Source organism: Lepisma saccharinum, chromosome 1 (genome assembly GCF_977018435.1).
Source record: "Lepisma saccharinum chromosome 1, izLepSacc3.1, whole genome shotgun sequence".
NCBI classification, from domain to species: domain Eukaryota; kingdom Metazoa; phylum Arthropoda; class Insecta; order Zygentoma; family Lepismatidae; genus Lepisma; species Lepisma saccharinum.
This window is the reverse complement of record NC_139229.1, coordinates 185,590,262-185,855,515: the sequence shown is the minus strand read 5'-3', so window position 1 is coordinate 185,855,515 and position 265,254 is coordinate 185,590,262. Positions and strand designations below refer to the sequence as shown.

The 265,254-nt window shown below is 38.7% G+C and overlaps 1 protein-coding gene across 3 annotated transcripts; it reads left to right on the top strand.

Annotated features, from left to right (window-relative positions):
• Positions 1–86,330: 86,330 nt before the first annotated feature.
• Positions 86,331–259,984, top strand: LOC146005197 (uncharacterized). 3 transcript variants are annotated; one of them, XM_083144249.1, is made up of 5 exons: positions 86,331–86,557; positions 174,582–174,641; positions 221,875–221,992; positions 252,720–252,911; positions 254,316–259,984. In XM_083144249.1, the coding sequence occupies exons 3-5, from the start codon at positions 221,953–221,955 to the stop codon at positions 257,336–257,338; spliced, it is 3,255 nt and encodes a 1,084-aa protein (XP_083000375.1). In that variant the 5' UTR covers positions 86,331–86,557; positions 174,582–174,641; positions 221,875–221,952; the 3' UTR covers positions 257,339–259,984. The 3 variants fall into 3 exon arrangements, with proteins under 3 accessions (XP_083000375.1, XP_083000384.1, XP_083000393.1); XM_083144258.1 differs by having other exon boundaries at positions 221,872–221,992; XM_083144267.1 differs by lacking the exon at positions 86,331–86,557 and adding an exon at positions 133,563–133,588 and having other exon boundaries at positions 221,872–221,992.
• Positions 259,985–265,254: the final 5,270 nt, after the last annotated feature.

The window sequence follows — 265,254 nt, the reverse complement described above, 5'->3', positions numbered from 1 at the left end:
CACACTTTCTTTCTGTGAAGGAGTATTGAATTGCGGCTGTGCTACACTAGTTGTTAGAGGCCAACTCTCCAACTCCCTCCTTTTCTCTCCCTTTCCTACAATTATCTAAATGCAATGAATACCAGGATCTTCATATGCGTTAAAGCTAAAGACGTTACCTATAGAGCGAGCCACCTGGCGGAGCGATCGAAAGCATCCTCCTTAACATTGGTCATATTTTCATTGATAGTACTAATGATTAGTAAATCCGTAAATAATAATGATATTTGTAAATTCAATTAAGAATTCTGTTAGACTGCGGCGTCAAAGTCATACATCCAGGAATTCTATTCTGTGTGGCGGCCCCCGTGGCGGAGTAGTTAGCACATCGCGCTAATACGCCAGGGATCCCGGGTTCGAATCCCGGCCTGGGCATGGATGTTTGTTAGTGTCCATTCATCAATTTCATCATACCATCACTCATCCCCATCTTCGCAAATTAGCCAAAAGTGGCACAAGAAGCAAAGTAAAATATAGCAAATCACTACATATATTCTGTGCTTGATAATCATGCCATCTCGTGGTAAAAACGAGAAATAGAAATTGTGGTCGCTTTCGAGCTCAAGTGGAACATCAAGTTGGTGATAACGTATATATAAAACAGGTAAAATGTCTTGATTTTTTATTCGATTCTACAGAATGTGGCTAAAGCTTATGTTACAAAAACTGCATATATTTATTAAGGACAGTTCAATGCATGAAAATTGTTCAGGCATCTGATAATTGAACATACATCGCAATAATTCTAACACCAAAATTCACATAAAATAACAGACATTGGTTTGGCAGATGTTATGACAGGTTAGTGGTGTATTCAGTCAAATATAAATCCAACGCTACGATTTTGTGCAAGTTGAGATCTGCTCCACTTTTCATTTCGTGGTCATATACGAGACACTTCACACTAAAACTAATTATGTTTTATCAGGTGCATATGAGAACCGTGAATGATGACTTTGCCAACGAATTCTAGTGCACCAAGTGAAATATCGTTTGGGGAATGACATACTTCTTACTTCCACTACCTTACACTTGTGTCGTTTTACGATGAACCAGCAGATTAGAAATACATGTTCACGATTGACTTATTGCACTTTGGCGATTTCGTCGAAGATACAATTGACACTGATGTGTGTGTATTTATAATTTTGACGAACAAAAATATGGTGTATTGTGAAAGTTGGTGTAACGACATTAAATGTTTCTGTAAAATGTCTATTATGTTCAGTGAAACTTAAAAGTGGTGACAATGTACTGTATTTCAATGAAACTATACTAGACAATGTAGATGTTGCATTTTGGAAGAGTGCAAAATATAAACAGACAATAGTAAGATCAGAGAGGGATTCATTCGTCACTGGAATAGGTAAGTACAAAATCTTATTTTGTTATATAAAAGCCTAAGAGTGTGTAGTTAGACGTTTTCAATAGCCTTGATATATAGTCGTTAATATTTTTTGCATCTAAAATACATTAAGGTGAAATCATGTAACAGTTCACGTGAAATTATACCAATGTTTTCATGGTGGGGGGAACAAATGACAAATTCTGGTCTGACTTATGTATTGTAGGAAAAATGAGCAAAACAAAGACAACATGAGTAATCACTAAAAGACACCTACATGTAAAAAGGACCATGTTCTCCTCGGAGCATACGTTCAAGCTGCCTCTACCCCTTCTCACGATTGCCCAGGTACCCATTGATTAGACTGAGAAATTGTCTGAAAATTTTCCACCTGAGATCGCTCACCCAGGGAATCGAATCCGAGTCTCCCATGGTGGTAGTAAAACGATTAATTTATTTAGCAGGTTTTTTTTCACTATTACGTGTTATTTCCCTTTCCATACAGTCGACAAGTCTAATAGACGAACTTCTATAATGACATTAACCTTTCGATGGAAGAATGTATTGAGTGTTCGACTCTTATGAGTCGAGATGGCTTTAGGTTTGAAACCCAGGCCTAGACGGGCCATTTTTCTTCATTGTTTAATGATTATTCATTATCATCGCCACGGTTGTATTAAAAGAGGCAGGAAAATGAAGTTACATAAACAAATTGTAATACAAAAATACCATAATGATTCAGCTTTCACCTTATTATTAGCCTGAAAGTGTACTACATGCTTATCATTTTTCTCCGCGGTGCAGAGCAGAAATAACTCAAATTCTTTATCTGTTCTTGAACAATTCCATAGCACTCTAGAGTCCTATCGAAACATGAACCTGCTCTCATTTAGAGAAAGAAACTTGAAATGGGTACAGAGTAAATGCTATTGAACACCCATGCATCTCCCGCGGGTGCAGTCACCAGAGGACGATCCGCGAGACCTGGTACCCTACGTGAGTGAGACTGCAGCCTTAAAGTGGTGAGCGGGGAATTGTGCAAGTGCTGTGAACCATATTAGTGTGACGTCAGTACAGCCTCTTGAGTTCCACCAAACATTCCGCCTTTTTTGGCCTTTGGATAGAGAGGTTTGTTTTTGTTGCAGCTACCAGCGGTTAACAAGAAAATGTTACGTGGTTCTTAAAGCAATGTAAAAACTACAACCAGAAAATTCCATTGCCACGAATGCTAATCTTTAGGCTTTCAGTTTCAGAAATTGGAAGATATAGACTACCTAAATGTTATTTTCTGTCCGATAACACTCCACATTACTCTGCAAGCCTTCTGTATAAAACCAATAATGTGCATGTCATTATTTGGAGACATATTAACTCGCTTAAAAGGAAGTTTGCAAGAACTAATGATTAATCTGCTGTCATAATTATGTCAATCAACACCAGAGCATAAGTTCTTAATGTAACTTTATGTTTTGCTGCGAGTATTGGGTTTATCAACTAAGTTGATAAACTAACTTTGTTGTTGGAAGAAATAAACAAAAATATCTCGAAATAATTTTATTAGCATGTTCTCTCTAAAAAAAAGTCGAAAATGCTTTCCTTATTAAGCTTCATCGTATTTAGTTGCCAAAATTTCCCAAAAAATAAACGTCTTTACACATTCATAGTAAAATCAAATTATTTATAAAACGTGGGACCATGGTTGGGTCAGTCAATTTTTCACGCATGAAGTGGCCACCTTTTCACCACCGCACAAAAAATATTGTTTCCGATAAATATTGACAAAGCAATTTCTGATATCAGAAATGAGGGCGGGAGGGATTTGTAATTGGAAGTTAGGGTAAGAAGTCGGTGGAAATATGGGAACGGATGCCTGAAAACATTGGAGGATCATTAGGGACTAATCTTAATTAGAAACGAACCTAAAGTTTTGTTCACCAATTATTTGTTCTCAAGATGCACGGCTACTTCCGTTCACCCGTTACGTTCCACTGGAAAGACATTCAACTTCGAGACCCGAGAGACACAGTCACATTCCACGAATATTACTATAAGGCCTGATGAACTTAAAAAGACACCACCGTCTCTTAATGTAACGAGGAGGCGAGCGGGTTCTGATTAAAATCGGACGGAAACAAAAGCAGGACTTTGATCGATTTGTGTTAATCACATGACCCAATTCCTTTCCTGCCATGGGGTTAATTACAGGAGCGAAGGAGGAAAAGAATGCAATCTGATTTCCTTCAATCCGCGAGAAATTGTTTTGTCACTGTTGCCTGGATACGATCTGGTCCTCGGGATCTCGCGGAGCTGAAAGGTTGTCTTAGGCATTCGCAGACATCCGTTCGGATAATGAAGAGGATAATTCCATTCGCAGAAATGAATAAATTTGCGAGAAATTTCTGTTCCTTTGTTTTCCAACTTCTAAATCTGTATGGCAAACTCAATACTCGTTCTTTATCGGCGATTACGAAGTATGGTACTCGTGTGCTCTCGATATCAATTTAATAATTCACCTTTAACATCAATATATTCTTTTGTTTGTACAGTGTTCATTGGCTTGGTGCCATGAGGAATCAACAAAAGATTCAAAAATATATGTTTGGCATTCTGAAAATTCTACAGCTTAACTTGTAGTACACCATTTTACAATATTTATTTCCGTTCATTAATTGACAGTTTGGTTTGGGATTTCTTGGAAAATGGTGCTGTTTTTCTGATGGTCAACGCGTAGCTGTAGAAATTCTTGTAAGCAGTGCTCGAAGTGGAAATTGTTATGTGGGGGCGTGTTTGCTTGAGCCGTTGGGTTAGCTGGGGGGTAGGGGGTGTACCTATGTTTTAACATGGAGACAATGCAATACTGTACGTAATTCTTCCTAGATGGGGGAATACCATCTCCTTGTAGCACTGCTTGTTAATTGAGATTCATTGTTAGTTACTGCGAATCGGCCACTGACATGTAGATTAATTTCAGAACATTTAACTTCATTCTAAAGTGCCTAACGTTTCATTTTGTTGCTGATCAAAAATTAATTGAAAACCAGTCTTTCCATTATTTCTGTATGGAAAATGCTACGAGTTCTTGACTGAAGGAAGATGCCCAACAGAAATGAGAAAATTTAAAATTTAAGGCATAAGCTTCGCCGTCACAAGTTAATACTCACATACATGTAAATGCGATCTTACGTTGGTAGTTTCGTTTGATCCTACGTTGGAGGGGCATTGCAGAGTGGTTCGGATCGCACTTTAAACGGCGTAAGTCTAGCCCATCTATCTTTCGTTATTGCCTTGGCTGTCGGAGGAAAAACACGTAAAAACATCGGTAACTATGATCGGGCGCAGGATTTGCACATTGCACCATTATAAATGTAACTTTCCACACACGTTGAAAATCTGGTTTTTAATATTTTAAAAGACGTGGGATGTTCTTCAATGATTTTTTTGTTGTTAAAATCGATTATTCCTGATTTACTAACATGGTTAGTGCTCGGGGATGGTATGCCCCAGCTATCAAAATTTTTGCAAAGCATCCTCCCAGTTGTCTAATGATTAATTGATTGATTTTGTTTTATTTTACTTCACTTTTCTACCACTTTTGGTTAATCGCGAAGATGTGGATGAGTGACGAAATTGATGTGATGAAATTGATGAAGGGACACTCACAAAGAACATCCATGCCCAGACCGGAATTCGAACCTGGGACCCCTGGCGTCGTAGTGCGCTGTGATAACCACTCCGCCACGGAGGCCGGTCCCAACTGTCTAATTGTCACCATGTTAAACCATAGGAGAATTCCCCCAACTATCGACCAAACATCACTCCAGCTGAGAATTTTCAATTTAAGCGCTGAACAAGATCACTTTCCACCAGAATAACAAAGGAACGTCCTTCAATCAGGCTTTCATGTTGCATATAGCTAGCATGCATGTAGCAGCAGTGTTACGGTTACACGGTACATTGCGTTGCACCACTGAAAAGAAAGACATCAGCACACTTTCCTTCGGAGCATGCGAGACAGGAATGGGTGAGGTTGGTATTTTATAGGATGTTGATTCGTCCTTGGCTGAGATCTCGGCTTCTATTAAAACGCCGGAGCATGACTAGGGAAGTTCCAGGCGACTCCCTTCGGGATTAATCTTCCGCCCTTCTTTCCCGAGGAGAGATGACCTAAGCCAGAAAGAACACCCAGGATCACTGGGTCACGAAGCGCAGGTCACCGCCGTGAAAATTTAATATGGGTGGCTTCGACAATGAAGTTACCTTATTCCGTTGTCTCCCTTTCGTCAGAATCGTTTTGCAATTTGGCTCTCCTTTCGTTCTCGTTTTGAGGAGGTTTCGTCACTTTTTTTATATAGCCTGGAGTGCTTTCTTGCTGGCGAATTTTCTTCTCCTGGCTTGACTTTAAGTGCATCGTAATTAATGTTTCATCGCGAGGGCTACTTGCCGCTTTTAAAGCTGCTAACGTCATCATCACAATGTTGCAAACAAGAACATAGAGCATCTGGATGTTTCTAGGTAAGTGTGACGATGCGTAAGTACGTACATTGAAAATTGTGTTTTCTCCAATATAGATATATCTAAAGAGTTGTATACATATGCACACACATATAAGAATCGAAACCAAGTGCAACGAGTATCTCATTAAATATGTTACGAAGTGACAAACATCGTTGATTAAATATATATCGCAGTTTATAGTGCTATTCTAAAAATAAGATGTAGTATACCGCAATTCATAAGACCGTGAAACATTTTTTTGTGTTTTCTCCAATATATGAGCCGAACCCTGTGGCTAAGTGGTTAGCACATCGCGCTGCGACGCCAAGGATCCCGGGTTCGAATCCCGCTCGGGCATGGTTGTTTGTGAATGTCCATTCATCACTCATCCCCATCTTCGCAAATTAGCCAAGAGGCACAAAACGCGAAGTAAAATAAAACTAAATCAATCAATCAATCAAATCCAATATATGAGGGTTCAGAGCACAAGTGGCGTAACACCACTTTCATGAAAATTGAGTTACATGTACAACTTAGAAGTGCGAAGTATAAACATTTCAGTGCTAGAAGCAAGTATCCCCTAAGTTTGAAATTATTCTTAATAGCGGCACCACTATGCGCTCCAATAGCTAAACATAGGACTGAGTTATCTAAATGTGTTTTTTTTTCTCAAAACTGTATTGAATGGAGTTACGCCACTTGTGTTCTGAACTCCTCATATATATAAAGATAGATGCATTATAAGTGAAGAAGAGTAGTAACGAATTTTAAATAATGAATTCGGTATTTCAAATTTCAAAATTGTAATTAATTCAAAGAAGTATTGTGTATTGTGAATCGACAACCAACGGTTGGATTAGAGCAAAATTTACCTTTTCATGCATTTAATCTGAACATATTAGAATCGTCTTGTGCTGTTGACTCTGGCTAAAGGCGTGGATATCATTATTTTATTTTATTTATACAACTTCACACTACAGACAAATGCCATTTATAGTGCTGTACATATAATAATAATTGACACAAACATATAATTGATACATGACTCTCTGAGCACGTGTGTGTATACATGTACTATCGGAAGGACAGAAGGAATGAATGAATGAATACCTTACTAACAGAAAAATGGAATTATTTTTTAAAAAAAAGTTGTGTGTGTGTGTGCACGCGCGCTGTAAGGAGAGCGATTGGGTTCTATATTTTAAGGAAAACGTCATCTATGATCAATAGTAAAAACAAAGGAAAATTCAATATCGTTCCAAATAAATATATTAAGATTTTTTTATTCAAGATGAATGGGAATCCTTCTTGTCTGCCTCATGGGCGGAGTTTGAGCTTTTGCTTTGGGGGCGGGCAGACTCTGGGAGAAGCATATGATGTACCTGAGGGTAAATCCCCTAGTTTATAAAGGGCCCGGAGGCCTTCCCCCGGAAATAAAAAAAACAACTTAATAACACTGAGTTTTAGGCCTTTTAGATTTGAAAATGTTAAATATCCTCGCTTAAGTAAACAAATATTAATTAGTATACTGATTGTCAGTTTTAAAAGAAGCAAAACAGTACGATTATTGCATTTTGCATTTCATTATTTTTTTATTGATACAATACTCGTATTACTTTAAAAAGTTACGGAACAATAGTAAGCTTCAGAAATTTTAGAAAAATTAAATTGAAAAGTTCTTTTGATGCCTCAGCAGTAACTGTTGACTCAACACAAAGTCATTTTACGTTATTCTTTCTTCAAACTGTACACATCAATAAAATCGTCTAAGACCCGCTATTGCGGCACAATTACCGCGCATGCCATCATGCCAAACGTCAAGATTTGCGGTATGGCTTCATAAAAATGTAGTAACTGAACTTAATCATGTGTTATTTTTTAGCCTTTATTAAATTGTGGGGGCCAGGCCCCCTCTGTTCCCTCCAGAACTCCGCCTATGGTCAGCCTTCCTAAAACAACAAAAGCAAATATATGGCAGCACGTACATAAGAGATGCAAATTCTTAAACATCATTGAGCTGTAGCAGGAGTTAGCTACTTGGAGGATCTGCAACCAGTCCATGGAAACTTTCACATCAAAGTTGGAAGTGAAGGCGCCGGAACTTCCACCAGCACTTTGCTTCCTATAGTATCCCCTGATTCTGATGTGTCAAGATTCTAGGAACTCGTGCCTGCCTCGTTCGGCTTGAGTGGTTTTGCGTTCTTCAACAAACTATCCACAACAGACGCCGATCTGTCCTGTCAGCTTAAACTCTGAAGTTAAGTCAAGGGACTTTTACTTGAGAGCTGGTGTATCCGTAATGTAGGGTCGGGTTTGCCATCAAACTAACTCCAGTCTTGTTTGTAATGACTTAAGCAAACCACATTTCCTGTTTCAGTGGTTGATTTATGACCAAGTAGAACAAATATTAACGTTATGATTGCAATTGTTTAGAGATAGACAACTGGACAAAATCTATTGTGTTACTTTACTTGCCGATATTACTGTCTTGCAAAAGCAATATGAAAATTTAGAAAGAAAGAAAAATGCAGTATCCATGAGGGATTCCCTCTTATCCCTGCAACAAGTACCATCCTGGAAATTAGGACAAGTTGTACACAAAGTGTATGAGTTGAAGAATCTTCCACTTTTTTCTGGATATAATTTCAATTGCTTGCAATCCAGTGTGATGGCATTGTATCTCCCATTATCTTCGGCTATCTTCCCTTCTGCAATACTCAGTTTGTCAAGTTATTTGTTTTGAATTTTTGTATGCTGGTCTCCATGGTGAAGTATTAGTGTAGTGCTGTAAGAACCCGGAGGTCCTAGGTTCAAGTTCTTGGTAAGACATGAACGTTTCATTGTGTTCATTTCTTTATGTATTACACAAATTATCTCATTGTCGTGATTAACCTAGAGAGGAAGAAAATCGACGCAAGATAACAGAAAGTGCAAGAAAATATTTTTGTATGATAATATCTCTTCAAGTCATCGTGTAACAATGTGCACTTTGTATGTTTATAAAAGTAACTCTACATCCCCATCCAACTTGAACTAAAGGTGGTTGTGATAAAATAATACGAGCCTGAACTTAAATGTTCTCCATTATTTACAATGCAAAAATCTTTGGGGAACTTCTCATCATTATGCAATAACACTGGGGAACAAAATTGAACTTTTTTTTGGTACACGAGGGAAAATAGCTGATCCTAATAGTACTTTTTGCGCTGAATTCAGATGTGTAAGTAGTTTGTCTCCATCACCCACTGTTTCCTTGTGTATCTTTACATACATACATGACAATATTCAACTTAACTAAAATGTGAGAGTTGTTCACTTCCTTCTGCATTTTCCACTTGGGAAATCTCTCTTCAGCATCCAACAGTAATCAGTAAGCATTCTTGTCCTCTATTGTCCCTGATACCTCTCTTCCATTTTCAGGGAAGAAATCCAGGTGAGAGTCCAAGAAATGTATTGTGAGGGACATATTACACCCCATATCTTTGTATGACTGTAACAGTTCTCCCACAATCGAACGGTAGTTCGGAACTTTACGATTTCCTAAAACGTTCATACACGATGCTTTTTATATTAACTTCATGATGATGTTTCAATTTCGCTAAATAGGCTTTCGTTATCAAAGTTCTAATTTGGGAGCACACAAAAATTCTTTCCTTGATTTTATCGTCCTAACAAGAGGAAATTTTTCCTTCAAATAATAAAAACCAGCACCATTTTTGTCCATCGCCTTAACGAAGTTTTTGAAAAGCCCTCCCTTAATTGATATGCAGTGGATGATTACAATATTACAATATTATTACAATACACTATCGTTTTCTCTGGAATTAAAATCTTCAAACTCCCTTCCTGTCGGTTACGAAAGAAACACACTTTGGTGTCTCTGAAGAAGATTCCAGCCTTGCAGCCTAGATCGCAAAATTTCGGCCTGTTTCTTTCCTAATTTCAAATTCCGCACATAGTTGTTGAATTCACCTTGTCTTAACACATGAGGTTCACAGGAAGAGGCTTCGAAAGTAGAATGATCTTGCTTCTCATTGTGAACTTTGCTAGCTGCCTAATGTTCGCATTCACCTTCTACAGTTAGATGTGTACGGGGATATGGTACAGGTACTGGCCTCACAGCTGATGGCAAATTTGGTTACTTTACTGTTTATTTGCATTCACTACTTATTCCTTTTACCTTTGTAAAACAGAAATAACACTCTGATGAAAAATCTCGTGGTTCAGGCTAATACATTCCATTTCCATTCAAGTCGCATCAAATACGAGGTTCACACCCTCTTTCAATGTGATTCAGCCCTCCCCCGAAATAAAACAATTGCGTGCGTGATTTTGCGTTCATAAAGGTTAAATTGTTTGTGCCCACCTGTTCGAAATCATTTAAAATATTGTTTTTCATACATTACTTATCACAGAAAAAAATACCTAAAATTCCGAAAAAGCAATACTTAAAATATGTCATTGTACAAAAACTGTGAGTGATAGAAAAATTCTGAGTGCATATTTGAATTCAGCATAAAATTTTACATTAGAAACATATTATACGCTTCATGTGCCAAAAACTGTGTTCCCCAGTGTAATTATACTAATTTTGACGGCAAAGACAACTACAAAAATATTAGTGTAGTTATGTGAATGCATTTTTGTAAATATTTTTGGTTAGGTCAGGTATAAAAAAAAAGAACGACCACACATTTGTTCAAGTGGTCATGTGTATATGCCATCCAGACACTAGTAAAAACTCCAACGACGCTGGAAAAAATGCGATGTAAATAGTAGTTTCTAATAAACCAAAAGTTATGTAAAATTTTCCAGGGTAGAAACTTTTTATCTACATCGAGAAACCATTATTATAAACGATCTCCCCACACCTTCGTCCCTTCGCCATCATGTACTTATCGCCAAGATGGATGGATACATTTGTCACTCTCTCCTCAGCTATTCCGCAGGTGGTGCTGGAAACAAAACAGCAATTTTTTGTAGACAAAGATTGCTTGATCGTCGATGAATGCAAATGTAGATATGAAGCATGCTCGCCATTGAGTTGCGACGTTTGAAATCCTCAGAGGTTAAATGCTAGTCCGTGACCTTTCAGGAGGTGTGGCGTAACCCCCAAAAAGGTGGAGCCCTTCCACCTCCGGAAGGAACAATGCTGCGATTATGACGTATGAACCATGAGCGCAAATTCCGTTACTGATTAGTAGGAATGCTGCTCAAATTGTTACGGCAACCTCCTGGCCTTACACGTATACCATCAAGGATGAAGGTGGAAAAGAGCGGTACAGAGGTTCAGTTTGCGGCTGTCTCGGCCGTGAGAGTTCCCTTAAGTATGTGCCCGTTAATTCAGGATCGGATCGTGACAGCAAGGGGCTTCAATGACTTCTGGGTGAGGCTCCCCTTCTATCTCTGATGATTGCCATCAATAAGGGAAACCACAGGGAAGGACATTGTGGTCCCACCAATGCTCATTGTTGCTCGCTGTCACTGCCAGAGATTGCTTTCACCAATTGAAGCACAAAAGCAATGCTAAATTCCTCTGAAGGAGTTTAGCCAGCGGCACGAGCGATGCTCGCCAATCATGGTTTCCTCCTCATTGAGGTGGCTGATGATATACTTAAAGGCTTTGGTGTGTTCCTATCACTGATTCACCGACGGTAGCATGTGCACATATTTAACTCCAGTGTTTTCATTAGAAAGCGATTCATAGGTAAAAAAAAACTACAAAAATACTTCCTGTCACTTGAATTTCTTCGGAAATAATGCTGAATTTTGACTCCAGTAACACATTATAGTGAATAAACTGCTAATGCACTTTTATCAGCTACTGTTCCATGGCGACCCTGTACCGAAGTCTTCTTGGATTAATTATTCTAATAATATCAGGATTATGCAGTTCACTGTTGTATTATATATCCTTCTCCATTTACCTTATGCTTCACCTCCTTTAGGTTAAAATATCTCTGTGAAGATTTTATTTTCAAAAGCTCCTAATTTAGGTTTCTCTTTTAGTTTAAAGAACTACGTATGTTTCACATCCATACAGCACTGCAAACAAAATTGCTATTTTTGTATATTTTAACTTTTAGACTTTGTTATTAGACGAGAGGATAGCAGTCTATGGATGGAAAAGTAACATGTATTACCTGATTAAGTACCACATTAAGAGTTTCCTGTCCTTTTCCCCAAATAAAACTCGATAGTTACATCTAGTAGCTTCCGGATGAAATGGGGAGGTAAAAAATTCGTAGGATAACTTGAAGATTTTCAAACGCGCTGTCTCAGTTTAATGAAACCTTCAATGATGCCATTATGTTGGATACAACAAATAATAGCATGATAAAGAAGATGCACGGAATATCCTAATAACCATGCTGTGTCAAGTTCTTGGTAAGCCTGATGGTAACAGACCTGTAAGAAGGCCAAGACGAAGATGGAGGGGTAACGTTGAGATGGACCTAAAGGAAATCGATAAGGATGGAGAAATTTGGATTGAACTTGCCCAGTATAGGAACAGATGAAAGGCTTGTGTTGCTGTATCCATAAACCTTCGGGTTTAAGAAGGCTAGGGAGTTTGTTAGTTAGTGTCAAGTTATTGATACCGTAATACATTGATATTGAAATAAAACATAGGCTGATACAAATAGCTATATTAACGTCAAGAAGGGACAACACACTGATGCTGTAGGTTATGGGCAAGAACGTCCAATATTGTCCAGAACAACCGAAAACAAACAACGAATTCTTTAAGCTTTTTCTTCCTTTTCTGAAATTCGAAACCAAAATACGACCATAAGTCGTTTCTTACCTATGCTCTGAGTCAGAAGAAAAACGAGTGGGCGCTGACTTGTAAAAACAAGTGAAAAGCTACTTACGGGGGAAGCGACGAAACAATTAGCATTGACAAACCCTTCTTCAGTAAAAGTGTTTACTCAAGCAAAAAGACAAGTTGACAGAAGAGCATTTTTGAGAAATCACTCTTCCTTGTTGAATCACGACAACTTGATGGGAAAAAAGACACTGAAGTACATTTCCTCCAACATCTGGAATTGCAACGAAATTAAATTAAATATTGATAAAGAAATTCTTATTGTACAACATACTGTATTTGCGACTAGGAACTTCCGGAGAAATTTTCCGTTTCGCTCCTGCAGCTTTGTACGACAAGCAAAAGCTCAAGTTTGTTTGTTCTTCCGACTGACGTCCAGATAGGCTAATCAGGACTCGGCCTACAGTTTAGAGTGGAAACAATCACGGTAGCCTCTGATCACAAGGTGAAAGAATTCAACGGCGCTGACAGAATTTTTAGGAGAAAGATACTCGCCTAGATGGCCGAACACGTTGTCGATCTCCGTGCCGGAGTGGTTAGCAGAGCGCGCTACAACGCCAGGGATTCCGGGTTCGAGTCCCGGGTAAGGCATGGGTATTTGTGTTTGTCCAGATGATAAGAAACTGTAAGACTTGAAAAGTGTAAAAGTGAGAAAAAGTGTGAATGGTGAGGGATACCTCCGTGTAGGGGGTATTTCCTTTATTGTAGAAAAAAAAAAACACGTTTAGTGCCAGACTCACGATGTCGAGTCCGACGGTTTCCAGGTTCGAGTCCTGGCATGGGAATGGGTGTTTCTAAATTGAGCATTATTTTATCAGTTTCATATAATCACCTTTCATCCTCAGGACAGAAATAAGAAAAAGTACAAAAAAAAAAGATGAGACAGGGAGAATTTGAATAAATTGAATTCCTTAATAGGCTACATTAAATTACATGTAACTACTATACTAAGTAAGTGAATTTTTTGTTTTAAGTCCACTTTATGCACAGATAGGCTAATCGGAATTGGACCTACAGTTTAAAGTGAGATCCGAACCACTATGTGCCTTCACCGGGTATCGAACCCAGGACCTGTTGATTATACGAGGGTCACTATTTATATTTTGAGCCTTGGCAACACTGATTGAAGTTAGGCGCGATTTGACGTTTGCACGGAATCGTCTGGCATTATTGATCATAACGTACTTCATATGTTTTGTCAATAGCTTCATTTGTGTTGTTTATGTTGCCTTGGAGTGCGCGACAACAATAAAATGGAATTAACTCGTGAACATTTTCGTGCGATGATTTTTTACGATTTTCGACGTGGATTATCAAGACAAGAGTGCATCCATCAACTTACTTCCACATTTGGCGATGAAGCCCCATCCTTTGCCACTGTCGAACGCTGGCATAACGAATTTAATCGTGGCCGCCATTCGCTCACCGACGAGATTCGCGAAGGTCGTCCAAAATCAGTTGTTGTTCAAGAAAACATTGATGCTGTGCAAAACCTAATACTGCAAGATCGTCATGTGACATACTGTGAGATTGAGGCAACCATAGGCATTAGTTCCACCAGCATATATAAAATATTACAAGTAGTATAATTGATGCTCTTATAAACTCAAAAATTGTACAAAAGAAGAGGTTATTTGATTAAACAGCTCGATTTGCTTACACTTAAAACCATGCCAAGATGGCCCTATTCCCCAATTCTTCAACTGTGATATGCTCTTAATTTTAAGAAATTCTGAATCCTAGTGTAGAAAAGAAGAACCCTCAACAGCCCGATTTGCTTACACTTAAAACCATGCCAAGATGGCCCTATTCCCCAATTCTTCAAGTGTGATATGCTCTTAATTTTAAGAAATTCTGAATCCTAGTGTAGAAAAGAAGAACCCTCAACAGCCCGATTTGCCCACACTTAAAACTATGTCAATATAGCCCAATTGGCTATGTGTGTACATATTTAAATCTAAAGAATTTTTAATTCTAGTGTAGAAAAGAAGAACTCCCCTCAGACAGATTTGCCCATAAGTGTAAAAGCTGAATTTCTTAGTTTGTTGTCCATAAACTTGTCAAAAATATGCCCCTCTTGATATTGTTTTGACTATACTTAAAACTAGGGCAAAAATGCTTATAAGTGCTTTTGCTTACACAATAATATAATGTAATATATGCTTAAATACTTATTACCTGGAATATGCTCAATATTTTAATTGGACACCAGCCTCAACTCATATATCTAGTACTAAGACAATGTAATATGCAGAGATTTTCTAGAATTGCTCTGTGACTCTCTCATTTCTTACATCATAAACATATGATTTTTCACCTATAAGAATAACACTACATATGGTGTCATCAGGGAGTGTTTCGTGGAATTCACAGATAATTTTAATGTTTGTCCTGTCATTAACCACAACTTGTTTCCTTTTTGAAGTGTTGATGACAAACATGGGTCTCTGTGCTTTGAATTCATCTGGTGTGTAATACATGTCAGTATTGCCAGTAGTGACCCTTTTGTATGCTGTAAATGCTTCATATAATTTGAGGAAATCATCCTTGGACATGTCTAAATTATAATTTTCTCTGGGGAATACCTCATTTCTGCCATTTTTAAGATATATGTTCTTGATGTTGCAGCTATCAAATTTACTTGAATTTTTTTCCTGATTATTGTGTCTTCCAGTCTGAAACAGTACCACCACAAAATCTGGCATGTCATATTGTATACTGGAGAATGAATTTGTAGCATCAAACTCATAATAGGTACCAGTTGCGGGCTTCTGTACACATTGATATGTATAAAATTGTAAAGGAACCTGTGGATTTTTTATTATATCTGCTTTGTATTTAAGAGCATAACTGGCTTCATATTCAACAACTGGGATTCTTAGCTCCATAGTCTGAATAATGCATTTGCCTTCATCAGGTAGGGTATTAGGCAGAGCTTCCCCTGTGGAGTTTATTGCACTGTACCTCATCAAAGCATTGTTATCATTGGCAGCTCTTCTAAATGTGATTCTTAAACCACTCTTCCACATAATATCTTTGTAATCTGAGAAGAATCCTGGCAACAGGCGCATGGGGAACAGCACTGTGTGGCTCTTGGATAATATCTTATCACCAGCCTCAAATCCACCTATTTTGTAGTAAGAAGCCTCGGTTTTGGATAATTTTAGTGTGGCCAAAGCTGTGGAGGTAATGCCGGGATAATCTACTCTGTTTATAACAACACCATGCTTTCTGATCTCAATTTCAGAGAACAGATGCGGCACAAAATTGTCCACCAATCTTATATTTGAATTTGCCGGATAATCTGTACCATCGAGCTTTACAACATCAAATTTGATGTATAAATCTGCTCTGTGGGGGTGTATAAAGCCATCCCCTACATCAAGATCAACCTCAATCTCTGTGTTGGGTTGATTTAAATTTGCAAAGGTCCTTCTGTTTGGGGGGAATGATTGTAGCTCATAACTCTCAATATTTTCCATTTTTTTTTGTATGTATTTTTATTTAAATATTAATTTCTATGATTGCAGTTGTTGTGGCTCCAGCAAAATCAACTAATTCTTCTTTTTCATTAGTGACCATCAACTCAATGTAATCTATTCTATTATGGCACACAGGAAAATATAATGTTGGGGATGGAGTGTAGATGATTGGCTCCATAAATTCAGAATTAGGTTTGAATGTTGCAATGATGCCAGTTTGTTTGTGAGTGCCTATGCCATTTGATTTGGTGATCATACCCTCAGCCACATTACAGTGAATATTTAGAGTCTCTATGGCTAAGAATTTAGGTATATTAATAGCAGTGTGTTTGATGGCTGGTTCAAGTTTTGTGTTGTTCTCAAATCCTAACAGCTCTCCTATAGTACCTAGATCCACTGTCTCTGTAGCAGATACAATCTCTACTCTGTGAGTGACAGAATTTTGAGTTAATACTATACCTCTGGGTAATTGAGCATTTAGAGTAGATAGATTATATTGCCCTGGAGTGATGACAATTTTTTGATCACCAACTGCAATTGTGTTGTTGTGGTGTGTAATATTAGGGATCAAGTACATGCCATAAAATGCTCTGAGAGCTATTGTTTTGGGATATACTATGTCATCATGTAATCTAAGTTTCAATATTGAATTTTGGCTGGTGAGATGGAATACCCCCATGATGTTTCAGATACCACAAGGCTTTTTGAAAATTTTCAATTGATGGTTTATTTATTTGAGACATATATCTAAGAACAGATAAACACAAATGTCCGCAATTAACATCTTTGAAATTTTGAACACGGGCATTATTGTAATAAAGATTAGCTGAATTTAGATATTTTATTAAATTTTCAGGTGGAACACCTCCAAATGAATCAAACACAAATGCCTCATTTTTTAAATATTTAAGATAACAGATCCAGTGAGTACCCTGATTTTTGTACTTATCCAAATTAACAATGCCACACTCTTTGTTGAGTGGTTGTTCTGGTAAAGAATCAGACATGTACAGATCTCTAAAATGTTTGATGCCCAGTGGCTTGATTAAAGCTTCAATATCTTGGTTTGTAAGCGGCTCTTGTTTTTTTTAAACTTATTCATGGCTCTCTTAACACCTTTGCCTTGTTTCTCAATAGGCAGGTTATGGCGCTTCAATTCATCTAATTCTGCCCTATTCTTCTTGGCATCTATTACTGTTTTTGCTATGGCAGCTGATCCCCCAGCCAAGCACCCAACAGCCCCGAGAGCAGCTAAGATGGCAGGGATAGTAAATATGAAGCCACCCACATGTGATTTTTTCCTAGATTGCTGTAATTTTTTTAATTGGGGGGTACTAAGTAACAATTTCATACCATGACCCTTGGCAATACAAGAATTTTTTTTCTTGCGCTGCTTTTTGGTTAAAAGACTATCAATAGTTTTAAGAAATTTAAGACCTGCATAAGGTATTTGATACATAACACCCTTGGCCTTCATTGTAGGTTTATTATATACATATTCACAACCCCCACCCCAGTTTTTGTTTGGTGTTCATAGCTATGGTGGTTCCCAATGCTGCTATTTTTTCACTTAAAGAAGCATCTTTGCTTACAAATCTACCAAATGCAGCCTCTTCTAATTTCTTGTCTGCAACATGTCTCTTGTCAAGATCAGAATGTGTGTTGTATGCTATGTCATGGTCTCTACAAGCAGCATCTAGGGGATTAACACCAGGATCACCTCTGTTTAATCTATGATCCAATTTTGTGCCTGGACCACAATACTGATAGCCTGGAATGTGTAGTTCAAATGGCAGCTTGTTTATAATATCATTAACAAGCCCCCGACCCTCAGAAATATTCCAAAATTTAGGTGGTAGAGTATTAATAATTTTTATAAGATATCCAATCCCCTTAGTGTCATTCACTATAAAATTAGACAATTTTGTGCTTATCATGTCCATAATTCCAACCTTTTCATTGTAAAAATTGTGGTTGCCAGCATTTTCCTCCCCAGCTATCACCAATAACCTATCTACAAGTTTCCTGACATCATCAACCCACACAAATTCTTTGGGCAGGGTGTTGTAATGTTTGATTCCACTGCCAGTCTTGATCTGTGACCATATGGGCTTGATTAAATTGTTGTATTTTGCTCCACTGCTAGACTTGACTCTTTTTTGTGTGGTATCATTGTTCTGGTACAGAGCATCTGATTTTATGAATATTTCTTTGTAATGCTCATAATCTTGATCTGTATAGCTGCCAGGCCTTTTCCTAGTCATCAGTTCCCACAATCCAGGTGTACCGGGATATTTAACAAAAGCACCTTTTTCTCCAAGATGAGATTCTGAATATACAATCAGATCATCTCCCATAAATGTTACTCTGAAATTGCCAATTCTATGTATGATGCTACCATCACGCTCTGTGTAAGCATATAAGCCAAAGACCTCATCTTTGTTGTCTTTAGGTGTGCTTAAATATTTTTGAGCAAGAAGACCCAACTCAATAGGATCCTGAGTAGCTTCAATTCTTCTAGGACCAACAGGACTAGGTGTATGAATACTGGAAAGTGGGGTGAATGGATAATCTAATATGTTTCTTGCAGCTACAGGTACAAGCTCTGTGATCAAATTTTGATTTTGCTCTGTAACAGTTTTGATATTTTTACCTAATTCACCAATAGCATCAATAATAGGCTGTTCTGTGCGCTTGTGGTGCTCATAAAAACCTCGGTTCTCTGATTTCCATCCCTTAAATCTTTTTACAAGATAATCTCTTAATTTAAGATCATCAATAATTGGCCTTTTCATGGTTATTTATATATGTTTCAATATCTAGAAAATTGTTAATTTTATTTCTATATTTACCAGTATTAGGTGTTCTTGTCATATCAATTGTGACAAACCCATAACTATTCTTGGTTCCAGCACCTACTGCAAAACTTGGGAAAATCATTGTAGCTCAAGTCCCCACCTACATATTCATCATGTATGTGTTTGAGGTTGGTATGATCTTGATGAAACACACATATAAAATTGCTGTTGTCTCGGATCAGCTGCTTGGGTATTTTTGAAAAAGTCTGTGCCAGGTAGAAGCAATCAATGTTTTTGTGCCGGCCCTGTGTAAAGAAATTTCTAACCTTGTTTTGATTATCCAGTATAATGTCATCAAACACAACAACAGAATTATCGAGACATTCATGGAGTGGCTTAACATCTGGTTCAAAAGTGGCTATATCCAGTCCATCATATAGCTTCATCAGCTGCTGATATTTTAATTGTTCCAAGCTCTTAGAGAAGATATACAAGTGCCTGTTTTTCCAGTCTAACCAGTTGGGTGCCAAAAAAAATTATCAATCATTAGTGTAGTTTTACCACAAGCCGATGGCCCAACAATAAGACATCTAATATTATCAGGCAGCAACTTGCCATTTCTCTTATTCTGCTGTTCAGGTTCTGGCAGCCTCTTTATAACATCCCAGGTGTTCATATTATCACTTTGTTTGCATCGATCCAGCTGTGTTCTGGAAGTCCTAGCCATTTGACAAATAACTTGTTGCCTTTTCTGCGGATGATTTTTTCTATGAGATATGTGTCAGGCTGTTTAGTTTTGGTGAGTTCTTCTTCATAGAACCTGCCTTTGAGAATTTCTCCTCGGTGATCCTTTATTATATATGTGTTAAGGGTCCCAGGTTTAACTTGAACCACTGTAAATAATTCAGTGCTCGAGTTTCTTGTAAAGCCTCTTTTGAATAAGTGCCTATATTTGCTGATTCTTACTTGATCGCCCACCTTGTATTTGGCTTTTCTTGTTGTTGGCTGATATTTAGGATAATAAACAGTACTGATCAATTTTTGCTCATCAGATGAAGTTACTTCAGAGGGTTTCATGTTGATTGTGGAATGGACCGAGTTGTTATATTTATGTAGAAGTTCTGGAAGAATACTGAACCATTTATAATTACCTTGAAGTGTAAATTGTTTATACATAAGATTTTTTAGGGTTTTGTTGAATCTCTCTACAATTGAGGCCTTGAGATCACTGTAACTCGAGTAATGTTGTATTGACTGGCTTTTAATAAATTGTTGAAACACTGAAGTATAAAATTCTTTGCCATTATCTGTTTGCAAATAGCGCGGTGATCTTCCACTCTGATTGATGATTGTTCTGATGGCTTCTGTAACACATTTTCCAGTCTTGGATTTGAGTGGCACAGCCCAGGCAAATTTTGAAAATGTGTCTATTACAGTGAGTAGATACTTGTAGCCCTTGTTGATTTTGTCTAAGTTTTTCAGCTGTCCACTTGCCATCTCAATCAAGTCGCTCTGCCATTAATCATCTATGCCTTTTGTGACTACTGGCAGTCTCTTATAATTATGTCTGGCTTGTCTGTGTAATTCATCAACAATAATTTGTCTAGACATAATATGAAAACAAGAATATTGCAACTATGGGGTGTTCAGCAGCTGATACTACAGGATTTTCTAAATATAATTTGTCTCCTATTTGTATATGAAATTCCAGAGAGCCATCATCTTCAACATAAGATGTTTCTAATGTATTGGAATCTGTAAAATCCTCTAATTCTACACTGGTGATTTTTGGTTTGTTGTCAGCATTTGTTATTGATAAGGTAGGGTAGTGGTGTGCCTGTGGTTGTAGCCAATATTTGATCTTGATTGGTCTCAGTGTGCCCCCAACAAAAAACTGGTAATAAAATTGTGCAGGGGACAGCATATATATTTTGCCTCCTGGTGTAAATGGTGAATCATATTCTTTGTTGGGGATGCTGTACAATTCAAGAATTACTGTATGTTTTGGATTCTCGATTGTGCCGGTTATTTCTTTTTCTGCTGTAAGCAATCTGCTTGTTACAGATTCAAGGTGCTCATTGATGGTCCTAACAACATCATCATGGCCTGGCTTGATTTTTATGTCCACAACAAGTTTCTTGTATTGTTGCACAATTTCTTGTAGCTGGGTGGCAAAAACAGACAAAGCATTTGCTTGATTGGATTCCATGGTCCCTAGCTGTTGCTTGATATTAGCTACAATTTGCTGTAAATTTTCAACAACTGCCAATTTTGAATTTTGAGCAGTAAGATCATGGACCTGTCTTCTGATATCCTCAAACAGGGCATACAGTTCATTAATATGTTGATTGGTTGGTAGAGTGGCCACTGTTTGAGTGAGTTGTTTGATCTCTGTCTGGATATTCTTGATATCTTCTGATTTCAATATGCGATTCACAGCTCTTTTTATATTTTTAAGTTCCTGTGATGTAGGCAGATTTGATATAGTATTTTGCAAAGATTCAAGTGCCAATTTCACATCATTTAATTCAGAAGCATCAACCACACCACGCATAGCATCTTGGAGCAGGGCTATATCTGCCTGAGTGGGTGTTGATTGTTGTAAAATTTCAAGCTTTGTTTGGATATCATCGATCAAGTGATGAAAATGAGATAGCTCAGATTCAGTGTTGAGGTTTTCAAGCTTTGTGATCTGTTGCTGGACACTAACAAGGGTATCTACAATCCCAGGCAAGCGGGATTCTAGAGTTTCTTGTACATTTGCCAAATCACTTTGCACTGCTGCTATTGTACCTTCAAGATGGGTTATGGTACTTTGAATTTTTCCAAAATCTTCATATGTTTCAAGTTGCAGCTTAATATTGGCAACACTCCGAGTTATTGCACTCAAAGCATCAGAAGATGGCAAGTTGTTCATAAAATTTTCAAGTGTCTCAATTTTTTCTTTAACCTCGACTATGGCATTGTTCAAGGGGTCCAGATTAGGTATCTGTAATGATTGAATCGGTTCTTTTAGAGTGGAAATCAATAGATCAAAATCTTCTTGTGATTTTATGCTTTTGACAATTGTTTGGAGCTGTGCCTGGACATTATTAATCTGTTCTTCTAATTGTTGTTTCAATTGCTCAGAGTTGTTAGCCTGGGTCTTAAATTTGGCTTGAAGAGCTGCTACAGCTTCTTCTAAATTTTGAAAATTATCCAATGTGGCCAAATCAGTATATTTCTGAAGCAATAATTTGAGTTCAGAATCAATTTTAAGAAGAGGGTCCATGCATTGTGATTGTAAATTTGTAATTTCTAGTTGAAGACTGGCATTCAGTGTGGTTTGTAAAGCTTGTAAATCACTTCTTAATTTCTTGACTCTGACATCAAGCATCAGAATCTCATCACTGTGATCTTCATGTCTTATATGGCCAAATATATCATTAGGCATTTTTGTTTTAGCGGTTATTTATTATTGAATATCTAATTCTTAATTCTATAAAAAAAGGTATAAGCTTGTCATAGGATCCCGGGACTTCAATATATAAGCAGTCACCAGCAGAAACAGTATAAACAGTGCCAGAAATCATGTTTGAGTGCTTAATTCTATAAATATTTCTCCCTATTGAAATCTTGACATCACCCTCAGGGGTTGTAATAAATTGCAATTGACCACCTACAGGTAATTGGTAATGATTTAAATTATTGTTAAATATTTACAATGTTTTACCTGTTTTATCATCAACATCTGTAAGTATGCTGTTCAGATGAATAATTAACAAAGCACTTAGTTTAGATATTATATCAGAAGAGGGTTGTGGTGTTGGCAGGTCCATAATAGCCTGTTTTTTGAACCCAAATAAGTTCATAGGCATGTTTATTTATTTCAAATCATGCTCTGTAATTGGGCATTGATTGCCATTTTTCAAATAACAATGACCCCATGGTAAAGTATGTATGCCACATGATAAAATGCATCTCTTATCATCATGTGGGTCCAGAGCCACTTTTCTTACAATATTGCTAGTCAATAAGTGATCCACACTCTGAATTCTGGATTCTGATGTTTTGATTGTGCTACATGATTTGAGGCAATTTTTATAATCTTCAAATTCAAGCTCTTTTTCAACAGTTACTCTGCCAATGCCCTTGGCCTTTTTGGCAACAACACCACTACATGTTTCAAAACTGTACATCTTGGCCCTTAACCCAGCAAATGCCACAATAACATCACCAAGTGTCTCATCTTTTAACTTGCCAGGCACCTTTTTGTTGTGGTGTTAAATTTTTGAATGTTCACTGGTATCAAAGTATTTAAACAATTCAGGCTGGGACATATCTTGATAAACATCTTCTGTTTGAATATCAAGAACAAAACTATCTGTGTCCATGTACATCAATTTTACACAATCACCATAAAAAGGTTTCAACACATCATAATACAATTTTAACATGTGTAATTTGGCCAATTCCAATATCACAGCCCCTACGTAAATAGGCTTATCAAACTTAATCTTTGTTTTTTTCATGTTGAAAAGTGCCATATTTTCATCATAAATTCTTCTGTAGTTGAAATTAGGCTTTGCAATCAATTTTTTGCTCCGGCTGGGGTCAGTAATTATTTTAACATCAGTATATTTTCTGACATTTTCAATTGTTTTGCCATACACTGAATTGACCATCAATTTAAACAAAGTTTTATCAAATTGGGTCATTGCAGATGTTCGAAGCTCTGTGTTTGTATCAATATATGGCTTCAACCATCTTGAGTGCCTGAACCTCAAAACTTTTCCAACTTTGGTCACTTGAACACCATGATTCATCAGGAACTGGAGGTTTTTGTAATATATGACATAACCCTGTTTTGGCTCTAGAGTCATCATCAATTTCTTCTGTTTAGAGCCAGATGAGCACTCAACCTCAGGAATTGGGGGCAGATCAGAAAATTTGTTGTGTAAATCATCAGGAATTGTCAGATCAACCTCTAAGAACAGGTCATAGTTACTGTCATCAAAATCCTTAAGATCTTCAATATTAAAATCTTCAACCCACTCAAGCCCTGCATATGGCAGTTTATCCATCATAGCATAACCATACAGGCTATTGGCATCCACATACAGTATATAATTTGATGGCAGTGCTGGATCATAATCAGGAATATATTTGTTATTTGCTCTGGCATATCTCTGAGAGCATTGCACCATGCCCCCTCTTATACATTGCTCCATAAACAGATACATGTCCTGATCTTGGATCAGATCCAATTGCATTTTAGTGTTTAAAAACATTGCAGACCATGCTAGCCCCGGAGCACTGTAAAAATAAATTGGATCCAGTTTATAATTTTGCATGGAAGATTTTCTAAATGCCTGCAGTATATCAGCTAAGAGAGTAACATCAAGTTTTAAATATGCATTGTGATAATCACCAAATGTCTGGCATTTTAAATTGTTCCACATCAACTGGGCATGGTGATAATCTTCATCAGTGATTCCAGATCCTCTGATTTTGCTGTAAAACTCTTGTTGTGGTGGCAGAGCACACTCAACAAATTTAGAAAAATCTGTAACATAATCATATGGATATACACCCTTCCGCCTAATTAATTTCAGGTCCTGATTTGGAAACAAAGCACATGTGATTCTGAATTGGTCATCAGATAATTGAGTGGCCAGTGTAGCCAGGCTAGCCGATAAAATTCTGTATGAATCAAGAAATCTTAAGTGAATAGGAACACCATTAACTTTAATTATTTTGCTAATGGCAATATATTTCTCATTATTTTCAGCTAAAATATTTAAATTCTGCTTGTCAAACCCCTCGTATCTGATCAAATGATGAAAATCATAATTGGATGCACCATGGCAAAATATAGGGACAAATTTTGGTCTCTGGATCTTCATATTACAGCTATTACACAGGGCCATTAAGAATTTACCATCTGTATGAGAATGGTGATGTACCTTGATATTTGCATCTGAAAATTCAGAATCACATACCGAGCATTTTTCTGCATTGTTGAAATCTTCAATCTGTTCCTCTGTTAAAGGCAACATGGGTTTTGATTTTAATAAGACATTAGATGCTATGTCATGGCACTCATTTTCTATTCTATGTGCAAATTCTTTGATGGCATCTGCTCCCATGTATAAGTGTGGCTCACTAGCTACACCATCCCGTATAATTATATAACAAAAGCTAGAAGGTTCATGTAACTGGTATGGTGTAATTGAAGGTTCATCAGGATCTGGGCTACAGAATGCAAGAGGTTTGAGATTTGATTCAAAATCACAGACTATATATGCTGGGTGTTCCAACAAGGCTTCAAATTTTTCGAATTTGGCATTTTCACTTGGATTAGGCATTACCATATGAACAGGTTTATAATTGCCACAGTATTTTAAATGTTCAATTAACTTGTTTTTAGCAATTTCTGCATTTTTTTCACGAACCCCATTCACCATTTTTTGACCATCAAATACAGTTAAACATCTTCTGCACAACTTAAATATTCTATTAGATTTGTCTAGTTGTGTTCTGACTAAAGCTTCAAGATTATGTATCAGAGTGTAATGGTGTGTGCCATCCCCTTCAATTAAGAGCAGATCAATCGGAACAGCAGAATCATCATCAAATATACTGATTCTGAGAGGTGCTATCAAGCAATTGCCACGGCCAGTAGAACAAATAATTACATTAATAGATAATTGTTTACCATTGATATTCCGGGCCTTTTTTTCAAATTTATCAATATTCTGAACAGACATTGGATATTCTAAACTCTCCATTGCTTCATCAAATTCGTGCTCATATTGTTTATAATAACTTATTCTCTCAGGATTCCTTAAAATTGGAAACAAAGCAGCTAAAATACACCACAAAAAGCATTTCTGGTCGGTATTTTCTATGTTAACCACGGCTCTTTTGTTTTTAATATTGGCAGGTAATGGCAGATATGTAGATCCTTGTAATGGGCTGAATTCAGAAATATTAACATATAGCTTGTGTGAAGAACCGCATAGGCTCCATCCTGACTCTTTTGCTGCAAATTCAGAGTGTTTAATATTCAATTGGTCTATCAAACTGCTTATTATTTTGTCTGAATTTGCATTTGAATATACAGGTACAGTTTCTGTTATGTGGGGCTGTGTAAATTTTGTGCCATTTGGCTTCTTATATTGTGTAAACAATTTGAGGGACAGCTTATAAGAGCCATTTTGTGCATTTAGAATTGCCTGCACATCAGGATTTATACTGTTCAAAAAATTCTTAATACCACATTTTGGCTCTGATACAAAACAGTGATCCCTAAGTTGGCCATTAAAACTGCTATGAATAGGTGGTTCATAGCGTGGCTGCTTTGCTGCTCTAGCATTAACAGGTGTTTCATGCTTCCTTTTCAGACCAGATGTAGATGGTTGTGGGGGCAATATTGATGACTGTACATAAGAATTACACTTATGCCTTTTGTAATATGCCTTGCTTAATATTTTATGGCATCTTGGACACATTTTTGCGGCCTTTCTGCATTTCTTACGGTTGCAAATATGCCGGTGCCTAGACCAATTAGAACTAGATATATTTTTATTACACTGATTGCAATATTTTTGATTTGGCATTTTTGTTGTTTGTTTATATAAAATTTCCTGGTCCAAAAAAACAGAACTATGGACAATATGCCAAAACAATTATAACAGCAGTTAGTGGCTGAGCTGATATTTTTATACCCAGACAACAGCAATAACTAGGCTCTGGTGATCCCCAATATAAAATAGTTTTGCTCTATTATACTGTTGTACAACACACTTTACCAGGTTTTAAACCTCAGCTGTATATCAGCTAGCAGTAAATATTCTCAAAATCTCACATGTGGGGATATTATTCTGCCACATGTATTTCAATCTTACACATTTTACCAGAGCCTCAAACCCGGAGCCTCTTGATTACAAAGCAATAATACCAACACTTTGCCATCAGGAGAGGCCTCACATTTTACCAGAACTCAAACCCAGAGCTCTTGTTTACAAGGCAACAATATTAACACTTCTCCATAGGGGGGCCTCAAACACAGAAGCCTCTTGATTACAAAGCATATAAGCCATGGGACTATGTCCACATGCAATACACATTGAGCATCAGAACCCAGAAGTTATAAGCTCTATATCAGCTAAATACAATTCAAAGTTGGACTTTGAAATGTGCAATGAATATTTCTGTAAGTCTCTCTCGGGTATATATTATCAGAACAAGGCAAAACTTGAATCCAATTCAGGCATATATGTCAACATGCAAGAGGCCAATGTTCTTTTTACTAAGAATTTCCCTTGGAGTCAATCACATGATAGCATGTATAGAGAATTTTCCCTGAAAGGGAACAGTGTAGATTTTATCTTATGCTTGCATGCATGAGATAAAATCTCCCAGGCGTGCATAATTTATTGCTGGCCAGGACATGTGACTGATCAAAGATTAGAAAAAACATGAAACCAATTAGCTTGCCTGCCCGTGTTGTATTGTATTGATCTGTAAGTTGTAGAGGATGAGAATATAAGCATTTTTTGCCCTAGTTTTAAGTATAGTCAAAACAATATCAAGGGGGGGCATATTTTTGACAAGTTTATGGACAAACAAACTGAGAGATGTAGTTTTTACACTCATAGGTAAATTTGTCTAAGAGGAGTTTTTCATTTCTACACTAGGATTCAAAATTCTTTAGATTTAAATATGTACACACATAGCCAATTGGGCTATATTGACATAGTTTTAAGTGTGGGCAAATCGGGCTGTTGAGGGTTCTTCTTTTCTACACTAGGATTCAGAATTTCTTAAAATTAAGAGCATATCACACTTGAAGAATTGGGGAATAGGGCCATCTTGGCATGGTTTTAAGTGTAAGCAAATCGGGCTGTTGAGGGTTCTTCTTTTCTACACTAGGATTCAGAATTTCTTAAAATTAAGAGCATATCACAGTTGAAGAATTGGGGAATAGGGCCATCTTGGCATGGTTTTAAGTGTAAGCAAATCGAGCTGTTTAATCAAATAACCTCTTCTTTTGTACAATTTTTGAGTTTATAATAGCATCAATTATACTACTATTACATGATCATTTAGCTGTGAGAAAGGTATGTTCTCGTTGGATCCCACACAATTTGACAAAAACTCAAAAAGACGCTCGCGTCAATTGGTGCAAACAAATGCTCAATAAATACAATCGTGGTGCTTCAAAAGATGTATATAAGATTGTAACAGGTGACGAATCATGGATATATGCATATGAGCCGGAACGTGAACAGCAGTCAACTGTATGGGTGTTTCAAGATTAACCCAATCCAACAAAAGTTGTTCGCGCTCGAAGCACATCGAAACAAATGGTCGCCTGTTTTTTCGGGAAACTGGTCATGTGGCAACTGTGCCTGTATAGGAACGTAGAACGGTCAACTCTGAATGGTACACAACAATTTGTTTGCCAGAGGTCTTCGGTCAAATACGGAAAACAAACAAACGCCGTCGGATCATTCTTCATCAAGACAATGCCAGCTGTCACACATCTCGTCTAACAACCGACTTTATGAACAGTCAAAAAATCGAATTAATGGGTCATCCGCCGTACAGTCCTGATTTGGCACCCAATGACTTCTTCTTGTTCCCGAATGTCAAGAATAAATTGCGTAGACAACGATTTTCGTCGGCGGACGACGCCGTTGATGCGTTCAAAAACCATATTATGGAGGTGCCTCAAGAAGATTGGAAAAACTGCTTTGACAAATGGTTCGAACGAATGCAAAAGTGTATTGACCATAAAGGAGAATACTTCGAAAAACAATAAAGCAGTTTTCAATGCCAAATTCCTGTTTTTTCATTGTTAGGCTCAAAATGTAAATAGTGATCCTCATATAGCTACTGTATTGTTATTCCTTGTTCCTATACTATTCTTATTATAGAGATGACTACTAATAATAATAGGTAACGTTGTCGCTTTGTAATCAAGGGGTCCTGGGTTCGATAATCTGTGGAGGCACGTGGCGGTTCGGATACCACTTTAAACTGTAAGTCTAGTTCCGATTATCTTATCTGTGCATAAAGTGAACTCAAAAGAAAAATGAAACAAAGAGACTAATAATAATAATAAAAATAATAATAACAACAACAACTAGGATAATAACTTTTGGTACTAAATTCTTGCCGTACTGAGCCTGAATCTGCACCGCGTCTTTGATTTTCTGTTTCTCATGCATCTTTCTTTTGCACGATATCCATTTTCTCCTCTATACGCAACCGCTTGTCATGCCATATGAGCACAATGGTAACTTACTCTTACGTAAACACACACTAAAAAAAAATTGGCACCAACTTCCCAGATCCAACAATACATTTTGTGCGTGTAGACAAACGCCAGCAACTGGCACGACGTACACGCACAACACGGATTCACCGAATTGTCCACGATCACGCGAGCATTACAAGTGATATTGGCAAGTTACCTCGTCCTTGCGGGCAGCTAACAATGAGGGAGCCGGGACAATCGCCAACTGCTGCGACAAAAAAGGGTGGATCCGGACACCCTTCCTAACCTTGGTCGAGAGAGGGTGATTCTTTCACGTGCCTTCCTGCCAAGCCTTGAGACTCGGGCGGGGAGGACCGGACAAGATTTAAGACCGCGTACGCACTGGAAGGCTATGGTGATTGTTCAAAGCAGGAAGACTTTTTTCTTTTTGGTCTTGTACGCAGTACGGATTAACCACGCCTGTCTATTGTATTTACTTGTGCTGGAATATCAGATCAATTCAGTCTGAATATGTGGTAATGGTGATTCAATTTCTTGTCGCTGAATTACTAGCTTCTAACGGTCCTAGTAAAAGTAATTGAAACAGTGAAGGGTGTAAGGGGTGACCAGGACACCCAAATGTCAACCTCACTTTTACTTCCAAATCTGCATTTTGAAGATTAACGAGGCTCTGGCGTCTGGACCCATGGCCATTATAACCCTCTATGGAATCTGTGTTGTGTGCTGTCCATATGTGTTTGTGACAGTCACAAACATCTACTTCATCTTATCACTATTCATCCACAAGTGGCAGAAAGGCGAAGTTACATAAATCAAATCAATGAAGTGAAACAAAGAGATCATGAAGAAAGATTAGAAAGCGTGAGAGAAAAATTGAATATATTTCAATACACGCAGGAATGTGGTTTTCTTATATCATCTCTGTTTTAATATCAAAACAGTATTAAAAACTTGGCTAAGGTAACCAGAGTACGGTGATTATTAGACACATATATCAGCCATGGGCCTTGTTAGCGAGGGCATTATGGAAGGCTCCACTCAAATCCGGAAAAATGTATTATATAAAATATTGGTGCATTATACAGCATGCCTTCTCCAATAATCCAAAGATAACAACGCTTGCGCTTTCAGCTACTGATGTTTAATAGAGTGGAAGAATCAGACGGATCTGGTGTGAGGCACACCCAGCTTGCAACCAACGCCAAAGCTAAATGCTAACAGCTCTAAACCTGGCCCTCCTAACCTAAGAATTATTGACCTACAATTCCAGTTAGGTCTAACAATGTATGTGTGGTTAGGTTAGGAGGGGCAGGTTGAGAGCTCTTAACATTTAGCTTTGGCGTTGGTTGCAAGCACCAGACCCGAATCGTACAGGCAAAGAGATATGAAGAAGAATAGAGAGGAGGAATGACATTGAGGCACAGGCATACGTGTATATTCATGGAGAGAGAGAGAGAGAGAGAGAGAGAGAGAGAGAGAGAGAGAGAGAGAGAGAGAGAGAGAGAGAGAGAATGATAGAGATAGAGAAAGAGAATGAGAGAGAGAGTTAGTGCTTGAATTATCTTCTTCGGCTCTTTTAGGCTAACAGCGGCTATGATGATGAATGGTGATTAGATTAACTTCATGAGAGGACAAATATACAAAGAAACAGACATTCTCATGATAGAACAATAATACGGGTATAGCGATTAGGAAGAATCGTATAGAGAATGGAATTCGGGCTGAGGATTTTGGGTCAAATCTACATTCGTCGTGACTCGACCACTCAACGAGCTAGACCATGGCAGCTGCATTGAAATAATGCAGAACGAGACAGTGGTAAATAAGGAATAATGTGCATGTTTGTGGAGTGAGAGGGAGAGATTGTACGTAGATATATTGATAGTTATTTTCGTTCATATTTCCTCTCATAAGTTCACATCTCACTCATTACATCTTCATTCGATGTTTTCAGCAAATTGTAACGGTATATATTTTATTGAGTTCTGTTGGCAATACATTGAGTTTATCCTCCTCCAAGCCTCACCTATAATTCCGTTTGTTGTTGCACGGTAGGGCTGCATACACGTAAAACTGAATATCAGACTTTGCGTAGTGGGCGATTGAAAAAGAAATTACATTACAAGCGAAAGGTCTCTGCAAAAGGACAACATAGGATCAAATGGGTGTTCTGGATTATATATTTTTTTGTAAATATTCACAAAATGGACTATCGATAAAAGATTGACACTAATTAAATTGGTGATTGGAGGTTTTCATCCTCCATTTAACATTAATTATGGATTTCTGATAATCATCTGGCTGAAATAACTTGGGGGCTACAGATTTCGGAGTCAAATTCTCGGGGGCTAACTAATACCAGCTAAAACGTATTTACTTAATACTTTACTACGGTATAATTTTACCAATTACATATTTTACAGTCAAATTCAAATATAAATCACTGAGGTGTTACACTTTGTTCCACCACATACAAAAGTACTCGTACTTTTTTGTACGAATCTTTTATGTCAATTTTTCACATGAACAGTACAAAATACATCATAAAAACTTTACACTCATTATCAACTCGCTGGATATACGTGTAAGTAATGCACGTAACAGGTAACACCATTTCTATGCAAAGAGTGTAGTAGGGATGAGGAGACAGGTGAGTGGAGAAGGTAACATAATTTAGAACTACATAATTTATATTCATGTCCAGATATTATTAGAATGATTAAATCAAGAAGACTTAGGTGGGCAGGCCATGTGGCACGAATGGGAGAGGAAAGAGGAGTTTACAGGATTCTTGTTGGGAAACCTGATGGTAAGAGACCTGTAGGAAGACCAAGACGAAGATGGAGGGACAACGTTGAGATAGACCTAAAGGAAATCGGTAGGGATGGAAAAGAAAGAGTATATAGATCTTGCTCAAGATAGGGACAGATGGAAGGCCTGTGTTGCTGCAGCCATGAACCTTCGGGTTTAAGAAGGCTAGAGAGTTAGTTAGTTAGTTAGTTAGGAGTACTTTTTCGCTAATATAAGAAAATGAACCACAGAAAGAACTACGATAAGATATGTTTGTTCTTATGAGCAGCTGCAACCTTGTTTAAATCCAAAGATTTTTGCAAGCTCTTTCTCAAAGAATAGGATACCAATTATGATTACGAAAACAACACTTGATTTGCCGCAAGCAGCCGTTCAATAAAAGAAAGCTTATAAAGTTCTTAAAAGGCAATTTTAAATGTTTCAACCATTGCAAGCAGCTGCTCAAGGGTCTTTATTTGGAGTTTCCTTCAACGACTGGAGTTCCGAACTTAGGGCTAAAAATGTGAGGATGCGAGGAAAACAGTCCACTTAGGAGGTGCCACTCTCAAGTAACATATTTTCCCCAACCAATTCCCTCCACTAGGAGACAAATACATTAACATAAAAGCAATTAATATAGTTGCAACTCTCGCACTGGGCATTTTGATAAGTGAAAATAACTGCTGCAGATTATAATTTTATTTCAGAATATATTATGCATAAATACTAATCAGCATTGGATCAAAGATTGGTTCTCCTGCACGGACACCACTATGACGGAGCTAGCAGAAATTATTTTCTAACCTCTCAAATGATAATTAATTAACACGTAGGACTAGGACTGTCAGAAATAAAATTGTCATATCACCATATCGCAATGATTGGTTGATTGGATTTGTATTACATGTAGTACATATAATCGAGACGATAGCTATAGCTTCTAGTGGAATACGAACCACTTAATGAAATGTTGACACAACCGGAGATTGCTAGGGTTGGGGTGGATTTTTCAATCAATGACTTTCACCCTGTGTGACCCTTCTGGCATCATTACTGCGTTTATTGTTCGTTAAGTATCTTAAAGAATCTTCTCTTCTTCCTACCTTCCTCCTTCCTTCGTCCCTCTGTTGTAACCACCTTTCTCTCTGTTTCCAGAGAACGAGTTCCTCTATCTTACTCTCTTCCTTCTTTTTCTCATTGGCTCTCTCTCTCTTTTTCATTCTTGCTTTCTTCCTTCCTTTCTTTATTTCCTTCTCGTACACTCTCTATCTTTCATTCTTGCTCGCTTTCTTTCTTTTTTATTTCTCGCACACAGTCTCTCTCTCTCTCTCTCTGTTTCATTCTTGCTTTCTTCCTTCCTTTATTTCCTTCTCGTACACTCTCTCTCTTTCAATCTTGCTTTCTCCTTCATTTCTTTCTTTATTTCTCACACACACACTCTCTCTCTCCTTGTCATTCTTGCTTTCTTCCTTCACTTCTATATTATCTTCTCGCACTTTCTCTTTATCTCTTGCTTTCTTCCTTCCTTTCTTTACTTCCTTCTCGTACTGTGTGTTTGTGTTTGTCTCAGTGTCTCTTTTTGAATCTCTCTCTCTGTTAAACATTTGCTGATATGCCATCTAATCACCTTTAACTTTCTCTGATCACACTTGTCAAGCTGTTAATACCGTTTTGATATTAAAGCAAAAGTGATGTAAGAAAAATCGCATTTCATTGTTTGTGTAATATGGCGAAATTATTTCTTGTGGTTTAACGCTCTTACAATACTTTTACTTTTGTGGCAGCGGCGAATTTTCCTTTTTTGTTCCCGTAGCCTCAAAATATCCATTAAAGCACCACAGAGCTTTAACTTTTTTTAAAAGACAATTGCTCCTTGATTACGGGTTGCATGGCCTCAACTTGAGAAAACGTGTGATTCAAATAAATCTGAAGGTTTTTCAAGTTGTTTCCCCATTCTTAAGGGTGAAGTCAGAAAGTGCTACGTCATAAAGTTAACGCAACTTCAGTGACAGTGCTAGACATGTAAATCAGAGATTATTTTAGGTTTCACAGGATCGGTGTTACAGAATGTTCGTACGCGGAACAATACTGCACTTAGGGATTAAATAGTTGTCACGAATAGAACTAACCACGTAGAAACTGTTAATTCCATTGTCTGTTTTGTATTGTTTTACGTCACTTTCTGCCTCTTTAAGCTAACCACAACGATGTGAGTGATTTTTTTTTTTACTTAAACAGCCGAATTCCCTGAAAGAGCCCACCTCCAGCCGCATACATTCAGGGGTATGGGTGTGATGCCCTGGTGCCTATAAATACATACCAGTGCCTCAGTTTTTTCGAATTTTGGTTACACCGTTTTTCCTTGTTGTGCTCAATTTATTTAGATATCAGTTATGTAATCCAATAATACACTGCTATAATATGAAAACATAATATTATCTATATGGTATGAGATGTTAAAATTGCATAACTATTATTTGTTCTGGTATCCAGAGCAGACCTTTTTTTGAAATTGGAAAGTTAAATTAGTTACTATTGTACATGATTATTTTAAGGCGGGTGTTTCACTTATTAGTACGAGTTATAAGTTGGTTAGAGCTTTTGCTTAATGTAAGTTAATGCAGGCTAAATCTTCAAAATACGATGTTTATATTTTTATTTTATTTATAACTTATGATGTGAGTGAATGATCGATGAAAATAATGAAGGGTACGCCCGTATCCAGGCTAGTATTCAAACTCGGAACCTTCGGTTGCGTGACTGTAAGTCGATCGCCCAATGCGCTTGCTGACCAAGGTAGCGAATCCTCTTCTCAAAATCTGAAAACAGAACTAAGGCGCGAGGATTAAGATTTTCCTATGGTTTTGACTACACTGGGACTGTATAGAGCGTGCACAGAAGCAAGCGCGAGTCACGTAGGTAACCGAGCGTGTCGAGTGAACGACCACGAAGGTTCAGGGATCGAGTTCTCGGCAGGGCATGGGTCTTCCATTTTAGGATTAACCTAAAAATGCGGGAAAGTGTCGCTGAAAACAAACGGACATGGTTGAATATAGGTCAGATGAGAGAGGACTATTCGCAGGAAACGCCACACGCCTATACTAGGTGTGGTTCTAGTCACCATGGACTTGCTATCTTGCAAGAACTAAATGCGACGTACCATCCTATTGTTAGTTTTTTTTAAATCTGAGTGTGATACAAAAGAGCGAACGGAATCGTTATTTATCTAGTATTTTTTCCTTTGCTACACACTACAAATATGTAACTGAGTTGACACCAAAAGTGGTGTAACATCCTAATATAGCTATGTTAACATTAACCAATAACATCTAATCGAGTTAAAAACTTCCACACTTAGTGTGGTTTGGCTGCATATAATACAAGACACCAAAGATGGTGCTAAATAACACCATTTCCACATTAACACCAATTTTGTAAAAACAAAATTCCTTGACTTTTCCAGGTTTTCAAGTCCAAGTGATTAGATCAATTCATGTTCTGTTGCCACCACTTTTGGTGGCAACTCAGTTGCATATATTTTTAGGATGTAGGGTGGGTGTAGCTTTACCGACCGAAGGCTTTCGCTCTTTTCACTCTTTGCATTCAAATAACAAACGGACAGAACAGGGATAAATGGTCGTATTAATAAAAACGAGCAGTTGCTCATGAGCACATAGCAGACCTCCGTGGCGGTGTGATTAGTACAGGGGTCCCGGGTTCGAATCCCGGCCTGGGCATGGGTGTCCCTTCATCAATTTCATCACACATCCTCATCGTCGAGATTAGACAAAAGTGGCAGATAAGTGATGCTAAGTAACAAAAATAAAAAATAAAACCATGAACATGTACTCCAACCAAAGCCGAGTAGGTGTTTAAGGAGTAAGCACGTGCTTCATTTTCATATGAATAAAGTCCTCCCTCATGTACTTTCCACTCAAACTCTACTTCCAATGGATATATGACCTTTGATGTAACCTGGTGAACTGCATACATACCCAAGCGCTTGTGCACAGCTGTGTGCATGTATGAACTCCTACTGAATTTCTAAGAATGGACTCTTCTTCATTCATATCAAAATGTGCAGGTTCTCGGCCCTTTCATTACTATAAAACAGAGTAGGTGTCCCAAAATTTGAAAGAAGTGCTTATTATTATTATTATTATTTTATTATTAAAACGACTTATTCTTAACCAGAAAGATTTTGCAACCAATTGTAGTATTACACACAATAAAACTTTCTCGCAAACAATAATCTGTAAACAATGTTCTCCTAGTCTGAATGCAGCCTTAGTAACAGGCGATCCATTCATCATGAATAAACATAAGGATTTCCGTCCGACAATGGTTGCAGATCCCCAGCAAAGATTATTCGATAAAACCACTCTCACGGATGTTCCGTCTTCAAGGAGTTCTCGTGAAAACGAGAAAAAGAGAGGGAAAAAAGGGAAACAAATGATTCCTTGCGAAATATTTGGCATGGATTAGCCGTACTCTTTGCCAAGTTTTTATTGACGTAAATGCAGACGAACGAGATACTCTGCTGCCAACCGCACGATTTGTCCCCAAAAACTGTTTCCTGGTTTTCATATTCCTTCCTCGATATCGGTTTTCCTGACTCAATTAAGGCGGCCACATAAATTTGTATGCCTAATCCTCCCACAACGGTCTCTTGGCCAAGAAGTCTATAAGAATATAAATGAACATAAACAAGGGAGAAAATCAAGTACCCAGACTTGTTACTACATAGAGAGGGACTTTTATATAAAGGTTTTCAGATACCAGCAGAGTACCAATATGAAATGTTGCCAATATCGACAATGGTACCAATAAAATATGGATTCAAAGAGAAGCCATAGTGACTGGTGACATCTAAATTCTCTTGTAAGGAGTTATTCAATAACTTTTATATTGAGGGTGTGTGTGTGTTTTTTATTGATTTATTTGGTGTATTTTATTTCGATTTCCTGCCACTTTTGGCTAATCGCGAAGATGAGAATGAGTCACGATATGATGAAATTGATGAAGGGACACTCACAAAGAACATTGATGCCCAGACAGAGATTCGAATCGAGGGCTCATGTCGTCGTAGCTAGCAAACAAACACACAAACAATGTGCGTGTGGTTGAGAGAGATTTGTATTATTAACACAGTAATTGTAGCTGGAAAGTTTAATGTTACTTCCGGTTGAAGCAATTAATACTGATAACAGATGTCGCCGGTTACCATTTTCTGGACCAATGGAAGGTGTGCGAAAACATGGTCAGAGGGTGGTGATCTCAGGTTTGAACAAAGATCCTCCATAAACCGGCTCTTGAGTTCACCAAGCCTCTAATCAAGAGGCATTGGGTGCAATCTTGGAGAATAAAGATGGACGGAACCTGGTGCTAATCACACCAACTTTACCATGGCCGAGGCCGAGAAAGTGTGAGGCCTCGCGCCACCTCCTCTATGTGTCTTCAGTGCATGGTGCAGTGCGCACGGAATAATCTTTTTTTATCTACTGCGTACATTATATACGATAAAGACTTGCAGATTTGTCCTCGACACGGAGCGGAAACCATAGAAGAAGAAAGGTGAAATGGTTGCTTCAATGGAAGCAAATCTAAACAAGCCCACGAACGCTAGTTAGTACGCTGACTTCCAACATCTTCATTAAATTAAATATATTAAATACAGCCTAACTTTGAGTTGGTTTGCTTTGAGTTGGTGTTTTAAGTCCACTTTATGCACAGTAAGGCTAATCGGGACTGGACCTACAGTTTAAAGTGGGATCCGAACCACTTGTGCCTCCACCGGGTATCGAACCCGGGACCCCTTGATTACAAGGCAATGACGCTACCACTGCGCCATGGGGGAGGCCCAAATACAGCCTAACTGAATGTTACATTCTTTCTGATGTCGCTTCAGTTGTAACAACTTGAGACCAACCTAACACCATTATGTAAGTTTCCGCATCAGCAATCATAATGTTTAGAAGAATGCTCCATAATTTTGAAACATATTTACTAGCATGAAAAAATCTTAATAGAATTAAGACTGAATATTCAAGTGGCTAATATGTGGGCCATATTTATACCGAACATAAACACCAGATCGTGAGCTCTCAATTTATAACAAAATTACCACCAGGAGCCTTGCTCTAACTCAGACTGTGCAACTTTACACTTTATTTTGAGTACTGCCATTAGCAACTAGAAATTGATAAACTTTACTTGTCGAAAATACCTAAAATAAAGAAATAAAAGAAACAACTAGGAAGGAAATTTATCTTAATTGGTATCCTCATTCGATGAAAAATTAAATACCTTCTCCCTGCGAATCTTTGTAGAGTGTGGTTACAAAATTTTCCCATAACTTGCCACCTTTAGCTCTGCGACTGTTCGATATGAGTGTTGCTTCATTCACATACTTCAGCGACTACGAAGACTAATGGTGACTGGATGTGATAAATGGCAGGACAAGCACAATGAAGACCTATTGCTTGGTTGTCAGTCGAACCCAAAATCTTTGAAAGCAAAGAATCAAGTGCTGTTGATTAATTTGGTTTTTCTTTATGATTATCTGATTGAAAGAAAGCAAATAAAATCTCGCTGACAGTTTTGGCTAATCGCAAAGATGAGGATGAGTGATGATACGATGAAACTGATTAAGAAACACTCACAAAGATGACCCATGTCCAGGCCGGGATTAGAACCCGGGACCCCTGGCGCCATAACGCCCTGTGCTAAGCACTCCGCAACGAAAGTCGGCAAGTGCTGTTCAAATCATTGTATCTTGAAGACAAGAGCATATTTAAGAGAGAATCAGAAAGGTCCGGACACTCCCCGGAAGAGTTGCCAATTATAAAAATTAATGAAGCAAAATACGTGTTTGTTGCTTGTTCAGTAATATAAAGCTTATTTTCACGAACTTACAATTACATGAACATAAGGATTTATTGGGATGAATCAGTTTTTTCATTAACAGTGTCTGTGAAAATTAGTGCACAATAATAATAATAATAATAATAATAACGGTGGACTTTTCATCATCTGGAGCCTTTTTGTTATTCTATAAATCTCCCATAACATATTTACTTAACATTATTTTTCTTGATAGGACAACAGTTTTATGTTTTTGAAGTACGTACATACTCTGACATTTTGATATTGGAAGCAGGCCAAGTTATCCTTCAAAGTTGAGAAATTTCAATACAGAACGCGGGTCTCGTTGTAGCATAATTGTTACATTTTCAATAACCCATTAAGCTACGAAATGCCTCATTCCGTGCTGTGCCTTCGACAGTTCTTTTCATTCTTTCTTTTTTAGAACGTTTCGAAACCAACGCTCTAGCTTTATCCACGTTCATAATTATTTCTGCAACGATTGGCGCTTTTGCTGCATACAATTTCCCCTCCTCACTCTCCTCTTGTGAATATGTCACGTCCTATGCCGGTGGTTCCAGGCAAGGTCACGCACACACTCATTATCCGGGCAGTAGTTCCACGCTCCGCCACATCGTGTCACCTCAGTCGTAACGGTTGTAATTTTGTTGGAAATACGTAGACCAAGGTAAAAAAAAAAATCTGAATCGGGAATTTTTGCCTCCGTTGCTTGTTTCGTGCTGCTAAGTTACTTTCAATTGGAACCTAGAAAATGCACAACACAAAGGTTTTTTTTTAAAAAAACAAAAAAACTTTCAACTCTTGACATACACACACGAAAAATGGTATTCATGTATTTTTTGCAAGATGGCTCATGTGAATTCCCCCTCCCTCTCTCACACACACACTTAAAAAAATTAAGCAACAAATTGTCAGCCTGTTGGGAACGTTACCTTCCTTCCAATCCAACCCCAAGTAAGAGATTTCACACTAAACCAAGATTGAAAAATATACGAGGGTTAAGTCATAAGTCATGGCAACTATTTTTTTTCTTCGCAAACAGGGGACAACACGAAAAATCTAAGATGTACGTTTGAAAGTGTATGTAATGTACCTTCGAATGAAGCCACCAGATGAAGTCTGGATGCAGGAGACTGTCGTAGGGAAGAGGCAGAACACAGGATATTGGACAACAATGTTTTATTATGAGGCAGATCGACAGTTGACACTCTGTCCCGTTTGAAGACCTCCACCTACCTCGCCACTGTTCGATAGGACATGGTATGCACACCCAGAGCTTCTCTATGGCATTCCCGTGCATTTCTGCCGCGGAGAACTGCTATTTTAATGTACGAACGTTGCTCCTGCTTCATGACCTCCATTTTCGAACGCTGTCACTCCCCGACTGAACTTGGGTGCGTGCTTACTACCCCACCGTTGTTCACATGCACCATCTGGTGGCTTCTTTCGAAAGTATATTCCATATACTTTCGAACGTATATCTTAGATTTTTCGTATTGTCCCCTGTTCGCGAGGAAAAAAAATAGTTGCCATGACTTATGACTTAACCCACGTATATTCCTGTGTGAAAATCATATCTATCTGCCTTTCCCAACTTTTGATATCTCAGGAACTGCTAGAGTTATAAAATGTAGATACCATACTTGCAAAATCTCAGCAGACTGCAACTTACATGATCTCAATTCTGCACTGTACTACCATCCAAAGGGACTCAATAAGGAAAATCACGGGATCTAGATACTTCACTTCTAAAACTAACCTCCCAGAGCTCTTAAGGCCAATAAATTCAGACAAAGCGAAACATTTAGTACAAAGGGCCACTAGAATTCAGCTTTCGAAATTAGTCTTATGACATCAATGGCATAACTTTATTACAGTTTTCACCATAAATTATTGATTTCTTGCTTTTCGTTGGTTTTTCTCCTCAAGCAAACTTGTTCATTATATTCAGTCATGAAAACAAGGAGGTAACGGAAAACATGCTTCGCGCTATCAGGCCCAATATTGGCGCATGAAGTTTCCCATACCGTCCCTCCCGTCGAGGTCATTTGAACTCGGCTTCGCATTGAGCACAGTCGTCTCACACATCGTCACGTCATTTGCTGCAAGGACTCGACTCTCCGCTGTGACGTGTATGTAACGTCGTTGTAAGTGTTCGCACATCCTTATTGAATACGCTGATTTTAATGTCTTTAAATAAACTTTTCATCTTTGAAACATCTTTTCGTCTCCTTGTCATCCACATTCGGAGATAATGATAGTTTTTTCAGTAGTGTTTTCAACTTTCTGAGAAGCACGGGTCTTTTACACTGTCTCCGAGGAAATTTTAACGTCTCCTTAACTTTATACTGTGTTGTTTATGTCCTGTGAAGACCCCTTTACAACTTTGCATTTTTAACCTTTCTCAAGGGGTTTGTTACACTTTTCTTTAACTTTCAGGTATGGATTTTAGATAAATTGATTTTTCGTCGTATACTTTGAAGTATGAACAAAAAGTTTCAATTCGTTCATATACCTATTCAAATTTCTAATTGATTGTTTCACTCCGCCATTTTGCAATTTTTTCGTATGTTAATCTTTAAAGTGTAAATTGAATGATGTATCCGCATCTTCACCAAAGTCAAAATGGGAATAAATTGAATGATATATCCAAGTTTCCTCTCTTCATCTCTGTCCCACTTCTTCTCCCTCCCTCCCTGGTTGCATATTTGGTCCTTGAGGGAAAAGTATGTGCTCTTCGTTCACGTCCTTCATTCGTACGAAATTTAAGTATCCTTAAGTCATTTGAAAATACTTTTATTTTCCTTTTAAGGGTTTTTGAACGTCATCTCTTCTCGACTGAACCCAGGCGTACTCGGACTCATGCCGTCCCGCAGTCAGAGTCGAGAGCACAGCGGCTTAGAGGAGAACTTTCTTTCCTTGTAATTACTCTCTTCTGGGACATTTAAAGGCAATGCCCATGTCCTTTGTTCGTATTTTCACTCTATGAGTGTAAATTGTACACTTATCTTGAAGATCATTTTTTTAAATGGATGGATACTTTAAAATCCGGTTGTATGTGTAAATTCTCGTTGAACTTATAACCTCAAGATCCATTCTCATTTTGAAGCCCAGTTTTTCAATGGCGTAGAAATTCATGCACGAAACATGAAGGTCTAGCGCAAACCGATAAGATCGGAATGGATCTGAATTTCTTTTCCCTTTACACGAATTCATTTGAACTTTCTTATCTTCGGAAAAGGGGTGGCTTACCCCGTCCCCGAGCGACCTTGCTTAATTTTATACGCACTCGAAAGAATTTCTGTTGTAACGTCCTTTGATTGCAGGGCTACCATTTGGTAGGTGAGCTTAATCATAGCAATTTGTGGAACGCGTGCGCGCGATTTGTGCTAATCAAGCCGGGGCGTGAAGCGGCATCGGAACGAATTATGTTATCAAAGGCGAATCACGACCCGACCGCCGAGCCGACTGGTGGGTGGATCGAAGTTGACCCAGTGCAAATTGGAGTCAAGGTTATTTTTCAACTTTCAGTTTCATACGGAGTGTTCCTTCCTTGGGATGACAATAAAAAGTACATAGTAGAACATACGCTGATATCAGTAACGTAGCTCAGTATTTTGAGTGTGTGTGTTTAATGGTTTTTAGCGTTGCAAAATAATTAAATTGAATTACGAGGGTTGCGGTAAGTTTACGTCTCAGTTTATGTGTTTGTTTTTACATCTCTCACGCTTCTGAAAGGTAGTTAAATAATGGTACTTTTATTATAATTATAGACCAGTACAGACTAATCGGTAATGGACCTCAGTAGCGTACGCAGGATTTCATCAAGGGGGGTGTTATTTCTAAAACTTTTTTCCAAATTCACATTACCACTGTTTTATTATACTTTAATTAAATAATAATAATCACAATTAATTAATAATACTTATAATTAATTAATTAGATGAATTAATACTAATAATACTACAAATACCACTACTACTACTATTAAGTAGTAGAGATATACATAAATATAGTATTTATGAAAACAATAGAACGAAATTACTTTCTAGTCATTCGATTTTATCAAATCCTGGGAGCATTGTTTTGTTTTTTTGTTACGAAATAATTGTCTGGTCAACGAGGTGAGACATTTTAATGGTGAAGAAGATCCATAAATACAAGAAAATATATTAAAATAAATTGAAATAATCAAAGTATGGAACTCATCCAAGGAGATGCGGTGGTCTGGTCGTTAGAGTGTCTGACAAGTGAGAATCACGCTGGAGATCCGGATTCGATTCCCGAAATTGGTTGAAATTTTTCCGGCTTTTTTCCCGCATGTCCTCGATAATTCACATCTGGATTATCTCTCTGTTCTTACCAACAAAACATTTTACAATAGTTAAGCTTATTGTCGTTTTAATAATTGTCTAGTCAACAAGGTGAGACATTTTAAAGAGAGACATTCAAACGTGCTGCCGTAAACAATACAATGGGAAGGCGAACTGGTGACTGTATTCTTGTCCGCCTAGCCTTTGTCTATACATTAGCCTCTTACAACGTACCAATAACTTTATTTAGTTAATTCTCATTGTTCACACACAAAAGAAATACATGTTCGTTGAACACTGGCGTACGTAGAGGGATGGCCGATGGTGTTCCAGCCCCTACCGAAATTTTGATAAAATCAGAATTTTCAAATAAAAATCCGTTAAGAACTTTAAGAAAATCAAAATGTGTAAATGCGAAACCTCTTTTAAAGTGAATCCCGATTACCATTTTTGTCTTTGAATACAATTTTAATAGACTGAAAAGCTCCAAAAATACGAAATATTTTACTATGCATCCTGCCCTCCAAATCGAAGCCATTTGCTATCCACATTTACTATTCCAGCCCTCCCGAAAAAATAATCCTGCGTACGCCAGTGTGTTGAACATTGTTGCAACTGAGGTAAAAAACATTTTTTTTCTCTTTTAAATCATAGTTACCCTAACCTAACCTCATAAACTCGTGGTTATTTTCAAGACATCACTCTGAAAGACGCGTGTGTTTGGAATACTGTGTTTTTCTCCATGCTGCATGGAAATAATAATTCAAATTATTATTATTACATTATTATTATTATTATTATTAGTAGTAGTAGTAGTAGTAATAGTAATATTATTGTCCCAGATCTTTGACTGTGAAAAATTGGCCATTTATTTTTTTTTTCAACATTTTTCATAATATTTCACAAACTCAAGGGGGGGGGTTTAAACCCCGTAAACCCCCCCCCTTGCGTACGCCACTGATGGACCTACAGTTTGCGCATGCCCTTCACTGACAAAATCGAAGCGCATAACTTTATTTATCACAATATATAAGTTACTATACAGAAGAATAATAGTATTGAGGGATAATTTGGTGGTAGAAGGGATGCGAGGCTTAAAGCACGAGATACGCAAGTACTCCGCTTTGGCGCCGTCTATATTAACGGTGCCAGCACATGTACAGTCACCAAGCAATAAAAATGGGGCACCCAGATCCTGAAATACTCACTTCCCTGCAAGGCGATAGGTGGATTTTAATAGCAAATTTTCAATGACAACTTCTACCACCACCGTAGAGTTAGGCACCCCACATAACGTCTTGTAGGGAAGTGATAGATTCAGGATCTAGGTGTTCCATTTGTAATGCCGGTGACTGTAGCATTATATAGAACACATTTTCTCTTCTATTTGCCATTGTATAGGCCTATATGTGCGGTTTTAAGCTAACCAAATGATATTGTTACAGATGGACTGTTCGCCTCTTTGAACGAGATATTATTTACCATTTGGCAGGTTTATGAGTCCACCAATTTTTTTCTTTGCATATCCGTTAGTTTCTGGGTAATGAGAGCGAGACCAACACTTCAGTTCTTTAAAACAGTTCTGAAAACTTTTCTGTTGTAAGAACCGGAACTTGTCAAGACATTGTCGCCTCCTAAGTGGCATTTATGACGACGAACATCTTTCTCCTAGGCGTTGATTGTTGCAGATCGGAGCACGTCAACGCGAGGAACAATGCAACATCAAGAGAGTGCGAATCGCGCATTGGCGGAAGTTGATTTTTCCCAACAAGGTCAAATCTCTTCGCTCCCAACTTAACGTCGAGGAAGTTGCACTTGCGTCTCTGAGAAGACAATAAGTGGGCGAGGATGATTCCTGTTTGGAGAGAGAAGTGACGAGGAAGAAAACAGAGGACAATTGAATGACACTGTGAGAACCGTTCGTGTAAACATGGAAGCTACAGCGTTTAGGAAGAAGAAGAAAAGAAAATTTGCAAATCTTCCTCCGTCTTTTTAATTGGGCTTCCTTGCGTCTTGTGCTCACTTTTGTCTACAATTCATATCTTGAAACTTGAGAGAAAGTTTTGCTTCTGCAACATAATGCGGCATCTCATTGTTAACGCATGATCTAGCACCACTGGAGAAGGAGTATTATTGAGCGTCGAGGAGCTCAGCGCAATCATACATAAACGGCTTAGTGTTTGCTGATGATTCTGTATTGATTCGCCCGTAACTTGTGCTCCGCTAGTGAAGTTGATGGCACATACATACATATATATACACACACACATACGTAGAAGTGCTCTTTACACTCTCAGAAATCAAAATGTTGCATCCCCCTGCAAGTGTAAGCTGTACAGGATTTAGATCGGTTAGTCAAGAAGGACAAACTTTGTCGGCCATCGCACACCCAGGGCACAATGCTAGTCATAGTTTGTCTTCAATATGTCTAGTTACAACGTCTTTGCCCTGTCAAATAAGCGCTTAAAAGTTCAGATGTCCCTTCTTTGGATATCGGCTTTACTTTGAAAACGTGTATTGAAAAGACAGGTTTGCTTGAAAGACTTCTAGGACAGTCTTCATTTGTTGCTGTCTGCGTCTACTTTATATTACAGATACCTATACGATAGGTGTTCTGAACATATGAATTTCCTAAAATTTACATCTATTTGATGCTTCTGAATTATAGTAGCATAGCATCTGAAACCGTCTTTCCGAGATAAAGTGAAGGACAACCTTGGTATACATTTAATGTATAATCTTTGGATATTCGAGGAATGTCTCTATCCTTTCTAGAATTACATGTTCAGTCTGTATTGATTTTCTACAGACTTGTCCCCTGTTATTTAAACAAGAGCGGATTTACTAATTTTAAACAATTTGATCTTATTTCTTTAATAGATTTAGAATTCAAATCACTGCCATTCATATAAAAACAAAATCCAACATATATGCGCTAAAATCAGTCTCGATTAGCATAAAGTGGCTAAATTTATGATTACGTATTCTAAATATCCATCAACTTTGCTGCACGATGGGTGTTTGACTTACACCTGATACACATAACTTGGAGAAACTCATGGACGTGCATACGAAAAATGTAGAGTGGATTTTTACAGGGTCGTGATTGTCATATGTACCCTATTTATATGTATTTCAATGTATATATCTAAACATATATAGATATTATTACTATTATTAAAATTATTGTTTGCTGTAGGATGGCAATTAAGCTAAGGGATACACCTTCGTTATTGAGTTTCTTCTAACATTACTAAGGATTTTTCAAATAAACAGGATATTAACAGACGTCAGTGATGATTCATAATTCATTGTAAATTCCAAATTGAACCAACAATTTAACGATGTAAACACCGAGTGTGTATGTAATTTATATTTTTATATAACTTATCATTTAATGTATACATTCATTCTCCTTTGCAGACGACATCTTTCTTCACGGAAATCTATCTGCAAACTGCGCTAGTTCTAGTACGTGGTACACCACTAATTAGTGTTCCAAGTGCTTTTGCAAGTGTAATCAAGAAGCCCACTGATTGCGCACTTTCTACGTGTCCATACTCTTAGTGGTGTATCTTCATGTAAAAACTAAACGAGAAGGCTTTACTTTTACATACTATATGCGCATCATTCACATATATTCTGTCGAAAGTCCCTACATGGCAACATAAAGTTACAAATCCCAAGACCGACTCTTGTTTATTTTCTGAAGTTGTTCGGTGCCTGTAGTAGTGGAAGGACTTTGAACTATACATAGAATTATACACACAAAATAAAACACTTTTTGTTGCAATATGTTCCTCGAATGAGCAAGCGACAGGATTTTCTCTTGTAATACAATTCACATTGTTTTAAACGGATATTGATAATTATATATCATATTCGGTGGTAATATTTTGAAGGATTGTTATTAATTACCTGTTGAAATATCTACCACAAACAATTTAAACCTAGCAGATATCAGCATTTGCCAACAGATCCGTTTCCTACGCAACCGTTGTTTTCGACTACATACTCCAAGAGCTAACTCATTTCCTGTGACTTTGGCGCAAAGGATGTTCCCTGCCAGTGTGTTAATTAGGTGTGTAGAGGCTGACAAAACCGCGGAAAGAATGACTTCTCGGCAACGGAAACCCAAACCGCCGCAAATTCTCGACGGGAAAGCCCCTGCACACCTCAACCTATCAGAGCTTGTCACTATCAAAGGACTGCAACACAGCCCCTGCTATGATCGACCGACCGACCACTTTCGATGTGCCAGGGACGCGAACGCGATATCACTTGTTGATTCTTTGTCCCGATTTCTTGCCCAGAAATCTCGTAGCTTCCGAATCGAAACATAGGTTTGTCTTTGTTTACAAATTTTGTTTTAGGTCGCACATTCGATTTTCCAAACGTTAGAAATCGATAAAATTGATATGTTATTCACATTTCTTGTACATATTTTTTAAAATTTTACGTCGCTTTTCTGCATCGTGACGATAAGGATGAATGATGATTACGTGACACTGATGACGAACATTCAGCCGGCCCCGTTAGCACATCGCGCTACGACGTCAGGGGTCCCGGGTTCGAATCCAGGCCTGGGCATGGATGTTTGTGATTGTCCATTCATCAATTTCATCATATCATCACTCATCCCCATCTTCGCAAATTAGCCAAAAGTGCCAAAAGAAGCGAAGTAAAATAAAGCAAAAAAACAAACAAAAAAAACACATTTAGGCTAGGAGCTGGAGCTTTCGGTGGCGAAGTCTTCTTGAGTCGATCGCTAAACACGAGACGAAAATACGACGTGGTATCGAAACGTTTCGGGACTGGTTCTACCATCTGGTCAAAAACTCACCTTGAGCCTATTGGCAGCCATCACCTCAAAGTAGTCACCTTCTGGACGTATACACCGATCTCACTGATTCTGTCATTTATTAAATGCATCCTGGAAGTCGTGTTCTGTGAAGGTGTCCAGTACTGTCCGGATATCAGCTTGCATCGTCACCATCGTGTCAAACTAATGACCTTTCAAATTGATATTGAGACGGAGAACAGAAAAAAAAACTCACTTAGGGCCAAGTCAGACGAGTAGAGTGGGCGGAGAGCAACAGTTATGTTATTATTATTTTCTTTTTTAACAAAAGCTCATCTGGTGAACAAGGAAGTGTGAGACGGTGTGTTTGTCGTGATTCCAAAGCTAGTTCTCTTGTCGCCAAAATTCGCACATTTTCATGAGGCCGTCGCGAAACGTCGCAGAAGTAGGTAGAATTGACTGTTTGGTATTCCAGGGCAAATTATTTGTGCATAATCCCTTTGCTGTCACAGAAAGCGTCTTCTTCACCGGTTTCACATTTTTGGGTCTTGGTGAGTTTGGACTTTCCCATTGGGAGATTCTTGCATTATCGCAGGGTTGTAACAGTAAACCCAACTCTTACCACCAGTGATAACCCTGAACAAGAAGGTTGTTTTGTCAGAAGCAGTCTGACGAAGTACTTTGCAGACATCAACACGCTGCTGCTTCTGGTCAGCTATCAGGATCCTCACCACAAAATTGGCGCTAACACCGTGAATGCCCAGTTCAACAAATTAAACAGAAATATATAGTTCGACGTCGATTCTTATGAACAAGCTATTGAACTTTGGCAACCATGTTGGGCGTTGTGCAGCTGAGGGGTCTCCTTCTGTGTTGGTCGTCCTCAAAGGATGTCTGACCGGTCCTGAACCAAGCATACCATTATAACACCAATGCATGTATACACGACTTGCACTTTCTTCGCCGATCATTTGTGAAATCATTGTCAGCGGTGTCCGTCCCACTTTTCCCGATATTTTCCTAAAACACTCCCCAGCTAACCTCTCCACACACTCATACTGAATTGCCTCTATGTTGATCCATTTAAGCATCCCTCATCTATCCCGAAATTCGACAAAGCATAACTCCAGTTAGGAATTTCCACTTCTAGCTCTGATTTGCACAAAATTCGATGCACACTTGCTATTCCTTTATCGGATCCATCGCTACATAACACGACTTCAAATATAAGGTCGTAAACGAACGTCAGTGCTTGAAATTTTGCACAAACTCCCAATATATTCTAGTACTACCAATATACCGTTGCATCGTGCTACTACAACTGCTGTTCGGATGGCAGCGCCAGTCCAGAAAATTCGTAGTTCGTCCAAGATGAATGGATTCGGAATTACAATTATTTTCTCACAATGGCCGTATCTACTCGGCACAACAGTTCCGCAACTGTTGGGACAGCACTTGCGGCTTAACTTTTGCTACTCAACTCTCCCAACTCCCTTTCCCTACGCTACTTTTCATGAACTCTGTTGTTTCAAAACCCCTTTTGAAAATTTGGTTACGTCTAATTATAAAATTATTGTTATCATTAATGTAGTGTTACGTATTATTATTATCTATTAAAGTAAGAATCTCATAAATGATACATACAATAAAATTAAATATGATCTCCTGTTGGCAAAAGAATTATAATCTCGGTATAACATGACTCTTCTGACCAGCATTTTATGTTTGCACTATACTGAAGTTGAGAAATGTCAGAATTATTTATTATTCGATTATTTGTGGAGCAGTGAATGAGAACAGCTTTATACTTTACCTGCCGTTCATAAAACTCCCCGAAAAATCTGACACAAAGCGAGATATGTCTGGAGTTTGTTTCAAGAAAGATTAGTTTACATTATTGTTGCAAATCCAAGTTGAAACTCATGTTCGCTTCTTGGCCATGCTTATGCACTGCTCTACGAATAACGGAACATCCACAAAGTAATACAACTTTTTTTTAGCACGAAATGTAACAGTACAGGAAATGTTTCAAATGTATACTTACTTTTCAAGCTAACTCCTATACTTTTATAAAACGGGACAAATAGTGATTTTAAATAATATCGACGGGACTACCAGGACACGACTCTGAAACCAGGACTGTCCCGGTCAAAACGTTACGTATGGTAACCTTAACTCTTGTCAAGAAAGGGCCTCAACAGTGGTAGCGTCGCCTTGTAATCAAGGGGTCCCGGGTTGGATACCCGGTGGAGGCACGTAGTGGTTCGGATCCCACTTTAAACTGTAGGTTCAGTTCCTATTAGCCTATCTGTGCATAAAGTGGACTTAAAACAGCATTTTAATCAGTAATAATCGATCTTGTCAAGAACGAGACATTGCCAGGACTTCAAAACATTCAAAGACTTTGCCGCTCGGAGTGTAAACATGAACGTCAACAATCCAATCGACGTAGAACAAAAGACTTCCCCCTCCTCTCGCCAAAGAAACGTGTTTTTATTTCTCGCTCAACTGTGGGGACCGAAAATATTGTATTTCGTAATATTTGTTCCTCATAAAGAGAAGACGATTATTGTGTCCTGAGAATCTTACTTTCTGGTGTGTATTTTGTACTAGTTCAAGACAGTGATTCTCGCCCTTCATCTTCCAGAAAGGTAAGAACAACAATGCAATGAGACAGCAGAAATACGGGAAATCCTGGGAAGATATTCCAGAATTGTTGTGTTCGGATGCTAACAATTCGGCAAGCGTGAAATGTAGAATTTGTAACGTGATATTTGTTTTGGAGCTTACATCCATATTTAATAATAGTAGTAGTAATAATAATAATAATAATAATAATAATAATAATAATAATAATAATAATAATAATAATAATAATAATAATAATAATAATAAAGAACGACCATCATCGCAAAAATATGAAAGTGTAAGTTCTAGATGCAGTTTGTCAACATTTTTTACTATATGACATGTTTAATTCGCGATTAACTAGCATACAAGCCATGAATTAAATGCTAACATGTACAACCATGGGCGTCGGCAGGGGGTCAGAACCGGTCGGTCGACACCCTGGAAATTTCAATCTCCTTTTTCTTTTCAATTTATGGCAATTTATAAACGAAGCACTTTATTTCACCTAATTTTGCGTCATTGTTTAAAAATGGTCTTGAGATATCGAATTTGGTACGAAACTTTCACAATTTACAACACTGAAACTCTGTTAATTTGTAACTTTCACACGTTTTGAAGCTTTTATACTACTGCGTTTATATTATTCATAGAAGAAACTTACTGGATGCTAAAATAAACTAAACTAAAACTGCTACTACTGCTACTACTAGTAGTAATAATAATAATAACATAATTTAAAATACCGATAACGCAATAATTTTAAAAATGAACCCCTTTTTGACAAACTTCAGCATATGCCACTGGTCTGTATCAGAATATTGTTGAGGGGAGGGGGTGTCCTCGACATCTTCGATTCGATCCCCCCTAGGAAAGTTTCTGGCGACGCCCATGTGTACAACCAACCTAGAAAACGGATGCGTGCGTGTATCTCTAAGAAATTCTTAAACTTAGCGTACGGACCTGAGACGTATGCCATGTACGTACGCGGTCTTATCGTGTACAAAGGTTGGCAACGCTGGGGAAGGTACTTGTTTCAGCCCACTGCAGCAGACGATCCTCAACTCGTCATCCACCGCGACACGGTGAAGTTACGCTACCTAGCACTCAACTCGTTGGGAGAGTTGAGTCGGAGTAGATACGGCCAATATGTGTTGCTTAATTCACTAGATTTTAGTAGTCGATTTTTCTCTCCTCTCTTTATTCCTCGGATTCTGTCTTGTCCTATCCTTTCCTTCCCTTTCTCGCGCGCTCGCTGTCCTTCTCTCTCTCTCTCTCTCTCCTCTTTACACACTTGTTTCCGATTTTCTTCCTCTCGTTTTTCTTTCTTTCTTTGCCTCTTCATTTCGCTTTCCCTTTGCTTTTTCTTGCTAACTTTATTTCTCCCTTTCTCTTAGCTTTTATTTTTCTCGTGTCTCTTTTTCTGCGCCCCCCCCCCCCAATCTCTTTCTCTCCCTTGTCTGCCTTTTACTTCCCCCAACTGTTTCCCTGGAAGCAATGCGCCAGTTGAGCGTGTTTTATCACGCGTCAACTGATTATGGGCGGATGAAATAACGGTCCTGTGATCGATTTTCGGTAGAGACACTATTCAACAGCTCAGTTCCATTCAACAACTGGGATTTATTGCGCTTAAAATCAGGCTGAAAACTCACTTCTGCCAAGCACTATGTAAACTTTTATATTAAAATATTTTCAAAGACGAAAAGAAAGAGGTCAAGGAAGCAGACCATACAAGAGGTTTGAAACGAAACCAGCAAAGTAGAGCATGTAAATTTATTAGCTCATGTTGTATTTAAAGTAAGCTTTACAAGCTTGTAGATTATTATATTTGATTAATAAACTGTCTTATTTTTAACTCGGAGAGAGAGAGAGAGAGAGGGGGACGTATAGGAAGAGGGAGATGGAGATAGAGTGAGGGGTGGAGTGAGGGAGAAAGTGGTTGTTATGAAGTAAAATCAAATATGCCGCATGTTTTGTTTAATAATGATTAAAATACAACCAGTTTCAAGAAACACAGCACCGAAATGTTTGAGAAAATAGCACTGACTTTAGACTGAAATAGCCTAGAAAAATCGAAGTCCCTAGCTGCATGCTCGACTAGATGCAACAATTCGATCACACCTCGTATACTTGTATGTTGTTTACGATCACACTTATCCTCTGACGTGAAGACTCTGTCGTCAGCATGAGATCATCGACTGTCGCCTTCAGATAGCCTCTCCCCCATTCCTACCTGTACACAAATTGTTTCCCTGATTGAACATAATTATGACAAATCCAAGCCCCCCCCCCTTTACGAAACGGAGCACGATTTGAGGAGAAACAGACACAAACACTCTTGTTTAACGAATAACAGCGGCCTCTTAGTCGACTTTGGCGTGATTGGCGACCCTCTGGGTGCGCCCAGGAACGTCCAACGCAGTCATCAAGAGAGGACATAGAGCACTCGCCCTTTCCTTCAGAAAAATACAAGACACCTGCTGTTCAATAATTGGGTGTGCGAACCCTCTTGCTTTAAAAGGCTAGGATGTGGTTGCTTCATTGTCTGCTCTTCCTGTAGGATTGTGCCGCTATCAAGAAGGATGATTCACGAGCTTCTAATGAGATGGCGTGGGAAGAGCGTATGAAGGAAACACTATTTTGGAATAATCAACGCTTACAACGTAAACAAAGTTCAAGCAACTTCCCGGAGGTTTAGCAGAGGCGTCGATGGCCTAATACAGCTAATTACACATTGAATACGAACACGTGACAATGCACCTCAAAGTTAAACATTGTCCACATAGTACTAAGAGCAATCATTACAAGAACTTTACTCTCCAACGGAAGCAAAGCAGATTCATAATAAAGGAGTCACGGGTTCAATACTCAATGGAGGCACAATCCACAGTGGTTCGGATCCCACTATAAACTGTAGGTCCAGTCCAGATTAACCTGTCTGTGTATAAAGTGGATGGGTAGGAGAGTAAGGTGACAGAATGTAAGATGATTCGGAAAGTGAAAGGAACTGAGAGTGCGTGAACAATTATGATCGAATGGACACCGGAATCCCAGTGGCGTGCTGCCAGGCAGGTGAGAGTCGACTCTAGCCCACCGTCAAACTTGCACAATGTCACTGATTCATCCAATTAAATAAGGATTAATGGCCCCCACGTTGCTTGGAACATTCACATATTTGAAAAAGTCTCATCTTTTTGTAAAGAGCAATATAGTTTATTAACAACGATAGGATTTCTCTACACTAAATTTCTAAGTGAAAATATTACGTTCCCACCACTACGGTTTACCCATTATCTTGTCACCGTACATGCGATATTTAAGAATAATTTGTTTTGAAGGAAATGGACAGAGACAGAGAGAGAGAGAGAAAGAAATTAAAAGTAAGAAAGGAATGGAGAGAGAGAGAAAAAAAGAGAGAAACATAGGCTGATACAGGAAAATAAAAGGAAAGAAAAATAGACAAAAACAGAGTAGGAAAGAGTTGCAGCAAAGAAGAGAGAAAGGATGACAGAGAGAGAGAGAGACAAAGAGAGAAATAAATTATTAAAGAGAGAAAGAGAGAGAGAGAAAGTGAGGTTAAGCTTAGTAACCATTTAAACAAAGCCCACATGAACACAACTTCAGCCACTTAGAAATGTTATTTTTCATTCCATAGGAAAAATGAGAGCGAATTAAATAGGCGAAACATGTACTATGGGGACACATTATGAAAGAAGCTCATGGTTAAAATAATAAACGCCTAAGCTCAGTGGTTTGAAAGGAAATAGATCTAAGCGAATAGATATTTATGCAAAGGATCGAGGGAAAAATTCATTAATGGCTTACGAAAACATGACCGAGACGTGATAAGGAAATATGAAATAAAGAAAACCAAACTAGTAGGTTAAAAGAAACCAAAGTGTAACACGATGTGAAACGAGAGCTCTTGGATCCAAATTTCGCAAGAATACTATTTTTCGTTCTATATGTCACCTATTCCATCACTTGACATCCTTAATAACCACAAACGTTAACACAGAGAGGAAGGAGGAGGATGTAAAGTAATCAAATAGAACAATTAAAATGTATAAAAATTGCTGAACATTAAAACATTTTAAGAGTCAAACTTTTTTTTGGCTGCTACTTTGGTCTTAGTCTAGTATTTTTAATTTACCTATATATTTACCGTCTCTTTTTCTCTATTTTGTGCGTGTTGAGTGCACCCTTCACACGAGGCAAGATTCACGATCCTTCATAAGAACACTTGTTTCCCAGCGGAGGCTCAGAGAGGAACCACAGGCGAAGACTCTTTGACTCTTTGTTAGCGGTCTTCCGCCAGAATGATCTTGCACGTCTTCCGAGCTAGTACTTCACGAAAGTAGACAAACTTCTGGAGGCGGGAGTTTCCTTGTTTACATTCTACGTCAGCACGCGACGAGGCGAAATTTTGAGGTGCATTTTTTGTAAAAGAAGAAGAAAAAAGTCCTCCATACAAGGGAAGGTAACGCGGACCAGAGAGAAGACGCTGTGACGTCAGCAAGGAACCAATTAGACTCGTGCAAATGAGAGTTTGAATCGATTGAAGAGGAAATCGCAGACATCCATGGGTACATCCTGTAATATTTTTCAAGGGAAAAGGTGGGCAAACCTTCTGTGTTGTAAGAGTTAACATGTTTTAAGAGCAGGCTTTACCCGGGTGAGTTGAGCGCAGTTTTCCCATGGAGATTTTCAATTAAAACCCACCTCGAAAAATCCATAAAAGGACTTTTCGTCTCAAAAGAACATCTAGCAACTAAAGAATAGGACCCGAGAATCTGATCTATTTTAAAACCACAACCCTATAAATAAATGTTAAATATTTAACGAGGAAATGAACTGAATTTTAACAAAAAATCAATGTGGTTATAAAATCGAGAAAATAAGATGTTCTTTCGTTATAATGACTTTAAACGTGCATTGTGTGGAAAAGCCAAAAACACCAATTTTAAAGTAGTTTGTTAGCGGTGAGGTCCGATTTGTTGTAAAAATCATAGATTCGTCATAGGTTCGATTCCCGTCACCAGCAAAATGAAATTTGTTCAACTGAAGACGAGAGATGAACATAGTGTTATAATAGTAAAAAAATGTAAGTTTTAGACAATGAATAATGTCCAATTAACATTGGATGCTAATTATTTGTGTTAGTGGTTCTCTACTGAATTCATTAAGTATTCATTTATACGGATATCCACAAAGTAAATATTTGATTGTGGATAGAAATGTATAGGACATTACTTGTCAAATTAACTGAAAACAAAATATTCCATGTAGTCGCATCAAAAGGCTCAAAACGCGAGTGATTTGCAAGTGATTTACTTTATTTGGCATAACTTTTCTATACCCTCCGGCTAATCGCGACTATGGAGATGAATGGTGATAGGTTGAGATGGACAAAGGGATAATCACAAACATATATGGACAACACAGAACAACCCTCCATAGAGGATTATCTTGGTTGTGGGTCCAGGCGCCAGAGCCTCGATAGTTTGCGAATATTCAGCCCAGGGTGTACTAAGTGGAAGGGAAAGATTGACATTGGAGTGCCTTCAGTGGAGGTAATCCCTTTCAGCCCAAAACTTTTTTTAGGGAAAATCTAAACGTCCTTGCATATTTGTAAAGATCTGTATTGTATATTAGACAAGAGTGGAGATCTGATAGATTCAGTTAGACAGCGACATAAAAAAATATATATATATATATATTTTAAGACTTGCAACCTCTCGCGCGCTACCCCTGGGGATGGGTGGTCAACTGGTGAGCTAAGCACCCAATGCATTCGACACTGAGGTGTCTGCTTCCATGAATACTTGAAAATATTATATAAAAGTTGATGGACAATTATGGGACAAGGGGTTTCTTTTAGCGTCCGCTACCCTTCTCTGAAACTCAGTATCCGCCACTGGTTGTGAACACGTAGTAACCGAAACAAAGATGGCAAAAGTATCAAAATCAGAACAACAGGAAGATCTCGCAAGGTTCTTTTAGTTAAGGGTGTTTTCTTCAATGACGGGGTTAAGACTAGAATCAACCCTACAAGTCTGTTCAGCCTAGAAGAAGCGAACCCTTTTATCTAATCAGACAAGAGGACCAGCACAGGTAGGGGACAAGTAGCGTGTCCCCGGGTCTATGCAAGAGGTTCTTACTTTCGTCGTGAAATTGTCGTCCTCATTTCTGCAACGGTTGATAACGGCGGTGCCGATAACGCATAACGACAGCCGCTCGTTACAGTCATCATTATCGTCGTGAAAGTTCAAAGCAGTTACGGGCAATTTCTGCAGGTGCAATTTACAACGGGGGTGGGTGGTTGTAGATCTCCACGATTACGCGCATGGGGATCGATGCCCGGTTTGCATATCTTCAGAACTAAGTAGTCCTATGTGAATGTCTTCTCATTTGCAAAAAGGCTCGTCTCCCTTGCAAAATGTTTTCCAGGTGAAAAGAAATTAGCAGCAATGAACACTTTTGAAGGGAGATGGGGTTGCCACTATGTGACTTCCAAAAAAACACATATACAATTTTCCGGAAGAAACAGATAATCGGATACCCGCATAGCAGGCACATATCTAGACATACAGGGGGAGAGGGTATTCCGAACCATGTGTCTCAGAAATTATAATAATAACAATAACGTAAATGTTTAAATTAAAATTGTTATTATATTAACTTAAATTTAAATCATTTTAATTAAAATATGTAAATTGTATTGTTATTGTGTTATTATTACATGAATAGGCAAATAGACGGCATAAGAATAGAGATGTAACAGCAGGTATTCATTATCTAACTTCCGCCAAGATTTGTGTAAAAATGAATAACAGAAGAGGATGTTGGATCCAGTTGAAGTAAAGTTCCTGATTAATATTTTATGTATATTATGATAAGTAGTAGTGTGAATAAATCTTCTTTGGAACTGTCCTTCAAAGCAGTATGATCCCAATATAATCCTTGCCATCCAATACATTCAGAGGAAATAAATAACCATCCATTATACAACAAATGCTAAACAAGTACATTTTCATTATTTAATTTATGTACTTGGTTAGTCTTTCGGGAGGGGAGCCCGGACCCTCTAGCTCCCCTAATAAAGTATTTGCGGCATAGTTCAATCATTTGGTTTTCCGATAAAATAATCCACAATGTTGATAAATGTATATGTGGCTAAATAGTCAAACGAATGCAACGAATTCTTATGATGATATCAGATTTAAGCGAATGAAACAATAACGAGATAAATGAACATACAGTTACGAAGATGAAATTATATCCAATCAAACATTCATTGTACAAACTCCATATTTGTACTTTTGAAGTTACATAGCTTCTTCCTCTTTAAATTAATGGAGACTATGATGACGAATGGTGAATTGATGGAATGGATGCGAGAACTGCCACAGGGACAGAGACATGTTGTATTTCTGTATTAGAACCAAGTACTTTACCTTCATAGCAACGAAATGAATATCTGGATTACTCATATGAATCAATGAAATAGAAAACCCAGTTAAAGGATAAATGAATATTTGTATTATGGGGATATATAGGGTGAGGCAGTCAAACGGGAAGATTTAAAAAGTTCACAAAAAATGGAAAGAGCAAATATTAGTTAATTTTTGAACATGAATGTACTGTACATAAGTTGAAATTACTAGTGTACCTGAAAAATGTTCATTTTTTGAATACGGTGTCAGTAAGATGGCGTCCTTGGTTTTGCACACATTGTCGGAGTCTCAAAGTAAATCCGCCGATGACGCTTCGTAGCATCTCCAGCGGAATGTTGTGGATCTCTTGCCGAATTCGCTCCTTCAAATTATCCCTGGTTCTTGGGAGGGTTGTTCTTGAATACTTTAGATTTGAGGTAACCCCAAAGGAAAAAGTCAGGAGCCTACAAATCGGGTGATCGGGCAGGCCACGGAATATCGCCGAATGTGCTGATGAGACGACCATGAAATGCGAGTCTAAGCACATCCATAGACACTCTGGCAGTATGGCTAGTTGCACCATCTTGCTGGAAGAGTGTTTCTTCATCTGGGCCATAGTCATCGAGGGCAGGCAGGAAAAAAGGTTACCAACATGTCAGCATAACGTCCGGCGCTTACCTTCACCGTGTTACCGTGTTCATTTCCGAAAAAGTAGGGGCCGATGATTCCACGAGATGATAATGCACACCACACTGTTACTTTTTCTGAATGGAGAGGCGTTTCATGGAGAGTGTGTGGATTAATTTCGGATGGGTGTTTTTACTCTGAGACTCCGTCAATTTGTGCAAAACCAAGGACGCCATCTTACTGACATCATATTCAAAACATGAACATTTTTCAGGTACACTAGTAATTTAAACTCATGTACGTACAGTACATTCATGTTAAAAAAAATTAGCTAATATTTGCTCTCTCTATTTTTTGTGATTTTTTTAAAATCTTCCCGTTTGACTGCCTCACCCTATATTTTTAAATACTTATGCTGATGAATATAAACTTTTATTCTTATGTTTCCCATAGAACCTTGTGCTGACCTATAATTTGTCCAAAGTTGCGCAGTAACTTAAAGAAAGTAATGCCACTTACACCAGATATTTAAAACGTCGTCGTTTCGTAACCAAGGGGTACCGGGTTCGATACAAGACACATAGTACAGTACTTCGGATTCCATTTTAAACTATGCCTATCTGTGCATATAGTGGATGGAAGAAAAATCCCAAACTCAATAACAAGTATTAAAAAGCTGCTCACGTCGCTACTCGTGTGCAGAAAGAAACGTATTACTTTCAAACTAAAGTAACGTGCTATTAGGAATTGTAACTTTCCCGGCGACGTGATGCGAACAAATGTTCTAGGGTTACCAGCAAAGTTCAACGTCGAATCAACCTGGCTGGTAAGCCGAGAACACTTGTTTGAGTAACGAGTTATTCTTAGAAGCAAAGTAACTGCAACGGTGACGCGTTATTTTTGGCGGCAAGGTACTGTAAAGATAACGCGTTACTTTTAAAAGTAACTTACCCATCTTTGAGCGTGTCTACCATATATTCAGGGGTTGGTATTTAAAGGGAAGTGAGGGGAATTACCCCCTCTAGTTGCTAATTTTTTACAGTGGCAGAGGGTACTGCATATATATGCCTCACAAGTTTGCAATATTGTTATATTAGGCAATAGATTATAGGCATGGTAGCATATGTCGGCGTAAAGAAGAATGTCCAGCAGACACAGATTCATTTTTTTTGTGTGAGGAGTGTATATTGATACATGTACTTCAATTTACTGGAAATTTTTCCACCGCAGTGGGAAGTTTTGAAATGCCACACTGCGTAATCATCGAAGTGCGGCGATCTATCGTTATAAGCCTTGTTTATGCCTACATACTTTGTATATCGATGTCCCACGTTCTGTTCTTTAAGATGTAGAAACACGTCATGACGGTTTAAAAGTGAGGAGGGGGAATCTACCGGAAAGGAAACACTTCCATGGCCTGATATAGCGTGTAAACGAGTCTTAAAAATCGACTCTCACAGTGGACGTGATATGTCGTGCTTTTTAAGATGTATACAGCACGAAGGGTGAGCTGTTACTTGTTAGTTGGGTTGCTTTGTTTTGAGAGAACGTGTTATCAGAGCTTTCCCATAACAAGGAGACTGATGCATGAGTGGTTGACGTGTCCGCCACCCGCAACCCCCGCGATAGGTAAGGAGGCTTGATCGAGTAGAATATTGTTTGAGGATGAAGTGAAAACTATGACATTGTTTTTGAAAATACAAAATAACACGTATGTTTTTTTCAAATACGAGTATTTAAATTTTTAATTCAAAATATTTTTCGGTTATGAACATTTTAAAAGACACGAAGCCAAGAATTCTGTGTTGATACATTCACCATTTTCTATGAAAGAACTTGAAAAAAAAATTATTTTTCGTTTTAGACATTCATTCATTGTCTTAAGAAACTTTACAGATGACCTCGTTGCGGAGTGTTTTATCACAACGCGCTACGACGCCAGGGGTTCCGGGTTCGAATCCCAGCCTGAGCATAGATGTTCTTTGTGAGTGTTCCTTCGTCAATTTAATCATATCATCACTCATCCTCATCGCCGCGATTAGCCAAAAGTGGCATAAAATCGACGCTAAATAATAACAACCAAACCAAATTAAAATGATATTTACAGGAAACTCCAGAATTTTGCTTTTATGACAGATTTTTATGTATAAAAGCTGAAGAGAAATGCTTTGGTGAGTAAATTTTAAAATCAAAATACAGAATTCTTGCTTGGCTAATCGCGCAGATGAGGGTGATTGGTGATTAGTTGCGCAACCACAGGGGTGACAAGGAGGGCATTGCCCACCAACCCTAGGCGGGAACCAGGGGGGGGGCAAACATTGAAGTAAAGAAAAGCAAGGCTAGTAGAATCTAAGAGTAGCAAGACAAAATGATACTGAAGATGGAATTAGTTTTCATATATTTCTTGCATTTTTCTTCAGACTGCCAAGAGCACATGCAGGGGGGGGGGGGCGGTACAGAGGGGCATTTTCGTTTTCAAATTTTATGCAAATAAAAATACGTTTTGTAAAATTTTCTTGCTCACTTCGTTCGCAATTCCTGCTTTTCTTACAGTCTCAAGTTTTGAGCTGTAGCTAGGGGCCGGCAGGAGTTGAACCTTGGCACCGAACGATCTAAATGGAAAAAGCTGTAAAAGAGAGAATGCCATTACGCCCTGTGAAATTACTTGCACCCTATTAGATCAATATTGCTTTCAGATTGCAAGAATTGGATCTGAAAATGTTCTTGCTCGCTTCGCTCGCAGTATCCTTCTTTTCTGTAATACATTGTAAATTAGTAGAGAGAGTAGTAAGACAAAATATGTACTTCGGACCGTTGCTGCTAAACAGTTTTGTTTTAAATGTATTAACAATTGTTTTGATGAAAATGAGCACACACATATGAGAGGCAATTTATATCATTTTTGCTGTTGGTTTGTTATGAGGTGGATGAATTCATTATGTAATGTATTTAAATAATATACATATATTTTAAAGAAAAATTGAATACGTGCACAATTTAGTGTTAACATATTGCGTATGTATTTTCTTATTTTACGTCGCTCCATGTTGCATGTGTAAGACATATGAAAGTTACACGTCATACGTACAAAGAAAATAATTATATTCGTCATTTGTCTTTCAGAACTACAGTTTGTGTACTTGTTTTCCATTATTATCTAATGTGAAATTGAAGGTGTTGAAAAAATATTAGGACATAATGTCAATAATAATAATAATAATTGTATTATTATTATTATTATTATTATTGGCATGTTTATCCACCTCGTACTTGCCTCCCGCCAGACTAGCGTCGTAGCACCCCTAGCGTCGTAGCACACTGTGATGACTACTGCGCCTTGGAGGTGGGCATATGTTTATATATATATATATATATATATATATATATATATATATATACTATACAAAATGTCCCTCTGTGACAGAAATTATTTAAACACAGGAGAATTTTGCTTTTTTCTGAGGGACATTTCTTTAGTAAGAGGAAAATTGCTGCTCCCGAAGTAAACCTCCCATACCGCGCCAGTGGTTGATTGAGGTACACTGGGAGAGGCAAGGGGGGGGGGGAGAGCTGTACACACTCGCGACATCGAAACACACTTAACCTCTGTTGATAAGTGACCTGAGTTACGTGGTTTACGAAAGGGGACTCCTTGATTAACGAAGGGAAAAAAAAACACGCGTAATTCGTTCCTGCGTGGATTTAATCTATCTCCTCTTTTACCCTCAGAACGAGGTTTAGTGGCGAGGTCTTCAATCCCGGCGTTGATTACTGATATTACAGTATTTCAGAGGACAAGGGCTGCGTTAAAATGCTGACACGAACTCCGCTGTATCATGTATGCGATAGCGTCTGTCGTGCGTGTGCGTGTTGACATGGTACGTAACGTATGCTGCACGATCGAATGGGTCTATGTTTTTCATACATTCATTCTGAAAGTTTCGTTCTTCCAGACGAATGCGGACGTCCGTGTGGCGGACAGGTTACACTCAATGGCCATCAATCATGAATCTGTAATAATTTTGGACATCATCTGCTAAAATATCAAACGTACTGGAGGGTATGACATGTAAACGGTTCTTGTATCACATTTTTTCCCCTTTGTAAATATGCTGTTGGCATGAAAATTCACGTGAATATCAACGTTTCTTTTAAGTCAATTTTATGCTGATCCGAATCCAAACTAATCTGTTCCTCCACCAGGTATCGAACTGAAGAACCCTTTTATGCGTGAACAACGTGTGAGAATGATTCAACAGTACAGACACTTCTTGGCCTCAGCTATTCAAATTACTTTAAATGGGATCGCTTTATCACACAAGTGTCCGTGACTGTACAAGGGAAATAGTAGAGAAAGCAAACGACGATTGCATGAATTCATGGAATGGAAATTCTTTGGAGTCATGACTCTCTGTGTGTGTTTTTGTTATTTTGCATCACTCTTCTGCCAGTCTTTTTTTTTCTTCAAATAAATGAGATGACAATAATGAATTATGATCAAATGATATTCAAGAAGGAATACTTACAAAGAAACATCTATGCTCAGATCGGAAATCGAATCTGGAATTTTCGATAGCGACATCGTGATTCCACCACTAAAGGAAATTGGGTACTGATCGTGTGTGAAGAGGAGAGAGAGAGACGAGGAAGGCCATGCAAATTCATTACAAAATATTAGGTGTACTAATATTTTTCTTACCAAAATAAAATGAATTAATTACAAACAAACGATGCTACCTATTCAATAAAAGTTGCTTATATTGCTTACAAACGTATATATGTATCCAATGACTGAAAATATAAAAGAAAAATGAGTACAGATAATTCATTTCTTGTGCTCAGATTCGTTTGGAAATATGATTGATGCTAAATTTGCCAATAATCCCGCAGCAGAAATAAATGTGAAAGTAACCTACATTAATTTTTAATACAGCCTTCGTCAACCGCAACTCAGGTTTGAACTTTCCTTGGGCTTGAAAATAGCAGTTTCCTGTTACACATAGTGAAAATAAACAAAAGCGTTTGTAATATCCCCCCTCCCTCCCTCTGAAGTTTTATGCCCTCTTGCAGGAACCCCTGCACAGAGATTAATTTGCAAATATCTCGTTCAAATGCTTGCACCATGCTCCGATAAACAAGATACGCACCTGCCAGCCAATCAAGAGCCGTAAAATTGCCCAGGACGTCACCGAGTGCGTGTGCGAAGTGGCCAAGCCGTAGATCAATGTCCCAGGTTAGCTCGAGACCTCCCCCACTGATCACGTTTAGACCGCATCTTCGTGGATGTTCGTTCCGAACCTTCGTGGTTCACACAGCAAGGGCAGTTCTCTGGGGCGACAACCTTTTTGGCCGTGGATCAACCTTCATTCCATCACGGCCCGATTGGGTGCATCACCCTATCTTAACGATTGAAATGCACCTTGCACATTGAATCCGTGGAATACTCGCGTGGCAGCTTGTTCTGTTCGCAACAGCATAGGTCGATTGCATCGTGGTGGCATATTTATACTCTCCTTCCTATCTCGATTTAAAAAAAATGCTTCGCTTGTCTCGATGACTTTTAATCTGCTCTCTCGATCTCTGCTCGTATCCGATACATATCTGTGTTCTGAACCCTCCGTGCATTCTTGTTTTTGTAAAGACGCTTCAGCATTCTTGTTCACTATTCCTGTTGCTGATTTCTCTTAATATTCTTGCCGGCCCTCGTGGCGGAGTGATTAACACATTGCACTACGACGCCAGGGGTCCCGGGTTCGAATCTCGGCATGTGCATGGATGTTTGTGAGTGTCTCTTCATCAATTTCATCATGTCATCACTCATCCCCATCTTCTCAAATTAGCCAAAAGTGGCACAAAAAGCGAAGTAAAATAAAGCAAATCAATCAATCTTAATTTTCTTGACGTGGAACTTCTTTCGCTTTCTTATGCCTTGAATTGCTGAACAAGGCCCTAAGGCAAACTTTTTATTGTCAAGTTGTAGGGCAACTGATGAGACATAAATATATGAGTTTCGTACCATAAGCTCAAAAAAGTATTTTGTATTTATTTGCATTTTCCTTTAGCGAGCTGTAATGTGTACGCACTAGATAACTTTTACTTTAAACACACTTTCCAGACTGCCAAACGAAGACCTCAATGAGGAACAGCTAAAAGCAAGAGAATAGGGAAAGCGAAATATATCAATGTTGTGTGGAAAATAGGAAAGAGGCGCGCTGGCATGGTTCAGACTAGGTGGATGGAAACAATTAAGGAAGAGAAACGAAGCAGGGGAAATAATATAGAGGAGACGAACGAGCATATCCTCCTGAACTGCCCTTCTACACGTAACGTAAGGGACAAGGGCAGAAAAATTTAACAGGGAGGGAGGTGATAGAAGTGGTAGACGATAAAAGAAAGACATATGAAGCGGGACAACACGTGGGGAAATACCTGGGGGAAGTAAGAGAACGGTGGGGGAAAGCTATTAGTGAAGGCAGCGAAATGAGTGATCATGCTCCAACCGAACCATCTTTATAGTGTAATGTAAAGTGTGAAGATCCTTTATCAAAAAAGTAGCCTCCACAGAATTCTCAAAATGTCAAAACTGACCCAAAGGTGGACACACACACATTCACACACACACACACGCACACACGCACACACACACACACACACACACACACACACACACACACACTCACACACACACACACACATATATATATATATATATATATATATATATATATATATATATATGTATATGTATATGTATATATATATATATATATATATATATATATATATATATATATATATATATATATATGTGTACGACTGATTTTGAATGACTCATATATTCTTGGTCTACCACTTGAGACCGATGCATAAAACACTGTCCGGGACTCAGATTCCACCATGAGGGTATCCTCAATAGTGTATTTTCCTATAGGAAAGTAATAAAGCATTAAATTAGTGTTAACATTATGATGTTATAGCTTTGTTTAATCTCACTTGATGCAGTCATAAGCTATTCGCGAATGGACAGTTTAATGTGAGATACAAAGTGCGACATATTTCGAACATATGTAAAGACATTTGATGTACTATCTTGTTGTTGTTCCTGAAAACTCTTGGCTTAATTACGACTATGAGGGTGGGGTAATTATTTAATAGAATACTTGATGAGTTGAATACAAGGACGCATCCAGATCTTACCCAAGATTCAAACCTATGGTATCTTGCTTGATAGTGTGCTAATAACTCCGGCACAGCAATTGACTGCTTTATTGCTTTTGCATTGTGTTGACGTCTGTAGCGCGAGGCAACAGACACGTCTTACTGATATTACAGGAATTATAACACCTGTATTTTTTTTTTCGAAGAAAATGTTTTGTCAACTTCGGAGACGACCGAGAACGAGATATAAATGAGAATGAGTTTTAATTCGCCTCAACTCTCTGTCATTCCTATACTCAAAAGTTTATTGGCCATGAAACGCAAGCTTTCCGTCTATCACTATCCTGGACAAGGCCAATTCAATTTGGCCATCTATTTTATACATCGTAATATTGTCATTCCCCATTTGCGGTTCACTATAAAACAATATTTTACATTAAGTTTCCCAACAAAGGTTTTGTAAACCCCTCTTTCATTAGTGACACATGTCCTACCAAAATCGGAGTAATCTTGACTTGATTGGGTCATTCCACACCATTTCAACGAGGTCATGACACCCACCAACTCCGATTTCGATGAAATTTGGTATACATCCTTCCCTTATAGTTGAAATAAACCCCCTAAATTTTTTTTCACTATCTCAAACGGTCTTCATTTTACAGCACTTTGAAATGTCATTAAAGCAGTGTTGTCCGTCACTCTTGAGACCATCGACACAAGATACCCTTGCTTACATTTTACTTCTTTTCTCCTTAACCAATCATCAGATCTCTTTGAAATTTTACACAAAGTTCAATGAAATAATGAGGATTTCAGAAAAATACATCAGCACTCAAAAAGTTTTACCAATGCCTATAGAAAGCCTAATAATGGACTTGTAGCCTATATTTTGTGGTGGGAAAAGTAGGTTACGAAAATCTGAATTTTCATCATGTGGGTATGATGGAACCAAAAGCTTTTGATGTTAAAAATCATTGCAAAGACATGCTCTTTCTCTACAAAAAATAAATTGTTTTTTTTTTTTTGTTCCTTCTTACGAAAATTTTACGTTTTTTGGACATTGCCTAAAATTTCAGGGTCAATCCGTACCAAATGGTCCAGCACTGGTCGCTCGACCATTTTTAAAATTTTTCATTTGTTTGTCGTTGTAACCCCTGTACAAGGGTAGTTCAAAACAGGCATTATTTTTCTAAAACTAGACTTCGTTTGAAAATGGCGGCCATATTTGTTTCATGACTTACAACATTTTTGGCCTATCCAGACAGTGGCAATAATTATGATAACTCAGCTAAGAAAAAATATAGAAATCTGGGGAAAAAAACATTGTTCTCGGTACATTGCAGGCTACATTTTATGTTCAGTATCTTTTTTCATCACATCTAATGGAAATGGCTGCATAGGCCAAAAATGTTGCAAGCCATGAAACAAAAATGGCCGCCATTTTCAAAGGAAGTCTAGTTTTAGAAAAATAATGCCTGTTTTGAACTACCCTTGTACAGGGGTTACAACGACAAATAAATGAAAAAAATTAAAAATGGTCGAGCGAACAGTGCTGGACCATTTGGTACGGATTGACCCTGAAATTTTAGGCAATGTCCAAAAAACGTAAAATTTTCGTAAGAAGGAACAAAAAAAAATATATTTCTTGTAGAGAAAGAGCATGTCTTTGCAATGATTTTCAACATCAAAAGCATTTGGTTCCATCATACCCACGGCCACATGATGAAAATTCAGATTTTCGTCACCTACTTTTCCCACCACAAAATATAGGCTACAAGTCCATTATTAGGCTTTCTATAGGCATTGGTAAAACTTTTTGAGTGTTGATGTATTTTTCTGAAATCCTCATTATTTCATTGAACTTTGTGTAAAATTTCAAAGAGATCTGATGATTGGTTAAGGAGAAAAGAAATAAAATGTAAGCAAGGGTATCTTGTGTCGATGGTCTCAAGAGTGACGGACAACACTGCTTTAACGACATTTCAAAGTGCTGTAAAATGAAGGCCGTTTGAGAGAGAGTGAAAAAACATTAGAGAATTTCTTTCAACCATAAGGGAAGGGTGTCCACCAAATTTCATCAAAATCGGAGATGGTGGGTGACAAAACCTTAGTGTTTTGCGTTGATTTGATGTGGAATGGCCCTTCCAATAATATTTTAATTTCAATACACACACATTACGTTAAACTTCTGCACTCATCTATTTCTGCTCTCTTTTAGGTTAAAAAATTCTGAATAATTCGCTTACAAAAACTCTACGTTTATGTTCCTTTTTTGATGTCATACGCTACGTTTCACATTAATATAACAAGAATTTCCTGTTTTGTATATTTTGACCTTTACGTTCCTTTGAGTTCGGCGAGAGGAGAACAGCTGATGAATTTCAAATTGATATGCATTTTACCTGAATTAAATCTGCTTTCATTTCCATATTAACTGGTAGGCCGTATATTTCTGTCATTTGGTTCAGGTGTCCGAAAATGAGAAAGGTGGCTGGCAACGATAGGGAGATAGGAGTCACGCTGCCTTAATTCTCTACTTTAAGATAATCCCTCCTCTCTCACCCCTTCGTTGGAAACGTCTCAATTCATTTCTACTTGCACCCGCCGTGTCTAGCACTTCCAGAAACATCTGCCCCCGCCTTCAGCACATAACAGAAACTCCGAGACAGCAATTCCAGAGGTGGAATCGCTTCGCGAAGCAGTCCCCATTGAAATTTCCCCTGTTTCCACCGTCGAGTTTCATTCCGATCCGCGGCAGGGAAGTGCTGTAATTACGTCATCGCAAATCTTACCTGGAATTGGATAATAGGATGAAGTGACGACCGAGGAGCGTGCATCGAATCTGGGAGGTTTCTGGAAATCTGCCTCTCTCATCTTCTCTCTCCGTCTCTCTTCCCTTCTCTCTCTCTTCCCATCCCTTCCCATCACAAGCGGAGAGATGTCAGTTTAGGCTAAGTTCCGCTTTGTTTGGGTACAACCTAAATTTTCCCGGAAACTAGATGAATATGCATGTTGCAATCTCCTATAGCAATATGGGAATTCTCCTCAAGGTTCCAGTAGCGGTTAGGGTCATGGACTTCTATTCTGGAAGCTCGAGACTGGCTGTTTTAAAATTGAGTTGAATACTTGTATCCTAATTTAATAAATACCCGGGAGGCATCTATTATTAATTTGCTCATATTGCTTTACAAATGCGAGTAGATTGTAAAGATTTTGTAGGCTTAAATAATTAGTTAACGCATAAAATACTGAGAATGCATCCAAACTAGTCAATACATGTACTAATATTAATATTATGTTACTTCAGTGAAATATTAACCTTCTTTAAAGATAATTTTAGAATATAGTAGATAACGATATATCTGATAGATAGTGTAATCATAACATGTAAATCAATAGGGTGTGTTTATTAAATGACTTCGGAAAAAAACCTGAGAAGAGTCTACAAATTCTTTGTATTGTGGAAACACTGTACGTGAAATTGAAGGAGTATCACACTACAGTGGTAATTTGAAAAATAGAAACATATACATGTAAAATAATATGTATAAATAATTTCAAATAGTTGCCGGAATAATGGGGTAGCTTCTCCTCATTTTTAACTTACGCAGTTTCTAACTTTTGCTTCGTTGTTAGTACAATTTCTACGAATTTTCAGACGTTGGTTAACACTTGGTAAAATTATTCACGATTATTCAGTTATTGGAAAGATGATACAGCTATCGTCTAGTCCAATTACGGACTCTCCCTTCCTAGTCTCTTCTCCTTCAATCTTACTTTAATTATCTTTTGAAATAATTTGTATGTGTTGTTTCTAAAGATAGATTGGAAATATGGAGTTTTCTTCTCTTAATTGTTATACTAAAACTTATTCTCATTATCACTTTATAATTTGTTGATCTAGTTGCCCTTTGGATTTTAGTAACATTCTGTAAATTTGTATCTCAAATAGACCTGTTCTATTCTTAATAGTAAAGGAAGAATTTAGTGATCTTCAACTGGATCTCGCATTATATTCCGCTGATCCAATTCTGTTAATCCCCACTGAAAGTTGCGACTAAAGTAAGACACGAAATACAGTGGCAATTTTGCATTTGGAATATTGCACAACACCAAAAGTTCATGTGGCTATCTCTGATGCACTTGTATTTTGCAGGATACAATTTTCTCAAGCCTTCAAAAGCTCAGAGGCAGTTTTTGCAAAGCTCGTACACAACTGCTTATCGTGAGAAGAACACCGGCTGAAGCGATATTTAAAGGTGAAGAAAACAATAAACAAACAAATAAGGCTGGAAAATGCGTCTTGTATCAACACGGACCATCAAATTATTATTTTTATTGCAGCCGTAAAAAGGACGACTCCTTAATCCCAACATGTCTGCTCATCCTCCTGTTCTCACGACTCCATGGCAGGGTTGCAATACCATCAACAAGTCGAAAGTTGCAACCATCACTTCGCTCGCTGACGACCTTCAAGTGTTTTGATGTCATTATCCGATGTCCCTCTTTTATTCAAGGATCAGTCCCGTGCAGTAAAGAGGACAGAACGTTGAAGAATAGTTTTATAACTTCATGCATTGTTTACAACGAGTCTTCTGCTGTGAAAAAATAAATGGCGTGATGAATTTTCAGCAACGATTTGTGGTAACAGGTGTGTTGGTGGAGACAGCTCGTTGTTTATGTTACGGATAGCTAGACTTTATTTTACATTCTTCAAGGTTGGGAACTGTTTGCCGAAGCAAGTGATCCGAAGGAGGGCTGCCAGTTGAAGGGCAATTGGCTTGTTCGCTTCTTGTTGTGGTCATGGCTAAGTACACACGTGACATGGAGCTTCTTCTTTTGCCGTTATGGTTTCTTAATCGCTATACAAAAGTTATATTTCAGTTTAGTTATTTTATGTGTCTCTTCTATCTCTCTACGATAATCGAAGATGAAGTTGAATGATGAACCGATGAATGATGAACAATATCCTACCCAAGATTCAAACCTATGAATTGTTATTCTTACTTCTCTTAACCTATGTACTGCACCGCAATAGCACAATGAACATGATACCAAATGGCAATAAGCCATTAATTTCTTAAAAGCAGTTTAGCACACTCTACACGAAGATCCAAAATCAGTGACGAATTCAGGGGGTGGCCCGGAAGAATCCCCCGGAAATTACTCCCAACCCGAAAATGTCAGTAATTTGGCAGAGCATTCGCAATAGCTGAGGAATTTGGCAACCTTGTTCACTTTGGCTTCCTTTGTTTCACTTTAACTTAACGTAAATCGTTTTTAATTAAAACGCAAAATAATGAACGAATTTAAATTATCGTCTGACTTGATAACTACTAAATTAAGAAATAGTATGGATAGGGATACGCTTCAAGCTCGTGTGAAGGTGTCAATGGAGAGGGGGGGGGGGCAAGGTTCATTGATGATGTAAATATCATATCAATTCATATTGATATGGATATCAATATAATATCTTTCCACAGATATGCTGTAGAAAACCTGGACGCCTTAGTTTACTGTAAATGTAAATTATTGCATGCTACAATATTATTATATTGATTTTCATAATTTCATTCTTAAAATGCTAGATAATTATACCTAATTATTCGTAATATCAGAAGCAAGGGTCAATTTAATAATATTAGTATTGTTTCATTGACATGTAATTTGATGCCTATGATGTTTCCTCCGGGAAGTTTTATGTCTCCCCCTGAAGAAAGTGGTTGGATTCAACACTATCTGAAATTGTAATGCTTCTATTAAAATGCATTGCTTTACGGAGATAAGTTAAGGGGATATACAAAGCTAAGGACAATCAAAATACATACTTATATTAAAAATTAGATTTCTTGATGGGTTTGGGAGGGGGATTGGTATTCTGCGCCCTTGAGGAATTGGAAGGCAGAAAGTACCCCCCTCCCCCAACGTCAGTGCTTATGTATAGCTACATAGTAAAACGATATCAAAAGCAAGCAATGAATTACGTATATCTTTTTCGTCACGACTCTTCGAATTAGTGTGCCAAGAAGCCGTCTTGGCTTAAGCGGAAACAGCACTGGACCCTGGAGCACGTTAACTTCCGAGAAATGTGGTATGCACCCACGCGGGGTAAAGGTCCTCACCTACGCGAAGGAACTTTACGACGAAGGTCTTCAACGGGAAGGGCGTATTGTCAGTGCACGGACAGTGAGCAACAGGATGCAAATCTCCATCCCATGGCCGCTGGGGTCGACTTCAATGCGTTATGTCGCAAAAAACTGTTCCCAACAGACAGCAACGTAACGCAAGTAACAATTAGTTTCACATTTCCACAACCCTTTCGGCAACTATTACCCGCCAATGGCGTGCTCGAGGGAGGGTGGGGGTTGCAACCCCTTCTTTTTGGCCCAATCCAATATAGCACTGGAAACTAAAGAAACCGAAGCTGTCTTAAGATATTATGCAAAAATAATGCATTATCAATGTATTTTCGTGAAAGGTGTAGAGATAAGATATTTTATGTATTGCAACTGAAATCAAACGTCAATAAATAAGTATTGTTCATTGTTGTTCACACACGTATAATGCTTTTTCTAACCATATAAGGCATTAATAAAATTATATCCACGTACCTTACAAAAATGTATAGAAACGTTGTCCAATTGCCATACACTGTCATTTTTCAATGAATTTTGATTACTTTCGATCGAAACGTGGGTTAATTTATGTCTCATCACAGGAGAAACTGCCAATAAAAATTAATAAAATATTTTAACGTAGAAATATGAAGAATGTTAGCCATGGAAATAAAAGATGGTAAAATACAGCATTCGGTACTAAAAAATATCCCCATGATTTCCTTTACGATCATATCCCTTTGCCTTTAAAAAATTCTAGACAGCCATGAACACAATCATAATTAAAAAAAATTGGAGATTAAGATATTAATCAAACAAGTTTGCAAGTTATAAATATGACATGAAGGTTAAGTGGGAAATGCTCTAATTGTCTCTGCAGAAACCACACAACCTGATGTACTTCACCAGTGCATTAGATAAGTCTATGTTCCGTTAAGTAATTAAAACGCTTATTGGTTATTTTCCAGGAAGCACTACGGGATTACATGCAAGTGCCCTAAATTCAAATCCCTCCTTTTTTCGGCAAATCCATTAATTCGTACTCGAAAACCGAATATTTGAGGTCGAAGGGTTACAAAATGACTTTAAATGCTGTTAATACAGCTTCAGTGGAACTCCAATCCGTTCCAGTGCACCAAAACTATGGAGAAAGTCCGTGGAAACTAATTTCGCCGCTGAAGGGAGAGACTCTCTCTTCAAAGCACATCGTGGACAGACAAGGAACTTCAAATGGCTCTTATATTGAAACTCCAGCTTTTCGCATCGTATTCTGTTTCTCGCTCATCGATCAGGAATTAAAGCGAAAAAATCAGCGGACCGTGCAAGGAGGCAAATTTGTATGCATGAGGAGGGAAACTGTAGAGAAGGCAATAGCCAGTACGGATGGGGGAAGAGGAACAAGAAGAAGGGAAAAAAGGTTAACTGCGCAACTCAGACATGTTAGCAAGCGAAATCGACGCTGCTGGGGGGGGGAGGGAGGGAGAGGAAAGGGAGAGGTATTGGTTGTTAAATAAAGGCGAATAAGTGCCCCCGGTTTCCTGTTACAGCGGAAATGGTTACCTTGAGATTGGCTAAAAACGTCTGGATCGGTCTTAAATGTGGAGTAGAATCGAGATTCCTAAGTGCTGAGGCAGGCAGCTACAGTTTCAGTGGTTTGGAGAAGTTCTGTGGGAAGCTATTTGTTGATTTATATTTCAGACAATATTTTCTGCATATAAGTAAATATTGGCTAAAATATAATAAACAAGTCTTATCTCCAAATATCCAATATAATTTCGCCAGTTTCTGATAACACACACACGCACACACACGTGTGTGTTGGATTGAATTGGTGTTTTAAGTTCACTTTATGCACAGTAAGGCTAATCGGGATTGGACCTACAGTTTAAAGTGGGATCCGAACCACTATGTGCCTCCACCGGGTATCGAAACCCTGGACCCCTTGATTTCAAGGCGAGGACGTTACCACTGCGCCATCGGGGAGGCCCGGGATGTGTGTGTGTATGTATAAATATACACAGTAGAGACGACGAAAAAGGAAGAAAAATTCATGCATCATCTGAATGCAATTTAAGGCAGTGCTTCTTTCTTTTATGTCCAGGGAGCTAAGTGACCATCAACTGACCCATCTTGTAGGCACCAGTGATCCTAATACGAGTATGCTATTTTGTATCATTTAAAACACATTGAGCTCAGGAATGGTTCTAGAAAAGTTCTGAAAATGACAGGAGACAATGGTTAAGGAGCAAAAATTGTAACTAGCTTAATATAGTATTGTTATTTTTCTTGATCATTTCAACCCATTTTGTAATTGATTTCTAAAGCACCAGGTTGGGTTTGTAAATTGGGCGGGCTGAGTCCCGACATAATACTAATTTGAAAAAAAAAGAGTTCTTTAAACGGTACAGAAAATATACAGGGTTGTTCTGAAATAATGATCCTGTTTTAAGTAGCATTGAGGTACTGTAAGGCGAAACCAGTTTCCGATTTACGTGTATGAAATGCACCACTACATTGGGCTTTATTTGGTTTTAAGTCCCTTTAAGCACAGAAATCTAATCGGGATTGGACCTACAGTTTAAAGTGGGATCCGAACCACTATGCGCCTCCACCGGGTATCAAACCCGTCTTGATTACAAGGCGACGACGTTACCACTACGCCATCGAGGAGGCCCGAAAGAAATCACTATTGAAACATTGTAGTAGAACAAGAGCATTATCACACAACTGGCTATGCTGATGAATGTGACACTTCGAACGACTTGATATGCTGCTGATCCATAACGAATTGTTGTTTAATACTCATGAGGAAATTGCAATTACTCTGCTGGTGCAATATTTGCTCGGTACGCTACCCGTAGCCCTGGAACCATCAGATATTGAGGAAGCCGGCAGAAGAGAAGAAAGATGGTTACGTCATCAGGAAGTGTGGCCGTAATCTTGGGAACCGATCAGAGCCATCATCTCCAAGATAAGTGAAAACGCGCAGGCAACTCAGGCACTGCGCAACGGGAACCCATTGTTGAATTTCAGATTCCGTTCTCACAGGGGCCCCGTGCTGAAGCGCATTATCTTCCTAATTGCGTTTAATTGCGGTTGATAAATCGGCGGGGGTGGCAGTGGACAAGGCTGAGACTCCGAAACTAGGTTGTGTTGCGTTGGGGGACGCTTCGTGTTTGTATACAACATCGGTGCGTAAACAAGTGTTGCGAAGTTTTGGACACACTTTAATGTCCTTGCAAGATTCCAACATGTGGATCGGCAAGGAGCGGCAGTACGACAGAGAGAACACACGAACGTCATCAAAGATGTGGCTGTTAGTTCAGAGTCTAATAGCCTTAAATGTTTCTCTCATATTATTATTTTGCATGACAGTTTCTTGCGACGTGGGTGACGCACTACGAAGCCAGGGAGTCCTAGGTGCCATTGTTGTTTAGGTATTTTTGTTACTTTATGCCACTTTTGGCTAATCACTATGACAAGGATGAGTAATGATTGGATTAAATTGATGAAGGATACTTACAAAGAATACCCATGCTCAGGCTGGGAATCGAACCCGGGAACTTTGGTGGCGAGATCGAAATTCGACGCTAAACGCACTCAACTGCCAGCCGTCGGATGTGTCATTGTGTTTGCCCAATCATACAGGGTGTGGTAAGAGTAGCTTTCCTCAAAAATTATATCTCAGTTTTCATAGTTGTTCATGAATAAACACATATTGGCGTCATAACTTGAACAAATAAACAAGTACCCCGTATGTAAATGGTGGGATTTGGCAACCCTGTTGTTCGTTTTCCGTGGTTCATTTGTTTTTCGATGTTGGATTGTTACTGTTTATTGTGTGTTAGGTTGTACCTGTAATAACTGCTCGTGTTTCTTGCAATGAATTGCAAATTAACCAAAAATCAACGTGTTTTTGTGCTACAATTTTGGTGGAAACAATAAAAAACACAGCGTTTGTGATAGCAGACTTTGAGAAGAGATTTCCTGGTGTTCAACCATCGTCACGTCAAACGATGAGAAATTTGAACACGCGATTTGAGATCAGCAAAGATTGTCATTTATGTTTCAAAATCTGTAAATCAGTGCCTAAACGATGTGAATTGTGTATCACGAAACAGAGTCTCAATTTTGAACAAACTGTGTAAATGTAATTTTGGGGGAAAGAGACTTTTATCCCACCCTGTATATTTCATCCATTCATCCTCATCGTTGTGATGAACTTAGCGAGTTAGTAAAACGACGCTAAATAACCAGAACAGAAAAAATAAACGCGTCATATTTGTAATCTGGGTTATTCACGGAGATTAGAATAAATAGCCATGCTATGAACGGATGCAATTACCAATCAATATCAAGTCATTACCGGGAAATTCGTTTCGTTGCGTTCTAAGCGTTCCACTATATCATGGTTCGAATCTATTTTCTCAAGTTAATATCTTGAGTTTCTGATATTAATTTAAATTTGAAAAGAAATTAAGTGTGATAAGGTAAATTGTGTTGCATAAATTATATTGCATTTGTTTTATATTTAACATCGCTTTTTCTACCGTTTTAGATTATTTGTGACGATGAGAATGAATATTGATGAGATGTAACGGATGGAAGAACAACACAATGTCTGGCCGAGACTCAAGCCCAAAAAATATTCAAATTCAAGATCGTGAATCGAACATTCAATGCCCTTGGTCAGCGAAGCTGCAGATGTGGCAGATATTAATTACATCGTAGAAGCAAAGAAGTGGAAGAGTTTGAAAAATAAAGTTATCAAATGCAAAATGGAAAATGAAAATGACAAAAACTATATTAAGTAAAGATAAGCACATTGAAATTGAAATAAAAGGGAATTGTACTATTATTAAAAGACAAAATAGAAAAAAAGACAAGAAATTAGTAACGGACGATTCGAAAAGATAATAAATAAAGTGATTGGATAGAGATGTAAATGTGAGATGCTCTGGAAATAAAAGATAAAATGGCAGAGAAAAGAAATTAAAAAAGTTAAGTTTGAAGTTTTATGGAAAGTTGGGATATAATAAAAACGGGAACAAAAAGAGGCAGATTATTCTGAAGAAACTTAAATATGTATGAGTACCCTTTGGTTATTTAGTGCATCTTTTTCTTCCTTTGTTAATAACAATGGTAAGTAAACACTTTAGTTTCCTGATGGGAAAGAAGCGGATGCAAGATGCCACGCATGGCCTGTTGTGCTGTATACGTACAGGAGCAGAACTTAAAAAGAGTTTTTACAACATAATGCTCTTCTCTTTTGGACATTGCAGCGTAAAGGATTGCACTGTGTCTGAAAACAACACAACTTCACAACGATTATAACATTTCACTATGGCTGCATTACAACATCTCTTAATTTTCTAACGGGACCGTTACGTCACAGAGATGGAGGAGGAGGTGTAAGATTGGAGGGACATCTCAGAAAAATGCTGTGTTTTCGCACAAAGATCTCGCCTGTCCTCGTTTTCAGGTATGCACTGTTGGGAAAAAAGGAGCAATAAAGTCCGCAGTGAGAATTACAACAATGAACGATTGTCAGCTGTATATTTTCCGTACGTTTCGACCCGATTTCCACGCCTCTTCTTAAAAAGATTTCTCTATCGTTTCGCTTCAAAGTATTTTTCTCTTTCCTTCTACCAAACTTTCACCGCTGATTGTAAAATCATCCTTTACCCTCCCCTCTCTTCATTCTGTATCAAGAGATCTTATTGCTCCAAAAGTGATCAAACTCCCTCCTCCCCTCCGGTTTCTACAATCTGTGTTTGGACGACGAACGTCGTTACTTTCTTAAACTACAGAGAGTGCTCGTGTGCGGAATTTTTATTTGCGCATACGTTGCGTTACGCAATAGGACGTTTGGCTAGTACGCATCTTGCAAAGCAACCGGATAAGATCCTGCCATTACGTTTCGCATTGGCACACATACACACGCACTCACATACATAATACAATAATGTATATGTATGTAGTACGTTATCTCCTTTCTTCCTTTTTGCAATTCGATCCTTGTAGATACATATTAAATATTCTCCAGAACTCATCTGACCAGCAAACACGAGAGAGAGACAGTATATAAGTAGCAGACTTAACAGTATCATGACCGGAGATTCCGGGTTCGAGTCATATATTTCTTTGTGTGTGTCCCTTCATGAATTTAATCTAATCGCCATGATCAGTCAAAAGTAGCAGAAATACAACATAAATTAAGAATAATACAAATACGAGGAGAGTTCGATAAGTTTCCAACTTAATATGGAAAGAATGCACGTAGATCAGCGGCAACGGGCTCCTCTCCACATCGTCAACCACATCATTGTTCTGGAAACGCGTGCATTTCAAGTGAATTTTCAGCCTTAGAAAAATGTAATTGACTGATGGGACTAGATCAGGGAAATAAAGCGGATGATCAAATTCTTTCATAGCATAACCGGTTCAATTTCTACATTGTGAGATGGGTCCTGGACACAAAGCGTTGTCTTGCAGAAAAAGAATGAATGCCCTTTGGCAGGTCTCCGCACCGTTTCGTGAATGAAAATTATTCCAGAAATCCGAAGTAATAGTCGGCATTCATTGTGAAACTTTGTTGCGTATAATCAGATAGGAGGACACTGTTTTCATCCCAACGGACCGACACCATCGCCTTGTCTGCAATTCCCGATGTCGAAAATTCTTGGGTTGTGGCGAACCATGGTGCCATCATTGGGTCATTATCGTGAAGACAGGTTTCTTCCTCGGTCACCATGCAACTAAAAAAAATGCACGAATCGATTTGAAAATGAGCCAAAATTGATTTTAAATCTGCGTTCAGCTGTTTGGGTAATTCTATGGCAGATTGCTTTCTCATTCTCATTTCCTAGTGAACAATATGATAAACATCCCCGCAATGTTGTCGAGACCAACTTGTCGACCTGCAAGGATCGACTCGTGTACGTACATCATCCATATTTTTCGGGGCTCCTGCAGATTTGTTTGCATCCCTCGTCTTCGGTCGATGTCCTGGTCCTCACTATATTATGATCGGTAAGCCACCCAGGGAGAGTGCTGTACGAAGACCAATGCTTTCCCTTATCTTTTGGCGTACGTTAACTTAATTTTCGGTTATGACCGTAGGATAGATGTACACGTATCTTCACGTGTCTACTGAACTGACATCACTCATTCATCTTTCAATAGACTATTTATTCTAAGTTAATCAAATTTCATGTAAACATAAATGAAACCAGTCACTCACAGCTCACAGTGTGTGTAGGAACATTTTTTTTTCACCCCATCCACATTACACCGGAAACTTATCAACCTCCTCCCCTCTCGTGTACTTATAACTTGACAAAACCTCTCCTTTATTCAGTGGCTTTGATTTCATATGACTTGAGGTGAGGGGGGGGGGGGGGCAAGAATGTCAAATTATATTCTAGCAAAAAGATATTAAAAACATTACCGTGGAATTAAAACCACTCATTTCATAAATTGTACTGACAATCTAAACGGAGAAGGAACAAAATACTTACTTTTTTTAAAAAAAAAGTCCTCTTTGTTTACTCATTTCATTAGCTTTCATTGCATATCTCGTATGCTATTCCATTCTCACCAACCTTTTCTTCAGTAGCTATTTCACGGAAATTAGAGGAAGTAAGTGTGCAATTGCCTTTGGTATGTATATTGTATTTCTCTCTATCCATTTAAATTTTAAAAATCATAATTAAGAGTGAATATTGGGGACAAAAGGGTACCCCAAGACGAAAATTGAACGTTTCTTTGATATCACATTACACCTAAAGGAAATGAACACACGGACTAATCCGTGTACATCGCAGGTTTTGGCAGAGTTGGACAATTAAAGGTGATGTGCCTGAAGTTTGAGGAAACGACTGAGACATAAAAAGAAGCCATTCGCTGTCTCAGAAAGAACAAAGATCATGCTTGTTCTTGGAAAGAAAAAAGAGTGAAAGTAGTAAAGAGACTCTCCATCGACTCCAAATGAATCGTTAAGATCCTCTTTGAGGACACGATGCGGAGACCCTCGAGAGCAACCAAGATTTTGTTGCAAGAGAGAGAACCGCAACGCAAACAGGTGATTTACCGCCTTCTATAGCACCGAGAAGTTGCTGGCTCTGAGGCATATTCTGACAACCTTCCCCTTCTCCCCCCACCCCCTTTATCCTATAGATCACTTATCCACGAGCAGTGGAAACTGGAAGAGCCAAAATGGCACCCCGATGCATCTTCCTAGCTGTTAAATAGAACGGATGGGACATTACGGGTTCCCAAGTTGCCAGTTTTAAACGGAAAACGAAGGAAGTTCACCTCATATAGTGAACTCAGTACCCTCCATGTTTCCACCAGCACACTTTCTGCCCCCTCCTCCCGCCCATCCAAGTATTAAAGTTAATATAATGACAATAAAATCCTTAAGTCTAAAATTGTGTGCGTATGTACGGGAGTGGTCGTCTTGGGAGCCCAACGAGCAAAGAGGGAAAAAGCTGAGAAGGAGTAAACGTCACAGCATCACATGGAAGTATTGGCGTGCTAGTAAATTACTGTTGTTGCCAGTTTGGAAAGAAATAGATATACAACAAAAATATTTGATGTCTGATAAAAAATTTGTATTGAAAAATTGAAATTGTAGATTTTCTTGTGCGTTTCTTGCAATAATGGAACCTAAATTCAGTCCACGAAATAATATATTTTTAGGCTGCCTTAGGAGTCCTAGATCTCCTTCCTTTTTAGTGCACTCTGTAAACATGGATGCAAGTCTCGGACTGTAGTAAATTTCTCCTAGCTGCTTCGAACAGTCCTCCAGGATCAGAATATCTACGCGGAGGGATTTAATTGCACCCTCTCGCGGTTTCTTCTTTTTCCCTCTGGTTTTCACACACACACACACACCCTCATGTGTAAATTTGATTTTTCTTTTAAGTCCACTTTATGCACAGAGAGATTAATCTGGACTAGACCTGCAGTTTAAAGTGGAATCCGAACCAGTGTGCAATGTGCCTACACCAGGTATCGAACACAGGACTCCTTGTGTGGATATGTGACGGTCATAGTGAAGGTGATGACGCGCTCCAGCGATCTTGATTAAGTGATTTCGTTTATTTTACTTTGCTCTTATGCCACTTTTGGATAATCCCAATGATGAGTGATGATATGATGAAATTGTGAAGTGATGTTCACAAAGAACACCTATACTGAGGCCGGGATCCGATCCCGAGACCCCTGGCGTCGTAGCGCGCTGTGCTAACCATTCCGCTACTGAGGTCGGTTCCAGCAGTCTTATCGCCCTTCCCCATTCCAGGGTTGCTACAGGTACCCATTGATTAGAGCCTGGATGAGACCCACAGTATCTTAAACAGGGATAGTATCGGAAGAACTTTCACTTGAGTTAAACTACCCCAAGAATCGAATCTGAGATCCATGGTGGTAGTGACAGACACAATCAACTTTTAATCTATTTTCCATCTCATCATCTTTTTATTTAAAGTTTATCAGTCTATTATTTTGTGAGTTTGTGTTTTAAGTTCACTTTATGCACAGTAAGGCTAATCGGAACTGGGCCTACAGTTTAAAGTAGGATTCAGACCACTATGTTCCTCCACCGGATATCGAACCCCAGACCTCTTGACGTTACCACTGCGCCATCGGGGAGGCCTCTATTTTTTTTGTAATCTCGACCATTGCAAACATCATTGCCTTCCCGGGATTGGAGTTCGGGACAACTGGCGTCATAGCACGTTGCACAGAACTCTTCGCTAGCAAAGCCGGTCACTAGACCACCACCGACAATGAATAACTACAAACATATTTGTGAAATTAAAGCTGTGCTTAATAGTTCTGGTCTATCATTTTATATTATTTCGGACTAGTTGAGTTCAATAATGAAATTAATGTCTGAAAATGAGAGGAAACAATGATACATGAATAAGATGCATAACAAGCTTACTCCTTTGCCTTCTTTGTTGGTACACACGCGCGCATGTGTACATAACATGCTTGATATTGGGGCAGGAAATTATCTTGCCAAAAGTCTAATCCATCTTCTCCAGACATTAAAATATCGTGCTGCTGTGATTGACATCGGAAACGGAGAATGGGAGGAAAACGTGAATTAGTCACAAAATCGGAGGAAACGCCCACGATCACGAAATGTCAAAGAGGCTTTATATCGCCAGGGCAAGTTAATTCGGCGTCAATAGACAACTCTTATTTTCTTTAAAGAGATCGAAGGTCAAGTTGAAAGGGATAGGAGAAAGTCTACCTCGCACTTTCACTCCCGTCGCCGTCAACGTGACACCTGTTGGCTTTGGAGGCTGGCAGGCAGGTGAACGAGCCGTCGGCGCATTGTAGTTGCTGACGTCATAGACACGCATCGTACGCACAGTTGGCCCATCACGAAGCTTTCCCTCAATCGGGAAACGATACAGAGACGTACGCATCACGACGAGAAGGCTGGAGCGTGTTTATCGTTTGTTGCGTTACCTAGATGTTGACGTAAGGCTCTTCCTCGATCAGCGTCTTTCACACAGCAAGTCCCGTATCTAAGTAAACTGCCGCGTTTCGAGAGCTTACAGAAGTGGTTGTAAAAACGAAGATGCGTTTCTCGAACAATTGAAACCTCACAAACGTGACTCGGGGCCGATACCAAAACAATCGATTCAATGTATGTGTTTGGGGATGGGTGATAGGGATTATATTCATTCACCTATTTGCCAGCTTTCCCTAGGAAAAAAAAGAAAAATGCCTCTAACGGCGTAGTGGTAACTTCGCCGCCTTGTAATCAAGGGTTACTGGGTTTGATACCCGGCGAAGACACATAGTGGTTCGGATACCACTTTAAACTGTAGGTCCAGTCCCGATTATCCTTCTGTGCATAAAGTGGACTTAAAACAAGAATTCACCCTACGAAAGAAGAAAGAAATTTGACACGTATTGAGAAATTGTACTAAGTATAACAAAGTAAATGTACGTAGTACATCCCTTAGGAAATATTAGTACACCAAAAGCAGCTCAAGCGTCTTTCCCATACAGACACAATCCGCTCGAACCCGGAACCTTCCGTGGTGAGATCGTGAGTCGACCACTCAAGGCGCTTGGTCACCGAGGCGGTGATATTTCGGGTTAGGAATGGTAAACTTTAGAGCTGAGCAGATTCCCACCGACACCGGTACTTGAAAACTGCAATAATCAAAATTTGTTCAAAATATTGGTGTGTAAATATTCTTCTCCAATTTATGTATCAATTTACCAAGAAATTTGCTTTAGAATATTCCACAATTACATCAGAATATTAAAATAGATATTATGTAATAAAAATTACAGTTTTTCTTGCATAATTTCCAAGATAATTAGATTCCGCGGAATTTTTGCGGACCCAGCCAGAGACCAATATGCCGGAAAAGTATCGGCTGGTATCGGTAGGTGAATTCCAACCGATATTTTCCGATACCGATACATAGGCATCAGTGTCGGCTCAGCTCTAGTAAACTTCATTGTGTTCCTGTTGGAACACAAATTGAGCTGTACAGATTGAACAGAATTCTTAGCGTCATTCTATAAAAGAACATTGAATGTTATCACTAGGGATAACAACCTAAAAAAACATAGGTATATGACCTATAGAATGTGCTAAAGAATGGGAAAAAATGACGTAAAAAATGCAAAAAATGAACATTAAATTTGTTAGTTTCAGGTTACAAATTGAAATTAAAATAAAATTAAACAAAATGCAATCTTGCTTTTAAAAAAAAACACCAACCTGGTGGTTTTCCCCGACACAACAAATACTGGTAAAATGACGGAAAAATGCCGAAAATCTGGGAAAATGACTTACAACCTGAAAATTGGCAAAAAATGCAAAAAAAAAAAATGCACTTTTTTGGGTTCTAGACGAAGTGTAATATTGTGTCCTATTTAATGGGCATCGTGTTCGAGATGTCAGAGAAAAGATGACATTTCATCAACTTCCGCTCCTTAGTTATCACCTTTTAATTGAAGGGAGTTTTCAGACCGAAGCGTCAAACAACACGGACCCCATCCAGTCTGTAGAGAAGCATTCACTGCGCTTGCCCTATCAACAGACCGAGACGACACCATGCACGATATTGAGAAAACGGCTCAGCCCGAACGATACGTGCAGCTTATCGTGCCATTTCGGTACGGAGGGTTGCATTTATCTGTGAACAGTGGTTTCCAAGTGACACGTGTGGCTTCGGGTCTGAAAGTTCGCTAAGAGTTGCAGATTCGATTTTCGGCTCGGACGCTACTCCGTGGGACTTTAAACAGCAGTACAAATATGCACTTATAAAAACTTTATAGTTGCCTACTTTTATGACTGATTGGAAGAACCTTGCTGGATGTTTTCCGGATGGTCGATTAACTTGTCGGGGAAATTGAATGTTTGACTTATTTATTGTGTTGTGATCTGAACTGGAAGTAGCCAGGGTGCGAAATCCTGGAGGGACGGGGGGATTTCTCCCCCACCAACAATCTTGGCCTTAAAAATCCCCCACCAAAGAAATCCGGGAGGAGAGTTTTTGTTATAACAAACAAAACATAAGCAATTACTTTTAATATAAAAAATGCTTTACTAAGAATAATATCGAAAACACAAATTAGTGCAGTTGTGAGTTTTGAATTTACGCACAATAAAAGTAAAACAAGAATGCAAAACAATAATAACTATGAAATCTAATTGATTTATATTAACATAAAGCACAAACTGAACAAAAACTTACACATAATAAAAGCGCTTCAACTATTTCATAATTTATTAACATCTTTAACCAGTCAGTAAAGGAATTAGTTAACTGCTTTATAATATCTGATAACCTATGTATAATAGTAACTAATTAATTTCCTTTATGTAATTAATAATAATAATAATATATATTTAATTGAGTAATTTATTTTTACTTTAAATAACATATATGTTATGTAATAATATAATATATTCTAAATCGTATCATTTACACATATGTTTGTGGGGGAGGATGGTTTGAAGATTAAGAACTTTCGCCCCCCACCAGTTTTCAATGATTTCTCACCCTGGAAGTAGCATCAACAGTTGAACTCCGATATTGCTGAATCATTTATAATTTATTAATTAAATTTTGAACCAACATGAGGACAAAGAGAGAAGGAAATAGGAAGAGTTATAGACAAAAAAGGGAGGAAGACAAAAGCAGAGAAATAGGCAGGAAAAAGATGGATAAGGACACAAATGCAAGATAAACTGAAGGAAGAGGACACGACGACAGGGAGGAAGTGAGAAATAGATAGTGCTCATAAGCAAGAGGAGAGAGAGATATATAGAGATACGAAGGCCAAGAGAAACTGAGTATAAGTAAAGGAAATGAAAATAAACACTAAAGAAAGAGATACTAAAGAGGAAAAACGAGAAGGCAGAAAGGTAAAGAGAAAGAAAGGGAGGTATATAAATGAAAAACAAGAGAGGAAAGGGACACAGAGATACTTGATGCAAGGGAGGAGGGGAAGACACGTATATCAAGTCAATTAGTCTGAGAAGTATCGAATACAAATCTTGAAACCCCGCTGTAACCTTATCCTTATGTCGAACTTTCAAAGTGATTCTCTAATGTTGGAAAGTATGGCCATATTTCAAAATTTTATCGTTAACTTATTCTCGATTCCAGAAACCAATACCATATGTAGAATCTTCACAATGACTTTCGAATAAAAAACCGATGCCCATATCTTACATATCTTGAGCCCTTGCCTACTCCCGTTAATAAATTTCCCAAATCACACACTCCAGTCGTCGCGATTATCCGGTAGATGTAGAGTTGGTGTTTTAAGTCAACAACTTTATGCACAGTAAGGATTAGACGCGCAGTTTAAAGTGGGGTCCGAACCACTATGTGCCTCCGCCGGGTATCGAACCCGGGACCCCTTGATTGCAAGGCGCCATCGTTGAGGTCTTACCGGCAGGTAGAAAGTGATGTAAAATAACGAAGTTACAAATACAAGATACACGCATCCCGCAAATGAATCAAATGATTTACATGTAGTAAATGTTGCCCTAAGCTCGGGAATAGATTTTTGTAGTTGAATATGTGAAATTCTAAATGCTTCCTGAACGTCGACTCAAATTAATCATCCTCCAAATTAGAATCCTGGAACGTAGCAGCCTGTTCCGAATCGGGAGCAACTGACACGGATCGTAAAACTAAGAAGCAACGCCGGCACTCCCACTAAAGCTGTTCGTACATGCGTTGCATCGGGGGCATTCCCACCGTCTCCGGCAGTAAGGAAGCTCGCGACGCTAATGTGGCCGGAGCACCAACCAAAGACCACCGCGGATCATCCAGAAAGAAAGTAAAAGCATGCTGCGGAGCGAAGATTCGGGTGTCAAGTGCTGGTGTTGCCTTGTCGGGCACGAAGGAAGGAAGGAAGAGATTGCTGGCTGCTGACCTACAGACAGACGAGTACCATTGGTTCTCTTTGGCTGCCCAACTGGGTCTCTGGGCTCAGTCGCTTTCAAGCCGCCAGAACGTGCACAGCGCCTTACAACTCCAGCAGCACAGGTGAGTTCACATGACTTTCTACGGGAGCCTTTTTTTCTTCTTCGGATGTGATTTCGAGTGACAGCCGTGTCGATGGTGGTTCACCATCCCTTCAACCCCCCCCCCTTTCCCCCCGCGGTCGCGTGAAAGGATTGCCCATCGCGTCCAATTACATGTAGCTGCCATCCTCCTATCTGGAGGGTCCAAGAATAACCAGCGCGTCCATTTGCGATGACAATGGTACATTCCACCGTAACAATGGATCCTTTTGTGTGTGTCGACAATGGGATACAACAGTGGTCGTTGTTGTGCGTTATGGCTATGTAGGGTTACAGAGGCTGTTGCGAAGGAATTGTCAGCAACAAACCAAAGGGTTGTTAGTCAACAAAATAACGTTTGATCTTGCTTGGGGGGACCCTTGTGTGTTCATGTCAGCCATACGCTAGTTGCATATTTGTTTTTGTTCGTGCCACTTGTGGTTTTTAATACATGCTCGGTACATCCTCACTGGAGTTTCAGGGTTGCTGATTCGCTTCCATGTAATATCCTTTGCCGTAGACAGAATTTTATTTCGGGGGGCTCATAACTTATCAGCACGGGCGTCGCCAGATATATTTGTAGAGGTCTTCAGGCCATAGATAAAACTTGATTAGTACAAATAATAATGACAATAATAAGTATTGTTATTTTACAATAATAACTATTATAAGTTATTAAAGATATACCAATTTCAATTCAAATGTATTGTTATTATTACATAAATGGAGAGACATTGCTACTCGATCCACTGTATCAGTGAAATCTAACACAATTGTTGTCCATTATTTCTCTTATTTTTTTTTAGTTAGTGTACTGAAAATCATAGTCACTGTATTTTGTTATTAACTTTTACACAATCGTTAAAATAATGGCTTTAACAGTTAACCGTAAATTTACTCATTCTGTGACCTCTCACAAAGAAAACTATAAGTTTTGGAAACTGTGGATCCATTTATTCTTTGGATGGTAGAATATAAAAATATAAACTGGTTCCTCTATTATACACTAAACTTTTTTCTATGTAATGCCGTTTTTACTGTGGTTATAACTTTATGTTATTAACATTAAAATAACATTTAAATTAGATATTTGTAGGATCTCGGGGGAGGGGGCTTCAGCCCCCTTAGCCCTCCTCCTGGCTACGTGCTTGCTGTCGAGATATGCTACACTTGCGCCAGGAGAGTTCTAGTTGTCGGCGTACGCTATCTGGGAGGCCCTCAGTTTAGTTGAGCTTCCCCGATAGCCACCTTGTCCTCAATGGGACTTTGGTTTGATTCCTGCACATAGAAAAGTTTGTTTGGAACAACAACAACAAAATATGTTTCCGGTTACCAACAATTCGTTCAAATATTCAACAAATTAGTAAATGTTACAAAATTTCTTGTTCGTACTTATCAAAAAGCTTAACCAAACGTGTATTATTAATTCAAAGTTTTCTTTATGTGTGGTGAGGCACAAGCATAGTGGTTCGGATCCCATTTAAGACTATAGGCTAGACCCAATCCCTCTGATCCGATCTGAGCAATAAACCTTTCGTCAGATGAAGTTACCGACACTTATCTGTATTTTTTCTTTTTCTTGTATTGTGCTAATATAATCAAATATGATTGTTCCGAAAATGCTCCACGTACAGAAAACTGCACCGAAGTACATTTCAAAGCTGTTCCGGGGACTAATCTTTGAATTTTCCTGAAGTTCGTGTCTTCGAATACCGTAACAGTGGCGACACAACGACTCAAGGACAATATTTTCAGGCGGAATCTACTCCGGCGGCCATGGCTGCTAACGTTCTCTTATTGTTCTATTTCTCTCATTCTCTAGCTCGCTCTTTCTTTTTCTCTCTCTCTTCTGGTTTTCTTTCTGTTTTCACCACTTTCCACACTTTTATTTTCTTATCTATTTCTTTCTCTCTTCTTCCTGTTATCTTTCTTCCTTTTTTATAGTTCTTCTTCCCTTTTTCTTCCTCGGTTCCTTTATCCCTTTTACTGCTTTTATTTTCCTCTCCCGTCTTCTCTTCCGGTTTCCGTCTCTTTCTATTTCTTCTCGTTCTTGATTTGTATATCTTATTCTTTCTCTTTCTTCATCCCTCTGTGTGTAAGTGTGATTGTAAACGGGTGTGGAGGAAAATAGGTCTTAGACTATTCCAACAGAGATGTCCAACCCCCCTCTCCCCCAAGGCCAACGACGCATTCCCGCACATCATGCCATAATCCCCATAAATTAGTATTTAATTACGGGAGCGTGTCTACCATTATTCTATTACTGAAAGTCACTTCTATTTCTAACTTAACTCAATTGAATGAAAGTTAATTCTGCCCCAATATAGCGTACGCAGAATTTTTTATCGCGGGGCGATGTGAGGGGGCTGGACTTGTAAAAAATGGATATTACATAACTGCGTTGTAGGAAGGTCAGGATACACAATAAACGCAATAAAATATTTAGTAATTACCATTTCTAACCTACATTTTAAAAATTGTTCAGAAACAGAAATGGTAATAGGAGTTCGTTTTAAAGGAGGGGGGTTGCATTTACCAATTGGGTTTTTCCAGAGTTCTTCACTGCTTTCATTTGAAAATTTGGATTTTTTTTCAAAATTTCGATAAAGGCTGTAGCACCATCAGCTATTGCATACGCCAGTGTCTGCCCCACTTAAATGATCCCTTTGCTTCATCTAACGCATTAAATACGGTGCATCTAGTAGCAAGAGTGACTTAGAACCAACTAAAGCTAAACAAAATACTAAGGAAATTTATTGTAATTCCCCTGCCTGATCGCACATATTACAGCATGGTGCCAAGGAGCTTGTGTGTGGCAAGTGTGTGTGGGTTTGTGTTGAATTTGATATTATTTTAAAGAAAATAATCCTCCAACTTTTATGCGCGGCCCACGCCATTATCTCCCCCTATGGACACCCCTGTATTACAAGGTGGGCTAGAGCCCATCATTGCCCGCGCAGTGGCGATGCCCTCAACAAGATTGCCTCCATGCATGGTGTTTCTGGAGCAGCTAAATGTTTCAATTATCGGGTAAGAGTGACAGCACGTGGTGTTCACAGTTCTAGGACTTCGCCAAAGTAAGTATGAGTTTCCATGGAGCATGCCACAAATATCAGACGAGACAAATGTAGGGCTCGCAATACTAATGACGGCGGCGCAAATCATAGATGTAACCACTGCAAAACACAGTTGATTAGAAATTGAAATTTTACAAATTAGTGCGCTCTGCGGTCGTGTTTCGGTCGGCTAACCTTGGCTTCAAGTTGACCAATGATGGCAACCTAGGATTTTCATCGTGCTATTTTGGGTCAGCGTTCGAATCCCTAGACGATGTTACACTTGTGAATGAGGTTTTCCGCGGATATTCTGTCGCTAAGTTCCTGGACGAGGTTTTGTCACAGCGTAAATTATTCTGGAGTATGCAGTGTTTGATTTCTTAGACAAGATTGCAACAGCTTGATATTGTCTGTCGCATTTTTATTTGCCAAGGAATGGATCTGCAATGCATTTTGGTTTATCCTTAACTGTATTTTTTTTTTTTTTTTTGCATTTTGCTTTGAATTAACAAAATTGCCTGCAACACAATCGATCTTACCCGTGTTGGACATACTTGTGCGTGTAAAACGCAAAGTGAGCGGAGATTAGTCGATTTCAAAATTAGATTCAAGGAGGTGATGTACATCAGAAAGTTACCAGAGCTATACCACAGTACACTACTTAGGGATGTAGAAGATTAGGCAGAGGCGTTCTGTAGAAACTGAAACGCGGGACAAAAGTCTGTCCCGAGGACTTTTGTTGGAACGACGGGACACCATAACGAGAGACGTTTCCAGAATCATTTATAGCAAGTACAGCAAGAATTAAGCATGTGCAGGGATAAAAGGGGGGTGGAGGAGGATAGAAAGCATAAGGAATGTAGAGAAAGTAATAGAGAAACAGCGACAAATAGGAAGAGAACAACTGAAATAGAAATATAGATAGAGAAAGAAAGTTAGAAAGAAAAAGGGAGAGAGAGAGAGAAAAAGAATACAAAGGAAGAGAGAGATAGATCGAGAGAGAAAGATAGAATCGAAAGAACAAAGAGCGAGAAAGAGGGATAGAGGTGGAAGAAAGGAAAAAAATAGAAGAGAAAGAAGAGATTCACTGCAGCACAGCCCACCTTAAAATATTTTGTCCAGACTTGAGCCCAACTGTATGCTTCGCCATATTTTAGAATTATGTGAGGAGTTCGGAGTTTTTTAATCTTTGTGACTGAAATAGACTATCATTCAGCGTAAGTGAAAAAATATCAAGGTGGCGAGATGAGAAAACTATCCAGAATACTCCGCCAAGGTAACTGCAAGCTCATCACTCGTGGGCAGTGTGATTATCACCACTCCCTGAATGTGTAAGCCACTAATGTGTAAACACGTGCGCTTGTGTTTTTATGCTTTGTAGCCAAAATTTCACCTCAAGGAGTTTTATATAAGTAATAAGAATATTAGAAAGGCGTCAAACAGAAGAACTGCTTCAATAATATTGTATTGTGTATATTTATTGTCGAGCTAGGGAAAGTTTTTGACTCGGAGCCGAGTAGATTCTTGTTGGATTCCATGCGAGGGCTTCAATTTTCGACATTAACTTAATATCGTGAATTTTTGGGGAAGTGAATTTGCGCTTTGATATTAACTTTCTACCTCTTTAGCTTAATCGTAACGTCAGGATCAATAACGATTAGATGAAAAAAAACTGACATAACAAATACAGTGAAGCCACTGACGTCGCCAGAAAAATGAGTGAGGAGGCAGAGAGGAAGGGGCAATTTTTACCATTAAATATCAAACAAAAATGCTAAAATTGGGATAAAATAGCCTTTACTTATATAGTTTTTGTTTGCTGGTGGGAGCAGGGGTTTATCCAGAATTTTCTTTTTTGGGGGTGTAGGCCCAAATTTAGGGTAAATTTCGAGCCAAACTGACCATAAATTGGTCGAGGAAATTTTGGGGTGTGGATAAATGACTAGGTAGGAGGATGGTTTCGACCCTGTGCCTTCCTTTTGGCGCAGTTACTGAGTGTAGCACTCATGTCCTCTTCGAGTCTTGAATGTAGCGACTTCTGTGGTGAGATTTTGGGTCTAATACCGAAAGGCCAAACTCGCTACCACGTTCTATCCGGTGACGAGGGGGGCTCCAGGTTCGATAACCTGTAGAGGCAATTTTCACAGTGGTTCGGTTCGGATCTAACTTTGAACTGTAGATACAGTCCCGATTAGCTTATCTGAGCATAAAGTAGGCTTGAAACAAACAATGAATGGGTGGGGTTCCTTCATTTCCCTCGTAAACCCTAACCATGAGAGACACATCTACACCAATTTCCGTTTGGATCCAACTTTTAACTGCAGCAGCAGTCCCATCCAGCCTATCTGCACATGAAAGGAACTTAAAACAACCAGATTTGATCAGATCATCAAGCCCTATCGCAGCTGAACTGATTTGAATGAAATTCCAAACGTTTAAAATGCTCATTCATTTCACGGCATCGTAAAATCAGCATCACCATTAAATAATAACAATAACGACCTTGCACTTCCAGCAGCCAGAGTACACAAATTCTGGTCTTTTCACGGCACGAACGAAACAGTTAACATGCAAAATCCACTGCCCGCGAGATAATTTACAAGCCACGAGGTCCCGACGCTCCGCTGGCAACAGGGGATCGCATTAACTTGAAACGCAATACCGTGCACCTGCACCGAAAGCTCTCCCCCGGAGATTTAAGAGGCGGAAGGTGGGAACCTGCCTCCCGTCCGTCTCCAGGGAACCGAGAACGTGGATAAATGCAATCCAGAAATTAATTTCTTCTCTGAATTATATTAAGGTTTTAATTGGATCATTACAAGGTTCACTCGCATTTCCCATTTAGTTGCTGACGAGCGCAAATCATGTAATGGAGAGGCAGGAGTTTTCAACCGCGTTAATGGACCAGATAATAGTACCTGCTCCCGTTGTTTCATGGTGCCTTTTCATCCCCACCCTCCAAAACAGAAAGGGGGAGAGAAAAGGTAACGTTCAACCCAATGTCATGAACGGATGACATAGACGTGCAGGTCGACCTTCCTGCATTATCTGTTTTGGCGGTGCTGTCGGTGTCTGGATAGGAAAGACTCTTTTTTGGATTAAACCCCAGTTCTTTCCTTTGCCAGTCAAATCTCTCATAGAGATTTCAACCATTCTTCTTGTTGCCGATTGTCTTACACCAAATGGCTAGTAGCAAAGATCGAAATGGATGGAGACTGATAGAAAATTCGAACGAAAGAACTGTAACAGTTGGATCACGAAGTGGGCCAGGAACTTTTGAACTCAACTACAGTTGTACACTTGCTAGAAACTCCGTTATGAGGTCTACGTGGAACTATTTTTGATTGCCATCGTAGATTCATTTGACTGGGTACGTGTATCCAGTCAACCACAACCATCTCTGGAACTACAGAAATCATAAAGATGGTACATTCATTTATTATGCAGTACAAATTCTGTTTTCGCCGAAATATCTTATTTCAATGCCATACAGTTGTGTTAGTTCAGGAAATATCCGATTGTTGTACGTGGTCCATCGAGCACCCATCTTGATTCACGTGGAATATGTCCATGTTATGGATGTAATGCGGATATTTTGGGTGCATGTGTAGACCCTTGAAAGTATCTAAATGAATTTATATATCCAAAGACTAGTAGCAAGGAAGGTAGTGAGTAATGTCGAAGTGGGGCATAAAAGAAAATAAGAAGGAAAGGGAAAATTATACGAAGACAGACATAGAGAAGAACAATTGTATTCGAGTAAATTTGTGGAGAGTGACGAGGGTTGTTCTAGGAAGAGGCAAAAATACGAATCGCGCATGCTTGGTGCGATTTTGCAAAATTTGAACAGACCTCATGCTCTGGCACCCACTCGGCCCCCAAGCGAAAGTCTGTTTCCGTGATTTGACAGAGTTGGAGTTCGAATACAGGGCTTTCTTTCGATCAGTTTGTACAACTCTCCTAAGATGTCAGTCCCGATTTGTCTACGTATTTATCTTGTTTTACGGTTGCATTTCTGCCTCTGTAGGCTTACCACGAGGAGATTGAGTGATGATTAGATTAAGTGGATGAAGTGACATTCATGCCTAGGTTAGACCAGAAAGCTTCAGTGAAGCAGAGGGCTTCATCGAACCGGAGAGGCATAAGGTAAAAACTTTGTCGGGATTCAAGCAAGACGCGTATACCTACTTATGAAGCAACACGTCAACAATAGAAAGCCGTTATTTTTGCTGATGTGCATTCGTCATCATCAAGCTTTATTTGCACGTGAGATCGAGAGTGATTCTAGAGTATTAGGGAACTCAGTGGCAGCTAGATGATACGCGATTCCAGAAGGTAAGAAGCATCCCATTAATTTTTAAATTACGAGGAAGCATATGAAAACTTTCTCACCGAAGAAACTTACGGTGTGAAAGCTTTCATATGCTGGCTCGTGAATTAAAAAGGAGTTGAATGATGGTTCATGCTTCTGAAAACACGTAGCTGATACTTCTGTGTGTGAGCTCTCTTACACATTGTTCTTGAAAACATTGGCCAGGCTACATGTAGGGAAGCCCGAGATGTTCTCCACCGGCTGTATTATAAACATTCACCTGTTCAGTCATCACCCTCGAACAAAATCTATTTGCCCAATAATGAAATACGCAAACATTCACCTGTTCAATCAGTCTCGTTGTAGGAAACTTATAGTTCCTCCAATAACCAAATACACACTTCTGGCATCAAGTTTGTCTCCCGTTAACCTTGACATCACCTGTTGTAAGCACCGAGACTGAAAATTCTTAAAAGCATATCCCTCTCTCCACTCCCCCCCCCCCCCCGACCACACACTATCCCTACGCCTATATCTTCAGGTATCGCTTGAGAGTACTCTACCTTACCTTTAAGTGCCAATACACGCGGTGGTATTTTGATTAAGTTGCCACTAGTAGAAAAACGCATCACGGCTCGACTGATCGTCTTGCTAACTATGGTTAAACCTCCCCGCATGCATACAAAGTACGGATAAGAGCCAAGCACCCAATCAGGAGAAGTAATGCAACCACCGTGTGATAAGCAGCTATTAACCCCATCCCTAAGGCAGGACGTCTCCCATTCCAAAGTCAGGCGTCTCATCTTCTGATATATCGCGGGAAGACCACTCATAAATCCTGACATTTATAGGTCCGGTTTGTTTCCAGGGAGACATTGGATGTTTCAGGACGTCCCATGATTTCAAATGAGTCTAGGAGAGGAGTCATAGGTCGATGGCGACTTAAAGATATTTTGGGTGCGGACAACACGAGAGTATAAAGGGCGTAAGGCAGGAGCCGAAGGTCACGTGCGTACTGTGCTGACATCAGCTCAGGGTCAAGAGTGGATGAACCCAAGTATTGTCCTTCTCTTTAATAATTACCTGCACCAAAAACTTATTTACTTGTCTGAGTAAGCCCTGAATCTTGAAAATACAGCAAAGTTTGTTTTTAAAAGTAGATTTTAGGGAATGGTCGAGACAGGACTTACAGTTTATAGTGGGAACTGAACCAATGTTAAATGTGCCTCCACCGGGAATTGAACTCGGGACCAATTAGGTGTGAATGACTTCTGTGCGCAACTTATGTAGCAGCGCTTAACATGGTCGTCTCACTAGCTTTTCTCCGAAAGAACCGAAATCAAATCTTGACCAGGTCATTGCTGTTCTTTTATGTCTCTTCATAGTCTAATCGTCATTTATCCTCATCATTGCGATTAGCCTAACAGGACAGAACAGTGACGTGTTGTGCATTCATTTTTGTCTTATTCTGATCGCTAATGGCAGTGATGAGGAAAGGTATGTGATTATATTTAATTGATAGACACAAAGGAACACTTATGCCTAGATAGGAACTCGAACCTGGAACTTTCAGTGGCGAGATTGTGACTCGACCACTCAACGCGCTTTGCCACCTAGGTGGTAGAGATAAGCGACGAAATAAAAGACAAATACAATAGTACCAAAACATCAATTTCAGCAACGAGTTTAGTACTGTATCTTCCCACAAACTAATGCTCTTAAAGAATTAATTCCATTACTTTCAGCTTTACTCTTCGACATTAATTTCGATATCGGACATTTTATTTCCAAGAGCATCACAAAGTTTGTACAGGTCCCACTTTATGTACAGCAAGACTAATCGGTGCCAGACCTAGATTTAAATAGGGATCCGGATCCGTTGTTTTCAAGGTGAAGACGTTGACCACTAAGCTATCAGGATTCTAATTTATTCGAAAGATCGTGTATTTGTAGAATTCGGTTAAATTCGACTGAGAGATTCAGATGGCAAATAAAGCTACATGATGATGACCGGAAATGTCCGTGTCCTTCATTAGAGGTACTGACTCAGATTTCGACTGAGGTGAAAAAAAACATGACGTGAAAAATCTAGTTACATGCGATCTCAGTGTTTGAACCCAGCGACTCTGTACTCTGTCACCCAATCCACTCGGTTAATTTGTTCGGTAAGATCGACTCTAGCGTCATGTGCAGTTTCCTCATCGCCGACTGGATTTACCATGACTGTAACTCCGTCTTGCGAAGTTTCCGTACCGCAGACTTTAACACAAGGTGCTGCAAGGTTCAAAAGTCCTTGATTGGTATGGGATGGAAGTTTATTTCTGCTGTGTTCTTGTTTGTCATCATCCATCCTTTTGGTCGCTATTTACCTAAAGAAGCAGGTCACCCATCTAGTCCTGATTTGAAAATAAAAATGTACTCTTGAAAGGAATTTCCTTATTAATTTATTGTCATAAACAGCTGATACTAATAAGGGAAAGAGAAAAATTTTATTAGCTTTGAAAGTAATAAAAAAATATTAACTTCTTTGTCGTGAATTTTTATTTTTTAGTCACGGATTTATTCTTTTCGCGTTTGAACTCTTCTAGTCCATATTTTATTTATTACGGATTGTTATTTTCCTTCATTCATTTCCTCACTCTCTGCACTTTAATATCGTACAGTCTTCCATTTGCGTATGTGTGTGGAATGAAGGCAGTGCATTTATTATTTACAAGCACGTTTAAGAAATGCCCCCTGGAATCTTGACACTAAAACCTACTCCGTTCGGCTGATAATGAACTGTTATTAAATCGGAGCATTCATGGATCTAATCTCGTTCGCGCAGAAAGAGGTGGAGCGGCAGGGGAGAAAAAGTAACGTTGCAAGGTGGCTACAGGTACTGGCCGTTGGTGCATCCAGCGGTGCATGAAACTCTTCGCAATGCCAGCGAGAATGGGTGTTACCAGTTGACGTGAAACGGTGTAAATCTCGCTTTCTTTTGGTTCCCCGTTCACCCTTTCACATTCCCCTCCCAATTTTCTCGGAAGTCTCTCGCTCAGCGCTTTGTGCAATCTTGATTGCTTTCGTTATCTGGCGTGTGATCGACGCATCCCGGGTTTTGTATGAAGTTACAAGACGCGTTGTTCGTGACTGATTATGATCGCTTTTCGGTTTCATTTAGAGATGTTATTACTCGGCAGGATGTTACGTAGTTTCGAATATTCGCACACGACTCTTTTTTAAAAGTGCCAATCAACAATCTCTTACGCGGTTACCTTCCTGCATTTGAGTTAACTATAACAGGAACCGCACGGGTTAGCAAATGGATAAATAATGAAAGGCTGAAGATGCGAATATGAAGGAGGAAGCTGAAAATTAAATTGACAGATAAGTTAATAAACGAGGAAGTATTGCGTATAATTTGATCTAGGAAGAAGTCTGGATTATCAGTCTTAAGAAGTGATGGTTACCGAAGGCTACTTTGAAATGTGAAGTTCGAGTCCTGATTCAAACGCCACTTTACTTCAAAGAAAGACCCGAAAGATTAGTATACCTCTGACAACCATATGTCAAGTCCATCTGGAGCCCAGTATATCGTCCCCTCAAACCTTTTCCCCAATAGCGTCCGTTTTAGGAACTGACAGTACTTGTCAAGCCCACGTGGAGTAAATATAGATGTTTTGCCAATTCAGTTTCTTTAGAGATTTCATAAGGTGAGGTTGCAGTTATCTTTGCTACGTTGTGTTATTTTTTATATATAGTGTGAAACCTTGGGAGTGTATCGTCGCCGCAGTTCGTGTTGGATGTCTAAACACTGCAGGTAAGAGTGACAATAGCGCTTCTCAGTAAAACAGGTGCTGGCTCGATACCAGATACGCGTCCGGTCGGCTTCCTCTCGAGCTATGTTAAAGATACCGACCTGACCTTCGAATCAGGACTTGAACCATACCCTGGAAAATACTTGATGAGTTAGTGATTGGTAAACTTGAAGATCATAAGTACCACGTTGTAGGGGCAATAAATGTTGCACCAAACCGTACAAATTGAATGCTATCGATATGTTAGGAAGTATATAAAATACGTGTATGTTTTATTAGTATATCATTTCAGTATGACAGAGTTGGTGAAAGTGTTTGAAACTGAGATAACAGTCTAGTGTAGACTTGATAATATATACGAGGCTGGACATGAATTTTTCTTTATATCGATCCTCTCATCTATTTTATCAGAAAAAGCAATGTACAACGATACAAACACAAATATTCACTACGTTATTGAACTCGCATAAAAATCAACTTCCTTATAGCAAAAAAATATTTGCGAGAGGGAGTTCCTGATATTCGGTTCCAATCTATTTTTGTTTTAATCTATTCTGTCACATTGAACGAGCGGAAGCACTGATGCGAGAAGTTACAAAATCTCATCTGCAGCTTTCCCCTTGTCCTCTGCTCTTAATTCTAATGACTGGCCGCGCGGTAATGAGATTTCTCTGTTGCCGATCGAATCTCAAACCAGCGTGCTTCCTACCTTTCAGAATCTCTTCAATTATAGATGATTGGCGGAAATGATGTCGCAGTTTCCTACTAATCTTCCACAGAGCTCTAATTGTTGGCGAGTGACAGACCGGTGCTTAGGATTTCATATAAATACGTCAGGGCTTCGATTCTTGCGAAGTTTCGTTCGGCAATACTTCATCGTGAAACTCATTGCTGAGGGGTTTTGCTATATGTTTTATAGGGAGGTGAAGCAGGTGTTTCTTTCTGATTGCATTTTCTTCAGAGTCATCGTCGAAGTTAACCTAAGAAAGTAGAAAAGCGGCATAAAAATATAATACAATAGTACTGATAAGCCACATTCATTAATGCTAAATTAGCTATACTGCTTTCATTTCCAAACTGCGCTTCAAGGTCACGGCATCGTCTCCCCACGCAGTCGCCTGTTCTCCTCCACTGTTCCCCTCCACACACAACCAACACACGCCTTCTGCCTGTTCATTGGATGCTGCACGGGGAATGCATAGAAGTGGAAGTGAGGAAGAGGGAAGCGCGGATCTGAGTGTATGTCCTTGAACCGCACATTCGAACTGAAAAGAAAAATGTAGCCTCCTTTTAAGGGGTCGTCAGCGTAGTCTTCTGCAAGTCAAGAAGGCGTTGTTCGAATCCAGGGTAAACCATTGTGCTATTTCTTTCGTCTATTTCATCACTGCATTTTTCGTTCTCATAAGAGCGATTAACCAATGATGGTAGAAAAATACATAAAATATCCAAACCTACAAATTAATGCTCAACTACGTGAAGCCACCGGTCTTTAAGGGCCACGGTCTGAAGTAGCTTTTTGCTAGCCGACGCATAGCTGTTATATTTACTTATCATCACAATATGGCTATATTAACACAGAATCCTAAAATCTGGATTTTTCGAAATGTTGATATTGTATTTTTATAAATTTACATCTGTTTGCTTCCTCTTCAGGCTAATCGCGAAGATGTGGATGAATGAGGGTTACTTGAAATTAATGAATGGATTCTTAGAAGGAGACGCCATTGTTTAGAGTACCCAGAACCTTCGGTGTTGCGGTCGTGAGACGATGAGCACCTGTAAAACCACATGGCCTATATATGCGTATGATTGACAACTTACAAAGGGAACAACAGCCATACATTAGAGGGTGAGGGATTGCGCATTGTTCAATAGTAATTCAAACGTCTGTCGTATCTTGGACAATAAGTGCAAAAAGTTCATCCGAAGACGCGAGAACAGGTGCACTTCTCGAAACGAAGTATACTTTATGCACTCTGGACTGGGTGTACAGTAAAGTGTGATAGGGAACACTTTGATTACAATGCGACGACCTTACCACTACGCCATCTGTGAAGCCTCGAAACGCATCAATAATGCCCAATTAAATTTGCTTGCTATATGATTCAGGTTTACATATGATATTGGTTTTAAGACATCAGTCATTAACTAGAGCACCTGAAAAATAGTGTCCTGCAAACACCTTATGCGTACTATACGTAAAGACTATAATTTATCTATGTCTGAGATATACCAAGATTTAGGTTCTTGATTCAAGTCTTTCTGGAACTTTGTGGTTGTGTGCTGTCGAGAACTTCCGTCTAGCTCATCCCCTTGTCGTTTACACCCTCTCGGATAACCTTCTTTTGTTGTTCCTTCCGCTCTTACAGTCAACCATTCATTCATTCGTGTGAAATGGTTTGCGTGAACTCTCTCTCCCAAAGGGGATTCGTTAATCGTTCGAACATTCCTTCTGCTCTTTTCTTCTCCGTATCGACTCTGAATCAGAAGTGGGGAGGTGAATTAAGGGGGTCAGAAGTAAGGCATAACCTACCCACGTTTCAGTTAGTGTTTAATGAGAAGGTACTAGAGTGCGCGTCAAATCTCCTGCATATGGCCTTGAACGGCTGAACAGCACCAGCGAATCACAGACGTGCGGCGTTGCCGTTCTCTCCTTGACAGGTCGTTTCGCTCAACCACGCTGTCTCTTTTCCGTGTGAGATTTCGACATGGCACCGCTGCAGTGCGATGCTATTGGCTATCGCCATATGCAGGAGATTTGACGCGCACTCTAAAAGAGTATAAGATGTTATCATGCAAGAAGATGTGCGGCCATGGACCCTATATATGGGTTGCGCGAACCACCAGTTGAAAATTATTGCACTATGGTATTGCTTGGTACGGTTCTGTAACTTCGACTCTGAATAGAGTGTGAATGAATTTTCTATGTAATCGAACAGCTCTGAACAGCGGCTGCGAAAATGACCCCTGATTATCCATATGGGAAAGGGAGACTGAGTTAAAGGGATTCATTCCTTCAAGGGGGTTGGTTTCGTACCACAGTCATTAAAGAACCTTGTTTCTAAACATTGTTAATTTGGCATATACTTGAAATATGTGAATTTTTCAAATAATGGAGTTGAAAATGTATTAAACTCGATTTATATAGGTAACGTTATTCTGTTTCCCGGGAATTTGGCCTGTATCGCCACTACTTTGAAGGATGAATGAAGGGTAACTAGAAATTTGAAAGGATAATTATGTGGAGTACCAGAGGTCTTCTCAATTACAAACAACTTTCGTAAGGAATAGTTTGTTATTGGGGACAAGATTTTCTCGAACCGTCACCCTGGAAGTGTAATGAGGAAAACGATCTGAGAGAGAAACGGAATGCACTGGGCGAAAATCGGAAACTTTGTTTGTGGAGCAAATACCAGGATATTGTTCGAGTTTGTGACGACCATTGAACTGATATTAAACTGATAGTAAACTAATACTCTCCCATAAAATTTATTTAGGTTTTGGTACTGTAGTGTTTAATGCAACACACTGTGTGGTAACAGGTCTCGGGTTCGATTCTCAAGTAAGATTCTTCTTTGAATCTTCTCTAGCTTGGTTCATCCATCCATCGTCGTCGTCGCGAGCGCGAAGATGCAGAACGCAAGTTTATTTTTTTTAACCTATAAAACAAAGAATGCTTATTTTTGCCAGGCTCAATCACTTAAATTCCACTTTGTTAACACAGGAAAACAATAAGAGCTATAATACTAGATAATAGTGGGAATTATACAGTTGCTGACAAAGCACCTTATTAAGCTCGGAAACACCCGGGTTACTTTTAAGGTGTAATCTTAAAGTAAAGAACAATAGATGCAAGAAAAATAGCAACGTTGTAGAGATTGCGTGTTGAGAATGGTTTTTAAGAGCGATAAAACAAACGAGGGGAGGCCGAGGATAAAAATAGAACTCACGCGAGGATTAGTGAATTAGTTTCCACGAGATAAGCACGAGGCAACAGAGGATACCTGTTCGGTGGTGGACATCGCGAATTAAAACTAGCGGCAGCAAAGCGATGGAGAGGAAGATTTACACTAAAGCTAATCGGGACCTAAGTAACTTGCTGTTTTACGTGTGGACATGGTGCGTACCACATTCAGAAATCGATGGTAGTAGTTCCATGATTATAAAGTTAAGCTGAGTCAATAACCTATAGGTCAGGTTTATCTTGATAGAGTTCCCGCCACTGAGTGGTATGTGCGAGGCGTTGTTGCCAAACGTATTTTTTTGGTTTTCACATGGCAATTGACCGTCCTTCTTCTACAATCCTTTGAAAAGGGAAGCAAATAATGACAACTAATTATACAACCCCTAGGCTAGAGAGGAAAATTTCCACGGCTCGCGTCGGTTGCCTTCGCCCTTTTCCTCCACTGTAAATATGGCAACGAAGTATTCAAATTCCCCTCAATAAGGGAATAGCGATATCTGATTAACAGAGAACAAAGCACATGTGATGCAAAGTCTCATGTTATAAGTGGCAAAGTCTGTCAGGAGATGGCAGGTGTACACCTTCTGATCTACATGACAAGTGCTTACTAAATACGATAGATTAATATTACCGTTCGGATCTTCATACCATATAACATGCTGCATTTTTGTGGAATGGTAATGAAAACACATCTGCAATGTTTTAATCTATAATAATTTTAATATTACATTAAGAGAAAGGAGGGGATTTAAGTTTCGATTCTACGTTTCCATGTCAACGCAAAACTCATAAGCTTCATCTTAGACTCTAGTATTGAGCTATTGAAGGAAACATTCCGTTGACGTCATATTGAAGACAGCAACTATGTCAAGGAAAATATTGTGATTCTTTTGGGAATATAACAGGACTGTTTGGATGCAGCTGATCGTGTGTTTGTTATTTGCTTACTTAAATTCGATTTTCTAATTTTTTGACCAATCGCAACGGTGAGGATGAATGATGAACACAATGAAGAACACGATTACAAAACCTTCACTGCTTCACCGATGGCGTGGTAACGTCGTCTCCTTGTAATAAAGGTGTTCCCGGGTTCGATACCCGGTGGAAGAACATAGTGGTTTAGATTTTCACTTTGAACTGTAGGTGTAGTTCCGATTAACCTTCTGTGCATTAACTGGACGTAAAACAAGAACTCAAACAATACGAGATCTCACTGAACTCCTTCGGGTACCGAGACGGCCTCTTTCAAGTAGGAACGAGGGAACATCACAAATAATAATCATCACTGGACAGAGTTGATAGAATCTTATCAGACTCAATAAACTAAAATTTACGTGATAAACTGGTGATTCGAGGAAGATCCGTTGGCAAGTTCCGTGTTGCACCATGCAACAATTCGGCCTTTTTTATCACGAGCACTGTACAAGGTTTGAAATATATATTCGGAAGCAGTTAAATAACAGAATAAATGTTTGGCAAAGTTTGTTATGAGTCCACTTAATGTTCGGTAGTGAATGTACCGTTGAAAGTGTCCCCTTCCGGGAATCGAACAAGGGCCTCCTTGAACAACAGCACAGGGATTGGATCATACAAACAAACACTCGAACCACCCAGAAAGCAGTCTCTCTGAAACTGGCTGCTGTCATTTGCTCGTCTTCTTCTTCGAGAGAAATTACTCGTGTTCCAAAAAAGCCAAGTTCATTCTCTCACGCATGCATTAATGACATCGTAAGCAACTGGTTGTTTTCTAACTTAATTTTCCAAATAATATGTACTCTAGTTCGTTTCTTAACTGCGCGTCTCTTGAAAAACCACGTTGCCTTCTCATCTCAGACGCGGACCAATGGACCATAATCACGACCTAACCCTCACGAGTCTCTGGAACTATATAAGCGACTTTCTCCTGTTAGCGTCATTATTTGCTTTCCTTGTCTACCTTATGACTGCTTTCAGTAAATTCCAATTACTTTTTTTTTGTATTTTCTATTGTTTTTTCCTCGGAATTCTTCGCGAGTGTCTCTACCAGGAACACTTAATTCTCTTTTGTCCTCTTCCCCGTCTTCTTTCTTTTGTTTTCAGCCACTCCACGGTTGAAGTGTCTTTACAGTCGCCTACTGTCATCACTGAAAGGTTTGTTATTTTACTTCGCTTGGGACATGATCCGTGTGCCAGACAATATTGGACGTGTACTTTAAAGTAGTGAGAGATCATAGAGCAACGTACTCTTATGATTATTTTATTTTCAAATTCATAGTAATGTGAATTTGTGTGATGTGGCGACCATTTTTCGTGTGGATGTGACTACTCTATTCGTATTGGGATCAAAGTTTCTGATTTGTACAGATGGATATTTTGCGATGCTAATTGTCGTTTGACGGTCAACCTTTCGAGGTGAGTGCTTTTTAGTTTTGCTTGTTTACTAAGTCGTTCGAGGTGAATGCTGGTATCATATCTAATGATGCTTTCTTCTTGTTCTTTTATCTTCAGTCCTCTTGCAATATTTTTCACAATGTTATAGAACCGCTTCCATCTCCATAAACATCTTAAAAGTTTCTCCTTGGTTTTCCTGTTATTCTATTAATTTTAATCTTTTGTCGTTTTGAAATTGTTTCACAGTAATTGCCAGCCCAAGGGGCGGAGTGGTTAGCACATCACGCTACGAAGCCAGGGGTCGCGGGTTCGAATCCTGGCCTGGGTATGAACGTTTGTGAGTGTTCAATCATCTAGTTTTTCATATCATCACAATTAGCAAAAAGTGGCACAAAAAAGCGAAGTAAAATAAAGCAAATCATTCATTCATTCATTACCAGTAATTCTCCATTTTTCTCTTCCGTACAAAGTTTCCTGATACTTTCAGTCCATTTTCTATTATGGTTGGTTCGTTGAGTTGGTGTTTTAAGTCCACTTTCTGCAGAGTAAGGCATCGGGACTGGACCTACAGCTTAAAGTGTGATCCGAACCACTATGTGCCTCCACCGGGTGTCGAACCCGGGACCCCTTGATTACGACGTTACCACTACGCCATCGGGGAGGCACCATTTTCTATTATGTCTGTTGAAATACTTATTATTTATTTTAAATCTTATATCTACCTTACACAAGTTTTCTATAATAATATTTTATTTTGCTTAAAGAAACTTTATTTCTTATTCCTTCAAAAACAGCTTTCCAGTGCTGTTGTTTCACTATTGAATTAATTTGCAAATGGCCTCACCCTAATCTGTCTCGAATTATCTTTTGGAGCCCTCTATCTTTTCCGATTTAGTTTTGGTCTGATTTTTAAAATTTTACATATTTCTAATGTTTACTTCAACTTCTTGCGAGAACTTCCAGCGACATTTATTCACAGCCAGAATTTTTTACACATCCTTACTGATATTTTTTTCTCTTCTATTGAAAGCCTCTTTTATGCGTTTTACCAAGCCGCGACTCAGACATTCTTCCTTGATGTGCAAGAATGCATTTATGGCACTAAAGATTTTTCACGGGATTGTAGGGAAAGTTTTACGTAACAGTGCAATAAGAATAGTACTAGATGTTCATCCTTGTGTAAGTATTTGTAGCGTCTGAAATCCAAACAACCTTTGTCCGAACGCCATGCAACGTGCAGAGGAGACACGAGATCTTTCGTGTCGTATTTGTTCCCGAAGGGTGGGTGTGTTTTCTTTCTCTCTCTTCGTTCCAAGTTGATGGCTGTTAACGGTTCTTCCTCTAGAGACTCTTGCTACACTCTCAATTCAAATCAACCAAACAAGAGCCAGAGTCTTTTATTATGCTTATCGAAATCTGAAAATTTGTTTCTTCATGGAGAGTTTTCAGCTCAAGGACGACAGCCCTAATCTGTACATTACGCGAAAAACTGTAATTGCAATGTGAATGTCTAAAATTTTTACATTCTAAACGTTTGTCAATGTTATGGTCAGAGAAGCATACAGTTTAAAATGGGATCCCGAATCACGATGCACCTTCACAGAGGATCGAACCCAGGTCCCCTTGATTACAATGGTATGACATTACTAGTACGTCATCGGGTAGACCCAATTTCATTATTTATTCTATAATGTACACGACGTTATATGCGGTCGTTACAACCCAGAAGTATCCGTGACTGTACAATCACCGACAATAATAATAATAATGTCGGCCTTCGTGGGGAAGTGGTTAGCACATCGCGCTACGACGTCAGGGGTCCCGGGTTCGAATCCCGGCCTAGACATGGGTGTTTGTGTGCGTCCATTCATCAATTTCATCATATCATCACTCATCCTCATCTTCAACGTAGAGCAGTTGGTTAGACGCTGGTATCCTTTTTTTACAACGCAAATGGGGGGTCAGTGCAAGTGACAGCATTGAGCAGACAATCCAGGCTGCATCTAGGGAGGAGAGGGTTAATGTAACGGATGCAAACATCAAAGCCCTGGGCTCATATTTACATGCAGTTTGGAGGGAGCTCAGGAAAATGCTGCAAGGGGTCAGTGAAAGTGAAGGATACGGAACAGTGGATCAGGCATAGGCCGGGCGTGTAGTGCAGTGTTGTGAACGTAGTGAAAATGAACAATCTCAAATGTTAGAAGAGAGCCATATTGCCTTTTATACATGTTCACATATATATATTATTTTTCTAAATGTTTCTGTTTCTAAATGTTTCTAAATATATGATCATTGGAGTGTATGTTTAAGGCGGGGTGTTTATGTAACAATATTGTAGGATACGCACAGCCCAAGGGCTTGTATCAATATCAATAAATATAATATCATATCATATCATATCAATTAACCAAAAGTGGCAGAAAAGCGAAGTTATATAAAACAAATCAATCAGTCAATCAATGGGACACCTAGATCCTGAAATAGTCGCTTTTCTTCAATGTGTTATGTGTGTTGCCTAGATCTACGGCGATGAGTAGATTTTAGTAGCAAATTTTCAATGGCAATTTCTACCACCACCGTAGAGTTAGGCAACATACACAACGCCTTGCAGGGACGCCAATATTTCAGAATCCTGTGCTAGATGTCTCGTTTTTATTGCCGGTGACTGTACTTGTTTGAAAATTAAGAAAAAAAGATGAAATTAAATGTTACACCATTAACTTCGACAATCTGTGTCTATGGCATTTTCCTTATACTTTCTATTGTAATAAGCGGAATCACATCCACGTGGGGGTCAAATCACATTACTTGTCACCTCCTAAATTAATGATGTGACAGCAAAGCCGGGTGCGGACAAAGCTGGAACGAAGGACCTTCCCAGTAACCGCCGCAGCAACTGTGTAACGAAGGAATCTGAACTTACACCCTGGCACGTTTTGTGCCAAAGATTCTGTCAGATTCGACGGGGAAAAAGAGCAAAATCGACTGTCGCCATCCCACGTCATTGTGGGATCTTTCTCGATGGAGGAATGTCTGTTCATAAAACGAAGCGAAAATCAGACTTTTTTCTCCTAATACGAAGGAAAAGAGGGAAAAGGTCATTAGCATTCAGGAGATTGCATTACATCCCCTAATTGTAATTCAGTCTCTGAAACCGCCATTTTCGTCTGCATCTCGAGCTCTGATTTCAAAGTAGGTGTTTGCGAGGGAATTCACGTCACGGCATTGTCAATATAAAACATTCTGGGGATCACATCGTCAAAGCGTCAGGCGTTCCGAGTTCTCCGTATAATGAAGAATGTGTGCACTTGCTAGCCCTTCAAACCGTGAAGGGAATGTATTTTCGAGTTCAACAGATGTCCAGTGAATGGAATAATTTAGAATGGCTGAAGGTGTGAAGCTTCTAGGTGATAAATTACAAAAATGGACTGTGATTTATGAGATGAATTATGCAAGTTACAGGGGAATAACGACCATGTTCCTATATCGTTGCGTGATGCTGTTTTTGCATTTTACATCGCTTTTAACAACTTTTGGCTAATCGTGACGATGAATGGTGATTAGAAGAGATTGACGAAGAGACACTCAAAAGGAAACAAACATATCCAATCTAATCTTCGGAACTTTCTGCGGCGACATCGAGAGTTGGCCAATGCGTAATGTTACTGTAATAAGTTGGTAAATAGAATACTACATAGTTTGTAATTATAATAAATAATAATTGATATTTAGAAGATCCAGATGCCCCTATGGATAATTATAATTTACATAAGCTATATTACATAGGCTCTATTTAAAGAGGAAAACTATCCTACCCCCAAAATTATAAGTAAAATAAGGGGAATATATAATAAAAATGCTGTGTTTCTACTTTCTAATAACTATTAGTCCAGAACATAAGTTTCTGTATTACCCAAAACCACAAATAACCATGTCTATCTAAATATTTTGTATCAAGTGGTTTGTGTGTAAAAAACGTATATCTCTCCCCATCCCTTCCTCAATGAAAATGTTGAAATCCCACTTAAGTAAGTGCCCAGGAAGAGTTGCCATTCTATATATCCTTAAAACCTCAAATTCACACTAATATAATTTTATATGTGGATGTCAGTTCTCCAGATAATCACTGTATACTCTTATTTGTGCCATTGTCGACACACATATTATAGTTTATTTCAACTAGTAATAATATACCTGTATGAAGCATGTTTGCAAAAATCATCAAAATAATATGAAACGCGTGCTGCTTCCTCAATGTCATTATAATTTCCAGTTTTTTTGGTCTGACATTGAATGTTAGAAACCTCTACAATATCGGAGGAATCGATCAGATTTTTCACGACAGGAGACAACACATAACTATCGTTCTCCCTCTGTTTGAACCAGTTTCCTTCAAGTGACTCTGCAAGGCAATTTCCATTGATTTCACCGAACCTGATTTCTCAATTACTCCTCCAAGAATTTCATGTGATAAAGAACATGCTCACTTGAAGAGAAGCGGTGGCTGTTATAATGCTACGCACGTCTTAAAGAACTTGTTAGTTTACGAGTACTCGTGTTCAACCAAAACATTGGTGGGAGATAAAGTCTGGAGTGACGTCACCTCAGAGGCTCAGTTTTCTATTTATAACACTGTAATTTTGAGGATGTACAGTCACCGGCAATAAAAAATGGGACACCTATATAATTCTATGCCGTTGGTAGAAGTTGCCAATGAAAATTTGCTAAAAAAATGCACTTATCGCCGTAGACGTAGGTAACCTAATTACAAAACGCCTTGCAGGAAAGTGAATATTTAAAGATCTAGATGCCGAACTTTTATTCTGGTGACTGTACTCGCTAACTCATCAAATAATGTTCAGTTCTAATATGGACTGTCTTTCAAGTCATGAATTGTACGCCGTTGCCACTTCTGTGAATCACGAAGAATGATGTGACAATTCGACAAATTATGAATTGACTGACTTGTCTCGAATCTTCGACATCTTGAAAAATTTGCATTCGACTGTTCGTCAAATTAATTTGCTTTATAAGTGTAGTGATGCATCCGGGACATTTGCTATTTCATGTCACTGCTGATTAAAATATTTAAAAAAAAATGTAAAGCTGTTCTCTGTGCGTTGTACAGACCACGCTATGAAGGTATAGAAATACAGAAATAATTAAATTAAATATGGCTGGAGACATTCTCGTTCTCAGCCATTATCCAAGTGCTGTGATCAACACCACTGTTTCTTTATTGCACCTAAAATTAACAACAACTTCATAATATAACAATAAACTCATGTATTTAAATATGAAAATATTGAAGGGCCTACCCGATGGCATAGTGGTAAAGTCGTCACCTTGTAATCAAGGGATCCCGGGGGATCCACATTGCACAGTGGTTCGGATCCCACTCTAAACTGTAGGTCAAGTTCTTATTAGCCTCTCTGTGCATAAAGTGCACTTAAAAAAAGAAAAAAAAAAGAAACCCAAACGAAAATATGAGACAATAAAATTCAAAGTATAAACTTATACTACTTGATAAATATTACGTTAAGCAAATCATTTGCTCGTAACAAATGCATATATATGAAGATGCTTCTACCTGTTTAGTAAACGCACAGGAAAGTAACTTTAAAAGTAACTATTAACTGAGAAAGTAACTGAGTTACGCTTATTCATTTCAAAAAGTTACTAAGAAAAGTAACTCGTTACTTCCACACTAACGTGTAGATATAGCTAGAAAGAGCGAATGGTGTAGCAAATGTTGCAAAAGAATGTATGGGTACGTGCACCTTGGCAATAAGGGAAGAACATTTCCCTCCTAGGAAGTTCTTTACTCATTAATCCCAAAACTGGATGAGAAGAGGAGGGGGAGAGGTAACATGCTGCGAAGCACCGGAAGACAGTTAATGCTTTTTCCGAGAGCCTTTTGTTATCGGTAGAGATAACGGAACAGGGGATTGAAGTAGGGATGTTATCTTCCGAAACTCCAAAATGCTCTGTAATGAAAGTAAAATAATTTGTGAGATCTTAGTATTTTATTATGTAAACGTGTTTTACACGATGGACAATCTTTCGATCAGTTTCTTCTGGCGTAAGAGTTATCACTGCTTCTTTTTGATATTTACTAGATCAGCGAGAGGTTTCTCACAATTCCTTTGTGGTTTAAGGCGTGGTTGTATTAAAGACGAGAAGAAAGTAAAGGTGTTTGTAATGTTCAAGAAAGTGGAAGAAGGGATTTGGCACGTGGGAACTTCGTACACGTGTCTCTCACAGTTAACAGTTTCCGTTGTCGCCTCAGCACAGGAAAGTTATTATGTTTTAGATTTGATTTTCGCAAATCGTCGCTGGGAGTATCTAAATGCGCCTTACAATAGTACAATTGATTAGACGAAGTCTCGATGGATCACTGGATCGAGTGCTGGCACTAACGGTCGTAGGTTCGAGTCTTGGTGTGGCTATGGGCGTTCCTTTGTGAGTGTCCATCAATTTCATATCGTTGTTCATCCTCATCGTCACTATTAGCCTAAGGAGGCAAATTGTACATGTGTGAATACGATAAAAATTAGTGAAAGGTAAAGTTTCCCGTGCAAATTGCACCGTGCCATGAAGGCACATTTAGGGGATGTGGGGGGTAAGTCCCCACTCATTCTTGATCAAGGTCATTTAGATCACACACCCCGGGAATCGAACCCGGTTCTCCCGCGTGGCAGTCAGACGCCATACCGACTTATTTTGTTTTTTAATAAAGAAATACCAGTATGCGGTAGTATCCCCCGTCGTTCACCTTTTTCTCAACATTCACATATATCAATTTTTACTATGTTCTCGGTTTTCTCATTACGAATAAACACAAGCATCCATATCCTAGCCTGGAATCGAACCCAGGACCTCTGGTTTCGTAGCGAGGTGCGCTGACCACTCCTCCACGGGGACCGACACTAGACCACCGAGGCTCACACAATAATAAAGGCAATAGAAATTAGTACGTGCCATTAATTTCCTTTACACTCGTATGTGGAGGTACAATTTATTAACGCAAAAGTGTAAGATTGCTGAAAAAAGTCTAAGTTACAAGAAAATATGAAACATTTAAACAAGAACATTAATTAATTCTAACCGTCCGTCATAAATTTGACATACTTATTCTTTTCAAATTCTGCGACAGTGAGAGTGCATCAAAGCCCAAGATCTAGGTTGCAACAGGTAGTCATACGGACTACTTTCTGATGACCTCCGGCGTTGCTTTTGGAAAACAACGAGAAAAGTTCCACCTGGATACAAAGGAAGAGGAAGAAGGGATACACGCGGAAGTGGTACGTTATGACGAACAGTGACTTGCCACTTATTACTCTGAGGCATCTTACAATATGCCCAGAGACAGAAGGAGAACGACAACGAAATTTGGTTTTCTTGTTTCTTGTGTATACACTACTTCAACTTTTAAATTATAACGAAGAAAGAATTAAACATAACATTTATTGAACAAATAAAATGGATTAAGTATAAATAGGAATATGACGAATAAGAAGTTGAAAACAGTCATCTACAAATGTATGTTGGCCCAAAATGTCCATCATAATATTCCTTCTATTTTCTTTCGCGATGATTTGATACAATTTCATCAGATACAAGCACAATGTGAGAGAAAAATAAATGAAACACTGTTACGAAAAAATTGCGTACACGTATCTTCGTGAGCAACAGTTATACAGGTGTATAAGTTATGTTCCTTCCCTATGGTGTAGTGGTAGTGTCGTCGCCTTGCAATCCAGTGATCTCGGGTTCGATACCCGGTGGAGGCACTTGGTGGTTCGGACCCCACTTTAAACTGTAGGTCCAGTCCCAATTAGCTTGCCGTGCAATGTGCATAAAGTGAACTTAAATTAGACAACCAACCAATTTGAACGCTTTGTCTTGCTATTAGACGGCATCTCAAAAAAATTTCAGTGCAGTCTATAGGTTTTGTAGTTCCAGTGTTATCGATTGGGTGGATCGATCTATATATATATTGGGTCGGATGGGCGTGCGGAAATATCGATCGAATTGCTCTTCTGTCCAGAAATCCTTCCCTCTAGCAATACCCGAAGTGTCATCAATACTGGTGCCATCAACGCAGCTCCTACTTGTTATGCAAGACGCTGCTAATCGTACATCAACGGATGCTACTAGAGAAGAAGTAATGAGGAGCCATAAACATCTTACATGCCACAGACACACATGGCTTGTTAATTACAGCATCCACTCCATTGTTACGCAAACGACTTCACGCTTGGTCGCAGCGCTGAACGTCTAAATCACCGTGCAGGAGAGACTCATGAATTTTGTATTTAAACGTGGATGTTTTCATGGTGTTGCGTCGTTTAGTTTTTTTCTCCCGGTCCCTTCCGTCTGTCCATGCATTCCCACGGTTGGTTACAACTTTCACCGTAAGATGTGACAATAATTGTTAAGCTGGGACAAAATGAGAATCTTATGCATCTCCCTCGTTTCAAACTGACATTACTAACTTTAAACCAGGTTTGGGAGAGTCTTATAAAAAAAAACGACGTACGCTTTTAGAAGGAACATGAGTTCAGCCAATACCCAGCCAGTGCTGTCGCGCTGCTGCCAAACCAACTGCTAGCGGAAAGGAAACGCCGAGATTTCGCCGTGTCCAATATTCAGCTTTTTATATATAATGCATGCACGTGATATTTGAGTACAATGAAATATACAGTATAGAATTCTACACAGGATTATATCATATCACTGCAGCATGTAAGAGAAACTCGTACCTGAATGAAGTTTGAAGGTATTTATTATAGAGAACTGCAAGACCATCATCATCACTCTCGTTTCTGTTTTCTGGCATGTTTCCCAGAAGATTTGAATAGGAGTTTACCGATTTCTGTGGTAGATACGTTACTCTGTTTTATAATACGTAACACAGTATGCACACAGACACCACACGCTTTAGCCGTAAGTTCTCGACTCAGAAAAAACTGTTTGAGCACTCACTTCTTCCGACGCCAATTCCTCGAAGCAAGAATACACTTTAAAACTAAGATTTCTGTCTTGTGAACGTAATATTTTACCCTTGGTGCCTGTACTACTTGTAATAGGTTCCGAGAGCGAAATTATTAATTTGATTTGCTTTACTTTATTTTATTTAACTTTTCTGTCACTTTTGGCTAATTGCGAAGATGGGAATGAGTGATGATATGATGAAATTGATGGATGGACATTCACAAAATCCATGTCCAGGCCGGGATTTGAACCCGGGATCCCTGGCGTCGTAGCGCGATATGCTAACCACTCCACCATGGGGGCCGGCGCGAAATTATTAAGTAACACTCGCGGAACACACACTACTGCATAACTATCGAACATAAGGGCTAGACTTAACAGCGCGCTACGACGCCAGGGGTCCAGGGTTCGAATCCCGGCCCGGGCATAGGTGTTTGTAAGTGTCCCTTCATCAATTTCATCATATCATCATCCATCCTCATCTTTGCGATTAGCCAAAGGTAGCAGAAAAGCGAAATAAAATAAACCAACATTTAATCAATCAATAAGGGCCATATTGAATCACGCTCACAACTGTTCTTCGTGGCGTACGAGTACAATTATCTTACACCGCCCTTGTTACGAAAACGCTGAACTCAAAGTGACTCACACTCGCAATGTTCGTAAACGCCCACGGCAATGAAGGGCCATTGTTCATATTCAGCCGAATTTGACACCCATAGCTTTACCAAGACACAACTCGTCGGGGTCAACACGGTGGCAAATAAAAATAAAAAAAACAGACCGAACACTGAAGGAAAACGAAGGGTCATTGTGTGTGTGTAGAGACGCGCTGTTTCCCTTGTTTCTTCGAGAAACGATATCTCCGGCTGTAGGCGACGGAAATGCATGGGACTTGGACAGTCAGGTTTATAATGTCGTGTCCCATGCAATGATGAACCTTAAAGTGGCGAGTTTTATAAAGAACTTCTTGCGCGCAAAAAAAGTTACAGAACTTGCTCGCCGCCGTTTCCTAACTGTACAACGTTGCACTCCTGCTATTGGCTGGTCGCCAAGGACACGCTCTCCGTAACTCCGCCCGATATCGCTTCTAAAACCGTGCGTCGTATATCAGGGAGCGAATTCCCCGGGGAAGGTCGCATCACCCTCTCCACCACCGATTTTATCCTAAGACAGCTAATCACTAAAACCTTTTCGTTGGGACCTTTCCTTTGTTATTGACTTCTGAATCTATGGTGGCATAATCAAATGTTAGAAATATCAAACGGAGAACGTATACATGCATGGAAAGAAATGGGAAGAACGTCGACAATCTCGAAAAGAATACCAGTCCTTAGAAAATGGCTTCTTAATAACATTCTTAAGGCGGATATCTGTAGAAATGTTCTACAACACAAAATGTAACGAAATAGATTAGTTTCTGAGTTGTCATTTGGAGAAGATGCGAGGATCAGTCTGTTACTTTCTAGTGTGCACCTGCGCGGCAACTTGAAGATTCATATTAACGCCATTACATTTTAAGGAATTGATTGATTTGCTTTATTTTACTTCGCTTTTTGTGCCAATTTGACCAATTTGTGAAGATGAGGATGAGTGATGATATGATGAAATTGATGAATGGACACTCACAAACATCGATGCCCAGGCCGGGATTCGAACCCGGGACACCTGGCGTCGTAGCGCGATGTGCTAATCATTCCGCCACGAGGCCGGCGGATTATAAGGAAAGAGTTCATACAATGTTTAGATTTTAAATGATTTTACTTGTAACCAGATATGAAAAATGTCTAGAAATAGAGCCAGGCCGGATTTAAAATGCCATCGCCACTAGGGCAATGTACGTACTACCTGGTACGTACAATATATAGCTTCTCCCACGCACAATTCCATCCATGAGAAGATAGCACTCCGGTTTGAATTATGTGGTGTGGATAAGGTACATGAAGACCGTGTCTTTTATTATATATGCTAAATTTTCTAATTTATCTCTTTGCTATTTTTCGTCGATTGATATGAATGTGACTTTTCGATCTAAAATTTTTACCACATTTCACAGTGGTTGTATTTATTAATTTTTGTAAGACTCCCAGAAAGTAAATCCTAGTTATATACACAGTAGATATTTGTGTGTATAGGAAATTATGTGATAAATATATTTCTTCCACACGTGAGAAACCTTACGTCTTACGTGTAGTTGCTTGTCTTTTCAACATCGCACGTACGTGATCAAAATATGAAAAATACAAAAGTTGTGGCGAATTTGTGTTTGTAGCTAAGAAAAATTTGTGTGTATGTATGGATGGCTTGTCTGAAATATTACGATGAATGTGAATAGACGGAAATTATAAAGGGACACTCACAGGAGATCATTCATTCTCAGGTAAAATCTCGAACCTGGAACTCTTTGGGGTGAGATCATAAATCCGCTACTTGCCACCGAGACACACATGACCACGTGCGTGTGTACATTCCTCCCCCAAAATTTTCTGAGAATTTCGCAACCTTGTGTTATCCAAAAAGTTATTACGTGGTGGAATTTCTTTCGGGGGCGACATCCGCCCGTGTAGGAGGGTGATAACTTGGATGGCTTCCGAGGAAACCGCTCAATGGTGGAAGAGTGGCTCATTTGTGGCCCTGGTGCAGAAGCAGAAGTTCTTCGCGGTTTTTGATCCTCAGCATCCAGAACCGTTGGTCTCCCATTCATTCTCATTATCCCTTGCCGCGATTAACCTCGGGGGCGGACTGAAAACAGTTGAGACTTTGCAAGAGGCCTAATTGGAAACTTGAGATTCACTGAATGCGGCCGTTTGCCTCTGGAATGTCGAGGCGTAATTTGGTCGACTTTGATTTCTTCTCCGCGCCGCAAAGCATGGTCCAAAATGGGTCCGTCTTTCCCTCAGGTTTCATCTTTCTCTGTTCAAATGAATGAAGCATTCAAGGTGAAAACTTAATAAATGTTATATTTTATACTTGGTTTTAGGCTTACATATACATATATTTGACAATATAGGCTGCCATTATTTTTTATAAATAATCATGAAATCTTTTCATTACTGTTGTTCTTTTAATGATACACGCTCATAATTTTTTGTGAGTATGTATTTACAATCACAATATCACATCACCTCAAAATCTCACAAAGTGAAAGAGACTCTCAGCAAGTCTTTGCCTATTAGAACACTATGGTATGGTCAGATAGCTCAGGTTTTTAACCCAGCATACGCCACTGATGTATAATCTATCTACTACTCTTTCCCTCTCTTTGCAGCGAAAACTCTCTCTCTCTCTCTCTCTCTCTCTCTGTGTGTGTGTGTCCCTCTCTACTGTCTCCCTTTTGCTGCTTCCCCTCTCTCTCTCTCTCTCCTCTTCTGTTTAGACATTTACGGTTTCACCTTTGTGAACATCTGAGTTGTTGCTCTGAAAATCACGAAAACTTCCATTGACGTGAAATGTCGCTTTGACAGCGGATGACCTAGAAAATTGACTCGCCGACCACCGATTGAGGGAAGTTTGTTTTCAGTTCCTGGCCTGAGGCTCTAGGAAATTCCTTGACCCCGGCGCGGAATTCAATCACTCACAACGGCGCCGTAAGGAACCTCCAGAAGCTGTCCCTCCGGCGTTCTTTTGCCACAAAAGAAGTAAACAATGCGAGGCAACGTTCCGCACCTTGAGCCCTCCTTCACGCTCCACTTTCCGCCGAGCGCTGAGTGTGTTAGGAGGTTTCGGTTCGCCTGGCCTCCATTCCATGCAGATGAAGTGGAAGATATCTTCTGCTTCACCCAAGAAAAAAAATCTATCAGTGTGGCCAGCTTGGGGTTTGAATCTCCAAATTGCTAATAATGTTTCATAACCCCCGGCTACTTTTGCTTCACCAGTTTTCAGGGTCTTGCTCAAGTATATTTCATAATGAATTCTGCATATCGTTCTTTGAACTCTTGTAATGTATAAGGAAGGTGCACGTACGTAAGAAAGAAAGAATAATAAGAATGTAAATTTTCTATAATTGTTAAAAGAATAAGAGTAAGATTCAAATGACAGCAAAACGAATTGTAACTAGCAACACAATTACGAAAAATGAAAGTAAAATTTGGAAGAAGAGGTAATTGGGGAAAAGGTTTTAGCAAATTAAAGTAAGAGAGATAGGTGCAAATTGAAATTATACGGCGAGATAGATTTGTTGAAGTTAGAGGATAATACATTGTCTACTATAGAGAGAGCGAGGCGGGAGGAGTGAGCGAGGGAGGTTTGGACAGAAATTGGTGAAAGATCAAACAAAAACGTAAGGAATTCGTTTGAATTGGAATGTGGTTGGTGCTAAAACAAAGAGAACACGTAGTTGAAATTACTAATAGCAATAGGTATAAGATTGAAATAGATTGGAATGGATTATAATGAAGGAGATTAAGCCAGTGTGAGGCGGTGACGTGCACTGAGGAGTAGCTAGTCTAGCAGAGATAGATCAATCAATCTCAAATCTCTAATTATCTTCAAATCATAATATTTATTGTATTGTTGAAGCCACAGTTCATATGCAACACTTTTTTTTTCCACGGGCTTCTCGTACCTCGGTGCGTTCAGGGGGCAAAGCTGGTCTAGCTCGCTCTTCCTCCGCCTCAGAGTTCCAGGTAGAAACGGGTTTCCAAAGGGAAAGGGAAGACTTCTGCGTCTACCTCCCTTGCCCCCTCGCCCCCGCTCCAATGGTTGAAAGCCTGTGCTTTTAGGTCCTCCAGTCTATCTCAGATAGGACAGATAGGGGATTGGATTCCCTTCGCTTCCTTTGTAAATCCTCTAATGAACTAAGGGGAATTTTTTCTGCAGTACTTATGTTCTCTGTATTTACACTACTTTTACACGTTGTACAATATGGATGTATAATATGGGATGTACTTTTATTATTTATGCAATTGGAACGTCTTATGTGCAAACAAAAATTTTATGCCTTTTTTTTCAAATATGGAATATATGGACGGGCAGTGGTGTAAGTCACTTTTTTTTAAAAAAAGAGACTTAGACACAGAAACCAGATCGAGATAAGTCAATCTGTTAACAGAAAACGTGAAGTAAGTCAGAGATTCATTCAACTGTCAACAGATGACAGTTTAAGGTCCAGTGATAAAGGAAACAGCTGTTTCAGCAAAGAGCTGTGAGTCAGACTCTTTTCTTAAAAACAAAAAGTGACTTACACCACTGTAACTTTAACCCGTCCATATAATGATTAAATAACAAATATTTGCTCACGCTCTCTCTTGCTCTCGTTTTATTAGTGTTTTATTTAAATATACTAACAATCATAAATACGGATGTACTTATTTGGGCAACAGAACGCGCGTTCTAATTCTTGTTGTTGGTTTGGTTTATTTTACTTCGCTTTTCTGCCACATATGGTTATCGCGAAAATGAGGATGAATGATGATATGATGAAACTGATGAAGGGACCTCACAAAGAACAATTCAGGTCGGAATTCGTGACGAGCGTGCATTCTTGTTCCTATGTGTTGTACTCTGCCTGCAGTGAGTAATGAAAAAAAATAGAAATGAAAAATATATCCCAGAACTCAAAGAGCCAAATGAATATCATTGAAGAAAGTAAAGAAAGGTGTGTTTTGTTACCTGTTTATCCCCCATCGGTTTTTCTAGCTGTATACTCGTAGATTTAATAGCAATAAGTAGCTAAGAGCTTGTGAAAGTCGTGAGGGACAATCATAAGCAGATAATTCTAGTCTCCTGATTTCACAGTGCCATGCAGATGCACTGGTGGAAGTTATTTGTATTTTCTTCTCTCTTCTATCGCTTTACCTAATTTCTGCCATGACGATGAACGTTGATTAAATTAAACGGGTGAAGAGTGGTTGCAAAGAAACACTCATGCACAGGCCAGGGTTCGAGCCCGGTTCCTTCAGTAACGAGATCGTGAGATGGAGAAATTAGGAAAATCAAGCAATGCAAAATTTTTGAAAAAACGTTAATCATATACAAAGATGGTATTTCAAAAATTCAATTGAAAATTACTACTCAGGAAAAATGCAGTTTGCTTTACCGATACCCGCGTATCCGAATGTTTAGCGCCTCCTCTCAACTTTGTTTTCGGCCGACCTCCATGAGGGAGTGCAAGTGGTCCCGGATTGGTACCCGGTGGAGACATATAGTGGTTCGGATCCCACATTAAACTATAGGTCTAGCCCCGATTAGCCTTTCTGTGTATAAAGTGGACTTAAAACATCAAATCAACCATCAAATCAACCAACCGCGAGGGAGTGGTTACCACAGTGCGCTACGACACCAGGAGTTCCGGGTTCAAACCCCTACCTGGACATGGGTGTTCTTGTGTTTGTCCCTTCATTAATTTTGTCGTATTATCTTCGCGATTAACCAAATGTGTAAAAAAAGCGAATCAAATCAAATCATCCATTGATTGTTTGTTTGATTTGGTTTATTTTATTTCGCTTTCCGCCATTTTGGGCTAATCGCGAAGACGATACAATAAAATTGATGAAGGGACACACAAAGAGCACCCCTTGCCAAGCCGAGATTCGTACCCAGCATCTCTGGCTCAGTAGTCAAATCAAATCGTTTTTGATATTCGAAGGTGGGTGGGAGTTACGTGTACAATTTTTTGTAGTCATTCCTAACTTTGCAATTTTTCCTGTCTTTGACGTTCTTCTTTTAGGAATACTGGGCCCTAAAAGGAAGGGGAATTTATGACCCACACCAACTCCCGTTGGACACGCCACTCATTGCTGCCCTAAGTGTCGACGTCACCGCACGTCACTGGTGTGAGGAACACCCAATAAAAATTAAATAAGAACGAACTGGTTCGTAGCAATACAAATGGAACTGATTAATGCATGTAAGAAAGATTGAGAATCGGATCAAAATACATTAGCGCGAATATAAAAAACATCAAAACGAATCTGAAGAGCATGAGGAACTAGCTACAAGGGGGACTGGTGTGAGAATGAGAATAAACTGAAACGTGAGGAGACTGGCATTAGGACATCCTGGAATTTTCAAGTGGGAGGCTGGGGGTTCCACTGCTTAAAAAAATAACATAATTTGAACGCAATCATGAAGAAGACAATGAAGCGAATTAATTATTTGAGCCCATTTTCTTAGGGAAAATTAAATACAAATTGGGAATTCTGCGCTCATCCTCGGGGATACGTATTGAAGTGGATAAAAAAACAGAATGAGACGGAGAGATGGAAAAGGAATAAAATCATGGATGAATTTGTATTGGCTGGATTGAAAATAACATAGGCAGAGGCTGGAGCAAAAGGAAAAACAGGGCACTTCTTCAAATCTCGTTATTTCTAAGGATACATCTCATATGTTTTCTTGACCTTGCTGCAGAGTTAATCCCTGGCAGCAGTCGTCAAGGATACAGCGAATGAAAACAATTCTTCCACTTTTGCCCTGGGAGAAAGAAGTCCCTGAGATAAATCACATATTATCCTTATTGTGCTCCCGAAATGCTTTTACCCTCTCTCTCGTAACAACCCCAACCGAGGATTCGCCGGATGCAAAAAAGACAAAAAAGGATGAACAATTGTAACAAGGCACGCTTCATTCACGAAACATCCTCCTACCAGGGGGAGAGATTTCGATCTCCTGGGCAACAAACAAAGGGACCTAGACGCTCGCGGAAACTGTTCGAGATAATTAGACGTTTCCGGCTTATGGAACACAATATGAACCACCGTAATAATAAGAAAGCGGTTGGAAATAGATTCGGATAATCCATACAACAGACGCGTGCGGAGGATTTTTTTTATCATTCCTCAGTCACAGATTTATGGTATTTTTGAAAAAAAATCATTGTTATCTGCGTACCTAGAATCGGTGGCGGAATAACGACATCCTCTCCAGGTCGGATGATTTTTTTTAGCTGTTATGTTGAATAACCGGCTGTAAGGCTCATTCATTCGTATCCGAGAGCAATCTTAAGGGGATGAAGGAGGCCAGAGGCTAGCGCTGACAGCAATAATCCGTTAGGGTTGAGTTCGAGAATATGTGGAACCGTAAGTCTACGGTACGTATTCATACATAGCACAACGGAGCTTTACTCTGGTAATTGTGGTCTTGTTGTTAGTCTTATGCTTCAGGAAGCGATCACCTCTCCATTTAATTTGATTTTATATTTACCGTCGCTTTTCTGCCGCTTTTGGCTAATCGTAACGATAAGCATGAGTGATGATATGATGAAATTGATAAAGGGGCACTCACAAAGAACACCCATACCCAAGTCGCTAACCAGATTGTTCCCTTCTTAATCTGAAAGGAAATTCTACAGATTCTAAGGCTTGCTGTCGAACGCTCATTTTTTGAACGTGCTCAGTAGTTCAGACTACTTGAAAATATTGGCCCAGTCGCAATCAGCCTATCCTAACATAATGTAGACTAGACGCATACTTTTACCGAGAGCTGCTTAGAGTAGTAATTATCATACTGGATCAGTAATGTAAGGTTCTAGGTTCGATTTTTTGAGAGGATGAAAGAGAAAATAAAATCAGTTGACTTGGAGAAGAGAGAGAGAGAGGATGTTCCCTAGAAAAGTGGCATTAGAATAAAATGCACAACCACTGACGTCGGGAAGGAGGGAGTCAAACTGGTCCGTCGGCCCCCTGAATATTGGTATAATTCCTTCCAAATAACAAAAAGTAAAAAGCTTGTTATTTTTATACTTAATACATACAGTTAAGTTAGTTTCAATCCGAACGAAATAACTAAGTAAAAATTCGTTAGATGGAAAAAATTGAGTGCAAAATTCAGGAACCAGGTTATGATTCTTTCAAAAAAATATTCTACCCTTTAATCCAAATAATAAATGATTGCCCAGTTTTTCTAAATTTCAAAAATGAGATTTATACGCTTGAGGTCACACAACATCAACTTTATGAGTAAAATTGCCTCCTAACTTATATAGCTGTTTCATATATGCATGCATTTCAAAAGACTAACTGTATGAAATGTGTAAAAAATTATGACAAAGGTTGTGCTGCATATTCACTCATTTGGTCTCCCCAAGGGTAATTTTGATAATAAGAATTATTATTATTATAACAATATAGTAGTACTAATACATTTGGAATATATTGGTCATATTTTTATTGATTTACAATAGTGATTATTGTATAATAATAATAATAATAATAACAATAATCATTGCCATAAAAATAATTAATATTCCTATTTCTATTAAAGTTTTATCAATGACCTGAACCCCCCCCCCCCCAACACACACACACACACACAAATTTATGACGGCATCCATGTGCACACCTAATTTTTGCATGGTGGCTATGATCGAACCTGCAGACATCCAACGACCTTGCATTGTTTTAGACAATCATAGAACTTTGTTGCGTCACAGATACGTAAGAGGACGGTCTTTAAAGACAACGGGCGTGAGCGTAACGGTGCGCCGGCTGGCTTTCCGTTCCGTGCTCGTCAGCTGTTGACCTACAACGCGATCCCAGCTTTCTGTGAAAGTGAGAAGGAGGAACGGTACGCGGGTTCTTTTATGGGAGGAAGACACGCGATGGTGGATCTCCAAGGTTAATGCGATGCGCGAAGGGCGTACCCGCGTTTCCATACCCACCTTCAAATTCATTAAAAGGCCGGCTCTTTCCGCGCTGAGATTTGTGAGTTTTATGTTTCGGTGCCAAAATAGAAGCGACATCGAAATTCGAGACGAGACCGGGATCACTGACACGAAAACGAGACCATACTCTTCAGAGACTTGTCGAGGCGAGACCGATTGAGAGTTTCGTCTTGTTCGAGATTAGAAAATAACAATGTAATGAAAATGTCTCCCAAGTCAAAATTGATTCACTGTGTGCAGTGCCGTGCCCAGGATTTTCGAAAGGAGGGGGTTACGTATACTTTCGTTAGTAGTCAGTCCTAATTTTGCCGTCTTTTCCTACCTTTGACTTCTTTTTTTTAGGGATGGGGGGGCTACAATAGTACAAAGAAGCTATAAATGAAATTATCTTCCTTTTAGCCTACCTCCGTAGCGGAGTGGTTAGCACAGCACGCTACGACGATACGGATTACGGGTTCGAATCCTGACCTGGGCATGGGCGTTCTTCGTGAGTGTTTGTCCCTTCATAAATTTCATCCTATCATCATTCATCCTGATCGTCTCGATTAGCTAAAAGTGGTACAAAGGCGACACTAAGTAACAAAAAACAGCTGAAATTATCTTATTTTAGTCGACGAACTAATCAACTGACAACTTACTTATTGTTACTATCACTTACCAGTATTTTACTATACATGTATAATGTAAAGTATACAGACAAAAGCTAAAATGCTATCTACAATAGGAAAGTTATCTAACAGAAAAAATAATATTACTTATACTTGACAGAGGACTGATTGATTGATCAGGTCTCTCACTCTGTCTCTCATGGCTGCTGGTAGGCCAAGGCAATTTCTCTGTAGCACGTGCACGGTGTCTGGCGAACCAATCCTAGTCCTCTCATGACGTGGTATTCGTGCCCTAGCGCACTGTGGCAGATTGAATAAATTATAAAATACTTACCAATGTGGTCGGAGGGTTGTAACGTACAGTGTTGACACTGATATCATTGTAAATATATTATTTGATATTAAAAACAATATGTTGTTGATAGCTTTTTTGGTATTGTTGTATTTATTATTTTGATACTCGAGACGAAATGAATATTTTGCCTTCGAGATCGAGACCAAGACCGAAAATCAGCCAGTTGATCGATTGATGACAATTTAAGCAAGATTTCGAAGAAGTAACGGTGATCAAGGTATCCCACTTTGTGTGTCAGTGCGAGCGAACAATCAGCATGACGTGAATAACGCAGTATCTCTTTCTATGTTGGCGTTCGGCAACCTCCGTGGCAGAGAGGTTATCTCATCGCGCTACGACGCCATGGGATCCCGGGTTCGAATCCCGGCCGCCTGGGCATGGATGTTCTTTGTGAGTGTCCCTTCATCGATTTCATCATATCATCACTCATCCTCATCTTCCCGATTAGCCAAAAGTGGCAGAAAAGCGAAGTAAAAAAAAAAAAACAATCAACCAAAGAAGCGACCGTAATCCACCATGCTGCGATTACTCGCCGTAAACACAGCTCCAGGTTTTTTTTGGAAAGAGGTAACGAAAGCTAGCAACTAAACGGAAATATCAACTGAGTCTCTATCCTAGTAGTAACCAGAGCTTCATAAAGAATAACACGAGAAACGCACGAATAGAGAAATTGGGGGATACAAAACATGAGCGGTGAAGTCTTAATAGGAAATTACTGTTGGCAATGGTAGGTTTCAATGAGTTTGTTAATGCATGGGTGGGCATGCTTCTTGATACTGTGATTGCTTTCCCGTGTTCCTTTCTCCATGTTCAAGACTGTTTATGGTATCATGCGATGCTAATTGTTCTCTCGCCATTGTCTTCATTTCACTGCAAGTGAGTCTCACATTACATTTGTAGAGGAGAGAATCTTTTCACACTCCCACAGATGGCTAAGTACTTGGGACCATGTAGCTCAACAACAAAGCTTGAAAGCAAATCTGATGGCCCATTTCTACTATTGATATTTCGCGAAATAGTCCCTCTAGAAAGACACGTTTTGGTGTACACATGTACAAAAGATGAATGAAAAATGAAACACTTTTATTTGTATTTGTTTACTTTGTCAATCCCTGCGCGCTGCACAGTGCCATGAACCCACACAGGCGCTGACACAGGCGTGAGTAGGTTTTTGTATTAAGTCCTATGCACAGAAAGCTAATCGGGACTGGACCTACAGTTTATACTCATTCATATATGTGTGTTTCTTCTTCTCTCTCTGTATGTTGAGTGTGTGTGTGTGTGTGTGTGTGTGTGTGTGTGTGTGCAGAGAGAGAGAGAGAGAGAGAGAGAGAGAGAGAGAGAGAGAGAGAGAGAGAGAGAGAGAGAGAGAGAGAGAGAGAGAGAGAGAGAGAGAGAGAGAGAGAGAGAGAGGAAAAGGGACAGAAAGATAAAGGGTTGTTTGTTTGTTTGTGCGTACATATATACACTCCTCACCAAAAGTTTAGAATATTGTTATACAGGGTGATTCCCTCGCTAGAGGCCCCAAACTTTTGTCTATAAAACTGCCATTTACTTAAAGTTTGTATTGAAAATTTGTATGCACATACCTTGAACAATGTAAAACAGGATCTGCTCATATCCGATGCTGAAAATGGTCATCTTCCACATGCAAGCACTCTTGTACACGTCTCTCCAAATTCTGGAATACTTTTCTTAAAGTGCCGTCGGTAATGGCTTCAATCTCTTCACGTATAGCTTCTTTCAGGGCTGCAATTGTGCGGGGTTTATTTCTGTATACTTTTCCCTTCAATAAGCCCCAAAGAAAGAAGTCGGGTGGAGTGAGATCGGGAGATCTTGGTGGCCAAAGATTTTTGAGATAATTCGGTCTCCAAAAAAACTTTTAATTTCTCTCATGCTGACATTTGAAATATGACATGTCGCACAGTCTTGTTGGAAATATCCATCAGTTAGTTCATCATCTGTTAACAGATTGACAAACTCAGTGAATATTCCCAGGTAGACTTGCCAACCGTTTATTAAAAAAAGAAAATAATTCGCCTACGAGACACTCCACACCACACTCCACTTTTCTGAGAATGCAAAGGCTATTCATGTATTGCACGAGGATTTTCTTCTGCCCATATACGCGTGTTTTGAGAGTTTATATAGCCACTTTGATGAAACCATGCTTCATCCGTAAACCAAGCGAGGTCTAAAATCCAAGGATTCTGAGTAAGAAAATTTTGAAACCATAAACAGAACCGCACACGTTTTTCATGGTCTCTCGGTTGCAATTCTTAAACACATGACACGCGGTAAGCGTGTAGGTTTGATTCTTTTTGCAGCTTTTTGACACGTGGAATATGGGAGATTAGTTTCTTGGGAAAGTCTTCGCAATGATTTTGATGGTGATGCCAGTAATCGCTCCTTTACATCCTGTTTTGTCTCTTCAGACATTTTCCGGCCTCCTGAATGCTGTGTGACAAGACTTCCCCTTGTCTCTAACTTTCTGGATACAACACTTTGAAGGTACACGTCTCACACGAAATTCAGTCTGGAATGCCCTTTGACATGCTTTAAATGAACCAGTTTGCCAGTATTTACGAACGAGGAACACACGCTCTTCGATTGTGTACATTGTAATCCCTATACATTCGAGCCAATACTACCGAGATTCATTGTTGCGGAATAAAACAAATGAAGGGCACCGGAAAAGTCCAAACCTATTGCGAGGGGTTAGATCTTGTTTTAAATTGTTCAAGGTATGTGCATACAAAATTTCAAGACAAACTTTAAGTAAATGGCAGTTTTATAGACAAAAGTTTGGGGCCTCTAGCGAGGGAATCACCCGATATTAGGTGATAGGCTTAGCCTTGGAATGCAACATCACATGGTATCTGTGTCTGCTGGACGTTCTTGTGTTTTCGCCAACATATGCCACTGTGCCTATCACCTATTGCCTAATATAACAATATTCCAAACTTGTGCCTAATATATCAATATTTCAATTTTCTTTTGAGGAGTGTATGTATATGTATATGAAGTTGTATGTATGTATGTATATACATAATGTAAAATAGAATATTTTCTTTAGATAAATTTTCACTTGACAATTTTATGAGAAAGACAGTGTTTCGTATTTAGTCAAGTGGATTTAATATCTTCAAATCCCGTCTCAGCAATGATGTTCTAAGAACCACGCTGAAATTCTACCGTCTCAAAAGTTATATTTCAGAATTCAACCTAAAGCACACATGCGATCTTTACATGGATTACGTCTACCTTGTCTAGATATTTGTTAATGTCGTGTTGCTGTAAGTCTATTTACTACTACAGATATTCATGCTTCATCGTGCAGAACATGCTATCCTCAATGTTATTCTGAATTCCCTTTGGAGGAATTCTAAACCCATTTAAGTTTCCAGGATTTAATAGACACTATTGTGATTCTATGGAAGCGGAGATGCTATTTGAAAAGTTAGTTGCCGAGACAGATGGAAAGCAGTAATTGTTTAACAGATGAAGAATTTCACCGAGACAAATTATTACAAATTTAAGTTTTACCGTTGTATATCCGGAACGTGGTGTTGTTGAATGTAGTTTGACTCTTCTTCTTCCATTAGCATCACAACCCTTTGTGGGTTTTAGCTTTCTCAGACAAATCATTCCAATCTTTCCTCTTCTTTGCCATTTCTTTCCAATTTCTAACTTTGAGAATCTTTAAATCTTCGCATACATCTTCAATCCATCTCATCCTAGGTCTTCCAATTGGTCGCCTTCCCATAGGTTTCCATTCTAGTATACGTTTTATAGTTCTCATGTTATCCATTCTTTGTATGTGGCCTAACCATTTAATTCTTTGACTTTTAATATGTCGTATAATGTCTGCACCATTAATTAATTTTTCTAGTTCCACATTATTTCTTATTCTCCATATATCATGTTCTATCTGTACCGGGCCAAAGATCTTCCTTAAAATTTGTCTCTCAAATATACTTAGTTTGTTTCTATCTTTCTGTGTTAGGGTCCAGGTTTCAGCAGCATATGTAACCACTGGTCTTATCATAGTAAGATATATCTTCATTTTTGTATTTCGTTTCAGAAGTTTCGATTTTAGCAGGGATACATTTGCATAATAGGCCTTATTACCTTTCCTTATTCTTTCATCTATTTCAGATTCTATTTTATTGTTTTCATTAAGTATAGATCCAAGGTATGTAAAATTACTAACACATTCAAAGGAGTAATTATTTATTAATATTGATCTATTATTATTCATGTTAGTTCTATTAATATTCATGTATTTAGTTTTCTTTTCATTAATTTGGAGTCCTACTCTTGCAGCTTCCTCTACTAGGCTTATAAACGTTTCTGAAAGAGCTTTCTTAGTTCTTGCTACAATAGCTACATCATCAGCATATGCTGTGACTTGTTTTAGTCTCGTACTGATGTCTCCTCTCACATCTAATTTTTTAATCACCGAGTCCAAAACTAAATTAAATAATGTTGCTGAAAGAGGATCTCCTTGGCGCACTCCTGTCATGACATCGAAAAAGTCCGATCTTGCATTTTCAATTTTAACTGAGGCTCTAGTGTTTTGAATTGTCATTCGAATTAATCTTACTAATTTATTTGGTATTCCAATTTCTTGTAGCCTTTGTAGTGTTGTTGGTCTATATATTGAATCGAAAGCTTGTTTGAAATCAATAAACAAGACATGCAAATCTATATAATATTCATAGCATTTCTCAAAAATCAAACGCATCATCAGGATGCTATCTGTAGTACTTCTGTTGTTCCTAAATCCACTTTGATACTCTCCTATAATGTCTTCAGCATAATCAGTTAATCTGATGTTAATTATTGCTGCAAGTATTTTATATAGGTTGTTTAATAGTGATATGCCTCTATAATTTTCACAAACTGTTTTATCTCCTTTTTTAAGTATAGGGCATACTAGTGCTATGTTCCAATCATTTGGCATTTGTTCTCGATTCCATATATTAATTATAAGTTTATGTATTCGACGATACATTTCTTTTCCGGCTGCTTGTATAAGTTCACTATTCATATTGTCAATTCCTGGTGCTTTCATCTTTTTAAAGTTTTTAATTACTGTCTCCACTTCCTCGTATGTTGGTGCATCAACTAATATGTTTTCATTATCCTGCTGATTCATCGTATTCCTATAGGGCACTTCTAAATCCTGGTTGTGTTTAACTCCCTGGAAGTGTTCTTTCCATCTATTCATTATTTCTGCTTGTTCAGTTAGGATTTGACCATCTTTGGATTTTAGGTTTCTAGTTCTTGGTTTATACTGTTGTGTTATAACTTTCTGGGTTCGATAGAATTTTCTATATTCTTTTTTGGTGTTTAGTTCTTGTAACATTTCTATTTGTGTTTTTACTGCTTGGCGTTTCTTTTCTCTACACATTTTCTTAGCATGCTTTTTCAGATTTTCATATTTTTCTCTATTTGCTCTTGTAGTTCTATTAAGACATCTATTTCTAGCTTCATTTTTTGCTTTAACCACCTTTTTACATTCTTCATCATTCCAATCTTCATTTTTTTCATATGCTTTGGTTCCTAAAACCTGATTAGCAGTACTATCTATGATGTTTCTTAAATTATCCCACTCCACTTCTACATCATCTTCTTCTCCTATTTCATCAAGTTTCGTTTGTATTTCTTGTCTGTATGTGTTTTGTATAAAAGATTTCTTCAATTTTTCTGTGTTCCATTTTTTAGTTTTCTTGTATATTCCTTCATTAACCATGCTAATTCTTTGTCTTATTTTAGTTCTAACAAGATAATGATCCGTATCGCAACTAGGTCCTCTATATGTTTTGACATCAATTATTAATGTAGCTCTCCTCTTATTGATCAATACATGATCAATTTGATTACATCGTTGTTCACCGGGTATTTTCCAGGTCCCTTTGTGGATTTTTTTATGCTTAAATCTAGTGCTACTGATATCAAGATTTTGTAATTGTGCTAATTGTATCAGCTTTTCTCCATTGTCACTTGTTTCTTTGTGTAGGGAAAATCTGCCTGACACTCCGCTGCTGCTGGATTCATTACCTATTTTCGCATTAAAATCGCCTAGTAGAATTAGTGTATCATGTTTTGGTACTCTATCACATACATCTGACAGTTCGGTATAGAAATGTTCAATATCTTCTTTGTTTGTGTCTTCAGTTGGTGCATATATAGATACAAAGGTCATATTGTTGAATTTTCCTTTTATTCTTAATTTACATATTCGGTCATTTATTGGTTCAAATCCAAGTATACATTTCCTCACATTTCCAGTAACTAAAAAACCTGTGCCATTTCTTCCTTTAATTGTTGGATGCCCACTATACATAAGAGAGAATTCTTTCTTTTTAATCCATCCATCCCCATTCCATCTTATCTCTTGTAATGCTGTTATTTGCATGTTATATTTTATTAGTTCATCTGCAATTTCATTCATTTTGCCTGGTTGAAGCATGGTACGGACATTCCAGGTTGCCACGTTAAAATCCACATTCCTTAGCCTTTTACATTGCGTGGGTCGTCTCTTATAGATCCGTCCGGCTTTGCTTGTCTGAGAGTTCGTAGCGGGAGGTTGTTTTACGGGGTAAGGGTGCTGGCCTTACGCCCAACCCCCAACCTGGAGGACCAGGGATTTGTATTCGAGGTTCCTACCCCTAGGAAGACGGGCTTCACCATGCCTAAGAGCTCTTCCTACCCCTTGGTTTTTTGTCAGGGTTTTCCTTCCCTTAGCCTTTAGAGATCCCTCTCTTACCTGCAAGGCAGCAGGGGCAGTGCTTATTTAATGGCGGCACTTACTCGCCATGTCTCAGTGTCGTCGCTGGATTTTTGTGGTTTTTAAATGAGAGTTATCCTGCCAGAAATAACTCTCTCCACATCCTGTTGACACTGACGCTCATTGTCCGCAACTGCTTATTTGTCGCAGCTAGCCTACATATCTGTAGGCCGTTCCCCTATCCGCAACCTGGGGATGCGCTCGGCAGCATAGAGCTCTGCTCCTGGGAATGTTGCCCAGTACCGAGAGTTTGACTCTTCTACCGTTATTAATCTTTGGTGCAAATTAGTCAATTGGGGAGAAACTTAGGAATCCCCCTATCTCTCCCTCTGGATTATATTTCCAGTCTGTACATTTCTAAATTAGTTCTCAATTGCGGAAAAAAAGTTTCTTACTTCTGAGAATATATGTTCCACATACTCACACACACACACGCACACATACTCATTCTCTGAAATAATATCCGCCTTATTGACTCATTTCTTAAGGTACTTTTAGAATTGAATTGAATTGATTTGGTGTTGTAAGTCCACTTTATGCATAGTAAGGCTAATCGGGACTGGACCTACGGTTTAAAAGTGGAATCCGAACTACTATGTGTCTCCATCGGGTATCGAACCCGGGACCCCTTGATTACAAGGCGAGGACGAGATACTTTTAGACATTGAAAGTTTACTAACTTTTTTATAAATGTACATGTCTATTAATTTAAGATAAACTCTGTCATCTTTGAGAAATTTGGGAATTTGTGGCCAGAAAGTGCCATTAATCTGCAATTATAGTAATACTGGTATTCCAAATCTTTGTGGAAAGAAAGTAAATCTCGGAAATACACCTAAATTCTTATAAACTTCGTTGTTATTGTAAAAGATAATTTCAATTTACTTCTATTAGGTTGGTCATAAACTTACCCATTTCTGAAATTTCTAAAGTCAGCCTCCACTTCTGTCTCGATACATTTTCTAAGCTTCGACCTATGGTATTGATTAAAATGTTTGATTTTATACTAGTAGTTTGTAGAGTCATTTTATACGATCAAGCCTGCTTTACTTTTATGATATTTTGATTGTATTTACTAACATTCGTCTACGAAGAAATGTGATTTATTTCAAATGTTATTTCTCAGATCATATTAACCTTAACCGATGAAGTTTTCTTCAAGTCTCATTCTTTTTCTACGATTGCATTCTACTGTCAAGAATATAGTTATTCTGCAGCAAGGAAAGCAAAAATTGTAATGGCATAATATCATATTTTACTCTCAGATGCACCATGACCTTCTGTTCCTTCTGACAAAATTTTTGGAGGTTCCGGAGTCCGATTTCTCCCTTTCCTTTACGAGTGATGTATAAGCCCCCACGGACATTCCACAGAGCAACTTTCTACAGGAGCAGAAAACAACTTTCGTTTGCTAATGGCTTCTCAGCTACAACGGAGTTTTAACAGTAAATGAGCTAGGTTTTCCAGATGTTTTGTGTCATACTGATACATTGCGTATGGAAGAAATGACCTGTCGATACTTGTACTGCACGCTTTCGATGCATTGCTCTTACCTTCTTGTTCAGCCACTTGCTTCTTGTCCGGGTTTCTCTACTGAAGGGCATTGATATGGTACTTGCTGTTCGGTCTACCGATTTAAAAACTAACGCTACATTGTTTTACAGTGGAAATAAGGCACTTTCTATTTCCTGTTACCTTCATATCTTGCTTTTACACCTTTATTACCCCCTTTCTTGTTGTTGTGGCTGCGTATCGTTTCAATTTCCAATTTTTTCCGTACTTTTTAAAATTATTTCCACTTAAGTTGCGTTCGCTTTATATTCACTGCAACAATTTTGTGTGTATTCCCATTTGGCTTTCTTTCACTTCGGCTCTTTATTTTTTGTTATCTATCGCATTACACAACTTGTGTTGATTCTTCTACAGGTCACTGTTTACTCTGTGTCTCGTCGGTTGTCCCTCTTATTATTATTATTATTATTATTATTATTATTATTATTATATGTATATGTATCCCTGAATGTTGGAAGAGCTTCTGAGGGTTTCCCTTCGAGAACCAAGAACTTTAAAGTAATCATGAACGTAATGAGAAAATATAATGAAAAAATATAAACAAACTGGTAAATTTGAATATTATGTGACTTATTCCTGTCTAAGAAGAAATTTCAAAAGTGAATATATAATAATAAAGAAACAATACTTTCTTTTTTAGAAGCAATAATTGAAATAAAAAATTGTTCTGGTAACACTTTAACCTGAAAAAATGCTTTAATAAGTATACCTAAAAGATATGTAGTCAATGTTTTTAGATATATTTTTCATGAAGCATTTTCAAGGAGAAATGTAAATAATGTTAAGATTAATACGTTTGTTAGTTACATAAGTATAACTAGTTTTAGAAGGAGACATGTTTTCTATTTGCAAATTAAAAAGCAGGCCTCCTATTGGTCCAGATAAGAGTAGTTAATTATATCTTGAAAGGTAATCAAGAAAAATTCTGGTTCCATTATTTTCAATTTTGTATAACAGATCATTAACAACTGGCATTTTCACAGAAATTTGGAAATATGTTTTTATTTTTTCAGTACTAAAAAACAAAAAGGAAAAATAAAATAATATAGACTATAGTAACCATCTTAAATGCAAAGCTAAAGTGTTTGAACACGCAATTGCAGATTAATTGGATTTTCTTTCAAACAGCACGAATTTACGGTTACTAATCTGTTAGGTTTAATTGATTCTATAAAATCAGCTCTAATTAAGAAATCTCAAACAAGACTTAACAAAATATTTTGAATCAGCGAAGCATAAATTATTATTACATAAACTGGATATATGTACTTGGAATATCATCCAATCATCCACTTTGGCTTGTATTTAATTTTGCAAATATTTTAATTGTAGAATAATAAGGGAGGAACACAATTATCCCTTAGGGACTGCATTTAAAATTAGAGTCTGGCAACTTGTAGCTATCAACCGTACTCAAAGTTTATTAGAAATATTATTTTTTTCGAAAATCTGTTTTAATGAATTTGTGCATTACCCTTTATTTTTAACAGATAGAATGTAATACATATTATATTTTTATATTTCTTTTCAGGTGAGTGGAAATATTTTCATCTGCTATCCTCATTGATGTTGTCAGAAATAGGGTAAGTGAATGTCCTGCATTTGTTCTACCTAGTGAGGTATTTTAATCCAGTATGAGGGGGGTTGAAGCTAGGATATTATATAAATTACTTATGCATTATCTCCAAGAAGGGCAAGAGTAATCAGGCATTTGAGACCAGAAAGGCGTGCAGTATCCATAGGTGGAATGAAAAAATTCACAAACAATAAATTACAAGATAAAAAATACCTTGTTACTAGTCGTAAAGCAAGTAGAAAACTTTCTACAAACTGGTTCAGTAAGTCTGCATGATGAAAATATACCCTACAAACTTTACAGAAATGTAGAGAAAATGAAACACCTATTCTTGAAACGAGATAGAAAACACTGTTAACATCCTACTAAAATTCCACTCCCACATATAAAGTGAACACATACAAACATACATACACACGCTCAGACACAAACATACACACACAGTGGCATTGTGCAGTTTTCTGTGCCCCCTCCCCGAAAGTAAAATATTGGAGCCCCTCAGTGAAAAAAAGGTCGAGAATACTATAATTTATGCTCTCTTGATGATGCCAGAAGGGTAGATGGACCTACAATAGTTAGCTAGTTTCCCTCCCCTTCCCCAAAAAGATAGGAAGATTTGTACGATAAATTTCCAATCTTTTCTTTCATCTGGGTATTGATTGCATAACATAACCAGATGTTGGGCACACTTGGTACTGCCCTCTGACACGATTCATGTTGCCAGTACAACTCGTAATTTCGAAAAAGCGTATTTTTTTATGAATATCTCAAAATTAACATCATAAATCGTCTGTAATGCATGAAATGCATAATGTTTTATTGTTCTTTTGTCATTTCGATAAATACCCACACAGACCATCAATACATATCGAAAATTATTGCAAACGATTCCGTAGCTGTATTTTATCCACGTTTCTTTTTACCTCGTACATTTTTTTTACGCCTTAGTAACTTTTTCTCCAAAGTGAACATTCATGTAGATAATCATTTTCTTGCTTAATGCTTAAAAAATATCTACATACACAAATAAAATGGCCAGTGTAAGGTTTATGGCTCTATCAATTTTTGTACAAAAGTTACTTACGTTCAAAATCTCGGTTGCGTGACTTTTCGGACACCCTGTATATAAACACACAATACTATAATATGTTTTACGATCCGAGTTAATTTTTGAGTGAAAACCAATAAACCCCTCCCTTCAATATACGCATCTGTCTAATATTTTTTTTACATTTATTATTTTTTTTAGTTATACATTTTCCAAATTCCCTTCTTGCGTTCGTCATCGATTCCGCAACTGCACCACGATACTTCTGTAACATCCTGCACTCACAAATGGATCAGTGAAAATAAGATTTCAACCTTCTCTCGCCTCCCACCCCATTTCACCTACTTTCTTCTTTTTTCAATCAAGGTCCCCTTTCCATTTTTCCTCTTTCCTTTCCACGCCGCTTAAAAAAATAATTGTGACATGTAATTGTCTCCCCTCCATTATCATATTTTCTCCGTTTTGACAGGATAACAACACAGTTCATCTCAATTGCGGCGCCCACTATGCCTCATCTTCTGCCTGACGTGTAAATAGACCTTCGTTCCCCCCAACCCTACTTTGCGCCTCCTAAGATCTCTTGTTAGCAGAATAAACACTACATGTTGACTCGAGGCCTTTAGTGCTAGAGCGTTAATTTCTTGCCCCACGCGAGTCTATGTATGGATGACCTCATCGTTGCCAGGCTATGGTCTTTGTTACTAGATCTGGCGCTTTCTCAATTTCAAATTATGTTTGGTATCCTGCTCACAGTACGTTTATATTTTTCTAGATGAGCGGTAAAAGTTATTATTCAATATGCGCATATATATATTGGGTTATATTTTTCCTAAAATGCTAAATAACAGAAATTATCGAGACTATCAAAGTAAGTTATTATCTTTGTTTTCTTTTAAATTTAACAACTGTCGACCTCCGTGGTTAATTGGTTAGCACAGCACGCTACTGCGCCAGGGGTTTCGGTTTCGAATCCAGGCCTGGGCATGGGTGTTCTTGGGGACAGTGCCTCCATCTATTTCATCATATCATCACTTATTGTCATCGTCGCGATTAGCCAAAGTGGCAGAAAAGCGACACTAAATGAAGAAAAATACAAATACAAATTAAAATTTTACTCCAGTCAACAACTTATACTAGATTTATTGCATTAAAATTGCTAATGTGATAGCTGTTATATACCACTGGTACATACTCACACGAGCGCGTGTACGCTAAAAAAAATAACAATACACGCTTTGGAAATGAATTACATAGCAACATAGCCTTTTTAACCCTTACAGAGCGTTCGTTTTCGTAAATAGTATTCTTTAAAATAAAGGCTTGCCGTTTTGTCTAATTGTGACAACGAGGATGAAATGATGATTACAATAATCCATGAAGGGACACTCACAAAGAAACACCCATGCCCACTCTGGTGCTCGATCCTGAAAGCTTCTGTAGCGAGGTTGTGTGCACCTGACATTCTGTTTATGCTTGTTAATGTAATTTATACTTAGAGTTCCACACATATTTTGGCAAATTTGAACGACATTTGTTTTCTATATCGTTAATGTTAGTATAGGTTACCAGGAAGTAACTTTTTGTTATCAGAGTTGGAGACACTGTACTCGGTAAAAAAGGGGAACGGAATCGCATGTTTCGAAGTGTCAGTCCGTCGGACGGGAGGTTCATTGTAATTCCGACTCTAGGCCACGCGACTGGGACATCCCGAGCATCCATCTGGCCTTGAACCACGTATATAAAGGACGCCCCGCCGCGTTAATTCGCTCTGATAAAACGACGTCAAATGTTATACAGCAGATCCGACGCATCAATCTTCGTCATAAGGCTACCGGGTGGGAGGGGAGGAGCAGCTGCGAACGGTGCCGAGTTTGAAAATTCCCTTCCACTAATGCATGGAATCGTGCGCTGTGGGAAAACAATATGTTGGAGCTGCGTGTGCGGCACCACGCGACAACTCCGTGGTTTCATGGTATTCATTATATTTGAGTGTTCTGGTTATTTTATTTCGCTTCTCTGCCTCTCTAGTATAATCGTGACGATGAGTATAAATGGTGAATGAACACAAATAGGATTAGACCCTAAGACCCCTGAATACGCACCGCAAATGTACAGTCATCCGCAAGAAAACGATACACCTACATCCTGAAATACTCACTTCCCTGCAATGTCTTATGTGTGTTGCCTAACTCTACGGCGATGACGATTGAAATTCACTCGTCGCCATCTGTCACTGAGGCGGGAGCGTCTTGGCAGGCGAAACTTTAAAATGTTGGTGCCACTACTACAAAAAAAATATTTACCACAATCATGCCCCGCTTGTAGGAAGCCTTAATTAGATTAGGGTAATTTATATGTCTGCAACTGAATACAATTTGCACATGTATTATTTATTATTTATTCTCAATGAAAGCTATTAGCAAATTATATTTCTATTTATTACAGGTTCACCAGTATTTCCTTAACCTTTCAAAGTGTTGCATTACTACAGTACACATTGGTGTAATGTTTTTCAAAATATTAATTCAACAAACACACGATTATATAATAATTCTATGTCGAATCAAGCATTTAGAAATTAGTTTTTAACCTCGATGATTCCGACTGACTTCACTTCTCGTTTATTAATAGTGGCTATGTACAGGGTGTTCCAAAATGAATATCGGGGTTTTAATTAAGTGTATATTCTATTACATATGCAATACAGAAATGAAACATACCTTAAAAGGAAGGGTAGCTCAAACAGTTTTTTGTCACAAGTTACAAGTGTTCAATGTGGGAACCCCTTGTGACACGGCACACATCTAGTCTGTAGGCAATTTCTTCCCACACTGAAGCAAGCATGTCTGGTGTAACAGACTCCACACAGGTAGCGGTGGCACGTATACACTACCCTTTACATACCCCCACAAAAAGAAATCACAGGGGGTGAGGTCGGGAGATCTTGGGGCCATTGCAGAAGAGCCACGTCATCCTCACAATGTCGACCGATCCATCGTTGGGGAAAAACAGCATTCAACCAATTCCGTACTTCACGATGAAAGTGAGGGGGCCCGCCGTCTTGTTGCCAGATGCTCACGATCCAGTTGAGGGTAGAACCATTGCTGGAGCATGTCCAAATAAATTGAGGTTTCTAAATTTATATGATGTGTTGTAAATTGTAACAATAGCAATATTTTATCTTACGTGAATTACAACGTCATCCCTAAAACTGCAAGGAACTCATCTTCGTCTCACTGATGTGCATTAATTTGATGTACAGCTCAGCATTATTTGAGCTTTTCACCAATTTTCACTGTTCATGTTTGTGAAAATGCATATTATATAAACTGTATTCTATATTCACATATTCCATTTATTTATTTGCAAAAATTCAGAATTCGCTGTAAATTAAATCTACTTATGAAATGACATTCTGACTAGTAAGGGGTAAATATCTAACATAAATCAAAATTCCACTACAAACATACCAGATTTCATGCCATGTATTCTACTATCTGTATTTTATTCGCTCTATTGCGTTATAAACCAATCCTTATGCTGCTTGCTACATTGAATGAGAGCCGCTGGCTCTACTGTATAGCCTCAGGTGTACCACATTCACTACATTAACACAGCAATCAATCAAGCTTCCCAAAGCCCACATGGTACTTTAATTCAATTTCATTTCTCCTTACATGTTGCACCCTTCGCCCGTCTCAGCAAGGACATTAAACACTCAAATACAATCAACTTTGATTTTGATTTGTTTTAGTTTATTTTACTTCGCGTTTTGTGCCTCTTGGCTAATTTGCGAAGATGGGGATGAGTGATGAAATGATGAAATTGATGAATGGACATTCACAAACAACCAAGCCCGACCGGGATTCGAACCCGGGACCCTTGGCGTCGCAGCGCGATGTGCTAACCACTCGGCCACAGGGTCGGGCACAATCAACTTTGAAAACAAGGTTGAAAGCTGCGAGCTATGACCATACACACGGGAAAGTAAATGTACAAAATGTAATAAAGTTACAGCTTAAACTAAATGTCTAAATGCTTCAAATAGGATACACTAAAGTGTGTCAGATTTTATAAATATTACTGACATCGTAATAACAGACCCGATATAATGTATCACATATTCCGATACGTACTTTCTTCCACATGCAGCTAAATTGTTTTCCATTTTTTAACTGTTAGTAGAGGAAACGAACCGGAAAAAAAGAGGCCTAACCCGGAAATAATTGCAACACAAATGTTTTTTTGTGCCAGATTGTGCGGAATGATATAGTGAATAATATATTAAAAATCCGCCATCCAAATGTTTGGGGAAAATCCGCCATCTTGGAAAGTGGCGGCAAAAATTCAACTTAAAAATTTTAAAAAATAATATCTTGAAAACGGTGCATTGTACATAAAAGGTGAAGATAACCAAAATGAAAGAACAGAAAATTTTCTAAATTATGATTTTTCTTTGATAGAGCTACCATAAATCTTAATTGAATTAGAAAGATTCAAGAATTCTCCTTAATTTTTAGAATTAGCGTAAAAGTTGGTTTCTGACACAAAAAGCAGCAAATATGTAAGAAACTATGTAATTTACGTCCTAAAGTCACTGAACCAAATTCATAGCTTATGATTTCGACTAGAGATTGGTTTTTGTTTCGTGTCTTTGTTCCATAAAGTAACAAAACAAAACTAATTGTGTTGAAGAGATATGTAGATTAATGCAGCCATGCGTTTCCCTAAATTTATGTGTTCCATTTCCTATGATATTGGTTGATTGTTGCTTTTACTTTACTTCAATTTTGTGCCACTTTTGGCTAATTTGCAAAGATGGGAATGAGTGATGATATGATGAAATTGATGAATGGACACTCACAAACATCCATGCCCAGGCCGGGATTCGAATCAGAGACCCCTGGCGTCGTAGCGCGATTATGATATTAATGAGAATGTAATGCATTGTTTTGTGCAGTGTTTCGTTCACGTGGCCTTTGTTACTTACATGTTGTTTTTGTTGTTTAAGAATGTATGCACACAGTGGCGGCGATTAGGTGTCTTGAGTGAGCGGGGGGGGGGGGCAAGGATAGTTTACTTTCTACTGACTGCAATTAGAGAGAGAAGCGTATTGAAAATGGAATTCGACCATAGTGCGGGGACAAAAAGTGTGTATGAAGGGGGGGGGGCTGCTGTCCATGCCCCCATCCCTAATCACCGCCACTGCCAATACATTGAACTAATATGATATGCTAAAATACGGTTCTAAACCGGTCACTTTGCCTTAGAGTCCATTGCAGAATTTTATGTAGAAACCTGATACTAACATGTTAAATTTCATCATTTCCTCTACATACAGACGTAATGAAATTCCGACAAATATCGACATACTAATGTATTGCAGCCACAGAGCAGCAGTGTCCTGTTACCTTTCAGAGTTGAACCAAATGTACGTGGATATAAAGATTTTTCAGCACCTCAGAGCTTGAACTTACATTAGAGTCTACTTCTGAATTGAGCAGGCCAACGATTTATTGAACGCATCTCAAAAATATGTTCATTTGCAATGCACTTTGCTTCTTTAAGTAGCATGAAGAGTGCTGCATAAACTGTGAAATGACCCCTTGTGCCTCTGGATATGGCTTTTTCGGATTATTTTATTAGTTTTAGTTTATATTACGTATTTTTTCTGCCACTTTTGGCTAATTGCGAAGACGAGGACTGATGATAATATGGTGATATGGATGAAGGGACAATATGGACGACACCACGAGATATTAATTTTTTTTAAAATTTTTAAGTTGAAATTTTGCCGCCATTATCCAAGATGGCGGATTTTCTCCAAACATTTGGATGGTGGATTTTTAATATATTATTCACTATACCATTCGGCACAATCTGGCACAAAAAACATTTGTGTTGCAATTATTTCCGGGTGAAACCGTATATCTCCTCTACTATATGATTAGTTTATTCGCATGTCTAGAATGAAGCTTATATTATTCGATTGTTGTAAATATTGTTACATATTGTATAATATTGAGAAAGAAGGGAGATAAATGTTCATTTTCAAGTTGCTATTTCAATTTTGAAAATAATTCTTTAAGATATTTAGAAACATACTAACAAGAATAACATTAATAAGGATAACACAAAGCAAGTGAAATGAATACGCCATTGAAAGTAATGATGCAACAACGCAGAAATGAAAGAAAAATGCATTAAATTTTAGAATATGAATGAACAAAAAGAGTATTTTTTCAGTTGCTTATATAATAATTGATGAAGAAGACAAGCAAGTGATTTATCGAACAACCAGCATTCAGTCTCTCCTACGTGACCAGCTCATTAAATAGTGTGCTCACGATCTCGAGTTCGAAGGTTCCGGGTTTGTGTCGCGACCAGCGCAGTGGGCTGGTGAGTGTTACTTCATTAATTCCATCTCATCATCAGTCATCTCACGCTACATATGCATACTTCTTACCCAGTATTCGAACCTGGCACCCTGGCGTCGTAGCACGCTACGCTGACCGAGGTGGCACGACGATGAGAATGAAAAAAACAAATCTAAACATCTACATGTACGCTGTACACAGGATCCTAACCCAGCATCTCCAGGTAGAAGAACACCGGTCATTCACAATGAGAAAGCCAGTTCGTTGCCAGCCTCCTCCAGTTACGGACTTCGCTATCGAATGAATTTTCCGTATCATAACGCTGTGGGAATTTTGCTGCCTTTATTTCTCAGCAATAACGCAGAATCAGCAATTGGAGGCTGTAGGGATTAATTGCAAAGCTCAGCGATTGGTTTCTGGTAATTGGAGGTGGGGGCGGCGTTCGTATCTGATTGAACCTGCAAAAGGTTTGCTGTCTCCTTGCACAGCCGCGATTCGACAGAATTTATATTTTTAAAAATTGTCCAAGGGCAGCATTAGGGTCGATTAAAATACCAGAGTCGTTGGTCTGAAAGTAAACCATTGATGATAACATAGGCCTACATTCTATGTATCGAACGGAGTGATTACTTCAAATTATCCTGTAACCATCTCAAGAGCTCATCTTCTGCATGTTTTCACCAAACCACATGGAGTTGTAAAGTACGGCCTCTGGGTAGAATCTCGGTCGCCGGCTGGCATTGAGAAGAATGCAGCTTAAATCGGCTCGTCGATGCGACTTTCATGAATGGCTAAGTAAGAAAGCTGCGATAAGTCATTCAAGAAATTGCAATGCACTGTTCTTCCATTCTCACTATGGCGTGCAAAATTGAGGACGTCACACTTGCCTTCAGGATGACATATATAACCGGGAGTGCTGCAATGGAGGTCATAGTGAGGAAGGTCCGGAAACTCCCAATTCCTTCCATACGATATTCATCAGTTGATGCTTTCATACCAGAATCTTCTTCAATGTAACGTTAATGTTCTCTGAAAAAAAAAAGAAGGTATATTTGCTTACGATGTTACATTAACACTGAGTGGTTGATATATCATCCGAAGATTCTGCAATGTAAACTAAAGTGGAAGAAGCATTAGCCGGCTTCCGTGGCGAAGTGGTTAGCACATCGCGTTACAACGCCAGGGGTCCCGGGTTCGAATTCCGTCCTAGGTGTTCCTTGAGACTGTCACTTCATCAATTTCGTCATATCATCCTTCATCTTCGCGATTAGCCAAAATTGGCAGAAAAGCGAAGTAAAATAAACCAAATCAATCTTACAAGTTAAGTGGGAGAGGTAAGGATATGAGTACAAGATCCTGACTTTATTAGGAGCAGTGGCATGACCACGGGAATTCGTGCGGTCATATCCTCCCTCCTTTTAACTCATATCCCTCTAAAAGGAAGTAAAATACAGGAAAAGATGGCGATGTGTAGAAGTGATTGCTGAGAACAATGTATAATCCCCCTCCCCCTTTGACTTAGTTATGTGTGCCGTCTTTCGATATTCCGGGACACACCACTGGCAATGCTACCAATTCTCTTCGTAAATCGCTTCGTTAAATTTCACCTTGACCAATACTCAAAATGGTTACGCACCGAAACTAACCACTCATAAAACTACAATGGATCCCATCCATTTTTCCCATATTCTTTCCTGAATTTTGTTCATCATCATACTTGAAGTTTCGTGTAAATAATTATACATTAGATAGAGTGACATTCCTACAATAGACAGCACCATTCAGAACTGGTGTGAATTACATTGAATCTTAATATTCATCATATTTTTAAAAATTCCTACATCAGTTTGTGAATTTGGGTTAATTTATCGATTTCTGTTCTAGTTTTTTGCGTCAAAGTTTGGTTTTTGGATTTGAGAAAGCGTTTCAGCAACGAAATTAATGCGTCACTTGATTGATAATTAAATTATTGCATAAATCACTCGATTCGTGTATAATTTATTTCTTCTGTACTTTATAAGTTTCTCACACTTATTATATATTTCCACGTACGTATTTTTATTGTTAACTATCGTCTCAATTTCGGCGATATTTTAATACTTGTGTATACCTGATCTTTCTATATCTTTTAAAGTGTTACAGATAGTTTTGTGTGTTAAACATGTTTCTGTGCCTGTTGTTTCCCCCACTTTAATTTTTATTTGTACTATAAATTCTATACTATATTCTATTAGCTTCAACGTACTTTTGAATATTAGATAAACAATATTTGCAATATATTGTACTGGCATGTTCCATACCAAAGATTAACTTGTGTATCTTGGTCAACGGGAAGAAAGTAATCGTATCATATCATATCATATATACACATATTTACATTTTTTTTCATTCTTATCTTTGGCTTCTTTCTCTTCGCTGTCTTTCTCGCTTGTCTTTTTCATGTTTATATCTTGCTATTCTGTTCTCTTGCTAAACATATTTTTTGAAATCCTTACAGGTTTTCACTCCTCTTATTAAAGTGTCGTTCCTTAAACTAAGTTTTCGTGAAAGAGGATATGGCCAAACACTATGCCATAATCATACTGTAACACAACATCTACAAACTGCTTGAACTAATGAATCACCGAACGCGAACAGTTTTCTCTTCATTCCTTCTCTCTCTCTCTCCTTTAATTTCTTCCGCGCTTCCTCCCTCCAGCAATCCGCGACCGGTTCTTTTCCAGACGAAAGACTTTCTCCTTTCTCCAGCGGCCAGTTGCAGGTGGAAATTTTACAAGCCTTTCACACAAACCGCGGCCATAAAAACGGATTTTTTTTCTTTCTTTTTGCTTCCAGACGTCCTGGAGAACTCCGGAATGCCCATTTGCTATTCACGGGACGTCTTTATGTCATCGACACTCTAACGGCCGGCGACTCCAGCAAAAATGGAACCGCAAGGTTGTAAAATTGCGAACTTCCCCCTTTTTCCATGCTGAGGCAATCAATGGGTTCAAGCTTTAATCTTCTGATTCTCAGTTTGCATCCCTCTCGAAATGGGGGTTGCTTGTTGGCTCCCTTTTAACACTCTTGTCCTTCCCCTTCTATTCATCTGAACCGTATTGTTCCCTGTCACTAGCGATGCTCCTCGTGGAAGTTTTCCTCAAGATCTTTGACTGTGGGGAACTATGCGTAGAATGCTTAGATTAGCACAAGTTAGGCTTCGCATTACACTTAGAATGTCTTCACATCGTGCCGAATCTTGAATAAGCAACGTCTACACGGAATGACGTCACTTTCTAATCACTAATTTTTGCTACATCCTGACTGATTTCATGTTGAGCAATCCCCGATGTCTCTGTCAACAAATGTCAAATTTTGTTTGATATACTATTTGGGACTGAACCTACAGTTTAAAATGTTTTCTTAACCACTGTGCAATGTGTCTCCACCGCCGCATCGAACCCGGGATATCTTGATTACAAGGCGACAGCGTTATTAGTATGCCATCAGGGTGTTCGACGCTATGGAAACAAAATTCATATTAGATCCATCAGCAACCAACAACCCGTCCACGGAAACAACTCACCGCTTCAAGACCGGTTTCAATATTGATTTTCGAATCCTCAAATGTTAGGGATATCCAAGTATTTCTAATCAGTCAAGCATCCTTATACATGCGAGTCATAAGGATGAGGAGGCTTGTATAAATCCCAAATAACTGTTTACGTGTAGACATCAAATTGGTCTATTTTATTAGTAATGGTGGCAAATATATGGCAGCAGAAATTATCCTGCTCGAAAACCTTTGGAGATTCAATTTTTCTTTCTAACCCCATTGTCGCGACGATATGAATAAGGAAAAAAAGTACCGAGCTCGATTTCGAAATCGAGGGGAAAACGTCGAAGTGAGTTGCTGGTTGGTCTTCACATAATTCTCACTTCTATCATACCGTGACGTAAATTTTTACTTTAATTTTCTCTTCCGTCGTAGTAAAGGAAATATCAAAGAGTTCTAACAATGGGGTCCTCCTCCGTAGCCGAGCGGGTGCGGCCCCTGTGGCGGAGTGGTTAGCACATCGACGCTACGACGCCAGGGGTCCCGGGTTCGAATCCCAGCTCGGTCATGGATGTTTGTGATTGTCTGTCCTGAAAAGTCCTGAAATAGAAATTTGAGTGAATTGATATGAGTGAATGAAGTGTGATGGGGGAAGCTTCCGCTTAGGGGCTTTCCTTTTAATAAAAAAAAAAAAAGCGAGTTAAGGCGTTCACTCGTCTTGAGATCGTTCGCTGCGGGACGGCGTAGGTTCGAATCCGGCTCTGGTCGGAATTTATTCGGCCTACGCATAGGGCCGGTGGCAACCCACCATGGTGAGGAAATTGGGGAGCTCCGAGTGAGTGAGCGTAATCCGGTCACGGAGACCTACTATAACGGCAGGGGATACGTCGGGCTGACCCCCCCCCCCCCCCCACTATTCCAATACTGGTTGAAGATCTCCACGCTTAGAGATGACGAAGGAAAGCATGGGACGGAGACCGGCAGTCGGTAGGTATGCCTAGTCCCTTCATGGGCTGTTGCGCAACGGATTATTATTATTATCTAACAATGGGGATAGGATGTGTAATTTGTTAGATAATTTTCGAGTAGAGAAATACCACAGTAAAAATGCAAATTGAAAAACATTTCTTCTCTCTCACTGTTACGAACATAAATAAATTAAATCAGTAATCTCTTTGCAGTATTATTAAATGGTAATTAAACTTTTATTAAAGGGGCCAATATTTCGTAATCGATAATGAATTGAAATGTTGCCATTAGTAAATATGTCCCTCCACCAGTTGTGTGGAAATATGTAACTGTGTCTTTGAGTTGGACAGCGAATACTTTACATATTTGTGCTACATTGCAAGCACATATTTGACTCGGGCCACTGTTTAATAGAAAATGTGGGTGTGTATGTGGGTGGGGAGAAATGTTAATGCAACTATTTATAAGCAAATATATAACAGGAATACGGAACAAAAATACACTCACCTTAAGTGCATATTCACTATCCAAGTGGTATTAAAAAGTATGCATTTTCGTATTTCCTGTAAAGTTGTTGCTCGTCAGACAAGGCTAGTCACAGTAATCCGAATTGATTCGAAACAGAACTTTTATAAAAATATACCGCTGGCACCTTACCTTTCTTTTGTTAGTGGGCAGAGAGCCATGGTGTTTATTTTATTGACCCTATTTATATTGTTTAGTGTCCTTTAATGCTAGTTTTCCCTTTCCTTGGAACTCTCTTTTCTTCGAATGGTGATCACGGTGATCTCTAGATTTCCCTTCCTAAATCAAATATTTGGCTGCCCTCCCAACTATTAGGAGTTGGTGTATAATGTGACTGCGGAAGAGCGAGAGAGTTTCAGTTGCCACCATGATATCTTATCGATCGATTTGTGGATAAATCACTGTCATGACCTTATTTTAAGTTGTAGTGCTTTGTGTGTGTGTGTTTATGTGTTATTGTAACTGGAGTGTTAGTAGTAAGACACTTGCAGCAGACTAAGACGAAGATACCTTAGGGAGATTAGCAAATACGGTCGATATGGATTGGTTTTGTCCACGATAGGAACAAATGGAAGGGTTATGTTAATGTGGCAATAAACCTCCGCTCTTAGGAAAGCCAGAGGGTTAGTTAATCAGAGCTTTAGAGATATATCAAGGGACAACTCTTGAAATGTATCCAGGTTGTGATGTTGAACCTCCGATTTCGTTTGTTGCTGGGAGCTCTCAGGCGTGATAATCACGAAACAGAGAGGATAAAGAGCAAATTATGTGAGGATTACCGTGGCATCATCTTCGACCAGCAGAGTTGGTTCCTACCTTAGGCTTGACGTTTCAAACCGTTTCCTTGACATCTATGGTGTTGATATAGCGTTGTCACCTTGTAAGCAAGGGGTCCCGGGGAGGTACAGTGGTTCAACTCCAACTTCAAACTGTACGACCAGTCCAGATTAGCCTATCTGAGCACAAAGTTTAGTAAAAAATATTAACAAAGAAACTAATCTTCCTTTTACAGTGACCTTCTGTCCGTGACTATCTTCCTATCTGTTGTTATATTTTTAGTTATTGATCAGGGAAGTAGCTAGGCTGATGTGTCTGGTTTATATATGTTTGTGTGTGTGTGTGTGTGTGTGTGTGTATGTATGTATGTATGTGTTTGTAAATGCAGGCTAAGAAACCCACCAATCCAAGTAAGATATGCTATGAAATATGATCTTAAACATTTGATTTATGAATAAATACAAGATTGGATTAAAAGTAATTAATTCTTGCAACGGAGTGGTCCCCCTAAAGAAGGTTCTACCGGTAACAACATGTCTATCTATACAATACATTCTAATACATGGCCGACTCCACCATGTCGCTTCAGATTTTAAAATTCGGCTAGCAACAGTGCAAAAAATTATAATGACATGTTTATTATCCTGGTTTAATGATACAAATGATATGAAAAACACACAAAATTAAAAAAAGAAACACGTACTGTACTCGTTATTTACTCATATAAAAAGTAATATACATTTCCATACGCAAACTCGACATTTTAATAAAATAATTTAGAACTGAACTTGAAAATTCAGGCGGCAAGTGAAAATTTTTAGGCTTCATGGAGACTGTGCGTCCTGTACTTTTCTACCCTGTGTGTGTTTGCGTATAGTACCCCCTGTCCCCCTAAACGACGCCCCTGTCATTGATTAATCTCGTCGTTACGCACTTCGATGCCTTAACCGCATCTCTAAATTGCACCGCTCCTCATATTTTTTCAGAAATAAGAAAGCCTAGTTTGGAAAAACAACATTGCAGATGAGTGTCCATCAGTACTTTTCCCTAAGATCCTCAGAGATTTCTTGCAGGCCGTTGACAGTGGAAATATGAGCGTGAACGACGCAGCCTCCTTCTTGCTCCGGTTGGAAGACAGGAGGACGTGCCGATGCAGGAAATTCCCCCGCCGAAAGAAAGCCGACCACGCCTGGCTCTAGTTTTCTCCAGCAACTCCTCGACGCTATCGATGATTGCGAGCCCCGGTGACTTATCTCCTGCTGCAACAGAAATCTGCCACGATACAATCTTTCTTTCTCCACTGTTTTTTCTCGCTCCTTTCCTTTAACCCACCCTGCCCATTCCGCGACGACGGGTTCCTTCGGGAGGAAATGGAAAGGAACGGCTCCCCCAGCATCATAACAGAAGCTGTATCTTGCATCAGCAGTGCCCGGTATCTTTCCTGGTCGGAGAGGAAAGTGCGACTCTCAACAAATGACTCCACGTCGTCAGCTCCATGATTACGACTCCCCTCTTTTTTTGCTTTCTTTTTATCAATACCGCGAGCTCCGCCTCGGCCTAAAGGAATAAATGGTTCTCGTAGTCTGTTAGTTTTAGTGCAACTTTCTTCCGCCTTTGGGAAGATTGTCGAAGATCTGTCTCTCTCTCCAAGAACTGCAAGGCAAGCACAAAACGATATAAACATCAGAGAAAAGGCTCGGCGGAAAACACTCGTTCAAATAAAACTGAAATCTCTGAATAAATATTCAACTTCATATTTAAATATTGGCACTTGAGTTACTAAACGGCTCGTGTTTCTTCAGCGTATTTGGAAAGTTACTTTCAAAAGAGTAACTGAATTATAGTTGAAATTAGTTTGCTCAAACGTAATTTAGTTACAATTAATGTTATTTTAAAAAGTAATATGGACTACTTTTAAATTGGCTTATTATTATTATAAAGTAATCATAACTCGTAGAACATGTTTCATGCATGAACTGCAAAAGTGCTGCTTTTTCTGTTGATGTGACTATCTGAAACTGACACTAAGTTCAAGTAAATCATTAGTATATTTGAAAAATTACGTCACGCAAACATTTGCTAGTAACAAATGTATATGTGCTTATTTAGTCCACCAAAAACCAGCCCATTACTGTTTGAAACGTACAGAAAAGTAACTATAAAATTGGCTTTACTTCCAAAGTTACTTTAGCCTTACTGTGCATAAAGTGGACTTAAAACACCAAATCAATCCAATCCAAAATCCAAAGTTACTTCAAAACACCAGCTTTTGAAGGCCTGACTGAACAGATTAATTGTTAGTACTACATATGTAATCATTACACGTAGTCTAAACTTACTGATGATCAGACACTATCTAACTAAAGTTATCGACCAGCCTTTCTCTTCCTCGGAATTTTATACGACGTGATTAACTTCCGACAAAACTGTCAAAATTGTTTTGAATAAGACAAAAAATTTCAGAATTTCATTTTCCTGAAGATGTGTTCAGGATAAATAGACATAGATTTTAAGGATTTAACCTGAGTATATTGCATTTTGTATATGTGTGTGTGTGTGTGGTGGGGGTGGGGGGTTATGATGATGAATCAGATTCAGAGTAAATAAATTTTAGGTTCAAAAGAGAAAATTATGTTGGAAAAGAAAATAGAACTAGAGATTAAGTATGTAAGTAAAGGACCCCTGTGTAGGCTACACATGCGATGAAGGCATAGCCTACGGGATGACGTGGAGGTAGAGCTCCACATATTCTTGATTCCGGCCATAGTTGTGATGATGTGATCAGAGAGTAAGAATAAATAATAGAAAATTGATTTCAATTGAAATGTTAATAATTTAAGTGGAAGATGCAAAAAAAAAAAAAAAAAAAAATCCAATTGCATGTAGTGGCAATGTAAGAGGTACACAACATTTTTAAAATTTATCCTTATCATTGCATTGCAATTTTTGTTCAAGTGAATATTTGTTTAATGTCTTTTATATTTTTTTTAACGAAAGCTCTGGAAGCTTCTGCAACTACGGCGTGACGTTGTCAAACATTCGCGCCATCTGACAAACGACGAGAAATTAAAAGTTCCTCGTTTCAACGGAAGCGCTCCTCGTCAATAGTAGCAGGATGAGGGTTTAATGGCTAATGAAATTGATACTGCAGATTCTACTTTCCCCCCCTCCCAGCGGCCCTTCCCACTTTGACGTCATACGAATATATATATCGATGACATATGAGATACATTGTCATCCCGTCCCGAACGGCTCCGAATAGCTCGGCAAAGTCATTCTCGCCTGCAAAGGAATGTCGAATTTAGGGATTCGCGGTCAAATTTATTGAATGTGCGGGATGAATATAGATGGCTCTGCGGTCACCTTTGGTTTCCGAACGATATAACATCCACATGGTGGAGAATGTTTCCTGCTCATGAAGAACACAATGCCAGATTTCATCGTTGGGGGATATGCTGATTGTTTTCTCCGCAATGGAGTTTTGATATACAGGGTTATACAGTTATGGTCTCATTCCATTTTTAAAGGGCATTCGTACCATTGTGCGCTTTGTGGCTTGTAGTTTCAGTGTTGAACATTCCTTTCCATCTATTTTCTAAAAACAATAATAGAAATATTGCAATGTCAGTATTTTCCTCGCTTGATATAATCAAATGATTTCAGTTTCCAAGGAGGAAATAGAAAATAGTTTTCCACAGTGTTGTTCATTAACAAATTTTATTTATGAAATTTATTGAAAATTCCGGATGAACCACTTCAAATGCACACTCTCATCTGCTGCTTTTTAGCCGGGGTAAAGTCAATAGGCGTAACTATTGGGTGAGCTCTAACCCATCTAGTAGACCTCGGTACCTGGGCATTGGTGTTCTTTGTGTCTATTCATCAATTTATCATTTAATCACTCATCCTCATCTTTGTGATTAGCCAAAAGTAAGAGTAAAGCGAAGTAAAATAAACCAAATGAATCAACCAATCAATCAGTCTAAACCACCTTGAAATAGACTGTTCAAGCCAAAACAAAAACCTGCATAAGAAATTTCAGAATATTTGTAGTAGAGAAGGGCCATGCACACACTAAGGGATAAAGAGAAATGCAAAGAAATAGCCAGAAAGTAATATATATATATATATATATATATATATATATATATATATATATATATTGAATAAATAAGAGGTAAATAACGAGAGAGAGAGAGAGAGAGAAAGAGAGAGAAATAAACCAGGAAAGAAGGAGAGAAAGAAACATGAAGAAAGAGACTCGTATAGAAACATATGAAGCCAGAAAGATTTAAAAGAGGAATGTAAGAAATAGCAGTGGTGTATCAGAGAAAGAAAGAAAGAGATCATTAATTGGAGGAGGAAGGAGTGAGGAAAAGAAACAGATAAAGACAGAAAAAGAGAGATATATAAGAAATATGGAGGGAGAGAGAGAGAGAGAGAGAGAGAGAGAGAGAGAGAGAGAGAGAGAGAGAGAGAGAAAACATTTTGAGTTTACCGGAATGACATTCTCTGGCAGCACTATCTTCTGCTGTCTTTGCCTATTATTGTTACCGCAAACGAAGTAAATTGTAGTCAGTGGCATGCGCGTGGAAGAGTTAGTGGTGTATACCGTATCCATTTGACAGAGTTTTTCGTAAGAACAGTACCAGACGCATGGCGAGATAATACTGGCGCTAAGGAGAGAAGCCATATTACCTACTTTCTGTCATTTGACCGTTACAAAATTTTCAGTTACAGCAGTTACAGCTGACCCAGGATGAGAAGATCCTCGGCATACGTGCCAACTAAAGTGGACAGTAATTTGTTTTCACTCGCTTCCCCTTCGCTTGTGCTTGAGAGTCCTCGTGTTAATATGTGTATAACTTCTCTCCCCTTGTTGCGCTGTTAAAAAATACAACAACGTTAAATATTACATTATCGGCCATCTTCCTCCCCTCGCATAATGTTGAAAACATGACAACAGCACCAGAGGGTTCTTCCCATCTTGGTCAACTGTACTCCTGTTGAAAATAGAAACCGCAATATGTTTATTGCAATGATGTTAAAAGTAATATTTATTTATTCGCAAGCAGGTACTTCTGTTATTATTTTGAGCTTGGCTGACTAGCGTCGCAAGGAAATTCAGACAATCACACTGGACGAAACTGATCAGCGCTTGCGCAAGAGGTAACGCACGCTGAAACTGTGTGTACCAATAACAAGAGGCGACGCCTGGTCTGAGAGACGCGCCGTGGACAAATAAAGGAATTAAGACACGGCGATTATCGGCGAATATGAGGCTGAGCCGTTGTCCCGCGTTCGTTTTAGAAACCGTGTCGAATCGGCGTTCGCAGGACTCGGATTATGATGCAAGGGGAAACGTTTCACTGGAGGGAAATTTCTAAAGGCGTTCGCTTTTCCTTTAGGCGCGGCACGCTGTGACAATACCCCGGGACAATACTGCTTTTTTTCTTTCTCTCCTTCGTGTCAGACATGACAGGGACGTGGCAGAAAGTAAGCACCGAGTACAACCAGCTGCTCTAATTGTTTCTAATTTTTCTTTCTAGAGTCCTCGTTCCTCATAATCGACGCCCAGCTAAGCTATCACTACAACGGGGGGTCTCACTTTACGCACGTCATTCAAACACCTTCTAGAAAAGCGCCGTATTTCGTCTTCTGACGTCAGGCTAATGCTTTCGTTCCTTGTCTACGTTGCATTTATGCTAAGAGATTTAAAACTAACAAGCCTAACCTAACCACGAATGGCTCGATACCCGGTGGAGGAACATAGTGGTTCGAATCCCACTTTAAACTGTAGGTCCAGCCCCGATTAGCTTTACTGTGCATAAAGTGGACTTGAAACACCAAATCAACCAACAAACCAACTAACCACGAATGCATTCCGCGCTTGCCAGGCCCGCAGCCAAAATTTTATTTCCGGAGGGGCCCATCCCTTATCAGTAGCCACCATCTAAATACAATAAATTGGGGGTGGGGTGGATGACCTGAAGATGAATTTCTCAGTATATTACAACTTATTATACAAGACATTTATTCCTGCTAAGGAAGTAAACATTAAATACAACTATACAATATTTAAATTAGATATTTGTAGGATTTCGGGTGGGTTTTGCCCCCCCCTCCGAACCCTCCCCCTGGCTACCTGCCTGGTGCTTGTGTCAGAAGATGAAATATCGCGCTTCACCAGGCAGGTGTTTGACATACGTGCGATGAGTCATGCCCATCACTATAGGGGCTATCCAGGAGTAAACAAGAACGAATCGAATATCACAATCGATTGTGGAACTTAAGCAACTTCCTGTTCGATCTAAATATTACTGTGGGTGGGTAATTCTAGCGCGTACTTCTGGCCTTTCTTCTCTTTTTATGTGTTAAATGAAATAGATCACATAAAAGCACTTAATGACGAGGCGAAGAAGTGTGTTTGAGATCAATTTGATGTGTACCTAACAGATGTAATACTATTTGTCTCTTCCAGGATGACACTCGTTTGTTGCCCGCTGTTACATTTGTTGATGTTTGTACATACTTAATTCACAGTACTTGTACGACCTACACAGGAGAGGCTCTCTGGATGGCTACAATTTTGTGTTTATTTTAGAGTGTTTGTTTTAAGTCCACTTTATACACAGGAAGGCTAATCGCGACTTGACCTACAGTTTACGATGGGATCCGAACTATTTGTGTCTCCACCGGGTATCGAGTGCGACGACGACAATTTTGTTTTAAGTGCATAAACGTGCTAGAGTACGGACATGCAAATAAAGCGGAAATAGACGTTGTTTTGTTATGGCGTCAGTCGGGGCTAGTCGGCGGGAAACGGCAATGCACATTTGTTAGTTTCGTTCTCGTTTGAACAGAGAGATACATAATTTGCATTGTTATTTTGCATCGATTTTCTACCACTTGTGTTAATCGCGATGACGAGGATGAACAATGAACTGGAAGAAGTAATGATGGAACAAAAAGGAAGTGATACCTAACCAGGGTTCAAACTTGGTTCCCCTAGCTAATTATCGTGTTACTCTGACAATTCTGTTACGGAGCCATCTCTGTCAATGTTACAGAAATTTCTATGTGCCGTACGTAAAAATTAATAATGAAACCACATCGTTTTCTGGTTACACAAACATTCATTGCAGCTCATGCATTCTTCAAGAACGTAATGTGTAACCTAACTGACTATGCACGATCCTTACACAACCCAGCATCTTTTGACATGACAAGTAACAGAGAATATCGGTACTCTTACCTGTAATGAAGTGATTGCTAGGGGCGGGTGGGACGCAAATTTTTTGGTCGGGAGGGAAAATTTTTAAAATCATGAAGTTCCGGACAGGAAAAATTTGCTACATCGTGACTAAATCGAGAGATTTTCGGGTCGAGACAAATTCAAAAATTTTCCTGCACTGAAAATCTTCTACACACTACATTTCCCTCAATTGGTTGTCTCTTTAATTCCTGCAATAAAAACTGGATAATAGCAATACATTTCGGACATCTGAAGTTAAAAATAAATAAAAGAAAAGACAGAATAAACCACTTTTAAGCACTATTATTTGGAATTTCCCGAAGTCGGGATGAGGACGGATTTTTTCCTCGATCTCGGTACCGACATTTCGGGATCCCATACATCTGTTATGGTTACTGCGGAGTGTCCTGCTGCTTATTGGCTTCCAAATTTCACGCCTGACAGCTTGAACTAAAAAAAAATGGTTTGCAGTTTACATCCTGCTTCCACACACCCATTTATCCCTTTCCTATATAGGATAATCTTAACTCCTTTTATGAGCCTACGAACCGAAAGTTGTCATGCTAAAACTGCCATCTGCATGAAGACACTTACGCGTACTTTCTATGCAGCCCCTATAGGATATGTTATTATTGAAATAAATGGTATGTAACTTCACCCGCCTATTTACTTAATGATCAAATTTCCATGTACAAACATCTTGGATTTATGTTTCCCACATAAAGGGTTAAAATGAATGCAGTGAGTGCAATATCAATTCATGCCCAGAGAGAGGGTTGCTGCATTTTCCTTTGTCACGTCCGCAGAAACTGGAATTGTAGAACAAATAGCATGAGTTCCCCCACTCTGCCTACACGATGATCGAATTTACAGGTGGCAAACAACGTGGATTATATTCACACATAGTAAATGTTAAAATGTTTGTACTGAATTCAGTATAATTTGTTCCAAGCTATTTGGGCAAATACTCGTATGTGGAAATTTTCATTCTCCCCCCTCACACTGCCAACTGAACGTACAACTTGCAGGTGGAAAACAATGCGGATTATATTCTGTACATGGTAAAGGTTAAAATCCAACCTACATTCCAGATTTTGCCACATCATATTCTCATCCGTTCGGTCCAATAAAGGACGTAATGTGCGGAATAAGGTTTGAAGACGACAGTGATGGCATGCCCTCATTCCGCGATGGTGCAAGACCATAGAACGGAACGGAGAATTTGTAGAACAAGAACATATGTAGCTGAAGCACGTACCTTTGCTGACTGTGAATTTCACTTATGTAGAATAAACACTTTTGAATTAAAAATTTTGGGGCCTTACTTTTTGAATACTGTTTGTATGTAGACAACAAAAGACATGAGAGTCCCTGGGAGCAAGTCCCATCATAACCAACGATTTCAGAGCATAAGTAGAAGCGCCAACCCGGAAATAAAGATTCCTTGTCTGGACAAGTAATCCAAGGACATCGCTTCCTTTTTAATAAGCAAGGCAATTTCCAGCCACAATATATGATAAAAAGTGCATGAACTGGTTTCCGCTAATACTGACTGGCTTAATTGAGGTAATTGTTACTGGACCCTTTTCATTCCTGCACACGAATGCTTCGGTGAGAATGAGAGAGTTACGTAACTACGTAGTTACATTTGATGTATTGAATTGCGCTGTCAAGACGTAATTTCTCTTTGTTATATGAAGTGTTGTATACTTGCACTACTACCAAAGATGTAATACACATATTTGTTGTCCAATGCGTCTTAATCATAAGCGAAACCTTTGGAATATTGGATTAAGCTGTGAAAATCGAGACGAGAATGAGACTAGATCCTTCGAGACTTATCAAGACGAGATCAAGAACGAGACAAAAAGCTCGAGAGCGAGACTATGTGTCCGAGACTCTCGGACTCATTCGAAACGTTGGTATGATATTAAAAAACTTACTCGGATCACATTTACATTACTATGCAACTTCTTCCGAGATATTATTCCGAGTCATATGTTTTGTTTATAATAAGTACAAAATCAATTGGGGTATAATATCAACATCTCTTCCACTTAGTACACTCTGGACTGCGTTTTGCAGACTAAGGAGGCTCTGGCTCTGCAGCCAGGATAATCCCCTGAAGTAAATGTGTCGTCCTTATGTGTTTGTATGTTCCTTACTTCATCCATCTAATCGCCATTCATTTCATCGCCGTGATTAGACAAAACCTGAAGAAAGGCGACGTAAAATAACCTAAATCAATCATTCGTTCAACGATGTCAACCAATCAGTGGCAATTATGCTGCGAAGTTGCATCTTAATGATCTCTACACATTGTGAAAGTTTCTGCAGTGACACACTAATATGTTGTTTACACTATATTTCGATACTCGAGACGAGACCGAGACTAGAATCTTCGGAACGAGACTGAGAACGAGAAAGGCAATTAAAGCCTGAGACGGGACCAAGAATGAGACAGGAATTTTGAACTCGAGACTAGACGAGACGTTGCCAATTCTTGTCTTGTCTCATCTGGATACCGTCTCATTAGTACTACTTTGAGGGCCTCCCCGATGGCGCAGTGGTAGCGTCGTCGCCTTGTAATCAAGGGGTCCCGGGTTCGATACCCGGTGGAGGCACATGGCACAGTGGTTCGGATCCAACTTTAAACTGTATGTCCAGTCCCGATTAGCATAAAGTGGACTTAAAACAACAATTCAATCAATCAATCATTAGTACTTTCTGGGCCTTTAGTTGTAGTCCAAAAAATACCTATTAAAAATTGAACGTTATGGAGCATATACACTGTTAAACGAAGCACGGTAAATATTCTTGTAATAAATAAGCCTTGTTCTTCTCGGAAATGAACACATAAGGGTTGATATTCTAATAAAAAGTATATTTGGAAATAAAATCGCAGCAGTGTAATGAAATCCACTGTAAAGATAATTGTTATGGATAATACGTAGAATTATAACCTACGTGAAACTAATATTACGTTCAATATTATCAGAAAATACTTTGTTTATCTTTAAACCGCCAGATTATTATTATTATTATTATAAAATTCCTAAGTGGGATACGAGGAATATCTCAATTCTAGCATCTCACAAAAAGGCCAGAGGTTTAATAGCAGAACTTGTGGAAAGCTACAATATGATCTTATAATGATGCATAATGTTGTATGATCTATTGTTCAATTTTGTAATTTTGTATATCCTATTTTAACACAGTGATGTATTGGTTGTCATTCCATGCTCATTACTTAAATAATAATAATAATAATATAATTATTATATTTATTATTATCATTATTATTATTAGGACCTCTACTACAGTGTAGTGAATGCCCCTGTTGTCTCATAATCAAGGGGCTTCGGGTTCGATTCCTTTTGGGACCCCCACTTTCAACTCCAACCCTCCCAAGGAAGAAACACACCAGTACAGCTTCAGTCTTAGTCTCAGCCGCTAGAGGCATCTGGCGGAAGAAGCGAGAAACTTTGTGGAAGCGTGATCTCGAGTATCTTTTGAGCATCGCAAACAGAGCGGGAGAGATTTATGGGCAGAGCAGCGTTGTCAACACCGAGGAACGAGCTCCCATCGCGGAATCAGGAAACGAAGGGGCGAGTGGAACGCTTAATCAAAGTGCATCGGATGCTTGTTGGGGAATGATATAAGGCCGCCGGAGCAACGCGCCGCGTATGTTTAAATCAACCAACGCTTGCTGTTCGTTGAGATATGAGGGGGGAAGGTCACGTGTGAATATAATGTATCATGCGTTCCAAACCTGTCTCATGCATTTTATTAAAGAAGTGAATTGAATTTCTATCCTTCCTTTTTATTATTATCCTTCAAATTTTGTTACCGGTCTTGCTCGGGTTCCCACGTAGACGAGTAGTTCGCATTCTCGCCTTTAGTGCAGGCGGCCCCAGGTTCTGCTCATGCTGACAGATCTAAAATATTTGGTGTTATAGAGCTTTCAGACTGAAGCGACAAGCGACTTGTAAACCAACCTTCAAAAAGAAATGCAACCTTTCGTATCGAAGCGACACGACAGACTTTACTTGTCGATTGTCGCTTGCGTGCCGCTCGGACTGGGCCGTTTTCTCAATGTCATGAATCGTGCCGTCCCGGTCTGTTGGGAGCAACTGCGCAATGAATACTTGTCTGCAGACTAGATGGGGTCTATGCCACTTGTCGTCTGTCGCGTGCCGTTTTGATCTCAAAGCGTCCTTAAGTGTTTGACTCACCCTCTCTCCACCGAAGATTCCAGTTCCCGTTCCGGACTGGGCATTGTTGTTGTTTTTTTTTTTTTTTTTTTGTCAGCATAACTTAATTAATTTTATTTAATCATCTTCCTTCTGCATTGTCTCGATTAGTCAAAAGTGACAGAAGAGCGACAAATGCAAAACCTTGTAAGAATAGTTGGGAACTTACCCGAAAAGAATAGTGGCGGACTCAGGCCTAGAAAGGTAAATAACAGTGGCTATGGCCAAGAGTAACACAATCAAGAGTAAAGGACTGTTCTGCCACAGAGGAAACATTTTTTTTAAAAGGTTGTGTTTCGTGACGGCTCCTGTGCACTTTAGGTCGCATGAGCGTCAATGCAGTTATTTTTATGACGCGCTATCTGGATATTTATGTATTTTTTTGTGTTATGTTTGTTATGTCGGCATTCCGTTTCTTTTCTGTACGTCGAAATTATGACCATTATGTATTGTTGTACTCAAAATTTTCGGTACTCTCGTATTTCGTCTAATTTTCATGTATTTTGTAGGCCAGTACACATATATACTTTTATATTTCTATGCTCCCAGTGTCATATGTATCGATAGTATTATGTGCAAAGAAATTAAAACAATGCTTTGAGATCAAGATGCTTAGGTTCGATTCCTGGATAAGGCGTGGACGTTTCATTGTTTTTGTTCCTCCATCTATTTCATAAATTCCCAATTCATTCTCATCGTTACGATTATCCTAGCGAGAGTAAATAACTAAACCCAAAGAAATTCAATAAAGCAATGCATTTTCTACTGGATGACACGTGGTGATCGCATCGAATTCCATTACATTTTTTTTTCTTATTCCCTAGAACAGAATCCGATCATATCAGTTCAAGTAGAAGTTCTCCTCCTTGACATCACGGTTCATGATCAACTCTCGCTCTCAGAAAAAAAACGCAAAACCACTAAGTCTGAAGGACCGAGATTTTGCCATTCTTTAACCCAGAATTCAATGAAACGGGGGAGGGGGATTGTGTGGCAATGCTGTAATAGAGAGAGAGAGAGAGAGAGAGAGAGAGAGAGAGAATTCTGACCGCAACTTACTGCATGTTCATGCACGGCTTTCAATCTATCCGTTTCAATTTTGCTTCAGTCGCCCCAACGTTCCTTGTTTCGAAATTAGATTTCGGATATGAACTTATTAAACACCTTACGGGCGCACGTGCTGCAAGAAAGGAGCCATTACTTTGCAGGGGCTGTGACGAAACGAGATCGTGTGCCAACCTCCAGTCATTACGGTAGCCAGGGAGGGACGGAAATGGCTTGGAAAGCTGGGACAAAAACATTTCTGATCAACGGCCGGGTTAAAAAAAAAGACACTGGCCCTTAATGGACAATTGATCCATATGAATCTTTGTTCATAACATTAGAATAACTGATAATGCGAAACGTAAAATATTGTGCGGACAAGTTAGTTTCTGGACAGACGTTAAAATGAAGCCGTCAATATCATTTTACACCCCGTCGGTTTCTCGCTAGTACAGCTGACAGCAAAAGTTAACAGTAGGCTAAATACGTATCACCAACGTAATATATTTTATTTCACTATATTTTCCACAATGCGAAGGTCAAGAATGGACATTAATCCTCCAATTAGTATGGAACAACCTCTGTTTCAGCATCAACATAATTCCATTCACCTCCTCTCCTAAAATAGAAGGCAGAAGAAAGATGAAAGAAAATAGATGTGGATAATTTGTGAATGAATGACAAGTGAAAGATCGAGATTGGTTAATTTGATTTTATTTAAAACTGATTACTTGTATCATCGGTCAATATATGTTTGTGTTCTTGTTTATAAACCAAGATATGTGTGTGGGTGTATGCATGTGTGTGCATATGTATGTGTGTGTATACATATATGCATGCATGTATGTATGTATTTATCTGTCTTCTGTAATTGGAGGTGTTATATCTGTGGACGGCAGTAATAAATTAAATATATAATTAACCTACATTTATCTTAGCCAAAAGTTACAGAACACATTTTGATGAGAGACTTGACTGGCTCAGAAATCCTTTGATAAGGGCATCTTGCAGGGAGCTTGTGTATATAATTATTTATCAATTATAATTGAAGTGGCATGTTATGTGCGTTAAATAGGTTGGAGCTATGCTTAAGGAACCTGTTATGTTATGGTGATATAACCTGCTTTGGGTAAGGAATGTTGTTTTTTGTTGTCTTAAATGCAATTTATCGAGCAATGGCGTACTTTTAAAATGCTTCATCCAAAACTGAATAAAAATGGATGGTTTTGTCTAGATGGAGTCTCAAAATTGACAAGCATTAACCCTAGAGCACTAACCATGAGTAAAATTTACTCACTCCCCAAGTTTTTTGGCTGCTCCTCCCTTCAGTGGTATGGGAGTGGCACCCGTTCCCAGATATGCCTCGGGCCATTAGTTGGCAACAAGATGCCAACGGGAGGGCTTCACGCCATCTACTGTCTCTGCACTACTGCTCTGTCAATAGAAGCTAGGGAGTAATTTTTACTCATAGTTAGTATGTGTAGAAAGTGTAGTGAATAAAATTTACTCATGTTTAGCATTAAAGGTATGCATGTTTGGGAGTAAAACTGACTCATGTTCAGTATGTATGAACGAATAATAGTAGCATATTTGTTACAAATTTACTGATATTGTATTGATGGATTGAATTGTTGTTTTAAGTTATGCACAGAAAGGCTAATCGGGACTGACCTACAGTATAAAGTGGGAACCGAAATACTATGCGCCTCCACCGGGTATCGAACCAGGCACCCCTTGATTACAAGGCGATCACTGCGCCATCGGGGAGGCCAACTACATACTGTGTAAAGTGTAACTTGCCTCTTTCCAGTTATCATCAAAGCAAAATTGGTCCAACATGCACCTGAATGTAAAACTGTTCTCTTTTCCATTATTTTATATTCATTCATAACAACTTTTATTTATATTTTTATAATAATTATTATTGTCATTAATAAATGTTACTTAATTATATTACTGTGTATTATGTAACTAAATTATGAATAAACATACCAAAATATAAAATTTGAGTTAATTCTTTGCTAAAACATTAATAATAGAAGATGAGTCATTTTTACTCATGGTTAGTAACCACTATAAGCAAAACAAGGTTAGTGTTCTAGGGTTAACTTGTTTTATCGTCTGTATCCTTCCGCTATCTTTAGTGCTAATTTTGCTCTGTAAGAAAGGCATTTCTCACCTAATTTAACGTTGCTTGCGTGAGGACTAGGAACTGTTAAAAGTATTGCATTTCCTTGAGTTACCACAAAATGTCCCTGGTAAGGACTTGTGGATTACTTGACCCGTAATCTTCGTCTACTCAGAATCATTGCGGTATAGAAATAGCCTGTGATATTGAATGACTAAAAACCATATCGTCCCTCCCCCCGCCGATAATTTCAAGACACAAAATATGTACGTACACGGAAAGGGAAGGCGGAGACCTGAAGTTAGGAATTCGCCAGCATCAAAATCGGACTGATACAAATCAGAGCCGTTATTTAACCCGACCGCTGCTCTCCTTCTCTCGCCGAGAAAGGACATTTCCTACCAAGTTACTTTTTCTTTTCTTAATATCCGAAGCGTCAGGAGAACACGTCCAGGTTTCTAGCTACCCGTAACTCCACACACAAAAAACATAATTCGCCACACATGAAGATATTTCATTAGTAATGGAGTGAAAGGAGGTTTACAATTACCCACAATTCTCCTTGAAGGATAATGACACTTCCGGATGCTTACTGACTCGGAAAATCTATGAGAGTTTTCTATTCTCCTCTAATTTCGTGACGATATATTGGTTTCTCGGTGATGGAGTCACGTTCATAATGTTCCAACGACCTTAAAACAATTGAAGAAAGAAAATTACTGCAATGTACGTAACATCCCCTCCCCTCTGCAGTTGGCGTTTTCTCCAAGCAACGGACACCTAGCATTTGTTTTAAGGTCAAGAAAGAGCAAGGATTTCCCGTGTTGGTCAATATTATGTAATGAAAGAGTGCTTTATAGTTAAGGATGGAAAAATTGCATTGAATTCAGCACGGATTTTTTCTTAACACAGTTTGGGTTTCCTGACTTACAGCCAATTTTATTCCTGTGATTGATTGAACTGTTCCTTTGCTGAAATTCTTCAGGGAAAAATAATATTTGCTTTTCCAGATAAGATAAACGCTACGATTAATTCTTCGATAAGATAGGTCTATAATATAGGCTATAGACCCGGTACAGTGGTGCCCACAGGAATTTCGCAACATGAATGTTATTTATCAGTTCCTAAAGAACATATTCTTTCTTTAGAAAGCTCTGCCAATGAGATAGATACACATTACCTGTTGCTATGTTTTGGACTCAACATTTATTTCCATGTTGGAACGCTGATACTTAATCCCAATCAGGTATGATTTGATTTTATATCAAGGGCTATAGTACCAGAATAAAAGCTAGAGAACTCTTCGATATTTTTTGCTGCATTGCTTCACAAGATAATCAAGTGCGTTCGACATTGCAAAACTGTAATTGGCAGAGGTGCGTGATAGTGCCTGCGCAACATCCTCATTTTTCCTGTTCAAACCAATGAGTCTGACTTTAGTTAACTTTTTTCCGACTCGCAGTTGGTCTTTTCGATGACGTTAACTCGCGGATATTTCCCTTTGGCAAACTCTTGAAGTTCAACTGAAGTCCTGTGCCAACAATGATGTTTCTGGTCCAGCAAGAAAGTCGAGGAAAAGTTTCTACTCGTGTTGTAACCATTTACAACCTCCAACACTTGAGGATTCTGCCAAATATTTCCCCGCAAACCACTCAACGAAAATAAGAAAAATATCGCAGAAGGGAACAATTAAATTGGAACCGTGCCAAATTCTCATTTGCAAATTTGCACGGTCCTGAAACCCACTTTCTGCAAACTTAGGAAGTGACTCTATAGAGGATGGAGTGTAATCGCGATTCTCTTTTCACATACCACAAGGAAAGGGCATTACGGACGACGGATACGATATGTATGCTGACAAAGCATATGTACGCAAATGATTGATAAAGCATCGTCACTGAGTTGCAGTCATGAGAAAATACTGTCAGCAATAAAAGAAAAATGCTTCTTCTTCTTACATATTGAGACCTGAGGTTGATTTGCTCTAGCTTTTTTTTTCATTCGAAAATTTTACTGCCCCCATTACTGATCACTTTATATTGTATTCCTCTCTTCTTTCTTCTTTGCTCCATGTTTCTCTTGCCCAAAGCAGTTGTGGAACTTGCTTACATTCACTTCGTAATTTCCATCTTCTATATTTTCTTCTCTTCCCGTTTCCCGTGCCTTAGTGTTTATTGAAGGATACTGTGGAACTTGTTTATATAATTTTCTTCTTATTTTGTTTAATTTCTCCATTTGTTCATGTCTTTCGCTAATACCTTTCTTTCTCTAAAGCTTTCGCAATTCACACCTTGGTAGATATGTTTGATATGTTCAATTCTTGGCCTGCTAATGTGTTTCCTTCCATTCTCCTATCAATAACAATTTTCATTATTCGTTCATGTCTCAGTATATGGGCTACTATAAAATATCATACAGATAAATTGGTTTGTTCTATTTTATTTCGCTTTTTTGCCACTTTTGGCTAATCGCAAAGCTGAGAATGAATGGTGATAAGATGAAATTGGTGAATGGACAACCACAAACACACATAGACAGAATACAACACAAGCAGCACAGAGGATTAGACTGGCTATTAGTCCAGACACAGACGCCAGAGACTCGTTAGTCTGCAAAATGCAGTTCAGACTATACTACTTGGAAGAGATGTTGACATTTCGTCGTGTTGCTTTGTGCGGCGTCCTTTCATCAGTTTCATCATTCGTTCTCATCGTCGCGATTAGCCAAAATTGGTATAGAAAAAGATGTAAAACAAGAAAAAAATTGAAGTCAGCGTACTGTAAAAAAATGATTCCATTTTTTATTACTTTACGTCGCTTCCTCCTCTTGCTTTAATCACTACGATGTGGATGAATAGACGCTGAGACAAAAACACATCCAGGTCCTACCCACTCTCCCATGGAGGCCAACAATTTAAAATCTATTATACGTCTAGTTGTGCACAGGGTGTAGCTGTACAACACCGACATAATTTCTATAGAAGATACACGCCCGTCCAAGAAGTATGGAATCAAGGACAGGTTTTCTCAAGAAACCAGAGATAATTTTTTTTTAGGGGGGGGGGGTGAGGTAGATGGAGGGATCACACCTGACGTACTTCAAAGACAAATCCTCAGTGGTATGTGTTCGTTCCATCTTAAAATGGAAGTTATTTGTAGCTATTGCAACTTTTCTATGCCACATGACAACGCTATATTCTTTACTTCCGAAATTCCCCTTTTAACCAACGCCCTTTCCAACCATGCTACACTATTAGTTACCCACTATTCAACGTCCATTTGTTGTTGCTGTCTTCATATAGGAAAGTAAAATATGTAGGGTGCATCGTAACATAAAACATAAAATCTGTAGCCGTGTCGGTGGCTTAGAGTGTTATATGATCAGCTTAATAGGTGTTTCGGAAGTAAAGAATACAACGTCGTCGTGTAGCATAAAACGGTTGCGATAGCTACAAATAACATCCGTTTCAAAATGAAACAAACACATACCACTGAGGATTTACCTATGAAGTACGTCATGTGTGATCCCTCCATCTACGCCCAGAAAAACATATGTCTGGTTTCTTGAGAAAATCTGTCCTTGTTTCCATGCTTCTTGGACGGCCGTATATCTTTGATAGAATTTCCTGTGCTCTTTGCTATGTAATCACAGGCGATAAAGCCACCTAAATCAATCTTGTGCCCACTGGCGGTTCTTAGCAGACGCAAAAGGGTTTGCCTCCTCAGTAAATAAATTCAAGATGAGCGGATTCTGCAAGCGACCAATTCCACACGCAAAGCATCGGAGAGCCTCAGATATGCAGGGAAAACGTGCTGCGAGCGGCCTCGTGCGGTGGGAAATAACGTGCATTCTGTCTTTCGCATGCGGAGATTGTGCCGAAACGCCCTTTGTTGTCCCTTCCGGTGCCATCAAAGCGTAGAAAAAGGTCACCGCGGCGACAAGGCCACGGAGTTAAGTCAGGACAACTTTCCGTCTGCAAGAAACGCTGTTTCGCCTGCCATGCGGAACGATCTTTTGGCTTCGTCTCTGCTTGTTGGTGGTTCCGGGACTCGTGCGAGTGTGTGTGCACTTTTTTTTTCCATACCCAAATGTGCTTATCGAGCAAACGGATGAATTTGGTCTTTGGGTCATGCACTTTCATGCAGTCCACACAAGGACAGATGGAAGATATGGGAAGATGCAACATTACTAAATCATAACTCGCGATTCACATGCAGCCCATTGATATAGACTTGGTTCTCGAGCACGTTAAGCGGTCTCGCCAACAAAGTTCCCAGGTTCGAGTCGTAGCCTGCGCAGTGGTATTCTTTGTGAGTATCCCCTCATCAATTTCATATAATCATCACTCATCTTCATCACCGCGATTAGCCAAAAGAGGCATGAAATTTATGTTAAGCAACAAAAATACGTACATAACAAATACATGTGCATATAGCACAATGAGCAGCTCCTGGAAATATGTTGGCTTAGCTTCTTTTTGTATCGCAATCAATATAAAATGTAAACCAGTGCTTAAAAAATATTAGCCCGTGAATATATAGTTTTCTCCAGATTATGGTTAGATGCTTATGAAGTAAACATAATTTGAAATATCTGTTTTCTGGAACTAGTACGAACACTATACTCCATGACGGAACAATCTTCTCAGGGTCAGGGCCTGCCAAGTTGCGTTTTGATTGGTTGACGCGTGGTGAAACGGATCGAAGACCAGCGCCGCTGTTTTCTGACCGAGGGCCGCCAATTCCTTTCAAGTAGTTCCCCATTTGTTCTCACGATGCTGGTTCAACACAGAAATTTTGAGGACTCACGTTGGGAATCGAACCTGGGACCACTCGCGCCGAAGGTGAGAGCGCTAACCATTTGGCTAACCATTTAATGTTAACGAGATGCAAATTTGTTCTGAGAATACTGTTGTGAGATACTTTTTGAAGTTCATTTTCGTGTTGTCATAGTTTTGAATTTTTTTGGTACGTAATGTCTGTGTTTACTTTCTATTAAAAAAACCCAAATAAAAACAACATAATACCAATTAAATGTTAAAAATCAACTAAGATGAATAACAATTAATACATACAATATCTTTTTATATTTTAATGTGCAGTTGAAAATATAGATGTCTGTGATGGTGTACATGTCAAACAACTGAAGTCATGTGGTTCTTAGTTAAGGCAATGCGAATGGGTATTGTGTTATTGTACACTCTCCCGGGAATATTTGGAGGGAGGCTGCGCATTGCGGTAGAAAAGGGGAGAAAACGATTGGGCAGAGAGAAGCTGTACACACTGCAAAGCTTGGTAACTGCAGTCGCTTTCATCCCCTCGACGGAACCCTTTTCCCTCGCACTTGTTCATTGGTCGAGCGCTCTTGAGTCACTACTTGCGCAGACTTGCTTTCGTCCGCTCGCTCTAGAGATTCCCGGACAGAGTATAAATCACATTTTGTTCTTGCGTTCGTTGTATTTTCTCAAATAAAGTATGAAATAGCCGTACTTCGCGTTAGTCAGAAACATTAGTCTTCCCGATGTTAAACCCCGCAAGCAACAGACAAACTTTCACCCGGACACGTCATCTGATGTTGCAGAAAAATTCAATGCAAATTTATTCTTGTTCGATGGAAATGATAAATGGAGATACGGTGACCAAAATCAAACTATCAAGAGATTTAAACACCGTGAAAGAAAGGAAGAGGCAAGCAAAGAACGCGCATATGTCCAGTATTTTGCAAGCGGTGAAAAGAATCAACAAGGAAAAGTGGATGGCACGTACGAGACTCAACCAGTGTTGTAAATAAGGAACTTGATACGTGGAGGAGATGCGAAGATTGATGGGTTATTACAGTGCAAATATTTTGTTCCTACTAACTCCTATGTTAAAATAAAGGGGGGAGAGACGCTGGGAGATGAAATGATACGTGAGATAGGTGAAAGTTTTGTTGCACAGGAAGAAATTCCAAACTTTCCTTTACGTTGTTCCTTTTTCTCTGTCAGTGAGAAATAATGGCGGAACCTTCCTTGCGATCAGCATTTCACGCCTGGTAACACGGAAGAACAGACGCGGCGAGTGAATTGCTTTGTTTCCTCAGTTGTTTCTGGAAGCCGCATTCCACCGGAGCAAATTTCAGCAGCAAAGCGGGCAGCTACTGGTCCTTATGAGGAGTGTTGGCTTCCTCCTGAACGAGATTCAACTTTTATTTACAGAAGAAACAAATAACTGTCTTCAATCCATGGTACATAAAAAGAAGAGGCCCGTTGAAGCCTTGAAATGTCCGTTCAGCAAATTGTCTAATTTCTTGCTCCAGAAGGTATATTGAATTTGTTTAATGGTTAACTTAAGGTTTCAACGTGTTAAGAGTTCTACTAAGAACTCTCATAACATATTCCGGAACATTCGAAGTGTTCCATTATTGCCTCCGCGAAGCATTTTTAACTCCTTTTTTTCTAGTTTTCAAAGTATTCGTTGGCTGAATTTACAAATCATTTTCTCGGGGGTTCAACCCGTTTATTTTTCTTTACGAAGAATGTTTTCCAATGTTCAAAACCTTAATTTTTGGCATTATTTATTGAATAACTGAATAATAATGATTGGCAGGCGTATGTTTTCCGATAACATTTACCAAATGTTATTACTATGAGAAACTGAAGCAAAATCCTTCTCAAAATGTAATGTGTAAACTGTTCAAGAAAGGTTTCATATTGTTTTATGGCCTTTTCATTTCGTTACTATTCATTTACAAAGCTAGTAATATACAGTCACCGGCAATAAAAGTAGGACACCTAGGTCCTGTAATGCTCGCTTCCAGGTAAGGCGTTATGTGTGTTGCCTAACTCTACGGCGGTGGTAGACGTTGTCATTGAAAATTTGCTATTAAAAATCTACTTAGCGCCGTAAAGTTAGGCAACACACATAACGTCTTACAGAGAAGCGAGCATTACAGGACCCAGGTGTCCCATTTTTATTGCCAGTGACTGTACAAAGGCTAGACATTCGGTAACAATGGAGCTGGTTGCATACGTACAAGGAGGAAAGGCTCGCATCCCCAAGTTGAGGGAAACAGGCCACGCTGCGTAAATAAAATTTGGGAGACTATATTTATCCAAAATCATTTTAGGGTGCGAACGAACGAGGATCCAGGGTTCTAAATATAGATTTACGAAGTGGTGAACGGGAGAACAAACAATGGGAAATCAACTTTCCTCGGATTAAGCGCAGCGATTCGTTAAAGAGATATTTATCTTTCCTGTTACGTACAAAACACACACACATGCGCGCGCCCAAGTACGTAACTGGCAGCTTCCGATGGGTGCAAGCAAAGAGCGGAAAACGCGTGTGAATGCGAAGCGTGATTTTGTCAATACACCCACCAATCATCTCGTCATGCTACTCTATTAAGAGTCCTTCCATCCCTATTATCATGTCACTCTGAAGAGCGTCAATGTTGAAGTTAGCATCGTACTAAGCTGTAGTGTTTCCAACCACTTTTAAGAAATGCCCCTAAAACATCTAAAACTATAGATTTTACGAAAGTACGTAATGATTGCAACTATTTAGGATGTTGGTTTCAATACACTTTGTGCTCAGATAAGCTGATCGGGAATGGACTTACAGTTTAAAGTAGAATTCTAAACACTGTGAAATGTGCCTCCACTGGGGATCGAACCCGGGAACAGCGTTGCCACTGCGCCATAAGCGAGGCCCAACTGCTCAGAAAAATAGAAGCGCAACAATTAGAATGGCAACTGCCCATTGCAACTACAACCATTATGTGTGTCTGTGTGTGTGTGTGTGTCATTTCTTTCTCTAAATCTTTGCTGAGATACATCTACTGCGTCAGTTTTTACCAATGGCTTGGTAAACGTTCTTTCTGTAGCGTGAATTATTACACTGGGCACTTGTAAGTGCATTATTTGAGTCCACAGACTTTTCCTTGCTTTATGGGAAGGGAGCAAATAGCCTACATGGTTACCTCTATCACAATATAAAAATAACCTTATTCACTTGCAAATCCAGTGTAAAAAATCGTTTGAAACGAATGTTAACTTTACAGTGCGAAATAATCAAGTTCAGATACAAGTCACAAACTGATGATGAACAACTGTTTGAGTAAAATAATAGTCACCAGAAGGCCAGAAGGAATGACACACGAGTGATTGTGGGAAATATTACTGAATCCAGAAAGAAAAATGGGTTATAGCAATGCCCTAAGAAATCAAAAGGATGCCTAGATTGGATCTTGCAAGGCAAAAGGGAATAAGCTTGACCAAGCAGATATGGAGTGGTCATAGCATGCACAGAAGTTGGGAGATTTGTGAAGAAATAGAAAGCACGGCTCGAAACAGAATGTGATGGAGAAATTTTCTGCATTCCTCACGCAAAAGTTAAAGGTAAACATGGAAGTCAAATTTAGTGTATTCACAATCTTTGTGAAAAAAATTGAAATCCAGTAAGCCTTAGTTCAATCTGCACAAAATCGTATTCTTAAATGAAAATGGTCTTAGTCAGTGTTTTAATAAATACTCGTATATCTCAGATAGCAAGTATTAATGCCAGTGTCGGCGATTAAGAGGACGAATGGGGAAGGGCAGTTGCCCCAATTTTTTCCAACTTTGGATCCCGCACTATGCTAAACCTGATCTACCAAGTGAAAGTAAACTGTCTTTGCCCCCCCCCCTCCCAAGGTTTGGCACCTTCCCCCCCAGTTTTGCAACTAAATATTGCTATTGTTACTGAAATGACAGGAATTAAATTCACTTTCCCTCTGTATTTAAATTCGAACACTGAGCTCACTATAACATTCAAAACTCCACCGTTTCCAAATATGAACAAACGTTTTAGTTTTTACAAGAATGTCAAGAATATTTTGTTCAGATGATACCTTAATATGGGGAAATGCCCCAACGGTAGGCAACACTGCCGAATGGGAGAGTGAGGAGCAAACGGGAAAGATCCAGAGTCAACAATGCCAAGTGTATCGATGTGCAACGCTTGGTCATCAGGCAAACAATCACGCAGCCTCCTGCGCGAAGTTCAGAGGGAAAAATGTATTCCAGTCCACGGCACGCTTTGTACAGCGGAAGAATTGAGTTTGTCCAGCGACTTTCGCCGATTTCCTCGTCGGCAAACACCATATTGGAACAGGCCGTTTTCCACCTCGTGGTCGCCACGCGGGTGTGTGCTGTGTATAATGCGATTGTTTGACGATACAGGAGAGATGTCGAAATGACTTCCGGCGAACTGGCTCAAGTGTCAATCCTACGGCCGTAGAAGAGATAAATGCCAAGGAAAGATTTGGGGTCTTTGGAATTCCACGGGAGAAATGTAACGTCATCTGTCCCATTTTGTCCACCATATTGCCATGTATTACTTTTACTATGATATAATAATTTGTAAGTACACATTAAGACGATAAGTAGTCTCCACAGTTCACGCACCTGTCGACCATAGAAGGGCAGAGAGGGGATAGTGGTGACTGACGCCACAAAATAGGCCACTGGGAAAGGAAATGTTTTTGACATAGGTCACAAACTGGAAAATAATATAATACCTGAATGTTACCAGAAATATTGGACATAACTTTATCTAAAACTTAAAATACAATTTATAAATTTGCACACCATATTTATTGTTGAAAGTAAATATTTGTTTTCAAATGCAACGACTGTTGTTACAGAGATAATATCTAAGAACTTAGCAAGTAAACACACGATATTTTTACCACCATAAATCCATTAATGGTCAGGACTATATTTGCTATTTTTTTACAAAAATTATAAAAAAGTAGTTTCATGTATACACCAGAATTCAAACATTAGTCATACGAGAATTGGAATAACTGTTGTCATACTAAGTAGAAATGCAAAATACAGACTTATTATTATCAGTGTTGAAATTATATTTTACCGTGAAATACCCTCCTTGGGGACTGATCATTTTGGTCGGTCTACGCAGGATCTCGCCACGAAAGTTCCGTGTTCGAGTCCTGGAAATGTCTTCGCCAGTGTCCCTACATCAATTTCGTCTATCATCATTCATCCTCGTCATCGTGATTAGCTCAAAGTGGCAGCAAACCGACAGAATATAGCAATGTCAATGAAGCATCATTGAATTTCATTTCGAATTGTACACCTGCAAAATGTATGATTCGTGCTCAGCAATAAAATCCCGAATGACATTCAACCCTGCAGAGCACTTGCGCCTACTGAAACCGCCGAGAGCCAGTCGAGGAAGGCGAAGTGCTCTTTCCCTCGCCTTTGTAGGTCACCGCGATTGTCCTCTTTCACTTTCCTCCTTCGATTCTCTTTAATATTCGGCCTTTGGTTCCTCCCTCTGTCGTCAGGTTCCATTGTAAGCAGAATCCCTAATCATCCGATTCCTCGGGATTGAACGTGACTCACTTTCGCCGCTCGGCCCCACACCCAAAAAAGAGAGGCCATTGTCTGCACCCAGTGAATGTGGTTCGGGAGCTGGGCACTATAATTCTTAACCCGACCTTTTTTCCCACAATGTTGCCAGCTAACAGCATGATAAAAATAGCTTTAAACTTTGACAGCAATTGAAGTTCATCAAATATGATCAACGAATCGGCATATCTGATAGCCTTATTAAAAACGCATGTTTTCAAAAATATCACTGTAGAAAACTCTTACATGTAATCATCACCTTACACGACATGGTTCTATATTGTTACAGGTTACCGTAAAATTTACAAAATTATACTGTTAAAATTTAACAGTCTCCATGTTAATTTCCAAAAAAAACGAGACGCAACAGTTTTTTTCGTGTCAGGCGCATTCGTGACGTCATCTCTCTGTGCTGTGGCTAGAATGAATAGTAAACATAGCGCTGTAACCGTTTGTAATATTAAAAACACACACACACATGCTATACACAGTGTATATAGGCTTATAGTAGAGCATTGAGGCATGCAAGAATAAACCTTTCAAATTTGAATGTTAATAATTTTACCTTGTATAACGATAGATAATGATTACAAAATGCGGTTGTGTGCACCATGAATATGTTTTGAAAAATTACATTTTTTAACAGTAATTACTGTTAACTATATAATAATTAAAATTTGATTGATTTTGTTTATTTTACTTAACTTTTCGGCCACTTTGGGTTAATCGCGAAGATGAGGATGAGTGATGATATGATGAAACTGATGACGGCACACTTACAAAGAACACCCATGCCCAGGCCAGGATTCGAACCCGGGACCCTTGGTGTCGCACCACGTTGTGTTAACCACTCCCACGCGGAGGTCGACTAATAGTTAAAAAGATCATTGCTCTTTTTAACGATAGTTGGATGGCAGCGGAAATTGACGGTTTTATTCAGTCAGTTATCAATTCAGTTCTTTTACAGTTGGTGTTTGTTTACACACAAACATACATGCACAAACACATACATCCATTACAAAGAAAGAAAGCTGGAATGACTCCCATATCTCAATGTATGTCTCTTCCTTCATCAATTTCTTCTAACATCATTCTTCCTCGGCGTCCATATTAACTTAGAGAAATAGAAAAAGGAAGTAAATACTCAAATAGAAAGGGAGCGAGAGTGAACCGCCATTTTTTTTTAGTCTTTTTTTATCAACAAAACTTGAACGGGTGAATGTCCGCCACACCTACGTTTCGTTGAGGCTTCACGTATAATACTTATACCCCTCCCCCTTCCTCCCTTCTACAAAATCAAGATAATCCAATAGCTTTGTGATTCAGGAAAGATACAAAAATTAGCACAGTGAGGTGCTCTGTCTTGATTTGCCATGTCTACATCGTGGATAATCTGCTAGGTAGAAAACATTAAAGTTGTCGTTTATTCAATGAGAAGAGACCTTGGCAGTGGCTTCGCTGAGGTCGATAGCTTAGCCAAAGGTCAAATTCCTGGGAAGCGGAGTGTACCCGTGTCTGGCATTCAAAAGCTCTTACATGCGGCAGTGGGAGGATCAGAATTGCCGAAAAGAATGGAACGGTTGCCGAGGGTACACTTAGCACCAGGCGCTCCTATCCTGTACGACAATTGGATGCCACATTTGGAGTCCTATTCGTGCGTTTTGTCCGTTCGTAGGAGGAACTATCCTAGTCTATTGCTGTTACCATGGGCGCAAGGAACGATTACTCGATATTTTCTAGCCGCATAATCACTAGAGAATTGCTGGTTATGCGCAGTGCAGTGTATAACAGAAATATAAGTTGGAAACTTCTAAAAACATTAACTTCAACTTAAATTGCCTTAAATCCTGCCCCTGTTTCTTGTACTACTTTCTTCATGTACTTAAGTATGCACTAATCACAAATACCAACTGCGGCCTCCCCGATGGTGCAGTGGTAGCGTATTCGCCTTGTAATCAAGGGGTTCCCGGTTTCGATACCCGGTGGAGGCACATAGTGGTTCGAATCCCACTTTAAACTGTAGGTCCAGTCCCGATTAGCCTTACTGTGCATAAAGTGGACTTAAAACTTCAACTCAATCAATCAATCAAACAAATACCAACTTTCAAAAATCTAAACGATAACCTTTAATTTTAGTCAAATTATTATAATATTCATTAGTTTCAAAAACCCTATTAGTGACACCATCCGAGCAATTCCATGCATCTAAAAAGTCAGTTTTTCTTCTCTTTATGAAATTAAATCGAGCATTTGGTTGAAACAAAAGCACGCTTGAATGCCACTTGAAATTTATCTATATTAGTTCTTATCTTATCCTTCATCTTTACGAACACAACATGCGTTATTCATGAAGTGATTATTCACTGTAATGTACATGTACAGGCACCGGGCATAAAAATGGGGCACCTAGATTCTGAAATACTTGCTGACCTGCATGGCGTTATACGTGTTACCTAACTCTACGGTGGTGGTCGAACTTGCAATTTTTCATTGAAGTTCACTCATCGCCGTGGAGTTAGGCAAACCACATAACGTCATGTAAGGAAGCGAGTATTTCATGGTCCATTTTTATTGCCATTACATTCCTCGAAACTGTTACTCATTGAGGGAGCTTTTCATCTGGTTTAATAATCATGCTAATAATACTATGAAATTCACTATTGAAATACAGTAATGTTCTTTTCTGTTTTCAGGAAATTGCTCGAACAGGATTCATTTCGTTAAGTGCCAAGGAGAAATTATCAGCTCCCAGGGTAAGTTTGGATTTGGATTTTTGTTGTTTGTAGTGTGGATTTCCTCTGTAATATCTTAAAAATGACCAGTGTTATATTTTCTTTATCAGGAAATTCCATTCTGTTTTAATTTGAGTGTCCTCCATCGTAGCCTACTAGCAAAGTAAAATCCACAAGGCTTTGAAATTAAACAATGAATTGTTTGCTATCTGTTACCACGATTTTGTTCTAAAATGCTGTGGAAATAAGGAATTAATGAGTACTTTATTTAATAATGCCTTGAAAAGAAAGGCAATTTTCTTGCTGTCGGTCGCAATTGTGCCGATAGAGAATATGATTGGGATGGAAGAAATAATACGATTCTCTATCTCTCACTTTTCTATCTTGCCTTATTTCTTTCCTTCTCTCTCTCTCTCTCTCTCTCTCTCCTATCTTCCTCTGCTTCTATCTCTCTTCCTTCCATAGTTTCTCACTTTATTTTCCCCTCAATTTCTCTCTGTCTCCTTTCTTCTTTCTTCCTATATTCCCTCTCTTACTCTGTTTCACATTCTTTCTCCTCCCCCCTCTATCCTTCTGTGCCTGGTTAGGTGATTCAACTCCACTACAAAAAGTTTTGAAAATTTCTCATGTATTCTTTTTAGGGAGAGCAGGAGGTTTCGTCATAGGTTAGAGCCCACCGATGCTTATGCCCCTAATAATTTGATGATAAATTGCTATTCATGATACCAGTCCACGTAAGCAACCCACAGTTTTCTCATAACTGTCCAAAATACTTCTGACTATTGGGAAGGTACGAAAACTGCTTGTAACCTTTCTACGAAATTGGAGATTCAACGGTTTAAAACAGTTCAATACTTTGAAGCAATAAAACGTTTGTCATTGACTGTCCCCAAAGGTGTCATTCTACACGACATTGAATTGAAGCAATAAATCGTTTGTCTTTAGTTGACCCAGAGCTGCATTTTACATTGAAAATAAGTGCCTTCGTACGCCTTCTTGTCTCCCTGAAAGTGGTTAATATTTAGCACCAAAGGAGCATTTCGCAATTACGTACTTGTTGGCGTGATCGTAACTCATATATGTTCGCATTTCTACAGCAAGGATCAAAAGAACATTGTAACCAATGACATGAATATTGTCTATCCGTAACGGCAACACACAGGCCAACTTTCTCATTTCTTGAGCGACCCCAAGTGCAGGAACTATACTAGCCGCAACACACTTCTCCAGTTTGTACATTCCCCCCACAGGAAAAAGCAATTTAATTGTCACCGTAAGTGTGATAAAACAGAATTTAAATACGGAAGACTTTATATTTTTTGCATCCACTGATATACTAACCTTGAGAGTGCAGCTGAATGTGAACTTTGCTTACAGATATAACATTGAGAAACCAGTTTAAAAGGAAGTGGTGAAACCTTGAAAATTTCTCAAGCTTCTTTTTTGCATGCATTTACTCTTTGCTTCTTACACCACGCCTCTCTGCAAATGAAGTTTCAAAGAAGAAGTAACGTAAATACTGTTATCCAATTGTACTTGAAATCGCTCTAATTCTTGTTTGAAACTATCCTGCTCGGACTGTTATTGCTAAATATGTAATTTGCAATGATTTCTTTGACATTTGCATGTCCTTCCGGATTCCAGGTTGTAATTTAATCATAATTTCCATGTATTAAATTTGAATGCAATTGGAAAATGTATTCCATGCACTCCAGGCTATCCTTGATTGCAAAAGACAGTTTGAACCATTAGCAATGAAAGACTACCTGGATTAGTGAAAAGTTTTGAAGCCTTATGTACGTACATGCGTTCGTTTCTTGGGAATTTTCGTCTGAAGCTCTAAAATAAGCTTGGTAGCAGAATTCCTTTTCTTTAATCTACGTATATCAACATATTTTCCACCATTTTATGCTCAATGTAATAGCTTTTACTCGAGGTTGTTACGTTTTTATCTAATTGAAAATAGAGGTGCCATAAATATCATTGTACGGTGGAAAATTGATTTTGCTCGTTTCTATTTTTGAGCAAATTTCATCAAAACCCGTCAAGTAGTTCGTGATATATTTAAGTGCCGGTATTTATGGTTAGTGAATAGCCATTCTTAAATTTCGTGTTATGTTGAAATTAGTTACGTATAATGTTGCATTTTCCTGACATCATGGCACATAATATGCAAAGTAAATGGAATTACAAAAGCAATTGTTGCGATTTAACAACATATGCAACAGGAAATGTCTGATTCTAAAGATCCTTGAATCAGGAACAATGTCATCCTTCATCTTAAAGGTCTTGCTTCACTTGCATTGCCCGTTTTACTAAATGACAATGCCACGCCAATTATATCCCTTTTCTCTTATTGGTTCCTTCCCTTGTACAGTGTAATTTCAACTAATGGAACAGCATGTCGTAGTACTTTTCTAAATGTATATATTTCTGATGATGGAAAAAAAATGCATGCAGGCTAACGAGATTCTGGCCTCTAGACTTGCAGCAACTGCAATCTTCCACGGGGCTGTGCATTGTCCTGTGTATTGCTCATATACTAGAATGTGCTGAGTGATCCTCTACAGCTTAGGCTCATGGCATGAGTATGAAGATTTTGTCATCAGATGCATGTTATTTTTTTCTTTTAATTTGTCTATAAGAAGTTTATCTCCGCATTGGATCGAATGAATGAACTTTAAAAGCACGTACTTTCGATTTAGTGTCAGATCTCGGACAATCATTTCGAATTTGTTGTAGGACTTTGCTCGTAATGTGTTATGGGTGCAAATAACCAATGCCACACACAATGCATACACATAATTTTAAACGTTAATTGTGTTAAAACTTTCAACTCTTACCTAGATGGCTGACCTCCCACCTTTCATTACTTTGCCCTTTCTAATAATTAGAGATATGTCATTTTGTTCAAGGTTATTCCTCATTCAGCAATGGCGTTTAGCGGCTAATCAAGACAATGCCATAAGATACAGACAGGTCTGAGATTTCGATTTTCAAACCTTGTACGTATCTTCAAGTTCTGAAACACGACCTCTTTTCTCCTGAAATGACCTTCTGTGAGTTTCCGGCCCATCATAGAACATCGGCGACGACCCATCACGAGCAAATCAGAAATTCCGCCAAAAAATCCCTTCACTTCTGCTCTCGAAGATTCCACATCATCTCGGCCCCTTTTCTTGAGGTCATTTATTACACCATTTTCATCATTTTTTTCTCTTTAAATCACAAAATGTCTAAAGGTTGCCTTGACTTGGGCGTCACAGATGAGTGGCACGTGAAGGATTGTTCGTCACGACGCTCAATTGTTTCACTCCGTCGTGAACTTGATATATCTCTTGACCTGCACGAAAACGAGTGTTCGCAGACCCTCCTTCACTGGCTATAGCCATTGGCGCGTGTTTTTTTGTGGTTTTTAACAATCTTGTTGTTATGTGGTAAGAAGCAACTTCTTTGAAATGTTTCAACAGATTTATTGTCAATTTAAAATTGACTTCTTACAATTTGTCAGCCAAACAATACATTACTGAAATACCTTGAAGGCTAACTACAAGTATTGCTGTGTTTCTATGAAATATTTCATTCTTTTTAAGTGTTTACAGCATTGCCACACAGTAAGATATATTTACTAAATGGCTTCTATCTTTCCTAAGAATAAAGTCATACAGTTCAATTCTGGCTGAGTCAATTGGCCATCCTGCAATTTTATTCTTATGTTTATTCTCATATTATAAATTTCTTAGTGTACGTACAACCGAAATTAAATTGTGGAGCATGCGAACTGAAAGAAAAACTCAAGCCGCCTCAACGGGAAACTGTAAATCCGGCATTGTATGTAACATCTAACTTATTCTCCAATCTCGAATTGATGAGTTCCAGCCCAGATATTCCTGCTTCTTGATAGCTTGTTTATCTACACACAACTTATGGTGGTGAAATATCGTAATAATTGGCAAGATAATATGCTTCAAGCAGTACAAGATGCACTTTACTGACCCAAACGCGAGTATTCTGTGGACTTATTTGTGTGTGGTCACAAAGTGAATTGGAAATCAGCTTCAGTAACATGTACTATGAATTGGATATTATCCACTATCTAATTTTTCTTGTCGTAGCAAATTTCCAGGGAGCACAGCTCTAATCTCTAACCCCAAAATGGATCTATTTTTGTTCTATTTCTTTAAACCATGATAGTGGAGATACTCTGAGTTGTAGATCCTATGCAATACTCGTATTTAGTACTCTGCCTACTTGTTTAGCCTTTATTTGAGCTGCTGCTTTTGACGTAGACCTCGTTGAGTGGTCGGCATTGGATCGTTATTTTCATCTAATCATGGCCCTCATCGCCGCGATTAGTCAAATTCAGATGACACGTGAGACAAAGTAAAGAAAATGTCGATACGAGGTGTTACTTTCTTATTGTTTGAAAATGGGTAGCCATATTTAGTTTCCATTTCTATCAAACTTTTACTGTGATCTCAGACAGGCATTTGGTAAGTATACTGTTTTGTTTAGGCAAAGAATTAACTTTAAAAAAACGAACCAGTCCACCACATCAGCGTAATTTAACGAAGTGCACAGGCGTCTTAACTTGACTTATCGACCTCAACTTTTGCACCGCTCGTGCGTGTTTTAAGAACCCGGTTATACGTCACCCTTCCTTATTTTCCCATCCCCTCCCCCTCCTCCCTTCCAGGCCATTTCTTTTCATTCCCCCGGTCGCTCGAGAAGCACGCAATCACGCGTTAGCGTATCATGTGTGATGAATCGCCCTCGCTCGCGCCGACAAGGAAGCGAATACAATTGCAAAACATGGTAGAATGAGCGACAGAAGCCGGTTCGTGACAAAAGAAACAGCGTTAAATGATCTGGAACGGCTTCACGCAATGAAGTGAGTGACAACTGTGATCATATGCTTGCTGTCCTTGACAGATTTTACGGTAAACAGTATGGATATTTATATAAACAATTCATTTATTCAATGGGTCGATCTGCGTGATGTAGTTGTGGCGCTTAGAAGTAAGGTTCGGACTTTCGAATCCGTGTTAAAAGCAGGGTTGCTAAAGGTCCAGGAACACAACTTTTTTTTTCTAATGGGTTCTATTGGGTTCCGTAACCGGACCGGAACCTTTTCTCCCCGCACAATTTAAATTCGGTCCACGTTGCGTATTGTTTCATTTCAATATTCAACTTTGACCGTATTTAAATTGATCCGGAAAAAAGGTTCCGGGACAAAATTCAAATACTTTAAAGATAAAAATATTATTTACGGTCCAGAACCCATTTTAGCTTACTGATTTTCTCCCCCGGACCGAAATTGCATTTATTTGCAATTCCTAGAGCTTTAACAACTCTGGATAAAAGGCAGATGCTTCGTAGTGGTTGTTCATTGATTTTTTCCACCTTCAATTCATAATCATCATTGTTACGATGAATACAAATAAATATAGAGGCAATGTAAATAAGAGTTTCACCAAAGTGCGTGTGGTTTCACTTATGATGTAATGGTAACTCTGTTGCCTTGTAATCAATGGATTCCGAGTTAGATTCCCAGTGGAGGCACATAGCACACTAGTTCGGATTCCACTTTAAATTATAGGTCCAGTTCCGAGAAGCCTATCTGAGCGTAAAGTGGACTTTGACTTTTGACGACGCAAATAACACGAGCCATTTGGCAACGTAAAGACTTTCCCGTTAGCTTCTCCGCATTAATTGATCCGTGGGAGATCTGAACGAAACAATAATAATAACTTCCCACCATTTTCTCTCATTACGGTCCGAACGTTAACATATTGCACGTGTTACTTTTCGGTGAAATAGCAGATGGGGATAGTTTTTAACTAGTCAGGATTCAGTCAACTTCTCCATGGGGTGGTTCGTGTGGAGAAGCAGCCTGGAAAATCTATAAATGCACCTGCCCCAATGCAGGGGTACCCTCCCCCTGCCCTGTTGTTCTGTTCATCCTAACTTGCAGGTAACACATTTGAACTGTAGTGTTCTGCGGGTTGCATGACCTATAGGGCACCTTCGCCAAATGAGCTGAATTGACGATCTCGGGTTTGAGACATGGTGACATTTTTTGGTAAGATATTATATACTGGCAATGTATACTGTAGATATATCGTTTTCGTGTTGTGTTTGCCAGTTTCAGAAGGGTTCAAGTTGTAGGTGCAAATTGCATGACATGGCAATTATACGAAAAAATTCAAGGATGACCCTTTTTAATTTGTAACTCGATAATGACAAAAATGTCACTTACGATGTTTTACTAACGAGCCCTTCAACTATTTTTTATGTATATTTGTAACATTTTAGCAAACCTTTAAGGATATTTTGCTAAAACTTTCCTGACATTTTCTGGAACTAATCGAGTAATGGATCCCATCTAAATCCCAATTGAACATTGAGAGATAGATCATAGAAGTATACTCTGTTCCGGCTATTTCTGTAGCAGGCTAACGAAAACAAGTCTCTGCGCAAGTAGTGACGCGAGACGTCCCCACCATTGAACACGTGAGTGGGAACGTAATTGCTCGGATGGGGAAGATGGAGCGACTAAAGTTACCAGCTTTCGCACCAGCGTGTACTGCTTCGCTCGGCCCACTCGATTTCCTCCCTACTCTGCCGCTATGCGCGGCATTGCTCCACAGATTCCTGGGACAGAATATAGTTTACTTTATCATTATTAAATGTGGAAACTTCGGAATAAAATTGCAGTTGGATTTAATTCATTTCCATGAAAATGAAGTATTCTAAAATTACATGAATCGGTTGGTAGAATTTATTTGCACAATGTATACACATTAAAACATAAATAATGTACTAATCTGACAAGTTTGTTGATAGATACTTGAGTGTGAATAGAATACTAGTTATTGAACAAATCAGTAAATGTAGGTTAGACCACAATAACGTTGAACCTCTCAATTTCTTTGTTTTAGGGAGTCATAGACTAGATATTTTTCACATTGATACACACGAATTATACCTAACCATTGAATTAAATTTTTGTCGTGAAATTTGAAACCTGAGAGTGAAGAGCTAGATCAGACAGCTGTTTTATTACAGTTTCCAAAGGTCTTTAAGGGGCCTCCCCGATGGCGCAGTGGTAGCGTCGTCGCCCTGTAATCAAGGGGTCCCGGGTTCGATACCCGGTGGAGGCACAAGTGGTTCGGATCCCACTTTAAACTGTAGGTCCAGTCCCGATTAGCCTTACTGTGTATAAAGTGGACTTAAAACAACAAATCAATCAATCAACCAAAGGTCTTTAAGTACAGTAAGATCTGTAACATTATCTTACAATGATATAATGATTCAGCACAAATGTAAATGTTTGTCATGAGAATACCCACACGCTGGACAAGGTTAGAAATCAAGCAGAGAAAAAATGTTCCAGGTTTGCAACACTGATTACAGGTGTGATGTAAAGGAGAGGCTACATTAGCCGGAAATGTCGAACATTCTCAGCAAGTCAGGAAAACAATGGTATCTCCGTTTCCTGAAACGCGATGCTAAGAAGGCCACGATAACATTGGGAAAAATCCGATGAATTCTTTCTTCCTAGTGTCACCATAATTACCATGCAGCATGATAATTTCAACATGCTCTTTTACCAGGAACAACACCTCTTCTTTTCAAATATTCAACACTCACAGAATGTTGACAATGAACATTCATGGACCACTCTGAGGATATTACGTATTCATAAGTAGAAGGGGTAAATGGCGATTGTCTGAGGAAGGTTACAGTACACAAAAGGTTCAATACATAATGCGACTTTGGTAGCAGCTGTCTGTGAAAATACATTTTTTTGCATGTGACATCAACTCCTTCGTTAGACAGATAAAATGTATTTCAATATTCAGTAGCTAATGTTCAATTTCAGTAAGTGTAAGTTTCATTTATTTTCAAAAGGTGCGCATACAATCCATTGCCACAACATTTATGTCGGTTATTAATTAAATCCTATGGCAACATAAAATGTTAGTTCACTGTTCACTTCTTCCATAATGATTTTCACATAATTCCTGGTAATTCCTTCGTATGTATGCTTACAACGTACATGTATCAGAAAAAATTACTTACAACTGCAAATTATATATCAGCATATGTTTTGTTATTGATATGGCAATGGTAACCGTAAAAGTTAAATGTAACTTCCGGTGTATGCTTTTAATGCTGAAAAGATATAGTCAGCTGTCAATAAGCATGTGCTGGATTAATGGAAGGTGCGCTTGTCCACATGATACTGAAAGTGCCTTTTCCTTTCCATGTGGTTGGATGGTAATGATCGGGTATCGGTTTCAATTGCTATTGGTTCAACGGCAGTGGGCTCTTTAAGTGATTAACTTAGATAAATTAACTTTATTAAATATACTATCAACAAATGTGTTTAGACTTTCAACTGTGTGTTATAGAGATTGAAACCCTCACTCTTTAACTTTATCAGAACTTTTTTTTACTATTTTTTGCCACTATCTTACCATAATATCCGACATACTGTATTATTCTCTAACTTTTCTTCTTTACATCCACGTGCTTTGTGAGGTTATATTAGGCAACACATTCCTAGTGCACTTAACAAAGCAATGCTTCCCATAAGAGGTACGTAAAATTGTATCTTCCGCCGTGTAGAACCCTTCTTTTACGGATCTTCGCGCTCGATGAAAGAAACCAGTGGCTTTACTAGGATTTTGGTAAGGTTGGGGATATAGTCGTAGGAGGGGTTATGTCTTTTTCTTTCTTGAGTAGTCAGTCCTACATTTTATCATCCTATCCTCCATTTCAAGTTCTTTTGTTAAGAATGCTGAAGGGGATGTTATGAACCCCACCCCCTTGGGGACACCATTCAAGGAAACGTAAACTTTGTTCTTAATGGAAAAAATAACTATCTATTACAGTTACATAACAATTTCCAACATCGTCAATAATTAATTACTGCATTTGCTTTTCTAGCTAAGGGTACCCCCCTTGGGTACACCATTCAAGGAAACGTAAACTTTGTTCTTAATGGATAAAATAACTATCTATTACAGTTACATAACAATTTCCAACATCGTCAATAATTAATTACTGCATTTGCTTTTCTAGCTAAGGGTATGTTCGCAAAACTAATGACCGTAACAAAACTAATTTTAGTATCTGAATCAGTCACATGCTGGAAACACAAAGGCAAGGGAAGTAGAAAACTCGCCAGGAATCCGGGATAAGTCTCTCCAGGCTCGATACACAATCTTTATTATGTATGTGGTCGGTCACGCAATTGCAAGGTGACAAGTGGGAACGAAACATTAATCTGCGCCGTTTGCGACTTTATAAAGCGACAGAGTTATTGCCTTGCATGCAGTGGGTTCTGCGAATATGTTATCTTTCTATTTCTATCATTCCTTCTCTTTAGTCTTCGCAGAGCAGAAATTGCCGAGTGTAAATTAGCAGCACTCGACGTTGCACGCAACGGAGATTAGCGTTTGGGAACTAAATTATTTCTAGTGACTGTCAGGAACCGCAAATGCTACACAAGAATTACATTTGAGATGTCCTGAGAGTACACTGAGCCTGTCCGAAGGAATATCCTCTAAGGCTTATTTAACTGATCTTCATCATTCAGTAACCTTGGTTGCTCCTCCACACTATAATGAGGTTTGCCCATGTTGCACTGTTTTGATTATATCTAACGCTATCATATAACTTGTGGGAGAAGTAGACAACATTGAAAATATACACACGCTCAGACAGACAGACGTACATACTTGTATGCATAGTACATACGAAATACATATATTCACTATATATAATATAGATAAATATATTGAATATATTTGATATTATGTCAAACAAATAATTAGAGAAAACGATACTGTGGATACAAAAATATTTATCTTATGATGAGTATAACTGTAGGCGCAGCAATAAAAAATTTCCGACTTATTTAGTCATTCTTGAGTTGGAATCGCTTTTCGCTTAATCCTTGTACTATTGTATTCTATTCAATATTGTGTGACTCTGTATTAGTAAATCATTGCGATTATCTATTAAATGAATAGATTAGAAATCTAACCAATACATACATACTTTTTCTCTATCCATATAAAATAAAAATATTATATATATTATTGTGTATGCGTCCATATTATACTGTTTTGATGATTTCTAACGCTATCATATAAAATTATGGTTGAGGGGCATAAAATGGACAATATGCACATACACACACAGGGAGAGAATTAATATATTGAATATGATATCATAGCAAACAAATAATTAATGAAAACGTTACTGTGAATACAATAATATGCATTTCTCTATCCAATTAAAACAAAACATATTCTCTGAGAGTGAATATTTTTTTTAAAAAAAGAAAAGGTACTCTGGCTCCCTTTGAAGTGCTTTTTGGGTGTATGAGCAGAAAATTACTCCATCTCCCAACAGTCGGTGCCTATGAACGCTGTCATATGTTGAACCGTTCCTAGCCGCATGTTTTAACATTAGAGCTTGATTCGGATTGTTCATGGTCTATAGCTTTCATACTAACTGACAACATGGATTGCACTTGAGCTTGGCTGACCTTTATAATTTCACACCATCGCATCATTTATGGAAGCTTGTCTGTCGGGTTGCTCTCTTAATGGCTTTCAACGTCACGCTATAATGGAAATTGCTTAGGGTTAAAGTATGAAAACCTTACAACGCATCGATTTGCGAAAACTTGGTGTTTAGAAGCATAACATCATGGCTTACGGAATGTTGATGTTGTTTTCATCGTCTTACGTGGGGGAAGGTTTCAATCCTGTCTTACACGACTCTTACGGTATAAACACAAAGCTTCATATAATGTTGTGCTTCCATGCAAAATTTCCACACACCACCTCACAGACTGACTGCATTGAATCCCAAGCAAGGCCGAACTGGGAACACCAATGGGGCGGTGGAATTTCATTAGTGGGTGCCCTGAGTGAAATACCCTGCCTCCCTACAAAAACAGGGGGGGGGGAGGATTCTAGATCGACAAGGCATAGTATGGCTGCACTGGAGTAAACTGAACCTCAATTAGAAATACAGATGTGGAAGATACAACTTGATTGGCAAGTTCATTTTTATTACTAGTCATTAACTCTGGACAAGCCCAGGTACCTAGCTAATAAGCAAATAAGGTCCGTGATGAATTGGCACTGTCCCACTTATCGGCTAACTGGATCTTCTTACAAATTTGTGAGGTTGTTCATTTAGAAGAGTTGAATTTAAGCGGGGAATTATTATTATTATCATAATCAACATCACATCAAATTAATTACTCATTGTATTTTCTCAGGTCTTCTTATGATTCAGTTGCTGCATCGTAAAAATAATGATCAACTTTCTTGCTTTATGTGATTTTTATAACGGACAAAAAATACGTATCTTATGTTACCATCTTTGAAAAGAAATGTAACCTTGATAATTGTAGGGTACCATTTTATTGTCAATCAAGAGCAGATTAAAAAGAAGAGAAAAAGGCGTCTAAAACTTTTGTAGGTTAGTTGGAGATCAAGGCATAAACTAGGCTGTTCTTATGGCAAGGATGCATGCGTATTGTATTTATCTTTCTGGGTCAGTCTGGCCCTGATCCCAAATATTATAACTTTTCCGTTCCATTTTGGACACCATCAGACAAATTTCTCCAAGTACATCTGTGACGAGTCATTGCCTAAAAATGACTTGCGACTTCAAGTGTATTTGCGTGTGTCAGATAAAATCTGATTTATCGAGACCATAGCGTGGAATCTGATAACCTTTCCTGGGGAGAAGAAAACGAGCTAAGTGTTCCTGCCAAACTTTTTTTTTATGACTACAATAAAAGTCGTATTTGTTTATATATGTGCCAAAAATGGAGCAATACAGCTGATCTAACACCACACCTAATTGAGTATTAAGTCTCAATTCTTGGTGTTGTTTAACAGACAATGATGCAACAAGACATCAAATATGTTGCTGAAAAACGCCAATTTCGCAGTAACACCAAAAAGAGTGTTCTGTTACATGAAGTGTGAGCATTTATACAACCACGTTTCATGTTACTTTGCACCATACCTTCTACAGGGTAATAGTACATGGGAGTATTGTTATATGTGTTTATTAACGTTGCAGCTATTTGCATCGTTCATGAACAGTACTATTGAGTCATCATTTACTGCACAGAGCATAGAGAATTGCAAATTCATATTTATCAATTAAGTTTAACAAGTGCGTGTTTAACAAGCATGATAGAATAATAAATTCTCAGAAACATTCCTTACAATAAGCAACGCATAAGAAAGACCGATAAAAGGAAAATTTTAATACCATGTTTGGTCATCTTCTATCACTTTCAAGTGGCAATTAGCTTGTAATGAAATGTTACGGAGAGGAAAAGAGAGAAAAACATCGAATGGCTCTTCGTGTAGGAGGGACCATCGATCCTTTATGCCTCATTTTTACAGCTTTCCCGTGATGCATCTTCCATCAGCGGAGGAAACCCTTTGAGCTCACGAAGGGGGGACAATCAAACTTCTTGTTAATAGGGTCATTGCAATTAAGTCGTAAAATTAAATACAGCCTCGTGCTTCGCTGTTCCGGTAAGGAGACGTACATAATTCTTGCGATGCATGAATGCGAAAGATAACACCCATTGCTTCATGTACTGAAATGGATGGTAACATTTCCCTCCCTCCCTTTATGGCGATGGAAATTGTTGCGAACTTTCCACCCCTTTTGATGTAAGAATCGTTACATTTTCTCCCCCTTATGCATTAAAATCGTTACATATTCTGTTCTGTTGCCAAAAAAAATTCTAACATTATTTTCCCATTTATAGCGAGTAAATTTTTACGCGGCTATTCTTTCAATTAGCAGCGAAAGAAATTCACATTCTCCTCTCTTTTCTATGGAGAAACATTCCTTAAATTTTTCTCGTTTTCATTGGAAGAATCTTAATATATTTTCAGCTTTCTATTTAGAGAATTAATCTTTTTTCCCTAATCTTACATCCCTCCTCTTTGGATTGGAGGAGTCAATACATTTTTCTCTTCGGTGGGAGAAAGATCCCGCACTTTTCCCTTTTGGGACTGAGAGAATCGTCACACTTTTTCTGTTTGATAGAGCATAGTTTAATTAATTTCTTCTTTGAATGAGAGGATCGTTACATTTATCTTCCTTTGATTGAGGGAATCGTATTGCTTTTCCTTTTTCGTTGTGAGAATCGTAATATATTATTTATATATGAGACAAGAGAATAATTACAATTTCCTTCCCTAACGTTTTTTCTTACATTTAAGCAATCGCCCTATTCTCATCCACTTTGCAGGATCAGATTCGCTATTAGTTACCTCCTTTCTCTTGTAGTCACGAAACGAGTTTTGCAATGTTCTGAGAACTCACCATTAGAGACAACATTTTGCCAAGGTACTGGAAGATATTTTAGAAACGTATACAGCCACTATTCGTGGCTCTCCTTGCATTTACAATCCCCGCTACTGTAAAGTGTACAGTGCAAATTGCATTTTAAGTAGAACTGACAAAATGTCACTTTCTTCATGTCTTCATGGGCTTTTTTGTAGCCTTCCTGATTCAAAATAGAGGAAAGGTGCTAAAAGTACCGCATTGTAGTCCATCTGAGAAATTGTAGTGGTTGAAGGCCATGCTGGCTTCCGAACTAACTCAGAACCTTATTTCAAAATGGCAATATTTGAATTTCATCACCATTTGCTCTTCTGTGTAATATGAAAGTTGAGATGCAGATCTCAAAGCTGCTTCTTGAATCTCTCCGTAGTTATCTCTGCCTGGAGCCTTGTTATTTGACGTCGATGAAAGAACTGGGAATTATTTGCAAACTCTCCATCGTGCTCTTAACTGTCTTATCTCAGCGAACGAGCTAGGAAAGTAAAATGGCCTCTCTGTCAAGATCTTCAACGGATTCCGTTCTCCTTTCACTGTTGTTTCGCTATTCTCTCACGAATTAGATTTCCATACTGGTATGTCAATCTTGAATTGTGGGTACATATTGGCGACTGTAGCTTGTAGAGGTCGGAATTTCCGTTTGGAGCATGAATGTGAGTCTCAAATAACGGCGTTACCAGCCACTTTCACAAGAGCCAGTCAAGGTATGATTTTTGTATGTACAGTCAGCGGCAATAAAAATGGGACACGTAAATCCTGAAATATTCACTTCCCTGAAAGGCGTTATGTATGTTGCCTAACTCTACGGCGGTGATAGAATTTGGTATTGAAAAATTTCTATTAAAATCCACTTATCGCCGCAGAGATGGGCAGCACACATAACGCCTTGCAGGGAAGCGAGTATTTCAGGATCTAGGTGTTCCACTTTTATTGCCGGTGACTGTACATTTACATATTTTTTTAAGATATACTAACATGTAGTACCTGCCGAGGGAGTAGTTGGCGTGAGTTACAACCCCTTCTTGAGCCTGAATTCACTAAAGAAAAGGGCGTCAGGAAGAAGAGGCTACATCCGGGGTAAGGGATCTCCAAACAGTCGATCGCGAGCTACCGTGGTGACGCGTCAATACTTGGCTACTTTACATTTCAGACATCTTTGATGGCCGAGTAGAGTCGTCTGACTACCACGCCGGAGACTTGAATTCGATTCCCGACTTGGGAGATTTACAGATGGAAATTTTTCCAACAATTTTCCTGCATAAAGCAACTCTGGTGTTCATCAAGCCTCTGCTCGATGAGTACCCGGAGACAACACTGGTGGGAGGGGGTAAAGGCGGCCGGAGCGTTGTGCTGGTCACATCACCTCCACTATGGCCGAGATCGAGAATGTATAGAGCCCTACCTCCCCACCCCTATGTGATATGAGCTGAGGAGGGCTTCCCTTTTATCCCTTTGTAGCTCGTCATGAATTTAAAAATCTGAGAAATAGCTCAATAGCTAGGCGAGTTTGGAAATCCTGATCTACACTAACATTTTTTGGTTTAACAACGAACTAAGGCAAGAGAAGAAAAGACATGCAAATACAAGATTTCGCAGCGGAAAGTCCGTCAAATAATATTTCTCTTTCGTGCGACTTGGGCATGCGATCAGCACACCACAGTCTGTTTCTGCATCAGACGTCACATGCTCCCTTGCGACAGAAAATCTTCGGATAGGAAATCTGCGCTTGTGTGCTTTTCCGAAATCTAATCCAGCGCAGTCTTGATCCTTCCGTCATCTTAAAAAATATGTACAGTCACCGGCAATAAAAGTGAGGCACGTAGATTCTGAAATACTTGCTTTCCTGCAAGGCGCTATGTGTGTTGCCTAACTCTATGGCGGCAGTAGAAGTTGCTATTGCAAATTTGCTATTAAAATTGCTTCTGGCCGTAGAGTTAGGCAACACACATAACGCCTTGCAGGAAAGCAAGTATTTCAGAATATACGTGTCTCACTTTTATTGCCGGTGACTGTACCCACTTCGCGGACCTTTCCTTTAAATTCTGATTAATAGGTTTTATGTCTACAAGTTAATATAATTTTATGTAATCATTTTTAATTTCTCTACGTAAATACCTCCTTCGTTCTAATCCTCCTGATTAGCCTAGAGAGGTAGAAAAGCACCGAAAAAATAACAGACACGTACATGAAGTGTGAGAAAAAAAGAGAAAATTCAAAGATTGATCAAGTTAACGAGAAGCATGGCCAATTTCTTGCCTCGTAATGCCGGCACATTTTGCTTTCCGAAAAAAGAAATCACGGTCCGGCATTCCTTTTAACCCGCACCATTCTCCTAGGAAACGTATCACAGAGAGGTCATTCATCTAGTTACGGCTCAGTCACGACTCAATTCACAAAATGTAACTGCCTGTGTCACAATCTTTGAACTGTTTCCCCTTCCTCCATCCTTCCTGTTGCCAGATGGGGAGACAGAGAGCGGGGAGGAAAAATAAAAGAAATCGGTCTTTGAAAGTCTGGTTGTGCGATCGAGATGTTGAGAGTGCCAAATAATGCTTTGTGATGGGTGTGGAGCAGACACATGGACATGTTTCGTACGCCTTGCGAACACGCAACCGTTTTGTAATAGGAAGCAAACCCCCCTATGATCAGTGTTGCCAACTGTGTACCTCAGAAAGAACCAGCATAGATTTTATTCGAGCTTTCCAGATCATATAACGAAGTCGTATGCAAGTCTTGTACGGGTTCCATGTTGGAAATTCTTTCGTATTATGATGTGTACTTTAAATATTTGTGTCCCTCCGTGTAAGTGTGAATTGGATCTAGAAGGACCAACGTCAACCTTCGACGAAATAAGATTTGAGTGATATTCAACTTTACTTGGAGCTAATTTTCTTGGCGAAATTAAGTGCCAGAAATGCAAATTATTGCTCTATTAATTTGGATCTTTTTGCACAAGAAAATTAGCTCCCAGTGAGTTGAATTTCACTGAAATCTCATTTTCGTCAAAATTTGACATTTTCTATTTTGGAACTCATTCGCATTAAAGTACATCACAGTATATGAAATGCCTTCTAATCTACGCTTTTCGTGTCTGAATCTTGTTCAACAGTCAGTGATCCTGTTCCAGACTACCCTATGTGTATAAAATTGACTCTAAATTAAATTTAACTTATCTTTTGTTTTTATTAATTCATTAGTGAACTGCTTCTATCGTTGCAGACGGTAAAGTAAGAAAGAAGAGATATTACAAAAATATATATATATGTAATTTGTAGTCATATATAAAATATACATAATTAAATTACATATGGCACATTATTTTTATCATGCCTTGTGAAATTTCACAAGCTCTAATTGTGTATTATTCTTTTTAAATAAACAACCCTGTTTCCTAAGGGTTATTTTATTACATTTTAATTAGTGTAGATATTTAAAGATTATGTGGTGATTAAGCACTGTTAATGCAGTGCAAATTTTTTAAAAAAATCACAGGGGTATACACTGTAAAATAGTTATATATTTTTAGTAGATAGCTCATAAATACAAAAAAAACAAAGAAAGAACAATCACTGAGTATTCGATTAATACTTTTCAAAGATTTTTAACACATGAAATTTGCCCACACCTAGTGAAATTTCACCTGGGTTGGCAACTACGAGGGGAGATGCAATTCCCGCAGAAATCATTGCGCTTTCACCCCACCTCCGCCGCACGGCACCCATTGTCTTCTGCCAGTCGGACGGACTACACCCTGAATTCCTTCCTAAGCTTTTACCTAAGAAGCCTTGTCAGTCCCTTCTAGTATCTTTCATCCCCTCCCACCTTAACCACACCTTCCGCAGAGACCGGAGTAACAAACTACCCACAATGACTCGGGAGTTCGGCTGGAATGGGCAGTTAATATCACGAATTATTACATCTCGCACGACACTATAAATAGGCCGAGCTTTTAAAAAGATTTCTTCCGTACGTATTCCATACTGTAGGCCGGACCAAAATGGGAACCGTTAGAGCATTCGGCGTTCATAGGAGTTCATGTAAGCGTTCAGTAACACTGAGTTACAGCCGTGCGGAAATTACGGGTGTTTGTAAAGCTTGTTAACAACATGATAATTTAATAACGTGACTTTTAATTGACATACAAGTAAACACTGTGATTCAAGTGACACCATAACTAAAATGTTTCGTATGTGTGTCTTCAGACCATTTGCACACGTGGAAACTTTTCGTGGCACGTACATAACTGTTCACACTGTCGTAGCATGTCCCTGTCAACGGTGGTAATTGCAGAAGTTATTCTGATCTTTAAACCTTTAACATGAGTTTGTGACACTTGATCTTTGAAATAACCCCACAAAAAGATCAAGGGGAGTAAGGTCAGTGGATCTAGGAGGCCATGCAATGCACTGCGCTTTTTCCGTGCGGACGTCGATTTCAAATTATGCGACTTCTATCATCTGGAATAGATAAGACAGGTTATAAAATTCCCACATGTCAATTAACACCAAAGTGGATTGATTTAAAACAAGATTTAAATCAGGTGATTTTCTTGAAAAAAAAAATCACTCATTAAATTGCTTTAAAGAAATATTTTACAGAATAATGTACATAAGGATTTTGTAGATATCAGAATCACTTTTGGTGAAAGTACATTAATCTCGTAATCATTAAGTTTATTATGCTCTGAGAAAGGAAAAGAAAGGAAACAAAATACGTACTTATGTGATCAGAAGTATCCGGACACCCACCTGAAAATAAAGTACAAGTTTGGGCAACCCTCCATCGGGAACACTGGCAGTCAATACGGGGTTGGCCCACCCTTAGCCTTGATGACAGCGTTCACTCTCACAGGCATACTTTCAATCAGGTGCCGAAAGGTTTCCTGAGGAATGGCAGCCCATTCCTCGCAGAGCGCCAAAATGAGAAGAGGTACTGATGTGGATCGGTGTGGTCTAGCACGAAGTCGGCATTTCAAAACATCCCAGAGATGTTCTATGGGTTTCAAATCAGGACTCTGCACAGGCCAGTCCATTAGTGGGACGTTGTTGTCGTCAAACCACTCCAAGCCCTGCAGTATGGACAGGTGCTCGGTCGTGTTGAAAGACACAATGGTCATCCCCGAACTGGTCTTCGACGGTAGGCAGCATGAAAGCTGTGAAAATGTTAATGTAAGCTTGTGCCGTGACATTGCCATGTAAAACAACAAGGGGGCCAAGCCCCCTCCAGGAGAAACATGACCACACTGTAACCCCGCCACCTCCGAATTTTACTGTCGGCACTATACAGACTGGTAGATGTCGTTCACCAGGCATTCACCACATCCACACCCTACCATCGGATCGCCACATTGTATACTGCGATTCATCACTCCCCACAATGATTTTCCACTGTTCTATGGTCCAGTTTCGACGCTCCTTGCACCATATGAGGCGGCGTTTGGCATTTGTCTGTGTGATGTTTGACTTATAGGCAGCTGCTCGGCCATGGAAACCAAGTTGTTGCACCTTTCGCCAAACAGTAATGGTGCTTGGAGTAGATCCTGATACAGTTCGGAATTCCTGCGTGATGGTGGCGATGGATGATTGACGATAATGCTGTACTACCCTCTTCAACACTCGATGATCTCTGGAGGTCAACATGGGAGGTTGGCCTGCACACTTTTGGGTTGTACACATCCCTTCACTATAACATTGGAAACAGTGGACAGAGGGATGTTTAGGAGGGTGGAAATCTCACACACAGACTTCCTACACAAGTGGCACCCAACCAACTGACCACGTTGAAAGTCTGTGAGTTCCTCAGACCATCCCATACTGCTGTCTCACACTGTCTGCAGACTACTGAGTTCGCTGACTATGTGTTCCTCACGGTAGATGGCAGTACTGTGTCGCCCTCTATGATAAACACTTTCGCGGTGTGTCCGGATACTTTTGATCACATACGAGTATATGTGATGATGGGGTGAAGCTCATACAAACGGAAATGTAATATGTGAACTGTAAAAACACTTACGTTTTCCTTGATTTAAAATTAAATACAATAATTATTCTAGGCAAAAATAGCAAACATTTTGTGTTGAATAACATACAAAATACTAATCATGTTAAACCGTAAATAGCGTCGTTATCATTAAAGTGTAAATAAACATGGCAACTGTTATTTTGCAAACTATCATTAAAAAATTGGCAAAATTTAGCTACAAAGGCTGTAAAAAATATTTTAAGTTACAGTTGTAGAGTGCATCAAGAATGTTTTATTTTCAATGGAAGAAAAGTTACTGAAATTATTATAGTTTCGTTAACACACTCAAGAAACAATTCCATAGTAAGTTCATATATAGAGTATCAGACACAGAAAAATGCATATTTTACATACATATTTTTTAGCTTTAATAAAACTGTTCAAATATTTTACAGGGCAGCTTACCAGAAAAGGCCTTCCTATATAAAAAAAATACATCTATATGTATGGTGCCAAAAACCATACAAGCAATTTTAAATGTTTTTTTTTTTAAAAAAAATCGATTTAAATTTTAAAAAATCCGATTTAAATTAAATAGGGCTTCCCCCATGGCGCAGTGGTAGCGTCATTGCCTTGTAATCGAGGGGTCCCGGGTTCGATACTCGGTGGAGGCACAAGTGGTTCGGATCCCACTTTAAACTGTAGGTCCAGTCCCGATTAGCCTTACTGTGCATAAAGTGGACTTAAAACAGCAACTCAAGCCAACTTAAATGAAATAAATCATAAAAAAATATTTTTTAAAAAAATCATGATTTTTATCCACCCTGATTAACAGTATTGTCATTAAAGTGGGAAATTTATACAACCTTTATAGACACCCGTTGTTGTCAGAACGGGGAAAATGTACCTGAATATAAACGAAATATGTTTATTATTTATATTGCTATTTTGTATATTTTATATTTGTTATTGCATATGTTCAGGAGAGAGTAATATATTGATTTAACACTGTTTTCCTCTAAAAACAGTATTCGAATTGCAACTGGGAGGAAGGCAGTTCTGTATAGGAAACGTGATGTACAAAAATGTTTTCAAATTCCTAAAGATAAGGTAGTGGATGTAGAAAGATGAAGGAAAATATGGTATGCTTTAGCTTTGAGGTAAAATTTCTATCGGCCGGGCAAAATGGTCTCTCTCTCTCTCTCTCTCTCTCTCTCTCTCTCTCTCTTTCTCTGTCTCTCTCTTTCCATCTATCTTCATATCTTTCTTTACTTCTGCCCTAGTTTATCAATTTTCCCCTCTCTGTATCTATATATATATATATATATATATATATATATATATATATATATATATATATATATCTTCTCTCTCTCTCTCTCTCTCTCTCTCTCTCTCTGTCTCTTTCTATTTACTTCACTTTCTCCAGCTCTCTTCCTCTATTTTCTTACTCAATTTCTCAATCTCACTCCTTCCCTCTCTTTCTCCTTCTCTTTCTCTCTCTCTCTTTTTACTTATTCCTCTATTTCTCTCCGTGTTTCTCTATCGCTTTCTCTTTATTTCTGTCTAATTCTTCCTTATAGCTTTTTTTCTATTTCTTCATCCTTATGTGTATTATGATTCCTGCTCTACTACAAATGGCTCCGAAAACTGCCCGTAGATCATTTGGGTGGCCTTACACCATTTTTCAATCCAATTCAATTCAATGGTCTTTATTCTTGGGCGAGGTTCAGCAAATGCTGATCTACCACCTAACCCGACAAAGAAAGATGTAGCAGAGTACCTAGGTACATTATTATACATGAAGATTATAAGACACTACATAAGTAAAATAACATAAAATAAACTATAAAGAAAACTACTACTACACAAAGAAAATCAGAAAAGAAAATAGATGACAAAATATATACAGTACGTGCGTGTTAATAAATGAAAAGATAATAATATACATATATTATTACTTAGTTTCGGTCCAGTTTTTTTTTCAATAATTCACAGGAAACAGTTTTTAATCATATGTGGTCTTACTTTGCTTCTGATCATCAATCATTGAATCATATACTGCCCTACGAAAGTGTTTGTAGTTCAGTTGTTTTATTTCGTTCGGGAGTGCATTCCAAAGTTTAGGTGCCATGTAACTGAATGAAGATTGTGAAACAGAAGTTCTGCAGCGAGGTATATGGAGATTAGCGGCGTTTCTGGTGGAGTATGAGTGCGTTTCACTCACGGGGAGCTAGACCCCACCTTTGGCGACTCCTCCGGACAAATGTATCGGGCTGTCTTGAGTGTGCGCGTAACGCTAACCACTTCGCCACGGATGCTGCCCAACGCAATTCTCGCCTGCGAAAAGATTCATCTCGACATGTTGTTGCGCTCGAAAGCAAAATCATTCCTACTAACGACATCGCAAGCAATTCATTTGTCCAAATAGAGTCCTGGAGCCGGCTCAACCGCAGATGAAATAGAATTTGGACGGGGGTGGTGGGTTGAATAGGATCGCACTACCTACTTACCCGCCTGCATCCGATCGACGCCTACGCAGAAAAAGAAAAAAGAAAACTCCTACTGATTGTTCCGAACGTCACGTAGGCAGGTTTTTCATTATTGTTTCTTTGTCGAGTTGCGATACTCATTCAACAACCGGATTAGAAAATAGTATAGCACGGAATGCTTTGCAATTGCGGACAAAATTTCACTGCTCTTCCTCCGCGTAACGATTCCAGGAAGATGCTGTCCAGCCGTGGGAGGCGTGCCTGTCTTGAGTGGACGAATTCAACCCCGAAAGGGGTAGTAGGCAGAAGCATGTGCGAAACTACATCGCGGGTTCCAGAACAGTATTTCGTTTGCTGTTCGGTTGTTTATTATCGCTTGCCTTATAGTGACGTTTGAAGCTTCAATGTTCTGTCAGCAGTTCTGTCAGTTCTGCATTTCATTTGTAGCCACCACCTCTATTTTGTCACTGCATTCGTCCGGCTAGGAACCTTCCTCTATTCGACATTCATGTATGAAGTTGGAAACACTGTGTCCTGGCTTGGAATCGTACATGTTATGGAAACACTGTATCTTATTTATTATCAGCAGTTCTGAACATTCATTTTAGATAATGTAATTTACAAACAATAAGGGAAAGAATGACATATAGACTTGAATTTATAGTTCGCAGGAAATGAAAAAATGCTTAATTGTTATTGTTATCACCTAAATCATTACATTGTTTTGAATGATGGAGTTAACGCTGTACAGAGCACCACAGGCGTGGGCAGACCCTTCGATTTCAAAAGACTTGAAAGTTCTATCTGGGAAAGAATAACTTCATTTCACTCTCAATGTTTTATTGTAATTATGGGTACAGAATAGGCGCGTATGTAGTGTGTGTTCGCCCCCCCCGAAAATCACTGTATTAGAAGAATTCAAACTTCTGTGGCACCAATGTTCTTTACCCTTCTTTATTTTCCCTCTCTGTGGTTCAGAGACTAATTTACACATAAACATGGTTTCGTACAGCAGATGCAAACCCACTACACATAAGTTATTCATTTTCAACACTAACGGGGACTGACGTGGCGTGGGGCCATTTGCCTCACACTTTTTGTCACCCAATCGCCGGTACTGATTTCCAATGTATGGGCAATTTATTCTGCAAACACATAAGGTAACACAACTAACGAATGAGTGTGTGGTAGTGTTAACAACAAGAAATTTGCTAGCAAACGAAGTTGCAAAGTTTGATTTCATAGAACATAATACATCTTCCTCTCCCTCCGTATTTGCTTGGAACTTTTGTCTGATTGAAAGTAAAGATCATAATATTCTTTAATAACGGTGATGTGATAAGATTCCTTTACAATAAATTTCTAAGTGATAGTATTAGAGGAACAACTGCCCCATCTTGACCCCCGTGCGCACGCCTATGCAAAACACTTTCTTTCACTCAACCATGTAGTCTACATAAAATTATGCATGAATACATTAAACTAAACATAAATTATGTTTTGCATTTTGAATAAATTGACTCGAAGAAAATCTATTAATATAAAATAACACATATTTACATGGTAAATAGAAGGGAAAATAATTATATGTACAGGGCGTTTTGCAAAATATCGCTTCCAAATTCTGAAAGGTTCGGACAATCTTCCCTAACGACAGTTGATCATCAACCTGAATGAACAAGAATTTGTGCTAACCCACGAACGGAAGGGATCGGAGTTAGTGGTCCGAATGGTCATTTAAAACGCGAATCAAGCGCTTGACTTCCGGACCGCACCTCGTATATATTTCATTCGTCCCGTACGACCAACCCCTTTCGCATCTGTGCCCGGGGTTTTTCGCATAATGTGATTCCGGCGCTTTTACGTAGCACTTAAAAAGTACTCGATGTCGGTTTTATCCCCGTTATTATGCCTCGTTACTCTCAGTCGAAAGGACGATGGGAAAACAATTGAAACTCCACTAATTTTGCTCCCGCCATCTCGACGATCGGTTTATGGCTTCACATTTTGATAATGAAGCGAGTGCGGGAGGGGAGAAGACGGAGAGAGGGCGCTAGGAGCCCCTTGATTTTTTCCAAAACCATTTCTGCTGCTCCTTTGTTGTGGCTCGTGCTCCTTTTGTTTTGTTGATCAGGGAAGCAGTTTTACAACTTCTCCATTATCTTCCCTCTAAGGCTTCCGCCGAAACACGAGTATCTGTTAATAGGTGACTTTTGAAGAAAAATTCTGAAGCTAGAGGAAGAAATCCAGAGGCGCTCTCCAACTTCTCCATGATAACACTTCTCTCAGACTGGTCTTGGAGCAATATGGAACCATCTTTTCCTAAGAAGAGACCTAACCACTTACAAAAGTTTCAAACGTTGCAGAGTTTTCAGCATTGCCAGGAAAATGTCAAACAAAGAGTGCAACAGAGATACTTGTCCAAAATTCAGGTTTTTTGTAGACCTGTCTGCGCAACGATTTTTCAGAAGTGAATTTTGTTTTGAAGACCCAATTCGAAATCTCAAGTTTTAGATTTGTTTATAATTTTTCCTGAGAATTGTTTTGTGTGAATAATGATTATTTTGCTGTTATATGGATATTAATAAGAGTTTCGTTGCGCCCACTTTCTGTTGCATATTGCTATTGGCACAAAAAATACATGTGAAATGGTGTGCAATGTGAGAGATGTCAGACAGAAGAAATAGAAAGAAAGTCGTGTGCAATAGAGATGAGAAAGGCAATAGTGTAAAGTTCAGTAAGAAGAACAAGCCCCTTAATATTTTCGCAAATTCTTCCAGTACTATGTTTTTACTTTGTTTCTCTCCCCTTTGGAGTATTTGTCTTGCCACAAAATGACAGTCCCCAAAAGATGAGTTTCGTCACCACGAGTTCGGGGAGGGTGCATATCTCAGCTTTGGGATTGCGTGGTGAGTTTCTTCACCCTTCTTTAGGAAGCGGGTTTCCTCCCTTTGCGTACAGAGGGGACATGTCTGCAACTAGGCACGAGCCCAAAAAAGGGGGTATGGAGGGGCCTCGGACGTCTCTAAACACAGGTCAACTCGATCTTTCAACGTTTTCTTCCCTAACATTGTTCCGTTTAGGTAATGACGTGTAAACTTTTTGGTCTACCGATAAAGAACATTGAATTACTGGATTATTCTTTATATAAATTAATCAAGGGTGGTTAACTGGGCGAAAAGGTTTATCATCCCCTTCTTACTAATTTATGAATACCTGTATACTGAGTAAAAAAGAATTGTGTGGCGAAACTAATAACAATATGTTTATAAAATAGTGCTACTTATGTAATCATGTGAAATGAGGGGAGTATATCCACATTGACCGTTTATTTATATAAACAAGACTATCTTTATTTTCTACTGCAAATCTTCTGAATAAAATCTTGGCTTTTTAATCAAGGCCTTCACACCCCCTCGAGGCAAATTGGTTGTTGAGTGAGTTTGCTCACGCCTCCTTAGAGCGTGCATTACTTCAGTTTGATTATTTTGACAGTAGATCAGTGCACACGAATGTAACTAATTAAGACGACAGTTTGCAATCCTATGTTTAATTAACTCTAGCAACCCATGGGAACGGTAATTTTATATACACATATATAGTTCGGCTGTGGCTCAGGTTTTATTTATTTATTCTTGAGACGTGTCGTGAAGGTTTTGTGTGTCTAGTCATGCATACAGTCGACATACCTTAACAGTTGCACCCTATGAATAACAACATTCAAAGTATAATTGCAGTACAATAGTAAACAAGAATTTCCGAATTTCAAGAAATTTTAACGAGCGATAACTATAAGAAATACATTTCCTAGACAGCTTTTCAAGCTCAATAACACTCCTCTTATGCTTATTTCCATCCACTTACTCAGAAATTAGAGGCAGGTATTTTTCTTAATACGCTGTATTCTATGAGACTGAATTGGCACATTAATGAGCACAAATATCTCACTCGTAAATTAGGCAGCTTGGGCTAGGCTATAATCTTTCTCCTCATAAGACATTATATTCCCTTCCAACTCCCAATTACCTAGAGTAGCTAGATTCTTGATTACACCTTCCCGGACATAAAAAAGTTGCAAATGCTACTGTTTTTGCTCATAACTCTTGTTATAAGTTATGAACAAAGAAATAACAATGATTTTCATTTATGTCCTTTTATTCTTGTAAATGGATAATCGAAATGATTATAGTACGGGATTAATGATTTTGACATCATTACAGAAGAATCCTGTTCACCTCGCTGTACCTTTTTACTCTCTCTCTCTCTCTCTCTCTCTCTCTCTCTCTCTCTCTCTCTCTCTCTCTCTCTCTCTCTCCTATTATTCATTTCTTCCTTCCTTTATTTAAATCTCTCTCATACACACTAACCCTCTTCATTTCCACCTCTCTTTCCATAACATTATTGTAATATTTGGAATAACTGAATTGAATTTTCTGCTTCTTTTAGGGAATATTCTTCATCCTCCTGCTGTTTATCATTTACCCTTCATTTATTTCTTGTCTATTCCCTTTCTTCTAGAGCATCTTGCTTCTTCCTATTTTATCTATTTCAATTATTCATATTCCCTATTTTATTGCTTATTTCTTCTTTTTCGGTGCTCATTGCCTTCTCTACTTCCCTTTCATAAAGCGACTATTTCCCAACACACGCACACCAAAATTAATTTTGAAAACTGTATACTAGTTTCAAAATAATACAAACTTAGAAGTAACGTTAAGTAACGACCGTTATTGTTATAAAATTAACGTTATATCACTACAATTGCTTATAAATCTATAAGTTTGGCAACTTGATACGAACGCATTAATACAATTCCCCAAACAAACATTTCTTACTTTTACTTGTTACTTCCACCTGTCACACCATATGTTACTTCGATACTTCTTATACCTTTTCCTGAACAATCTCTCTCTGGGTCGAATCACATGGACTGCACGTAATGTTCTTTCTGAACGGTCCAAGTTAATGAACCGATTCTTGGCGAACGACTCTCGAAAATGAACTATCAGACTTTTGCTCTTGGTGTAGAATGGAGTGGATTTTGTTCTCGAGACTGCCCCTTCCTCCCAAACTCCCCCACAGCTCACCGTCTGCGTGTGGGGGTGTGTTTGCAGTCGCCCTCCACAAGTTCTTGAGGGCCAGCAAATTTTAGCAGACCATTGCAACCGACAGCGTAATAAATCGCTTGTTCCTTCGGAAGGGGAAGTTAAACATCCTGATCAGTCGGATAATTATCGCGAAGGCGCGGTTGACCTGGATCTCAGTGTTGCAAACCATAAGGAAGTTCCTCTAATTCAAGAATCGTATCGAGACGGTGACGGCTTGCCAAAATAGAGACGATAACGAGACGAGACCGTGAAGGAAATTCTGTAAAACTGAGACGAGACTTAAAAACTTAAAACGTTGTGTCCGAGACTCGATTTCGTTTTAAATTTTGAAGTGCTAGTCAAATTAATTAAACTGTGTGACCTTTCGGGGGGTCGTAGGGTCAAATCGAAGCGTCGAACAGAAAAACGTTATGAAGAATAGTTGCTTGCCTTATTGGTCTCTATATGCTGTGAACGTTTGTGCGACGAGACACTGCATATGTCGTTTGTACTATATATTTCGATACTCGAGACGAGACCGAGACCAGAGTCTGTGGAACGAGACCAAGAATGAGACAGGCAAGTAAATCCTGCGATGAGACCAAGGCTCTGCGCAATCTCGTCTCGTCTCGCTACTACAGAGCAAACTGAAGGAAATATAGATATTCCTAGCACTGAACGGTTTTCAAAAGTGGTGAAAACTTACTGCCAGAAACTGCAACACACAAAATTCAGGACGTAGAAAGGTTTTCATGGGAATCGTTTCAGGTGTCATTTCCCCCTTATATAGTTATTCTTGTTTGCATCATTTATATGTAAGTTGTTAAGTGCGCCTGTGTGGGGGAAGGATATTTGTGTGAAAATTTATTAAATTTCTTATGAATACTTTCATAACCTGTACTAAATTTTCTTGCTGTGAGTAATTTTCAAGAATTATATCGAGGAAGGACAATTAGTTCAGAACATTAATTTTTATTTAATTTATATATAAGGCTTTAATAAATATATATATTTCCAGAGATTAAAACTATTTTTTTATTTATATATAATTTAATATTACTGCATCGATATCATTCTCTCCATTGTGACTACAAATAGAAAGAAAAATTATTAATTATATTAAAAGAAGCAGTATTGTAAGCAACAGAAAAATGTAGATAATTAACAAATTTTGTATATTTTTTTGTTATTTTCTTATGTTGTATCGTTGCTTTCCTGCCTCCCTAGGTTATCGCAGCGACAAGGATGGATGATGATTAGATTAAATTCAACACCTGTATCCAAGCTGGGGCTCGAACCTGGCAACATCGGCACCGAGATCGTGAGAGGACCAGTCAGCGCTTTCGGTCACGGAGGAGACAAAATACTCGTATATATCAGACCTTGTGTATTCAAATGTTATCATTCGAGGGGTCTTTTTTAAGATTGTACAAACATCCCTGCTTTCTAGGATTTGTTAAAAAGTTTGTTGCTAGCTTTGTCTGCAGGAAAAATAGAAAGATTCGTAAACGGTGCTGAATCTTCTCCCCCTCCCCAAAAAAAGCTCTTTAAAAAAACAAATCCCAGGTTTTAACGATTGAAACGTCTGCACAAGGTTTTAATGAAAGCCACTTACAGCTAAATCTCGGAGGTAGTCCACTGGTTCACGTTCAGGTCGATCGAAAAAGCACTCTGTGGAATTATAAGCAAAGGCTACTGTAAAATTTCCTGTGGTTTGAATTATTTTTATTTTGCTTATTTTATTTTGTTTCGCTTCACCCGTTCGCTCTTCTACGATTTCAAGGGATTTTGTATTCTTTCTTTGTAGTTATAATTATTCCAACATACTCTTTTGCTTACATTTTCCTTTACTTTTACTTATTGCTGTTACGTTTCCATTAGTTTGCACTTAAAATGGTATCTCGGATTTTATCACTTACTAGGATTACCCGGCGTTGCCCGGGAATTTATTTATCCCAATCTTGTATTAGACAGGAAAATGATGAATTCTAACTATAGTGTAAAATGTAACAAATTTTAAATGTGATCGTGAATGTCACCAATTAGCTTAGCGACTCCGAAAACTATGGATTCGACACTAATCTAGGTCATTTTTGGCATTTTATAGTTCACCCCTCTCTTCCCCATGCCGATAGGTGATGTACTTGAAGTTGAACCGCATTGGGAGTGTCACCAAAACTATGCAACACAGCCTGAATGTTAGACAACCTGAGGAACACTATCGTTGTGCGGGATTGCATAGTGTCACGGATGTCTGTTTTTGCGGAATTTAATATCGGTCGTTCGCGATTATTTTTACATGTCACCCCTTCCCACCCCACCCTTAGGGGTGCCAGGGGTGTCTTACCCCAAAAATATTATTTCCAGATTGCAAGTGATACGTGTACCAAGTTTGGTTGAAATTGCTCCAGGCGTTCGAGAGTTATGCCGGAACAAACATATGCACACACCCACCCACACACATCATCCATATATATATATATATATATATATATATATATATATATATGTATGTATGTATGTATGTATAGATTGTGGACATTCATAATAATAATAACACTGCGCGTGTCACACATTCACATTTTATACTTTAGTGTAAACATTTGTTTAGATTACCTGTAGACCTCCCCGATAGCGCAGTGATAGCGTCGTCGCCTTGTAATCAAGGGGTCCCGGGTTTGATATCCGGTGCAGGCACATAATGGTTCGGCTCCCACTTTAAACTGTAGGTCCAGTCCCAATTAGCCTTACTGTGCTTAAAGTGGACTTGAAACACCAAATCAGTCAATAAATCAATAGATTACCTGTAATTATGGTCATCAATTCCTAATTTACCCTGTACCGTATGGTATTGCGATTTAGTGCACAGCCTAAACGGTGCACCATACGTCGAGAATTCAAGCACTTTAGATTGAAACTCACATATTTTCAACAACTTACCGCTCTTTCCATTTTTCGCTATGTGCACTAATGACGATTGTCAGATTGATTGATTGATTTGGTTTATTTTACTTCGTTTTTTGTGCCACTTTTGGATAATTTGAGAAAATGGGGATGAGTGATGATATGATGAAATTGATGAATGGACACTCACACACATCCATGCCCAGGCCAGGATTCGAACCCGGGACCCCTGGCGTCGTAGCGCGATGTGCTAACCACTCCGCCACGGGAGCCGGCGGAGTTACCTATGGTACCGGACTTTTGAATCACCCTGTATTTATAATAACTGCAAACTTAAACATTAGATTCATGTACGTTAATTCAAACAATATTGTATTTAATTTCTGTTAGACTTTTACTTTTGAATATTAGGAATGTGTCTATGAAAATATGTTATCATGCATTACCTAAGCTAGTCCAGCCTACCCTAACCTACCCTAAATCTAGCATTACTCCCGATCTCATTGGCGTCCCATTTTCAAATTTTGTAGCTTATGTATGACACACAATTTTTGGCTACCAAAGTTTTCTTCACACCACCTTCAATTTTTTTTACTCTGACATAGGCATGCAATATTTCATGTGAAAGAGCCCTTCAAGACCTTTCTAAAGCTGTCTGAATCACTTCTATAGGTGCTCTGGTTGCCGAAATATTGCAATTTATAGTTAACAAGATGGAAGAAATGGTAAACATTGCATAGTTTGGTACACTGTAATTTCTGAAAAACAAGAAACATGGATCTGCAACTTTGCATATTCTCCTACCTCAGGTGGCTCTTCCAGTATGCCAAATTTCATATGAATCAAAAAAATGTAAGGTTGGGGACCTTGTTGATTTCACATGGAATGACCCAATGAGGACTTACCTACCATAGCAACAGAGTAGAAGGTCAAGATTATGGGAAGGATAACTCGATTGTCAGAGAAATAACTTTGGTACAACATGTTTGATTGATAACTCAGAGAGAACATCTCACGGGTTCTATCAACAGGTTATTTTTTTTCCGGACGGTGGATGGCAACACTGTTCCTGAGGGAGTGTGGAGCGCAATGAAAAGGCAGACGCACGGGCCCAGAAGCTGCGTCTGCTCAGGTGAGATCGCAAATTAGTCTATCAGCCGGTCAGATAAGCAGAGCAGTATCCGGGACGTTGCGAGGGGGGAAAGGGTGAAATTACCTTCAGAAATTCATTACCCGCGGAGTCCGGAAAAGAAGCGGGGCAAAAAAGTAGAGAGAGAGCGGGGGGAGGGGGGGCGAGCGTTCACGGTCGAGTTAGGCTTTTGATTTCTTTTTTTCGCAGGGCAAAATGGGTGCAAGAGGGCTAAAGGGATTCTCCTTTTGATCTTCCCGTGCGGTCAGCGTGGCATGAGGACTAACGTAGGGAAAAATGAAGATTTGGGTTTCTCTTCCCCCGCGATTCGGTTTCCCTTCGTGACACTAGAGAATTCTGGAACACCGGAATCACAAAAATTGTCCACTGGCAACGAGAAATGATGCATTTCTCGCCGGTAAAGTAATATAAAGTGCGTTGCGATGCTTTGTAATGTCGGATTAAGGTCTCGATTCATAGTAATTACTCCGAATCAATTCATGTCGAAGGAAAGGAGTGGTGGGGGTTAACACCTCCCCCAATTATAAAATTTGTACTGAATATTAAAAGAAAGTTATATCCCCGTTTCCTGGTGACCCTAGCCTCCTGCAAGCACATTTCACAGTCCCGATTAACCTATCTGAGCATAACTTGGACTTTGCGCATTTTCCTCGTCATTATTAGCTGATGGGGCTCGTTCAGTTTGTGATTTTCGTAGTTCCTGTTGCACTTTGTTTTCGTTTATCTAAAGCAAGGATAACTAATGTGAGTTTCAGATGTGAGATGTGACACAGTTGGTCAGGAAGCTGTATTATAAATTCTACGCACTAATGCATCCAACCTATTTCTTGAACAAGAAACGCATCGAAGTGTTCTCTTTCTTTTTGTCAAAAATCAGGTGTACAGTTTATTGCATTTTTGTATGTCGTATTTGTGAAGGTAACGCTAAAGTCCATTATGTGATGCAAGTCAGTATCCCTTACTATGTCAAGCTGTTACTTTAATCCTTCAATTAGTGCTTTTTTCATGATCGTTCCTGCATCTTTCTCGATGATGCATTTAAACATTTGCTCTGAGCTACAGACTTCATGCATGTTTTGTTTCAATTGATGCATTCACTTTCCTCTGTGTAGGACCAATATATTCATGGGCAAAATAACACCAGAATTAACACATATTAAAGGAACTATTTTTCTTTTGCAATAACCTCGTTGGTATAGTGAGGTAAAGTTCCGCTTGTACTTTTGCATTATGCCATGTGGCATATACAGTGGATGGAGAATAATGAAGAATTATGTGTGGATGTACAGGGTGGGAAATAACCTTTTGCTAGGGGTCTGCAGGAAAAAGTAACAACAATTAAGAAATTATGGTAATACCAAATGTTTACTACGACAATTGTGGTTACAAAAACAAAATTAAAAGTTAGTTCACGACAAACCACCTTGCTTCAAGGCAAATGCTAAAACCAAGACCTTCTTCGGAGAAGTGGAATTGACTTCTTGAACAGTTCTGAATGGCCGGGTGCATCACCGGACCTGAATGCAGCGGAGCACTTTTTGGCTATTCTGAAGGACGCAGTGGAGTCCTTGATGATAGTGGAACGCGGACCGGACCGCTATTCCTGGCCAACACTCCTTGCACATCTGGAACAAGTCCTCCGTGACATGGAATGGAATACGAACTGTTTGCGAATCTTCTGAGCTCCTACCCTGATCGTCTTCGTGCTGTGAGAGAAGCAAACGGCGGACATACTAACTTTTAATTTTGTTTTTCTAACCACAATTGTCGTAGTAAACATTTGGTATTACCACAATTTCTTAATTGTTGTTACTTTTTACTGTGGACCCCTAGCAAAAGGTTATTTCCCACCCTGTAGTACTGTGGAAAGAAAACTTGACGTTACTATCCTGCAAAGGGTTGGTAAAAAAAGAGCAGTGCTGGAAGTGAACAAGAAATTATCTTGGACGCTTGCTACAAGGAAATAATCATTGACGAGGAAAGTGTCCGAGGGAGACGAAGCCATCAGCTGATATATGATATTACATTAAGGATCTGAGTTGCTATAAAAGCCAGGAGGTTGCAGGAAAAAACTGCTCATTAGGTAGGGATCAACGGAATGGCTCAATGAAGCGGTCATTTGCTCAGTTATGCAAATTCTTTCGTAGTTAAAAATGGCCCATTAAATTTCCTTGTCCGGTCTTTTGAATATTCACAACCATTTACATCATATTTCGTATCGTTTGTTAAATTTTTGATGAGAAACACGTGCGCGCGAGAGTGCGTGTACACGTGTCAGTCATGTGAAATCACGCGAGCGTTGAGTGGCAGTGCAGCACAGGAAGGAATTTCTGGAATATTGCGGCGGACAATGCGTTCGAGAGGAGAGAGAGAGAGAGGGTTGTTCAGATGCACGCTCTGTGTTTGTCAATGGCGATGTAATTGTGAAGAATCGGCGCACCTCGGAAATGGTTGGGACTGCATTGATTGCGCACCTAACCAATTGTTTGAGCTGGGTTCAAAGGCTTCGATTGGAGGGCCGGCGGTTTTGTGTGATTTCGTATCGCATTGCTGTGGACGGGGCTCGGACGGTTTGCGGAGGATGGGAGGAGGCTTTCGATTCACTACCGCAATGGGAAGAAATGCAGCGCGGTGAGCGCAGGGTGCTCCACAAGTATTATCGCACTATTAGGCACGCGTCTCTCTTTCCTTGAATTTCAAGTTCCATAATTTCCACAGTATGGCGTATTCCAAAGCTATTCCACTTCAGTGACAGAAAATTGGTCTTATTTATACTCTTGTGTGCTTTATAGGCCTTCCCGATGGCGTAGTGGTAACGTCGTTGTCTTGCAATCAAGGGATCCCGGGTTCAATACCCTGTAGAGTCACATAGTGGTTCGAATTCCCATTTTAAACTGTAGTTCCAGTCCCGATTAGCCTATCTGTACATAAAACGGACTTAAAAATTAAAAACAGAAAACTTCCTGTAATGTGTGCTATTAAAAGAATACTCTAAAATATTTTTTTTTTATGTATGTTATTATATTCTGAGCTAATCGGTGTCTTCTTCTTTCTGTTCAAGAACTGCATTCCATTCACTTCTTAATTCAGAGGGTGCAGAAACAAGACAGAAAGTAATTTTCTTGGAACATCTCCTTCTTTTCTGTCGTATACCGATCTGTGAAACGATAATTTTGAAATTAAGAGTTTGCTACTACGTTTTATACATGCCAAATTTCACACCATATTGAGGACCTCAAATTCAACAAGGCTTTCTAAATACACCACCTCTCCCTCTCTCTGTCTGTCTATCTCTGCACATTTGGTAAAGAAGTGCACTTATCCTGTTAACGATGCAAATGCAGGATTCATAGCGGCATTTATTTTATTTATTGTAACGGAGGAATGCTCTTGTCAGGAAAACTTTCTGAATTCAAAGTCGCGTAATGTGTACGTATAAAAAGAAAGAATTAGTAACTTTTGTTCTTGGGAAATTTAAACACTTCCTTATTATGAGAGTCCTCATTTTTACACTGACTGTGGATAAAATTTGAATATTTGAAATTTATCTTCATTGGCAACACTGAACCAAGATAAATTTCCCATAATATAGAAACACGACATAGAAGGAAATTTCATAGAGCAACGCAGAACTTAGAGAATTTCTCTCAATTCAGAAATACTAAACAGAGAGAAAATTGTCTTCTTGTAAAAACACTGCGGTGAAGATTTTTTTTTCATCTGGAAACTCTGATTTGAGGGAAATTTCTGTTCTTGCAAAAGTATTTCGCGGAGGGAAATTTTGCCTTGTGTTAACCCTGCGTCTTAATTACTTTTGCAACCTCAAAGAATTTAACTGTGAAAACTACCACTTTTAAACATAAAGATATCCATAAATATACATGGTCGTCTCCAGATGGTGGAACTCATAATCAGATAAATCATATTCTCATTGATAAGAGAAGACATACTAGTATAATTGACGTTCGTTCACATAGAGATGCTGACGGTGTCAGTGGCTATTATTTAGTAATTGCTAAATTAAGAGAAAGACTCGCAGTGATAAATCACAAGCAACGAAGTCTAAAAGTTATAAAATTTAATACAGGAAAATTTGCTGATGAAAGAATTAAGAAAGATCACCAAATTAAACTGTCAAATAGATTTGATGTTTTGCAGGATTTAAATGATGATGAAATTATAAATGAAACAGACGTATATAAGAATTGGGAGCACATACGTAATGCAATAGAATCAGCAGCTAAAGAAAGTATAGGATACCATAAACCAAGAAAAAGTAAGCCATGGTTTGATAATGAATGTCATAATCTAATAGAAATAAGAAATCAGGTTAGACTTAGCTGGTTAAATAACTCTGATAATAGAAATAGAAATCTAAACAATTATAATAGAATAAAGCTAGAAGTTAACCGCAAGTTTAGAACTAAAAAAGAGATTACTTGAAAAGTAAAATTAACTCAATTGAAACAAACAGCAAAAACAAAAATATCCGAGATTTATATACGTATAAAGGTGTAAATGAATTTAGAAAGGGGTGGCAACCTAAAGTAAACTTGGTAAAAGATAAAAGCGGTGAGACTAACCCCATATGCTAATAAATTATAGGTGATTGTCAATGTGGATTTAAACGTAACGGATCAACTACAGATCAAATTTTTCACATCAGACAGACACTTGAGGAAAAGTGGGAATATATTCAAAATATCCATCAGCTATTCATTGATTTCAAAAAAGTATATGATTCGGTCAAAAGAGATAAATTATATAATATATAAGTCAAGTTGGGAATACCTAAGAAGCTTGTTAATATGATAAGAGTATGCACCAGTGAAACAGAAAGTAAAATTCGTGTTGGTATTAATGTGTCTGACAAATTTACAATTCATGATGGGTTAAAACAAGGAGATGCATTATCTCCTTTGCTCTTAAATTTTGCCTTACAATATGCTGTTAGGAAGGTAAAAGAAACTAACGAAGGACTAAAATCAAATGGTGTGACTCAGTTGTTAGCATATGCAGATGATGTAGACTTATTAGGGGATGATGTAAATACAATTAAGAATAACGCTAAAATATTTTTCAAAACAGCTAAAGAGGTAGGTTTGGAAGTTAGCAAAGAGAAAACTAAATATATGCTTACAAGCCGAAACCAAGTGTTAGGTATTAATCAAAATCTAATTATTGATAACAACTCGTTTGAATCAGTTTCCAAATTCAAGTACTTAAGAGTAATACTAACAAATGAAAATGATATTAAAGAGGAAATAAAAAGCAGGTTTAATTCAGGAAATGCATGTTACTTTTCTCTTCATATACTTTTGTCTTCTCGTTTAATATCTAAGAAACTAAAAGTTCAAATATACAAAACAGTAATTTTGCCTGTAGTATTATATGGGTGCGAAACTTGGTCCGTTACATTGAAAGAGGAACATAAATTGAGATTATAACACCATTAAGCTTTGTTTCCATGATTATGAAAAAATATAAATATGCTGACCAAGCCAGTAATTTATTTTATTTTATTAAAAACATAAACTAAACGTAACGTTTCAACCTTCTAGCAAGGTCTTCATCAGACTCTGTATCAAGTACAAAAGTAACAAGATACCAAAAACAGGGCATTATATACACAAAACATTACTCCCTCCAGACTATTAGAAAGTTGTTTTGGAACTTTCTAGCAGGTGGCTTTCAATTGTGAATTGAACTTTCACCTAAAAGGCTAAAAATATATGCTTCCATATAGAATGTGATTGGGCTTTATATCTCACGCTCTTTTTCCTTCATAGAGTGGGATGAGGCTAAGCAGATAGGAAGGGAGAAGAGAATGCTAGTGAGAAAATGGAAGGAAGCCAAGGAAATAGAGAAGAAAGGTGAAGAAGACACAATGAACTGGATTGGGGGACTGAAGTTAAACAAAGAGTTGTTGTTTTAAGTCCACTTTATGCACAGTAAGGCTAATCGGGACTGGACCTACAGTTTAAAGTGGGATCCGAACCACTTGTGCCTCCACCGGGTATCGAACCCGGGACCCCTTGATTACAAGGCAATGACGCTACCACTGCGCCATGGGGGAGGCCCGAAGTTAAACAAAGAATGGAAGAAAGTGTTAGAAAGAGTGTAAAGGACAAGAGAGAAAGAGGAGAGGAGAAGGAAGAAAATGAAGGAAAAAGAGCGTGAGATATAAAGCCCAATCACATTCTATATGGAAGCATATATTTTTAGCCTTTTAGGTGAAAGTTCAATTCACAATTGAAAGCCACCTGCTAGAAAGTTCCAAAACAACTTTCTAATAGTCTGGAGGGAGTAATGTTTTGTGTATATAATGCCCTGTTTTTGGTATCTTGTTACTTTTGTACTTGATACAGAGTCTGATGAAGACCTTGCTAGAAGGTTGAAACGTTACGTTTAGTTTATGTTTTTAATAAAATAAAATAAATTACTGCCTTGGTCAGCATATTTATATTTTTTCATAAATTGAGAGTATTTGAAAATAAGATCCTTAGGAAAATATTTGGACCTAAATGGGATGAGGAAACAGGTGAGTGGAGAAGGTTACATAATTTAGAAGTACATAATTTGTATTCATATCCAGATATTATTAGAATAATTAAATCAAGAAGACTTAGGTGGGCAGGCCATGTGGCACGAATGGGAGAGGAAAGAAGAGTTTACAGGATTCTTGTTGGAAAAACTGATGGTAAGAGACCTGTAGGAAGGCCAAGACGAAGATGGAGGGACAACGTTGAGGTGGACCTTAATGAAATCGGTAGGGATGGAAAAGAGTATATGGATCTTGCTCAGGATAGGGCCAGGTGGAAGGTCTGTGTTGCTGCAGTCATGAACCTTCGGTTTTAAGAAGGCTAGAGAGTTAGTTTGTTCAGTTAGTTAACCCTGCGTCGCAGAGGGTGAAATTTTTCCATCATGTGGCAACACTGACGAAGTGTAACTTTTCCCTCCCGCAGGAAAACGGAGGTAAAAAAAAAGAATGACCAACTGTTCCCTCACGGCACAGATAGGTCAAAAACGTCAGCAGGCTGACATGAGAAAGGGATCAGTTTTGAAACGTTGGATTCAGAAAACTCCCCTAATGCATTGTCTGTTTCCGGAATGGAGAACTGCGATTGTCTATTTTTACTCCCCCCCCCCCTCCTCCGTACAAGTCAGGTTTAGAACAAGTTAATTCCACGAGGCGAGCAATCGCCACAATGCTAGACTGAGAAAGTCAAACACACTGCCGCTTTTTGTCCTCACATTTTGGCGAAACTCGGAAACATGGTTTCCGTTGGGGTAAAAAAAAGAGAGAGAGAGAGAGAAAACTCTGTGCTTTGCCTATCCATAGCATCAACTTATGGTTACTATCATATGCATTCATGAACAGTTTGTGTTTTTGCATTCTGTCATGCCAAAGCATGGGAGAATACAAAAATGACACATGCCCAGTGTCATATTACACCAATAGGATTGGTAGGTTTCTGCTTTAAGAGGATGAAATTTCTAGGGCGCGCAAAATCACACGGAGGGTCAAGCAAATAAATGCATCTTATTTGAATAGTTAGAGTTACTCATTGTTGTTTCGCACAAGTATTTTAAAAACTGGCGTATCGCTTTCTTCATACCATTCTCATTGACATAGTTATAGGGGTAGAAATGTATCCGAAACTATTGATCGATGAGAGGGCCTAACATTTTGGATGATTTGACTTCGTTTGGCAACCTCACATATGCTTATGGGCATGTTCTCATGTGCTCAGTACACAATGAATGTGTGACGAATGGCTAGGGAGTGGGTGGGGAGGATTTGGGTGCATCAGACGGGAAAATATAATTATAACCAATTGCCAGTCTGTCGTAAATATAATAATTTTGATTTGTGAAAATGGGGAGTCAAGATGGAATATTTTGATTTAGTAATCATTTAGTAATTCAAGCTTATATCTCCATTTTATCAATTTTAGGTGCCTACTTGTACAGTCCCGTAGCATAGGCTAAATCATAGAACTTATTCAACATTACCGTCTCCAAGTCCTATACATGTTTGGAGGAGGAACTTCATGTTATTTCCAGTGCGGGGTGTTGCATATCGACGGTAATTTCACGACACTTTTCCTCGATCCTCGTTCGTAGACGTTGCAGACCACGAATCTTCACTTCGCATACATGTTGCTAAAGATAACCTCACAAAGCAAAGTCAAGTGGATTTAGGTCAGGCGACCTGGGATACCACTCCCTGGGTCCTCTGCGTCAGTCTGATTCACCTGAAAAAAAATGAAAGGTTTTGAGATTTCGCCTTGTCAGATATCCTGTTTGTGATTGTATAGTACAATGAGAGAGAGAGAGAGAGAGAGAGAGAGAGAGAAAGGGGGTATTTAGAATGAAAAGACCAACTAATGCGTTAGTCTATAGGGTCCAAGACACTCTCCTTTCATCAGATGTCGACCTATGTGGCGGAGTGGTTATCACAGCGCGCAACGACACCCTAGGTTCTGAGCCCTAGGCATGGGTGTTCATTGTGAGTGTCTCTTTATCAATTTCACCTCATCCTCATCTTCGCGAATAGCCAAAAGTAGCAGAAAAGCGAAGTAAAACAAACCAAATAAATCTATCAACCACCAGCCATTTCATATGTCTAGATTATTTTCGTAAATTAGGTGGTTTTTTAACCTTACCTACGGGGAACGAAGTATTCGTACTTACTCGAGATACGATCCAACTGCAACGACTATACAACATGCTTGTGTTCAGGGTATAACTGTTGTTGCGTTGAATATTTGCAACTCCTAGTTGCTTTTGCAAACTTGCGAACTTTTGTTTATTACAAAAGTGTTGCTAAATCTCTATTGCAAACTTGACGTTTATCATCAAATAACTTTTGTTTCGAACATGTGCTCATTCACTCAGCACAAGCAGGAAGTAGCCATTCTCATGCACACAAGTTTGTTTAACATTGGTTTCGTTTTGTTCACTAAATCTATAGCATTTTGTCTTTGGATCAAGAATTAATTGTTTGGTATTGTAGCTCTCTCCAGTTAATATTGGGTTTACATAAATGAAAATTAATAAGATAACGTAACTAAAACTGTTAAGATGTTTGCCTTGAGTGTCAAACTCGATGAGCCGCGATGACAATGGAGGAATTACGACAGCTGAAATAACCTCGATGGTGCAAAGTGCCACCATCCAACAGCTGGGAAATAGAAAGGAAAGAAGAGGAAAAGGAAGAGTGTAGCGTGTTTCCCTTGTTCCTGTCTCTTTCACACAGTCCTCTAGCTTCCGTATTATGAACCGAGCCGAAAAGCGTAAGTCGCAGAACTTAATAAACTCAATCTAAGTTTCCGCCGGGCCCCTCCGAGTTGGTTCACTGCAGGCGGGATGATCGCGTGAAGGGATGACAAGTGCAGCTGCAGACGGAAGCGACGCCAAGAGGCAAGTTGGCGAACTAAAGCTCTCTCTCTCTCTCTCTCTCTCTCTCTCTCTCTCTCTCTCTCTCTCTCTCTCTCTCTCTCTCTCTCTCTCTCTCTCTCTCTGTCTGGATTAACACGAGCCGTTTTCGCCTGTGCTTCGTTCGACTTCTCTGCAGGCGATGTCGGGTATCAATAGATTTTTCTCGTCTCCGAGACAAGACTACGGTTAACCTAGATGGCCTGTTTTTGTTTCCTAGGCAAGTGCACGTATGTACAATCCCAGGCGGAGGTGGGTTCCAACTGCAAACACACTATACGGAATTGACTGTCCTATCCTTGTAAGCAGGCAACCGGGAAATACGCAAAGAGTTCAAACATTGCATGATCTGCTAGGATGATATTGGCGACGAGCAAAGAGATTTGTTCTCTTTCAATTTTCATTTTAGTATTTTTTATAGTGAAGTAAGAATAATAAGAGCGTACAGGAAGATGAGATGTGGGGAAGATTGAGAGGAGTAGGGTTCTTTGCCATTCCCGTTAATTTGTTGAATGAAAGCACCCCATGCCTACAAATGCCTTATGCAAATTCAAACATCACTCACTTCTGTTCGTTACTAATACACCTATAGTTTTTACATACACACAAAGAGAGAGGCATCGCTGTATGTACGAGTACAAGTAACACAATAGCCCAGGATTCAGAAATGTGCTTTATAAATGTATATGTAGGATATTGGTGTTTTATCCACTATGTTATCCAAATTATTTAAAGATATTGCGCCGTGTGCATATGTGCACGTGTGTAGTCAATATACATAGCATATTGAATCAGAAGTGCGCAGGTTAATGTGAGGGAGGGCGATGTGCATAACATTAAAAATATCCATTTAATAATAAAGATGTGTTCTGCTCTTCATCTACTGTCTCTCTTCCTTTCTCTCTAAAGACGGAGACCGTTTTTAAAAGCTCTCTAGGAACCCTTATTATTATAATATATGTATATATATATGCACACACGAGATTTATTTATACTATAATAACTTTTATTTGATATTATTAAAAAATAATAAGATGAACATTGAGGACGTGAAAGGGATTCATTCATATTACTATTACTCTTCCACAACAATAAAAAATATTCATATTATAATACTTAAAATATTTAAAATATTTTGTAACGTGTTGCTACTATTTTACATGTGCGTACACATTTACTCATACTAGTAATCCAGTTTCCTCTATCCTTATTCGGATTTTTTTTTTTTAATTTCCGAGTTTCTTAACTGTGTTTGTTTCACTTCAGCAACATATCAGCTGAAACGATCTCCTTGCGGAATTTGCCACATTGAGTAGTCCATTTTGGATGCCTAGAGAAGAATTCGGAATGTAGTTTGCTACACGTGCGTGGCGATCACCGGGAACAAATCAGCATCACATAAGGTGCATAAGATCTGGTTTTCAAGATGATAAACCAAAGCCTGTCTGTTTTGACAAACCTTGAGCAAAATTAAGAATATTTTACTTACATTTTTTGTGAAGAGATGTGCATTTATGTGCAAATATTAAGAAATGCCAGTCCCAGTGAAATTCAGTGCTAAATTACTACCGCGTACACGAAAACTAGTACTTGAGTAGAATTTTGTACCCAGTTCAGTCTTCAGTAGGGCTTTTTTAAAGGTATTTTAGTTCGGTGGGCAATGGACGTAACATGTACTTCAATGCATAAGGTCGTGCGACATTAACTGAAAGAAATTCATGCACCCACCCTTCCTTTTCCCGCAAGAATTTGCATGCGAATTGGCCTTCGTGGCTATCCGGTAATCAAGCATAATTGATCGGTAGTTAAGAAAGAAAGGAAGAGAGAAAGTTGAGAGAAAAAATAGAAAAACAGAAAGGGAAAGGAACAAGGGTCGCAGAAGTACGTTCGTGCGAGTACTCCGTCTGTTACACGATGGTGCGCTGCCTCACACGACCGCGATAATTGATGGACGACGTGCGTACACGCTTCCCGGACGGCGCGGCGATCGTTCAATGCCGTGTTAATGTCAGGCGAGTTGGCGTTACGGGCGCAAACGAGCTGGCTCCAGCGAACGGTTTGATCCGCAATTAGTTAAGTGCGGCGAGACAGGGAAGGGGGAAAGGTCAGGGAGACGCTTGATCTGGTTTCTTTCCCATTTTCCTCTCTTTATTCTTCTTCAAGTTCCTTGCCTGTCGCCATCTTGAACGTTTCACTTTCAATTAAGCTTGCCTTTCCACGGTTTCCTCTCGTCAGGCACGTCTCACTTAGAAATTTGATCCCGTCAGTTTACGTTCCTCATCTCACCAACCCTATTACCACTTACAACATATTTTTACCCATTCTTCTCTCAACACGCACGATTTCAACTTTAACATTTCTTTCTGAATAAGTGCCCACCTTTCAGAACTATTCTGAACTTGTCTTTTTAAATCCTTTAGCTAAATCTTTGTATGATCTTTTAACCTTCTCTGTTACTATGCATCCCTAAACACTAACATAGCTTTTTCAGGGTCTACTTTATTTTCTTCTAGTAATAACTTTTTCTGTACCCAGAGTCGACTCCTCGTTTTTTACCCCTGTCATTTTCTAACCGCTCTGTCGAAGTTAACATAAATGTTTACATTTAATTTTAAGTTCCTTTCGTACATTTACTTCTGCATTATAGTAATTTGTCTATCAAAATATGTTATCATGCATAACCTACATTAATCTAAGCTAATCTAACCTAAATCTACCATAACTCCAGATCCCATTGGCTATCCATTTTAAAATTTTGTACAGTTCTTGAGCAATAGTGTATGTATGACTTATTTTTTTGAAAAATATTAAAGACCAGTTTTGAGAAAATCGCTACCAAAATTTTATTTACATCACTTTAATTTGTTTTTTACCCTGACGTAGGCATGACATATCTCGTGTGATGGAGCTCTTCAATATCTTTCCAACGCCGTCTAAATCACTTGTGTAGGTGCCAAAATTGCAGAAATATTGCAATTTTAAGTTAACTTAAAGTTAGTTTAAAGATGTTGATAAATGGTCAAAATCGCACATTCTGCATCCCTTTAATTTCGGAAATGCAAAATATATGGATCTGAAACTTTGCATATTTTCCTACCTCAGGTAGCCCTTTCAGTGTGCCAAATTTGAAATGAATCAGAAAATATAAGGTTGATGAACTTGTATATATATATATATATGGAATGTATATACAAGTATGTCATGCGCCTAGTAATAACAAGTGTGCAGATATTTTCCTATGTGCCTTTTTGATTCTTTTGAATTAAAACATAGGGCTTAATGTTTCAATTTCGTTTAATGTTGTTTCAAGCCTGATTGATAACGCGTTTTTATAGCGCCCTGTAAATGCCTATTTTGAGGCTTAGTGCATAATATTGCCTAAGAATGCCTATTTTTGGAATTGTATATATACTCCCATTCTTGTGCTACTTTTGCTATCTCAATAATTCATTATAGAAGTTAGCCTGCTTCGTGAGTGTCCTGCAACCATTTCATTGAACCACTCTTCAGCTTGACCGTCGGGATTAGCCGAAAGTATTAGAAAGGCGACACAAAAATAAGAAAAATCCAACAGAATGCAAAGAAATTGCGTGAATAAGTGTGCAGCTGTCTAACAAAATTAAAAACGAGTTCATGTTGACTATCTACAAGTTGGGCGCGTTTTAAAAAAATATATTTGGTATTTTTTAAAGTTGCTATTTTGTAAGTTTTTGTACACTATTTGCGCCTAGTTGTAACTGTTGGTACAGGTTCTGCTCATATTTTCGATCACATTCCAATATCCCATTAAAAAAAAAATGCAACACTTTCCAAAGTTATAATTGGAGGCCCGGACCTGAAGTTCCCACTAAATGTGGGTCTGTGAATAACCTGCTTGTGAAAGTCTCGTTAGTACGAAAGCTATTCACACAAAAATGGACATAGGAAGACATTTAGATCCGATGATGCGTTTTCTGAGCTCTCTCGCTCCCCGCCTGCGAGAAGATCTCCAAAGTTGCCCTTCCGAGAGACCGTCTTTTCCAGGGACGAGCAATTGGACAGAAAACGGCAGAGGAAGAGAGCAGGAAGCGAGCGCGCTCAGAGAAAAAGTCTGCCTAACGTGGAATCCACGAGCTAATAACCACCGATGGCTTCCCGAAGCGCCGTCGGCGAGAGAGCGCATGGAGATTGGTTCCTCCGGCGGATGAGGACCGGCGTCCGCAAAGTGATTGTTTGGGAGCATCGCCGAACCGCTCATCAGCATCTGCTCCGTGACCCGAACCGTGTGATCACCTCCGAGAGAGAGGTAAACAAAGGAACGAATGTGAAAGCGGAGAGAGATGCAATCGTCCACGATGAGAGGGTACCCAAGAGGTAATTTTTGCTTGATCACATCGGCGCTTACATAATTCAATGAGACAAAATCCACTTTCCACTCTTTTTGCCTTCTCTCTCTCTGTCTCTACCGAATAATCTGTTGAGGATCTAAACCAGTGGCCTCGAACTCGCGACCCTGCTCCATCTTTTCTACGGACAACATGAATGATTGCAAAATAAGAGTAAATCAATGTTAAAGTTTAAAATGTTAAGATCAATCACTATAAGCTTCTAGTACCTACACGACCAACCCGCAATGTGAAATCTTTCACAAATCCATTACAAGGCTTTCCTATAGGCTTCGAAAAAATACAGGGCGAACCTAAGAGAAATGGACAGATTAAACGCTTTATAAATCGAAACTGTTTGTTTTATCAGGAAGCATTTAGTACTGTTTTATAGAGAAATTCTTCAAGTTTACGACCTCCACTTTTCGTTTGTTTTCGTGACGTCCCCATCACGTGAGCTCCCTTTACGTCAGTCGAGCAATATGGCCGCTAGCCAGGTAGAAAAGACTTTCTGTGTGCATGTGATTTAACACCGTGTGACTACTTCGTGTGGGGATACATCAAGGACCGGGTTTTTGTTCCTCCCCTTCCTACAAATGGGGACGATCTTAAACAACGCATCAAAACAGCTGCTTTGACTGTTGACATGTACATGCTGAGACGTGTTTTGGGAGAACTGGACTATCGGATTGATATCTTTCGTGTTACAAGAGGGTCACATATAGAACATTTGTAACTTAGCCATGTAAACTTCAGAACATACTCTTCCAACCGTGTAAGTATTTCAGCCATGTTATTAAAACTCTTGTTTCTGTAAAACTTTGAAACAGTCAATTTATTTTAGGCTCACCCTGTATATGAAGATAGCAATGATTGGAAATATGATTATCTTTATAAGTAACAGGTGTATTTACTAAGAATGTATCTACGAGGTTAAAGTTTCAGATACAGTACTAAACGACCGTTTGATACTGATAGTATAACAGCAGCAGTAACAACAACATCAACAAAAGAAAAACAATGAAAAATCCCACAGGAAAAAGTTGCACATAATTTGTTTACGATTGTCGGAAAGTGTGTTCCGGCAAGAAAATATCAACATTTGGTGAAAGATTATTGTATAAGTACTGAAGCCTATAGGATGGTCTTGTAGTGGATTTGTAAAAGAGTATTACATTGCGGGTTGGTTGGTCATGCTGGTACCCGAAGATTAAAGTGGTTAAGTAGAAATTCAGTTTTAATTTTACCCTTGATTATTTTATGCCAAAAGTTCATGTCTGTTAGTTGACGACGAGTGTGTGGTGGCTGGATTTTCAAGACAGATATAATATCTGTTATATGGAGGTATTATATAGTGAACAGTGACGGGGGAAAAATGGTTGAGTACAGAATCAATCATGGAAATATTACTTTTGGAAACCACAGTCCAGATAGGGAAGCAGTATTCAAGAATAGAGATGAAAGGTTTACGAAATATGGCTAATGGATGATTGATTTTGAATTTTAGTAAACGTATACACAGGACCAAGGAGATGTGATGATAACACCAAAATCTTTGTGAGAGGAAACTGTAACATAACTCGAAGCTAATCTCATAGAGATTATCATGTGCTAAATGGAATTTGGAGGAACTAAAACAAGATAACATTTAAAGGAACGCTTATATGCTACATAAAATTTTCGTCATCTTTCAAGAATTAAACAAAACTTAAGGAAATCCTAAAGAGAAACTTCAAGGAACTCTCAAGCACTTGAAAAGTTTAGATATCCATTCATAAGTTAGATAAAATTTTCAGGAACTTTCAAACCTTAGACAGTTTGTAGAAATTGTTATGTACTAGATAAATTCTTGAGGAACCACCGGACATTACTTTTATAAATTTCGAAGTAACTCTGAAACAAGTAACGTTCAAAGGAGCTTCTAGATAATTGAGAGATTTTAATGACCTTCTGTCTATATTGCGCCGCTCCTACAGAGAATATGTAAACACAAGTTGTCAATCAGCTTTCGAAAATTTCACTGTTTCGGAAAATCGTAAGTAATTTTAATGGGTACCTTTCTCTGGGCAAATTAAACGATATTGTCCATATTCTGGCGTTGGAATGTAACCAGCTCTTCTATCGACCAATGTCGGCAATTCTTCCTCCTCCCCCCCACCTCCGCAGTCACTAATTAGCGTTATACAAGTTCTTATGAAATCCAACAGAGCGTTAATTAATAGGATACATCAGACGCCGATGCTTTCATCATTTCCCGTACCTTGAAGGATTCCTCCTTTACATAATTCGAGGTTTTCTAAGGAAACTGGACAGAAGCGGGTCTCTACCTACATAAATCATAAGTGAAATCCGTCCATCACCTCCCGCCCACTATTTATGACACGTGATCGGCAAAGGAGCCATTTGACCGACTCATTTGGTGTCTCTCTTTCTCTGTTTCAGCAGGGATCAGTGGTGGCCGCCGAGGTGATCGTTCCTTCTGATCCGTTCGAGAGGATGAGCTGATCTTTCAGGAACAGAGTCATGAGTGGACTGCTCCAAGCGACGGTTCTCATCCTCCACGGTAAGTAAAAGAAATGTATCTTGATCTAGGATAGTCTAGCCGTAGTAGTGACTTATGTGCTGTGCTTCTTGCTTGTTTATCATGGTGGTTTACCGATATCGAACGGACTCTAAGTTCGCTAGTCTATGAAATGGAGGATATTTCCTTTTTCAAAAATTGTTCTTACATTTTAGATCAGTAATGATCATGGACCAACCAAGCAGAAGGGAACACAAAGAAACAAGATCACATAGATGCAAGTATTTCTATGTAAATTGAACAAATATTCGTATTTTTGTTATTTTGCGTCATATTTCTGCCACTTTTGGCTAATCGCAGCTTTGAGTGTCAATGATGGTCGGATTTAATCGACGAAGAAACATTCATAAAGAAATATCCATGCCCAGACCTGAATTCAAACCCGAATCCTTCTGTAGCGCGATCTTCAACCGGCTGTTCATCGCGCTCAAGCAACAGTCTTGTATAGCTTGTATAGCAGTCACAATAGCTTGTGATTTTTCTCTAACCTTCAATAACTGGTAGCAGTTTATATAGTGTTGCAACTAGCATAGCAAGCCACAAATCTCAAGTTCTAATTCGGGTCAGGTGTGATTGCCTCTGTAAGTGTTCTTTCATCTATCGTCCCCATCCGAAAGAGGTTGAAAGTTACTTAAGAATAATTCTTTTCAAAATTCCACAGTGTTCTCATAATTATTTTATATTTAGAACGATGTTTCATTTTTAAGTTAAGTGCGAGACAATTATGGAAAAGATATGTTTGAGTGAATGGAATAGATAAGAGAACAGACAAAATAATACATCAATTTGATAATCGGGATTTGAGTTCAAGATTCCTGATTAATAGTGCCTTACGCTAACCTCACGACCACGAGCGTTTGCAATTGCAATTATAATTATTATTCTCTCGTCTCCTGTTACATTGTGCAGATATTACCAGTCAACATTTTTTTATATGTAAATATGGCCACATAAGAAAAATTATCGTGTTAAACACCCTCACACGCATAAAGAACTGGTGGTCAGTACATAATACGATTGGAACTCATGTCATGAATAGGGCCAGAATTTCTAATCACTAAATAGTCACCAGGCTCTAAAATTAGAAAGGTGTGTAGGCAATTATATGCATTATATAATGTACGTATATATAATCATGATAATAATGATTCTATTCCCTTAAACCTACTTCTGAACTGAAATCATACTAATCTGACCACAGGAACAAAATAGGAATTAGGTCAATGTGGGCTAGTCATGAGTTACAGTTCCAGCAACCGACCAAGATGTGAGAATTATTGGAAATGAGAATATAATTCTTCAGGTGTCACAGAGGAAGATTCTGGTGTATGTGATAAATTATTGGGAACACAGTTGTTACATACACGCCTTTTGAGAACGTACCTCGCATAAATGCATTTTATAATGCTGACGATAGTTGGAATCAATGTGTAATATTTTCTACTATACACAAAGAATCTCTTGTCTTCAAACCCCTTTCTTCCATCACAAATACATACGATTATTGTCCCGTTCGGGAACAGGTGATTTTGCAACACAATGTTCGTCTGTTGAAAGGGGAATGTCAGGATGAAACATGTCTTCTGGTTTAACTGCCTCGTTGACAGACGTCGCCGTGTTTTATGGCCGGGCTGCGAGAAAGTGATTCTTGAAGCCTCGCCAAAACGTGGGCTTTATGTAACACTCGTCAGTTGAAATGCGACATCCATGGGAACATGGTAGTCTCTGTGACAAGGGACATGTCGAGGAAGAGGGAGTTACCCCTACATCTGGAAACCTTGGTTGTCAATGAGGGCTGTCAAAGCCGCTTTCTTTAAATCAGAAAATCTTTTTTTTTTAAAGTTACATTTCATGCAACCAGTTTCCGGTTTTCAAAATCATCTTTTGGTTTCAGTGCTTGAAAACATATTTTTCGGTTTTCAAAACTGTTTTCGGTTTCAGTTTTTAAGAAAATTATTCTCGTTTCGATTTTCAAAATTGTTTCTCGGGTTCGGTTTTTGAAAATCGTTTTAGGTTTCGATTTTCGAAATTATTTTCCAGTTTGCGATTTTCAAGCTCGTTTTCCAGTTTTCGATTTTCAAAGCCGTTTTTCGGTATTTTCCATTTATGTGTTCAGAAATTGACCCCACTGCTTAAAAAAGTTTTCTTGATAAATGGAAACATCAAACAGTGCACGAAGTAAAATTCCTAGCTGCGGCGATGCTTTGGTCGAAGTTTTGGAATAAGGGGAGGGGATGCTATGAAGGCAATACAATTGGTGAAGTCTAGTTTGCATCAAGTGTACAATTGGTGAAGGATACCTATGCAAGTTATTCTATCCTAGCGTTTTTCATAAATTAGCATCGATTTTATAGATAAACCATTAAAACCACACAACTTTCTTTTCATAACTTGTTAGATCATAGTTAAATGATTAGTGAAACAGAAATAAAGACACGTTCAAAGGAACACCGTTAGCCAAAATATCAATAACGTCAATTTGATGTTTCTTGCAGTAGAAACGTGTTTTGTTTATGTACCTCGAGAATTTTTTTGCAAGAATGAAAAAAAGCACATAAATCTTTGAACAATTTATCTTTGAATCTACACACTGATTGGCTAAGAAAAGAAATAATGTAGCAACGAACGTTGCATGCTGAAATACATATTTTTTTTTTATCAATGTACTATGCTCGTGCAACGAGGTGTCGAGAGCGATATGTATAACCACATCCTGAAAGCTTTGGCCTCCAGTAACTGTAAAATTATAAGGTCCAGAGAAGAAAAAATTTATACGGTTTCTTACCTAGGTCAAATCTACAAGTATCCAAAATATCGTTGAAATCCGTGTCGGTGGGTCACATTTTTTTTCGTCATTGGGCGAATTGACATGGGATGACCATTAAGCATCCTATCAGCCTTAAGGGATGCTTTATGAAAATGTTCTTAATGGCGGGGGGGGGGGGGGTGATAGCATCCACTGCTTCCTCATGATGATACTAGTAGCAATGCAGCAGCGATAAGGGCCTCGCAGACCCGCAGTGCGGATAAGAAGAGGTGGCTCAAACGGGTGCTTTCATACCAAGTAATTAAGAAACGTTAGTTCCAACCATTAGTAATTTTCCATACTTAAAATATATAAAGTTTTCAAATGATTGTGTGTGTCAAACAGATTTTTTGAGCCACAAAATATTAACAATATTAAACTTCTCTGTTTATTGTTTCATATTATTGGCAGCACCAGCAGACTATTTTTTTATTTCTGCTTTACTTTTCAATAGTGTTCAACATTGTGTATTTTGCATGTAACATGCAACCATATTATTAATTATTATTATTATTATTTCGTAGTCTACTTTGTTGTATATTGATGTTGTTACATTGAAATTAAGAGATCCCAGGTAGAAGTAATTTGCGCTTCAAATGATACTTCAGCTCCGATTAGCCTATCGGAGAATGAAGATACTGTATATTAACAAGCATCTTTATATTCAGTATATTTTTCTGATGGTCAAATTCAGGTCATTTTTTTTACGTATTAAGTCAAGAGGCGTTGTGCCTTTATACAAAAGTTCTGACACTCGATGTACGGTATGTAGGAACTCGTATTCACTTCCGCTGAGGGCCTCTCCGATGGCGCAGTGGTAATGTCGTCGCCTTGTTATCAAGGGGTTCCGGGTTCGTTACTCGGTGGAGGTCTATAGTGGTTCGGATCCCACTTTAAACTATAGGCCCACCTTGATTAGCCTATATCAGTTTCTCTTTCTGTAAGTTCTACAACGGTGTCCGTAAAGTCTGCAGCCATTAAGGGAATTGGTGAACAGCACATTAGCTTCACGTAAAACGTATCCCACATGTTCGCCACGCTTTCTCAAATGTTTCAGTATGTTTGTTTCAATTCAGATCAGCCGTTGCAGTGTTTTTTTCTTTTGCGATCCAGATCCAGCATTTTTACAACATACATCTCAGATTTTAAAATTCCCCATGTGGCAAAGCTCATTGAGTTAGGTCTCCACTAGGTCGTCCGTCTTCTGTCAGTACCATAACTCACCTGTAATCAGAAAAAAGCTACCACCATTGGTTACAAACTTTGTGTCCAATCTGTATATTTATGCATAATGTACTACGTCACATTTCTACCTTTTTTGGTGGAGGAGCAGTATGCGTACAGCACCAGAGATCCTAGGTATGGGATGGGCGTTTGTTTGTCGCACTTGTTCACTGCTTATCTTCAACGTCACGATTAACTTGTAGAGGAATAGAGGTGACGTAAAGTAATAAAAATATAATGAAATTGGGTAAATTTTGATGTAAAATTGAAGTAAACATTCCTTTCAGAGCTTAGAGCGAATAATTTTTCTTTTGCGTTCTCTTGTACCCCCTTTTTCTTAAATCGCAAAAATTAGTACAAATGAAGATTAGACGAACTACAGAGGACTTGAATTTGAGTCAAGAACCTTTAGGAGTCGAGGTCGTAACACACCAAGCCACGGAGGCTGAGTCTCACCTTTGTATAAATCATTCTCCACGTCTATGAATATGACTGAAAATGTCCCATTTTGCTTTGTCTGTCTCTGCCATTCAAAAGACATATTGATCAGAGACGTGAGTACGGTTCCAACGTGTCTCACTCTGCGACAGCGACCCTTGTCATTATTAGAGACATCTCCGATACATAAATTGGATTCCTTTCCCCTCATATTTCTATCGATTATTAATTGACGCGGATGAGAATAGCAGGGATTCTTCACCGTGAAAGAAACGCAGCAGTTGTTCCGCCCGGTTTCCGACCGTTGCGTCGAAGAAAATGGAGCAAGGTTACTGGAAGGAAAGAAATCCACATTAAGACCCCTGTTTCTAAAATTTGATCCTTAATTGATCTGCTCTGGTTTCAGTCTAAATGGTTTGGCATGCATACCTAAGAGCACCTTGCTCTAAGCTCGCTTTGATAAATAGGTAAGGTCCTCTTCAACATCTACTTAACTAGGAAATATGCTTCGAACAGAATATAAAAAAGATATATTGTCATTTCAACTATACTATACTCAAAATGCCAATATGATACCTTTGTATTGCGAGCCTACGATACCTAGTCGGTAAGGTGCCTGACTACCAGACGGGAATCCCGCGTTTGATTCCCGGGGTGGAGGATCTCAAGTATTACAATGCCTCTGCATATAGCCGCTCTGAGGCTCACCACGCCTTTAATCATTGGGTTCCTGGTGGCAACCCTGATCACATCACCTACACTATGGCATAGTTCGAGAATGTGTGGAGCTCTACCTCTACACCTCCAATATGCCTTGATGGTTTGGTGCGATGCTCGCAGAAGATAACATATTTATACTGCAAAATACGAATGAACCAAATGGCTCTCCCCAATGGCATAGTGGCGACGTCATCACCTTGTAACCAAGGGCTCCCGGGTTCGATACCCGGTGGAGGCACTTAGTGGCTCGGATCCCATTTTAAACTGTAGGTCCAGTCCCAATTAGCCTATCTGTGCATAAAAACGGACTCAAAACAAAACACAAACGAATGAATTAAACTCCGAGGTGCAACAAACACCCTTTGAAGGTGATGGCCTACCAAGCGGCTTATTATTGAATAATGCATGGTCGGTGCGTGTGGAATCCCGTCGGTGCTGACATCGACTTTCTAAACAGAAAGTGTAAGTATTACTTTAATACGAAATATTCTAATTACCTATTCTCTTATTACCTATTCGGCCCAAAGATTTTGAATAGAAAATTTTCTTGATGCAAAGGGGAGTAATCGGTACTGAAGCCATAGATATATGTTAGTTCCGAACTAATGAAATATGTTACCCCTCTTTTTCCAGGCTTAATCCCTTACCTGCGGCGACGTTGAAGAGAAGTGCGACAAAAAAATCATCTATACAGATATATGTAGATTCAACCGCAAATTTGTGTCATCGTAAATAATGAAAGAACTAACTATAAAAAGACTTGCCGCAAAATAAAGCTAGGGAAAACAATCTATATATAGACTGCCGCAAATAAACGTTCCATATTAGGTAAGGTCAAAGGTAAGGTTCCCCCTGCATACTGTACAACACCATGCCTTGAAAGCACATCTAGAGTATGTGGGGGTAGGGTCCCACACCCCACTACATATTCTTGATTTAGAACATTTTGGAGGTGATGTGATCAGCACCACGCTCCGGCTGCCTTTACCCTCCAGGGTTGCCCCCAGTTACACATTGATTTGAGGCTCTGTGAGCCCCAGAGCCGCTTTATGCATGAACTTGGCCAGTAAAATTCCGACCTCAGAACACCCTCCCCAGAAATCGACCCAGGTCTGCCGCATTGCAGTCACTACACCACCGCGGCTCTAATTCCATATTGCAAGAAAATAATGAAAGAAAGAAAAAAAGAAAAAAGTTTTCAGGAACTGACAAAGCATCAACAATGGATTTTTTGATTGTCAATAGCCCACATAGACTAAAAATAGCACGAACAAGTGATGTCTATAAAAATGATTTTCCGCAATACAAGAACAGTTAATTTTGAAATACCGTCTACATTGTAGAGGCTCCGCAAAAAAAGCAATTTTTTATTACTCGGTCGCAGTTAAAAAAAGAAAACTTTCATTACAGAATTTTGATTGGAAAACTAGATGGAAGCAAACCCTTAATTTTTAGCAGTGTTATTGGTGAACGAATCAAAGGTTTGAAGTAAAATTTTGTTAATGTTATTCACCCCTAAAATTTTCTAGTCTGAAGTGGAACTAGAATTTTATGAAGTAAACTCAGTTCTGAGTCTCGCTCTTGTCTGACTCGATATGTGCTTCTCCTTACAAAGCAGGCGTGTGCGACTATAACACTTCGACGCTCTACCTCTTTAGGTTAATCGTGACAATGATGCTGATTGATAATAAAATGATATAATTATTGATGAAGGGACTAAGAAAGGCTGGTGTCCAGCTCGGTATCGATCACAGAACCTTCATGCGGAGGTAGCACCTGAAGATTGTAACACAATTATACTTATTCTACAGAGCATGAGTTCTAAGACCACTAAATTTAGGATTCGGAAGAAACTACAGATAATCAGATAATGCATGTACTTAGAAACAAAATATTATGCAAATCCTGTGTTATTATTTTAAAATAAAATAACAATTAAATTACATTTATCTTCATTCGAGAATTGGAAAATACGTATTAGTAAATGTAAATTGAATTTTATTTCTCAAAAAATGATAAAAAAATGCAAAAAAGTGTTAACAGGGAAGACATTGACCAACAGAAATTAGAGCATTAAATTTCTCTATGAGCGCCCTATACCGGAGGATGAATGTAGAGCTGGTATCGAGAAGAGACAACACGAACTTGGTAAATCTTTGTATCGTGTCTCGAAATATATAGACTAAACAATAAAAACAAGGTATCACTGCAAAAACTTTCACAGCGTATAGAGGTCATTAAGTCAAACTAATTTTTCATAATAACGTTTTTATATTTGACAACTTGTTTCACGCTACAAGCCATAGGAGAAAAATGAATTTTATCCTGAATATTATGCAACCACGCAGTTCAGAATCACAATTACGCTACTAATGGATTGACTTTTCAACAAAAACATATATTAATTATCTATACATAATCATATAGATATCCTCTTGGTATGTCTGAAGAAGTTCCTTAGTAAAGTACTAAATTTAATTTATGTTAATCTTTCAATAAGGTAAGATAACGTAAAGTTCCCTGCGCATATTGCACCGTGCCATGAAGGCACATTTAGAGGATATGGGGCTATGGCCCCATACATTCTCGATTTCAGACATTTTTGTAGGTGATGTGATCAGCACCACGCTCCGGCCGCCTTTACCACTCCTCCCAGGGTTGCCCCCAGGTACCCATTGATTTGAGGCTGGGTGAGTCCTAGAGCCGCCTTATGCGGGGACAAGGCCTGAAAAATTCACTCATCCCGGGAATCGAACCCGGGTCTCCCGCGTGGCAGTGAGACGCCATACCGAGTAGAGTCATATCAAAATCTTGAACGAGATCGAGAGTCTCGGACACCAAGTCTCGTTCTCGTCTCGATTTTTACAAGCCCGTCTCGGTCTCGGTCTATATCTGAAATTTGAGATGGGACTGAGACTTACCTCGTCCTGATACGATGCCATCTCCAGTTAAACGTATGATAGTGTCCTCGTGGGACTCACGGATCGTAGTTTGGGAACACAGGTTCTGCAGCTTCAGACTGCTTGATGCGTGCAATTATCTTGTAATATGCATAGCATGTGCAAAGTTATTCATGCTATGTAGGTACTACATGCATACGTTCGTCGTGCATACAGTGAAGACGAGGGTCTGCACTTAACATACGGATTGAATTCCGTGCTTCGGAGCATTAACTTGGCACGATGCACCGCGTGGCCTAAATTTTACAATTCCACCCTTCTGAATTGCATGCAATTCCTCGACCCGAGAGCCTGCTTCTAGCAATATTTCGCCCGATAATGTGAAATGTATTTTGTCTTCTTTTTTTAACTCTGATTTGCACATATATTGCACTTTTCCAACTAGCTGCTGTCAACGACAATACCTATACCGCGTTTGTTACAACCTGTCCCAGTTCCCGCGCCAGCTGGTCGCTGGCTTTTCTCCGTGCTGGGAAAAGTCAAAGCCAGGCAGCCAATTAAAATACGCAACGTCTCAACAGTGTCTACGTAAGCGCCTCTCTTCTGGCTTCTATTCGCTCCTCTATTTTTTCCTCGTTTCTCATTGGCACCGAAACTGTTGAGCGATCGCTAACGCGGGAAACGGGACAGGTTCTAACAAACGCGGTATAGAAACCAAATTATCCATATCATCATGTTCATTAACTCGTTTATTAAAGTTTGTATTAAAATGAACGAAAATAGCAATGCACAATTTGTTGACAGTAACCTTTGACGCTGATTGTAAGCACAGTGTACATAAAGATTATTTATAGTTCTGCACCTCGGGGCAAAAAAATGGCAACCCACAAGAAGGTAATTTTGAGAAAAAAGCGATGGAATATTTGGGAAATTCATGTTTCACAGATATCTTTTAAATGTCTTGAACTATGATTTAGATATATAATAGACTTTCAATAATCACATAATACATAATCTGTGTATTGCAGCAACAAAATATTTTCACAATAAAATAATTTTGCAGAAAAGTTGCGGAAAAAAATTGATGTGGCATTCCATTTTCTTGCACCCAACTGTTGTATGCCAAGGTTTATGGCAACTTTAAATACATTTATTATGTATGATAAGGTGAAATTCAGTACACACAAATGAATAATTTAGGTTTTATTTTTAAAAAAGTGCTTAATACACTCAAATGCTTTATCTTACAATTGAAGGAATTAGTTTAAATCAGTCTCATACAGGGGCAAATATATGAATTTTGGAGGTCAAAATTACCAAGTTTCCAAAACTCCGTAAACAGCTTTTCTCTTTGATTAGCAGGTAGTGCTTTGAAAAAATGCTTAGGGCACATACAGTCTTCACCAGGATCAGGTGCTTTCTTCACCTTTTTTTTTGTTTTTTTGGAGTTGACATGTATTCGTGCCCACTGTTTCGCAAATTCTTCTGTTGGTACCGCACCCGCTGGTTGCATTTCCTGTTCTTTTGCCGTTTTCTAGGTGATTTCCCTTGAAAAGTAAACTTGAGATCTGATAAGCAGTAATTTTATCATCCGAGGCCATGGGGGCAGTCTCTAACGGCAACACCGAAACATTTTTAGAATTTAGGAGCAAGATAATGGTAATCAAAACTAAACTTTTTTTCGGCGCAACATAATGGTACGCAAAACAATGAATGAAAACGAAAGAAACAATTACTTATACTTTCATAACTATCTGATGAATTTCCACTGCACGATGAATCACTACTTCAAAATCACTTATATATCCAAAAAGTTTACTTTCCAATTGCTCCGATGGACGTGCACACTTTCCCAGAATGGCGGCCATCTTGCGTTGTGGGTTACCACTATGTTGCTACGAAAAGATGGTTATGGTATAATTTCGCTCACGCCAGAAGACATACATGGCAGTGACACATGCGAGCTCTGACAAAACAGGAGGGAAGATAAGCATATGTAGGCTTGTGAAACAACCGTAACTCAATTTCGGTCAATCTGTGGGTTACCATTATCTTGCACTGAGGGGCAGAGTTTATAAAAAGAAGGGCGCCTTCAAGTTGTAGATTGATAGAGTAGCCAGAGCCGACGGAGTACATTCAAGACATATACGGAGTTGAATACTACGGTGCGAGAACCTAACCTTCTATGGAGGGAAAGGCGTTGGAAAGGGTTAATTCGTCGTATGAGAACCAGAGAAACGTAACTCCAAAAATGCTGATTTTAGTTTTGTTTAAGTAAACTCCTCTGAAGAGCTCTATTTAAAGTCAGATCGACATATTTCAACTTGTAATCCTTAGCAGTAAGGCGAAGTCACGACTGACTCTTACACATATTCCTAAGAATAAAATATTTCTTGTCTCCTGTAAATTCGATAAATTGGTTCTCACTTGTCGAATTGAGAGTTCCAATTCTGTTGCTGAACTTCACGTTTTTTTCCTTTTGCACAGTGTACATTTGAAGAAACATTTTAGGCAATTTATGGACCTCAATGAAGAGTATTTTCATTGTTACTACAATTTAATTTTCTGAAATAATAGTATGCGTGTTGTAACTATAATTATGCACAATATAACAAATGCAGTGCGTATCATATTACTTACACTACGCATACACCCACAGTTACATATATGTGTGTGTATGTGTGCCCTAAAATTTCTCTTGCGTTCTTTTGTAGTGTATCATTAATTGTTACTTTTGTAAAATGTATGAATACATAAGGTACGACATTTATGTACATAAACAAATACTTCACACTCTTTGATAGCAAAGCGACGACGTTATCACAACGCCATTGGGAAAGCTGCTGCTTCTTCTTCTTTTTTTTTTCAAGGAAAACTTGGCAAAAGTCATGATCTCACGAATCCCTCACAATGAAAGTAGCTCTTTCTGATTAAGTCACTCAAACAGCACTTCAATTTCTGTTCCTCCTTGCCTGTCCCCACTTGAGCAGAGCATCACCGGTCATATTAGTCGTATTTTGATCAATATCGCATTGTAAATCTGTGGGTCTATTCGGAGTATGTTCAGGGGAAACAGATGCTCGCATGCAATGAAAAAGATGCTTGGCAACGGCGCCATCGCGAGAGGGCAATGAGAGCAACTGCGCCGGTTGCGGTGGTAGCGGATCATTACTCATCGCTGCTTTCTTTCGCTCTATGCTCCACAAAGTCACTCACACCTGTGAAGTGATTCGTTAGGAACATATGACGGGGCAAATGCTTCGACTCATTATTTAGTTTTTCCTTTCCTTTTCCTCCTCGTTCAGCGAGAGGACTTTTTTAATGACGTGGGTTTCGGAGGGAGATTTTTGTACCCGGACGACAAAGAATGCTTCTTTTTCTTCTTTATCTCTCTCGGGGCGTATAGCACGGTCGTGAGACGCACAAATTCACTCCACTTTCAATTCTCATCTGTTAATTACATAGTTGTGAAGACCGAGCGAGAAAGGAAGATTTCGCTAGCTGCTGCAACTGCTAACAGGATGTCACTGCTTATAGCTACTGCAGATCTCTTTGAACTCAAACTGTCTTAAGTTTAAGATATGTTCTCGTAGCAGGAAGAGAGAAAAATGTCTTATCGTTGCTGATTTAAGTCAAATTCTACTCAGTGACTTGACAACTAACACGATCTCATCACCGTAAGTGCCGGGTTCGAATCCTGGTCCTGTCACGGCTATTCCTTAGTGAATCTTAATTGTCGCGACTAATCAAAAGTGCAACAGAAACCGACGAAAAATAAGATTGGTACAATGTACTAATTTGTATTACAAATAGTTCCACAGTTCCAACATAGAGAGTACAGACCTGTATTCTGTTCGTTTGAGTTTGTTTTTAAGTTCACTTTATGCACAGAAAGGCTAATTTGGACTGTATCAACAATTTAAATTGGGATCTGAACCGCTATCTGCTTCTACGGGATCCCTTGATTATAAAGCGACGGCGTCACTTTTTCGTGTGTGTGTATGTCGCTGTAATCATTTGCAGTCATCTACATAGTCGTAGTATATTCGAAAGAAGATGGTAAATCAGTCAGTTTATGCAACTAGCTTGCCTTGTTTGCCCACTTAGGTAGGGGAGCAGAGGACTTAAGTAATTTTCCTTGTAAAGGCTGAATTGACTTGTCACCAGGTGCTTGCACTTCTGTAGTAATGATGCCTTCCCAGAGAATGAGTCCTCCTCGAAGTTTGTAAGCACCTTTGTGATCGTAGAATTGCTTTGGTAATGCAAAATAATGTGCGATGAGAAGCCTTCGAAATTGTTGAAAGAGCATCATCTCTTTTCGTGGCCTTGAGAAGTCGGTTTGACCGGTTCAAATCAGACAATGTTGTTAATTTTTAGTATACTTTGGTTGCATTTTTATATTTCTTAGGAATTTTGCTACTCCATGGTCGTTTTATGGTCGTCTACTTCTCAGAATTCATGGTACCTGGTTTAAAATATAGTTAGAGATAAAAAATAATCGAAGAATTTGCGTTACAAGCAGCTGCAAACAAAAAAGTACAATTGCATTCCAATTTTATTTTCACCCTTAACGTCAGTCAGTACTAAACCACCAAACATCCAGCTGGGTCGAATTATTGAAATATTAAAACTTTACACGACTCTTGTTAATAATATGAAATTCAAAGTAACATGTTAAAGTCTAAAGCAATTTAAACATTTTAAAATACTTTTTAGGTAATCAACTTCCGAATTGCTTTTTCTCCTGCAGTTTAGAATTTACTAATATTTTGAATTCTTCAGTGTTTCTTTTTTCACTCTTAACTATAACTTGTTAATAATTTGATTTCATTTGCTTTACTTTACTTTGCTTTTTGTGTCAGTTTTGGCTAATTTGCGAAGATGGGGATGAGTGATGGTATGATGAAATTGATGAATGGATACTTACAAACACCCATGACCAGGCCGGGATTCGAACCCGGGACCCCTGGAGTCGTAGCGTCCGCCACGGAGGCCGGCAATAAATACTATAACAAAAAGTTATAGTTTCTTAGAAATTATATCCATTTGTAACAGACAGATATCCAAAAGAATGGATAATCAGTGGAATATAGAAAAATAACTTGAAGAAATATTTTATTTTCTTCAAAAGAACCCATCCTTCGAAATGTTAAACGCTATTGGACTTTAATTCAGTTCATTACAGTATTGGTGTGAGCCTCTTAGACAAATTGTAATGTGGATAGTAGAACGGGAGTTTTAAGAAAGCATTTGTACAGTCGCAAGAAAAACTAACTTGAACCGAACATTTTATCTGCTGCATTTTTAAAGTACTACACACCAATTAATTTTGGAGGGTTGTTCCCAACACCAACTTGTATGTATTTTGCTCGTTTTCATGTCAGGATATAGTTCAAACATAACTGATTTTCCATGTTGCTTTTGTTTTTTTGTTTTTTTTTTGCAGTTGACTGTACGTACACGGTTTTAATCAAATTTACCACAACATGCCACGTTCATGTAACAAATACAAGCGATGGCTCACAAGTACGCGAGGTCTGTGAACTTAAAAAATAACTTAAATCTTTGTATATTCTTTGATTACGAACTATCCTTACCTTTAGAATTCTTGTGTTAAATATTATTTTCATAGTATTATTTTGTCCACGACATTAATTCATACTTCTTCATTAATATATATTTTTTAAAATTTTTTTGACAGATTTCTGTCTCTGTCTCATCTCGAGTTGGGAATATTTGGCTCTTTCTTAGTCTCGTCTTGTCTCTTACTTGTCTCGATCTCAATGGGCAAGTCTTGTTCTCGCCTCGAGCGTCGAAATATTGTATTACGAGTATAATCAATACGCGGTATTTCACCGCACAGACTTCACAGCGTATAGAGATCATGAAGGGAACCAACTTTTCTTACGAACATTTTTTTTTGTTTGAAGCCTTTTTTAGGCACTACGAAACCTTGAAAAACGGAATTTTATCCTAAATATGTAACCACAGTTAACAAGTTTATAATCCGCACAGACGGATTAACTTCGCAATTATAAGAAAATGCCATATGTTTGAATACATGCAATTTCAAAGCAATTTTTATTTTTAAATAACATACCAAACCAAAGGTAAAGAATCCTTGTCTGGTCTATATGCTATAGAGGCCTGTCTGGTTCGCGGTCTCGTATCGATAAGCCTCGAATGGACAGGAGTCATTCTCGTTTCGATTTGCAAAGACCTTCTCAGTCTCGTCTTGAATTTCCATGTCAACAGCGAAATACTTCCAGGATTTTCAAGTCTAAAGGATGTTCGTGATGTTCATGTACAGAAATTGTTAATTAATGACGTCACTACAAATGAGACAAATTTTACCAATAACATTAATATTCGTGTAAGTTGACTTGGAGAGAACGTGTCAGACTACTCTTCAAAATGGAAACTGTTCAGAACCAGAAAGTGGGGTTCGCCTACAAGTGTGCGTGTGTGCGCGCGCCTATATCCAACACTGGAAAGAAATCACTTAACGTTGGAACTACATCCACAGATTAAATGTTCTTATACGGCATTTAATATTTTCAAATGATTCACTCTCATAATAGACCGCTTACATCACTCTTTTTAACTATTTTTGAGCTCTGCAACTCGCTCCCATACAACCCACAATGTCTCATTTATATTTCTGGGATGTTACAATGTCTCACTTATGTTTCATTACATTACGTATACGTAAATGCAATGTCTCTCTCTCTCTCTCTCTCTCTCTCTCTCTGTCTTTCTCTTGTGAGTGCTTATTGGCTTATACTCCACCTTCTCGTGGGCCTACGCATTATCGAGATAGGGAAAAAGTACTTCTATACAGGGAAAAAATCCACAGAATCGTTTTAATAACCAGAGGCTTTTTTGGTTACACAGAATCCATGCAAAAAAAACGCATTGAATTGTCAAACACAGCCGAACTCTTCAAATTCTACGGCCTCGTGGTCAAGCACCTCTCGATTGATGGTGGGTGGTGAGGGATGGGGGAAAAGGAGGGTGGAAACAAAAATCTCCAGTTTTCAAATGAAAGCGCTCAATATCAAAGCTTCGTGCCTCTTCGGAAATGTTCTCCTTCAAACGGGGTTTCCCCTCACACTATTTGCATTTCAGCTTTTATGGCAGATCTTCCAAAGAACAATTCACTTTGCAATCGTTCTTTATGATTGAAGCATGCACCATGGACTTTTATGTTTATTTTTAACTTTCAAAAGGAATGAATACCTAACAAGGGTCCGCTTCACCCTAGAATCAATTGTATAATGGATCTAATTATTTCTGAAACGTTCAAATGTTTCGTTCCATTCTTTCCTAGAAAGTGCAAGAACTAGCTTCTAAAATTTGCAATTTATCATCATGTATTTGTCAGCAAAATGTAGTTAATGTCAGAGATATTAAAATAGAACATTTGGTTAATTTGTCGAAATATACATTGAGTTAATATTGAAGTCAGACGATCAGGCTATGCGTTAAAGAAATAGTCAAATGATGAGGATATCTAGCCAGGAGACAAATTGGTTCAGGATGAATGCTCGAAGTGGGGGGATACTATTTACCCATTTAAGAAAGATTCCATAAAGCATCCCCCTGTTAGGATAATTTGAATAAGCATCACCCCCACCTTCTGCATTATCTCCATGTTAATCCATATAAGCATCCCCCCCACATATCCCCAAACTCCAAGCTAAGAATTTCCACTTCGAACACGGTCCAGGATAATGCATCTCTGTGTATTTCTTGGAAAGTGGACTTGAAGAAGTGACATGCCAATGAGAGTACCTTTAGAAAGTCAGTATGCAACTCATCTCGGAGAATATGCAAATATGCAAAGGATGATATTTTGTAATCATGGAAGAAAGGTCAGAAAATGAGATTAGCAAGACGGGGGGGGGGGTCAGATTAATTATAAAGACAGATTCAGATCAGGAATCTTTGGAAGGCAAAGCTACGAGGTCTAGGTACGAAGTATTCGGTTTCACAGAGGCAAAATCCGATCAAAAGATAAATCTTGAAAAATATTTTTTAAGAAACAGAAAATTGCAGTAGATGAGACGAGAAACCTGTCATCAATTGATTTCAATGACGTTCTTATCACTAATGGAATAAATCAAAGTTTGTGATGAAGTTCGTCGCGCCTCGTATAATGTATCTCTTTCTTCACTAATTAAAATGTTAAAGAAAATACTAAACCTTTTACGAACAGTGCAATGGCATGCATAGCACAGGAATGGCTGATGAGTAGAATCGAAGGAGATATTTTGTCAAGATTTTAAAGTGCTATTTTAAGAACATCTGGAGATGAACGATCAATCGTGAATTGTTGTTTTCATATGACTATGAAGATGAATGGACTAGTCTTCTTGTAAGAACAATAGTCCAAAATATTAACAGGCAACTGCTGGTTACAGAACTGCATTTAGATGGCCCGATGCAATCATCAAAATAACTATAAGTAAGCTCTGCAGTGAAATTGATGAAGCTATTGATAATTAAATTATACATTTTCATTCATCGAGATCGTGTCTTCTCCAGGAATAGACACGGAACCACTTAATAACGGGAATTTTGTATTAAAGAAAGCAAGCGAGACAGGAGTGTTATTTGAATATGTGCCACATGTGATCTCACCTTGACCTGGTTAAAGAGTAGAGAAAAAATTTAGGCATACAAGACCTCCAAAAGTGAATTCGTAACCTTTTCTTTCCTACAAGCGACAACCACAATTTGCGTTCTCCACGATTCCCTTAAAGTGAAATTTTCGTTCGACTTTTCTGGAAGTTGCCGAAATCCAAATATATCCCAGAATATTAGGGGGCCTTTTTCAATATCTTCTCCTGTTGTTATCTGGCACTATTTCTAATGTTATTTTCAGAAACATAGAAATCGAGAAATATATGGATCACATTTAACATTTTCAGATTTCGAGCAGCCATATGTTCTGCCATTTTGAATTTTTGTGGGCCTCCAGGAAATTCACACAGAAATTGTTGTTGCCACTTGTAGCAAAGAAAAGCCTATGGCGTGACAACTTCGTCTTACGTTTTACTTTACTAAAGTAGACAGTTCTCACACATATATTTTCTGTGTTTTCGTCTTAAAAATGAATACGAAATAGCCTTCCTAGTAAACAACACTCTTATCTCTTTTCACACACTCTTTACGTCAGCAAATTACACAAATTAAAATAAAAGATAAAGACGTAGCATACAAAGAGTGAAATTAGTTGATATCTGATGTGTCCAGCCCTGACATATGGGTGGGAAACTTGATGCAACAGCCTCGTTCTCAATAGTCAAGAGTGTGATGTCATATCCTGTAAACATCGCATTTCGAGAATTGTTAGTCGTGAGAATTATGGGACTCAAGGATCGACTGGAAGAGAAAAAAAAAGGACCCAGATTCAGGTAAGATTATGATCCATCCTCGCTTGATTTTCCCACCTCACACTTGACATACACGTCCTTCATGTAAACAGGACTGAGAACAGTTCCCACAACTTCTAGCTACAAGATTCCGTAGATAAGAATAGCAAAGTACACAAATGTCTAAGAAAAACATCCGGTTTTATTTACTTATTTTTGGATGACGCACTAAGTCATGCTGGAACGTAAAGGAGCAGTTCATTTATAGTTCTGTTTTATATGAACGTCATTCTTTTAGGCAGCTGTTGTTTAAAAATAACTTTAGTTTTAGGCATACACTCTTTTTCAAAACAGTTCTCTCAGAATTCAAAGGAACTAATTTACATCCGTTGACTTTGGGTGTGTCAGATTTGTAGCTCATATCATAACAACTCCATATTTGACACCACCAGTCTCTAATACTAACGTAAGACAAAAAGCTAACGATATTAAATTATGCTAATCCTACAACATATGACAGTGGATCTAATTAGGTGTAGAAATGAAGGCGTATTGCTTAGCATCTGTTTTTTCCAAAATAAATTCATCAAGAAAAATAGGAAAATGGATGCTGATTTACATTGCACATCCAAGAACACAAAAAGCACCTAAGCTTGGATTGTGTAAACAAATGATTTTAGCTTTTTGTTAAGGGCGAGTCTCTTATACTGTTTCTGATGAAGTTTTTAGTCTATTCTTACATTTTTAATGAGTTGTGTGTGTCCTATGCAGGTCCCTTTACATCCTTGCACTTTTAGACCTTTCTCAATAGGCTCTTTATACCCCTTTTTAAACTTTAAGGTAAAGGTTTTGAAATAAGATGGATTTCCTCCTATACTTTGAAGGGTTCAAAATGACCATGTGTGCAAATACACCCAAAATTTGTAATTCAGTCATTCTAATTAAGGCATCAGCGATTAGCAAAAAATGTCAATGTAAAATTTAAATAACCAAGTCAAAATTAAGGTAATGACGCCCGTTTTTAATTTACTTCAAAGCTACTTTTCTGTAACATTTCGCAAGAGTTTACCTTCTCTGCAGATTACCAATTACTGCTTCCAGGTTCCATCGCGTACGTGAGCGCGTAAGGTAATTGTTGTGTGGAGCTCGTCAATTCAATTGTTTCCCTGAGAGCATTGTTTGAAGCTACGACGAAAGACAGCAATTTGGCATATTACGCCACTCTCCCACGTCGTGCATTCTTGGCTGGAAAACACTAGCTATGGCGTCCGTTCTCACGGATCGTGCTCATATTATGTCTTTCTTCATTCCTGACCTAATATTCTGTGTTTGCCAAGCATCCTGGGACTGGGACCAACTCTGAATCGATTATGGACAAAATGAACGCGGTCTTCTTGTATACAGCAATTTCCGATCTGTGCTGTCTTCCAAAAACATTTCGGAATTAGGCATGATAAATCGAGAATAAAACAGAAATGAAAGACCGAAATCACGATGTTCCAAATATGTGAAGCGCAGATAATGATGTAATGGAGATGTTATGTTAGGCTTGAGTTGTTTACTTATACCTGATCTACAAAGAAACGCCATAATTAGATAATTAGGTTTGGCTATAGCCTGCAGGAGTGTGTTCATTGGCTATCAAAATCAGCCAACCATACGGTCCATGTACGATAATTTCATGCCATACAGAAACGTACGGTGGTACACACTCTGAACCATACGCTTAGAGTATGGTCTTGGAGAGGATTTCAGATATATCGAAGTGAGAGCGATATGTTATTCTAATACTAAATTCCAATTTTGATTCTTCTATTTTGGACGAGAATCAGAAATTGAAGACTAAAATTGGTAAACGCTGTAAGTGGCACAATAATTCAAACACCGTTTTCCACGTTAAACTGTGAAATGTGCCATGCTTTATAATGTGGTAAACGTGAAATGTGGCTGGTAGCCCTCTAAGTAGTTCAAAGGGCGTGTAAAGAGGTCACTAGTGTGCACGTTCTGATGTGCGGAACGATGCGATTTCCCAACACTTTCGCTTTTGGCACTTACAACGTTTACCACCTTTAGTCCTCAATTCTTATCAACCTCAACAGAGAAGATCTTTGAACACAAATTTCTGGAGAAACTGAATACATACCTAAGACCCAACAACAACAACAACAAAAGGTGGACTTCCGCTTGCAACAAGCAAAGAAAACAAAGCGTTCAAACTACGTATATTGAACAATAGTCGCCAATTTAAAAGTTATTTCAGCCGACCTCGGTGACGGAGTGATTAACACAGAGAGCTACTACGCCAGGGGTCCCGGGTTCGAATCCCAGTCTGGGCATCGTACGGTGACCATAAGTCCCGTTTCAGAGGCGTGTTCCGGTCGTCCGGTTCATATTATTAAAAAGTCACTATTTGTCCTGTTTAATAGAAGTCTAGGAGTTATCTTGATAACCAAGTTTAAATTTGAGACACATTTCATGCTAAAAAAATATGTATTGTTTTGTATATGTTCCGTTATTTGTAGAGCAGCCAATAAGCATGCAGTTTCTTTACGGAATTGCAACAATAATTTAAATTCCCTGCGTCTTGACACTAACTAAAAAAATCTGGAGTTGTGTGCCTGATATGTGGGGTAAGGTTTTCGGGGAGATTTATATACTATTGATGAAGAAGAAAGATGCTCTCAAGAATATTGGTTCTTCTGCTAAATACTTTTGACAGTACTGAACTTCAGCGCAGGACTAACATCAAAGGTTGATCAGAAAGAACGAGAAACGCTATGTAAGTCATAGCGAGATTATAATAATTAATACCTTTTCACAATGGAAGATCATATTTCATTTATTGTTTATAATATATCATTTATGCCATCCATCCTTCAACAAGTAATAGCAATACTTATGAATAGGCCTAACCGATTTTTCAGGAAAGGAGGGGGGGCGGGGCAAACTGATCTTGGGATGTCCCGTTTTTGGGTCAAAATATTATTGTCACTCTAGGCATGGGTGTTCTTTGTGAGTGTCCTTTCATCCGTTTCATCATGTCGTCACTCATCCTCATCGTCGCGATTAGACCAAAGTGGAAGAAAAGCGACGTAAAATAATCAAATTCAACGAATCAATAATTCAGTTAATAAAAGTTATATCTTTTGTGGTAGTAATTGCAGGGTTGGATGGTATGCTTCACTACCGACAAGGAATTGTATATCTTGGGTTTCAAACTCTATAACAATACCTTAAATATGCCGTAAATAAATACACACAGGCATTGAAGGTATTGTTATTAATATGTGTGTACGTTTTTGTGTGTGTATGCATGTATGCACAATGAACATGCACGAACGGACAGACAAGGTACAAAGAGACAAAGGAAACAAAGTACGGCCCATTTGACATACATTTGACGCGTTGAAAGGTCAGCAACGCTGCCACGCTGCTACCATTTCGATCCTATGTCCGAATACAGATTCTGAATTTCATGGTCATCAATTAAATGTATCCAGTAGATACAATGCCAACAATGTTTTGTTATCTCTGTCTGCCTGTCTATCTTCCTGGCAAAGTCAACCTCCAATCCAACAGTGACGTTTTCACCTCTTGGCCATTATTCATCCAGGCATGGTTTATCAAGAGTTTATTGTTAGTTTTAGACGTCGTCTCCCAGATTGCTTACTTAATTCTGGACAGCATGCGGGGCGAACGCCATTACTCTTAGCTTTATTGACGACCTTTAGATTTGAATGTGTCGATTTCACCATCAAATGTCCAGGGGTCGAGTTCAGGTTTGCCCTGTTGCTGTAGCTAAAAACTGACAGTGGCATATAATGATACTAGGGTGCGCTATTGGAACGTTTGATTAGGGTTTGGGAATGTTAGGTTAAAATAAAAATAGCCATGCATCGTGTATTTGAATGAATGAGTGAATGGTTTGTTTTATTTTACTTCCCGTTTCTGCCGCTTTTGGCTAATTGCGAAGATGAGAATGATTGGTGACAAGATGAAATAGATGTAGGTAGGACAGCACACAAGACAAGCCCCATTAAGGATTATACTGGTCATGAGTCCAAACGCCAGAGTCTCGTTAGTGTTCAAAGTGCAGTAAAGGTTGTACTATGTGGAAGGGATGTTGATGTTTGGTATTTTCGAAAAGGAGACACCCCCTTACACCCCTCATCATGTATTCATTGCAGACAGGATGATACATGCATAAAGTCAACTACTCCGTGGCTGCGAAAGGTACTCAGTTTCGTAACCTTTTCTTAGCAACACTCATTCTCGGCAAATCTATCCACACTGGGCAAACCTAGGTATTTTTAAACATGGAGAGATGACTTTTCGTTTCCTGTCAATTCAATAAACCTTAATCTGGATGTAGTCTGCTATATTCTTATTGGTTACGTTCTATTCCATTTTGCAAGGAGTATCTTAGGCAATATGACCGTCCTGCGTGGGTTAAAACTAAAATGGAAAAAAAGTTAATAAAAGGAGTGAAAGTAAATTATTGAATAAATTAAATGGAGTTTTAAATTGTTTCATATTTTTTTGAATATTTTGCTTAGATTCAAACAGATTGTACACAGGAAATATGATTTTGGGCTAGCAACATCTAAATTATACGTTCAATATTCTATCGTGTATGTTACCCGCTCCAGAAGTAAAAATCTGTAAAAATTAGAGGGAATTCCTAAAAAAAAAAAAAAGGGAAATGTAATCAATCGACTGTGGACCTTGATTCTTCTTGAAAATTTCAGATAATTTCAACTGAGTTCATATTCTTCAAAGGGAGGCCACACCGTAGGAATGAATTCACTCGCTCTGGCAATCCATAATCACCTCATCCTTCCAAAATCAAACATCCTGGTTGCTTTCACTGATCGTTGACCCGACATTTGTGCCCATGGTTTGCGAAACGGCCAATTTTTGGCATTAAGCCTCCTCGATATCTGATCAGCATTTGCTCCCAGCTAGCGCATCCTCTTAGCTGGATGCTTGATTCCTTCTGCTCAATTCGACCCCCGGATTCTCCCTCCACGATTAATCTACCCCTTTCATCGTCACGACTCGCTCCGGTGGAAGGGAAAATGAGTTCCCATTTCCTGCCTTATATCCTTTCACTTCTGGGAAATCGGGCTTCAAGCAGACATGTTTGCACCGTTTTACTCGCGGGCTGACATCGGCGATGGTTTAAAGCGAAAGGAGGGAATCGACAACGGGCGGATTGGATTTCGACACGGACACAGGTCCAGATGATGACCGAGCGAAATCTTGATGACTGGGCGGTTTGATCGATCTGGAGCTCGGCAATCTGTTTATATCGCAACAGTAAGTCACGAAACACATTGTTGCTGACGTGTTCTTCATGTCATCGCGGCGACAATGGGAAGGAGGGCATTTTTTTTTTGTCTTGCACGTTCACCTTCAAGGACAAATTTTTATTTGAATCATTACTCTCAATTCAACATGATCTTGAAGCAAATTTTGGTCTAAAGGAGGCTTCTGACCTTTGTGAAATTACAGTGGCATTATGAAACTCTTTTCACTCATCTTTCTAGTCGTGAAATCGCAGTTGCAATTTGGACCGTGTAACGATGTCGTGATTCTAGCATGTAAATTGCGTGTTTATGTTCGTGACGTCCGAGTGATGTGTATCGCTTTTTGTTCTTCCCACATAGCTGAGGCAGCAGCTTACTCGTAACTTCGAACAATATGACAATATCTAATTGGTGGTACGTACGTAGCATGTTCTTGCAGTGCGCGAGTAATTTATTTTTCCTCGTATATCTATATTTTATAAGCAAATGATTGACTTGGACATCATATCGCTGTTTGGTAAAGCTCCAGGATATTGCGCTGTAGATATTACTGTTAGCGGCAGTATACGAATTAAACTTTTTACATTAGCGTACAACACCATCAACAAATGTGCAAGATATATATATTTACAATTACAAGTATATCCACTTTCCATTTTGAGAAGAGATAAATACCCGCTATTGTTATTGCTATTATTATCATTAACACTAACGATTAAAAACATGAAAATGTTGAAAACTAGCAATGACTTCCAGTTCTTCACAAAATTATTTTTCCTCCATGGTTCACTGTTCCATTGTTGGTCTCTACTGATATTTTTACGAATTGTTATAGTGTTTTGTACGACGTGTATCTCTTGTTGCACAGCAAGTTTTTATGCGATGTATTTAAATTGATATATTTTTTAGTTTCCTTTCCATGAACTACTCAGAACAGCTCTGTCTTTCTGTGCAATGATTTAATATGAAAATGATGAACTGAGATGCCTTGCAGTGGTCTTTAATTCCTTACGTCAAATTTATCAAATAGAAATTTATTAATATAACGAACACCAACAGATACTTAGAATATTGAGAATTTCTGAATCTGAACCGTCAATTTTATAATGCTTAAATATTATGTTGTCAATGATGGCGCTCTTGAACAAGTTTATCTTTTGGGAAATATTTGTTAGGAATAGTGAGTATTTCCTATTGGGGTAAATTAATTGCTGGCAGGGATGAAAAAGACAGTATACTTGTATCTATTGGGGAGGAATAACAGCCCCTCCCCCACCCGTCCCCAAGTTAATTTGCACCTTACTTTCATTTTATGTTACTTGAATTACTTGAGAATTTGTCAATAATATTCTCAATTGCAGACACGATTCGAAGCTGTTAATATGACAGTTCATATGGTGATGGTCCGCTTCTTAAAATGTTTACTCAATGTTGAAGACCGGTTCGTTAGCGTTTCGTCCGAAAGCGAAATTCTTAGAAAAATGGTACAGTTCGTCCGCGACGGTTTAATGAGTTGCGTTTCGTCCGAGCCTGGCTGATGATGTCACACCTTGACTAACCGGTGGCACCGGTTGTTGATATTATTTGGATCAATGTTTTTAAGGAGAACACATCTATTCGTAAGATGGAGTTTACAACAGCGAATAGGGGTCAACCGAGTTTGATATGTAATGGGTATCGGTACACAAAGAAGATGGCAGGAGCTATTGAAGCAATCAAACATGTATTTCCAAGAGCTAAAGTACAAGGTTGTTTTTACCATTTTTCACAAAGTCTGTTGAGGAAGGTACAGAACATTGGGCTTATAAGTATGTAATCAGCAAGTTCTGAACTCCATCAGGATGTGTGCTGCCTTAGCATTCTTAAAGCCAACGGAAGTGAAGGAAGGATGGATTCATTACCACAGTCAGGCAGAAGAAAATGAAAAAAATGACTGAATTTTTCGACTACTTTGTGGACCAGTGGTTGGAAAATCCACAGGTTTCAATTGACATGTGGAACGGCCACCAAAGGAGACACGGGACAAATAACGCGATTGAAGGGTGGAACCATCGATTGAACTCAGTCGTGCGTAAACCACACCCCCGAGTGAAAGATTTGATTATGTATTTGAAGAAAGAAGCAGAATATTCAGATACTATGATTGTAGGAATGGAGCTGAATTTAGAAGGGGTGAAAAGGAAGAAGAAATATGTCTCGATGGACAACATAATTTTAAGAGCCACTGAAGCAGTCAGGAGACGTAGCCAAATATTTAAGAAACGTCTCTTTCTTTATCCAAATGGGTTAAAATACCTTGAGATTATAGTTTATTATTAAGATGTTATATGTATTTATATCAACAAACTGACAAAGCGACGGCTGCTAAAATTGAAGTAAATAATTATATCAAGCATTTTGTGTAACACATTATAAATGATAAACCGCAAGCTGCAATTTAATTTTGGGACTTGGCCTTAAATTTTTGTTACATTTAAGGCAGAGTGCGGTAATATCATGGAGCTGTTAAGCATTTTAAACATTCTAAAAATAACTTAAAATATACATGTATTATCCGTGCGGGTCCATGGCGTCCGTGGGTCACTTATGACCCTCTGTCGTACATGCCGAGTGGGAGGCTATAGGGCAGTCCCACATCTATTTTCATAGTGGTGCCAATTAAAGAGGGCACACAGTCCTGACTGACGCTAACAATGAACCTTATCGCCCTGTAAACCTAAGCAATGAACAATAGGTAGCCCTCGGACGAAACGCTACTTGGACAAAACACTACTTAACTAGCTCAACATTTACATGTTTGGAAGAGAAGAAGAATATAGGATTTAATTGATGATTTCTGATTGAATCAAGAAGACTTTTTTAAACTTCATGGTGTGCTTTATTTTAAACAAATATTATTGATTAATTAATAGATGTATCAATTTATTAATAGAGTAAACATGAGGAAATATGAGTCTAACTTTACATAATTGTCGTACAATGCTAATGAATTATTACTAATTACTGAATTCGACACGATTACATGTAGCTATTGCAAGTATGTGAGTTCGAATTTCCCCTGTGGGGAAACCAGTACAACGCATTTTTGGCAGCCGATACATTATTTCGTCCCTCTTTTGAAACATTATAGTCACCTATAGGCGCTAATAACCGAAATAAGCACTAATAGTCGATACAGGCAATTATAGGCACTATATAATGATTTATTTACCTGAAGCCTACTTCTGTACTGAAAACATATATGTATATCTAACGACATGAACAAAATAGGCATTTGGGACAATATGTAGATTCTAATCATCATGCATCCTCATCGTCACGATTAACGTAAAGAAGTAGACGAGCAGCCTTAAATAGCCAAATATATATTATTATTATCAAGTAGAGAATAACAATAATTACTTTATCTGTTGGAATAATATTCAGCCTCACCCACAGATATAATTTTCAAATATCATCAATTAAGGGGTCCCGGGTTCGATACCCGGTGGAGGCACATAGTGGTTCGGATTCCTTTTAAACTGTAGGTTTAGTCCCGATTAGCCTTACTGTGCACAAAGTGGACTTAAAACACCAACTCATAACACATAACTCAAATATCATCCCTGCAGGAGGAAGAGTACTGTAGATATCGAAAAATGAAGAGTCTGAAAGCCCCACAGTCGCTAATAGTAAAAGAACCAATAGAAATAACATAATTGCTCCTTCCCTCCCCTCCTAAAAGTAATCACCTCGTTTCCTAGTCAACGATGTGCACTGATTGAATACTTACCTTCCCATGTATAGGGGACCAGACGTTCAACGCCTGGCAACGCTGACGGGGAGAATTAAATCAGTTACTTAGCAACAGTGAGCGTTTCGTCCACTTTCCCATTTGATTGGGTTTCTTTGGACGGCTACCTCCTAAATAGCTTTCGTTAGGTCGTTCTTTGTCCAGGCGGGCTTCCGAAACTGGCCCTTTCCTTCTTCTGCAGGTGGCGATAGGTTGCTGACCTGAACTAGGATTTTCGTTGTCTCGCTCCAGAGAGGAGGAAATTCGACAGTGGCGCCAACCGAAGGATTATAGCGCTGGAACTAGAGCACAAATATTGGAAGCAAGTTCATAAATTGAACAGGGGCACCCGTAGAAACAGGGGGAAGAGTTAAAAATTATGAAATCAAATTATCCATCATGAGTCTTGGGTTTAAATCATGGATATATTCATTTCATTTTTTATAATTATTTTCTAAAACAATAAATTAATTTTAAAAAGCAATTCAGATAAGCAATATTCAAATAAGTATTCAGAAAACAACCTATTTTTTTGGATGTCCAGAAGCCTTTTAAAGATAATGCAAAAGAAGGCAAAATAGCTTGAAGTTCATCACGAAAATGATGGGAGAAATAGGGAGGATAGAGATGCTAATAAAATAAGAAACCATGTAAGAGAAAAAAGAGAGAATAGAAATAGATATAAGCGAATCAGATACAAAAATGAGAAAAGGGAATCAAAAAGGATAAATGAAAGGATGAAAGAAATACATGGATGGAAAATGATTAGAGGAAATTAAGTAAATACAATCAAATAGATGAAATTGGTACGTATGGTTTGTCTGTGAACCACTTAGAAACTTCGGAAGAGATCTAACCTGCTCAAATTTGGTGACCACATTGTGCTCAATTGTTGCCTGTGCCATCATAGGAGGATATTTTTGGCCACCGTTTAGCACGGATTTGAATCTATTCGACTCTTTTGTTTGTGGGATTTTAACTTTTACATTGGGTTCGGTGATGATGCGGTGGTAGAAGTCGCCATTGGAAGTTTGCTATTAAAATCCACTTATCGCCGTAGAGTTAGGCAACACACATAACGTCTTGCAGGAAAGGAAGTATTTCAGGATTTAGATTATTATAGCCGCCGATTGTACACAAGTGGTGCAAATCTTCTGCCTCTTTAGAATAATCACGACAGTGACGGAAAATGGTGATTAGGTAAAGTTAATGAAGCACATGCTCAGGGCAGTTCTCGAACCTGGAACCTTAGGTGACGAGACCATGATTCTACGTTCACAATGTAAAAACGTGAAGCTAAAACAATTTAACATAATATATATAAGTTCACATTTCATTGTGGTGAACTAGCTACAGAAATTATTTATAATATGTATTTCGTATCCCACATTTCCTGATGCTGAAGTTGATCGCTTTTGGTGTCTCGCTGAACCAGTTTCAAGACGCTTATTGACTGAACCGAACTTGACGCTTTATCATAATACAGAAGCTTCGTCACACAATTAGTAAAGTATGGATACAATTATAATTGAATACAATAGACAGTAGAACCGTCTATGTGACCACCGTGAGAGGCACTACTATGCTGCTGGCAACACTGCAGCCAGACCACTGTGTTCGGAAGGAAAGTAGGAAGAAGGAACTGAATTGACTCAGAGTGGGGACAAGGAGCTCTACTAGCGTAGCACGGTATAGCTTCAACAAAGGCCTGGGGTCGACTGGCGTTCGCTTGTCGCAAAGGAGACTCGGATTCGATTCTCAGTGTGGATATTCTCAGATGAGAAGTTTCCTGTCTAACTGAATGCACGTCTCTGGGGTTCACCCAGGCATGCACCAGTGGGTGCCATGGAGTTATAAAGACAGTCGGAGCATATTATGCCCGAGATCAAGAATGAATGAGACCTGCTACCACAGCGTGCCTTCCTGGTACGATGTAATGCACAGGGTATAACTTGGGCTTTTTACTATAGTGACCGAAGCGACATTTACCACAAACTGCACACACGCGCCTGAATAGACTATTTCGCCTCCACTCTGTAAAAAAACATTCACTGCGCATGTGCGTCCGAGGCGGCACGATACGCGCTATAGAAACACAAACAGTTTGAGCAGTGGCGGCGATTAGGTTCTAAAAGGGGGGCTAGGACAGTTTAGTTTAAATAAGGTTTAGCTTAGTGCGAGGGCAAAAGTGTCAAAAGTGTCCCACGCTCGCCGCCACTGAGTTGGAGTGACACCCAACCAACAAGCGACATGTGCAGTATGCCACGTGGCACCAGTGTGAAATGTTGTATTTTATTTTTAAAGTTCAGATGTCAGGCGACATGTCAGTTGTCGCTTTCCACTCCGGTGTAAAATCTGCCTGTGTGTATATTAAGTAATGATAGTGTTGTGATGCAAATAATTCAACGTGCTACTGCTGGACCGCAATTATTTTTTAAGCTAGTTTTAAAAGCGGTCAATTTCAAGTTTTAAGTAGTGCCTTTCTTCGTATCAAGGTTGGCAACACTGAATTTCTCGGCAGAAAAACAGGGTGAAGAAGGAAAAGATGCCAAGCGCTGCCTGGTTTGTTTCGCTGGAAATAACAGAAGAGAAACAGAATAGACCCTGATTGAAATCGGATTAGATAAGGACCCCGGAAAATCTTTGTTCAGGGCAGAAAATAAAACAAAGAAAGGTAGACTTCTGTGCTGTTTACAAGAGTAAAGATTCTGGAAAAAAAATATTTGCAAAAGCCAATTTAACGACTCAAGAACCAGGTTTACGCTAAGAAGCTTTCAGTCTCGACAGTGAGTACAGACTTATCAGAAAATACCTTACCTTCCCCTCCCCCCCATCCCCACCCTCAAGTGCCTGCAAATGAACCTTCATATTATCTATTCTTTATTACGGCATTTTTTCTGCAGCTTTGCTACTAATTACCACATCCACAAGCATATCGTGCTCTTCTTACATTCAGAAGGATAGGGTAAATGCACAGTTTGGAGTAAATTACTCTTGTTAAGGACTTACTGAAAAACACACTGAAAACTTACAAAACTATCCGACGCCAGGGGTCCCGGGTTAGAATCCCGGCCTGGGCATGGGTGTTTGTGAGTGTCCATTCATCAATTTCATCATATCATCCCTCATCCCCATCTTCGCAATTAGCCAAAAGTGGCAGAAAAGCGAAGCAAAATAAACTAAATCAAATCAAACCTATCCTGAAAGACAACTTTGCATCGTTTATTGCCTCTGGATTGTTTGTCGTTCAACTGTACAAGTGTAACGTAAACAGTGGAATCCGCAGCATGGATAGATTCTACAGGGGAATAAAACGGAAACCTCTGCCAATGAACAGGTGGGAAGAGAAATATATTTAGATAGCTCCTGGGTGACAAAGTATAATCTACAAATAACAAATATGGCAATTGTGAGGAAGGAGAGGCCTCCAGCGTTTACAATGTACACAAAAAGTTGGGTGGAAGAAATAATTGCAAAAGTAAAATACCTTATAATCAGAACATCGGAATTGCCCATGAGATGTTATAAATACCAGGCAAAGGAACAATTTTTCACTTTTCTTGGATATATTCTGCTGTAAAAATCCTCATTTATCCATTTCGTTATCTGTCTCTCTAGGTTAATCATGACGATGATGATGAATGGTGGCAGGTTCGAACCTGGAACCCCTGGCGATATGAACAAGCTGTTACAGAGGCCACTTGCCGGTTCCATCTGCTCTCGCCAGGCAACAATCGTGTAACATTTAAAGATATGCAGAGATGAGGAGAAAGCGAGTGGACGAAGCGAAGCAGTACGCGTTGCTGTAAATGGCTGGAAGCTGCATCAGCGTTTTCCCCTCCATGCACTTACTTCCCATCTCACGAGTTCATTGGTTGAGTCATCTCGAGTCACTACTTGCGCAAAGGACTTGTCCTCGTTCGCTTTCTCCACAGACTCCTGGGACAAAGTATACAAGCATCAGGTAGATTGCTCATTAATTTGCATGTCAAACTTGGAAAGAATGATGATATCTTATTTTACTCGTACTAACACCAAAAGTAAACCTTTAATATCAGAAACAATATTAGGATGTTCTATTTCATGCTGATTTTGAAATCTATAGATTATTTATGGTCACTCTGTATAATACTAATACTTAGCATTCTCGTTGGTTTTCCCAGTGTGGCTGGCTGCGACGCAAAACCCAGCCCCCGTCTATGTAAATCCCGCAGCACAGAAGGCAGCTATCCAATCTTCCATAACAGCAAACGCAGGCTCTCTACTAACTCAGACAGTCTATGGCTTCTTGGATTTCACCACAACCATTGGGAACACCGTTATGGTGTTTTCCCCACAAAGCGCTCCTCCTTCAGGTAAGTCCCATAGATTATCTTCAAGGTAGTTTATAGTGAGTACAAAAACGCGATTATTTTTACTTGATTGGCGCAGTGGTAGCGTCGCTGCTTTGTGATCAAGGGGTCCCGGGTTCGATACCACTAGTGGTTCGGATCCCACTTGAAACTGTAGGTCCAGTCCCGATTAGCCTTACTGTGCATAAAGTGGACTTAAAATACCAACTGAACATTTTTAATTTATTATATTTGTTCGCTGTTGTCAAAGTTGAAGTCCACTTGATGCTCAGATAGGCTAATCGGGACTGGAAGTACAATTTAGAGTGGGATTCGAGCCACTGTACATGTGCCTACATTGGGAATCTAACTCAAGACCCCTTGATTACAATTTGATAGCGTTACCACTACACCGTTAGGGAGGCTCTAATTGCATGCTGTTGCCAACCGAATATGATAAATACTAATTTCAGTTGTTTTTTTTTGTGATTCATCTTATTATTACTAAACAAGATAGCAATCATTATTAACATGAATTGTTAAATTCAAAATAATTAAGGGCGAACATATTACTTATTATTTTGTGTTCATAAATTACAAAAAAAAAGTTTATAATATAATATAAATAACTTTTATATAGTCTCAAGTTCTTTTTTTAGGCGAGTGAAATGGTGAATGTGTTTGTGTATCTTAGATTTCAGTTTCATTAATGTTATTAATCAAATTTGAACATCGTACAGTTTTCAATATATAATATTATAAACACAAACATTATTTAACATTAGTTTATTAAGTCTGTGAATAAATTAGTGTAATCAAATTATTTTCAACACTACAGATTGCTGTAAACAAAGTAGAGAACGTCACAAAAGTTTTAGTAGAGCGTGCTAATACAAAGGCAGCATGATTAATTTATATACTATTGAAGTTAATATACAGCATTATATACCACCTTAAGAGATCAAGTTCCAGAAGATTAACCTTGGTATAAGTCTGCATCCGCTTTAGATACAATATGTAACAGAATATTCACATAATCATACCATACGCTACGATTTCAACGAAGAGAAAGTTCTGCGTACTTGATACACTGTTTTTTAAGTAACCAACGTCATAATGTTTCCAATACATGGATGTGTTAATATTTTGTTCATATCTTTCATAGCTCTCACAAATAAAAACCAAAGTAGTGTCTGTCATGCACCGGAAAGTATTATTTTAAGTATGTTGCGAATTTAGGATTACTAGTCCAAAAACCTAGGTTTGAATTAATATAATTAAGAGACAATATCAAGACGCGAGGAACTTTATAACTAATAAAACAAATTAGTATCGCATGAAGATATCACAAAATTTGCCAAGTCAAAATATACTTACAGTGTTTCTCATCATGTAGAGTTTCATCTAAGTAACTTTGTGTTCTTCCAGGTCAAGAAAAGAAGCAATCAGCGCCAGAAAATGAAGTAATCCAGACCAAACCAGCGGCGTCTTCTGCACCAGATATTCAGCCAAGCAGGACGTCAGACAAACCTGCGGAGGAAACCTCTGAAAAGCAAATTCCAGAGAAGCCGCCGTCTCCAATTATCGAAAGCAGTTCTGAAACAAAAGTACTAAGTCAAGCCCCTATATACAGTAGCGTGGAAGTCAAAGTAAATAATCCCAAACCAGAAGTTTACAGTGTCGTAGAGGTAAAAGCGGAACCTCAAAAGAAGCACTCAGATGTTTCGCTCAGTAAGAAGGGAAAAGAAGACACGCTCAAGAAGAGTTCAGAAAGTTCGAGTGTTACTGGAGAGCCCGAAACCGAATCGAATAAACCTGTGATTCTGTCCAGCATTATCGAAGTGCATTCCGCCCCTACTGAAGCACCTGCCATTTCAGGAAATGGTATCGGCAAGGAGTTCTACGACTTTCTGTCCAAAGAACCAGGTGAAGTAGTCGACGAATCGTTCAAGGTCATCGATTTGAAACCCAGCACTAAAGTGAACGTTCGGGTAAAGACGCGCGAGTCTGTTGAGATACGGACGCGCGTGAACGTCGTTACTCAAACCGACATCAAGACCCGCGTCTCCACGTCCCATCATCACCCGTCAAACGATGACAACTTCCCAACGGGTCTCGTGACTAGGTTGGGAGGCACGATCGTGAAGGATGGCCTTACGACGGTACACGAGACTCGAGTGATTGGAACCTTCATCTCCGGAAAGTACGCGCAGATCCTGCAGAGCACCTCCCACATCTACCATGCGAATAGTAAACCGCGACCAACACCCACGTTGAAGATACTGAAAACGGCAGCACCTCTTGTCGGTCGCAAGCATAAACCGTCTCCTCATCTGGATCCAACTCCTGCGGGCTCTCTACTGGACGAAACGGTCGCTCTTCCATTAGAAGTTCTCTTCAGCTCTGTTCAGGAACTTGGACCTTCGGCTACTTCAAAATTCACCTTCTCTTCCTTACATGACGGTCGCCGCGACGATGGTCTATCCTCGACAGGTTTTCGTCTTCGCCCGACTCCCTCGCGAAGGTCAGGTACTCGAACTGACTTCTTGTCACGCTTGAACCGAAGCCGCCTTCCTTCTTCTCGGGATGAAGAAAAAGAGGAGCCAGAAGAGTCGCCGAAGAAACCAACAACGACAAGATCGAGATCTCCGCAAACATTGAGACCTTCCTTCCGCTTTTCTGGATCACGATATTCCAGAACTTCTTCGCCATCCTCAAGTACACGAGAGCTAAGCACCGTGTCTGTTTTCAACGAGAATCAGAGCAAGGCGCCAGGAAGACGCTACCAATCGTACCGCAGCCGTACAAGCTTTCGTCCAAACAACACCCCGGGCACGGAATCGTCTTACACGCGTCGTGGATACAAACCCCGACAAACAAGTACAGAACAGGCCGCATCGCATGGGACAACGAGCCTTTATAAGTTCAAGCTGTCAAGGCCGACTGGAAGATGGCAATACAAAACAAGCCCGAAACCCCGCGTGAATATCCGCAGGCAGTACGAGGATACCTTAGAGGATCCTGAAGATGTGGAACCAAATGCCTCGGCCAGCACGCCTCAAGTATCTACCCAAGTTAACTTGGTACAATCAGACCAGGACCTTGAGGAGACTACTTCTGTAGAATTGCCCGACGATGATGAAGCACAAGATCTTCAACCTGCACAAGCAGAAACGATCGGTATCGATATCTCAACTCCTGCAGACTTACAAGATATTTATTACGAAATTGCTACAATCAAGTCTCCATATACATTCCAAGTTGGCACAGTTAAGAACACAAGATTTATAACGTTGACGTCAACAATAGAGAAGACCTTCCAAGCCATCCAACCAACGCCTACTGAAGATCAAACCTCCACGCAACCGCTGCCTGAAAATATCCTTGCAACTTCAGCTCCTTACGACAACGACAATATCTTGCACCCGTCGTCCAGCATCGCGACGCTTCCCCCAATAGGCTTAGCAGGGGATGCCGAGACCCCTCCTTTGGAGACATTTACTGAGACTTTCAATACCACCCAGTTGATGTTGAAGACCCACATACTTCCTGTGTTCAAAGGAACCGATACAATTCACTACACATTAGTACAATCGTACCACATAACGCGTCTGGTGACGGCCATCAAAACTTTGCCTCCGATGGAAGTATATCACTTCATTCCAAGTCGAACTCTTAAAGAGTTCAACACGCGGCTGGAAGAAGCAGGATCTGAGAACAGGGAGCATCTGCTCGATTCCGAGTTGGAGTTCGGCGAGAATGACAACGAGAGCGAAGATTTGCCACCGAATGCCCAAGTCGCGTTCCCACGCGATCTAGATCTAGCTAATGTGGGCTCTGACTTTGATGTTTCCGATGTAGATAAGCGACTAGGTCCACAAGTACTTCTCAAATCCCCACCTACAACCACCACAACCCCAAAACCTCCACCATCACCTCCTCCTGCTGAACCAACTCCACAACTCTCACCAGAGCAACTTCAACAGTTCGCTCTGCTTAAGTATCTCAATCCCTTAGCGCCTCTTCCTGTACCTAGCGTAATTACAACCTCCAAACCAATTGTAACAACAGAAACAATATTCGAATCTCATATTATCCCAATCTGGAATGGGCTTACGACTTCTTACAGTACAATATCGCGGCCAGTATCAACTGTCAGCAAAACCGAGTATGAATATGGAACCACGCAAGTCGCAGGACCGGCAAATCCGTTCCAGAGTTTTACGTTGACGAGCACCCCAATCGTCACGGAGACAGTGATCACAAGCACGCAAAGCAAAATCCTCAAACTCACATTTGGTGCTAAAACTGCATACACGACTCTCTACTCAACCACCGTTGTACCCACCGTCCTCACAACATACGTGACGACATCAGTACCTGTTCAGCCAACAGCTGCTATTCCAGGATTTTTCCCTGGAGCTTTCCCAGCATTCCCCTTCCTAGGGTGAAATTAGGAACTTGTATATTCCCAGTGTCTCTCACTAAAGAGAAAGAAGTTGTACAGTATTGCTTTAACCAAAATGGCGAAGAAATTTCGTGACGACAACCGAGTCTCGCAGAACGTGTGACAATCGAAGAACACATGCTTTACAAGTAAAGACTTTGAACGCAGAGGACATATGTACATATTGCTTTGTCATCGGGAAGGGGATGTACGAAATCTAAGGCCTTTGGATATGGATTTATGTTTGTGTCGTTACACAAGCGTTACACGCTGTCTTTCAGGGTTCATCATAGTTAACATTATTGACGTAATTCTTACACCTAGCAAATGTGGTAAGATTACTATTGCTGTAGTTTTGTTGGGTATTGTCTAAGTGTGTTAAGCAGACGTGTATGCATAAGTATTTGAGATTGCATACATGCGTTATTAGGTTTCTGAGTGTTAGGTATATAGAACTTTGCTAAGCCAAAAATCCTTAATTCCAAATGACTAGAGAAAATGAACAAGACGCATTTTGCCTTTTACATGAAATTTAGAAAGATACAAACCCATGTCAGGTTTAAGGTTCCTAAATTTTATTTGAATGTCCACTCAAATGTGATGGATATAATTTCTCTGTAATGATCTAAAGTGGAGTTAAGGATTTTTTGGCTCAGCATGACCGCATAGTTGTTGATGCAATATCTAGCTATGCGTAGTCAAGTCCAATGACTTTTCATCACATGTAATGTAAGTCACTCAAGAAAGATATCGTTGTACCGTATCGTATTTCCTTCGATAGTTATTTGTCTTTTGTCTTACACCGGTTCAACACAATAGAATAATCTATCCCAGTTCTTCTATTATTGTAATACATCAGCCTTTCGTCACATCTTAGCCTAATTCTGATTGGAACAGATGATGAACAAAATCAGAAAACATTTCTCAATTAAGAAATGTCAAAATGACAGCAACATAAAAATTATGTTTCATAATTCTTTTACAGAACCTGTTACTTCTTGATTTCTCAATGGTTGCTCATATTGTACAGTGAGACTATTACTGTTTGGTTATTCTCAACGAACTTCCCATGTGGAACTCTCGTCGAATTTTAACAATGCCTCTTCTTATCACCAAACTTGTCACTTTTGACTTCTACTAAATTGCTTTTTGAGCGTACCAACTCAAATGTTGCATGTATTCAACATGCTACTTATGAGTTGTAGTATGCGGAACTTATAAATTTTAGCTTCATAATATCTCGATTATTACACCTTCGTACTTAAATTTAGTTATCATAGAGCAAGAAAATTAAAAGAAAAAAACATTGTTGATAAACGAAAAATTTAAGAAAATGTTTCTACTTGATAATACACATAGGTCTACTAGTTTGAGTTTTCCCCATATAGATATGTACGAACGTGTCTTGTACTGTTGTTTTACTTATGTTCCAGTCAGTGAAATTCCTAGCCATGGAGATTCTTTATAGAGAGTTTGGGGATAGGAGAGGGTATGCTTGCATGGATCAACATGGAGATAATGCACAGGGTGGGGATGATGTTTATGCAAATTATGGTAGCTGGGGGAGATGCTTCATGAAAATTTACTTAACTGGGGCATCTCAACTCCCTGTCTTTCCTCCATTTGGAGCACTGGTGGCAATGTAAATTGTTATAACTTGCACAATTCAAAATCTGTTATTTGAATGGATTCTTTTGTACACTTCATGGTCCAGTATTCTAGATTCTGCACTAGTTTTATTACGACACACTAGCAAAATTAATATAACATCTCCATGTTGAATTTTTGTAAAGTGTGGTTGTTATGTTTATTTGTTAATATTATAGATTCTTCTTCTAATTTACGGTTGTTACAAACATTTTAAACACGTTTCTTGATGTTTGAATACGTAAACTAGAATAAGAATTGTTAGCCATAGCAAATACGGATATAAGAATTTTTCTTTTATACTCACACACACGCATATATTGTTTTCAAGCAAAGTGTATTGCCATTAACTTTAAATACACTGCTATTATAACTGCTTTATAACAGCTAACAAGGTTATACTTCACATACATATATATGAGGTATAATTGTGTTAGAGCAGTTAAAATTATGGTGTAATGAAAAAGTATTCTCATCCCATTAGAACCTCCTGAATATGTCCTTTTATACGAACATAAAAAAATAATCAGTGAGATACAGCACTAGCTCCCCGTCAGATTAATGCTTTATTTAAAGTACTCATTGCAACTTTTCAGAATTATGGACAATACCCAACAAATCTTTGTTATAAAAACTCTATGCCACCCGATGATTGTTCAACAGTTCATTCTTAGGAACTGCACAAAGGTAGTGGTAAAAAATGTCATATTATTATAAGGAAAATATTTCTCAACAGTTTGTGCAATAAGCAAACGAATTATGTTTTTCTTATTAAAAAGAGAAAAAATTATGAAATTCGCATTAGAATGTAAGTCAATCATAATATGGACGTGACCAGATTTGAATATGTAGGATTAGTGTCATCTGTACAAAGGAAAAATATGTCTTTCAACTTCCTTTATAAATTAAAGTGTGAATGTTTCCTTGTAAAGAAATTCAATAACTGTCTTTCTTAACATGCAAAACTTGTAATATATGAAAATATACAGTTCAAAGGAGACAAATAAAACAAATCATTTTTAAATTTGATGTTTTGCCTGTTTTGATATTACAAACCTATCACTTAATTATGTTGTATGAAAGTTTCTAACAACAGTCTCATCCAGTCATGATTTTCCTTGCACTTTCCTCATTCTTCCTACTCTTCTACTGTACAAATCTAACGGGTTACATTTCGATTTAATTCTGGAACACATAAATAGGAGATAATCATGCATTGGATTCCTACAATTAATATATATACGAGGCGAATGTTCATTTTCAGTTCACCTTACATCGATTCTCTATAATTAAGACTCACTTTGGTTGCTTTGAGTTGGATACTGTAAAAAAAGAAGAAGTTCCACATGTATGCACTTTACTATAAATTAATATAATATAATTAAAGTGATTTGTAAATACTAGCTGACTTAACATCAGCAGATAAAAAATGTTCTCGTCCATGATAATTGTGAAGTTATTTCATATCCAAAAATAAAAATATGTAGCAACGTGCTATTTTCATAACTTCACTTAACTAACTTTAAAAGTAGCTATATTCGCGTGAACAGTTATACCGTGCGTTCATTTCGATCTGCAGCCGAGAGATCGGGAGAAGCGTGGCGGGCGGCGCTGACGGAGATGCCGACATTTGCGGCCTGTAATGCCCGCTTATTTTTATAGACATATGCAGACATTTATATAAATATTGCAAAACGATCACTAACCTGTGTTATAACACGCAAAAGTTCTTCTGTAATTCATCCAAGTTCTGCTCTTATATACACAAAAAAATACGCTTTAGAAACGATGTTAAGAGCCACAGATAATAAAACATTTTAATCATAGTTTTGACCAGTAACGTCCTGCTTAAGTTTATATCCTTGAAAGAGTTTTGTGCCGATGGGGATCGTTTGGAGGTTTTGAATGTGCAACACTGTATCAAGATTACGCTGTAGAAGAAACCGTTAAAAGTCAATAGTGTTCGTGAGCTTCCTTGCAATCCGAAATCTCCGAGCTCGAGTTTTTTGTTCCTTCGCGACTAGATGAAGACAGAGTTGTAAATATAGTGGCGAGCAATGTAAACCAAGAGCGTGTTAATTTCGTACTGTGCGCAAGAGTGTTATTCTTGGTTACTTGCAGTTACTTGTTTGTGTTATTGTAGTGTGTATGTGTGACGTGTCAGTGAGACGATTGGAATGCCAGCCGCAAGATTCACGTTAGAACAAAGATTTTTTTATGTATGACACGTACCTACGTGAAAACAAACTCGTGTCGAGACGTGTGTAGGTAATTTGTACAGAAATTCCCATGCGTTTCAACTCCACACAGAGATACGGTTAGACATCTTGTCCTTAAATTACGAGAAACTGTATCGTTAAATTTTAAAACACCTAAGCAAAAACGACGGATTCTAACCGAAGCAAAACTCGATGATATTGGTGCAGCGTTAGAACGTTCTCCAAACAAACCTCTACGCCGTGTTTCACAAGAGGTGGGCGTGTCAAAATCATCGGCACATACAGTCACTAAGCTACTAAAATTAAAACCATACTCTTATAACACAGGTTAGTGCTCGTTTTGCAATATTTATATAAATGTCTGCATATGTCCATAAAAATAAGCGGGCATTTCAGGCCGCAAATGTCGGCATCTCCGTCAGTGCCGCCCGCCACGCTTCTCCCGATCTCTCGGCTGCAGATCGAAATGGACGCACGGTATATATATATAGAAAGACACCTTTCATATAACGAATAGTCTCTCAGCACGCTAACTGTACATCCTAGGGGTCCCAGGTTCGCTACCAAGTGGAGGCGCATTGCACAGTGGTTCGGATCTCACTTTTAACTGTAGGGCCAGTCCCGATTAGCCTATCTGTGCATAAAGTGGATTTAAAACAACAACAATTCAAACTCCAGACAACTGTTAATCCGTATGTAACATTTTTTTATTTATTTAGTTAATCGGGAAAATTATACTATTCTTGCTACTATAGTTATTCTTAACTTATGGTAATATTAGTGAAAATTATGAAATTTGTTATTTAAAATTCTTCAGAATAGTATTAGAATTTTTAAATTTTATTTATGAAATGTAGTATCCCGTCTTCTAGATTGGAAAGTGAAAGCGAATAACTAGTTGTTTGCTCGAAAGGTAGCATTAGGAATTGGTAGTGATAAAAGTAGGATTGACAAATGCCAAACGCATAGCCTTTTACACGTATAGTGTAATAGAGACAAGTCAATAAACGTCAGCAAAACACTGGTGACAATGTATCACGAAAGAATATTTTCTCTTCTATGCAGCTACTATATCTGTGTACTGTCGCTAGACCTCATCTTCTTCCCCCTTGTTTACATCATCCATGTTGCCAGAAAATTTTACGTGGTCGTAAGCCCTCATATATATATATATATTTCAGTTTAGGTTGATATGATTTTTTAGTACGAGAATGCTACCTGCCCTGTTTCTCTCATGTAACATTACACCCGATATCGCTCACGTTAAAATTATTTTTGACTCGAACTTTATTACTTTGCATCCAACAAATTCATCAAGCTTTATCCCACACGCCAGGAATCTCGTGAATCAAATAACATATAAATTGAAAGCAATTAAAATATCTAATTTTGTTTGGTATAAATGGACGATTACCGCAACCAGTTGCATGGTGTATAATTAGTAAATTATCAACTCCAATTACAGGGGACGATATTTCATCAGTAATTAAGTAATCAATTTTGGCTGTACAGTCGTGGCACAAATAGACTATACGCCTTTTTTTAAAATGTAAGATGAAAAGTGACTACATGTTGTAACCCTAGCTTGATTTCCAAGCAGGCTTGTCAAGAGTGGAAGTATTGCCATTGAGGAACCTTTAGTTCTTATCACCTTCTTAGTCTGATGTCTTCAGGTCCACGAAAAATAACAGAACTAATAGATTTTTATGAGACGAGATTATTTGTGTGTGTGTGTGTGGTAGGCTATTATACGAAATTTTGCAGTAATTTATTTCAACAAATTCTAAACTGCAAACAAGAATATTTTTTCCAAACAAAAACTAGGATTCCAAACCATTCACAGTGAAGGAATATATTTCTGAACACCCTTCCATATATACGCGTATGTATTATGAATATTCATGTATGTGGTAGTTTTTTTATCCACGTTTTGTATTTAGTTAAATCTCTCTCTTGTTCAAAAACTTAATGATTTTTCTCGTAAGAAATAATTAAACACAAAGTTAAGCCCTGTACACTAAATTAAATACTGCGAAAGCCATTGTATACCCCTCAAACAATTCACGTTATTAGGGACACTTCAGAACTAAGCACGAACTACTATAATGTGATCTGTTGAATCATGCAGTATTTACTACACTACTAAAGTCTAGTGATTAAAAACATATACTCGTACTTGTAACATAGAGTTATTGTGTTCGATTTCCACGTGCGTGCAGAAAAAATTGTGCTTCAGGTCTCATGGAAAACTGTAGGTCCAGCATGGATTAACCTCTCATGCAAAAAAACAAAGCATTTGAAGCTTATGCAAGAAATTAGGTTTGGCGTATTTGAGATGTGAACATAAAACCAGCAGTCGGCAAGTTCTTCGAAGGGTTGATCGAAATAGTAAAACAGCAGAGAAGTGTCGCACAGGATAAAAGCATAATACCTTTTCTTCATTGGAGCACGTAACCTGTCGACTGGCTGAGAAGTTGAAGGATAATTGTACTCCATTTATCAGGTAATGCCATGTTCTATAATAACATAATGCTCTTATATACAGGGAATATTACAATAGCTATTCAGTTGTTCACTTAAACCATTTTTTCAATCCACTACTGAATTAAGTGTGAGTAACAGATATTATTTTTGTCATTCAGTAGTCCTTTATCGTCCACTTTAATGTTTCTGAAAGAAATTGTTCGTTTAATATACTCCAGATACGAAGTTGTACCTTTTGCCAGTTAATACTGAATGATTCTAAAGATAGTAACTGAAATAGTAAATAGCAATTAAATTCATAAACAACATTCAATTTGAAGTATTAATGCAATTATTTACTTATATCAAGCACTCTACGTTTATCAGTTGATAATATTCTTGCAGGTAACGCTGATGATGATACACCAAGATGAAAAACGAGATGAAATAGACTTCGGGTTACGTCTCAGTAACGTAAGCAACATATATATGGAAAACTTATTTGTTGCAGACGGCCCCTAAATGGTTGCTTACATCTGTTGCACAAAAGTAAGTACTTTCTATTAAGTTCAGTCTACAAGAAGTTTTACAATGTATTCCTATAGGACCTTGGTTATGTAAAGAAATTAACTATAGTAAGGCTGAGCCATCAATAACAGAACATCACCCATTGAGATGAAATATATATTCTTTCGGCAATTTCTTCATTTGTGACTTTGATGAAACTTTTCTCATCGTACAAGTTGGTTCGAGCAGGAGATAGCTCACAAGAAAACATATTCGACATTAATATCATGATAACTTGTTTACAGGGTATCACACGAGGCCGATACGCATATTAAATTCTGGCTCATTCACTGCCATAACGTTCATATTGTATATTGAGATGACGTAGAAGAAATATGGCAACATCAGAATAACCACTCCTATGTGTAGAGGTCAGTTTCCCTCCCGTTACCATTTTTCAAATAATTGAAGACGCTGCATTGAATTGGGTAACTTTCCCAAAGATGTCGAAGTGGTACTCAGTATTTCCTGAGCCTTAGTAATATATTCTATAATATCAAAAGTAAAGCTTATAAAGTCAAAAACAAGTTTTGCTCCTGGTTACTAAAGCAAATACAAAATAATATGAAATGTTAGTGTTGTTCAAGATAAATAGTAATACGAACAAGCGTTCTCGAATTATCAGGTTAATTCGATGTTAGCGTCCAACGTTTCGAGCGAATACATCATCATCATCATCATCAGGAATCGAAATGTTGGATGTTAACATCGAATTAACCTGGCTGATAACCAGAGTACTTGTTCAAATCACATCGCCAGGATAGCTACAATTCCCAAATAGTAGGTAATACATTTTTTAAGAACCAGTAGATATTCAAAATATTTTTCACGATGGAGTTCACTATAGCCTATAAAATTCATGTTATCACCTTATTGAATAGCCTCCAAAATAAAAAATAAAATGCAACTGTTAGTTATAGAAATATCGCAAGATTACGATTTCCACATGATGGAAGACGCCAGCTTGAATTTGGAGTTGCCCAAAAATACTGAAGCGGTACCCGATATTTCATGACCCTTGGTA

What these genes read in the sequence shown, in the direction of transcription:
- LOC146005197 (XM_083144249.1), top strand. Translation starts at nt 221,953, where the DNA reads ATGAGTGGACTGCTCCAAGCGACGGTTCTCATCCTCCACG. An exon ending in GACGGTTCTCATCCTCCACG is followed by an intron (nt 221,993 to 252,719) that starts GTAAGTAAAAGA and finishes TGGTTTTCCCAG; the next exon opens with TGTGGCTGGCTGCGACGCAA. An exon ending in ACAAAGCGCTCCTCCTTCAG is followed by an intron (nt 252,912 to 254,315) that starts GTAAGTCCCATA and finishes GTGTTCTTCCAG; the next exon opens with GTCAAGAAAAGAAGCAATCA.